This window comes from Hemiscyllium ocellatum, chromosome 13 (genome assembly GCF_020745735.1).
Source record: "Hemiscyllium ocellatum isolate sHemOce1 chromosome 13, sHemOce1.pat.X.cur, whole genome shotgun sequence".
NCBI lineage: Eukaryota > Metazoa > Chordata > Chondrichthyes > Orectolobiformes > Hemiscylliidae > Hemiscyllium > Hemiscyllium ocellatum.
The window spans coordinates 38,039,001-38,277,025 of NC_083413.1; the positions used below are offsets into that span (position 1 = coordinate 38,039,001).

Consider the following 238,025-nt stretch of genomic DNA (forward strand, 5'->3'; position numbering starts at 1 on the left):
TCAGAAAGCAAGGCCCTACCAATTGGTGTCCAGCAAACCCAGTTGAAGGTTCACTGTCTGGAAACTGGGTGATGACTGACGGATTTGGCTACAATCCCCTGGGTTTAAATAGTGAGCTGTGAATCTCACTAAAGAGTGGCATTTGCCTTATCTCCATGAATTTACATCTCATTAGCTAATCTCACCTCGTTTCTATGCACCCCCCAATTGTCCTCTTCTTTCCCACGAAACTAGATGGTGCCAATTGCTGACATGAAAGTCAGAGCAGATACCTGATGGCAGCAGCACACTGCTTGCTTTTCCATGTTTTCGCCTAACTCTAGCTTCACAACAGTATCCCAGCTTGCTCCTGAATCACTGTGCTCTTTGTGCAAGAGGCTATCACCAAACCACCACATTATCATAAAACTAAAAGAACTGCAGATGCTGTAAATCAGAAACAAAACAGAAGTTGTTGGAAAAGCTCAGCAGGTCTGGCAGCATCTGTGAAGAGAAATCAGAGTTAATGTTTCGGGTCCAGTGACACTTCCTCAGAACATTATCATAGCTTTCAGATCAATTCAAAATCCACTTCAACCTTATGGGAGTTCCCATTAGCGTGCAGACACTTATGATATGCCTACTCTTGCCAGGTCATTTTGCTGACAGGGACATAATACATCTTGTTATCGATACAGGATGCGTCTTACAGCTCTTAACTTATTACTTAGTGCCCACTCATTTGCACTTACTCAAAGGCTGCCACCCTCAGTGGCCCAGTGGAAGTGCTGGTGTTGAACTGGAGTGAACAAGATTATAATCCAAAGGTTTATTTGAAATCACAAGCTTTCAGAGTGCTGCTCCTTTGTCAGGTGAAGTGAAGAATGCACCAATTAGGGGGACCAAAAGATCACACAAATGGTGTGTGAGTGGAGTGTCAACCAGCCGAATAATAGGTCTCAGCTGGTGATTAAGAATGTCAGATAGTGCAGACGGCCTCAGTGGCAAGCATTGGCTTTCTTGCACAGAGGGAGTAGTTGGCAGCTTGATACAGTTTGGAACACTGAACAGGTCAGAACTAGTCATGTCACTGCACCACATTGTGCTACAACAGTGTCACACCAATAGCATGTGCTAGCAGCTTACAGAGTAAACCCACTGCACATGTTTCAAACAAATAGAATTCTAGGTAATCCAATATGGAGGAAGGGGAAAAATTGTGGCTGAACGAGCTACTGCTTTTTTGAGATATCTTTGGCGTTGGAGTTGATTTCCTCGAATTCCAGGAACAGCAATTACTGTTTTATAATATGCTGTTGCATTGTTTTGGAACTTTGGGGGAAAAAGGTCAAAACAATGGCACATTTAAAAGGAGGATATCAGACAAAGGCAGTGACCACATGGTCAGAGAAAGAAACCTATTCTGCTGTCTGACACAACAGTGAATCTGCACAGTTACAGCCTTTGCTGTTTGTGTTCAAATATCTCTGGATATTGAAGTGCATCTAGGAAAAGTTAACAACAGCAAAGTTCACAGCTGACCTTGGAGGAACCTGTGTGGGAGAGCTCACAGTCACAGGACCAAATAAGTGCATAGTTTTTCAGTGTAACCTTGTTGTAAATCTACAATAGTGAGTAGAGTAGGTTACTTTTTTTGAGATCTGTCTGTTGATTACATTTTAAAAATATAAACCATAAGTACTAAATTAGCCTGGAGCATTATTTTTCAAGCAATAAGACCGTGGGTCTGAAATTTGTGAAGGAGCAATGATTGCTCTTCCTGTTGGATGTGGGCGTTTAAGGAGAGTTTCCATGTTATTGATGACTATGTCTGGAGGAAGTGTCTTTGGTTGAGAATCCAATCAGATCACTTGGATAGGTTGGAGCAGCAGTTAGAGGCAATAAGGAATTTACAGGAGATGGGGGTGTGACAGATGACAATTTAGGAAGGGAGAAAAGCCATGGAAACAGTTAGGTAGAAGAGGGAGGCAGGTAGTGCAGGAGTCTCCTTTGGTTATCCGTATCTCAAACAAGTATGCTGTTTTGGAAAATGTAGGGGTGGGCTCTCAGGAGAACGTAGCACGAACAGCCAGATTTCTAGTACTGAGACTGGCTTTAATGTAGTGAGGGGGTAAGTCAGGTTCCAAGCAATTGATTATGATAGGAGATTCTCCAGTCAGAGGCACAGATAGGCGTTTCTGCAGTCAGCAGTGATAGATCAGATCCCTGGTGCTAGGATGAAGGATATCTCAGAGACAGTGCAGAATGTTCTCAAATGAGAGAGGGACCAGCAGGAGGTTATTGTACACATTGGAACTACTGACATAGGAGGGAAAAGAATGAGATTCTGAAGGGAGAATTTAGCAAGTTAGGCAGGAATTTAACAAGGAGGTCCTCAATGGTGGTAGTATCTGGATTAATCTCAGAGCTATGAGCTAATGAGAGTAGAAATAGGAGGAAAGAACAGATGAATGTGTGCCCGAGGAAATGGTGCAGGGAGAAGGGTTCACATTTTCGGATCATTGGCATGTCTTCTGGTAGCAGTGGCCTGTTTAAGAAGGACGGACTGTACCTGAATTGGAAGGGGACTAATATACTGGCAGGGAGATTTACTAGAGCTGTTCAGGAGGATTTAAACTAGTAAGATGGGGGGGGGGGGGATTCAGGAAGATAGTGTGGAAAGAGATCAATCTGAGACTTGTACAGTTGAGAAGAGAGTCAAATACTCAGGGCAGGCAGGGACAAAGGAGAGAACAAGGTAGGACTGATAAACTGCATTTATTTCAATGCAAGAGGCTTAACAGGGAAGGCAGATGAACTCGGGGCATAGTTAGGAACATGAGACTGGGATATCATAGTAATTTCAGAAACATGGCTCAGGGATGGACAGGACTGGCAGCTTAATGTTCCAGGATACAAATTCTATAGGAAGGATAGAAAAAGGGGCATCACAGGGTGGTTATGGTAGGGGATTTTAACTTTCCAAACATAAACTGGGACTGCCATAATGTTAAATGTTTAGATGGAGAGGAATTTGTTAAGTGTGTACAAGAAAATTTTCTGATTCAGTATTTGAATGCACCTACTAGAGAAGGTGCAAAACTTGACCTACACTAGAGAAATAAGGCAGAGAAGGTAACTGAGATGTCAGTGGGGGAGCACTTTGGGTCAGCAGCCATAATTCTATTAAGTTTTAAAATAGTGATGGAAAGGGATAGACTGGACCTAAAGTTGAAGTTCTAAATTGGAAGAAGGTGAATTTTGATGGTATTTGACAAGAACTTTCATAAGTTGATTGCAGGTGGATGTTCACAGGTAAAGGGACAGCTGGAAAAAGGGAAGCCAACAAAAAATGAGATAACAAGAGTCCAGAGACAGGATATTCCTGTTAGGGTGAAAGGCAAGGCTGCTAGGTATAGGGAATGCTGGATGATGAGAGAAATTGAGGCTTTGATTAAGAAAAAGAAAGAAGCATATGTCAGGTATAGACAGGAGCGATCGTGTGAATCCTTAGAAGAGTATAAGGGCAGTAGGAGTATACTTAAGAGGGAAATCAGGAGGGCAAAAGGGGGACATGAGATAGTTTTGGCAAATAGAGTTAAGGAGAATCCATAGGGTTTTTAGAAATACATTAAAGACAAAAGGGTAACTAGGGAGAGAATAGGGTCCCTCAAAGATCAGCAAGGCTTCGTTTGTGTGGAGTCACAGGAGATGGGGGAGATACTAAACAGGTATTTTGCCTCAGTATTTACTGTGAAGAAGGACATGGAAGATAGATAATGTGGGGAAATAGATGGTGACATCTTGAAAAATGTCCATATTACAGAGGAGGAAGTGCTGGATGTCTTGAAACGCAAAAAGGTGGATAAATCCCTGGAACCTGATCAGGTATATCCAAGAATGCTGTGGCAAGCTAGGGAAGTGATTGCTGGGCCTCTTGCTGAGATATTAGTATCATCGATAGTCACAGGTGAGGTGCCAGAGGACTGGAGGTTGGCTAATGTAGTGCCAGTCTTTAAGAAGGGTCGTAAGGACAAGCCAGGGAACTGTAGACTGGTAAACCTGACATCGGTGGTGGGCAAGTTGTTGGAGGGAGCCCTGAGGGACAGGATGTACATGTATTTTGATAAACAAGGATTGATTATGGATAGTCAACATGGCTTTGTGTGTGAGAAATCATGTCTCACTAAATTGAGATTTTTAAAGAAGTTTTAAAGAGGATTGATGAGGGCAGAGTGGTAGATGTGATCTATATGGACTTCAGTAAGGCATTCAACAAGGTTCACTATGGGAGACTGGCTAGCAAGGTTAGACCTCATGGAATACAGGGACAACTAGCCATTTGGATACAGAACTGGCTCAAAGGTAAAAGACAGAGGGTGGTGGTGGAGGGTTGTTTTTCAGAATGGAGGCTGGTGACCAGTGGAGTGCCACAAGGATCAGTCCTGGGTCCACTTTTCATCATTTATATAAATGATTTGAATGTGATCATAAGAGGTATAGTTAGTAAGTTTGCTGATGACACCAAAATTTGAGGTGTAGTGGACAGCGAAGAAGGTTACCTTGCATTACAACAGGATCTTGATCAGATGGGCCAATGAGCTGAGGAATGGCAGATGGAGTTTAATTTAGATGAATGTGAGATGCTACATTTTGGAAAAGCAAATCTTAGCAGGACATATACATAATGGTAAGGTCCTTAGGACAAAGAGACCTTGGAGTGCTGGATCATAGCTCCTTGAAAGTAGAGTCACAGGCAGATAGGATAGTAAAGGCGGTGTTTGGTATGTTTTCGTTTATTGGTTAGAGTATTGTGTAAAGAATTGGGAGGTCATGTTGGGGCTGTACAGAACACTGGGTAGGCCACTGTTGGAATATTGTGTGCAATTCTGGTCTCCTTCCTATTAGAAAGATTAGTGTGAAATTTTAAAGGGTTCAGAAAAGATTTACAAGAATGTTGCCAAGGTTGGAGGATTTGAGTTATAGGGAGAGATTGAATAGGCAGGGGCTGTTTTCCCTGGAGCGTCGGAGGCTGAGGGCTACTTTATAGAGGTTTATAAAATCATGAGGGGCATGGATAGGATAAAGAGACAAAGTCTTTTCTATCGGGTGGGGAAGTCTAGGACTAGACTGCATAGATTTAGGGGAACATTATAAAAGAGACCTAAGGGGCAAGCTTTTCATGCAGAGGGTGGTACATGTTTGGTATGAGCTGCCAGAGGAAGTGGTGGAGGCTAGTACAATTCCACATTTAAAATTCATCTGGATGGGTATATGAGTAGGAAGAGTTTGGGGGGATATGGGCCAGATGCTGGCAAGTGGAACTAGATTAGGTTGGGATATCTGATCGGCATGGATGAGTTTGACCGAAGGGTCTATTTCCGTGCTGTACATCTCAGTGGTTAGCACTGCTGCCTCACAGCACCTGAGACCCAGGTTCAATTCCCGACTCAGGCGACTGACTGTGTGGAGTTTGCACGTTCTCCCGTGTCTGTGTGGGTTTCCTTCGAGTGCTCCGATTTCCTTCCACAGTGCAAAAACATGTGCGTGTTAGGTGAACTGGCCATGCTAAATTGCCCATAGTGTTCAGGGAAATGTAGATAGGTGCATTAGTCAGGGGTAAATATAGGGAAGGGGAATGTGTCTGGGTGGATTACTCTTCGGAGGGTTGGTGTGGACTTGTTGGGCTGAAGGGCCTGTTTCCAAACTGTTGGGATTCTATGATTCTATGACTTCGATCATATCATCCCTTAACATTCTAAATTGCAGAGAAATGGAGGATAATAGGAAGAGAGAAGTTATTAGAAAGAATTCTGAGGGTCAGAATATATCTGTAATTGGCGAGACAGAGATTAATCAAAGATAGCATAGATTAGTTAAAGAAAAGTTATGTTTGACAAATTTGATTGAATTTTTTGAGGTAACCAGGAGCATGAGTGAGCGTAACACATTTCATTTGGTCTACCTGGACTTTAGCATAGCTTTTGATAAACCCCTCGTGGTAGACTTGTCAAGAAAGTAAGAGCCCATGGGATGCAAGACAAAATGACGCATTGATCCAAAATTAGCTGAGAGGCCGGAAGCAGAGTGTGATGGTAGAAGAGTGTTTCTGTGGCTGAATTTCTGTTTCCGGTGGTGTTCTGCAAGGCTTAATGCTGGCCCCCTTGCTGTTGATGGCGTGCATTAACGAGTTGGACCTAAATGTAGAGGAACAAATTATCAAGAAGTTTGCAGATGAATCAGATGTTGGTAGGGTAGCAAAGTGAGGAAGACAGTTGTAAACTGTGGGACCATATTGAGATACTGCTCATGTGACTAAAGCAGGGGCAAGTGGACTATCTAAAGGATGCATATGAGTACAGAGACCTGAGTGCATATGTGCACACAAGTCATAAATACTACAAAACACATTAGTACCAGACCAGAGTGTGTATCAACTGTCTGCTTTTAAAGTTAGAGAAAAAATATCATAGCCACAGAATTTTCACAAACCCCGCCACTAATGTAATTTCCTTATCCTTTCTCTCATGGGAAGTATTTTGCTTGAATCTGCTTGATATTCACCTAACCATTTTTATCAATGTTGAGGTTTCATACCACCCAATTATGCAGCTATACCCAACTTTTTAAGTGTAAGTGACTCAGGTTTAATGGAAACATTTTTCCAACGTTCCACATAGTATTTGAGTGCCAACCATCACTTAGTCATATTGTTCTGTTACAGCAGCACTGTTGTTCCCATCCCCATAAAGAAAGTCAAACATCAATATCCCACAGTAAGTTTACTTATTGAAATACGATTATCTATTAACACCAGCTGGATGATGTCAAGGTATTGTTGATAGATTTTTGTAGGTCACCAGAAATGTGGATGACAGATTGCAGCATCGACCAACATTTTATAGATGACTAACAGAACAAACCCCTTTGTATACCAACCAAAACTATTAGTAATATTACCCAGATACATTTCAAGAGGAGAAATTAGGTCATTATATCAATAATTTTACTGATAAAACTTTACTACAAACAGAGAACAACAAAATATAGTAAATTCTTGTTCTAGCTGTGCACAATGCCACTACACATTTTCCTGTGTCTCTACAATCAAAGGACTGTCTCCTATCTGCTCATGTGCCTTAAGATACATTCTCTCTAATTTCCTCAGCCTCTCTGGCTTCATCTCCTGTTCTAAGATCCTCCTTAAAACCCACATCTTTCACTAAGATTTCTATAATGCCTGATAATATCACCTCTGGCTTAGTTTCCCACCCCCCCCCCCCCCCGCTCCTTCCATTACATAGATATGTAGAATCATTGCAGCATGGAAATGACCATTCAGCCTTATGAGTCCATGCCAGCTCTCTTAGCTAGTCCCAGACTTCCAAACATTTCTCCTGGTGCAGCAATCTTTTTTTTTAGATTACTTACAGTGTGGAAACAGGCCCTTCGGCCCAACAAGTCCACACCGACCCGCCGAAGCGCAACCCATCCATACCCCTATATTTACCCCTTACCTAACACTATGGGCAATTTAGCATGGCCAATTCACCTGGCCCGCACATCTTTGGACTGTGGGAGGAAACCGGAGCACCCGGAGGAAACCCACGCAGACACAGGGAGAACGTGCAAACTCCACACAGTCAGTCGCCTGAGTCGGGAATTGAACCTGGGTCTCAGGCGCTGTGAGGCAGCAGGGCTAACCACTGTGCCGCTCCTTTTTTCCCTTAAAGTTTGGAAAATCATAACTACACTTCCAGGCAGTACATTCTGGACCATAACCATTCACTTCCCAAAAATCCTTTCCCTAATGTTATTTTTGACTGTCTCAGCAAATCATTGTAAATCTGTACCCTCTTGTTCTTGATTTTTCTGTCAATGGGCAAATTTTCTCTCAAGACTGCATCTTTTATGTTTTTTAACATCTCTACCAAATATCCACTGAACCATTTTTTACACATTCCCTCTCCTTAACATCCATCCAAAACCCCAGAATGGAATGATACCTTCATTGTGGCTGTGCCTATGTTTTATAAAGGTTCATCCTATCTTTTTTTTTAAAGATTAGTTTAGATTAGATTACTTACAGTGTGGAAACAGGCCCTTCAGCCCAACAAGTCCACACCAACCCGTCGAAGCGCAACCCACCCATTCTCCTATATTTACCCCTTTATCTAACACTACAGGCAATTTAGCATGGCCAATTCACCTGACATGCACATCTTTGGACTGTGGGAGGAAACCGGAGCACCCGGAGGAAACCCACGCAGACACGGGGAGAATGTGCAAACTCCACACAGTCAGTCGCCTGAGATGGGAATTGAACCCAGGTCTCTGGCGCTGCGAGGCAGCAGTGCTAACCACTGTGCCACCGTGCCTCCCACTTCCTTGCCTTTTTACTGTCTGGGCTGGATTTTGTGTTCCCAACTTCCATAAGTGGGAAGAGGTTCATGTTAAGTTCAGGATATAACCCAACCTGCACGTCCTCTGATATTAGGACTGCCATTAAAAGATTGAAGGTTAATTTGCATTTAATGACCTCCAGTATCTGGACTGGATCAGCTGGGTTTTGGAAGCCTTTGCAAGAGCAAGTTAACAGTGTTCGGGAAAGCCTATTGAAGTATGAAGAACATTTTGACCGGTAAGTTATATGTAAGTATTTAGTAATTAAGTATTGAGTTTTGACTGCTGAGATTGATCTTAGGATTCTGTCTGAAAAAGGTAAATTGAACACCACATTGGCCAGCACTGTATAAGTTTTGAGATGCTTTGGAGTATTATTCTCATTGGAGGAAGTATTATTGTATATTGTGATGATTCTGAAGGAAAGATTACACTCATTACATTAACTCCACTGCTGCATAAGATATCCCTTAAGTGTAAATATCCAATAATAATCACCAAACCAGTTAAATTGCTCCTCATTTATTGTTGTCTAGGGCACAAGAAAACAAAATATCACCAGATTTCTTCAATAAATACAAAAATGTATTTATTATGAACAAACTTATTCTTGAACAAGTGGCAAAGTGAATTATTAACCATTCCTGTGCAAACCTAAATTATATCCCCTTGAAAACCAAACACATACAAATTCATACACAGGCAGAATGAGAGGGATATATAGCTCTGTAGAGTTATTAAAGGTCAGAAGAAAATAGGCAATAGAAATACTTACAAATCTTTAGTGTCCAAACCTCTCATGGTTATTTCAGGTTCCATCAATGACATAATACTTCTATCAGCCACAGGGTGATGCAAGATCCGCACTTTGGGTAGCTGGTTACTTAGACTCGGGTCTTTTGTTGAGTTAACTGTTCAACTTTCAGAGTCTTTGAACGAGAGTGTGAAAGATAGAGCACTGCCTACTTGCAAGTCTCCCTAAACTTTGCTAAGTTAATACGTAGGGATGTGGTGCTAGAAAAGCACAGTAAGCCAGGCAGCATCTGAGGAGCAGGAGAATCGACATTTCAGACATAAGCCAGCATCCTCACTTTTTCCTAAGATAATATGTAGCATTTTGTGGAATGCCTTCAGGAAGTCCATGTCCACACCACATTAACTGCGCTACCTGCATCTGTTATCTAATTAAAAGTTACTAGTTCTAAAAAGTTTCCCACCATTGAGATTAAACTGATTAGTCTGTGAATGCTGGGTTATCCTTGCAACTCTTTTGAACAAGGGGAAATTGATGCTTTCCAGTCCTCTGGAGCCACTCTATCTAAGGAGGATTGAAAGCTTGTGACCAGTACTTTGGCAATTTCCTCCCTTACTTCTCTCTGTATTGTCAGAGGCATTCCACCCAGCTCTGCTGACTTACCAACTAACTACAACCAGCCCTGCTAATTCCTTTGTTTACCAGTCTTTTTTTTCAGCATGTCTAGTATCTCAGCAACTATTTCTTTCCCTATGACTTAGATGCTGTCTTCTTCCTTGGTAAAGACAGATGTAAAATGCTAGTTAGTATTTCAGTCACGTCTTCTGCATCCGTTTCAAATCTTCTGTCTGGTTACTAATCAGCTTCATTGTTCCTCTTACTAACATTTTCCTATTCGTATACGTATCAAGGATTTTTGGCTTCTTTCTTTTGCTAGCTGCCAATCTTTTCTCAAATTCTTTCTCTAGACCTCTTATTTCCTTTTAACTTCCTTTCTAAACTTTATATATTCAAGTTGATCCTCATTTGTATTAATAACCTCCCATCCATCCTAATCCCTTTCTTTCGCTTGTTCTACTCTCATCTCATTCATCATTCCAGGAGCTCTGGTTTCAATTTTCCTTCCTTTCCTGTCCTGGAAGTGCACCTCAACTGTATCTAAATAATCCCCTCCTTAAATTTAATCCATTGTTCAATTAGTTCCGACTCACCAATCTTTGATTTTAATTTATGGGAAATATTCACCTCAACAAACTGAAATTGGACCTCATTCAATTATGCATTCTAATCTGAAATGCTCCTTCTTCTTTTATATAGTTACACTAAATTTATGATACAACAATTCCTAGAACATAAATGTTCCCTGTCTAACACTTGATCCAGTTGACACACCACATTCCTCAGAAAGAGTCACCAATGCCCCAGTCCTCATTTGACCAAAGGTACATTGATCAAGACAATTCTCCTGACTACACTCCTCTGCTCTTTACACTTTCACTATCCTACTTTATATTATGTTAATTGAAATTGTTCATTTTGACTGCTCAACAGTTCCACCACCTCTCTGTAACTTCCCTCCAAATATGTGCCTCTGGCACTTTATTCAAACCAAGTGGATTCTATTCTATCCTGAAATGCTCCAGGGCAGCATTGGAACATTATAAATGAGAGCAGGAGCAGGACGTTCAGTCCCTTGAACTGCTCCAACATTCAATCTGATCTGATACTGGTCTCAACTCCACTTAGAGTCATAGAGTTGTATAGCATGGAAATAAACTCTTTGGTCCAACTCATCCATGCCAACCAGATATCCTAAATTAGTCTGGTACCATTTGCCAGTTTTTGGCCCATATCTCTCTGAACTCTTGATTTTCACGTACCCATCAAGATGCCTTTTAAATATATAAATGTACCAACCTCCACCACTTTCTCTGGCAGCTTGTTCCATGCATGTACCACCCTCTGCGTGAAAAAATTGACCCTTAGGTCCATTTTAAATATTATCCCCTCCCACCTTAAAGCTATGCCCTCTAGCTTTGGACTCCCATACCTGGAAAAAATACCTTGGCTATTCACCCTGTTCATGGTCCTCATGATTTTAAAAACCTCTGTAAGGTCACCCCTCAAAGATTCAGGGAAAATATCCGCAACCTATTCAACCTCTCCCTACTTCTCAAACCCTCCAATCCTAGCAACATTCTTGTAAATCTTTTCTGAACCCTCTCAGGTTTAATATCATCTTTGCTATAGCAGGGAGACCAGATCTAAATGCATATTCCAAAAGTGGCCTAACCAATGTGCTGTACAGCTGCAACATAACATCCCAACTCCTACAATCATTGCACTGATCAATAAAGGCAAGCGTACAAGTGCTTTCTTCAGCACCCTGCACTCCACTTCCAAGGAACCGTGAACCTGCATCCCAAGGTTTCTAGGTTCGGCATTGTTTGCTTGTCCCCCAAATGTTACAGTTCCCTCAAAGATCAAATATCTGTTTTGAACATATTCATTGACCGAACTTCCACTGTTCTCGGTGATAAGGAATTCCAAAGATGACCATCCTTTGGAGAGATGAAAATCCTCCTCATCTCCTCCTTAAATGGGAGACACCTTATTTTCGGACTCCCGCATGAGGAAACATTGCCTCAGCATCTATCTAGCCTCCAAACCTTAGAGGTTTCGATAAAAAATGGCAGAGTCCATTATAAAAGATTAATTAACAGAGAACCTAGAAAACAATGCCAGGATTGGACAGAATCAACATGGCTTTCTGAAAGGAAAATCATGCTTCACAAATGGATTGCTATTTTTCAAGAATACATCTAATAGAGTTGATCAGGGGGAATAAATAGATGTGATTTATTTGGACTTTCAGATGATGTTCGATAAGGTCCCACATAAGTGATATGAACTTTAATTTTACGTGTCAAGGTAATGGGGGGGGGGGGGAGAAGGGGAAGGTGAAGTGTAGTGACATAGATAGAGAACTGGTTGCCAAAAGGAAATGAAGAGTAGGAACAAACAGGTCATATTCCGAGTGACAGCTAAAGACTAGTGGGATACCCCAAGGATCAGTGCTAAGACCTCACCTATTCACAAGATATACTTATGATTTAGATGAGGGAATTAAATGTAATATCTCCAACTTGTCAATGATACAAAACTGGGTGGAAGGGTGAACTACGAGGAGTATGCAAAGATGCTTCAGCGTGATTTGGTCAAGTTTTGAGAGTGGGCAAATTCATGGCTGATAGCGTCATAGAGATGTACAGCATGGAAACAGACCCTTCAGTCCAGCTGGTCTATACTAACCATATATCCTAAATTAATCTTGTCCCATTTGGCAACACTTGGCCCATATCCCTCTAAACCTTTCCTATGCATGTGCCTATCCAGATGCCTTTTAAATATAATTGTACCAGCCTCCACCACCTCTTTTGGAAGCTCATTCCATATGGAAGTAGGATGTGGATAAATGTGAGGTCATCCAGTTTGGTAGTGAAAGCAGAAGATAGGTTACCTGAATGGTGATAGATTGGAAAAGGGAGAAGATACATGGGTGTTCTTATAATAGTCACTGAAAGCAAGCATGTTGGTGCAGTGGGTGGTAAAGAAAGCAAAGCAAATGGTATGTTGGCCTCCATAGTGAGAAGGTTTGAGTACAGGAGGAAAGATGTCTTGTTTCAAATGTACAGGGTCTTGACAAACCACACCTGGAGTATTGTGTGCAGTTTTCCTCTCCTTACTTGAAGGATAATGTTTTGGCTATGGAGGGAGTGCAACAAAGGTTTGTCAGGCAGATTCCTGGGAGGTCAGGACTAACATGAAGGTTGGATCAGTTAGGACTATATTCACTGGAGTCTGTAAAACATTGTGGGTGGTGGTGGTGGTATGGGGGAGGAGTGGAAGGGGTACAGTGGAGGTGGTGGTCAATCTCATGGAAATCTATAAAATCCTAACAGGAATAGACAGGAAGAATATTCCCAATGGCCAGGGAGCCCAGAACCAGGGGTCATGAGGGAATAGATTTGGTTCTTAAGACTAAGGGGATAAAAGGATATGGGGTAAAAGTGGGAACTGGGTGCTGATTAGGATGATCAACCGTGAACATATTGAATGAGAATCAAGATTGAAGATTTGAAAGACCTACTCCTGTTCAGAATGTCTGTATGTTCCTAAGATCACCTTATGTTTTCTTAAACTCTAGTTAATATCAGCCCAATGAAGTGCCTTTCATACAAGTGCATACCTCCTTAACTAAGTAGGTCAAAATTGTACACAGTACAGTAGGTATCTCAGCAACGTCCTGTACAGGGATAACAAGGCTTCCCTACATTTATACTCCATTCCCTTTGCACTAAAGTCGATTTTGTTTTCCTCATTGGGTGTTGTGCCTGCGCTGATCATTTTTGGGATTCATGGATGATGCCAATTAGATATCTCTTCACTATAAACATTCTTCAGTCTCCTATTCTAGGGTAGAAATGGCTATGATGAGGAGGCATAATTTTAAGGTGATGGAAGGTCTGGGGAGATATCAGATGTAGGTTCTTTTCACAGAGAGATAGGTGTGTGGAATACAATGCCAGCATGGTAGTAGAGTCAGCTACATTAGGGACATTTAAGCGACTCTTGGATAGGCACATGGAAGATCGTACTATGAAAGGTATGTAGGTTAGTCTGATCTTAGAGTAGGATGAAAGGTTGGCACAATATCAAGGGCTGAAGGGCCTGTGCTGTACTGTTCCAAGGTCTACCTTTCATCCACAATTGATTAGACAACTGGTGAGAAGGGGGCAATTATCTCACCCAATTATTTCCCCTTTTCACCACCTTTCATGACAAGGGGGGGGGGGGGTGCAGCGCTAAATTACACCCATTGTATCCTGAATTTTCAAAACTATAAACATCCTCCTTCAAGAATTATACCAGTCATTTTCCTTTTCTTCCCGAATGCCTTTTGTACAAGAATATTTACTATTCAGTTCCTCCTTACATTTATGGAAGATTTTGAGAAGTTATATGCTTGAAAGGCACTTCATGGCTTTCTTCCTAAATTGATCACTTTAGACAGTACTAATTAGAGGCTGCAGAAACCATGGAATGAAGCCTAGGAATTTCTACTTCATGGTCTTGGTACGTTAGGCAGCCTTCAGCGAGGTCTACAGGAAGCAGGAACCCAGCCTTCGGAACAACAGCTACTGCATCAATAATGGAGGGGAGGTGGTCTGACAGACAGCAAATCTTGGAGGTAAAAGCCTCCCCTCCCCACAAGGAAACTGCAGGGGTTGACAAACTAAGCACCCCTCAAGGCCAAAATGGCTGCCTGCTCCCTCCATCCCTATTAAAACAGGATGGATAGGTGGTACAGATTCACTGTGCAGCCTAGGAATCCTGCTCTCCCTGCAGCTACAGCGTGAAGGCCTGGAGGCACTGCTTTACCCAAGCTAGTTCAACCGCAAGTCCACAGGCCCTCCAGGATGGCAGAAGGAATAAAAAAAAACAGGAGATAGCCAAATGGAGGGGTGCTAGTTACAAGTAGCATGTCTGAAGAACTACATTATCAAGGATTACGCATTACCTTGGGAAGATAAATCATGCAATAAGCAGGTAAAAAAAAACCACTTGCCCCCCCCCCCCCCCTCCCTCCTCCAACGTTCATTTTAGAATAGTGTTGAACTCAGTTGTGGTAACCAAACTCAATGTTTGCTTTCTGTTCTGTAGGTAAAGTGTAATCTGCCTTTTCATTAACAGTGTTAACATTCTGCACCAGCCTAGGACATCCATTTTATAACAGCAAACAGCAAGAATCAACAGACAGTTGGCTTTTAAAATCAAGATTTACTGAAATTCTCCAAAGGCCATCAGCAAAGATCCTGGATAACTAATCTGTTTTTGCCAAGTGCCCTTTGCCCTTATTCCCTGATTCAGGTACTGTGTTGGAAACTAAAATCTCTCAGTGCTGTTCAGATGGAGTCATATTAAGTTAGAAACAGCAGGGAAATTTATGCCTGCAACTGATTATTTCAGGGCCACTGAAATGCAGTCTGAATTAGTCAAATTTCATTGCTGGTTTGATGTTTGAATTCTTGTTTCTTCAAGGGATAATGGAAATTAGTGCCTTCTATTGCACCTTATTTTTACACATATTACTAAATTATCTCAGACAAGTGCATGTCCACTAACACTTTTGAAACTCTTATAAAATCCAAGACAAAGCAACACACTCCACTGGCAGCCCATCCACCACTACTAATTGATAGATACACTGCAGCAACTCAGATTCCTTCAATATCAACTTACAAACTTCTGACCTCTACTACCTTGAACTGGACTGAAGTAGATGCATAAAAACATTTCCACTTTGGTCCCCCAAAACCCTGTAAGCCAATCATACACTTCAACCTCCTCAGTCCTTCCTTCAGTGTTGATGGGTCACTATGCATGACGCTACACCAATATACTCCAATCGTTCAAAAAGTGGCAGCTCAGCACCACAGTCTCCAGAGCAATTAGGGATGGGAATTAAACACTGGCCTAATCCTGGTCAAGGTAGATGCAGGCTCTCAAATATGAAAGGCAGACAGGGCAGAGGGGAATTGTGGAGAGTTGTTGAAGCAAGGGGTCAACCAGACTGATGGAGGGAGTGGGATGGGGCACCTATTTTGGCAAAAGGGCCAGTGATAGAGACACCCTCTCATTTATAGCTCTGGATATAGCTAGGAATATTGAAAATACCTGAGCTCTCAGCTGTGAAGTATGCTTTGAGGAGTATGACAGTCAGGCTACTGCTTGATGAATAACACTCTCTCAATAATGCCCCACAACCCCAATGAGGAGGACTTTGAGAACAGCAGAGGGTGCCTTTGTCATTTCTGATGCGTACATTCTAAAATTTTGTTGCAGTTATTTGAGAAGAGATGTGAGACAAAGTTACATTTTAATCCATCAGTACTTCAAGTTGCTAAACTACCACCTTACAACAAGAATGGCAAAGTCAGAACTATCATTAGTGTACTCATAATTCAATTCAAAGTCATGACTCTAGAGATGTACTTCTTGGTTCCAAGACAGTTGTTTAAAGTCATTTGACACATTCATATTTTATTAAAAAAGACTCCATTCAATGAAATGGTAATTGGATTTCAACCTTCAAAGTATATTTTATTTTTAATCAAATGAAACTCTATCTTTACATTAAGTAACTTTCATGATCAAGCCACATCATATTACAATGTGTCCCACTTCATTTATTTACACGGTTACAATACACTAATATAATCAAGTAGTGGCCTCTTCACATCTTATAATTTTAATTATTAGAATTGAACACCTTCAACCGTTCAATATTTCTCCAAAGAACAAAATAGAAAACTTGTGAACAATTATATTAGATTTGAAAATGTACTTATTTACAAAAAAGCATATTACTAACATTTATAAATACCCATACAATATTTACAAAGTCAACTTTATTAAATCTAGTGATTAAAGATTTATACCTGGACAGGTGAATTCAGTTTACTTTGTGTAAGTTCTTGATTCCAATCTCTTAACCACTAGAACATTTTCCACATATAGTCCTCCTGAGCAAAACACTGACTGCAACTTACACCTATGGAAGCAATTTAAACATACGAACCATTCTTGAGATTTGCATTGCAAATTGACAGTCATACTTGGAAGTCAATGGGAATTGTGCCATAGGATTTAATGTCGTTGATTGGCAATAAGAGGGGAAATGTCCTATAACTATTCATTAACAACAGACAAAAGTGGAGAGGTTTTAATTTTTGCAATAATTGGGATTTCACAAAAGAGGAGATTATTCAATTTAAAAAAGTGATTAACATGACTTTAAAACAACATACCTATATAAACAATTTCCATATCACTAAATTTAAAGAGGAAGGCACTCATGGTATGGAAGTTAAGTCATTTGATGGAATTCTGCACATGATGATTTAAAAAACAAATTTGTGAAATCAAAGGCATAGAGTTGCTAAATTAAAACTGGTGTTGTAATAAAAAGCAAAAAAGGACAGCGATAGAAAAGGCAATGTTGTCAATTTTTTCTGGGACTTTAAAGTGTTTGTATATTAATCGTGTCAAATGTGTACTGCTGTACAGTGTCCTTTGCCATTTTAACAAAGGAAAAATAGAATATTCATTGAAAGCTTCCAAAGTGATGAAGTTGTGAATAAAACTAGTTAATCTCAATTAATTCTTGTTCATTTGAAGTCAAATTGTTGAATTTTAAAATTTTTTTTAGTAATTCAAATTTACTAAAAAAAGGCAATTTAACATGGATTCAAACTAAATATTTAGAGTTTACTGTACCACTTAGCACCACCATGGTAAATAAATAGACAATTTAATGTTTTCATTATACATGCAAATATAGTTGTAATATTATACCATTTTTGCACTAAGTCCAAAATATCTGAATGAATTAGACAAAGTTCAGAGCAAAGGAATGGAAGGTTGTTTTCAGAACGAGAGGTTCAAAATCATGAAAAGCCAGTTTAGTTCTTTCTTAAAGAAAATGGAATTGGTGTTCAAGTCACACCTACTTGGGGATGGGACAAAACGTTAGCTAGGAGCTAGGAATGCCAAGTCCCAGCTTCATTTGGGACCTGCTCCCACCCTACTCAGAAGTTGTTAATAAAATATTTTTTGAACAGCTTTTCTTGACTTATGTTTTGAGTATGTTTATCTTAAAGTTTGTGGGAAGTTCATGCAGGGCCCTCATGCAAGTTTCCGATTCAGAACTTAACTATACCAGCTAGAAAACTTAGCAATTAGAAGGTGGGAATGAAAAAACAATGAAGTTCACTCAACTAGAAAGCAAAAATGATAAAAGTTAGAAGTTGTTAGTGAAAGGTTTTTTTGAACAGCTTTTCTTGATTTACATTTTGAGTAAGTGGCTTTAAAGTTTGTGGGAAGTTTATGCAGGTTCCTTCATTAATTATCACCCCAGACGAACCAGATAGCAAACTACCTTTCTTCCCAAACACCTAGCTACAAATTCATACATCTTCAAGGACGAACAAGAATCTAGCTTCAGAACATCGAGACTTTCCTATCCAAATGGAAGACTACTGGTCATGAAATATTCCAAGCAAAACCAAAAAAGGTAAGACAAACATCTTTCATAGACAAGGGGATTTTTCTTAAACCCTTTGTACAGTACCATGCTCAAGATGTTGCTTACAACTTATTACATTTGACAATTGAAATGTTACTATATTATAAAACAATTTAAATTCAAACTACAGTACAACCTGTTATTTCTTTAAAAACACATCTTCATATTGTTCAACTAGTTAATATTGTATATTTATCCAGGTATGTAATAATTGACTCAAGTATAAAATGTTCCACCAAAAAGGTCCTGCATATTGCTGCAGTATTTGGTAATACACAAGTCTTCCATACTTTGTCCTCTTTATTATAGAAAAGACAGCCAGGGATGGACAGGAAAGTGCTGCTCCTAAATTTCAGGTGCAGATATTTATATAATAGGTATTAACTAGCAAAAACAATATAATCCTCTTTATTGGAGCCAATTAAAGTTTTAGCTTCATTTTCTTTTCAAAACTCCTTACACTTTTCCCCAAATTCTCATTGTAATGTTGCAAAGGAGTAAAGAGCCAATCTCTTCAGCTGTTTGACTGCAAAGAATAGGTATAATGAGATCATTTTTCAATTAAATCAGCTGCTCTGTTTCAAGTAGTCTGATGGGTTAATAACAAGATGCACAGTTCTCATATCGAGGACAATCATGCTACTGTTGTAGTTTTTAGATGGGCTTGTCAGTCAGTATCAAATACCCAGTTATTTTATGGGACTTGCTGCAGAGCATGAACTATATGCCACAGCCACCTTTTTGATTCAGATAGTGGATAGTCTAGGCAGCACACCTTAAAATGACCGCTAGAACTCTTATGTAAAAATCTTGGAATATTTGAAGGATAACATGCATCCAAGAACAAAACTGCTCAGCCCATTGCCACAAACAAAATACAGTCAGCTGCTTGGTGGTAGGTTCATAGATTCAAGATTAAATGTGTCTGGTTAGTGACGACTCTCAGCAGATCATGCTCCTGGAACAATTAGATTTTCCAAAGATCAAGATAATACTACATCTTTGAGGATGAACTAGTCAATAGTTGGAGTGCACATGGATTTTCATTCAGTCCTAACAAGAGACTATTGAAAAAGAGCAAGGATAAGAAAGAGGGGGACGGAGTAATTCATTTTTAAAAATAAGCCATTTCAAACAAAAAACAAAAAGGGAAATGAGAATTCTAGAGCAACTCCTCAAAATAGGTGATAACAATGTAGTCTAAGGACCAGTTTGGTTCAGTGTGCACTACTGACTTGGATAAAAGGCGAAAAGGGATTCAGTCCATGCTTGAACAGAATATTAAAAAGTAGGCATCTTAAGTACAAAACTGCAAGGTGACATAGATAAGATGGTGGAATAGCAAAAAGGTATGCCAAACAGAATCCAATCTATAAATTAATGTCACAAAAATACTAGATTTATGACAAGAATCAGAGGTCTGATGATTTCCAATAAAGCAGCAAATGCAATGGAGTGGAAACTCACTTGTGCGTGTCCAAGATTCCACAGACAGGACAATTCTATAGGTCATTTGACTAGTTCAGATTGAAACACACCAACATTATCCAATTCACCTTTTCAGGGTACAGAAAAGTCCACCATAAGACCACATGGTGGCAAGCGTTATTCTTTAATTCCTTCAGCTCCCATTGAAGCCACTCTGATATAAGTCAAAGTAATTCTGTCCTGGATTATGACATGATTAAAGGTTGAGATCATTAAAAGGCCTCACACAAAGAATACTTTGTCATGAATTGCATAAAGACCCTTTAATAGCTGAAGAATTTCCAGAAGAGGCTCAAAACAAAAACTCCTCAATGACCTTTTACACACAAGGTGCAAAGTCCAAACTGAATTTCAAAGTGCAATCATAACTTTACCAGACCTAGGATTATGCTTATTTTACAAGAGAAACTGCTCCTCCCCTGCTCCAGAATTTAAAGAAACATTAAAAAAAAACATGTAATACTGACTATGATCTGCAAGATCATGGCTGAACGATTATGCACCAGTTTTCTCCCCCAGAATATAGAAAGGTGTGGAAGCCATAGAAACCAAAATTGCATACAGTAGGGTAACTGATTTCTCCGAGCAATGCTTTAAACATTGTAACTTCAGTTATTTGCATTTCAGTCCCCTTCTCCGTAAAGCAAACAAATGAAAACTGCAATCAGTTACATTGTAGGAGAAAACTTGCTTACACTAAGATGCATTGCTGCTCCATCAAACCAAGTTCTCAAATTGTTCTCACTTACACTAGAGTGCTAACAACATTTATTAAAAATACATTTTAATGAAAATGTTTGATTAAATATTCTGACAGCTATTCGAGTGAGACTATTGAAGAATGAACAGATAAATAAGTGTTTAGGGACTATTTTTCCATCAAAATTAAAATAGGAAAGCATGAAAATGGAGATGGTTAATGGAAAATAAATTAAAATGGTCCATTTTGTTCCAAAATAGGAAGGATGAATCTTATGCATTCAACAGCCCATTAAAAATTATCTGAACTTTGGGGTGAACCTATAGAAATTTTTATTTTTCTAGAACAACTAATTTTGCTGTGAACAGCTTTCCACATTTCTAGAAGTTCTGCTGGAAGCAATTTGTGCACCACCATTATGCTTTTATAAAAGCAAGGCTCTTTATTCATTTTACTTTTTTTGTTTTTCACAATGCCAAAGGTCTTAAAGCCTTGATGATTAATGGGATTTATGCTGAGCACTTCCAGGCACATCCCCAGGAAAACATCATCAATGGGGTACAACTCTAAATTTTCAGAAACTTTGTACAATCTCCTTGCAAGTGATCCAGCCATCAGAAACCCACCACCTCCTGCATAAGGTGGATAATATGTTTTATTGTACAAAGCTTCTGGAATATAATATTTATTTTCCTTTTTGCGAATTGGTTTTGCCATATACAGAACGTCGCCAACAAAAAGATCGGTGATTTTGGGTATACTAAGAAATTCAAGAATATTCTCGGTGCTTACAAACACATCATCATCACCTTTAAAAATATACTCCACGTTCTCACAATATGTAGAAAACCACTTGAGAAAGTTAATCTCTTTCAAGGTGAGATTAAAAAAAGTGTCCACGAAGTTCCACTGAAGTATATCCCCATAAATAATATCCTCATATTCCAGCAGTCTTTGATGGTGAAATTTTTCATTTTCATTGGATGAAGTCCCTAAAAGGAATAGGATTTTTACTTGCTTTCCATCCACCACTGTTTCATTGCCCCATGTTTTCCTAATGGCATCCCTGCGGTCATACTGAGTGATAATGGATTTAACAACTAACAAAAGGTAGATATCACCACTACACTTCTCAGGGTGGTTCAGAATCATTGGAAAGTACCTGCAGTGTCTATATTGTAAAAATTGTTTGAAGTTTGACTCCAAGCCTTTGAACCATTCAATCTGAGTGAAGTTGTTGTTAGGAGTGCAGTTGACACTACTCACATCCCACTGTTTGGTCTTTTTCTGTGCTTCTGTTACCATCAACGTCTCAGTGGCAGCAATGTCTGATTTTTGAAGACTCCAGAAGTTTCCCTTAGGAGTGAAATAGTTGAGAAAAGTAGAAGCCAATTGGTCCTCTGTAAAACTGGATCTTTGGGAGATATTCTGTAATTCCTGGCTAGTTCTGCTGCTTCTTTGCAGCAGAGTCAAGGTTATCACAGTCACAAAACAGCTGATACAGCAGGCCTTTAACAGTCTCATCTTCCTAAAGCACATGCTCTTCAAAATGTTTTCTGAGATCAATGAAATAGAAACAGTAGTTAATTATATGATTAGAGTTAAATAAACTATGATCAATATACAAGAACCCCTTACCTTTGTTAAGCTATAGTGAATAGTACTCATGAAGATTGGATGGGCAAAGAAGGTTTTCTTTGCTTTATATTCATCTACATGATCTCCACCAAAAAGGTGAAAAGGAGCAATTTCATATACAGCAACCAGCAGCATTTTACACTGACAGTAAATAAAATGGACACTAGTCAGCAATCTTAGAGGCTGTGTCATTCAATATAAAGATTTCACAGGCACTTTTACTGTCCCCTTTTTATTTCTGGAGGGCTGCTGTTATAAGCTTAACAAAAAAAGGGTAGGATGAATAATTACAAGCCAATTAGTCTAGCGTCAGGAAGCCAAATCAGGGGTGGGGGGGGGGGGGGGGGGGGGGGGGGGGGGGGGGGGGGAGGAAACCAGGGAAATGTAGTAGAAGAGACAATTTAGAAGAGACAAAAAAATAATGACTGGCAGCATGAAGATCGACTTTTGGAGGGCCAGTGAAGGCTGCATTTTTGATGTAGTCTACATAGATTTTAGCAAGGCTTCTGACAAAGTCACTCCTGGTTAGAAATAAAACGTTATGGGATCCAAGGGAAGGCAGTAAGTTGGACCAAAATTGGGTCAATGGCAGGAAGTTAAGCCTAAATGATGAATAGATGTTTTTGTGTCTGATATCTCCAAGATTCATTGGACACAATAAAAATGAAATGAACTACCAATCGTTAGTCAATCAAATGATGAAAAGTTTGTAGATGAAGAAGAAAGCTAGGAAAGATGTTGTTAACAAGCTGTTCAGGTGAGCAGAACAGGTCAAATGGAATTCAGTCTGGAGAAGAGGGAAGGGAGACATTTGGGGGATGGCAAAGAGAATATACAACATGGTAGAAAAACCAAGTGGTGTAAAGAGGAGCAGAGGGAGCATGACTGCATATCCACAGGTCCCTGAAGCTAACAGGGCAGACAGATATGGTTAAGTACCAGTCATCCACACAATACCAGACGTGGATATCGTTTTTACATTAGAAAAGCTCATTGAGAGATGGGCATTGCTGGCTGAGCCAGAATTTATTGCCCATCTCTAGTTGCCCTAGAGAACTTTCTTGAACTGCTATAACCTACGAGCTGTAGGTTGACTCTTAATGCCCTAAGAGAAGAATAGCACGATTTTGAGCCAGTGAAAACAGCAATATATTTCCAAGTCAGGATGGTGACTGGCTTGGAGATGCAATTGCAGGTGGTGATGTTCTGCTCTTGTCCTTCCAGATGGAAGTGGTCATGGGTTTGAAGGCATTGTCTAAGCAGCATTACTGAATTTCTGCAGTGCTTGTGAATGTCACTGCTGCTACTAAAGCATCAGTGATGGAGAGAATGGATGTGGTGCCTATTAAGATGCTTTGGCATCATGCTTCTTGAAGGCTGATGGAATTGTATCTATCTAGACAGGTGGGGAGTGTTTCATTTGAGACTTGTAGATGATGGATAGGAGTCAGGTGGTGAGTTACAAACTGCAGGCTTCCTAGATTGACTTGCTCTGTAGGGTGCTGTAGTATTTACCCAAGTCCAATTCAATTTATAGCAAATGGCAACTCGAGATGTTGATTCAGTGATACTACCACCTTTGAATGGAAAGGTCAATGGTTAGGTTCTCTTATTGGAGATGGTTATTGGGCTGACAAGTGGCAAGTAACTTTTGTGCCACTGGTCAGCCCAAACTTGGATATTGTCCAGTTTTGCATTTGAACATGGACTGCTTCAGTATCTGAGGAGTCACAAGTAGTGAACATTTTGCTGATGGTTGCACACATCCCAGCTTCTGGGCTTATGATGGAGGGAAGCACATTGATGAAGCAGCTGAAGATGGCTGGGCTGAGGACACTTCTGAGGAATTCCTGCAGCTGAGATGACAGACCTCCAACAACCATAATCATCTTTTGTGCCAAGCATAACTCAGTTTTCCTCCTGATACTCACTGACCCCAGTTTTGCCAGGAACTCCCCTCTGGAATTCAGCTCTTTTGTCCATGTTAAGAGATGTAAGCAGTTCATGCATGACAGAAGTAGGTATTGCAGATGCTGGAGATTACAGTCAAGATTAGAACGGTGCTGGAAAAGCACAGGTCAGGCAGCATCCAAGGAGCAGGAAAATCAACATTTTGGGCAAAAGCCCTTCATCAGGAATGAGGCTGGGAGCCTCAGGGATGGGACTGGGGAGAAGGTGGCTAAGAGTGCAATGGGTGGATGGAGGTGGGGGTAAAGGTGATAGGTCAGAGAATAGTGTGCAGCTGATGTGGGAAGGAAGATGGGACACGTCATGAAGGCAGTGCTGAGCTGGAAGGTTGGAACTGGGGTGAGGTGTGGGGAGGGGAAGTGAGGAAACTGGTCAAGTCCACATTGATGCCATGGGGTTGAAGGGTCCCGAGGCAGAAGAGGAGGCATTCTTCCACCATGCATTGGGTGGTGAGGGAGTGGCTGTGGGGGCATATCCTTGGCAGAGTGGGAGAGAGAGTTGAAGTGTTCGGCCATGGGGCGGTGGGGTTGATTGGTGGTGTACCAGAAATGTTCTCTGAAGCACTTCGAAATTTAGGACACCTACTTGCAGAGTGCTTCAGATTTGTGGAGTCTTCTGTGGCTATCCCCATTTCAAACAAGTATGCCATTTTGGAAAATGTAGGGGGCGATGGATTCTCAGGGGAACATAGCACAAACAGTCATGTTTCTGGTATGGAGACTGGCTCTAATGCAACGAGGGGTAGGTCGGGTTCCAAGAGATCAATTGTGTTAGGGGACTCTAGTCGAGGTACAGACAGATGTTTCGTGGCCAGCAGCGAAAAATCAGAATGGTGTGTTGCTTCCCTGATGCCGGGATCAAAGATGTCTCAGAGAGGGTGCAGAGGGAAGTGATTGCTGGGCCCCTTGCTGAGATATTTGTATCATCAATAGTCACAGGTCAGGTGCCAGAAGACTGGAGGTTGGCCACTATTTAAGAAGGGTGGTAAGGACAAGCCAGGGAACTGCAGACCAGTGAGCCGGATGTTGGTGGTGGGTAAGTTGTTGGAGGGAATCCTGAAGGACAGGATGTACATGTATTTGGAAAGACAAGGACTGATTAGGGATAGCCAGCATGGCTTTGGTCATAGGAAATCATGTCTCACAAACTTGATAGAGGTTTTTGTGCTAACAAAGAGGATTGATGAGGACAAAGCAGTAGACATGATCTATATGGACCAGTAAGGCCTTCAACAAGGTTCCCCATTGGAGGCTGGTGGATAAGATTAGATCTCATGGAATACAGGGAGAACTAGCCATTTTGATACAGAACTGTCACAAAATGTAGAAGACAGAGGGTGCTGGTGGAGGGTTGGTTTTTCAGACTGGAGGCCTGTGACCAGCGAAGAGGAACAAGGATCAGTGCTGGGTCCTCAACTTTTCATCATTTATGTAAATGATTTGGATGTGCGCATAAGAGGTAGAGTTAGTAAGTTTGCAGGTTACACCAAAAGTGGAGACGTAGTGAATAGTGAAGGTTACCTCAGATTACAACATGATCTGGACCAGATGGACCAATGGGCTGAGAAGTGGCAGATGGAGTTAGGATAGTGAAGGCAGCATTTGGTATGCTTTCATTTATTGGTCAGAATATGGAGTACAGGAGTTGGGAGGTCATGTTGCAGCTGTACAGGGACATTGGTTAGGCCACTGCTGGAATATTGTGTGCAATTCTGGTCTCCTTCCTATCAGAAAGACATTGTGAAACTTGAAAGGGTTCAGAAAAGATTTACCAGCATGTTACTAGGTTTGGAGAATTTGTGCTATAGGGAGGGGTTGAATAGGCTGGGGTTGTTTTCCCTGGAGCATCAGAGGCTGAGGGGTGACCTTATAGAGGTTTATAGAATCATGAGGGGCATTGATAGGGTAAATAGACAGTCTTTTCCCTGGGGTCTGGGAGTCCAAAACTAGAGGGCATAGATTTAGGATGAGAGAAGATAGATATAAATGAGACCGGAGGGGAAACTTTTACACAGTGGGTGGTACATATATGGAATGAGCTGCTGGAGGAAGTGGAGGACGGTGGTACAATGCAACATTTAAGAGGCATTTGGATAGGTACATGAAAGGAAAGGTTAGGAGGTATATGGGCCGGGTGCTGGCAGGTGGGACTAGATTGGGTTGGGATATCTGGTCAGCATGGACCAAAGTTTCTGTTTCCGTGCTGTACATCTCTGTTTGAACCAATGCTGTGGTACTCCTGGCAGAACCCAATCTATGCATCACTGTGCTGATCAGGTGCTGTTTGATAGTAACATTGATGATTGAGTGTAGACCAATGGGGCAGTAATTGACTGGGTTGGATTTGTCCTGTTTTGCAACCAGGACATACCTGAGCAATTCTCCACATTGTTGAATAGATACCAGTGTTGTAACAGTACTGAAACATTTTGGCTTGGGATGTGGCAAGTTCTGGAGCACAAGTCTTCAGTACTATTGCCAGAATGTTGTCGCTCGGCACACTTTTAGATATGCTTGGTGCCACTCCTGGTATGTCCTCCTACGCTCTCCAATGAACTTCAAATGACCCTCTGGTAATGGCAACAGGGCAAGGGTGCTGGGCCATGAAGGTGCTGACTACGTTGCGGTATGATTCTACTGCTGCTTGTGGCCTCATGGATATCCAGCCTCAAGTTGCCAAATCTAATCAAAATCTATCCCACTTAGCACAGTGATCGCATTGCACAACATGGCAGATATCCTTAAGTGGAAGATCAAAACATCCATAAATTCTGTGCAGGGTGACAGACTGATGCACTTGCAGCCAGCAGATTGATGATGAGATTCAGCAGGTTTTGCCCTTTGACCTGCCACAGACCCAATCGAGCAGTTGTGTCATTTAGGACCCGGCCAGCTTAGTCAGTCATGGTGCTGCTATCCCATTCCTGGTGAAAGGCATTGAAGTCCCTCACCCAGAGTACATTCTGTGCCCTAGAGATCCTCAGTGCTTCCTCTAAAATGGTATTCAACATGGAGGATCATTGATTAATCCATCTGGGAGCAGTGGGGGGGGGGGGGGGAGGTGTTTAAGGGGCAATGTTAATTAGCAGGTGGTACCCTTGCCTACATTTGATCTGATGCATTAGACTTCACGGTATCTAGAGTCAAGTTTGAGGACAAGGACATTTCCTTCCCAATGGTGTGCCACTGTTCTGTCACCTCATTGTGGGATAAGTGATAACATTATCTGGGACATAGAAACACAATGGCAGGCTGTTGCTTGACTAGTCTGAGACAGTTTGCCCAATTAGTCCCCAAATGTTAATAAGGCAGACAGTGCAGGATTGACAGGACTGCATTTGCTGTTGTGGTTTCTAGTGCCTATTTTGATGCCAGGTGGTCTATCTAGTTCCATTCTTTTTTTTTGAACATTTGCATTGATTGATATAACCGATTAAAATGGCTTAACCATTCCAGAGGGTAGTTAAGAGCCAACCACATTAGCGGTTCAGACAGCGGTTTCCTTCCCTAAAAGGTAAAGTCACCTCTATACCTTACTAGACCATAGGGTTGCTCTCTCATTAGGGGGAGACAACTGGTGGTGGTTTAACCAAGGAGAGTCCTTCACAGTAACCTCACCTGTGTGGAATTGAACCCATACACTTGGCATCAATCTGCATTACAAACAACTGAGCTAAAAACAGACCCCATTCCCTAAAGAACAGGGACCAGCTAGATTTTAAGATGAATGACAATGGTTTCATTATCATTAGGCTTAATTCTAGATTATGGAATAAAAAATGTCACCATTTGCCCTGATCCCAGAATTCATTATCTACTGACAATGCAAGTAAGCCATCACCACCTCCTAATGGCCACTGATATCAAGAGCAGGAAGTGTGGGGTAGAACATAAAAAACTAGCTGGCTACAACTAGAGTACTGCGCGAATTCCTCACCATATAACCAGAAGAATGTAACAACACCAGACAGTGCAAACATTAGACTATTTCTTACAACTGCTGAATCTGTCTGGGGAGAGATTTTCTATAACACCACTATTCTTACATCAACTTTTCACCAGGGTTCTTCATTCCAAAGGGCATCACTTTAGACTGATGCAGCCCATTTGGGGTTACAAATGCAGAAATTTCTTTCACTGACTGATAAAAACAGGTACCTGTCAGTAATCACACATTAATTCCAACGTAGTGATGTAACTGGCTTATCCTACTTTCTCGATACAGTCCTCCAATCTAGGAATTGGATTGGAGTCCGATCTTGTAACAGTGTTGACCTTCCGTTAATCCACACAGAAGCGTCGAGTCCCGTTGGGTTTGGAAACTAAGACAAATCAGCAAACCCCGGTCACTCTAGCTTGGTTCGAAGATATCCTCATCAAGTATAGCCTCCACCTGGACCTGTCTGGCTTTGAAAGGATTAGGCTGATAGGGGTGTTGTTTTATCAGAGTGGTACTCCCTACATCTACTTCACGTGCAATAGCATTAGTCCTCTCCATCGGATTCATACATATGTCCTTATACTGCAGTAACAAATCATCCAACTGCGTTCTTTGATCCTGAGACAGATAGCTTACTAACCTAATCTATCCCACTCAAGCACTTCATTTTTTAATCCATTGAGGCACATCAAAAAATCTATATCATCTAGATTTGAATCCTCACAAGGCAGGGCAGTGACGAACACCTATTTCTCCAGTTCTTTCTTTCTAGTAAAGAAGGAGCTTTCCACATCCAAACTTTCAACTGCACTTCCACATGTCATTTACTGTATATATTGCTCCTGATGCAGTCTCCCCTATTGGGGAGACAGGACACCTACTTGCAGAGAACATCTCCGGCTCATCTGCACCAACTAACCCTATCGCCATGGCCGAACACTTCAACCCCCTCTCCCACTCAGCCAAGAACTTGCAGGTCCTGGGCCGCCTCCATGATCACAACCAAATCTGGTTCGCGGTTACACCTGAGCGTTCGAGTAATTCCCTTACAATTTCAGCTTTACTTTTGAACTTGGTTAAACCAGATCTAACTTATTTGTTAATTCTAAAGTATGGCATCTTTCTTTCCTTCTAAACTTCTTGGTGAATTTGAGAATCATCTTTAAATCCCAGAACCTCTTTAGCAATTTTAAGAGCCATTTCTCTCACTTGTAATTTAAATCAACCTCAAATCACTGAAATTAAACAAATTTCCGGACTTACATTTTATTTAACAATCTAGGACACTAATCTGCTGGGATTTTTGTACCTCCAAATCTATTTAAGTCTATATAAACCAGGTCAAATCCCAAATCAAAGACTCAAACTGTTCAAATCCCATGATGAGCCCCAAACTGTGTTGATGTGGGTAAACCCCCTGCTTAAATTTAAACCAGTAACACACCGATTTAACCCACGCAGTAATCTGTGAAAATTAGAGGCCAATAACTGTTTAAAGTAAAAATTAACAACTTTATATCTTAAAGTCTAACAAAATAATTAATGAACAATTATTTATATCTTTTACTTTCCCTTCTATATTACTAGTCTGATAAAAAAAACTCAATTAAGATTTACTAAAAGTTGAAATTTCAAAACCACAAAGTGAATGTTCTTCACCCTCTGTAGATTTGCTCTTCAGGTCGCTGTTGATGTTTTTCTCTGCAAACTCTTCCTGCAGACTGGTACCTTTCAGACAGTTCTGACCAGCAGCCTACATTTGTTGGTTGCTCCTTCCACATACCTCAAATACTGTCCTATTTACCTCGCCCTCCCACCACTGGTCCAGGAACTGCCCATATATATTCGGGACACCACCCACACCCTCCACTTCCTCCAAGACCTGTGTTCCTGGCCCCCAATGCCTCAAGTTCACTATGGACATCCAGTCCCTATACACCTCTATTTGCCATGACCAGGGCATCCAAGCCCTCTGTTTCTTCCTTTCCCGATGTTCCCACCAGTACCCTTCCACTGACACTAATTTGTTTGGCTGAACTGGTCATTGCCACCATTCCTCACCTTTTCTTCCGTTACACCGATGACTGCTTCAGTGCCACCTCATGCACCCACAAAAAAAGAGGTTGAACAGTTCATCAACACATTCCATCCCAACCTTAGGTTCACCTGGACCATCTCAGACACTTCCCTTCCTGAATCTTCATCTCCAACAGGCACTGACATCATCTACAAACCCACAGACTCCCACAACTATGTGGACAACACCTCCTCCTACTGTAAATATGCCATCCCATATTCCCAATTCTTTTGTTCCATCTGCTCCCAGGAGGGCCAGTTCCACTACAGAATACATCAGATGGCCTCTCTCTTTTGTTTAAAAAAAAAAAGTGCAAATTCCCCTCCCACGTGATTGATTATGCCCTCCACCCCGTCTCATCTACTTCCCGCACCTCTGCCCTCAAACCCCACCCCTTCTACTGCGACAAGGACAGAATCCCCCCCAGTCCTCACCTTTCAACCCACCAACATCTGTATACATCACGTCATCCTCCACCACCTACAAATGGATCCCAGAGATATATTTCCCTCCCCATCCCATCCATCTTCCGTAAAGACTGTTCCCTCCATGACTATCTAGTCAGGTCCACACCACCCGCCATCCACCCTCCCCTCTCAGCATCTTCCCCTGGCACTGCAGAAATTGCAAAACTCGTGCCCATACCTTCTCCCTTCCCCCACCCCACCTCTGTCCAAGGCCACAAAGGAGCCTTCCACATCCAAAGTTTCAACCACAATTCCACACGTCATTTACTGCATATGTTGCTCCAGAGGCAGTCTCTTCTACATTTGAGAGACAGGACACCTACTTGCACAGCACATCTCTGGAACACCTGCACCAACCAACCCTACTGCCCAATGGCCGAACACTTCAATTCCCCCTCCCACTCAGCCAGGGACATGCAGGTCCTGGGCTGCCTCCATTGCCATACACTAACCACTCAATGCCTGGAGGAAGAATGCCTCATCTTCCGCCAGGGGACCCTCCGACCTCACGATATCAACATGGATTTCACCAATTTCCTCATTTCCCCTCCCCCCCACCTTATCCCAGATCCAACCTTCCAACTCAGCACCAACCTCATGACCTATCCTTCTTCCTTCCCACCTATCTGTTTCACTCTCCCTGACCCATCACCATTATTCTACCTCCCTCCACCTATTGCACTCTCAGCTACCTTCCCCACAGCACCCCACCCCCCCCCCCCCCCCACCTATTTAATCTCTACAACCCTAGGCTCCCAGCCTCATTCCTGATGAAGAGCTTTTGCCCAAAATGTCAATTCTCCTGCACCTCAGGTGCTGCCCTGACCTGCTGTGCTGTGCTTTTCCAGCACCACAGTCCCTATTCTGACTGCCAACATCTGCAGTCCTCACTTTCTTTACATCTGTTGGTCTTTTGGCAGTTCTCCTCCTAACTGTTCAATTTTCTCAATCTTATGCACCCTAAGCATCAGATTATGTCATTGGCTTTTAATTTTGTCAATATACTAAGTAGAAACATGATTGGAGGTTGTTTTTTGGGGGGGGATATAATTTAAACTGATTGGCCTAATTCAAATTTCTTTTTGTCTCCAGACAGCCAGTCTGGACTACATGTTACTATGTATTTTGTTCAGAACATTTCGTGCTGTCAGGTTGTTCTGCTAGCCTTTAACTCTTTAAAAAAAAAAAAGAGGTATTTCTCAGCCCATATCTGCAACTGATTTACTTCTAGCTGTATCCTTTGACAACCTTGTACACTATCCACAACTCCACCAATCTTTGTATCATCTGCAGACTTACTAACCCAACCATCTACATTTTCATCCAAGACTGGGATCTCTTGTGGAACACCACTCATCACAGACCTCTAGCCTGAAAAACAACTTTGCAACGGGCAGGTCTTGTCTTACTAACTTGATCGAAATTTTTGAGGAGCTGACAAAGGTGATCGATGGGGGTACATGTTGTCAACACGGATTTTAATAAGGCTTTTGACAAGGTTTCTCAATGTAGGCTCATCCAGAAAATTAAGATGCGTGGGATCCATGATGACTTAGCTGCATGGATTCAGAATTGGCTTGTCCACAGAAGGCAAAAAGGTCTTCACCATCAAAACAGCACTTAGTATTTTCTGTAATGTTGACATGTAAATCAATGATTCATATAATCACGATCATTCTTTTCACACACTTTGAAAGTTCTTAAATACACTTCAGCAAATGTGTTCAACAAGGTTCAGCAGGTTTGGATACAGAACTGGTTCAAAGGTAGAAGGCAGAGGGTGATTGTGGAGGGCTGTTTTTCAGACTGGAGGCCTGTGACCAGTGGAATGCCACTAGGATTAGTGCTGGGTCCTTTTTTTGTCATTTACGTAAATGATTTGATTAGATTACTTACAGAGTGGAAATGGGCCCTTTGGCCCAACAGGTCCACACTGACCCTCCAAAGAGCAATCCACCCATTCCCCTACATTTACCCCTTCACCTAACACTACAGGCAATTCACCTAACCTGCACATTTTTGGACTGTCCAGTTTCCTCCCACATCAGAGATAACCCATGCAGACATGGGGAGAATGTACAAATTCCACACAGACAATTGCCCAAGGCAGGAATTGAACTCAGGTCTCTAGCACTGAGGCAGCAGTGCTAACCACTGTGCCAACGTTCCGAGCATAAGATTACAACAGGATCTTGACCAGATGGGCCAATGGGCTGAGAAGTGGCAGATGGAGTTTAATTCAGATAAATGCGAGGTGCTGCATTTTGGGAAAGCAAGTCTTAGCAGGACTTATACACTTGATGGTAAGATTCTAGGGAGTGTTGCTGAACAAAGAGACCTTGGAATACAGGTTCATAGCTCCTTGAAAGTATAATCACAGGTAGATAGGATAGTGAAGGCAGCGTTTGGTATGCTTTCCTTTATTGGTCAAAGTATTGAGTACAGGAGTTGGGAGGTCATGTTACGGTTGTCCAGGACATTGGTTAGGCCACTGATGGAATATCTCCTTCTTGTCAAAGATGTTGTGAAACTTGAAAGGGTTCAGAAAAGATTTACAAAGGATGTTTGCCAGGGTTGGAGGATTTGTGCTATAGGGAGAGGCTGAACAGGCTGGGGCTATTTTCCCTGGAGCGTCAGAGGCTGAGGGGTGACCTTATAGAGGTTTACAAAATTATGAGGGGCATGGATAGGTAAATAGGCAAAGTCTTTTCCCTGGGGTTGGGGAGTCCAGAACTAGAGGGCATAGGTTTAGGATGAGAGGGGAAAGATATAAGAGAGACCAAAGGGGCAACTTTTTCACAGAGGGTGTTACGGGTATGGAAATGAGCTGCCAGAGGAAGTGGTGGAGACTGGTACAATTGCAACATTTAAGAGGTATCTGGATGGGTATATGAATAGGAAGGGTTTGGAGGGATATGGGCCGGGTGCTGGTTGGTGGGATTAGATGGAGTTGGAATATCTGGTTGGCATGGACAGGTTGGACCGAAGGGTCTGTTTCCATGCTGTACATCTCTGACTCTAGACTGGTTAGCAAGGTCAGAATACATGGAACACAGGGAGCACTCGTTATTTGGATACAAAATTGGCATGAATGTAGGAGACAGAGGGTAGTGCTGGTGGAGGGTCGCTTTCAAGACTGGAGGACTGTGACCAGTAGTGTAGCATAAAGATCAGTGCAGGGTCCACTGCTTTTCATCATTTAAATAAGCGATTTGGGTATGAGCATAGGTCCCAGAGGACTGGGAAGTAGCTACAGTTGTTCCTGTATTCAAGATAAGAAAGAGAGATAATCCAGGAAACTATAGACTGGCGAGTTGCACATTAGCCGGGAATTTTACTGGAGAGAATTCTTTGGAATAGGATTTATGTGCATTTGGACAGGTCAGCATGGCTTTGAACAGGGCAGGTCATGTCTTACTAACGATTTAAATTTTTGAGGAGCTGACAAAGGTGATCAATGGGGGTAGATTAGTGGATGTTGTCTACATGGATTTTAGTAAGGCTTTTGACAAGGTTTCTCATCATAGGGTCCTCCAGAAAATTAAGATGCGTGGGATCCACAATGACTTGGCTGCATGGATTCAGAATTGGCTTGCCCACAGAAAGCAAAAAGGTAGTGATGCAAAGTTATTTTTCAGGCTGGAGGTCTGTGACTAGTGGTGTTCCACAGAGATCCCAGTCTTTGAATGAAAAAAAGTGTAGATGTTTGGGTTAGTAAGTCTGCAGACGATACAAAGATTGGTGGAGTTGTGGATAGTGTACAAGGCTGTCAAAAGGATACAGCAAGAAGTAAATCAGTTGCAGATATGGGCTGAGAAATGGCAGATGGAGGTTAATCTGTAGGTGAGCTGCTGCATTTTGGGAGATCAAATATTCAGGAAAAAAGTATTAGTTAATTGCAGGACCCTGAAGAGCATTGATATGCAGAGGTATCTTGGCAAAGGAGGAGTATTGCATGCTTGCCTTCATTGGGTCGGGATGTCATGTTGCACCTTTATAAGACTTTGGTTAGGCCACACAGTGTTGCACTCATTTCTGGTCACCGCATTACAGGAAGGCTTTGGACAGGATGCAGAAGAGGTTTACCTGGATGCTGCCTGGATTAAAGGGTATGAACTAGAAGGAGGCTAGAAAAACTAGCATTGCTTTCTTTAGAGCAGCAGAGGCTGACTGGAAACTTGACAGAAGTCTACAGTATATAATTATGAGATGCACCGATAACGTTGACGGTCAGATGCTTTTTGCCCCAAGAGTTGAAATGTCTAAAACTAGGGGCATGCATTTAAGGCGAGAGAGGGCTGTTCAAAGGAGATGTGAGGGGCAAGTTATTTCAAAATACAGAATAGTAGGAGCATGGAATGCACTGCTAGGGTTGGAGGAGGAGACAGATAGGGGTGTTTAAGAGACTTTTAGATAAACACATGAATATGCAAGGAATGAAGGGATATGGACCAAGGGCAGAAAGAAGGGAATAGTTTAATTTGGCATCATGTTCGGCAGAACATCGTGGGCCAAAGGGCCTGTTCTTGTGCTGCACAGTTCTATGTTCTCGAGAAAGAATGCTTAGTACCTTTTGCAAATGATACCAAAATTGAAGGTGGAGTGGACAGCCAAAAAGGTCATCTCAGAATACAACAGAATCTTGATCAGGTGGACCAGTGAGCCAAGGAGTGACAGATGGAGTGTAACTTAGACCAATTGAGGTGCCGCATTTCGGTAAGGTAAATGAGGGCAGGTCTTATACATTCAGATGGTAGCATCCTGAGGAGTGTAGCCAAATAAAGAGAACTTGGAGTGCAAATTCATAGTTCTTTCAAAGTGGAGCAGTGGGTAGACAGGGTAGTGAAGAAAGCGGTTAGTACATTTGCCTTTATTGGTTAGTGCAGAGTATAGGAGTTGGGATGTCATGTTGCAGCTATACTAGACATTATTTTGGAATCCTTCTGATCTCTGCTATAGGAAGGATATTGTGAAACTTTAAAGGATTTAGAAAAGACTAAGAAGGATGTTGCCAGGACTGGACACGGAGCTGTAGGGAGAGGCTAAATAGGCTGGGGCTGTTTTCCCTGGAGCATTAGAGGCTGAGAAGTGACTTTATAGAGGTCTTTAAAAGCATGAGGGGCATAGATAGGGTAAATACACAAGATATTTTTCCAGGGTAGCAAAGTCCAAAACTAGAGGGCATAGGTTCAAGGTGGGTGGGGTGGGATTGGATTTGAACAGGATCTAGCAGGCAACCTTTTCACACAGACAATGGTGCACATATGGAATAAGCAGTCAGTGGAAGTGGAGGAGACTGGTACAATTACAACATTTAAAAGGCATCTGGATGGGTACATGATTAGAAAGGGTTTAGAGGGATATGGACCAAATGCTAGCAAATAGGACTAGGCTAATGTAGGATCTCTGGTTGGTATGGACAAGTTGGACCAAACTGTTTCCATGCTGTACAATTCTATGACCAAGACAATCATGAGACAAACCTTAAAACTCCAGCTCCAAATCACAGGCAGACAGTCAGTACCAAAAAGGACCGGAAATCTGCTCTTGCTTACATCCACATGAGGAAGGCCACCTTTCAGAAGAAGGAGGGAAAAAAAAATGAAGATGTAAACTTGCCAATGTTGCTAAGCTATTCCAACCAATCATGACCATTAATTAAAAACAAAATCAAAAAAAGGCAACTTTATAATCTTGGAGACAGAAAAGTGAAGAGTTTGTTCTTGCCATTCTCTGGTAGTACAATTAGATAATGGGGTAGAAGTTATTTCAATGCATCATTGTAGGCTTTCCTCCCAGAGTGTCTGAACTACTAACTACAAGATTCGCTTTCAATTTCTAATCAATCCAAGGACTGCTTACCCTCGTCAGGTACCAGTCTCTTAATAAAAAGATCTGATTGCTAGCTGCGTGACATCAAGAAAACAAAAAGGAGAGATGCCATGAGAATTATTTTTAGTTTTAGCACCATCTGAAAGATTCAGGGAAGACTTGTTAGAATGTCTGACAACTATCACATTAACATTACTACATAGAGAGATCTTGGGAGACAAATCCATAGGTCCTTGAAAGTTTGCCCTCAATAGTTGGGGCACTGAGCATAAAAATTTAGCAAATCACATTGCAGCTATAAGAGCCTTTAGTTAGGTTACATTTGGAACACTGTGCAACTCAGATCATGCAGAGGGTGCAAAAGTGGTTTACCAGGCTGTTGCTTGTATTAACTATCAAAAGGAGGTTGGATAAACTTAGGACTGTTTTCACATGAACTCATGTGAGAGGCCGAGTGGCAACCCAATAGAAGTGGGGATTCTGCCTGAAAATGTTGATTTTCCTGCTGCTCAGATACTGCCTGACCTGCTGTGTTTTGCCAGCACCACCCTAATCTAGACTCGGATTTCCAACATCTGCAGTCCTCACTTTTGCCTAAAAAAGCTAACATATGCAGAATAGCTCCCTGAAAGGTGCCTTTATCTATTAACTGACCTGTGAAACAGAAACCCTAAGAAATGACAGAGGAAAATGCAAAGAGGAGATTTGACAGCTGGCTGGCTTTGAAATTTGAATTTTCTGGTAAATCTTAATCAGGGGTTTTATTGGACCAGCATTGTAGAAGGGAAAGTTAAAGATAGTTGAAACAAGTTGCAAATAGTTGTTAGTTAATAGTCTACATTAGACCTAAAGCATAAAGTTCTTAATTTTTTTGTACTTTAAATAGTGACTATTGGGATAGTTCTTGGCCTGGAATTTGAATGGATTACAGCATGGGTTCGGTTGAACGTCTTTTCTGTGTCGCTGGTTTAAGTTAGTGAGGGGTGGGGTGTTCACCCAAAGTCATAACACATGGTAGTCTGAAGGGCCTACTTCCATGGTGTACTGTTCTGTGTTCTAACAGATATGTGAACCATGGGCAGGACACGACCAACCACAGCCATTAGTAAGATTGCATATTCAAGAGCTTAGGGGCAGAAAATTGGGAGCGCAAAGCAAAAACGACATGTTGTAACAAAACTTATAAAATGATTGAGCCATAATTGTTGACGTAAACCCAATTCTGAATATCTTTACTGCTAAGATCCATAAACCTTAATGCAAGGTTCAAGGTTGTAGGGAAACAAAAAAAAATGCCATTAAATGAAATTGACTGCAAAACCTACCAGCTTCTCAGATTAAATTTAGCAAAAAAAAAATACAATTCACATATTGAATGTGTTTTATTTGAATGGCAAGATCCTGTCATGTGTTTTTCTCAATAACCAAAGGAAACAAATCTTGAAGTATTAATTTCAACCTTCAAAAAAGCTAAGGCTTTTGAAATGGTTCTCTCATCTTTGTAGGAAAATCTAATTTAGCCTAAGCCCCAAAATTAATTAAAATGTTCAAAGACGGAAAGTTGTGTTTTGCAATCTTATGGTGAAGTTTAAATGATACCTTCATTGCATTAAAGATAGATAACACATAGATAACCTCTTCTTTATTCCATTTTCATTTTAGGCAATTGGAGAGTTCTATCTTTCAAAGCTCATATCCAACTTAATAAATCTACTTAATAAAAAAGGGAGGAAGGTTGGTGCAGTTGCTTTATTTAGTACTCTGATAAATGACGGCTTAATCTACACACAAGTGATTAAAAAAAATGAACTTAAGGAATTGGATATCACAATTACCTTTTGTATATAAAATGTTACGTAACAATAACTGCTTCAAGCACAATTGAGTATTTCAAGTGTATAGTGGTGCAATTTTTTCATTACTCTATCTCTAGTACAGTACCTGTGGCCAAACTATGCAATATTACGTGAAGATTTATGTTGGTCTTGTAAAAGCATTGCTAAAAAAAAGGATCAAGCTGAGCTCAGTTAAGAGTCAACACTAAACCAAAACCAGTTTATAACAAAATCCACTTCAACTGAAAAAAAAACTCAAATCTATAGAATTAAATGTTAACTCAATACCAAATGGCACATGATTTATTTGCCTAGAAATAAAATTGCCTAAAGTGCCATCTCTTGATAATAAGTCAATTGCAAAAGTGGTTGTAAGAAGTTGAACATCAGGTCACATGGAGGTCAATTATAATTAGAAAGTTCTGTAACTGAAATAATGAATGAGTTATTGTCAGAATAACTAAATATTTCTCAATAGCAAACAGTATGACATTGTTACAATAATGACACCTGCATGCATCTTCTAGGATGAGCCCTTTTGTTCCTCTGAACTCTAAGGTGGCATTCTGAAATTCAGTAGGGCAATAAGAACTTTCAAATGTGCCCTTAAGGTGTCTCAAAACATGTCAAATAACACCCAAGGATTATTAGTTTTCTGGCTCCAATCTGGAATTAAATAGTGACGTTTGCATAATTGGGTCACCAATATCTGATGTCACCCACTGAATGTATTATCAAGTTGCCTCATTCAACTTTCAACATCAAGGAAAGTTTTGCCTGCATCACAGACATGAACACTGGAGAATCTCAGTTGTACTAAAGTCACACTGTAGTCGTGTTAAATGTATGTTTTCAATGGTATAACTGTCAGAAGGACTACAAATACTTCAATGCAGTTTTCTGAAGAGGGATACATCTGAAACACCATACTCCCTTTCCTGGTAACTCCAGGCTAGAACCAACTCTGGCTAAGGTGGTGGACAGGGGAAATTCTGGGAAGTTTGTTATAATGGGAACAACCCTGCAACAACTGACTTTTTTTTTTAAAAAAAAAAGTATAGGAACCACCTAACACACTGAGTAAAACCTTTCTAAAGCCAAGAATAAGGAATCTTTCGGAGTGCTTCGTAAACATTTTTGCCTCCAGTCTACTCAAATGGGTCAAAGACCCCTTGGACTAGTGACTGATCTCACCCCGAAAAACACTTCAGAAATTAGTTAAAAGTGAATATTTGCTTTACTGCTAAATTGGTAAGAATTGTGCTTTTGTTAAATACTTAAACCAGAAACCAAGATCCATTTTTTGGACAAGATTATAATACCATGTTTCAAATAATTGTAAAATATGTGTCTGTGAAACCAATTTATATTTACATTAAGTGAAAGTCTGCAGCAACATGAATCTGCTCAGATTAGAGGGTTTTTTTGCACTTATGCGGGCTTGTCTCACATACAGGAGATGGTCTGCTTGCATGATCTCATGAATGGTGGGGCTGAGGGTTAGTTGTCGGATGGCCTCATGACGCAGATTGAGAAATAGCTTTAGTGCAAACAGGTAAACACAGCTCGTCACCAAAATGTTGGCAATTGCCAATTCTGAGAGACTTCTTGTCACTTTGAAGCAGACTCAATATCAAAATGGTTACAATAAACCTCAGGCTGAACACCAGATTATGTTTTTACATCTTCAACTTGGAAACAGAAGCATTCTATTTGCCAATAGTTACTAGTATGTAATAGATATGGATGGTGGTCCTCAAGTATGGAAAATACAAATAAGGAGAATTTCAGAAGAACCTCAAAAGCATGTAGTCCAACTGGCCTGTTTCCACACTATAGGGAAACCATTAAAAAAAACTGGTCTTAGTGGGTTTACTTTTTCAAGTTGCAACTACTTAAAACTCCAATGTGGGCAATATTAGCAAGTGGCCAATGGTTCCAAAGAGTATCACAGACATTCCATTGCTTTTCCATCGCAATTTTCAGTACTTGGACTGAAGTTCTCCTCTACAACTTGCTTGATCTCTACCCTTAGTATTCCTCCTTTTCAAGTGGTTATCTAATACCCTGAAATAGTGTATGAATTGTGTTTATAGGCTCTTCCATATTCGAAATGTTTCTTATTCCTTTGTGGTCATCTCACGTTGTTTGATCAAACATTCTGCCTATATTTACCTTAGCATGAAATTCTTCCAAATTGTAAAGAATTGTTAGGCTAGCCCTCAAATCTTCAGTCCTAATGAAAAAATGTTTAAAATCAGGTCTCTCTCGGCAAGAAAGTGTAACTTAATCCTGCAGTTGTCCCACTGTCTCAGAAGCAAAGTTTGCATCTTCGTGTTCAAAGCAAACTAGCTTGGTCATACCTCAAATAAAGTACACAATTTTTTTTTTATTACTACTCAACCAAATTTGATATTTAAACAGAAACATTCTAGCTATCTAAACTGAAAATAATCTGTGAATAGTTCTGAAGACAAGAGATACACAAAATAGGTTAAAGATATGCTTACACATATTTTCTATATTTCCTGGAACAGGATGCTCAATTGAAGCCCGGTAACTTAGAAAATAAAGATAAGTAGGCCATTTAGCTCTCCAGGCCTGTTCTGCCATTCAATATTATGGTTGATCATCCAACTCAGTGCCCTGTTCCTGTTTTCTCCCAGTACTGTTTCAACCCTTTAGTTCTAGAAAAGATAGTGAATGTTTTCAAGAAGCAGTCAAATGTTTTGGTCTCAACTACGTTTTGTGGTAAAGAAATCCAACCTCTGAAGAAATTTCTCTTCATCTCCGTCCTAACTGGCCTGTATCCTTAGATCATGACAACAGGGTCTGGACTCCCTAGTTGGTCAACAGGAACATCCTCCCTGTGTTTATCCTGTCTGGTCCTGTTAGAATGTTTAGGTTTCTATGAAATAGCCCCTGCCATTGTTCTAAACTACAGTGAATATAGTCCCAATCAATCCAGCCATCTCAGGAATGAGTGTGGTCAACCTTTATTACACTCCTTCCATACCCAGAATATCCATCCCCAGACAAGGAGAAAAAAACCCTGCACACAATACTCCAGGCATATCCATCAAACACCCTGCTGAATTGCAGCAAGATATTCCTGCTCCTGTGCAGGAAGAGTTGAAGGGTCTGTTTCCATGCTGGATGATTCTATGATGGCAAACATGCTGTATCTGCATGCTTACTTTCAGTGACTGGTGTACAAAGACACCCAGATCTTGGACCTCCACCTTTCCCATCTATCTCCATTTAGATAATAACCTACTTTTCTGGCTTTGCTATCAAAGTGGATGAATTCATTATCTACATTTTGCTTCGTCTGATAAACATTTACCCATTCACTCCACTTGACCAAATCACACTGAAGCATCTCTGCACCTTCCTCGCTGTTCACCCTGCCACCCAGCTGTGTGTTGTCCACAAATTTGGAGATTTATAATTTAGTTCTCTCATTAAATTATGAATAGCTGGGAACAAAATAATCTGTGGTACTCCACTAGTCACTGCCTAATATTTATCAAATGATCCTTTTATTCCTGTTTGTTGCCTGCCTACAAACACGTTCTCTATCCACAATCAGTACACTACTTCCAATCCTACACTCAGTAAGCTAGAGGTTTATAGCTTCAGGAGCAGCACTCATCATCAAATGTGACAGACCAGGAGTTTATCTTGCTTCTACACCTGCCAGGTTTAATCAACCAACTTCTTTGGCAGAGAATCATAGAATCCCTATGGTGTGGGAACAGGCCATTTGGCCTATTGAGTCCACACCAACTCTCCAAAGTATCCCACCTAGACTCTCACCTCCAAACCTATCCCTGTAAACCTGAATTTCCCATGGCTAATGCACACAACCTACACATCCCTGAACACTTTAGGCAATTTAACATGACCAACCCACTGAACCTACACATCTTTAGACTGCAGACACAAGGAGAAGTCTGTGTGGCATTTGCACAGTTGCCAGCTGCTGGAATTGAAACCAATTTCTTGTCATTGTGAGGCAGCAGTGCTAACCACTGAGTTACTGTGCCACCCACTATGAATGCTACGAGAGTTATAAATACAATTCTGTGGTCAAGTCCTGAAGTGAGACACAAAGCCTGAACTTTTGGCTCAAAGCATAGTTGTTGCACACAGTAACACAAGACCACTCCTTGCTTATATTTTCCTTAATACACATAGTAGCTCAGCGCCTGCTGCATTTAAATTAATTGTAAAACTTCGTGCAAGACTGCAATTAATCTTACTGAACCTCAATAACTTTTAGATGCATAGAATATAATGTTGTCTCCAGAAGTAGGAATCAGTTAAAGAGCAGATGGACATTATCTTTGAAAGTCAAAAACGAATCATCCTTTTGGTTGTTAGTCTGCTGTAATTACTTAGACCACTTAAGTCAACAGTAAATTCTTTTCACCAGCCAGAATATTCTTCTCCAGTCTTGGGCTGAAACATAAAGCTGCTAAATCATTATTTTCAAGTAATTGTGTGTGTGCAGTTCTGTGTTGTAATCAAACACCTTCCCCCAGTTACCAGGGAAAATTACTTTGTAACATCAAAATCTTCTCTTCAAATCAATTGGCATCCTTCCATTTGCAAATGATGTTGGAAATATAGCTTCAGTTTTGGGGAGGTCAGATGAGATTCTACACAGCACTTACTTTTGATGGCTGAACAAATAGTTTCACAAAAAGGGAAAATCCATCACAAATTAAATTGCCTTAACTGGTGGTGGAGGAAGATTCCTACTGATGTTTTGTTTGCAGGACTAATACTGGCTTCAAAGCTTCTGAAACCACATTATTGCAGAGAAACCCTTCCCCCAACTGGAGTTACATTTGCACCAATTATCAGCTTGAGTTTCTCCACTTGTCATGACGATGTCAAGAGCTTTCATGTCTCTTCAAAATCCTTGAATTAGAATTTTGGAGGGCTTAGTTTCTTTTCAGAGGTGGCCTTCTCATTTTTGATACATTGGACTCTTACAGCACACTGGTAATGTTCATACTCTGGGTCACGAATCCTAGAGGTTCAAGTCCCACAGATGGTTTTAACATAATTGAACAGGTTGATTAAAATAACTACCCTTGGGAATGTGCCCATCTTCTATCCGGCCCATATGCCCTTGACATTCTACTCGAGAGCTACACGAGGCTGTAGGGTGCCTCGTGGACATGCATCACTGAGAAGGCACTATGGGGGTCTTGGTGATGCAGAGGCTTACACACGCAGTTCATGCAGAAACAGTGAATTGTGCAATTGTTCACATTAATTTCAGTGGATTGTCAAAACCACAGGTTAGAATCCATTAACATCTTCAGTCATCAATTCCAAAATAGATTCTAAAAAGTATGGGACAATAACTGTAGGTGCAAGGAAAACAAATTGTGTTGGACTGATGAAATGTAATATCTAACAGTGTCAAAGAAGCTCTAAGCAGATTGACTGGAGATAGCTCGTGATCACAAACAAGGGCTGATGAATCTCTGCTCAACAAGAAGCCATCCCTTATAGTTTATGTCCCAAACTGTAGCCAAATTGTGTTTTCCTTCTGAGGTTAATGTCAGTCCCAACTCTACTCCAGTGGACTATTAGGTCTAAACTCTCCTGGGTTTGAGTGTGTTTTCTTAAAAAAAAAAGAAAATCTCTACAGTGTGGAAATAGGCCCTTCAGCCCAACATGTCTACACCAACCCTCCGAAGGGTGTCCCATCCAAACCCATTCCCCATCATTCTACATTAATCCCTGACTAATGCACCTAACCTACACATCCCTGAACACTTATGGGTAATTTAGCATGGCCAATTCACCTAACCTGCACAGCTTTAGATTGTGGGAGAGGAAAGCAGAGCATCGGAGGAAACCCACGCAGACATGGGAGAACGTGCAAGCTCCACAGTCAGTCACCTGGAATTGAACCCAGATCTCTGGCACTGTTAGGCAGCTGTGCTAACCACTGAGTCACCATGCCAGCCCTTGCATCAAAGAGCTATCTCTAGTTAACCCTGTGCTGCTGGTAAAGATTTTCCCTCACTCCAAGCCAGTTTTATTTTTTAGAAAATATCCTTAGGATTTGTAGGATAAAGTTATCAAAAAAACTGTACGTCCAACATCAGTACTACTGGTAACTTTCACTACAAACAGCCATAATATTCAACTAACCACTGTGCATGAACAATTTTTAAAAACTTTTTTTAAGATTAGACTCTTCTTTTTAAGCCGAGTGCACGTGTTGCATTTTTTAGCCTAGATTAGCATTTAGTAATGAAAGTGTCTGATGCTAATTCAAAGAATCCTGATTAAATTGGCTCCTTTTAAAATGTAAGTTCATTTTGGTGTTGGAGAAAGGTATTCTTGGAAAGGGAACCTTCTTAAATGAACCTTGCTTCAAACAACTGAGGGAATGAACAATAAAGGAACAGTCATTTCATCCCTTCTCATGCAAGAGCCTTTCAGGTATCTCATTTAGAACTGTCATGAATTGGGAGATCTCACTTCAGACATAGATGTATCAGGATGATGCAACTATACGTGATAAATATCACCACCTTATGTCAAACCACTGATGCAGCTCTCTGCACAGAGTCAATTAAACACAGATGAAAGTTTTCATGCAAAAATCAAAACCAAACATGATCATTTCCTTCATCTTTAAACAGTTCCTCATACTGTTCCTACATCCCTTTATTGCTTTTAACTTCAATCACCATTCCAACAACTGTTGTTGGCAATTTCAGCTTTTGTATCAACCCTTAATCTTGGGAGAAAACTCCCCACCTTCAATACACGGAATAGATTTAAACTGGAATCTACATTCCTTGCTCTTGATTCAGTCAGGAAATAACTTACATTTATTTTCAAATTTAAAAAATTTCTACCCTATGGTCCTGCAATTAGTAGGCCTAATAAAAGCAGCTTGAGCTTTTCCAAGTCTATGTCACATTGATGTTCCCTCATAACATTCATTAGGTGGTGGTTGCCTGTTCATCAGGCCCCTCTAAAGCCTTAACATTCTTCTTATTGTGCAGAACCTCATACTAGACGTTTACTCTGAGGTCGGGCTTCCTAAAGTGGGGTCTTTTGGAGTTTCCAGCTCACAGGCAGCAATGGCCAGAGTGATCATGGACAGGGTTATAAAGAAAGGGTAGTTGGATCTAACTGGCCCCTGCTCTGTTTTCAATGACAGCTCACAGCTACGTAAACCTTAAAGTAGTTGGACTCAGGGATAAGAGAGAGTGTCGGAAGCATTACGGTCAGGCTTGATAATGGGAGCTCAAAGCCCCTTGGCTTTAGTATTCCAAGACTAAAATGTCCATTAGCTCTATTTTATACTACCCTAAACTCAATGTTATCTTTAATGCCCCATGAACCTGCAACTCCAAAAATTCCCATTTTACTGGGGAGTGCAAAATGACCTAATGACTCGTCACATTTTCCAAAATGAAACTAGTTACCTTTTCCTTGGTGCTTGTGGAATCATAAAACTGTACCACCTCATTATGTTTTTGTTACCCCCACCCCCCCTTCCCCAAAATTCATGTCAAATTAGGATTCTAAGATTCAGCCCAATATTATTCAGGCTGGGTGGGGGTACAAACAAAGGCTCCAAGTAGAGATTGAGACACTGAGGGAAGTAGGGGGAGAAAGTGATGCCAACATAAACTAGGTGACTGAAGGAATGAGTACTGGTGTGAATTAAGGAAGGAGGGTGTGTAAGGTCAGTGTGGCCTTGGAATGTTCTTAGGAATTGAAGGGAGCATTCAGACAAGGCAGCTTACTTGGCAGGGAGTACGTTTTGTGGTTTAGTTAACATATCAATGTTAGGAAGCTTATTCCCCAACGTAACTGCTTATCAAATGTACGGAACAACATTCAATAACATTTAGAACATTTGACTTCAAGATAGGAGTTGAAATGCATGTATGAAATCATTGAACCTTATTATCAAACACTTAGCTTGAAGTCTGTGCGAAGTCGAAGGATGATAGTCCAGTATCTAAAATGACAAATTAGTACAGTCGTTTACAGTTTATATTTGCTGTTCTTTACTGGGGACCTTATAAATAACATAGGCTGAAAGTGGCAACTGAACATAAGGAGACTATTTTAGGGTCAAAAGCAAAACGCGTTGTATTTTCGATAAATTCAATCCACTATCCTTAAATTCCGATTAACAAACAAACCTTTTTCCCCGAACGCACTGATGGTCAGATCTCACATTATCCATATTCGCCGCACTGAGCTTGGAAAGTGAAAATAAAATACTGCTTTAAAACGTTGTATTTACTTCTGACCCCAATTTACATTCCTAGTTAGAACTTGAAGAAGAATCAGTTTCTCTCTCTCCCCACTTCACTCACATTAAAATTCCTACTGTCTCCCGGTGCCTGCCAGAAACACACAATGTAGCAATTCATAACTGAACTCGATTCCTTTAAATATCAGAGTGGAAAATTTTACTTACCTTCTTAAGAAACGGGATCCAGAATTTAAATTTGAATTCGATGTTTTCTCCAAAACGGTAAGCACTTAACAGTTTGGGGGATATGCTCAAACTGTGAGTGAGAGCCTTCGGACGGTGTATGATATCCAAATGTGAAAACACAACTCGCCCTTTGCACTGTCTCCAAATTATTAACTGTTTAGCATTACCTTATCTAAAGGCAGCCAGCGGAAGTAATTTTCTGTGTACGTCAGAAGGCACTCCTCACTTCGAATAGTCCCTTCAGACCATCTGGTGGCTTGAAATTTCGGAATCTAATTTTTAGATGTTAATAATTAATCACTGCACTCAATTAAATATTGAGGAAGCTATGATTAGTCGTTGGATGGAGGTACTGCAGTATACATCATTGACTCATATGAACCAGGGTCAGTGCCCAAGCTGAAACGTATACTTTCAATCAAGGCATTCATGCACAAACTGCAGATAATCCTCCCCACCCTCCCGCAACCGAGAAAGGTACAGAATATCACTGGTATTCTAATGTGTGGCAAGACTTTCTATGGACAGGGCTAAGCTTAGTGCCTTTACGGCTATAGCAGATCCTACTGCTATTTCAGCTCACCCATGGAGATGTCCGTTTTCTGAGGGATTCGAGGACGATAATCAGCTGAATCTCAATCGTGTTGATTTATCTCAGTTAGAATTACTCTCTGAGAAGGTCGTTCAAACTTCATACTAACAAACAAAAAAGCAGTAGTGAGGGTATTGTGTGCAAACAAAAGTGGGTTTTCATTTTGGATAGATGTTACTCTGACTACTGTCAGTTCAGCTGACTGTGAAGACTTGTTACGTCAAATGAAGAGTGAATGCTTTGAACAACAATCTCTCATTAAATGTCCATCAGTGAGTTATAGATTTCAGGTGTGCCACAGTTAGGACTCTCTTTGCCTGAGGCAGAATGTTTTCCTATGGGAAGGAAAAGTTGCCAAAAACAATTTTTACTTTTTGGTAGCTTTAGACTTGGCAATTATTTGGAACAGGTGTGGCATGGCACAATTTAGAAAAGGGCAAAGTTCTGAGAACCAGAAAAAAATCTCAAAAAGCTAAAGTCTTAGATCACTCCTCTCATTTTTTGTAATGATGAAGATCAACAAAGAGCTAGGGGTCACAGGATAATTCCAGAGAATTAGTCTCAGCAAGATAGTCCACAGTAGGTAGAGATAACAGCAGATCCAAAGCAGTTCATTTTTCATCAAATATTGTTTATCTGAGTTACCACTGAAGATGAGAAAATACCATGCAGTCCCTCTAACATATTAAATCTAATTTGCAACTGTATTTGATCCATGTTTCTTAACACCATTACCTAATAAAAACTTTGCATCGGGAGCAACGGATGATATTAGTGGATGTGCAGGTAAAACTTTGATGGATGTGGAGGTTCGTTTAGGGCCTTGGATAGAGGTGAGGGAGGAGGTGTGGTCGCAGGTTTTACAGTTCCTGCGGTGGCAAGGGAAAGTGCCAGGATGGGAGGGTGGGTTGCAGGGGGGCGTGGACCTGACCAGGTAGTCACAGAGGGAACGGTCTTTGTGGAAGGCGGAAAGGGGTGGGGAGGGAGGTTGCTCCCGATGCGGTCTCCTCTACGTTGGGGAGACTGGGCGCCTTCTAGCAGAGTGCTTTAGGGAACATCTCCGGGACACCTGGGCCTCCTTCACCGCCGCTCCCTCACCACCAGACGCCTGGAGGAAGAACACCTCATCTTCCACCTCAGAACACTTCAACCCCAGGGCATCAATGTGGACTTCAACAGTTTCCTCATTTCCCCTTCCCCCACCTCAGCCTAGTTCCAAACTTCCAGCTCAGCACTTTCCCCATCACTTGTCTGGACTTGTCGTACCTGCCTATCTCCCTTTCCACCTATCCACTCCACCCTCTCCTCCCTGACCTATCACCTTCATCCTCTCCCCCACTCACCCATTGTACTCTATGCTACTTTCTCCCCACCCCACCCCCACTCTCCTCTAGCTTATCTCTCCACACTACAGGCTCTCTGCCTTTTCCTGATGAAGAGCTTTTGCCCGAAACGTCGATTTCGCTGCTCATTGGATGCTGCCTGAACTGCTGTGCTCTTCCAGCACCACTAATCCAGAATCTGGTTTCCAGCATCTGCAGTCATTGTTTTTACCTTAGTGTTGAATACGTCAACTGTATTCACAGCCTTGTTGTGAAAAAGTGTTTTCTGATTTTACTTCTAAATGGATTAGTTTTAATGTTAAAATATCACTTCTATTTTCTGGATTCCTACATTAAAAGGAAATAGTTTATTCTATCGATTATTCTTATAATTTTTAAGATTTTGTTTAGGTAATTCCTCACCCTCCTGAACTCAAGGGAGTAGAAATTAACCTTATGAAATTGACTTCCATAAGTTTATTTAAGGAGATGATTTAGAAAGGATTTAGAAAGCCATGAGGATTTCCTTGTGCAGATTGAAATTCTGGCTGGCAATGCTTTTCAAGCATACGAGAAAGAGTTCCAAATGCAAAGAACATGGCAGAAGTATGAAAATATGTTTGCATCTGTCTTTGTGAAGAAAACATGAAACCCTGACCATAGCGAGAGTGGAAGAAATTCAGTTACTATAAGGGTTTAAAATTGATGATGAGGAGGAAATGAATAAGCTATCAGAAATTAAACACATCAGGACCGGGTAAGATGCATACAAAGATACCAAAAGAAGTGGAAGGTGAAGTTGCAAGGTCACCAGTTATAATTATTCAGTCTTCCCTGATTCAGAATTGTACTAGAGGACTGGCAGAGCTGCAAATGTTATGCCCTTGTTCAGAAAAGGATACAAGTAAAATTATATAAAGCACTTTAAAGGTAAAGGATCAATAAAGCAAAAACAGACCAGTCAGTTTAGCTCCAATGGTGGGGAAACATTTAAAAAGTGATTTAGAAAGAATTAGAGGACACATGGACAACTGAATGCTAATTAAGGAGACCAGCAAGGACTTGTTAAACTGGTTTGGTGTAAACAATTTTCCTTTGAGCTTTTTTGAAGGAAGAAAGGAAGAAGAATTAGCCAATAAATTCCTCTGTTATTCAAGAGAAAGAAAGGAAAATCTTTACAATCAACCATTTGGAATTTTTAATTATAAGTGCATATGATACTATATACCACTAAAATCACTACATCAGGGATGTCACTATTCTCTCAGCAGTTTGCTGATTGAAAGTTACTAACGAGTCATGAATGAAGATGCAGTATTCAAATTCAGTTATGGTAAACAGTTTACTCAAAATTAAAATTGTTGCAAATTTAGCTCTCTGGTTGACAACTATCAGCATTTTCCAAAAAAAGCAAACAAAAACTGCTTGTGCCATGAATCATAATTATGAATTTATTATCTCCTAAAAACAAATCTTGTAAGGGAAATATGTAATAACACTTGCATAAGAAGGCACGGTGGCACAGTGGTTAGCACTGCTGCCTCACAGCGCCTGAGACCCGGGTTCAATTCCCGACTCAGGCGACTGACTGTGTGGAGTTTGCACGTTCTCCCCGTGTCTGCGTGGGTTTCCTCCGGGTGCTCCGGTTTCCCCCCACAGTCCAAAGATGTGATCACAAAGATGTGTGGGCCAGGTGAATTGGCTATGCTAAATTGCCTGTAGTGTTAGGTAAGGGTAAATGTAGGGGTATGGGTGGGTTGCGCTTCGGCGGGTCGGTGTGGACTTGTTGGGCCGAAGGGCCTGTTTCCGGACTGTACGTAATCTAGTCTAAAAAAAATTCTCCCTAATACTGGAAGTGATATAGAAAAAAAAATCACACAGCAGAGTAACATTATTTTACATCATTCAACGCTAGTATTTCACAAATTATATTTCAGGTGTCCCCAAAGTATTTTATCATGTCTTTGATCATGTATATCCATGCTTTTTGCTATAATCTTACATAACAGTATGCAAATAGTGTTCTAATTCACTACTTTATCAATGACCATCCTGCCACGTAAGGTGGAGATGGTCAAGGGTGATTCAGTACCATTCATGACTCCTCAGAAAATGAAGTAGTTTGTGTCCATATGTAGCAACACCTGGATTACAGTCAGGTTTGACATATCAAATTATGAGTAACATGTGCGCAACACTAGTGAGAACAAAAGAGAATGTAATCATCTGCATTTACTATTCAATTTACTGTCACTGAACACACATTATAAACATCCAGGCAGAGAGCCTGAAGCGTGGAGAGATAAGCTAGAGGAGGGTGAGGGTGGGAGTTGGGAGAAAGTATCATAGAGTACAATGGGTGAGTGGGGGAGGGGATGAAGGTGATAGGTCAGGGAGGAGAGGGTGGAGTGGATAGGGGTTACCATTAACCAGAAACTGAAACTGGGCCAGCCATATAAATACTGTGGCCACAAGACCATGTCTGAACCCAGAAGAATGGTGTGTGAATGGAATGAGTTGCCAGAGGAAGTGGTGGAGGCTGAATGGGTATCTGGATGGATATATGAATAGGAAGGTTTTAGAGGGATATGGGCCAAATGGTGGCAAATGGGATGAGATTTATACAGGTCGGCATGGGCAATTTGGACTGAAAGGTCAGTTTTTGTGCTGTACATCTCTGTGACTCAAGTCAGGGGTGTAATGGAATACTCTCAACTTGTTTGTATGAGAGTAGCTCCAACAACAATCAAGAAACTCAACACTACCAAGGATAAAGCAACATTCTTGATTGGCATGTAATCCACCACCGCGCTCTCCCTCCACCACTGCACCACAGTGACAGCAGAGTGTAGCATATACAAGATGCACTGCAGCAACTCGTCAATTGTTCTTGGATAGGACATTTTGAATCTGAGAGCTCTATCACCTAGAAGGACATCTCAGCAGGATTACATCACCATCAACTGCTAATTGCCCTTGAAGCCAACACTTGTAACTGAATTGTTATTCTTACTATCCAAGTGTTAAAGTCCTGGAACTCCATTCCTAACAAAACTGTGGGTATATCTTTCACTGCACTCACTGGAACAGTTGAAGAAAGGGATTCACCAACACCCATCTCAACTAGAGATGGTCAACAAACACTGGCTGAGCCAGTGATTGCCACATCCCTTGAAAGAATAACTTTTGAAGAAGTCTTTCTGGTCTCAAATAGTAACCATCTCTTTATAATAATGTGTTGCTTGACGATTTGAATTACTAATTCCTTACATCTTTTAAAAGCAAATTTTATCTTTTTAAATTCACTTCCTCTGTGTTATTGCTAACATTCAGCATCCTTTCCATGAAGGCAGAATGTCACCATCAATCGTTCCAAGTGGCTTTATGTAAAGAAAGAGAAAAATTCTTCCTACCTGAGGAAACTCAATAAATCAGTGGATAGTCTTGAAACGGTTAGAAGTTACCCTCTAGTTAAAAGGCACATGGTACGCTTGCCTTCATCGGACAGGGTATTGAGTATAAGAGCTGGCAGGTCATGTTAAAATTCTACAAGACGTTGGTTCGGCTGCATTTAGAATACTGGTCGCCACATTATCAAAAGGATGTGAACACTTTGGAGAGGGTGTAGAGAAGGTTTACGAGGATGTTGCCTGGTATGGAAGATGCTAGCTTTGAAGAGAAATTGAGTAGGTTAGGATTTTTTTCATTAGGAAAAAGGAGATTGAGGGAGACCTGATTGAGGTCTATAAATAAGCTTTTTCCCAGGATGAGGGATTCAATAACGAGAGGTCATGCATTCAAGGTGAGAGGAGAAAAGTTCAAGGGGGATACATGTGAAAAGTACTTTACACAGAGGGTGGTAAGTGCCTGGAACACGTTGCCAGCAGAGATAGTAGAGGCAGGCACAGTAGATTCATTTAAGATGCGTCTGGACAAATGCATGAGTAGGTGGGGAGCAGAGGAATACAGATCCTTAAGAATTGGGTGATAGGTTTAGAATGTGGATTTGGATCAGCACAGGCTTGGAGGGCTGAAGGGCCTGTTCCTGGGCGGTGAAATTTCTTTGTTCTTTAAATACATCGATAAGGAGTGCATACTAATTCACTTGTCTGGACTCCTATTCTGGACGTTTATTGATTTAACAGAACTAAATTTTTCAACAGAAAACTGTAATGAATATATAAGCAAATTTAAAGAAAACTAATTCAATGCACTTTGATTTGAGAGCAGGTTGTTTGGTGGAAGTGGCTCTAACATTTTTATGACACTTCTGAATACAACACATTAAAAGTTACAAAAGTACAAGTTATTCATAACGGTTCTGATACTTCATGAAGTTGAAAATGATTTATTTTTCATTTCAAATGTTTTTCTTACATTTATTTTCCTGTTTCCTCCTTCCCTTTACTGTTTCCTTTCCCTTTCCACTTTCTGTATTCCAGCACTCGACGTCTAGTTATTTATGTAACTCTTTCAGCTCCTGGTTTTGTGTAGGTAAAATTGTAAGAATTGGAAAATAGTACTTCTTGCAAATAAGCTGTTTAGTCTTTGCTGCAAACCAACTTTACCATTATGTTGGAAAAATATTTTTTATAACCAAAAGGTAATTATAAATGTATACATCAAGAATTAAGATACAGATTTTTATGAAGTCAGGACTCCATGGATTTTTAAAAATAAATAGTCCAGCCCTCACTTCTGATTGTTTAAGTAGTTAGGGGAAAGAGGATGGAGACCTGAACACAACACTGCTCTTTGAACTTAGTGCTGAGTTCAAACAGACCTCACTTTGACTGGTCCAACATCTTACACTGTAATGTGGGAGTGGTGAATTGAGGGTCAATGTACACTTTCTAGAGTTTAAGGTCTTTATAACCTATGAGAGTTGATAAGGGTTTTTCTTCCAGAACCCTGTTCAGTGATGTTATTACACAACTCTGGAGCAAGTGGGCTTCAACCCAGGTCTTCTAGTCCAGAAGTTGGAACATGGCCATTGTACAAGAAAAGCCAGAAGGCAACATTGCTCTTTTTGTCTGCTTTGAGCTGGAGTCTTTGATAACTATTCCAACCACAGAAACAGCAGTCCTGGCTGCTTTATTTTTTAATCATCCAGAAGTGTTCTTATTCACAACTTCACAGTTTTGTTTTCCTTTCACCAAATCACTGGTGGGATTCTTTTTCACCTATTAACCACTACCACGAGTAAATCTTTATTTTCCAATTAACTTCTGTGCAAACCCTATTAAGGGCAATACAAACATCAAAAGTAAGGGAGAGGTAGGAGAGTAAAGGAGCTGTTACAAATGTCATTTGTGAACTATCACGATGAGAGTGAAGAGTTATCTATTAAGTCACAAAAACTTAATTCAAGCAGAACTGTCCCTAATTTTGGAACAGACAAACTTTGTGATCAAAAGAGAAAGTGGTGATCTGAAACTCTTTATTCAAATTCATGCAGTTAAGCTAGGAACAGGGCAGAGGAAAGTGAGGGTAGAGGCATGAAGCAATGATTTGAGAGGGAGGGTGGCAGCCTGGCTGTTTAACAGTTTTTTTTCCATCACCAATAGCCTGGTTGTATTTTTTACTAACCTACTTTCTATGTTATTACACATCTCCAGACTTCCTGGCTCAAAGGTAGGGGTGCCACCACTGTGTCACACAAGTTCTGGGATAATCTCAGATCAAAGCCAGCCTGATTATTTACACTTGAAAGATAAAGAGATTATAGCTGTCAGTTTTAAAAGAAACTCTGTTTTGCTGTTTTGATTCATGCACATAGATTAAAAGTGATGTCTGGTCAAGCAATTTCACTAGAACTCTTTGTTGCAATGTCTGAAGGGCTAGCATTATCAATCAAGACAGAAATTGCTGGAAAAGCTCAGCAGCTCTGGGAGCATCAATGGAAAGAAAGCAGAGTTAACGTTTTGGGTCCAGTGACTCTTCCTCAGAACCCTGCGTCTGTAGTTGTTTCAGTTTTTATCTTGCATTATGAATGATTAGCTCAGTTTCAAAAGCTACAGTTAAATAAATGGAATGCTTTGAGTTCAGTTTGACTAACATCATAAATAGTCTAATAATGGATTCGCTGTCTTTGATGGGTAATCTGAATAAAAATTTTGATTTTATAACAGATTACCAACCATTTGAGGAAATCTTAAATCATTACATTGATTTTAGAAATGAGTTTTTTTTTGGTATTGAGTGTTTAGGATTGAAAGCTTTTTAAGATCGTTAGAAATTTATCATTTTTCATTCCACATGGATCCTGAAGTTTACTGCTGGATATTGGGTGAGTGGCAATGAAAGTATGGAAGGGTTGAGGGGCAGCTGCCTAATAAACTGAGATGTTTCATCTGCTAAATTAGTGAAGGAATGTGCATTATTTGACAAGTTAAGTACAAACTCCATGGAAATGCACTACCAGTTGTCAGTGAGTGAAGCAATATAAATCAATTAGCAAGCACAATTGTCTTACATTATCACAGGAGTTGCATCTGAACACAATAAATCATTACTTTTAGTAACATCCATTACATTTTAAATAGAAAAACATAGATTTCAGAAGCTATATTGACCCTTATTGTTTCATCAATTTCACATAAATGTTAATCAAGAGTTGTCACCAGTAGAATCTATCAAGCTTATGTATAAAATGGAGATGTATGTTATTGGAGTTGCTCTGTTAGAAATGATCAGTAGTACAAAGGGATGACCACAAACCAAGTCAACAAACTCTCTCGTTTTTTAAACTTTCAATTACATTAGTAGGAAAGCCACACGGTGACAGAGTATTTAGATACAGCTGCAGGAAGTCTTTGTCTTTCATTTCAAACACAACATCTTTATCAGAATAGATCATATGCAAGTGGTTTCCTTTTATTGTCTGACTCAAACTAAGAATCTTGCTGACCCAGTGAACAAAGGCAAGGATTAATATTTGCAGAACAGAAAGCAGCTGTTACAAATGTCATTTGTGAACTATCATGATGAGAATGAAGAGTTATGTATTAAGTCACAAAAATTTAATTTGGGCAGAACTGTCTCTAATTTTGGAACAGATAGAAACTCTGCGATCGAAAGAGGAAGTGGTGATCTGAAACTCTTTATTCCAATTCACTTAGTTAAGCTGGGAACAGGGCAAAGGAAAGTGAGGGTAGAGGCACAAAGCAATAATTTGAAATACTCACTAGACAACTCACATAACACAAATCAACCTATTCAACTGCCTTAGCCAAGAAAGGAAACACATAATTGAGCTACCAGTTGGCTCAGAGAAGTGTAATTTTTAACTAGCCATTTATATACAGAATAACCCTCGGTGTTTAATGTTAAGGCGGGTAAAGTTTTTCTGTTGACCTCAGTCTTAGACAGGTGGACAGAATCAGCCAATCATGACTATGAGCGGTTTACCCATTGATGTCATTTAGATGTGAACCTGTGAAGGTAGAATCCTAGAAAATTGTACAATGTTCCAGGTCATTTTCATGCCGTGTCCCTATGATAACACAGTGCAACCCCTTCAGCTTTTTAAAGGCTGTGATTACTATTTAAAGTAGTTATTTACTCTAGCTACCAAGTTAGTGCAGAGACAGGCATTCAATTGTTACCTTCCACTTCAGGTCTGAAGAAAGCACCCTCTGTGTCTTCCACCTCAACAACAGCAAATAAAACAGGAACGCTTAAAAAACAGAACTCTCCACACACAAGGCAAGCAACAAAATATGGACAAGGGGAATCTGGCATATCCTACGCTGCCAATGATTGCTATTGTTCTGGCAGCATCTGAAGCAGCCAGTAAATAGAGGCAATGGGCAGGATCAGCACAAACAGAAAATGAGTACTTTTTATAAAATTCCTGTGTTTTCAAGCCAAAAACTAAAACATATTTTAAGAAAGCCAGGTCTGGAAGCTTTTTATCTTGGTAAAGTTCACCTTAATGGAAGCAAATCCTCCTCTCTGATAGTTGTTGGGGTACTAATTGAAATGAGCTTTGATACTTCCATTCAAATTTTCATTTAAAAAAATAACATTCCATATTAAAAGAAATTTTAAGAAAATGTTATTTTAAGAAAAAGCACAATGATGGCTGATGTGACTTTCAGAACTTTCATATTGGTGCAACAAACAAAAGACAGCTTCTTCTGTCTGCAATTTCTAAACATTATTTGAATATATGTAGGAATGGCAACATGTGAGAAAGTGTACAATTGCTTTTGTCAATAAACTGGTTGAAAATTTTAAAACTTTCTATGACCAGATTTTATTTCTCTTTTTTGTCAAAATTACAGTTTCCATATCACATGTCAAATATAATGCAAACACTGTTTACATAAATATATAAATGAAACATAGTGACTACTTCAGACAAATGCACAACATATTACAGTGCTGCACTTTCAGAGCAATAATCTTTCATTCATGACCATAGGAATATGATGTAAAGCAAAAACAACCCTCAAAAAACATTACAAAACAAGTCAAAAACAGAATTTAACACCTTCCCAACATCGGAGTACTACCTGTGAAAATATAATGAAGAATAAAAGGATAAATTACTCTTATTTACATTTCTGAAATCATTGTCAAAAATTCACTTAGTTATATAACATAAAATGTTCATGCTAAATATGGACAATATAATTCCTATACTGCAGTATATTTCACTTGATTTTATAACTCCAGTACTGTGCATCGTATGTGATGAGGAGGATCATTACAGGAAGTTGGTGAAGAATTCAGCAGGTGATTCCTGAGGAAAAATCTATTGTCATTTCCTGTATGACTGGCTGCCTACAAAAGGAACAAACAAGTTGAATTTAGATGCGAACAGCTGAACACTGTTGTCTTGAAATATGGCTTAATAAACACAATGTTTGAGACTGCAAGTATGTGAATCTTTCAAAGCTGACACAAATGTGATTTAAAAATTAAGAAAAGTTGAGACAAGGAATTCACCTACACATTGGATATTGTTGAGTGCTAAATAGTCTCCTAAACATTTAATACATGGGTAGAAATTGCATTGCAGATTACATAACAGTAAAGGCAAAGAAAAAAAAGGTGTGCAATAACCATAGGCATTAGCATTATTTCAGGACCTTTGATAAGACTGATTCGTTCTGAGATAGCCAACATCAGTTGCAGTCAAACAGCAAAAAAACAACACACAAAGTAAGATGTATATCAGGATATGGCATGATCAGGTATATCTGGGTGACGTGTCAGTGGTATGTTTCTAATATGTACTTTTCTGAACATAGAGGTGGAAGAAACAAAGTAGGGCACTTCCTGACACAGATCCACTCCCAATTGCTGACCAGCCCCTTTGCTAACCAGTGAACCAAATCCCCTAATGTGCACCCAATCCCTATGACCATACACAGTAAGAAAATAACTTCACCACAATTGACCTTACATTTTTAGAAGGCTGAGAAAAGTGATGGTGGGCTTTACTGAAATGATACCATTCATAACAGAACAGAAGACAATCATTTGGCCTTTTGTATCTGCAACGATTCTCCAGAGCAGCAATTTACCAGCAGGCTATCCCCATGCCTTCTCCCCTCACCCCTGCACCTTTTTAAAATAATAATGTGCAACATCAAGCCTTGAGAATGTCCTAACTGAACTTGATTGCTTCTGATTTGCCAAGTTGTTAGCTGAGGACAGTGCAGGTCCTACAATGAACTCCCCATGCCTCACTGCAGCGCCATCATGTGTCATGGGCCATAAAAACATGCAAGACAGTTCTGAGGACCATCATCATTGACACCCAGGTTTTTGTCGAGTGTGTGGTGCTGGAAAAGCACAGCAGGTCAGGCAGCATCCAAGGAGCAGAAAATCAACATCTTGGGCAAAAGCCCATTATCTTTCCTGATGAAGGTACTTTGCCTGAAACGTCCATTCTCCTGCTCCTCGGATGCTGCCTGACCTGCTGTGCTTTTCCAGCACCACACTCTCAACTCCAATCTCCAGCATCTGCAGTCCTCACTTTCACCCAGATTTTTGTGCCAAACTTACAACATTCAATTGCTGAGGATGGCTATTCAGCAGCCAGCAGCTACCCCATAACTGAAAGCAACTGTCAGTGCAAACAGCACATATCTGCTCCCCAGTTCTATCATAGCTACTTTTGCCAATTCCCAATCCTGTCTGGTGCTTGGTTTTGAAGCATATGTTTATACTTGGTGCAGGCATATTGGGGATTTCCATCTCAATCAGAGCCAAGCTTTATCACGGCAACTTGATTTGCAAGTGTCAAAAAGGGCTGGAAACTTTGTAACTGGCTGTAACAAATGAACAATTCCTGATTTTTGAAGTAAAAACATCATGGGATGAGTTTGTTGCGGGCAAGGCACAATCTTTTGTATATATTTAGTTGTCTTTGAATCCACCCAAATCTCCTGCAGTTCATGTGTTGAAGCTACACACATTAGGTAGCAAGTCCACAATTTTGACCCAGCAACAAAGCAGCAGCAAAATATTTACAAGGAACTTTGAGGCGTGATGTTCCCAAGAGCTTGTACCTCAAAGGGTTAAATGTCATGAAAGTGATGCTGTCAAAGAAGCCTTGTAGAGTTGCTGCAGCACATATTGTTTGTTGATTGTTCATCCTGCATTATTCTAACTTCAATCAAATTCCTTTATGTAGTACATGATCTAAAGTAAATGAACTGCAATGACTTTGGAGTCTTACAGAACATAGAACATTACAGCACAGTACAGGCCCTTCGGCTCTCGATATTGCGCCGCCCTGTCATACTAACCTGAAGCCCATCCCACCTACACTATTCCATGTACGTCCATATGCCTGTCCAATGGCGACTTAAATGCACTTAAACTTGGCGAATCTACTATCGCTGCAGGCAATGCATTCCATACCCTTACTACTCTGAGTAAAGAAACTACCTCTAATATCTGTCTTATACCTATCTCCCCTCACTTTAAAGTTGTGTCCCCTCGTGTTTGCCATCCCCATACTTGGAAAAAGGCTCTCCCTGTCCAACCTATCTAACCCTCTGATTATCTTATATGTCTTTTGTTTCACTCTTTTCTACTTGAAAATTATTTTGCTCAATAAGCTAAATCAAACTATATTTAATGGTCTCTTATTAAAGTCATGTATGCAGCTGAAGCCTTAAATCTTTTTCACATGGAATCTCAATCTTCAACTGAGCTCATTCATTAAACTTATAGATCAAATACTATCCATGTGTTCTGGTTCCTGCTTATGTCTTGAACCTGCAATCTTTTGACTCAGGGTCATGAATGCTCTCAATAGAACTGAGCTGAAACTGCTACAAAAGTCGGGGAAGTAATAAATATAGGAAAAACAGTGTTCACAAAGACAATTCCCACTCACAACTTTGTAAGTGCATAATTTATTTTGCAAGAACAACAATGGTTTTCCCCAGTGAATAATATGATGAGACAATCAAATAAACATGTTGACTGCTGCTGAGGAATAATAATTAGTTGATAGCCAAACTAGTCAAAATACGTTCTTTGCAATTCAAAATATTTTGCGAAAGTTTCCAGTCTAGAAAACAAAGTATAGTCATTAGAAAAAGTAGTAAAAATCTACCAAAACTTTTGAAATATGTGTATTACAACTATATTGTACATTTTCTGTAGTGCTACATTTCCTTCTCCATGCTTTGATTGGCCAATGAAAGCAATAAGCAGGAAACAGCAATGTCTTATTAAAAAAAAGGACAAAAGGTACGAGGGGCACAGATTGTCAAAGTCAATAGTTCATGGTGCAAAATTACAGACTATAAAATATGGCAACAAGTAGCACCAGATATTACGTTGTCTGCAGTTAAAGTGCAATAGCAGGAAAGATTATTGGAATTATTTGCTTGTTGAGCTTGTTTCTGTGTTTTTGAGTTGGTAATACATCAAATAACTTTACAGTAAAAATGGAAAACTGATTTAAAAAAAAAATCATGATGTATTTAGGAGCTTCTAAATATAAATTCTGCAGGTGCAGCATAGTACCTGCTTCACCCACAGCACTCATCACCAACAATTAGGAATCTGCCACAGATTATGGTCTTACCAAAGAAATCCACATCGCATGAAAGAATTTATAAAAAATATTTTCACAGGCAAAACAAATTAGACTCCACATTCAGCCCAAATGAGATCAAGGGCATCATTTTCATCCTTCCCTCAGGGTTGCTGGCAGGAAGACAATATGGACCAGGCTCACTGTCCACATGATCCTGTGAATATTTTACCCATGTTGGGAGGTAGACATTGAATTATCCACTTGCCTGTGAGGAAATTGAGGAGCTCTTAGATAGAGCTGCCTCATGTCATCTAGTAAAAGTTTTGTGGGCTGGATGGGGTGCCTTTTAATCAAGAATACTGTGGCCAATGGAGGCCATTCCTCCTCCCTTTCAGTCAAGATATGTTATGCACCCTCCATGTGCATTTCCACTCAATGGGTCCTTCCAGCCTAAACCGAGCAAATCCCTGGACTAATTTATAGGCTCCACGTTGCTCAGTTTTGGGGACTGCCTACTATCCCTGCAGGGACTGCTGTTCCCATATGATTGGCCAGCAGTTCTGGTTGATGAAACCTCCTCTCCAATGAGGGCAGAAGGACAACCACAAGACAATTAAATGTCAGACATATTTCCAGTGTACAATTAATCCCCAAAGATACACAGAAAAATTTATTAAATGAAAAGCCATATTGCAAAATGACAGAAGTGCAGTAAAATCAATACCAGCAAAAACAGAAGACTAACGAACTAAAATGAGATAGAGAAAAATGTCTTGCATTTATACAGTGGTTTTTCTGGTGTCAGTCCATATTTAAATACTTCAGTGTATTTATAGTGCAGATAATTGCAAGGCAGAACAATTGTCAAACTCATAACACATATTTCTCTTCTTACAAAATGCAATACTATCAAAATAAATTAGAATGCATATTTACATACATATATTTTTGAACAGACTGAGAGAATCAGGAAGCTAAGGCATTATGGCGAGACAATAGCATAATGGTAATTATCATTGGACTATTAATCCAGAAACAAAAGGTATAGTGCTGGAAAAGTACAGCCGGTCAGGCAGCATCCAAGTAGCAGGAGAGTTGACGTTACAAGCATAAGCTCTTCAACTTATTAATCCAGAGATCCAGATAATGATCTGGGGTTCTAGGTTCAAATCTTACTTTTTAAATTCAATATTAAAAAAAATCTAACAATGACAATGAGACTGCTGTCATTTGTCGATGGAAGGAAGGAAACTGCCATTCTTTATGATCTGGCCTACATGTGGCAATAAATATTAGCCCAGCCAGCAATGCCCACATTCCAAGAAAGAATTTAGGGTGGCACAGTGGAACAGTGCTGCCTCACATCACCAGAGACCTGGGTTCAATTCCAGCCTTGGACTAATGTATGTGTGGAGTTTGTATATTTTCCTCATCTGTGTAGGTTTCCTCCAGGTGCTCCAATTTCCTCCCACAATCCAACGTTGTGCAGGTTAGGTAGATTGGCCATGCTAAATTGACCATAGTGTCCACAGGTTTGCAGGCTAGGTGGATTAGCATGGGAAATGCAGGGTTATAGGGATAGGGTAGTGGGGGTGGGGGGACCTGGATAGGATGCCCTTCAGAGAGACCAAATGGTCTGCTTTCACACTGTAAGGATGCTATGATTCTATGAGCAGAGCCATTTCACATGAGCACCCATCTACCAAATTGCTTTTGCTTGCTTAGTTATGACATGAAAAATGAATGGGATACTAGAATTTACATCCAAGGACTAATGTCCTCCTGCTATCAGGTAGGAAAGAAAGTAAATGAACAATAGAGAAGCTGAAGACAGAGGGAAAAAGCTAAATGAGAAAAAATATAAAGCAGAGAATTAAAAAGTTAAGAGAGAAGCTGGTGGCAGTGTTTGCATTATGATTATTGAACCTATCTGAATTTAGATGGATTAATAAGGCTGTTCAAATGTTCTGTGTTTCAAAAATAAGCTGATACATATCTTTACCCAACATCCTTACATGCGTCCTTTTTAATAGGTATCACCAGGTAGCATTCAGGAATAAGAAACAAATAGATTTTTTTCCTTCTTAGACCAGGAACATTTTTAATCTATCATGGTGCCCTAAATGCTCCTATTTTGAAGTGCAGAAACTTTGGATGGAGACCAGGGAAACTATATAGAAATGTTAAATTTCCTCCCTTCTCTTTATTACTCACTCTGTCTGCTTCTGTTAGAGGATCCTGCAGAACCTGGACGGCTTGTCTGCTGAGGACCGGACTGAGAAAACTGAGGGGCAATTGTTGGAGTCTTGATCTTTTGTGGGCTAGTAGACACATCTGGAGTTCTAGGAATCTTGGGTCTACTGTCAAATGCAAGTTCATAATCATTTTGCCTATAAGGGCAAGAAACAACAGAATGGATGAACAAAGATATTCAATAGCACATGTCCTTTTTACCTTTCAAGGTTAAACAGCACCTGATTATGAAATCAAGTTTTATATTTCATTACAAAACTAATTCTGTCAACTATGACAGAAAATGTATTATTGCTGCTCCTCTTTATTTACATAACAGAAAAAAAAGAGATCAAACTTTAAATGGTTACATATTGAAAAATGGCCATTGTACGATGCTATAATTTCATAAAAAGCGAAAGAAGTGCAGATGTTGTAAATCAGAAACAGAATCAAAAATTACTGGAAAAGCACAGCAGATCTAGCAGCATCTGTGGAGAGAAACCTGAGTTAAGGTTTCAGGTCCAGGGACCCTTCCTCAGGCAAACAAAGACTTGCTTGCAATGCATGCTCATCAATGTTGAAGCTCTTATATTTCCCATGTTACGAAAGAACTGAACAAACAGTTTGTTCTTTTGTAAACATTTGTAAGAGATCACATAGTTTTCCTTTGGAACAATGAACTGAAATGGAAGTTAGACTGCTTTAACTGAAATGTCAGGAGAGTCAAGCAACTTAAAAAAAACAAGTGATGCAATAAATGAGGGAGAATTCAAGACTGAGTGGCAATGTTCCCATAGCTGTGCAGTTTAATGTCTGTACAATCACCCATTGCACACACCCTCCAAAGAATTGGGGGTATGTAACTGAACAATACAAAGAACTTTTTGAGTTCAGTAAATTCTGCCTAAACAATACTCTGGTTGAGTTGCAGCGTATTAAAAAGCTGTAAGAACCAGGGCAGAGAGGAATTTCCACAGACTGCAGAAAATAAGCATCCATACACTATGTGGGGTAAAATGACAGAAAAACCAAGAGAGTTGAAAAGATAACATTCTAAACAAGAAAATGCCTATTTGGTGCACCTAATAAACCAGTGAACCCATATTGGAGAAGAACCTATGGTAAGCAGTGTGTCATCACTGCTCTAAACAGAAAGCCTATGAGAAAATAACTTTCACACTTGTGATCTCGATTTCGGATCTTCGGAGTTATTTATTCTGTCTATATTTTTTGCAACCTTTTAGCTGTCTTATTCATGACTGAGTGTGTATGTGGATTTGGGTGCTTTTGAAGAGGTATTGTTTAAATTATGCAGTTGCACGTTATCAATCCTTTCTTTTCTCTACTATTTTAAAGTTAATTGTATTATAATAAATAGTTATCATACACAACACATTATGAATGACTTCTATTCTGAATAACTTTCTGTCAGGAAAATGGTCACTTTGTTGATCTTATTTGGACTTTATAAATTTATACATTTTAAGACAGCTTGTGAAATAGTGAGATAAGATTCTTGATGCACACTTTTCAGTCAAGTCGTAACACAATAAAATATGTTAGGAAGTCCCCAAGTGGTTGGACTTTATATTAATTATATTGCTTTAGCTTCCTTTCAGATACAATATAAAACTACTTCCACAGGGTATTGTACCATCAGACTAGTGATTTCAAATCCTATATGTGGATTTCTGTCATGATGCAAATATCAAAAGCAGTTCTGTTTGCTGAGCTGGGAATTTGTGTTGCAGACATTTCGTCCCCTGTCGAGGTGACATCCTCAGTGCTTGGGAGCCTCCTGTGAAGCACTTCTGTGATGTTTCTTCCGGCATTTATAATGGTTTGTCTCTGCCGCTTCCGGTTGTCAGTTCCAACTGTCCGTTGCAGTGGTCGGTATATTGGGTCCAGGTCGATGTGCTTATTGATTGAATCTGTGGATGAGTGCCATGCCTCTAGGAATTCCCTGGTTGTTCTCTGTTTGGCTTGTCCTGTAATACTAGTGTTGTCCCAGTCGAACTCATGTTGCTTGTCATCCGCGTGTGTGGCTATTAAGGATAGCTGGTCATGTTGTTTCGTGGCTAGTTGGTGTTCATGGATACGGATCGTTAACTGTCTTCCTGTTTGTCCTATGTAGTGTTTTGTGCCAATAATGGATACCCACGCAATTTCATCAACAGATGCCTAAGGGAAAGACAACAGAACGAGGACATGCCGTAACCCAAAGGACTAGCCACACTACCATACATCAAGAGCATTTCCGAATTGACAGCCAGACTACTGCGACCACTAGGACTCATAACAGCACACAAACCAACAGCCACTCTCAGACAACAACTCACCAGAACGAAGGACCCGATACCCAGCATGAGCAAAACCAATGCAGTGTACAAAATCCCATGCAAGGACTGCACAAAACACTACATAGGACAAACAGGAAGACAGCTAACGGTCTGCATCCATGAACACCAACCAGCCACGAAATGACATGACCAGTTATCCTTAGTAGCCACACACGCGGATGACAAGCAACATGAGTTCGACTGGGACAACACTAGTATTACAGGACAAGCCAAACAGAGAACAGCCAGGGAATTCCTAGAGGCATGGCACTCATCCACAGATTCAATCAATAAGCACATCGACCTGGTCCCAATACACCGACCATTGCAATGGACAGCTGGAACTGACAACCGGAAGCGGCAGAGACAAACCACTATAAATGTTGAAGGAAAGATCACAGAAGCACTTCACAGGAGGCTCCCAAGCACTGAGGATGTCACCTAGACAGGGGACGAAACGTCTTCAACACAAATTTCCAGCTCGGCAAACAGAACTACAACAACAAGCACCCGTGCTACAAATCTTCTCACAAACTTTGAATATAAAAAGTACAAAATACAGTTAACCAGCTGTATCTCAGCTGAACAGCCTGCAGGCATTGCTACTTATTTAACTTAACAGAAAGGTTGCCAGAGTAAAGAGAAAAGAAGATAAAATAGAGGGAAGAGACCACAATCATAAATCTGATGACCATTTAAGCTCAGCAACACTTAAATCAGCTTTGCCTCAACCATGCTAAGGTTAGAGGACAGAGGCCAAAGTGTAAAAAAAAAGGGACGAGAGCTCATCTGGTTTTCTTCCTGGTAATTTAAATGGAAGGGAAATCAGGTGGGTCACATTTGGACCTTGAAATCATTTCTGCTATCCTACAGAAGTTTTCTTTTTGTTGTTTGTCCAAGCAATGCTAATTCCAGGCAATAAAGATGAAATGCAACTTTGCCTTGTTAATACGAATGGATTGTAGATCATTGGGAAATATTTGGATCCAACCTTTGAAACAGCTGCACAGATGATCAATGAAACATACATCACAGCATAAAGAAGTATGAAAACAATATGATCTTTCGTGCAGATTGCAAGAATGTAATCAATTTCTGATGCTCATGGAATGATTAACTTTCTACAAAAGATTCAGGTGAAATTAACAATGATGGGTGGAAGAGCAAATATTTGCAATTTTCTTTTAAGTACACGTTGAGACAAAGTTCATAAAAGACTTTTCCTGTACAGTACTTGTGCACTATAGTATTTACATGATTTCCTCACCTGATAGACTGTCTATTCGATCTGTCAAAAGATTTGATACCAAGCAAGCTTGTAGCTGCTGTAAGATCCTGATCAAAATCTTCAACTGGAGAACCCAGGTGTGATGTATTACAGTTATAATCTGTGAAGTAAAAATACAATAAAATGTTTCCATCAAAAATTAATATTTTGAAAAGTTCAATCCTATTAAAACATCTGCAGTGTTGGGCATCGTAATTGCAAAACTACATGCACGCATGGAGGGAAATTCAGAGAGAAATGCTTAAGGAATGGTAATAGTCTAGCTAACATAATGGTTCATGTGCTACTGGGAACACATCATCTGTAGAACACAGTTTGTGAGGGTTGATTAAATTTGGTTGCAAAATTGGATTGAAAGCTTAGAGTTTTGATTGAATGTCTTGTAGTTTTGGTAAAAAAATTCAGATTCTTATTGTCTTGGACAATTAGCATTCAATCAATCATTGCCTACTGAGTTTGGAAAAAGAAACTCTGGTTCATCATCGCATCCTTTCACTGTTTCCTGGTGTCAATTATGAGTCCAATCGTGTTTATCATTTTCAAGGCCTGAGTTCCTGTCTTGAGCACAGCAAGGTGGTCTGGAGTTTTATAAAATTTCTAATCCTGAGTAACTTTGGTTGTGAGGCATGAAGTCTTGTTTCTGTTATGATTTCAGCTAATGGTAGCAATGGACAGTCATATCCCAGAATGAGAGCTGGCTCAATAGATCATAAGTTTTATTTTTGCTATTTATTTACATTGATGACCAGTCACTGAATATATTTACAAGAGGCTGCCCATGTACTTTTAACAAAAGAATATAAATATTTTGTACAGATGCAAGAAGCATTAGCGATGTTACATTATACATAACTATTTGAACGTCTTATTAAAAATATCAAAAATAAAAGTTCAACCCATTTACTCTCAACAACAATGTTCCCTCTAGGCTGTGCAGCTGTAGCACATATAGCTGTTCCAAGGCCCTGTTCGGGACGTTGTCTCCGTGCATGGCCTTCATGGGTAGAAAATTAGAGGGAATGCTGCTCAACACCAACTATGCAGGCATTCAAAACTCAGTAAAAAGACATCCCATCCCCACTTTAAAGTTTTTTGTTCAGTTGGCATGGCTGTACTCAGCTTCTTCTCAGCAAGATTCCACATTTGCTTCTTCCCATTTTCTTTAATTAATGTCTTTTCCTGAGACCCTTAAACAAACTGCGAATTCAGCTCCCTTGTTTCTCAATATAGGTTCCTTAAATTTACGTCTTCCTCCGTTTTCCTCTAAACCACTCAGGCTTGTCCCTGACCCCAACATGCTTTGAATTCCACTTCTGCTGTTAAGGACCTCTTCTCTCTGACTGAAGTGGAAAATTGTGTCTCATTAACTTGATTAAGTTTTTTGAAGAGCTGACAAAGAAGGTTGATGAAGACAGAGTGGTACACATCTATGTGGTGCTGAAAAAGCACAGCAGGTCAGGTGGCATCTGACCAGCAGAATAATCAACGTTCATCTGAAATGAAGGGTTTATGCCCGAGATGTCGATTCTCTTGCTCCTCGGATGCTGCCTGACCTGCTGTGCTTTTCCAGCAACACATTCTTGACTCTGATCTCCAGCATCTGCAGTCCTCACTTTCTCCTGGTACGCGTTTATGTGGACTTCAGTAAAGTGTTCAAGAAGATTTCGCATGTAGACTGGTTGGTAAAGTTAGATCACATGGGATCCGGAGGAACTAGTCAACTGGATACGAAATTGGCTTGAAGATAGGGTGGTGATGGAGGGATGTTTTTCAGGCTGGAGACCTGTGACCAATGGTGTTCTGCAGGAATTAGTGCTGGTTCCACTGATTTTTTCATCACTTATCTAAATGATTTGGATGTGAGCATAGGAAGTATGGTTAGTAAGATGGCAGATGACACTAAAATAAGTGGTGTAATGGATAGTGAAGATCTTGTTCTCAGAGTACAATGGGACCTTGATCAGATGGGCCAATGGACTGAGGATTGGCAGATGGAGTTTAATTTAGATAAATGTGAAATTTGCATTTTGGAAGGGCAAATCAGGGTCGGACTTATGCTAGGGCTCTAGGGAATGTTGCCGAACAAAGTGTTAGTGGTGACCAAAGTAATACCATTAAAAGTCAAGGAGCGACGATTAGATTCTCTCTTGCTGGAGATAGTCATTGTCTGGCACTTATATAGGACATATGTTACTTTCCATGGATCTGCTCAAGTCTGGGTGCTGTCCAGGATTTAATGCATACAATCACAGACTGCTTTTGTAACTGTGGAATTATAATCAGTACAAAACAATACGCAATCGTCAGCAAATGCTTCTATTTCTGACTTCATGTTGGAAGCAAAGTTATTGATGAACCAATTGAAGATATTTGTTTAGGCCTATGATTCTGCCCTGAGGAATATCTGCACTAACATCCTAGGTCTGAGATGATTAGCCTTCAGCAATTTTGACTATCTTCCATCGCACTGTGTAATCATCAGCAAGCATCCCCACCTCTTATCTTATGACACCCCAGCCTCAGCAAATACACCTACTACGCAAATCAATACTCAAGAGTCATACAGATATACTGCACAAAGACAAATCTCTGTATTCCAGCCTCCATACACCCTGACCATTGTTTTTCAAGTCCCTTCATACTGTTGTTAAGATGCCCACTTTACCTCTAGAACCCTGGCTTTGTGAACTTCCCATGCAGAGGCCAGAATGATAGTGATATGTGATTTCCCTTCCTCTCAGAGTTCTGAGTCCTCTCTTATTCTATATGAGGTCCTACTAATCTACAGTATCTAGAATTGCCCCTTTACAGTGTAATCACTTTCTCAATGACTCACTCCAATTAAACACATCCCCAGATTAGAATTGCCCACTATTACCCAGAATACTTAGATCTCGAATTATAACTGCCCAAACTTCTGGGATTGGTGATGGCTACTAAACCAGGCTAACTGAAAGGGACAGCAGACTGACCAGATCCCATTGCGCTTCAGACTGATTTTTCCACAGCATACTGACTAACCTACTTGTAAATTCTGGACTGGTTTTACTTGACCTGCAAGGCTGACTGTGGCCATATCCTGGACTATAAGGACACACACAGATCCTGCTAGATTCTGGTAGGACCGACTATTGTCAATCCTCCGAACTGGAACTGAACTCCTCAAATAACATAATGACACCCCTGACTGGCTGTGGTCTTCCTTCATCGACAATTCCTCTTCGATGTTCACACATGACAATTCATTTAGTTAAAAATCACATACCAGGTTATGGTCCAACAGGTTTAATTGGAAGCAGTAGCTTTCAGAGCGCTGCTCCTTCATCAGGTGGTTGTCCACCTGATGAAGGAGCGGTAATCCGAAAGCTAGTGCTTCCAATTAAACCTGTTGCACTCTAACCTGGTGTTGTGTGATCTTTAAATTTGTCCACCCCAGTCCAACACTGGCATCTCCAAATCATGACAATTCACTTGAAACACTAGTGTTTGCTGCTAAGCTGGTGGAACATAACTGCAAGTGTGAAATTAATGCAGCATGGTGCCATACAAATGACATGTCCAGCCCAGTGACTGTTCAGTGTTCCCCACCTTGACAAGCTGCCTGCCTATACAATTCAGATCAATGAGTTTCTTTTTGATTTGACAAGGTCCAGTAAACCTTGCTTTTAATAGTTTGCCAAAGACTGGTAACAATAGTTTCAGCAACAAAGCCTCAAAATTAAGTCTTTTGTCTGCGCTTGTTTTATTATTTGTTAAGCATTTACCCAACGCTGCTTGGCCAACTCATGTGCTTTGCTAAATTTCTCTCAGATATTTGACACAGAGATCAAAAGTGTAGTCTCTGAGTTTTGGTTTATAAATTTTTATTTTATTCTGATTCAATTTCTGATTCGGGTGTTTTGTATAATTCTCTCAACTCAAGATCCATTAGTTGTATTTCTATTGAAGATGATGGACTCAACGTTTGCCTTGTTTTCTTTTTCTGATTCTTGTTATTTACATTCTGATTCTTTAAAAATTATGTCAGATAACTGAATTTCAAGTCATCTCCCTTTCTCATACATCCCTCCTCTTCCTGTCTAATTCCATACATTCAACATCAAGTCTTAACAGACAAGAAATAACATTTTCTCTAAATTCAGTAACCGAAACCACTGATCCTATATTATTTCTTTTTCACTTGCATATTCTACATAAGTCTGATTAGGATTTTTCTTAAGATCTTAAATTTTAATTGACATGCTTCATCGACAAGCTCATAAACATTGAGTATTGTTTATTTTTAATTTTCATCGTGTCCAGATTGTGACAAACTGATATACACATTCAAAGCAGTACCTGTCAAGACAATCTGTTACATGAAAAAAACCTCATTTCCACCTACCTTTTCAAATTTGTAAAAAATCTTTCTACTCCATCCATTGTAAATTTAGGTACTAAACATAGTTTTCTAGTTGTATCAAAAACATCATTGGAATCAGAAACATTATTTCTTTCTTCCTTCTGAGTTTCTTTCTCTCCAAGCTAAGCTGTGAAGAAGCCTTTTTAATTCTTTCTCCCTTTCAATTTCTCTTTATTCTTCTTTCTTTTTACCTCCTGTCTTTTCATTTCTAATTGAAACTCAGCTAAGTCAAGCAGTGTCATTCCAATTTCAGGTTTCCCTCTTCCTAATTCTAAATTACTTTAAGCATTTGAGAGCTCACTTTTATTTCTACCTTGAACTTATCTGCTCTCTTAATCAAATATTTCAAATAGTTCAATGTTATGTCTTTTTATTCCACCTCCCTCAAAACATTTGCAACATTCAACATCATTTTGAAAGGCTAAGTGGTGTAAAAACCACTTCAAACACTGATGTCTTTACAAGTTCATGGATCTTACTTAAATTCAATGAAGACTGATCATATAACAGCCCACATTTTATTATGATTCCAATGATGTAAATACTGAATAAGTCAAAGTAGAGTGAAAATTGAGTTGATAGATTGTAAGTTTATTTTTTGCAGCTGGTTACTTTGGTAATTAATCTCTTAACATATGCACATAAATCTGCAAATATACTTTAATGAAAGAACACACCTTGATCACACATAAAAAGGCAAAACTAGATACACACATGTATAGAAGACAGTTTAGAAAAACTTAAGATAAACAACAAAACAAAATCTCTGCCAGTTTCCCAGCAATATCCAGAAAAACATATCACTCATATTTCAATGCTTTAAAATTTCTTACTTCGCTAACTTTTCTTGGTTCTCCTTCTTATATTGCTGAAATAGTTTTACAACTTCTTTTCCGGGTCTGTTGGCATGAGCCGTTTTTTTTTAACTATGACGGCTTCAACCTCTTTTTGGTTCTAACAAAGTGAAGAGTTCTACATAAACTCTCCTAGCATTGACATTTCACAAACTGAACTCACTTCTGTTAGGGTGACTGAACTGAATTGAAAACTTGATTCAGCTGCCAGGAAGAAAATCGTTTTACTTTCTGAACTAAACTCCTTATTCTTCTGAACTGAAGTCAAAAACTGAACTAAAGGCCTCTGATCTGCTTTCTCTCTCGGTCATGAACTCAGCAGTAAAAACATTTCATCCATTAACACCATAAAAATTCTACTAGGCATTTATGCTTTCCTTGAAATTACATCTCTAGTTTACTGTTCCAGCACACCTCTTAAAAAAGAAGTTACTTTCATAGAATTGAAACCACACATCTGTCTCTATTTTAAGAACCCAAGTCTCAAATGATGACATTATATATTAGATTAGATTGGATTAGATTCCCTACAGTGTGGAAACAGGCCCTTTGGCTCAACCAGTCCCCACTGACCCTCTGAAGTGTAACCCACCCAGACCCATTTCCCTCTGACTAATGCACCTAACACTACAGGCAATTCACCTGACCTCACACCTTTGGACCGTGGGAGGAAACCCGAGCACCCAGAGGAAACTCATGTAGACACGGGGGGAATGTGCAAACTCTACACAGACAGTCACCCAAAGCTGGAATCGAACCTGGGACCCAGGTGCTGTGAGGCAAGCCACCTTTTATTGCAGCTAAGAAAGCAATGTAGGCCACAGAGGCTAGCAGCCTGTAGGTCAGAGCCGAAGTGAATGAATGGGTGCTAAGAAAGCAATGTGAGGTTGACAAATACTGGCATCTTCCAAGTACTTGCAAGGTGAGTGGGTGCTAAGTAAGCAAGCCAAGAACTATAAGAAGAATCCTGTATAGATGTATGGGATGGATCTAAGTCTTTGCTACAAAATGACCTGGCAGAAACTTGCATGTTGTAGCTACCCTTGAGCTCCAATGTAAAGTGATGATGGGTTGAAGTGATGTGAAGGTCAACTTGAGTGGATGAAGGGTTGAGGAAGATGGTATCCTTAGGAGTATGCAATAACATTCTGCTCCATTATAACAAAATGTTGGATGGGACAGACAATTGGTGAGCTGCAGCTGTCAGGTATCTGCACTAACTTAAATGCCCCAAATTTAGACTATCTTGTTTCTTGGAGTATGAGAAAAAAACTGGAAATTGCATGAAAAAGGGAGGTGACAGCAAAATTCTAATGTCACTAGATCAGTAATCCAGAGCCACAAGCCCCTCTACCATTGACAGCCAGGACAGAGCTGTACACCATCTACAAGATTCACTGTAGACAGTCTTCATAGATCATAAGATAGAACTTTCCAAACCAATAGCCACTAATATCTAGAAGGATAAGGGTAGCATGTACATGGAAATACCAGCTCCTGCATGCTCCCCTCCAAACCACTCACCATTCTGACAAAAGAAATAGATCACAGTTCCTTCATGGTCACTGGATCAAAAGTCCTGGAATTCCCTCCCTAAACAAATTGTGGGTTTACCTACAGGACAAAGACTGCAGCGGTTGAGGAAGACATCTCACCACCATATTCTGAAGGGCAACTAGGGACGGGAAATAAATGCTGACCCAGCTAGTGGCACTCACATCCCATGAGTGAATTAAAAATGTGGTCTTAGGACATAGTTCGAAGCCTTTGACAGCAAATGATGAAATCTGAATTCAGTAAAATATGGAATTAAAACAATTAATTTAATGGTGATCATGTAACCATTGTCCATTATTGTAAAAACTCTTGTGATTCATTCACACACTTTAGTGAAAAATCTGCCATCCATACATGATTAGGCCGATGCATGACTCCAGATGCACAGAAGCATGAATGTCTCCCAGATGGCATAAAATGATTACTAAAATGAACTATAAATCTGATCAGTTCAAGGACAATTAGGGATGTGTGAGAAATGCTGGCCTTGCCAGTGTTAACCATATCCCAAGTAAGAATAAATCAAGGTTTAATGAGATGCAAATGCACAGAAATAAGGTAATCCCCACTCAGTAGTCAGGTTCTGATGTCTCCACTTAAGGCTTGAGGGGAAAATTGCAAAATATTTCTTGATTTGGAAATTCTGATCTTTGCCATTCTCATTGTATTTTAAACATAAAAACATAGAAGACAGGAGGAGGAGGCGGCCCTTCGAACCTGTTCCAGCATTCATCACGATCATGGCTGATCATCCAATCAATAGCCGAATCCTGCTTTCTCCCCATAACCTTTGATCCCATTCGCCCCAAGTGCGAAATCTAACCACCTCTTGAATAAATTCAATGTTTTGGCATCAACTACTTCCTGTGGTAATGAATTCCATAGGCTCACCTCTTTTTGGGTGAAGAAGTGTCTCCTCATCTCTGTCCTAAATGGTCCATCCCGAATCCTCAGGCTGTGACCCCTGTTTTGGGTGCATCTAACATCGGGAATATCCTCCCTGCATCCACCCTGTCTGATCCTGTTAGAATTTTATAAGTGTCCATGAGATCTCCCCTCACTTGTCTGAACTCCTGCAAAAACAATTCTAACCTAGTCAATCTCTCCTCATATGTCAGTCCCACCATCCCCGAAATCAGCCTGGTAAACCTTCAAGAGCAAGAACATCCTTCCTTAGAAAAGGAGACCAAAACTGCACAAAATATTCTCAGTGTTGCCTCACCAAGGCCTTGCATAAATCAACAACACACATCCCTGCCCCTGTACTTGAAATCTCTCTCAAAGGTCAACATCCCAATTTCCTTCTTTACCGCCTGCTGCACCTGCATGCCTGCCTTCAGCAACTAGTGCTGAAAATGTGTTGCTGGAAAAGCGCAGCAGGTCAGGCAGCATCCAAGGAGCAGGAGAATCGACGTTTCGGACATGAGCCCTTCTTCAGCAATTGGTGCACAAGGACACCACGGTCTTGTTGCACATTCCCTTTTCCCAATTTACAGCTATTCAGGTAGTAATCTGCCTTCTTGTTTTTGCTTCCAAAGTGAATAACCTTGCATTTATCCAAATTATACTGCATCAACCATTGATTTTCCCACTCACCTAACCTGTCCAGATCATGCTGAAGATCTCTGCATCCTCGTCACAGTTCACCCTCCTATCTAACTTGGTATCATCTGCAAACTTTGAGATGTTACATTTTGTTCCCTCTTCCAAATCATTAATATACATTGTGAATAGCTGGGGTCCTACCTCTGATCCCTGCGGTAGCCCACTAGTTACTGCCTGTCAATTTGAAAGGAGCCCATTAATTCCTACTCTTTGTTTTTTCTCTGCCAATCAGTTTTCTATCCATCTCAATATACTTGCCGCAATCCCATGCACTTTAATCTTGCACAATAATCTCCTATTTTCCCAGCTTTCTTGCCATTGCTTACACCATTCTAGGGAGAGGAATTCCAACCAACACATATCTACAAGTTCCAGTTAATCCATATCTCATCTGGCATTAAGTAATAAACATTCCATTAGCTATTTGGAATTTTAAACAATCAAGTAGTTTTTTTGGCTTACTGACAGGAGAAGCACCACCAAGGCCAGAATTACTTGCTCTACTCCCACTTCGCGTAGGTGGTCGAGACGTTTGACATGAATAAAGGTTGCTCTGTGTGCTGGGGCTTCTACTTTCATGTTTATTTGGTACAGTTCCCAACCTATAGATTATACAGAAAAGTCTTGATAAATGCTGTATACACTTAATAAAGAAAACTGCAATCAATGAAAACATTTCTTAAAAATGTAGAGAAATTAAAGTTATAACGTTCTTCAATTCATAAATACTGAAGACACTAAATATTTTACAGCATGTTTATTTAATGTATTTACATTTTTAAAAATAATTTTCTATTATACTTCTTTTATTTGCTTTCTTATTTCTTTACTTCAGGTGTAGGTAATTATCATGATGAAGTATATTTTATTTGTTTCAGACGGTTTAAAATTATATAATTTTACCAATACATGCCCGTAAATTAAATGATTCATCATTGAATAGATAACGACTTGTTCTGAATCTGATGTGACTACAACTTTACATTTCATATAAATGTTAAATAGCAAACTATTAAGTATTTTTCATTTCTTGTTTTGTACTATAACATCCAAAGGATATAAATATTTGAATTGCTAGGTATTGGAAATCAGAAAAATTGTTGCAGCTATGTGTTTTAAATTAAAACTGTCAACACAACTATTTTTATTGTACATGACAAATTATAGAGCGCTGACTGAAATTTTCTACCAAATAATGTGATCATGAAAGAAAGCAAACTATTAACTTGTTTTACATTACTATATTCAGTGTTTTTCAGACTACTCACAATGTGTAACCCATTCTGTGCATGCTAGGTGTAACTGGTCGTCGGAGAGGTTCATCAACACTTTCATTCAAAAGTGACATAGGCTTTCTCTTGGCCTTCATTGTGTTTGTCATTATCTGCCAAATAATAGAAACCCCTTGTAATAATTTCTGAAAGTGCACATTTTTCACATTATTGTGTTATGATAATGAGCAAGGCTTGAAATACATGTAGTTTCTCAGTTATCAACTGCTACCAAGAAGCCAGGAGATTTCTACGTTTACGTAGTCAGTGAAAATTTATTTAATAATTTACACATTTAGAAAATAGCATGTAATATACTAAAATATTTTGTTAAGCAACATAACAATTTTCTCAAACTGTCATATTCTTATATGCAATATTGTTCAGATCCAAAATTCTAAAAAGGCTCTTAATGGGGTCCATCTGTAAATTAATGTTAATGATTATTGATAGCTTTAAATAGTCATTTTGTTTCAATGAAAAATGTATTGCAAGCCAAAATAACTAGTATTGTTACAGGGATAAAAGGCTGTGTCAATCTTGTTAAATGGTACAGAAGAGCTTTCTATCGCTTTGAAACTAAATTGATCCCGTTCACCTTAATATATGAGTACATTGGAATCCACCTTTTTCTTATTAATGCAGCCTAAGTAAATGACTACCATGTATTAAAACTTTAGTACTTCTAGTCAGTAGCTGCTCAGTTGCTATTTATAGAATTTAGTCAAACTATCTAGTAATACATTAACATATCCCATTTGGTTTCATATAATTATTTTTCATTACCAGTTTTAGTTTTCCCTTCCAATTCTGTATCATACCTGCTGTACAATATCTATAGAATCACCATAGAATCTCTACAGTGTGGAAGCAAGCCATTTGGCCCATTGAGTCCACACCAACCCTACGAAGAGCATCCAGGCCCCCCCACCCCCCTCCATGTAACCCTGCATTTCCCACGGCTGATTCACTCAGCCTGTACATCCCTGGGCACTATGGTTAACTTAGCATGGCCAAACCATCCAACTTGGACATCTTTGGACTGTGGGAGGAAACCCACACAATCACAGTGAGAATGCACATAGACAGTCGCCCAAGGGTAAAATCAAAACTGGGTCCCTGGCTTTGTGAAGCAGCAGTGCTAACCACTGAGCCACTGTTTCACCCTATGATTTTTAACAAACTCTTTTCATAGTGCAGAGTATAATATTAGGAGTTGATGTTCTACACTAGAAAACCAGATGGCGAGAACCTAAACCTAATCCTTACACATTTTCACAAGCTGTTTTTATAGAGATATGCTTTATGAATATCCTAATCCAAAAAAAGCTTCCATTCATTCCTGTGTCTGAGATTACAAGTGAATCCTCAGTTAATACCCACCCACTTGAACATAACTGAATACTCAAATCATTCTACAATGAGCAGTTGATGCCATATTCAGACCAGATAAAGCTGCTTGTTGGCACGGCTGCAGCACTGGTGACCAGGATTTGCTTTAGCTTGACTGAAAATAATTTTCAATTTTAAATGGTATTGTGTTCTTTGCTGTGTGATACGGTCCATTATTTTGTCCTTCAAGTGAAAATATTAAAAATTTTATCATATTGGATCTCCTTGAAATGCTGCTGCTGGGCTAACATTTCAGTCTACATAAGGCCAATCACATCAGTTCAAGGGGATATCACCAATGCATCTACCTCAGGGATCAGTTCTAAAATCACACCTCGTTAATCTGAATTTAAATTACAAGACTGTGGTAATTCAGCTAAGATGACAATTGACTATTTTCTTGCTCAAGCTAGTGACTTTTCCATTCTTGAAATTATACAAGTAGTTCTCCTGTAACAAGTGTTTACTAAACATGATTTGGTTGTAACGTGATTTGTGAATTGTAGACATTCAGTGTTACGCAATTTCATCCCTGGCACTAACTGAACATCAAAACACAGCCTCGAGATCCTCTGTCTGCAAAATGCAAATTCAGCGTGTTCAGCTAAAACAGGAATGCAATCAGCTCTGCAAGCCTTGAAACTGAACTAGAAACTAGGAATTGTAATCTACATTTAGAAGGAACTTTATTTCAAATTGGGAGAGAATCTCGAGAAGGACAGGACTTCTGCCTTGGCATCACATGGTCAGTCAGCTCGGGTGCTTTCTGGGGAAAAGCTTTGTGAAAGGTACAATGCTGTAGTCAGTGATTTTAATGTTAAAGTATTAAGTTTACTATATTATTTCATTAAAGTATATGATTTAAAGATTTACTTAGACTGTGCTCCTGTTTGTGTTAGGCTAACTATTACTTTTGTTTTGATTTTTACAATATTTTTGGTGGTTCGCCCCAATCCTGTTTTTCCCCATAGGCCCCATTATTTATATTGCATGATTTTCTATAATATGGTGTTGCACAGGAATGTAATTAACACGTTATAGGACAACTACCTGTATTGAGAACAGGCCCTGAAATAGCACCTTCAGCTAAGTATGGCTTCATTGTATTTCACCTGCAAAATGCTCATGCTGGATGAATTTGGTAGCATGTTAAATGGTGATAACTTAAGCGTCAGTTCCACACAAATTTGCTGCTCACCAAGTCTACATGGGCATCAGACTTGATTAATAGAATTTGTAATGAAGGCAGACTCAGGGTGGAACCTCCCTATATTTAGTTAAAATATTTTGTTTTGAGGGATTCATCACACCTGATCTGCCATGGCTCCAAGTGACTTCACCTTAATAACAATACATCTGAGCTCTTTGGTATCTTTCTTGTGGAATCATGCTGTAGAAGCAGCAGACGGTCTTACCATTGCCAGGATCTTTCAGCATTAATGCATTTGGCATTATAATTAAAGCCCATATGCACATTTTAGATGCTGCAGACCAGGAACACACACTCATACTGTGGTGTCCCACCATCATTGCTGAACCTTCGACCCAAAAAAAGCACTTGCAATCCATTCTGGATTACAGATACCTAGAGAACAGGTTTGTGGAGAGGAAGGAAATCCTACATCCAGTTGACTTCAACAGGAAGCTGCATTATGAGACACAGTCAACCTGGATCCAGACAATGTGCTGGCTAAATGCTGCGACTAAGGTGAAAAGGAATGCCCAGCAATGCAGAACAAAAATCAATGATCTATTGTATTTTGCAAGGGTTAAGTGCCATCATTTTCTCTCTGCTATCTCTCACTTATAGGATCACCCTTACTCTAACTCTGTCACTATACATGCATCTTACCAAGGTTATGATTAAAACTCTCACTGCTGTATACGCCATGTCCACTCAACGGCTCGTGCCCTCTCATCCTCCTAAACTACTAACACTTCTTGCCCTCTGTGGTTCCTATTCTCTCACTGGGCTTATCACTACCTCTCCTGTTCCTGTATCACCATTAACTGCACTTGAGTTCATTCCATCGAATCAATCCTGCCCTTTGTCTCATTTCAGGAAAAACTGGCTCACTTCAAGACCAAGAGAGCCAAAATTGATGGAATGGTGGGCATCAGGACATGAGGATACTCACTCCTTATGAGAAGAAAACTTTAGAAATAGCTGGAGTATAGTACTGCTTACATGGGGATGGAGGGACCTCAATGGCCAACTAACACGGTAAGTTTCACTGTGTTGTGCTGTGTTCCTTTCCTATTAACACCAACACTAATTCATTCTTAACCTGCATTATCTTTTTATCACTTTTACAAAACTAATTCCCCAACCTCTTATGCAGGCTATGGTGGCACCCAGTAAACCTTCGCCAGGAAGAAGCCAGCTGGAGATCCTTGGCTTCATCTCTGAAGGAGAAATCACTAATCCCTTAGAGGTTGGATTGCAAAGATTTCACCTGAACTTTCCATCAGGTAGAAACAATTACCTTGATGGGTTCTGCATTTAGATTAGATTCAGGGACACAAAGGCAGGTTTGTCAGAGGTAGTAAACTGGATGAAGAAATGGAAGATTCCACCAATATTACTAGTGCTGTACTGGTTTCTGCATGCATGTGTCTGGCTGTTTCCATGGACAGTTTGATGACCACCATGGACATCCAAGTCCAAAACATTCAGTGTCATGCACAGTCTTGCATATCATCATTCCTGATAAAGGTGCTCAGAGTTATTGGCAAAGTAAGAGGGGAATGGGGGACCATCCTCACTTCAGGTGCCTCTTTTTTCACTGTTACAGAGCAGCATCAGCAGGGACTCAGAACCTGTTCAGTGCTCCTCACCTTGGCAAGCAGCCTACCACTCTCTCTGTGCTAATAAAGCAATGAAAGCCACAGACACTGGCAGCCTGTCAGGGAACACTGAAGAACCTGTCCATGAAAAGGCAATGATCAGGAGATTCAACGTTTCGGGCATAAGCCCTTCTTCAGGAAGGGCTTCCTGAAGAAGGGCTTATGCCCGAAACGTCGAATCTCCTGTTCCTTGGATGCTGCCTGACCTGCTGCGCTTTTCCAGCAACACATTTTCAGCTCTGATCTCCAGCATCTGCAGACCTCACTTTCTCCATGAAAAGGTAATACCAAGTACAAAAAGGCTGGCAACCTCCAAGTTTCTTATTCACTTTGTGTTTACTAAGAAGCCAAACTAAGAGGCAAGATGCATCCTGTGTACATGCATAAGATGTGTAAGCTCTTGTCTGCAAAGCAACCTGATGGGAAAATGCAAATTGTAGCTGTTCCTGAGCTCCATTGTAAATTGTTGAAAGGTTTAAGTGGTGTAATAGTTTGACAATAGGCACAGTGATGTGGTGAGGCTGGTAGTTTGCCAATATCAACATGTGTGGATGAAAGGGTCAAAGGTGATGGTGTCCACAAAACAGGCAAGGACATTGTGCTAAAGATACAGTGGGTGATGGCTGCGCAAGCAATTAGGCTGCTGTATTCTCCAAGTACCTGTTCTAAGTTGCATGTCAGGAATTTGCACCGTCCAGTTTCTCAGGGAAGGGGAGAAAACTTATAATTGGTGTATAAATTAGTCGAGTTGGCATATTAATGAGATGAAAATGCATGGAAATAAGATAGCCATTCAATAACAAGATTCTGAAGTTGCCACTTAAAACTTACGGTGAAAGTTGCAAAAAATTTTTCTTTATGTTGAGATTCTAATTTTTTTGTTGAATGTTCCCAACTTTCTCACCATTTTCCATGCCATTCCAGGGAGGGGAAGTTCTGCCCTTGGTCTTTCGATCTTGGGATTTTTTGGGACAACATTTAATATTGGAAATTGTTTTTAAAATTACATTTTAAATCATGCTTTCCAGTTTTTTTTCTTGTAATTATGTAGCAGGTACAGAGAATATCATTAAAAGCAAGACATGTGCAAAGAATATTAAAGATAAAGCAAATACTGGTAACTGGAATTGTAATATTTTACCTAAAGTGAATTGGGCAGGTGTCCACAATGTAAATATTGGAGTGCATATGCATCCATGAAATTTGACATCTCATCTAATATCAAACCTGATATTTCAGCAGAGAACTGAACAAATAGAAGAGATCAATTCCTCCCCTCCCCCATTCCATGTCAAAGATGATACATGTAGGTCACGGAATAAACATTTTTTTCCTGCATTCTTTTCAGGTGGTACAAAGTAGAAATATAATGGTGAAAACTTGACCATAAGCATTCCAAATTAACATACTCCCTAAAGCACAAGTTAAAGGAAGGTGACTGCTCGAATTTGCAGTGCAAATTTATTGATTCAAAATTGATGATGTAGTGGAGATGACACAGGAAATAAAGTTGGGTCAGAACATAGTAAATTGGCTAGAAAACCCAATAATTGCCACTTTTAACAAAGGTCGTTATGTCATGAAAATGCTGTCCTAGCCATTATGTCCTCAATGTCCATCTTTTGCTTGTAAAGTTAATCTTTGTTAAACAGTGTTTGGCCACATCATAATTTATTTCATTACTCCTAAGAAATAATGTATACCTTAAATATTCTACAATAACTTCCAGCATTCAACTTACAGTGCTTCCTGATGTCTGATAATGAACACCCACCCCTAGATACTCAGCTGTCAGTAGTTTTTCTCCTGATAACTCTCCAGGCTGGGGTTTTAATATTTCAGCCTTGTCCAGGTCAGCTTCCAGTGCATCCTGGTCATCCTGTTATTGAAATTTTAATGAATTACTAAAGCAAAAAAAATTAGAATAATTTTTTAAAAATGCTATTTATATTTTCTTGCTCTTGTACTTTTTAAGTCAGTTGGAAGTCATGCAACTTTTAAGAGATTAAAAAAAAAGTTAAATATTCTAAGCATCAAAGTGCCTCTGCCCCATCATCTTCAATGAATGATTGTAAACAGACTGAAACAAAATGCAGTACAGTGCCAGTCAAGAATAGAAAAATCATTTGATCATTGTTTTAAGCTAAACATTAATTGTGAGGACATTAATCAGCAAAACTAGTACTTTCAATTCCATCATTATAAAACAACAAACATCTATTTTACTGAAACTGAAGGAGTACAAATGTCAGTACTGAATTGACTGCAGTTTGCACTGATTTATAATAAAATTTGGTGTACATTGGTCATTATGGAATTTGCTGTGTTGAACCTCTACATACTGGTCAGGGCTGCAAATATCTTAAAGATCACTGCTGATCCTACTGTGGATCTTATGTGTAAAGATTTTCTTGCCATTGACAAGGAAAAAAAAACTAGCTTGTCTCTCCCAGCCTTATATAACCGACTATGGGTATGAAGGAACTCAAACTTTTATAGAGGTCATATATACATTTACAATGAAAACGTCATTAAGAGTTGTACGATGCTGCATATGACTAACTGCGAAAAATCACGTGAACAGAGCTTTTACTTTGAGTAGTTCCTGGAAGAATTTAGCCTTACTTCATCATCATCATCTTCTTCCTCTTCATCATCAGAATCTGATTCTTCAAGCACCTCCTCTGTTAGATGTGCATTTAAAAATTACAGCCATATGTCATTTTGAAACAAAAAGCTAAAATGAATTGTCTATTAATTTATAGAAACGTTGTGAATTAATTATCAGCATTTTACAAGTGGCATTTGTTACAATAACACATAAAACATCAATACATGCATAAATGCTATTGGTTATCATTAAATTACAAATAGCACCAAGAGAATACTTTCCCGTCAAGGCTTCTCCTGTACCCTAACCTGAATTGAGTTGTTTTATAATAAACTCAAGCTGTCTGTTCATCTCAGTATTCCCTTCTTTAATAAAACACCGCAGAATTTCTTCCATGCCCTAGAATTGTGTCAGAAAATGACATAATAAATTAATATTAAAAACATGATCAGAAAAGAAAAATCTTTTCCTTCTTTCCAACGCCTTCACACTCATACTTACCATAGCTTTTGCCTCCTCGCGGATTGAAGGGATGGCAAGAATGCTGTATAAAGCTCCATTAACATATGGCCTTATCTGAAAGGAGCAGTTAATTGACATTTGGTTAAAAAAAGTTTTACTGTCCCATAACTAAATGATAATTTCATGGATCTGTTGAAAATATTCGTATATTTTGAAAACTTGAAAAGGAACTTGACTTTAGTTATAACATACCACTGCTTTTTTTCTCCACATCTCTTACTATCCCTAGTAGCAATTTACTAAAACATAATTTAACACAATTTGCTCTAATACATTGAAATGAAATTGAATAAATATTTTAAGAAGGGCAGAGTCTAAAAGAATACAAAGAGAGAGCAGGCAAATGGATAAACATACATAGGGCTGATGCCAGCACAAATGTGATGACAGACAAAAAAAGCAGTCTTACGTGATTCAATCTGCATGATTTAGAATGGCATGTTTCATTTCTCTTGTGTTAGCCAACAATAAAATGCAGTTCACTCTTAAACGGAAGCTCTCTCCATTGTAGCCCTCTTCACAGAAACATGAAAAGTGAGGATTCCATAAGAAAAATATCTGCAGTTCTCACTTTCTCTTACAAAAAAAGAACTAAGGCAGGATTGTTAAGTACACTGAAGGCTGAGATAGACAGATTTGTAATCAGTGGGAATTGTGGATTATGGGGAAAAGGCAGGAAAGTGGAGTTGACGATTATCAGATCAGTCATGATCTCCTTAGACGATGAAGCAGGCTCAAAATGCTAAATGGACCTGCTCATCTGCAACGTCTTATGGTCTTAAGAAGATTACAAGTCATTTCCATCCTACCACATTGACTTTCTGAGGACAACACCTTACACAAAAAGCTTCAAAAACTTAAGATAAGTTTTATTTTAATTTAAAAGCTATTTTCATTTAATAGATGACTTGTTTGTCCCTTATGTCTTTGACAAATAAATTCAGACAACAGGACTAATCATCATGACAGAATTACTGTATACTTAATTAACTAGTAATTTGGAAATGAGTCACATATGTAAGATAGGTGTAAGTTTAAAAAATCTTTTGTCTAAACATGTTTATCACTTTTCAACTATGATTTTTTTTTGAAAAATAAGGCCATTTCCAACTGGTGATTCCAGTCTTGATAATGTGCCCTGTCCCCTGGAGCAATAGCTAGAAAATTTACAAGCAGCTGTCAATCTCCAAGATTTGTAAACTTCCTACAACAACTAGTCTATTTAAGTCACTTCTCCACACAGAGTATGCAGACAATGGCTTTAAAGAGACAGGCCAGTTGAACACAGTGACTCCACACTGACTGAAAGTCATGCTATGATAAAACACTGAGCATATTAAAACAAACAACAAAACAAATCTACGAACACACTTAAACAGTGACTAATGAACCTAAGGGATCCAACAGATACCACCAACAAAACCAACATCATTTACAAGATACCATGCAAGAACGGTAAAAATCACTATATCAGACAAACTAGCAGGAAACTTGCTACCAGGATATATGAACACCAACTGGCCACCAAAAGGCACGACCCACTCTCACTAGTTTCTATACATACAGACAAAGAAGGACATCACTTTGACTTGGACAACACACACATCCTAGGACAGGTGAAACAAAGACACGCACGTGAATTCTTAGAGGCATGGCACTCTAACCAGAACTCCATCAATAAACACATCGATTTAGACCCTATCTACTTTCCCTTAAAAAAAGAGAACCAGAAATGTCATTACCCACCTTAGGAAACCAAGACCTATACATAGAGAGGTTGGACATAACACCAGCACTGCACCAGAGACTCTCTCTGCTGATGTTACCTATTATGGTGATGAAACATCTGAAAACAAACCTTCAAGCTCAGCAAGCTAACTTACAAACAAAAAAAAGTTAACTAGGTAATTCATACGAACAGAATAAACACATAGACTTGTATTACACACTTAGAGATAATACCTCATGATTTTCATGACCCAAAAGATCAGACAATACTTTTAACACTCGTCTTGTATCTTCTACACATTTCCGTTTACCTGAAAATGGTAACAAAAGATTTTAGCTGGTTTAAGTACAGAGGTCCTTTGTGAAATACAATTATAGTAATAAACAGGTCTGTTTGATAATTAACATCGATTACAATAGTGTTAGTTCCTATGCAAATACTTTTTTTAGTAACAAAGGAATCCTGAAGGTACTAAAATTGCTATTTCTGTGATGGATTCCTGCATATTTGCAAGGCCATATAATTACAATACAGTTTCCAAGTGTTCATTCGATATTGCTAGCCAGCAAGGTCCCTAACATCAAGCCCCAAGGAACTCTCTTGGAAACAAACTTCCAGTCTTAGAAACAACTCTCTGCCATCACCCTTTGCTTCCTGCATTTTAGCAAATTTTGGATTCATCAAGTCATTTTGACTTGGATCCCACAGGCTCTTAGTTTCTTGAGTAATCTGACAATGACAGATTCATGTGTTATATATGAATCAACAGCTGTGTATAAAAGAATTCCTTACATGTTTTATTGGGCTCCATTTTGCACTAAAATTCACCTTTGAAATGAAGCAATCAACAATTCCGTTTCCCAGATAGTTAGTGCTAGTTGTAGAACTGGGTGGAGTGGCGATGGGGGCTAGAAGGTAGTTTCTCCTCACTTGTCTGCCACAGGCTGACATTCACTGAACAATAATATTGTTGATTCCAACAATTCTGTGCATTATAAGATTGGCTTTATCAGCAACCTTGTAAATAGAGCTGTGTAATGTGCGAAATCATAAATAGGCTGAAGGCCACCACGTTTGGTTCTAAAAGTGTCCGGTCTAACTCAGATTACTCTGAAAAGGTAAGAGCTCTCAAATATTTCAACAACAGGCGAAACCAACTGTTTCATGATGCATTTGTGGAGTAGCAACACAACTGTTGTTTGCCACTAATAGGATGATATTACTAAGCCAAAAGTTTACCTGACTATCACAAAATGAGCAATATACTGTATTAATTTCAGCACCATTGTATGCCAGAACTTATATCGAATACATGTCCCTTCAACTGTTCACATCAGGCAAGGAACTGACTGTGCCCATTCAGCTCATATTTGGATTAGATATGATTTGGTAATTGGACAATATTTGCTAAATCATCAGTGTGCGAAAAATTATACTGACAAGCAACTTAATTTTGTTAATGACAGTGTGGCACAATTATACAGACTGGAAGCAGAATATAAATAATACTTTGTTAGTTACAGTCTGAAAAAACATGTTTACATATTGTGCCCAATTTGAAAAGAACAAAATAGATTACCACCATTCTCTGGTTGATTCCTTAGAACAATGGTTGGCCAATCAGAGTCAACTTGCCCGGCTTAAATTTAAACAAAGCTTGGCAGCTGATAGTCATCACCAATATGACACATTCTCCTTGGCAATGCTGCTACCAAAAAGAACCCACTTCCCAACCAAACAGCATGCTTTTCACATATAATATATAAAATACTATTCTCCTTTACATTTGTTATCTTATAAATTGTCCTGATGAGTACAAAATAAAAAGATTCAAAACAAAATGAGCAACACTTAAGTTTTGCACTACAATCTCTACGATGGTTCCATACCATGAACTTTGCAACTATCAAGTATTTCCTGGTCTCCTTCTTCAGAACATCTTATTCTGATGACCTCAAATTAAATATCAGGAGAAATACCTGAGCAATATTCTGAAGGTCATTTTTGACTTTGGGAACCATTGCACAAGGATACCTGCAAGGAGTCTGCAAGGGGCTTGTTCCACCTAATCGTGACAAATCCTAGAAGTTATTTGATCTGAATGATCAAGTTCCTAGGGCACCATATTTAACAGGGATTGGAACACCTCAGAGATTTGGTATCCTGAATAGCAAGTGATTTTTCCAGGTTTGCACAGAGAATTTAGATAAAATTACTGCACAGATGAGTTTAGTGAAAGTATCATTTAGGTTAATTGAGATCCTTTATCCCTTCAAAATGGCATAAATATTGATGTGTCCCATTTTATTCAAAGAATTAAACTGGGCATCAGTAAGCAAAACAACATTGAATTAGATAAATGCAGTTATTGCATCAATTAAAGATTGAGATTTTTTTAAACTGATCAAGTCTTAGAATTAATAATGGAATTCTGAATGTACATCTCGTGAGGAATAATAAGTTATAAACTTTTTTAGATTAGATTAGACTTACAGTGTGGAAACAGGCCCTTCGGCCCAACAAGTCCACACCGACCCGCCGAAGCGCAACCCACCCATACCCCTACATTTACCCCTTACCTAACACTATGGGCAATTTAGCTTGGCCAATTCACCTGACCCGCACATCTTTGGACTGTGGGAGGAAACCGGAGCACCCGGAGGAAACCCACGCAGACACGGGGAGAACGTGCAAACTCCACACAGTCAGTCGCCTGAGTCGGGAATTGAACCCGGGTCTACAGGCGCTGTGAGGCAGCAGTGCTAACCACTGTGCCACCGTGCCGCAACTTGTTTTCAAATTTCAAACTTAACAGTGAAGAAACACCAGAAGTTCTAAAAATGGACTGGTTCCTCTGGCAGCATCATCTTTGAGACTGGCTGCTATTTCAGTTGCCTAAAAATGAGGTATAGTGTGTATTTGTGCATGCCTGCTCTTTGCACCCCGACTGTAGGCATTTGCAACCTGCAAACAAATCTGACAAAATGTACATATATCTCCCTCCTATGTTGCAAAAAATTTACTGATAAACTTTTCAATTACATTAGCCAATGGACTGCTTATTTTCTTTAAAAAGTAACAGGAGAAAGAAGCATTTGCAATGAGTTCTACCATATTTCAGAATATTACAGATAAAGTAACTAAAGAAGAAACAAAGCATACCACATTGATATTATGGTTGGTTAAAAGGTCAGCCTTGATAGATGCTTTGACTGAGCCAATTCCTTATGTACCAAATCCCAATGTGCATCCCCTGACACTCCAATATGTGGATTTAACTTCCCTTCAGCTGGGGTGGCATGGTGGCTAGCTCTACTGCCTCGCAGCGCCAGGGACCAGATTCAATTCCACACTCAGGTGACCGTCTGTTTGGAGTTTGCATATTCTTCCAGTGTCTGCGTAGGTTTTTGTTCCATGCTCCTATTTCCTCCCAAAGTCCAAAGGTGTGCAAGTTAGGTGGACTGGCCATGCTAATTTACACATAGTGGTCAGGGATGTGTAGGTTAGGTGAATTAGCCAAGGAAAATGCAGGATTCTAGAAGAGAGGGATTGGTCTGGGTGGGATGCTCTTTGGAGGTTATGGTGAGCGTGTTGGGCTGAATGGCTTGTTTCTACACTTTAGGGGTTCTATTGATCCTAGGAATTTTGCTTGGATCTCAGAAAACATTTGGAAAGATACAAGCAAATATTGTCACTGCTATGATAGAAATCCATTGTTTTATTGTTTCAGGATTAATCAGAAATTATGTACTTCGAGGTGCTGCATTTTGGGAAAGCAAATCTTAGCAGGAATTATGCACTTAATGGTAAGGTTCGAGGGAGTGTTGCTGAACAAAGAGACCTTGGAGTGCAGGTTCATAGCTCCTTGAAAGTGGAGTCGCAGGTAGATAGGATAGTGAAGAAGGTATTTGGTATGCTTTCCTTTATTGGGCAGAGGACTGAGTACAGGAGTTGGGATGTGATGTTGTGGCTTTACAGGACATTGGTTAGGTCACTGTTAGAATATTGCGTGCAGTTCTGGTCTCCTTCCAAACGGAAAGATGTTGTGAAACTTGAAAGGAATCAGAAAAGATTTACAAGGATGTTGCCAGGTTTAAAGGATTTGAGCTATAGAGAGAGGCTGAACAGGCTGGGGCTGTTTTCCCTGGAATGTCGGAGGCTGAGGGGTGATCTTATAGAGGTTTACAAAATTTTGAGGGGCATGGATAGGGTAAATAGGCAAAGTCTTTTCCCTGGGGTCAGAGAGTCCAGAACTAGAGGGCATAGGTTTAGGGTGAGTGGGGAAATATATAAAAGAGACCTAAGGGGCAACGTTTTCACGCAGAGGGTGGTATGTGTATGGAATGAGCTGCCAGAGGAAGTGATGGAGGTTGGTACAATTGCAATATTTAATAGGAGAAAGTGAGGACTGCAGATGCTGGAGATCTGAGCTGAAAATGTATTGCTGGAAAAGCGCAGCAGATCAGGCAGCATTCAAAGAGCAGGAGAATCGACATTTCAGGCATGAGCCCTTCTTCAGGAATGAGGAAAGTGTGCCAAGCAGGCTAAGATAAAAGGTAGGGAGGAGGGATTTAGGGGAGGGGTGTTAGAAATGCAATAGGTGGAAGGAGGTTAAGGTGAGGGTGATAAGATGAGGGTGATGGGCCAGAGTGCAGTCCCAACCCTCGAAAACCTTGTCTCAATCCCAACCCTAGAAGAAAATTTACCTGGACCGTCTCAGACTCCTCCCTCCCCTTCCAAGACCTCTCCATTTCTATCTAGGGCGACCGAATCAACACGGACATCTACTATAAACTGACCGACTCCCACAGTTACCTAGACTACACCTCCTCCCACCCTGCCCCCTGTAAAAACGCCATCCTATATTCCCAATTCCTTCGTCTCCGTCGCATCTGCTCCCAGTTGGACCAGTTCCAATACCGAACAACCCAGATGGCCTCCTTCTTCAAAGACCGCAATTTCCCTCCAGACGTGATCGACGATGCTCTCATCTCCTCCACTTCCCGCTCCTCTGCCCTTGAGCCCCGCCCCTCCAATCGCCACCAGGGGAGAACCCCACTGGTCCTCACCTACCACCCCACCAATCTCCATATGCATTGTATCATCCGTCGTCATTTCCGCCACCTCCAAACGGACCCCACCACCAGGGATATATTTCCCTCCCCTCCCCTATCAGCGTTCCGAAAAGACCACTCCCTCCGTGACTACCTCGTCAGGTCCACACCCCCCACCAATCCAACCTCCACTACCAGCACCTTCCCCTGTAAGAAATACAAAACTTGCGCCCACACCTCCCCACTTACTTCCCTCCAAGGTCTCAAAGGATCCTTCCATACCTGCCACAAATTCACCTGCACCTCCACACACATCATTTACTGCAGCTGCTGCACCCGATGTGGCCTCCTCTATATTGGGGAGACAGGCCGCCTACTTGCGGAACGTTTCAGAGAACACCTCTGGGACACCCGGACCAACCAACCCAACCACCCCGTGGCTCAACACTTCAACTCCCCCTCCCACTCCACCAAGAACATGCAGGTCCTTGGACTCCTCCATTGCCAGACCATAGCAACACGACAGCTGGAGGAAGAGCCCCTCATCTTCTGCCTAGGAACCCTCCAACCACAAGGGATGAACTCAGATTTCTCCAGTTTCTTCATTTCCCCTCCCCTCACCTTGTCTCAGTCCCAACCCTCGAACTCAGCACCACCTTCCTAACCTGCAATCTTCTTCCTGACCTCTCCGCCCCCACCCCCACTCCGGCCTATCACCCTCACCTTGACCTCCTTCCATGCATCGCATTTCCAACGCCCCTCTCGCAAGTCCCTGCTCCCTACCTTTTATCTTAGCCTGCTTGGCACACTTTCCTCAGGGCTCATGCCCGGAACGTCGATCCTCCTGCTCCTTGGATGCTGCCTGACCTGCTGCGCTTTTCCAGCAACACATTTTCAGCTGCAATATTTAAGAGGCATTTGGATGAATAGGAAGGGTTTGGAAGAATATGGGCTGGGTGCTGGCAGGTGGGACTAGATTGGGTTGGGATATCTGGTCGGCATGGACCGGTTGGACCAAAGGCTCTGTTTCCATGCTGTACATCTCTAATCTCTATTTTGCAATCTACAAGAAATTTTACATCAGATGTGGCAAAATCGTCAACTTCTTATGAATACATTTGTGATTTTATTAGACCTCATGTACTGCAAAAAATTTTACTTTTATATATTTTAATTCTTCGTTTACTAATCACATAGAACATTCACTGCCTAGCCAGTGATATTGTACAGCACCTTGGGTCCGAAGGCACAGGTTCATAAATAATGCAACGGAGTATTCCAAAGTGTAATCCGACAATGAATCAGAGTCCTCCAGTATGCTCAGCAACCAGAAAATAATGTTATCTTTGACCATAGCTGACTGCAGTGCTCGTCTGAAAATTAAAATGAATATTATATTAATTGATATTGTTAATGATAAACAAGTGCACATTATTAATTGTGTTACGAAATGGCCATGAACCCCTCTGCTAATTAAACCAAACATGCAGAAAAACTCAGTTTCTCTTGTAATTTGTTAAAATATGACTGATACAGAACTCCCAAATTCCACTATTTAAAGAAAATAACATCAATTTATTTTTAACTGTAAGTGTGAATATTAAACAAAAACTATTCACAACTCCAAGCCCCCCTTTCTCTTAGCTGATTATCTGTCTCCAACTCTTTCTAACTCAGGGGTTCATTTCACAGCCACGTTACATACTTGCAGTTTTCCAGTCCACTCTGGGGCTGCCAGCTAGTCATATAAGAGGTGCTTGTAATCTCTCAATTCAGAACAGCATACACTCTCTCTTAAGCACATGCCTTCAACATCCCCCTTAAGAAAAAATGAACCATCATACTGAAAAGGTGGCTTCTCTTTTCTTCTAATTCTTAACCCCATTACAATGAAATACATAGGTCATTAACTAAGTTATACAGTCATAGAGATGTATAGCATGGAAACAGACCCTTTGGTCCAACCTGTCCATGCTGACCAGATATCCCAACCCAATCTAGTCCCACCTGCCAGCACCTGGTCCATATCCCTCCAAACCCATTCTATTTATACATCCATCCAAATGCCTCTTAAATGTTGCAATTGTACCAACCTCCATCACTTCCTCTGGCAGCTCATTCCATACACGTACCACCTTCTGCATGAAAAAGTCACCCCGTAGGTCTCTTTTATATCTTTCCCCTCTCAACCTAAACCTATGTCCTCTAGAACATAGAACGTTACAGCGCAGTACAGGCTCTTCGGCCCTCGATGTTGCACCGACCTGTCATACCAATCTGAAGCCCATCTAACCTACATTATTCCACGTACGTCCATATGCTTGTCCAATGACGACTTAAATGTACTTAAAGTTGGCGAATCTACTACCGTAGATACCTCTAGTTCTTGACTCCCCGACCCCAGGGAAAAGACTTTGCCTATTTACCCTATCCATGCCCCTCATAATTTTGTAAGCCTCCATAAGGTCACCCCTCAGCCTCCGACGTTCAAGGGAAAACAGACCTAGCTTGTTCAGCCTTTCCCTATAGCTCAAATCCTCCAACCCTGGCAACATCCTTGTAAATCTTTTCTGAACCCTTTCAAGTTTCACAACATCTTTCCGATTGGAAGGAGGCCAGAATTGCACGCAATATTCCAACAGTGGCCTAGCCAATGTCCTGTACAGCCGCAACATGACCTCCCAACTCCTGTACTCAATCCTCTGACCAATAAAGGAAAGCATACCAAATGCTTTCTTCACTATTCTACCTACCTGCAACTCCACTTTCAAGAAGCTATGAACCTGCACTCCAAGGTCTCTTTGTTCAGCAACACTCCCTAGAAACTTAGCAGGACTTATACACTTAATGGTAAGATTTGCTTTCCCAAAATGCAGCACCTCACATTTATCTGAATTAAACTCCATCTGCCACTTCTCAACCCATTGGCCCATCTGGTCAAGATCCTGTTGTAATCTGAGGTAACCCTCTTCACTGTCTACTACACCTCCAATTTTGGTGTCCTTTGCAAACTTACTAACTGACTGTACTTCTTATGCTCACATCCAAATCATTTATGTAAATGACAAAAAGTAGAGGACCCAGCATTGATCCTTGTGGCACTCCACTGGTCACAGGCCTCCAGTATGAAAAAGAACCCTCCACCACCCTCTGTCTTCTACCTTTGAGCCAGTTCCATATCCAAATGGCTAGTTCTCCCGGTATTCCATGAGATCTATCATTGCTAATCAGTCTCCCTTGGGGAACATTGTTGAATGCATTACTGAAGTCCAAATAGATCACATCCTCATCAATCTCCTTTGTTACGTCTTCAAAAAACTCAATCAAGTTTGTGAGACATGATTACCCACGCACAAAGCCATGTTGACTATCCCTAACCAGTCCTTGCCTTTCCAAATACATGTACATCCTGTCCCTCAGGATTCCCTCCAACAACTTGTCCACCATCGAGGTCAGGCTCAGCGGTCTGTAGTTCCCTGGCTTGTCTTTACCGCCCTTCTTAAACAGTGGCACCACGTTTGCCAACCTCCAGTCTTCCGGCATCTCACCTGTGACTATCGATGATACAAATATCTCAGCAAGAGGCCCAGCAATCACTTCTCTAGCTTCCTACAGAATTCTAGGGTACACCTGATCAGGTCCTGGGGATTTATCCATCTTTACCCATTTCAAGACATCCAGCACTTCCTCCTCTGTAATCTGGACATTTTGCAAGATGTCACCATCTATTTCCCTTCAGTCTATATCTTCCATACCCTTTTCCACAGTAAGTACTGATGCAAAATACTCATTTAGTATCTCCCCCATTTTCTGCGGCTCCACACAAAGGCTGCTGATCTTCAAGGGGCCCTATTCTCTCCCTAGTTACCCTTTTGTCCTTAATGTATTTGTAAAAACTCTTTGGATTCAGCAGCATCAACTGCAATTGTGAAGATTTTAAAAAGTTTGGTATAGCTAAAACTGGTATGGTGGTTAATACTGCATTTTTAAAAATACTTTTATTGAAAAAAATTCTTTTTTATGAAATTACAAAGTTACAACAATAAACCAACAAAACATTACCCTAGACATATAAAAAATATAAAATAAACAACAAAACAGTACAACCATGATGATCCGAACATTGATTATCCGAATTTTGGATTATCCGAACAAGATCTCAAGGTCCAATAAAAATGGCATTAGGCAACTCAGCATTCAGTTATCAGTTAAACGGCATTATGGCGTGCATTATCGGACAACTGAGAAATGTTCAATAACCGGCACTTGTTTATGATCAGATCGATTATCCAATCAATCATCTGATCAAAATACTCCCTGCCTGTCTCGTTCGGATAATCAAGGTTCTACAGTACAAACAAAACAAAACTATACCCATGAGCAAGATAAACAGTTCAGTTGACCTAACCAGGATATTGGAAGAGCCTCCCATCTTTAAAGATCTTTCTTAATCTTATCAGGCAAGTGGATAAAGTTAGCCTTTAATAATTGATTGGAAATGGGAATAACAAAAATAACTAAATGAAGAAAACCCTCCCATGACCACTTAAAGGGAAACCATGACTCGGCCTCAACATCAGATATTTCCCCAAGACACCCCATCGGCTAGCCTCCGATGTGGAAAAAAATAATCTTATAGCCTGAATAGGAGCCAAATAAATTAATACATTGTATCAAATAGGGTACAGAAACTATTGGATTTGACAGAAAGACAAGAACATCATCGCATATAATACGATCTTTTGTGTCTTTGACTCTACTTCTGGGGCAGTTGTGTCAGAATCCCGACGGATAGCCTCTGCTAGCGGTTTGATCACCAACGTAAAAAGCCGAACTGAAGGGGACAATCTTGCTAACTGCCTCTACAGATCCTAAAATTACTGGATCTTATTCCATTGGTGAGAACCGCAGCCAGAAGATCTTCAACAATGGAAGGCATCACTGGTTCCAGCCTTAATCTTAGACAAAATTTCAAAATCATAACTTAAAAGCGAGACGAGCGTACAAGAAGCACACTCCTCTGGGGTCTTCCCTTCTTTAAGAATGAGAAAGATATTAGCCTCTCTCATGGATGGTGGGCGGCAATCATGACTGTATGAGTAATGATACACATCCAGCATCGGCCCTGACAATATATTTATATTTTTAATTCACTAGGGAGACCATCAGGGCCGGGCGGCTTTCTACTCTGAAGCTGCTTCACTGTTTCCTGTACTTCTTGCACTTTAAAAAGGGCATTAAAGAGAGATGCCTGTTTGGATGTCACTCCTGGAAGATCCAGGTTCCTAAAAAAGAACTTCGTCTTATCCCATCTGTCCTCCCAGCCTTCTGACTAGTATAATTCGGAGTACAATCTCCAAAACGCAGCATTGACCTTCTTAGAATTACTAGTAAGAGTTCCAGTCCTTTCCCTGATTGCAGTAATAGATTGGGGGGCATTCTTTTTCGTTGGCAGATATTTGCCCAGCTCTATCGCCATGCTCAAACAACCTTTGTTTTGCAAAAAAAAACTTCCATCCAAGCTATCCGTGAGAGCATGGAATTCAAGGTGGACTGAAGAGCTGTGACCGGCTGCAACTTGGCCACTGATGGCCTGTCAAAATACACCATCTCAGCTGCCTTCAGTTGTCCCTCTAGCACATACTGCTGCTCTTCTTCCGACTGGCGGAGGAAGAGATAATTATCCCGCTAGCGTAAGCCTTAGCAGTCTCCCAGACAATGGACGGGTTGCTAGTCTTATTTGAAGTAATGGCCAAGAATGATTTAAACTCATTTGAAAAATACTAGTTGAACTTACTGTCCTTGAGAATAAATGGATCCATTCACCAGTGCCGTGAACCTGCTACGTTGCCCTTGATCTTGACCATTAAATATACTGTTGCATGATAGGAAATGGTGATATTCTCAATTGTACAGGACATCATCAAATCCAAAAAAACACATGGGGGCTAGGTAAAGATCAATTCTATGATGACACTTGTGCGGATTAGAAAAAATCCCTATCTGTAGGGTGGAGACACCCCCAAATATCCACCAGTCCCAATTCCATACATAAATCAATTAGTTGCTTAGATTGCAGAGGAAGTTTTGAGGGGGATTTGGGCATTTTATCCACCATGGGATCTGTAAGACAATTAAAAGCTCCCCCTATAATAATATGCCATGACGCATTTGGAAAATGCATCAACCAGAAATTTAAGGGGGTGCACCAGAGGACAATGAACACTCAAAATACCACACTCTTCACCATATATTGAGGCTTTAAGAATTGTAAACTGCCCATACTCATCTTTAATATGCTCTAGTAACTTAAATGGGAGATTCTTCCGAACGAGTATGGTCAATCCTATACTCTTAGTATTGAAGGGTGACCTTATCAGTAAGGTGAGTTACCTGCAACAGGGCAATATCAAGCCTCTCGTTTTTAAGACTCAGGGAGTACCTTTTTCCTCTTGACTGGTGAGTGATTCCCTTTAATGTTCTAGGTACACCATTTGAGACCACAATTAGCCATGACCCTCCACAATAACCCTACAACAGGAAGAACTTAGAAATCATTGAGTATGAACGAATGCAGACTCATGGAGCCTAAAAAGTATACACATTACAACTACTACACCTAACAAACTAACAAGCTTTCAAAAAGTCATCTACAAAAAAACCCAACAAACTAAACCAAATACAAAATACAAAAGGCATTCAATGGGAGAACTCTACCCCCTGCACACAGGGGGTGCTTTCACATTTCCCATACGCCTCCATAACTCCTTACAGCTTGAGCTGCACACCATACTCAGGGAAAAGAAAGAAAAAGGTAATGTTAACAAAGAAGTTAAAAGTGAGCTCTCTACCCATCTCCAAATATACATTAAACCCAATTAACATTGGAAAAAATCCAACACTTTCTTCAAGAAAGGAAGTACAAAAGAAAAAGAGAAAACATTATTGTCCATAATCTTTAGACAATCTAGTCTATTTTAAAGGGTCCATAAAGTTTTTCGCTTTTTCTGAAGAATCAAATGAGCGTACAGACCATTATAAGTAAAATGAAGCACCACCGGGTACCTTACAGAGTATTGAATACTGAGGTCCGTCAGTCTTCTCTTCACCTCATCAAAGGACTTCCTTTTATGGATCACGGCTGCAGAAAGGTCCTGGAAGAATACTATCTTGGATCCTTTGAAAACGAAGGCCTGTGGCTCCTTCCCTTGCATTCTAAAAGCTTCCATTACTCTCTGCTTGTCCCTGTTGCGTTGGAATCACACTAGGACCAGACAGGGACACTGGTCTGAACCAGGCCTGCGCACCGCAACCCAGTGACCTTTGTTGACCTTCACCCAGCTGGCCTTGGCCTCCCAACTAACAAATTGCAACAGCCAGTCTTCAAAAAAAACTTCCTGGCTGTTCGCCTTCTACTCCCCCCCAGCATCCCGATGACTATAACAATATTCCTCCAACCTGTGCTTTTGAAGTCATCAACCCGCTCTGTTAAGGCCCGGATCTGTTTCTTGAGGGCCTGGATCCGCTCGTTCGAGAACCTGATCACAGTCTCTGATGCTGCAATCCGCCATTCAAACTCCTCCATTCACTTTTCGAGCCCTTCCAGCTCCTGCTCGTGTTTGTGCAGCATGGCTGAGATCGGTTCCAGCCTGGTGCGACTCTCCTCAATCATCTCCCAGAGTTCCACAAGCTCGGAAGCCCAGGTCTGTTGGGAAAGTGATTCCAGCAGAGTTGCAGAGGAGAGACTGAAGCTGCAGTCGCAATTATGGTCGCGGGCGTGTCTGATGCTGCCAGGAACTCCTGTGTGTTGGAATTCTTATACTTTATTAACTGTCACAGCTCACATATAGGTTAAGGGAGGTTGGACAAAACTGTAGCTCACCTAAGAACATATTCCTCTCAGAAAGGTTGAGGAGAGAGAAAATGCTATTAAAGCAAAATGTGGAGTTTAAGACCAGGTGTCTTCAAGATGGGGGTGCTATACATTGCTCTACAGTCTAAAACAGCCAGAAAGTACTTAATGCATAGACTCAAACACTTCTTCTTTACTAAATCTGTTAGTACTGCCACTACGCTACAAATGCAGAAACCTCTTTTGCTTTCTCTGATAAAGGCACTTGCCAATAATTACACACTAAGTCCAACTTTGTGATGTAACTGGCTTATCCAACTTTCTCTATACAGTTCTCCAATCCTGGTAATGTATGAGTCCGATTTTGTTTTAGTGTTGACCTTCCGATAGTCCATACAAAAGTATTGAATCGCATCAGGTTAGGGAACTAACACCACCGGCGAACTCCAATCACTCTGACTTGGTTCAATCATATCACCATTGAGCAGCGCATCCAGTTCCTTCTTCTGCACCTGTGTGGCTTTGAGGGATTAAGTCTGTAGGGGTGTTGTTTACTGGAACAGCATTCTCTCCTTCCACCTCATGTACAATAGTGTTATCCCTCCCTATCTTATCCCTGCATATGTCCTTATACTGCTGCAACAAACCTTTCATTGGTTCTTTGCTCCTGAGACAGACAGTTGACTAACCTATCCTACTCAAGGACTTCCTCATGATTGATGGTATTTTGAGGCACATCAAACTCCATGATGTCTGGATCTGATTCCTCATTTTGCAGGGCAGTAACTAATATCTGTTTCTCCAGTTCCCTGTCTCTATTATCATAAGGTTTCAACATGTTCACATGACATATCGATGAAGTTTTTTTTCTATCCGGTATCTTTACCAGATAGTTTACCTGAATTAATTTTTTCTCAGTTTGATAGTGCCACTAAATCTTGCTTTGAATGGATCTCCTACCACAGTTCCCAAAACAAAAAAATCATCCCCAAGGGAAAACATTCAAATTTTAGAATTTTTAATCTGCCACCTGCCTCATTCTATGCTGTGCCCTCTTCTGGTACTGTTTAGCTAACTCACCTACCCAATTTAATCTCTTCCTCACCTCAGATACATAATCCAAGTGTGAGATCATCAACTTCAGAGCTATCAATTTTTCTTTAATTAACTTAAAATACCTTCTCACTTCATGTCCAAATATTAACTCAAAGGGAGTAAAAAGAGTAGATTCATTTGGGGCATCTCTAATGGCACAATATAAATGGGATACCTGTATCCCAATCATTCGGGAAATCCTGACAGTACATTCTTAACATGGTCTTCAGGGTCTGATGCCACCTTGCTTATGTTCCCTGGGATTCAGGATGGTACACACTTGATTTATTGTGCTGTATACCCAAACTATCCATGACTTTCTTAAACAGTCTAGCAGTAAAATTTAACCCATGGTCAGACTGAATCTCTCTTGATTGCCCATACTGAGTAAAGAAAGATATTGACTTCTCCACCACCATTTTTGCCTTATTATTCTGTAATGGAATTACCTCTGGAAATCTGGTAGACAAATCCATTATGGTTAGCAAGTACTGGTTCCCACTTTTAGTTTTAAGGAGGGGACCTATACAATCAATCATAACCCACATGAAATGTTCTTTGAATGAGGGAATTGGCAACAAAGGTGTTGGTTTTATTACTGCCTGAGGCTTACCTACCATTTGGCATGTATGACATATACAGGAAAATCTAACCACACCCTTATGCAGTCCAGGCCAACAGAAGTGCTTCTATACCTTAGCCTGAGTCTTCCTCACACCTCGGTGACCTCCTACTGGTAATTCATGTGCTAGCCGTAACACTTCCTTTCTGTATGCTACTGGCAACACAATCTGGTGAATTTCTCCAATTTTTCCAATTTCTCCAATTTTTTGTTTAGAACAATCAAGTATCACTAAATAATTTTCACAAACGTATTATCTCGAGTCCAAAGATGACATCAGCATTTTTTAAATTTCAAGTCCTTACCTTTAAGTTTTCCAAACAACTTCTTCACCAATAATGTAACCTGTGTACATCAGGGCTTTTATATCTGCCAGGTGTATCAGAACCTTTGATTGATTAATCTTCAAATTCACCTCAGTGAAGAGATCAGGCTTGCCACTGTTCAGCATTCTCCCCTTATCATGACCCCTTAGGCTTGTAAGTTGACAGATGAGATTTTCCTCAGGGGCCTTTGAAGCCTATTGTCAAGTTAAAATGTGACGACATTAACTGTGTAGGAAATATGTCTGCTATGATTCTCCCTGAGGTGGTCCATTAATGCCCAATGAATAACTGCATGCAGACAATGCCAGATGGCACATCAGCAGCCTTTCAACTTGAAAGAAGCAACAGGATTCAAAGGTATGTAAGGGAGTAGGTGCTTCAAAATGGAGGTACAATATGTCCAACTTATTTTAATTTAAAAATGGCTTTTGATGACAGGCCACTGTTGTGGAAGGGGTGGATGCAATGAAGGGCATGAACCACTCTTTAGGGTGGTCTAAAACTATTGCAGGTGACCCTTTAGACCTGGCTAGCATGCAGATTCTTCCATATACCACCAGGAGGCAGCCCGCTAGAAGTTAAACTGATCTCTGCCACTCGTGGGAATTTGGAAGATGACTGGAAAGTTCCAGTTGGCCTCCTTCTAATGGCTTTAACTAGTCCTAGTTGAACTGTGCCACTATTAGCTGCATCAGGATGGATAACAATATCACAATGTTTCCCATCCTACTTCATAAAAATATGCCATAATATGGAGCTAGAGAACCAGCACAATGAGCAACAGCAACATTGCTAGCTCACCCAATTCCAATATCAATAGAGTCTGAAAACAAGCTTTAGTCATTGATGGCATTGTGCTGCTTCGTTTTTTGCAATATTATTAACTTTTTCTGTAAAAATATGTAGTGCTGGGCCACCACATATATTTAGTGAAACTGTCATATTAACCATGGTTTATGTTAAAAAAAATTACACAAGCAATCCAAACAAGATAACTTTCTGAAGACTTTCTACTTTGTGGCAACCTGCATAATAAGTAAAACAAATCAGTGTGCTACTTCAAAGGCATAGTCAATTGTCTATAATTGTCCTCCTTTGGTACAGATTTTGACACACCACAGCATCCTCTTCTAATAACTCTCCTCCAACGTGATTCCTCACATATTATTTATCTAATCAGAGACAGAAGATATCTACCAAGTTTCTCATTCTATGTCTGCACCATTATTGCTGAAGATCTTCCTTGACACTTAACTCGTTGACCAAGTTTTCAAATAACTCTACCTAGTAAGTCAATTTTTGACTTAGGGCTCACTTTCTACCTCTGTGAAATACCCTGGTAGATTTTTCTACTTTAAACATCCTAGATGAAAGAAAGTTGTTATCACCTGAGACTAAGTTTCTGTAAGGCTCCTAACACATTTTCTCTAGTTATGGAATCTTCCTCCTCTGTCTCGAGTGCTTCTTCAAGTATCTTCAATAACACTGTGCTCTGTGCTAAGTAAGCTCGACCTGATACATGAGGAGAAAAAACAGAGTTACATCAAAAGTAATTTTTAATATTTCAAAAAAATACTGTGTATGTTGAAATAATCTGAAATAAGAACACAAAACGTTGGAAACACTCAGTAGGTCTGGCAGCACCTGTGCAATGAGAGACACAGCCAATGTTTCAGGTCAGAGACCTTTCTTCCTATGTAACAGATTGTTAAGAAACCAGTTTTACTTTAGATGTGAAGTACGCATAAAAGCTAAAACATAATCAAAATTTCAGTTGACTATTAATTAGGGAATAAAATGAAAATTTACCATGTGACAGCGATGCAAAGCCATTTATTAGTCGTGCTGTATACTGTCGGACAATCTCACTCTTTGAATTTAACAAATTAATTAAGCTCTTCTGCAAAAAAGAAAATAATGTCTTCAATCATTTACTCATATCTTAGAGTTAGCTTGAAACAAATTTTTCTCATTATTTTGGCTCATCAAATTAATTTTAAAACAAGTTTATTCTGGCACCAGCAGACTACTTAACCAAGTGTTCCTATTTTGACAGATAGCTTGATTTAGTTACTGACAGAGACTTCATTTTTATACTGGGCTAAGTAATGTATGCATGTATGTATGCAATGGAATACAACCTATGCAACTCCACATGCCAGTGATCAATGCAATACATGGTTCTCAGTGTGAAAGATTCATAAAGAATATTCCAGGTTTAGTTCTTAGCTTGTATTTAGTTAGCCTGGGAAAGATGAGTGCAGAGTGGAAAATACATTTACAGAACTCTTTTCATTTGAAAAAAAAAATAGATTTATACAAATGTTATTGTGTACCTCTTAGTGTTGTACATGAAAAACACAATATTTTGAACAATTTTGAGTTGTTCATAAAGAAAAAATAAACAGGACACATTCCCTAAGCAGAGATCTCCAAGCACTTATCAATTATTTCAACATCCATCATATGCTAGCTCTAGAAACATAGACATGCTTTTACGTTATTCCAATATACAGATAGAATTAACTTGTGTTCTCATAAATCCTTATGATTTCCCCAAATGACACTGAAGAAGGATGAAACTAAGGATTATGGATGTAGCATTACAGGTGAAATTTTCCTCTCTCTGGAGGTGGCAAGAATTATGTGTGGGGTAAGAAGGTCCATTGACCAGTCAGCAATTAAGGCCCTTAAGTTATTAATTAATGGCTACTTATTGCCCACCTCCTCCCAGACTATGTGTCATTCCAGCACGTGAGAAAACTGTGTGGTTTTCTGACTGGGTGACTAGAGTGACCAGATGAAGGCTCCAATCTGGGGGCAATCAAAAGAATAGATGATGGGCAAGGAGGTAGCCTCTGAAAGCCACCGCCCTCTCTGTGTTGTTGAACCTCCATGACCTCCATTTCCCCACAACCCCTAGTAAGATTCTTAACAATTATAACCATTGTTTTGTAACAAGATTTTATTTCCAGATTTACATTTATGAAAGTAAGATTAAATCTCATTCTCTGGATTAAGAATCTAAATTTTTGGATGCGCAACTGGTATCATAGTCATGACACTATATTATTTTAGAATCACTGTCTTAGTTATTCTCCATCAAACCTAAGCCAAGCATCCAATCCTGTATTCAGAGAACTTCCAAAATCTCACAATTATCTTTTGTAACCTGGTTGTAATTATTATAAAAGTATTAGTTAAAATCTATTTTGCCCTGTAGAAACTGACCTTAATCCCCAATTTTTTCCTTCTTTTGTAGCCAGAACAAAATCAAATTCATAACTTAAAATAAAAGTTAATTTTGTGCAAGTAGGTATTTCCTAATCATTATGGTTTAATATCATACTGAGTTCAGAATTCATTCATAGAGCTGGTAAGGAAGGATATGACCTTTCCAGTGCTAAATTAAGAATTGTTTGTATCTTGGTTTCACACTTTCTAATAATTGGCTTCATACTGGTCAATAAATTTTCCAAAAGGATCCTTAAATTCAGCAGAATGAGTGGGATCTAAATTTTGGGCCGAGTGATTAAAAAATGCATTAAAACAGTGCAACAATCAATCTCCAAAAACAAATTTTCAAAAGCCATTTCAACAATTGCCCTCATTTTAAACAAATTTGCCCCCATTCAGCAATATGAATACCATCTTCAAGTCCTACCTCAATCCAAGAATATAAGGGAGGGCAAAATAATACAATTTACTTGTACCACAATGAAATTACATCAATTTAAATATTTACTGCAATATAGACACAGTAAAGTTCAAAGGGCAAAGCTGTATAGTTCAAAAGGAATTTTGCTTTTCAGAAGGAATAAAATCAGCTAACCTGACTCTTATTATGACATTCCAGCAGATCATTACTAATGTAAGCCTGAAGGACTGTATCCCTTTGCTCTCCAGGATGAGACTGTGTCAGCCGCTATGGGAGTCAAAGAAAAATACATTATTCTACTTTTGTAGCACATATTTTAAAAAAATTCATATTCTTTATCTGTTGGAATTTCAACTTTGAGAATAAAGGAATTCTAATTCACTTTTAGATTGATAGAAAATATTAGTTTAAGGTTGGGCGTAAATAAACTATTGCAAACTTTCACAATTCTGCAGTCAGGGTATATCTAACTTGATCTTATTAAATTCCGGTCCAATATATCCTTTAATGCTGGTCTTAATGCGATAAAATTTCACAGGGGCATTATGAAACAAAATTTGACACTGAGATACACAAGAAGATTTCCATGCAGATAACCAAATGAGAGGAAGATGTTAAGGAGCATTTTGAAAGACAAGAGGAAGGTTAATAAACAAAGTTTTATGGAGGTAGCAACTGAATGTCAATGGTGAAATAATTTAAAGCTGATAAATTCTTGGAAGCCAGAATTAAAGCAGCACAAATATCTTGAAGAACTGTTGAGCTAGAAGAGGTAAGGAGGGATGATCTGGGGTGTGATTTTAAAGCAAGACTGAAAATTTTAAAACCAGGATATTGCTCAATCAGGAGGTAATGTAGGTCAATGAACAAATAGGATGAGGATACAGGCTGAAGAAGTTTGCATGATTTAAGGTGATGGAGTGTATGAGATGTAAGGCTGGCCAAATCACAATGGAAATTGTCAAGTCTAGAAGTAATAAAAACGTATGAAAGGGACTTTCAGCAGCAAGGCAGTTGAAGCAAATGTAGAGTCGAGAGATATTATGGAAGTGAAAATAAGTAGTCTCATTGCTGGCAGATATATGACTGGAAGCACATCTTAGGTCAAATATGGTATCAAGGTTAATAACAGTCTGACGCAACCTCAGACTGTTGCTAGGGCCAGATGCGATCAGTAGTCATGAAATGGGAGGCCTAAGTCAATAACATCAATCTTTCCAACATTTAGAGAAACTTTATGCTTATTCAGGACCTGGATTCAAATCCCGCCATGGCAGATGGTGGAATTTGAATTCAATAAACATCTGGAATTAAGAGTCTAATGATGACCATGAATCCATTGTCAATTGTGAGAAAAACGCATTTGGTTCAAACTGCTGTCCTTACCCAGTCTAGTTGTTATGAAGTTGAAGGTGTGTACTGTACCTTTAAGAGAGAGTGAATGCTATTTTGCACTGAGAGCTTACAAGGACCTGTCATATGACTAGCTGGCAGTCTTGGAGTGTACTGGAAAATTGAAAATATGTAACATTTGGCTGTGAAAGATACCTGAGCTGATTGACTAAATTCAATTGTTGTCAAAACAGCAATCAGTTTAAATTATGCCCCAGGATGCTAAAACCCAACTGAGTTTGAATTTATTGTTTTTGTCGACTTCGAACCAATGAGACAATCTGATGTTTGAGATATAAAACAAACAGGCATTTTGCCATCAAGAAAGACTGCCATTCAAAACACTATCAAAGCTACTTTTTCTCATATGAAACATGTTTGCAGTAAAACACAGAAGACGACCAAGGGAGATCTTCAGCTGAAAGGAGGAGGATACCGGAGACAACAGCCGCTATGTGGTTTTCAAGTTAAGTTGATGTAATTTTAATGTGGGTTTTTATTACAAGAGCATATTGTTTTAAAGTTAGATGCAGATAACAAGCAGTTAAGAGGAAGGGGGGCTTAGAGTTGTGAATAATTGTTGTTTAATGTTCACTTTTAGAGTTAAGGAATAAATTCATTTTTTTTTAAATAGTAGAATTTGGGAGTTGTCTGTCACTCATAGTTTAACAGATTAAGAGGTGAGGTGAGCTTTTCTGGGTGTTTGGTTTAATTAGCAGAGGAGTTCACCGCCGTGTTGTAGCATAGTCTACATGTAACTCTAGACCCACAGCAATTTGGTTGATCTTAACTGTCCTCTGGCCATTTAGGGATGGGCAATAAATAGCCAGCAACACACTCATCCTGTGAATGAATTTTTAAAAAATGTTAGCATGCAGTTTGGAAATTTAGACCAAATGCTCTCAAACTATGATATGGTTACAGAGCTAATGTTTGGAGTCAAAAACTCCTCCACTGCTAAGGTAGCAATGGCAACTGTGAAGAGGAACTCTAGTGGGACGTCCTGACTCATTGGCTGCTTGCTGCTAAACAGCAAGGGGTGGACACAGACCACACTGAGTTCTTTAACTTCAGGAAGTTCTTTTGGCAGTGAATGGCTCAGGTGTTTGGGATGTTTCTACACAGGCCTGGTGCAACTAGAAACAGGCAAGTGTTATTCAGCAACTAGAAGCAGGAGAAACTGGAGGAGCATGACGCTGAGCTAGGGAGGTATGTGATGGCTTCAAAATTTAGTGTATTCCTGCTCTTGAAATGCAAGCTCATTACCTTGGGATGGCGATGGTCCACAGGGACTGGAAACTAGACCTAAGGTAGTACAGGCCAGCTAGAAGAGGAATTTATTACTGTGTTTGGAAGGTGAGGGGAGAGGGGCTAATTACTGTCTTGAGCTGGGGGTAAAATAGATGGAGGAGACGGTCTGTATATTATGTGGAGAAGAGAACATAAGGGATTGATTACCATGCAGGAGTGGGGCTGATTACTGAGAGGCTGTGGGGCAAGGATGAAGGGCTGATTACACTGTGTGGGGAATAGGGGCTGAGGGTTTTCTTGTGTCCCTGGGGAATATAGAAAGGTTGGCTAAAACCAGCATGAATACACACAATATTAAGAGTTTTTCAAAAATGCAGATTTTCATAGGTGCATTTTCTCCTATACCTCGCTGCTGAGGTGGTTACAGACACGACAAGGTAATAATTTGAAGTGCTAATATACTTGTCCCTTCGTTGCCAACTCACTAATTAAATGCTGTCTGAGAAGGTCCATTGGAGGCTTTTTTGACTTGCTGACAATTAAAGCCCTTAAGTGGTGAATTGATGGCACCCGAGGACTTCAATCAGCCAATTACCTGCCATCCTGGCAAGTAGGAAAGGTAATGGTTTCTCAGCTGGGTAATCAGGTTGCCCTGTCCAATGGGTTGGGGTAGGAAGCTCCATTTGCACCAACTGAGGACAATCAGAGGCAGGTATTTGGCACAGCGGGATGGCCTCTTCCTCTGACCTTCACTGCCCGATTCTCTCTCCCCATGATCCCACTCCACTGTCAAGGTCTGTGATAGGCCAAGAAGCTGACTGGTCAAACCTAAACAAGCTATATGGGAAGTGATCTGGTGAACGTTGCTCGAAAGAGAGACATGGTAAGGCTGATGAAAGGGGTACTGAAATTGGGCATTCTTACATTGTCCCTTATTAGTGCAAGATGAAAAGCCCCCAGTACACATTTCTCTTTTTCAGCAATATTAATTTTCATATTTATATGGTGCATTATTGGATTGTAATCCATAATATGTGAACATTAATAATTAAGCACCTAATGTATTGCTTTATTTTTGCAAACATGTAGAGTAACATTAGAAATTCAAGTGTTAAAACGGGGACAGATTGGAAAATTGTTTGGGAAGTACTGATCTAGAGTCAGTGGAGGAATTGAGGAAAGAGAAAGAGTTGTCAGTATATATATTTTGAATAATGTTGCCAAGGGCAGTTTGAAGACGAGAAATTACACCAGTGACAGTAATGTAGGAACAGGAAGAGAAACCAATGCAAATAATAATTTGGCTAAACCTGTAGTTTGCATACATGTGGAGTCTGACACTGTACTTTTAGAGATATTGGTGAGGAGCAGAATGTATACAATGAATAGGACAGAAAGAATAGATCCTTGGGGAACACCAGACAAAATGGTGCAGGACCAGCAAGAGAAGCCACGGTCCTCTGGGTAAATCAGATAGATATGAATATTGCAATCCCACTCAATCGAACAACAGAAGAAATGCCCTGGAGGAGAACAATGTTGTCAAATGTGTCAAGTTTGCAGAGATCAAAAGGATAAGGAACAATAATTTACCATCATCACACTCACATAGAATGTCATGGATGACTTTGGTAAAAGTAGATTAGGTATTAATTGCTCTTATTTCTTGATACTCATTCTAGGTAATTTCAGCGCTGCAGAACCTGAAGGGAGGTCAATAACATTGGCCTCAGTTTAGGAAGGAGACAGTTGGTCAAGGCTTCAGCTCTGGGTTGACAGACTTCAAAATTTTTTACAAGTACAACTTCTGCCAGCAATGCCTTTAGGCATTACTGCAACATCTGGTGCAGTTGAAGAGCCTATGATTTGTATCTTGAAGATGTAGTACACATGGACTTCAGGAAGAATTTGATAAAGTGCTACGCAAAAAGTTAATACACAAGGTGAGACCACAGTGGGTCACAGGTAATTTATTAGCTTGGACAGAGAATTGGCTAGTCAACAGAAAAACAGAAAGTTATGATAAATGGGTCATTTTCTGGTGGCAAGATATGACTAGTGGGGTCCCACAGGTTCACTCCTTGAGCCCTTACTATTTACAATCTATATTAAGGAGTCAGATGCAGGTACAGTAGCCAACTTTACAGAGGGAAATAAGAAGAAATAAGAAATTTACAAATGAATATAGATAAATTAGGTGAATGGCCAAAATTTGGGAGATGGATTTTAATGTGGCTAAGTGGAAGGTTATCTATTTTGGTCAGAAGGCAATTTATAATTTAAATGGACAGAAACTTCAGAGTGTTTCGACGAAGATGGATCGAGTTGTCTTTGCACATGAATGTAGAAAATTAGTACGCAAGTGTAGCAGGCAAATAGCATTTATTGCTAAAGGAATAGAGTATAAAAGTAGGGAAGCATTGCTGCAACTGTGCAATGTATTAGTGAGATTGTACCTGGAGTACTGCACGCAGTTTTGATCCCTTTACTTGAGCAAGGATGTCACTGCACTGGAGGCAATTCAGAGAATGTTCACTAAATTGATTCCAGAAGCGAGCAGTTTATCTTATGAAGACAGAATGAGCAATTTAAGCGTATGATCTTTAGTTTTTAGATGAACGAGACAAAATCTAAATGGGGTACACGAGATATTAAAGGGGATTGACAAAATAGATGAAGAGAGGCTACTTCTTATTGAGGGGTTATTTCAAAAGAGAGGTCACAGTTTTAGGATAAGGGGTGGCATATTTTAAACAGAGATAAAGAGAAATTTGCTTCACATAGCATCGTAGAATTTCTATAGTGTGGAAACAGGCCAGTTGACCCAACAAGTCCACAACGACCCTCCGAAGAGTAACCCACCCAGAACAAGTCCCCTACCTTATTACTCCAGATTTACCCCTAACTAATACACCTAACCTACACATCCCTAGACACTATGGGCAATTTAGCATGGCCAATTAACCTCACCTGCACATCTTTGGATTGTGGGTGGAAACCGGAGCACCCGGTAAAAACCCAGGCAGACACGAGGAGAATGTGCAAACTCCACACAGACAGTCATCCTTGGCTGGAATCGAACCTGAGGTCCCTGGCACTGTGAGCCACAGTGCTGCTTCTCCCAACAGGTTCTGAATCTATGGAATTCATTACTCCAAAGTCCGATAGATGCTGGGTCATTGAGTAAATTGAAGGAGAAAGTCAAATTTTCAATTAATAATGGGTTGAAGGGTCATGGTGAGTGAGCAGGAAAGCGGAGTTGAGGCCAAGATGAGATCAGCTTTGACCATATTGAATGGTGGAGCAAGCTCTAAATTCTTATACTTTATTAACTGTCACAGCTCACATATAGGTTAAGGGAGGCTGGACAAAACTGTAGCTCAACTAAGAACACATTCCTCTCAGAAAGGTTGAGGAGAGAGAAAATGCTATTAAAGCAGAATGTAGAGTTTAAGACCAGGTGTCTTCAAGATGGGGGTGCTATACATTGCTCTACAGTCAAACAGCCAGAAAGTACTTAATGCATAGACTCAAACACTGAAGACTAGAAACTTGGGCAAGCTATCAAAGGGCTACTGGCATCCATCAAACTATTCGCCAGCAGAAGTAATTAGTTTTAAGAAAGCAAGCTTGAAAAAAATATGTAGGCGCAAGTGCAGGCAAGAGAACAATATATTTCTGGCAAGTGTAATATAAAGAAAGTAAACTATGAAATACAGCTTCAGAATAGGGTAAACACAAAATTAATTCTCAGCAATCTACATAAATACTGTACTTCGTTGATCTTATTATCCACATTCAGAATGTATTGGATAAGCTAGAAACAATGCATCATCACTTCAAGGCAAACTGCAAAAGATTCAAAATAACTGATGCTATGGAATAATTTACCAAAGTTAAAGACAATTTTATACACACCCAACGCAGTGCTTGCAAAAGTAGTGCTTTTAGTCGATCATTTCCATGGACTAAATCATTCTTCAGCTTTTCATAATCAAGAGACGGCAATAAAGGTACATCTTTTGATTTCCTAAAAAAATTAAACATTTCGTAGCAGCAATATTATTTTAAAAAATTAAAAATTTAGTAGCAGCAATGTTATTTAAAAATTGTATTTAGTGCAAAACAGCCAACACAAATCTCAAAGCACAATATTTCAGGAAATCATACTATCAAAAATTAGTAATTGATAATTTCATCAATTTAATTTTAACCAAATAGCTAATTGATTAAACACAATGAATTCAGCTGCCATTGATTTAAGTCAGGAACAGGAATTAATATGCAGCTCAATTGGGAGAATGTTGGTTTGAAGATCTCAAGGTCCCTGGTTCAACCTGGGCTTGGGCAACAATTTCATTTGAGAGGCACTTGTGGTACAGAGGCAGTTCCCATTTACTCGAGAGGTGTGTAATAACATCTCAGAACAGGTTGAATAGGGAAAAATAGGTTGAATAAAAAAGGGCAGAAAATTAGGCATTCACACCAGTCATGTTCTTTTCAAAGCAACTTTTCACGAACCAGCAAGTATCATAAAATTAATCAATCCAACTGCTCAAATAATAGCATTTAACATTTTTCAGTTGCTATTCTTATTCCTCATTCAAATGAAAATATACAGCCAGAAATAATAAGATAGCACATTAAAAGAAAAATCATTATGTTACTCACAAAATTCACATGTAAAGTATCTATATAAAGGTTCCCTTCAATTGGCCTGCACTTAACGTTAAATTGGTGATTTCACTTGAGCATGAGGACTGGAATTTTCTGGCTTTGCATGCAAGTAAGTCAAATAGGAATGGAATAAAAAGACTACTTATATTTTTCTCTTTATAGAATGTCAAACTTACACAATATAGCATAGCAACCGCAGTTGTCAAACATAATAACCACGTGGAAAGGAAAAGGGAGTTAGCTTAAGAGTGGAATATTCTGTACATGAGATGTTAGCACATCATTTAAGTTACTATTTTCTTGAATATTCAGAGAACACATACTCCGGCAGAAAGTAAATGAAACACTGAGGCACAAGTGGTTGACAGAAAAAAAGCTTGCATTATTCTCAACGATTTATTCAAGAATAATATTTAATTCATTTTATTGAGGAGCATTAAGATTTGTGATGCTGCGAGAGACCAACAATTGCACGACATTCATTAGCAAATGTTTTTGAGGAGATAGGATAAATATCTTCTTAACAATGCCTGCCAAAATCAGTTTGGAATGGTTATGAGCAAAATACATTGGTACTTCTGCCGATGCACATTCTGTTTGGGACATTGTGTGTTCAATTTTTCGATCACACTCATAAACGTGATGCATGTCTGGCATACTGAGTGGAGACGAAACTGGAAGTAAAACTTGCCTTCCAAAAGACATTGATTCCCCAGCCTGCAGCTTAAAGCAGATATCGACTCAGACCTAGGCAGCAAGAACTTGGAACTATTGACAAGTGGCCTTAAGCATAACACATCATTAAATGTATGTAGTATTGCTAAAATCTCTGTACATAACCCAAACAATACTACACCACTAATTTGACACGTTCTGTTTCTGTAATCTCTATCTGCCTCAGCAAGTCATCTTGTTTTAAATTGGGTATTTCCATATACATGGAAAAAAATAATACGTCGTAGAAGTGGGATTTCATCTGCGTCAACATCATCATTTTACAACAGTTAAATACTAGAGAGTTACCAGAGATTATGGGTGATGAATGGAAGATGTAAATTGTTTTATTTCTAAACTAGTCATCATCTCTTTGAATATTTGTAACACAAAATTTGAACCTTGATGTAACTGTACTGCTTGAGATGGTAAATATCATGAAAAAACTGAACAAACATTTCCACAACCACTTTAGCAGTGACTCTTCCTCAAGGCACGACTTCAGAAAAACTTGCAAAAACATTCATACCCATTAAATGAAGCTGATTCCCATTACTGGTTACAGGTAGGGGTCCTACACAATTCATTAAGATCGACGGATTGATTCTCCAAATGTTGGTATCAGAATTAAAAGTGCAGGTTTAATTAATGATTGGGCTTTCACCAGTGCCTGACATGTATGGCATGTCAGCTAAACCTGCCGATATACCACTCCCCTTACCTCCATCCAGGATCCCAACCAGTCCTTCCAGGTGAGACAGAAGTTCACCTGCCTCTCTTCCAACTAGTTAATTGCATCAGATGCTCCCAATATGGTCTTCTCTATATTGGGGAAACTGAACATAAACTTGGGGAACGGTTCACCAAGCATCGCAGCTGGGTCCACAGGGGCATACCTAACCTCACTATCACTACCCATTTCAATTCCCCTGAGCACTCCCTTTCTGACATGACCATCCTTGGCCTCCTCCATGGCCAAAACAAACCACACCACAAATTGGAAGAACAACAACTCATCTTCCGCTTGAGCAGTCTACAGCCTAGAGGACTCAATTTGAAATTGGAGAAATTAATATTATCTCACTCCCCGTCCCCCAACTCATGTCCTAGCCCCTCCCCATGCCTTCCACTGCTCCCTGCCTCAAAACAGATTCATTCCTCCCATTGACCAACCATATACCCTCTACCCTGTCTTTGCCTATCCCCATTTCACCACTCTCACCCTGCCATCCCTTTTATCTGCAGCTCCCCCAATCCTGAAGAAGGGTTCCACCCAAAAGATAGACTTCTCCACCTCCTGATGCTGCCTGGCTTGCCTGCCTGTCAATTTTGGATTCCAGCATCTGCAATTTTTTTTTGTTTCTGAACAAAATTTGACTACATCTTTATGTAATCCTCGTCAATAAAAATGTTTCAATCTTTTAGGCTAGGTTTTTCAAATACCTAAGTCAGCTGCTATTGAATTTCAAAAAATACCAGCACAGCACAGGAGCAGCCCCTTCAAGCCCAACAAATCTGTGCCAATTCCTAATCTTTATTTAGACCTGCTACTTATTGCTTTTGCACCACTTCTATTCCTCTGTTCACCTCCCATTCATGTGTTTATCAAGATACGCTTTAAACATTGCTAGTGTGCCTGCTTCCACTACCTCCACTTGCAGTGAGTTCCAGGCACCCACTACCCTCTGTGAAGTTTTATTCCTGCACTTCTCCCCTAAACTTACTCCCTCTCAGCTTGAATCTGTGCAAGCTTGTTGGTGACTTTTCCCTCCTGGGAAAATACCTCTAACTATTCACGTTATCTATGCCTCTCATAATATTGTAGACCTCTAACAGTTTACTCCTCAGGATCCGTCTTTTCAGTGAAAACAATCAGAGTTTATCCAACCTCTTCTCATAACTAAGACCCTCCAGATCCAGAGAAATTGTCTTTGCACCATCTCCAAAGCATCCACATCCTTCTGGTAGGGTAGTGACCAGAAAAGCACACAATACTCCAAATGTGGCCTAACAAAAGTTTATACAGCTGCAAAATAACTAGTCAATTTTTATATATGATGCCCTGCCGATGAAGGCAAGTGTGCTGTATGCCTTCTCAACCACCTTATCCACTTGTGTTGCCACTTTCAGGGATTGGTGGACCTGAACACCCAGATCCTGTGATCCAGACTTTTAAAGACACCCACATGTCAGGTATGGATTTCCAAGCTGCATACCAAGCTGACTAACATCATTATTCATTCACTGTCACTGGGTCAAAATCCCTGAACCTCCTTCCGAACTGCACCTTTGGCATACTTAAACATCAAGATCTGCAGTAGCACATGAAAGCAGCTTATCAGTACCTTTCCAAAGGCAATTAGTGATGGTCAAAAATGCTGACTCAACTGGTAAAGACCACATCCTATGAACAAGTAATGAAGAAAATAATTTCCAATGATTTGTGATCAGTTTCCTCTTTGAAATGCTGAATTGGAATGTACTGATACTGAATGCTAGTACAAATGATGCATGCAGTATGTTTGAATAACTGGATTGAGAGTGTGATCGAATTGTTTTGGCCATAGCCAACTGTTTTGCCATCTTGCAAAAGATGTTCCTTGCCTTTGTGAGATTCATCTAGCCTCAAGATGGTCTGTCTCCTCAGGTATTAGTACTGCAATGTACAGTGCAAGTCTCTTCCGACAATGCCTACTTAAGTAAATCAACATGTTGATTGCTATCTCAGGTATATATAAAATGTCCTTCCTGAAGAGCTTTCTTAATGATAACACTTTATTGGCAAAGTCTAGTATGTATACTGGAAAGAATTTAAGAAATGAGGCATCTCTGCTGGTTCTTTTTAGCCTGGTGAATATGCAGAAGTAGTACACTTACGATTTTGCCAGGGTGAGGCAGATGCCAGAACATGAATTGATAGAATGGATAAAGTTGATCTGATCCATATTTACCTGGTATTGTTTGATGTTGAAGAACATTGGTGCCATTAGTGTAGACTTTGATCATGCTGTTCTCTAGTTCTGCCCTTCATCTTTGTAATTTGCAATGCACACACATCTAAGAATACATTTTGTAATTTAGTCTGTACTGTTGGAATAGATTCTGGCTGATGGATACGCCAAAAGGCAGTCTCTGGAAACAACATCTTCGAAGTGGTGTCCTGAAGCTAATGATTTCTTGAAATTCCTTCAACAAATATAATGTTTGAGGGCCTGCTTGAAGAACAATTTAGTTCCTGGGAATTCTGGATTCAATCCTCTAATGCTGAGACTTCACATTTGTACCACTTTAAAGCAAAATTTAGATGTTTTGGATCCAAGCATACTCAAAGACCATAAAAAATAGGAACAAGAGAAGAGCATTCGGCCCTCCGAACCTGCTCCACCATTCAACAGGATCAAGGTTGATTTGATATTCCTCACGTCATCTTTCCTATCTTTTCCCTTAAACTACACAAAGCTGTTTCAGCACACGTTTTAGAGCTGTAACAGTCAGTGTGCTAATGCAGATAATACTATCATGCTATATCATACAACTTGCTCTGAAGCTTCTCCAGGATGGATACAGCATACTTTCTAGGAGGGTCAATTGACAGGATTGCATCTTCTTTGAGGTGTAATGCATATTGTTTTTGAAGTTTCTGATAGTGACAATACTGTTTGGTTATATCTAAAGAAGGTCATGGGGGATTCAATTCAATTATTCTTGCCTTCACTGCTGCTATTGATATACTGGTGAATTCATGAACAGTCACAATGTTGAGTTCTGTATATAAAGGTAGCCCTTCTACTACTGCTCCACTTGTGCCCATCACAACTTGTCGTTTCCATGTAAACCTGCCACAGCTACATTTCACTGTTAATGCAACAAGGTGAGAAATGGATGACCTATTGTACATAGTGGTCTGTTGTATTACTGACTTCCAAAAATCCAAACAAACTTCTTCAGGATTCTGAATGATGAGGTATTTGACCTTGCTCCCAAGTCAACTTGAGTTATAGAGTCATTGAGATGTACAGCACGGAAACAGACCCTTCAGACCAAATTGTCCATGCCAATCAGATATCCTAAATTAATCTAATCTCATTTGCCACCTTTTGACCCATAACCCTTTTAACCCTTCCTATTCATGCTCCCATCTAGATGCATTTAAAATGGTGTAATATCTTTTTTCAATCCTTTCACAACATCTTTCCCATAGCAGGGAGACCAGAATTGTGTGCAGTATTCCAAAAGTGGCCAACGAATGTCCTGTACAGCCGCAACTCCTACACTCTCTGCACTGACCAATAAAGGCAAGTGTACCAAATGCTTTTTTCACTACCCTCTACCTTCAAATCCACTTTCAACGATCTATGAACCTGTACCCCAAGGTCTCTTTGATCGGTAAAACTCCCCAGGGCCTTACCATTAAGTGTTTAAGTCCTGCACTAATTTGCCTTACCAAAATGCAGCACCTCACATTTATCTAAATTATACTTCATCTGCCACTCCTTGGTCCATTTGCCTATCTGATCAAGGTCCCATTGTACTTTGAGATGACCATCTATGCTATTGGCTACATCAGCAACTTTGATGCCATCAGTCACTAGCCATACTTCCTATGTTCATATCCAAATCATTTATATAAATAATTAAAAGCAGTGGACGCAGCACTGATCCTTGTGGCACACTGCTCATAGGCCTCCAGTCCAAAAAGCAACCATCCACTACCACCACCCTCTATCTCCTACCTTCAAGCCAATTTTGGATCCAAATAGGTATCTCTCCCTAGATTCCATATAATCTAACCTTGCTAAACAGTCTACCACGTGGAACCTTGACAAACACCTTGCTAAAGTCCACATAGACAACAGCTCTGACATCATCTGCTCTGTCACTTCTTCAAAAAATTCAATCAAGTTAGTGAAACATAATTTCCCACGCAGAAAGTCTATTCCTAATCAGTCCTTGTCTTTCCAAATACATGTAAATTCTGTCCCTCAGAATCCCCCCCCAATAACTTACTGCTAATATCAGGCTCACCAGTCTTTGGTTCCCTGGCCTTTCCTTACCACCTTTCTGAAATAATGACACCACATTAGCAAACTTCCAGCACCTCACCCATCGCTATCAATGAAACAAATTTCTCAGCAAGGGGCCTAGCAATCATTTGCCCAGCTTCCCACAAGGTCTGGGGTACACCTGATCAGGTCTCAAGGATTTTTCTACCTTTTATATGTTTTAAGACTTCCAGCGCTCTTCCTCTGTAATATGGACACTTTCTAAGAAATTATGATTTACTTCTCCTCAATAAACACTGATGCAAAATATTCATTTACTATCTCACTCATCTCCTGTAGTTATACATATAGGTGGCCTTGTTGATCTTTTAAGGGGTCCTATTCTCTTGCTAGTCATTCTTTTGTCCTCAATGTATTTGTAGAATCTCTTTGGATTCTCTTAACCCTACTTACTCTCTTAATTTCCCTCTTGAGTATACTCATACTGCCTGTATAGTCTTCTAGGGATTCACTCTATCCCAGCTGTCTATACCTGACATATGCCACCTTCTTAGAGACAAACAAAGCTGCAGATGCTGGAACCCAAGGTAGACATGCAGGAGGCTGGAAGGACACAGCAAGCCAAGCAGCATCAGGAGATGAAGAAGTCAATGTTTCAGGTGTAACCCATCTTCAGGACTGGGAGTGGGTGTAAGGGGAGCTGCAGATAAAAGGGAGGTAGGGAGAGTTGTGTGTGGAGTGGTAAGGTAGGGATAGGTGAACACAGAGGGTGTGACCTGGTTAGTCGATGGGAGGAATGAATCAGATTGGTAGCTGGAAGGAAGGGTTGAGAAGAGGAATGAAAAGGAGGGCGAAGGGCTGGGAAGGGAATCAGGAGATGAGAAGAGAGGTTATTTGAAATTGGAGAACTCAATGTTGAGTTCTCTCGCCTGTAGGCTGCCCAGGTGGAACATAAGGTGCTGGTCCTCCAATTTGCAGTCGGATTCGCTCTGGAAATGCAGGTGGCCAAGGATGATCATGTTGGAAAGAGAGTGGGAAGGAGAACTAAAATGAGTGGTGACTGGGAGGTCAGATCGACCTCTGCAGGCCCAGCTGAGATGCTCGGCAAAACATTTGGTCTTTACATAAAGTTGATCCTCCAGCATGTTCCATGTCTTAGCAGGATCTTTCTGATCCACCTGGGACAGAGCAAGTGTTGAGTCTGTGCAATCCCTCTTTTTCAGGAGTTGTCATCATCTTCAGTGCTTGCTTATCCAGTTCTGCAACAAATAAATCTGAAAAGCATAGTTATATCCTTTGTTTATAAAGCCTACATTTGAATAGAACATCAATGGCCTTCCAATTCATTTCAGGAATTTGATATCAACGCCTTGATCTTTCCTGTCTTTTATGAATACCGTCAATCTGTAGGGGACTTTTTAATTTTATTATTCTGTGGGGAGACTAAGAAGTGTAGCTTGTGTGTTTTCCCCCCATTTCTTCCCTGTTCTGTTTTTAGTTGTGGACCTGATATGATTTCAGGTGCTTTCTTATTTCGCATGGAAATGGCACATGAGGACATCTCGACTGCTCTACAGCTTTCACAACCCAATTTAAAACCAACTCATTGCTCGTATAAACCATCTATCTGACTGATGCCTAAATGAACTCATTGTTCAGCCAGCACAATTTTGCCTCCTGGGATTTCAATGTTGATTTGATAACACTTCAATTTTTATCAAAAGACTTTCCTATGGTCATCAAATTCACATTCTTGCCTTCATGTTATGAAAGTGAAACCAATGCTGATCATCATGTTGTGGCTTTATTTACTTAGACAACCTTGCCAATCTCATTCCAGGACTGGAAGATAGACATTAGTTCTTTCTGATGGACAGAAGTTCAGCAACTACTTATGCAGGAAAGCACAGCTCTTTCACACTTCACACTGCAAGCTTAGATTGACAATGACAGCGAGTCATATGTTCACACTGTGAAATATTGTTATAGGTATATTTATTAACTCATGAGCTCACTATATTCATTAATACAACATTCCATTCATTGATTCCCCTCTACTGACTTGATGTTTACTATGTTTTTTCATTCATTCATAAAACTGCATTTTTGTAATGCATTTTACTATTGTAAAATAGACTAAATTAAAACATTACTTCCAAACCCATTACTGCTCCTTCACACCTTCAACCCTAATCAGACCTCTTTATACAAAAAGCTACCTCTGAATAAATATATGTGGCTACTAATTTATTCAGAAACAATACCCTCACTGTCTATAGCAGGGGTGGGCAATTAATTCTTCCAAGGGGCCACATGAGAAACCTGAGTTGTGTTGGAGGGCCAAACCAACAATAAGTTGAACATAATTCTGCTCAGTATTAATTTTCTCCCATTGTAAAAAGTACTAAATTATATAGTTTTGCACTGAAACTTATAATCAAAAGAAAAAGGATATTCTGTTACAATAAAGATATGAAATTGTGGAGTAGGTCAAATATAGAAGAAATTAACAGTAAAAACAATAATTTCAGTATTTCATTTTATTCTTAACATGTTAATCTCACAAACCAATAATGAAAAGTTGTTTTGTGGTGGAGACCATGACTTTGTAGAGTGTAATCTGAAACAACCCAAACCAGTGCAGGAAAGAGTTCAATAGTTTTATCTGTTCAATCTAGGTGAGTAGTATGCCAGACACTTAGGGCAGTTCCAAATTACATCAGAAATCCTGCTGCTCCTGAACATGGGAGAGATCTTGTCAAATGTACTTAGTTAACCCCTCAGCAAAGCTCAAGACCATAGCACCGTTGAAGACTTGCCAGCACTGACAGAGCAGCTTCTCATTTCAAGGATCCATGGGGATTGGTGACAGACACCATCAGTGGGGTCTTAACTCACAAGAAGTGGACTCTCAAAGCTCACAAAAAAGCCCAAGAAGGAAGAGGAGCACCAGTTATTGACTACCAGTTAGTTGAAAGATGCGAACTGGGCATCCCTGGTGGAGGGGATGAATGAAAATTGCAATTTATAGTTTGATAGAATAGTCGATGCTAGTCTATCTGATGCACCAGGAAACTTCAATTGTGCAGAGGCTTCTTCTTTAATGGCTCAAGCTCTCATGATCACTTTTTGTGTTACCCACAGCTTCAAACATTGAGTCAGGACAGACTGTTGTATCTGCATCAGGCCACGCTCTACCAGAGGATACCTTAAAGCAAGCAGCAACACACCTTAAAAGAGAACCTTCCACCTACACAGATATAGTCACTTTGGGGGAACTCTGCATGCAATGATGAGCATGTCATGGGTGTGCAGGAAAACAGAGACAGAGATAGCTCTGTGAAGTGCACATCAGATACAAACCTGCTCATCAGCATCAACAGGTGCGTCTTGCATGTTCTCTGAGCTCTTTGAGGTAGTGAGCAGTCATCAACTGTAAATGAAGGAATTAATTCAGCATGTGCACACCACCATGGAACAGGGGTTTGTTTGGATGATCTCTTCCACCGAAAAAGGGCTAATTTCATGCAAAGCCATATGGGATAGTGCAATCTGGAGTGCCAACTAGAACTGCTTACTGGCTTTTACAGAATGCATATCACAATACATAGTCTTGACCAGTACAGTGGAAACTCGATTATCCGGCATTCGATTATTCAAATTTTAGATTATCCGGCAAGATCACAATGTCCTGATGCTTGGCTAAGCCGTGTTATCCGGCATTTGATTATCCGAAAATTCAGTTATCTGAACAGAATACTCCCTGCCCGTGTCGTTCAGATAATCAAGGTTCCTCCATAAGTGGGTCTATCAGTGTTGAGATGTTAAGAAGGCGTGTCAGTTAAGCCAAGGTTAAGCCAATCCCCACAGAGGATGACGGTTCCAGCCCTCATGGGCACTATGATGATCACTGGATTTCCTTATCTCCTGTAACTGAGGGCTATCTGTGCTACTGACAGAGACTGTCCCTGAAATGACACAAGTGCAGCAACCTCTGGGCACAATGAAGACAATCACCATATGCATGTCTGCCAAATCCAGAGACAAGATAAAAGCACTATCTCCACCTCAACCAAGGCCACAAGGGGAGCACTTCATAGAATCCGGTTAAGAATGAAGGCTGGTTCATTGTGCACAGCACCGAGTAGCTCCACTGGGGTTGTTTCATTTGTAACTGCAATTCTTATCTTTCTGAGCACCATACTGTTGTAATCCCTGATTATATTATCACCAACAAGTCAGATCGCTGACTGGAAACTGACTTGGCAGATCGTATTTGGTTTACCCTTATCTTCACGAGGTCTCTCACTAAAACTAAATCATGCACACACCCTTACGTCACCTACCCTTTAAAGAAGAACTTAGCTGCATCTTTAAGAGGCAAAAAGTTACTTTAATACCACTCATGCTGACATTATACTTAACCTCAGTGACTTCAAAGGTGGTCTCAACATTATAACATTTTCTACTCCAGGAACACGAACAATTGTCAAGTTGTATGGTTAAAGAATTTAGTTCCATTGAAACAATTCTGAATTCTTGTCTTGGAATTTTTTCAAGCAAGTCAAAGGATTGTGGTCCGTATGAGTATCAACTTTGTCGAGATGGTTGCTGATGTCCATTTTAAAATGATGCAGAATGAACACAAGACTCGACGTTGCTTTTCAATTCTTGAACATCTTTGTTGACATGGTTGGTTTTTCTAAAAATGACTGACAGGCTGTTCCATTCCCATCTCATCATCCTGTGGTAAAATAATGCCCACAGCAATGTTCTTTGCATCAACAACCACTTTAAATGGATTCTCATAATCAGACATAGCTAAAACAAATGTGGTTGTCAGCACAGCTTTCAAGTTTTCAAAGGCACTTTCATACTTTTAACATCCCTTCAAATTATCTGCCCTTTTGAACAAGTTTGTTAAAATTGTAGTTGAAATGATGTTGAAGCTTGAAACAAATATAAGTGCATTAGAAATAGGTCATCTAGCTCATTGAGCCTGCTCCACCATTCAATGAGATCATGGCTGATCTCTTTGTGGATTCAGCCCCACCTACCTGCCTGCTCACCATAACCCTTAACACCTTTACTGTTCAAAAACCTATCTTTGCCTTAAAACTTTTCAATGAGGTAGCCTCAACTGCTTCAATAGGCAGAGAAATCCACAGATTCACAATCCTTTGAATGAAAAAGTTCCTCCTCAACTCAGTCCTAAATCTGCTTCCTCTTATTTTAAGACTATGTCCTTTTTTCTAGTTTCACCTGCCAGTGTAAACAACCTCCCTGCTATCTCATCTATCGCTTTTATAATTTTAAATGTTTTTATAAGGACTGCTTCATTCTTCCAAATTCCAGATAGCATTGTCCCAGTCTACTCGATCTCTCCTCATAAACCAACCCTCAACTCTGGAATCAACCCAGTGAACTTCGTCTGCATCCCCTCCATTGCCAGTATGTCCTGTGTCAAGTAAGGAGACCAAATTTGTACACAGTACTCCAGATGTGGCCTCACCAGCACCTTGTACAACTGCAACACAACCTCCCCATTATTTAAATTCCATCCCTCTAGCGATGAAGGACAATATTCCATTTGCCTTTGTAATTACCTGCTGCACCTGGAAACCAACATTTTGCAACTCATGCACAAAGACATCCAAGGCCTCTCTGCACAACAGCATGCTGCAATTTTTCATCATTTAAGTAATCATCCATTTTGTTGTTATTCCTACCAAAATGGACGGCCTCACATTTACCAACGTTGTATTCCATCTATCAGATCCTTACCCACTCACTTAATTGAAAATAATATAAAATCCACTCATGCCATCAAAATTTCATGTTTCATCTAATGCTTGAGACAATCCAAAATACCCCATACTTTGAGGGGTGAAAGTGCTACTTGGCCTTGTACCACTGTGTAGCCCTAATAGATTTATAGTCATCTGTATATGAAAATATAGTGAAAAGTGTTTTTTCGCGTATTACATGCAAAGTGTTGCCACACTCCAGTGCCATCTTGAAACACTGAATACAACACAAGATTTTACTGCAGCAGAGTTCATCTTTCTTTCTTTCTTCTTCCTGTTCTTCCTCCATGCTCTTCCAGTCCTTGCTTGACATTGCCTGGTGTCTCTGAAATGGGCTCTGGTCTCTTGGTTACAGGCCTCTGTCACTGCCACAATCATAACAGTTATGTCCAAGCCGGAGCCATGGACCCGGGAGTGCACCAGTTCTGTATCTCCTGTTTCCCTCCCGATGCTCCTCCAGAAACCGAGGCCAGTCGTTGGGGTCCTCCACTGCCCCTTTCACTGCTGCTTCTGGGATTAAACCTAAGGCTGTCTGCGACATGCTTAAATCACAGCACCAGAACACCTACATTTGGGGATTGAGACCTAAACTTGGCAATTATGAATCCTTCTTGCTAGGATACTGCATCAAGAGCTCACCTCCACTTAACATTTACTTACTGCCTGTGGACATGACAGATGAATATTTAGCCACCTTTACCTTGGGAAATACACTTTTAGCCAAATTTATAACCAATGGCTTTTTGTAGCTGAATAAACAGTTCTGTCAAATGATGCAAATGTTCTTCCTAGGTTTGGCTACAAGCAACCAAGTTATTGATTTAGATGTAGTCCTTTAATAACTTGAGTGATTAATCATTAGAACATTGCTGTGCATTTTTCATTCCAAATGATCAGGATTTGCACTGGTAACATTGATCTAATGCTCCAAAAGCTAATGATTCTTCTGTTTAGACTGTCGCCTGAGGGTGGAATTGAACTCAGATCCCTGGCACTGTGAAGCAACAGTGCTAACCACTGAGCCACCATGCTGCCCAAAGAAGAGAATATCCATCGAAGAACTTCACCAACAGCTACAGGAAAAAAGCTGTGTGAAATAATGGAAGTGAAGAAAAATATGTTTTGCAATCATAAGAGAAAAAGTATTGAAAACAGGAATGAGAGATAAGAAATGAAGTCCTTGGACAGCAAATACTACAAACCACGGTCAAACACAGAACAAATTCTACAAATAACTGAAAGAAAGATCTTGAGTAGAAAAATCAACTCTGACTTGAAGCAGTTTTTGTATTGGGATAGGTAAATCTTTAACTTCAGTTTCAATTGTGATGTAAACGTTTTGAGTTATTAATGTTTTACTACTTCAGTAAATATAGTTCATTACAGCTATGGAAAAGTACAGGCACACCTAGGATGTAGGGACATGACTAATAATATCAAAAACAATAAATATTGAGGCCCGAGTCAGGAAAAAATGACATACATTGGGTTTAAGCTTTGGGCACATTTAAGAGGGAAATCAGAAGAGCAAAAAGAGGGTATGAGATGGATCTTGCAAATAAGGTTACAAATAATCCCAAGAGGTTCTATAGCTATATTAAGAGTGAAAGGGGAGCTCGGGAGTGAATAGATCCCTTTAAGGATCAGTATGACTATCTATGTGTGGAGCCACAGGAGATGGGGGAGTTTTAAATGAATATTTCTCCTCAGTGTTTACTGAGGAGAGAATCATGGATGCTAAGGAAATAAAGGAAACAAGTGGGGATGTTTCAAACCACACAGATATCACCAGAGGAGGTGTTTGCAGCTTCAAAGTGCATTCATTTGAATAAATCCCCTGGGCCTGATCAAGTCCATTCTCGGACATGGTGGGAGGCTAGGGAAGAATTTGTAGACGCCCTTGCAGTGATTTAGGCTTCATCTTTAGCCAGTAATGAAGTTCCAGAAGACAGGAAGATGGCTAATGTCATTCCATTGTTTAAGAAAGGTAACAAAAACAAGTCAGGGAACTAGAGGCCAGTGAGCCTGACATCAGTGGTAGGCAAGTTGTAGGAGAAGATACTGAGGGACAGGATCAACCCACATTTGGATAGTCAAGGTCTGATTAGGGATAGTCAGCATGGATTTGTGTGAGGGAAGTCATGTCTGACAAATCTAAGAGTTTTTTGAAGAGGTAACCAAGAGGATCAATGAGGATTTGGCAGTGGATGCTGTCTATATGGACTTTAGTAAGTCCTTTGATAAGGCTATTCATGAAGGTTAGTTTGCATGGGATCCAAGGGGAGTTAGCTAATTTAATTCAAAATTGGCTTAACAGTAGGATACAGAGTGATGGTTGAAGGTTGTTTCTCAGACTGGAGGCCTGTGATGAGTGGTGTGCTGGGACCTTTGTTATTTACATAAATGATCTGGATGTGAATGAACAAGGCACGATTAGAAGGTTAGAGTTGATACAAAATTAGAAGGTATCGTTGATAGCGAGGATGTCCAAAATTACAGAGGGATCTTGATTAGAAGGGGAAGTGTGCTGAGGATTGGCAAATGCAAATCAATACTAATAAGTGAGAGATGTTGTACTCTGGAAAGTCAATCCAAGGTAGGACTTATGCAGTAAATGGCAAGGCCCTGAGAAGTGTTGTGGAATAGAGGGACCTAGGAGTATAACTAGGTCTTTGAACATAGCTCTTTGAAAGCAGTGGCACAAGTAGGCAGGGTGGTGAAGAAGGCATTTAGCATGTATAGGAATTGAGGCATTACGTCACAGTTGTATAAGTTTCGGGTGAGGCCGCACTTGGAGTATTGTGTACAGTTTTGGTCACCTTGTTATAGGAAAGACATAGTTAAACTGGAAAGAGTGCAAAGAAGATTTACAATGACGTTGCCAGGAAAAGTAGGCCTGAGTTATAGGAAGAGGTTGGCCAGGTTAGGACTTTATTTCTTGGAGAATGAGAGGTGACCTTACTGAGGTATATAAAATCATGAGTGGCATAGATAGGATGAATGCAAATAGTATTTTCCCCAGGAATGGGGAATTGAAAACTAGAGGGCACAGGTTTAAGGGGAGAGGCGAAAGATTTAAGAAGGATCTGAGGGCAACTTCTTCACGCAGGGCGGTGCATACAGGATGTTCTGTTATAATGCGTTTTTCATCAATACGAATTCCCTCTAATGCAGTTGATGAATTAGGGATGCTGTTTCTACAGCATAAACTTTAAAACGTGTGTTGGCTGTAATGCAATTACAAGACCAACACTTTAAGTGTTGCTTTTAAAGTGCAATTTTTCTACCAAGACTGTTGTGTTATAGTAGAACTGAGTTCATATGGAATGAGCTGCTACAGAAAATGGTTGAGGCAGGTACAATAGCAACATTTAAAAAAACATTTGGATAGGTACATAGATGGGTTGGGTTTAAAGATATATGGACCAAATATGGGCAACTGGAATTAGCTGAGTGGGTACTATGGTCAGCATGGACTAGTTTGGGCCGAAGGGCCTGTTTCCATGCTATACTTCTCAATGACGCGATAACAGCACTTTATATTTGGGCTACATTTGAAGAACACCGTTGGTGTGCACGAACATCAGAAAAGATACAAACTTGAAACTTTCTAAGTATTTACATTACTTACATTGTAGGAACAATGGATGCCCTCAGCATAGATGATGCCTGTTGAAAAGAAAGGTAAAGAACACGATTTAAATTGATTGTTTTGATATTAAGGGATAAGTAACACATGCAACAGCTATGAATGCATTTGGAAAAAAACAGTCAGTGGCTTTCCAATAGCAGCACCTTTGCAGATTAGAGTATTTTCTGCTTTTCATTAGTACAGCGAAATGTCACTTGTCAAGGTTACATGCACTGCAGATAATGACAGAGTAAAAAATGAGGTCTGCAGATGCTGGAGATCACAGCTGCAAATGTGTTGCTGGTCAAAGCACAGCAGGTTAGGCAGCATCTCAGGAATAGAGAATTCGACGTTTCGAGCATAAGCCCTTCATCAGGAATAAGAGAGAGAGAGCCAAGCCGGCTGAGATAAAAGGTAGGGAGGAGGGACTAGGGGGAGGGGCGATGGAGGTGGGATAGGTGGAAGGAGGTCAAGGTGAGGGTGATAGGCCGGAGTGGGGTGGGGGCGGAGAGGTCAGGAAGAGGATTGCAGGTTAGGAGGGTGGTGCTGAGTTGAGGGAACCGACTGAGACAAGGTGGGGGGAGGGGAAATGAGGAAGCTGGAGAAATCTGAATTCATACCTTGTGGTTGGAGGGTTCCCAGGCGGAAGATGAGGCGCTCCTCCTCCAGCCGTCGTGTAGTTGTGTTCTGCCGGTGGAGGAGTCCAAGGACCTGCATGTCCTCGGTGGAGTGGGAGGGGGAGTTAAAGTGTTGAGCCACGGGGTGATTGGGTTGGTTGGTTCGGGCGGCCCAGAGGTGTTCTCTGAAGCGTTCCGCAAGTAAGCGGCCTGTCTCACCAATATAGAGGAGGCCACATCGGGTGCAGCGGATGCAATAGATGATGTGTGTGGAGGTACAGGTGAACTTGTGGCGGATATGGAAGGATCCCTTGGGGCCTTGGAGGGAAGTGAGTGTGGAGGTGTGGGCGCAAGTTTTACATTTCCTGCGGTTGCAGGGGAAGGTGCCGGGGGTGGAGGTTGGGTTGGTGGGGGGTGTGGATCTGACAAGGGAGTCACGAAGGGAGTGGTCCTTGCGGAACGCTGATAGGGGAGGGGAGGGAAATATATCCTTGGTGGTGGGGTCCGTTTGGAGGTGGCGGAAATGGCGGTGGATAATACGTTGTATGCGCAGGTTGGTGGGGTGGTAGGTGAGAACCAGTGGGGTTCTGTCTTGGTGGCGGTTGGAGGAGCGGGGCTCAAGGGCGGAGGAGCGGGAAGTGGAGGAGATGCGGTGGAGGGCATCGTCGATCACGTCTGGGGGGAATCTGCGGTCCTTGAAGAAGGAGGCCATCTGGGTTGTGCGGTGTTGGAATTGGTCCTCCTGGGAGCAGATGCGGCGGAGACGAAGGAATTGGGAATATGGGATGGCGTAAAAACGCCATCCCATATTCCCAATTCCTTCGTCTCCGCCGCATCTGCTCCCAGGAGGACCAATTCCAACACCGCACAACTCAGATGGCCTCCTTCTTCAAGGACCGCAGATTCCCCCCAGACGTGATCGACGATGCCCTCCACCGCATCTCCTCCACTTCCCGCTCCTCCGCCCTTGAGCCCCGCTCCTCCAACCGCCACCAAGACAGAACCCCACTGGTTCTCACCTACCACCCCACCAACCTGCGCATACAACGTATTATCCGCCGCCATTTCCGCCACCTCCAAACGGACCCCACCACCAAGGATATATTTCCCTCCCCTCCCCTATCAGCGTTCCGCAAGGACCACTCCCTTCGTGACTCCCTTGTCAGATCCACACCCCCCACCAACCCAACCTCCACCCCCGGCACCTTCCCCTGCAACCGCAGGAAATGTAAAACTTGCGCCCACACCTCCACACTCACTTCCCTCCAAGGCCCCAAGGGATCCTTCCATATCCGCCACAAGTTCACCTGTACCTCCACACACATCATCTATTGCATCCGCTGCACCCGATGTGGCCTCCTCTATATTGGTGAGACAGGCCGCTTACTTGCGGAACGCTTCAGAGAACACCTCTGGGCCGCCCGAACCAACCAACCCAATCACCCCGTGGCTCAACACTTTAACTCCCCCTCCCACTCCACCGAGGACATGCAGGTCCTTGGACTCCTCCACCGGCAGAACACAACTACACGACGGCTGGAGGAGGAGCGCCTCATCTTCCGCCTGGGAACCCTCCAACCACAAGGTATGAATTCAGATTTCTCCAGCTTCCTCATTTCCCCTCCCCCCACCTTGTCTCAGTCGGTTCCCTCAACTCAGCACCGCCCTCCTAACCTGCAATCCTCTTCCTGACCTCTCCGCCCCCACCCCACTCCGGCCTATCACCCTCACCTTGACCTCCTTCCACCTATCCCACCTCCATCGCCCCTCCCCCTAGTCCCTCCTCCCTACCTTTTATCTCAGCCGGCTTGGCTCTCTCTCTCTTATTCCTGATGAAGGGCTTATGCTCGAAACGTCGAATTCTCTATTCCTGAGATGCTGCCTAACCTGCTGTGCTTTGACCAGCAACACATTTGCAGCTGCAGATAATGACAAGCAAGATAAGGCAGAGCTCCATGCTAAAGTCACCTCATAGGCTGTATGTAAGTCATCCAGGCAAATTAATGTTTCAGTTTGAAACCCTTTGTTAGAAAACAAGTGCAATGAAATGTTAACAGAAGGTATTCTTAAATTTGAGCTGTCAATTAATGCACATTTCCTCGTCTACACAGGCTGACAGAGTGAAATTTAAGGCCTAGACATATGGCCAGGATATTAAGGTCAGTGGTAAACAAAATAGAATACCACTTGTACTAGCTCACCACTATTTCTAATGAAAGTCCAGACTACAGTATGATATCTCAATAGAAATCACTCATAAGAATTCATTTTCATTATCTTTTCAGTTTGATGGAAGTTGTACAGATCGTATAGAGTGAAATCAGCTTTAGTAATCTGTATGTGATGTGAACTTGAGGATATGGTGTATTTGCCGAAAAACATTTGTATTAACCACATGCTTGATTTGGAGGTGCCTGTGTTAGACTGGGGTGTACAAAGTTAAAAATCACACAACACCAGGTTATAGTTTCGAAGCATTAGTTTTCAAAGCGCTGCTCCTTTATCAGGTGGTTGTGGACTACCTGGTGAAGGAGCGGCTCTCTGAAAGCTAGTGCTTCCAAATAAACTTCTTGGACTATAACCTGGTGTTGTGCGAGTTTTAACTTTGTATCTTGGTTGGTTCCAACAAACATTTTGTGCAGGAATCAATTTTAGTTTCAATATCCTAATTTGTTTCCTACAACACTGCAAACTTCTGAGTTTCGGGGTCTCAATGAGCAGTATTGCTGAATAGATAAAGGAATATTGCTTGACATTAACGAAAATCACAAACCACAGTTAAGGGCATTTCTAATGACAAAACATTCAAATTGTTAATATGATAAAAGGGATTCTGTTCGTTAATTTCAACCAGAAGACTAACAATCTGAAAACTGCTCAAGTGCCAATGTGCCTTGAGAATGACTCCAATGCTGGCATGCTATTTTATATTGCGACAAAAGTAATGGAACACTTCAAATTCTATTTACATTACTCCCATTTAACTAAGGTAGCAGAGATAGAAAATTGACTAGCACTGTATTGGTCAGCTCTTTGAAGTAAATGTTGAATAACATTATTCAATTATAGAATGCAATTCATAGTGCATTGGGACTTTAGGACAGCTACCTTTAGCAAAATTGCACAGTTGAGTTGGTGAACACAACTGATCACTATTACCACATTCAACTGGTACCATGGATAACTATTTCAAAACATCTTGAAATAGTTATGTAGATATTTCCAACTCAGAAATTAAGTTGCCATTTAGAGAAGCAAAAATGGAACATTGATGAAATAGAGGAAAGGACAGGACAAGAACAGGCATTCTGAAGTCTAGAAAGAATATTAGAAACTCACAGATCCATCACTGTTACAAGGGCTCTTAAAGTAAACATCCGTTTTTGAACAGATAACCAGACAACAAAATAGAAAAAATTCACAGAAGTTAGAAAAATTGCAAAATATAAACCAAAATTTGATCAGTATAAAACTAAAACATTTAGATTTTAGCCTTTTGCCTCCTTCAGACAAAATGATTCATTCAAGTTTGAAGCTATATGGTGAAAGGGGTCTGCTGCAGACAAAAGGTTGAAGTCTAAAAGCAAACAAATAATACTGTTAAGTATATAGCTTCAAATGAAATTCCCTTAAAAATCATCTTAAGTTACAACGTACATGTAAGAAATAGAAAATCATTCACATTTTATGTCATTAGGATAACTTTAGTCAGAAAAATAAATGTCTTGATAAGAAATTCTCAGTAAAAAAAAACAATCATTACACAGATGGAATACTTAGATTTAATGCTAGAAATGTTTAATAACAAACGAGTGTGTTGCTGCAAGCTGAGAGAGTAACATTTCAAAAACAGTGAATATGGAAAATAGGGGACTTTTTTTTAAACAAAAGCAGTCATTGCTTAATTGGAGCAATTAGATTAATAAGCAGAAATGGCTGTGAGATCCATCAGAAGGAAGAGCCTTCTCAAAAGAAAAGCATGACTTATATAAGAACATAAGAAATAGGAGTAGGCCATTTGGCCCCTCAAGTCTACCTTACCATTGAACAAAATCAAGTCTGATCTCTCCCAGGCCTCAACTATCCTTCATGTTAACTCAGCATAGCCATTGAATCCCTGATGTTTCAAAAATCTATCTCTAATTTAATTATTTTCAGTGATTTATAGTCTCCATAATTTTTTTCAGTAGAGCGTTCCAGACATTCACTATGGGACAAATTCCTTCGTATCTCAGTTTTAAATGAGTGTCCCATTATTCTGTAACTATGTCCCTGAGTTCGAAACTCCCCCCATAGTGAAATATCTTTTTAACATTTATCCTGTCAAGCCCCTTCTGAATCTTGAATATTTTAATTAGATCAGCTGTAATCCTTCTAAACTCTAATGAATAAAGGTCTAACTTGTTCCACTATTCTTGAAAGGCAAGTTCTTAATCTCAGGAATCAGCATAGTAAATTTCTTTTGAACATACTCCAATGTCAGTATATACATTTACTAAACACAGGGATCAAAACTATCCAGGGTTTTCAAAGTGCAGCCTCACCAAGACTTTGCACAGTTTTACAAAACTTTCCTGTTTCTAAACTCCAACCCAAAGCAATAAAAGCCAAAACTCCATGTGCCTTCTTAATTATTTCCTGCACTTGCAACGTTTTGTGTTTCCACATCCTGCTGGATTGCACTCTCTCCATTTTAATAATGACCTGCTTATTGATTCTTGCTGCTGAGATGCATAGCTTTCTACAGGAAACGCCATCTGCCAAGTTTTTTCCCCACTCATGCAACCTAAGTAAATCCCCTTTTAGAATCCTTATGTCACAATAACATTATGATCTCCCCTACTTTTGTACTGTCAGCAAATTTGTTTACATTACATTCTGCTGCCTCCTCCAAGTCACTCTTATTGTTCGTAAATAATTGAGGGCCTAGGATGATTCTTATAGCACTCCACTAGCTACATCTTTCCAACCTGAATAAGACTGATTACTCCCAACTCGGCCCTGTATCAGTTAACCAATCTTCAATCTATACTAACATCCCCCCAAATACCATGTTCTCCTATCTTGTGCAATAACCTTTTAGGTAGCAACTGATCAAATGTCTTCTGAAATTATTTTATTTTATGCATTAAATAATTCAAACTTTCACCATAAGAACTGAAAATCCATTTCCCATTATGATTTTCAGGCATTTGAAGAAAGCTAAGCTCAGGTAAGGTTCTATCACAGTTAAACATTACTGTAAACTGTTAACTATTAACCTTACAAATTAAAATAAATATTAAAATCTACACTGTATACTGTCAAGATTATCAACGATGACCATTAATGAACATAAGCAATTGTCTATGAGATATGTGCATCATGAAAAATAGTAAATGCATTCTGCTTATGAGTTTCAAAATAGAAACATGTGATTTAAGTTGATCACAGAATAATTTCTGTAAAACACAAATATTCATAGAAAAGTACATAATACAATTGCAAACTTGTTCATATCTTTGTCCTTTTACTCTCTTTTGAATTGTGATATATACCCATGGAGTTAATTAGTACCTTGCAGCTTGAGAAATCCTGAAACCACACCATCTAACTAGAAGTTAAAGATTGTTATTCATGCTTATTTACTCCCAAAGCAAGAATTATTTGTTGAACATTACTAAAGAAATGCCAGTTTCATTGCTTCCTCTTTGCTGACAATGCTCTTTGTATATTTATGAGATGGTAGGGGTATTAAATGTTTCATGCAGATTTTTGTTCATGCAAAGTGTCGATGATTACTTCCATCAATAACCCTTCACTTTCACTTAGTCAGAGTGGATCCTGACATGTCCAATGTTTGGTAACATAATAGGTCTAGAAAGTTGAAATAAAGCTTTCATCAACACATTCAATTTAATGTATATGACAAACACCAGGACGAGTTCTGGGCTTTTATATGCTGTGTAATAAAGCAATGCTGAAGACACAGTGAAAAGGGAAAGTTGCCTTAATGAAAATAACTTCTATTTTTTTCTGTTTATGGTAGACTTCCAAATAGGACTTTAAGAAGTAGGTCATCTGAAAGAACAGGTTTGTCCAAGATCTTTGGCAAGTTGTTGGGGTAGGGGGTTGAGCATTTTAATTTTTCTCTCAACTGGAGGGATGCAGAGCAAATTTCAGAAACATAAGATTTGCCACAATAGTAAACATATTTCAGAAAAGAAAATTCTCAAAGCAAAAAATCAGCAATTTAGATGTGTGATTAATTAAAGTGATTATTCAAAAATGCTAAGTTGCAGAACTAAAACCTTTCTTTCCTTTTGTGTTAAAGAAATGAGCAAAGAGAGAAGACGACGAGACCTCAAGCCTGACAACAAGTGAATGGGATAGAAAACAGAGCTGAGTTTAACTAACAGTGATCTTGATTCACCTCTGGAGGAGCTTGGGAACATGTGGACGGAGGAAGAGTGGAAAGGTGGGTGCATCTAGCATAATTCAACACAGTTACTCACTCACTCACCAACCTCCCTAGTTTTTCACACACACCTACCCACCCACAACTCCAGTCTCTAACACTTATCCACCTTTCCCAGTCACTCATTCGATCTCTCACCCTCACATCCATTCATTTTCCCAAACCACTCAGCTACCAGAGGATGGTTTCCATTGTGTGATCCTGTTTCCTCCTACATTCTAAAAATGTGCACCATGCTCAATTGTCCTGTAGTTTCCAGGGTTGTGTATGAAAGGTGGATTAATCTTGGTTATTGCAGAGTTTTGAGATAGGGAAGGAAAATAGGTCTGGGTGGTATGTTCTTCGGAGGGTTGGCGTGGACTTGATGGATTGAAAGGCCAATCAGGTGCTACAAGGTGAACCAGTCAGGATAGTCAGAAGAATTTCAATGTTAAAGGTGTTGGGAAGATTAAAGGGAAAGAAAGCTTCACCAATGGCCCACCCATCCTTATCACACGCCCACCAACATCTTAAACAATTTAAGTTCTAATTGGAGTTATAGTGATGTACAGCACGGACATTTACCCTTCGGTCCAACCTGTCCATGCCGACCAGATATCCCAACCCAATCTAGTCCCACCTGCCAGCACCCGGCCCACATACCTTCAAAACCTTCCTATTCATATACCCAGCCAAATGCCTATTAAATGTTGCAATTGTATCAGCCTCTACCACATCCTCTGGCAGCTCATTCCATACATATACCACCCTCTGCGTCAAAAAGTTGCCCCTTAGGTCTCTTTTATATCTTTCCCCTCTCACCCTAAACCTATGCCCTCTAGTTCTAGACTCCCTGACCCCAGGAAAAAGATTTAATCTATTGTCTATTAATCCTATCCATGCCCCTCATAATTTTGTAAACCTCTATAAGGTCACCCCTCAACCTCCAACGCTCTAGGGAAAACAGCCCCAGCCTGTTCAGCCCCTCCCTGTAGCTTAGATCCTCCAACCCTGGCAACATCCTTGTAAATCTTTTCTGAACCCTTTCAAGTTTCACAAGATCTTTCCGGTAAGAAGGAGACCAGAATTGCATGCAATATTCCAACAGTGGCCTAACCAATGTCCTGTAGAGCCGCAACATGACCTGCCAACTCCTGTACTCAATACTCTGACCAATAAAGGAAAGCATACCAAATGTCTTCTTCATTAACCTATCTACCTGCGACTCCACTTTCAAAGAGCTATGAACCTGCACTCCAAGGTCACTCTGTTCAGCAACACTCCCTAGGACCTTACCATTAAGTGTATAAGTCTTGCTAAGATTTGCTTTCCCAAAATGCAGCACCTCGCATTTATCTGAATTAAACTCTATCTGCCACTTCTCAGCCCATTGGCCCATCTGGTCAAGATCCTGCTGTAATCTGAGGTAACCATCTTCGCTGTCCACTACACCTCCAATTTTGGTGTTATCTGCAAACTTACTAACTGTACCTCTTATGCTTGCATCCACATCATTTATGTAAATGACAAAAAGTAGAGGGCCCAGCACCGATCCTATTGGCACTCCACTGGTCACAGGCCTCCATTCTGAAAAACAACCCTCCACCACCACCCTCTGTCTTCTACATTTGAGCCAGTTCTGTATCCAAATGGCTAGTTCTCCCTGTATTCCATGAGATCTAACCTTGCTAATCAGTCTCCCATGGGGAACCTTGTCAAACGCCTTACTGAAGTCCATATAGATCACATCTATTTCTCTGCCCTCGTCAATCTTCTTTGTTACTTCTTCAGAAAACTCAATCAAGTTTGAGAGATATGATTTCCCACGCACAAAGCCATGTTGACTATCCCTAATCAGTCCTTGCCTTTCCAAATACATATACATTCTGTCCCTCAGGATTCCTTACAACTTGCCCAACACCGAGGTCAGGCTCACGGTCTATCGTTCCCTGGCTTGTCTTTACTGCCCTTCTTAAACAGGGGCACCACGTTTGCCAACCTCCAGTCTATTGAGGACACTTTTGAGGGTCTTCCTTAACTGGTGGGTTACAGAGATTGAGTGCCTTCCTAGACAACACCAGAGAGCAATTAAAAATCAACTAGATGGGATTGAATGAGAAATCAGAAAACCAGTTAGATTTTAATGACCAACATATATCCAACAATTCTCAATCATGTTGACTGGCACCAGTTTGGATTTCAGTGGAATCTCGATTGTCTGAACGAGATGGACGGGCACTTTTTTGTTCGAATAATGGATTATTCGGTTAATTGATTCAATGCCTTTCCTCTGGAGCTTGGAATTTTCTGTTATTTCCGCTCCCCGTTCAGGAGATGAGGCAGCAGCATACCGCGCGCAAGCCTCCACCCACACCCTCCCCCCCAATCCAACATAGCCCCACATCCGCTCCCACCCCCACCTGCCCCAACCCTGTCAAACACCGTCCCTCGTGCGCCCAATGTCCAACACCGCCCTCCAGCTGCCCCAACCCCATCCCCTAATCCGCCCCTTCCCCCAAACCCTGCCCACCCCCAACCCCATCCAACACCGTTCCCAATCTGCCCCCAAACCCGTCCAACACTGCTCCCCTTCCCAATCTGCCCCCAAACCCGTCCTCAATCCCGTCCAACACACCCACCCCGCACCCCCTGTCTGCCCCCGCCCCATCTCTGGGGCAGTCAGACTGGACACAAGAGGTGGGTGGGAGGGAGGGTGAGTCTCCAAATAACTCGCACACATACACACACAACATTTTACTGCTACATTTTCACAGGTTCCACCTTTGCCCTACAGGGCAATGTAGGAGACACTATCTGGGGAAGGGGGTTTAGGGTACACCCCTGTGTAGAGCTCCAGGGAAAGTGTGGGGTGAGAGACACAAAGAGAGAAAGAGAGCAGAACGTCAGTTATTTGGAGACGATGCCTGGGCTCCCATCGGTCCAGGATTGTTCTCGGCAGCATTTCAGTCAGCCGAGTTCACTTTTAATCACTGTAAACAAAAGAACGTGATCAGTGTTGGAAACAGCTCTTTGATGTAATGTTTCTATTGGGTCCTCGAGATCTCCTTCGGATAATGGATATTCGGATAATCGAGGTTCCTCAGTCCAAGGTTTTCACTTAAATTTATTGATAAATTATAACTTCATAACTTAATCGATTTCTCATTGTGGAAAGTGACCATATTCTATATTTGCTAGTCTTCGTTTCTGGATTACTAATCCAGTAACATAACCGCTATACTTCGGAATTCCAAAGGTATTATATGCTTACAATATTAAATATATTGCAGTAAATTCATTTAAACAGAGTTAAAGAGATGATCAATAAGTTCACAGATGAGGCAAAAATTGGTGGTGCGGTAAACGGTGAGGAGGAAACAGGATGTTAAACAGAGGGCAGTCAGTTGAGCTGTAAGATGTGCGCAGAGAGAGAGAAGATTAAGTACTTCAAAACGAGAATGAAAATCATATCAACCGCTTATGATTAATGCAAATCTCGGATCTAATTCATTGTATTGATATACAAATCCAATGGTTTTTACTTACAGTTCCTGGTCTTGTGAAGTCAATGCTTTGGGCCACACTTTGTCTCATTTGGTTGCTAAATAGTCGTACACAGACACTCTGAAGATATTCTGGTGTAATCTAGTAAAAGCAAACAAAGATCGTTGAGTTTTGAGGAATGGTCACCAGACCAGAAATGTTAACTCTGATTTCTCTCCAGAGATGCTGCCAGACCTGTTGAGCTTTTCCATAAATTTCTGTTTTCGTTTTGGATTTCCAACATCTGCAGTTCTCTTGTTTATTTTTTATAAAGATCATTGAGTGATATTTAATGGTATATTTTTGCTTTATAGCTATAATAACCTTTTTGCATGTCTTTTTGTGAATCACACAAGTGATGCAAGCAGGTCTGCCCTATTCTTGGGTCTCTTTAGTAAATTGCTTAAGGTGTTGCAACATCAGCAAAGGGTAATTCAACACTAATACTTCTCATGTTGACTTGCAGAGAATAATTTATCCTCTATTGATCTCGATAAAATAAGAGGTATCTTCAAATGAAACTTATTGAGAAACAATATGAAAAACCTTGTAACAATTTGTAAGATCATTGAAGCATTCCCAAAAGATCAATTTTCTGTGGGCATTAGTTGTATTAATTTACAATCTTATTGTAGATAACAAATTGAAGAGATGATTTTGCCAATTATTGTAATCTGGATAGCATATTTTAATCATAGCAAACCTCTGGCAATACAGACACGCCAGTCCTGTTCTTCTAATGGACCAGAAACAACTGTTCTAAGCTTAAATAAGAGTAATTACAAAGGAATGCCGGCAGAGCTGGCTGGAAGGGACTGGAAAGGACTACCAAGGTACAATGGCAAATGTTTAAAAAACAGTTTAAGGCTCCCAACAAAGACATGTTCCAGTCTGGAAGGAATATTTCAGGAAGGGGATAAGCCAAACATGATTAATGAGAGAAGTTAATTGCCAAATTAAAAGAAAAAACATACAACATGGCAAAGATTAGTGGGAACCCAGAGGATTGGGAAAGTTTTAACAACCAACAAAATACAATTTTAAAAATGAGGAAATAAACTTTGAGTGTAAAATTGCAAGTAATATCAAGATGGACAGTAAGAGCTTCTTTAAAAATATGAAAAGGAAGCAAAAAGCGAAAGTGAACACTGGCCCCTTAGAAACTGAGGAAATAAAAGTGGGGAACCAGGAGATGGCAGAGGAGTTGAGCAAATACTTTGCATCAGTTTTACAGTAAATGACATATGAAAATTGCTAAACATTCAATAAGAAAGAGAGAAAATAAATACAATAACTATCACTAGAGAAAGAAACCTAACGAAACTATTGGAGCTAAAGACTGATAAGTCTCCTAAACCTGATGTGATGCATCCTAGGATATTAAAGGAAGTAGCTCCAAAGATAGTGGATGCACTGGTAATAATCTTCCAGGAATCCACAGATTCTAGAAAGTTTCAAAGGATTGGAAAACTACCAATATAACATATTTATTTTGAAAGAGAAAACAAACAAGTAACTGCAGGTCAGTTCGCTTAACATCTGTTACTAGGAAAATGTTAAAAATTATATTACAAAGGATGAAATAGCTGACCATTTAGAAATATATAATAACATCAAGTAGAGTTAGTCTGGCTTGAAGAAGGGGAAATAGTGTCTGACAAATTTATTCAAACTCTTTGAAGAGGTAACAAGCAAGTTAAATGAAGAGGAAGAGATGAGTGTGATATATTTTGGATTTTCATAATGCATTTGATACTGTATCATTCATTAGGTACTTAATAAAATAAGAGCTCATGGTGTTGGAGGTGATGTATTAGTATAGAGGATTTGTTAACTAATAGAAAGCAGAGAATTGGGATACGAGGGGTATTTTCAAGAGTAAACTGTACCTAACTGTGTACCACAGGGTTCAGGGCTGGGACTATAATTATTTACAAAAAAATTAATGATTTGGATGAGGAAAGTGAATGAACTATAACCAGGTATGCAGATGACAAAAATAAAATGGGTAAGGCAAGTGTCTAGGGATATAGAAAGGTTACACAGCTGGGCAAAACTTGGCAGGTGAAATATAATGTGGGAAAATGTGATGTTTTGCACTTTGGTGGGAAGAACACGTGAGCTGAATATTATTTAAATGAAAGACTGCAGAAATCTACAAAGTGACTTTACGAATCCTTGCCCATGAATCACAAAAAAAAGCATCCAGGTTTAGTGGGTAAAGGGAAGATGAATGGAATGTTGCTCTTTATTTCAAAGGGAATGTAGTGTATTGGTAGGGAAGTTTTGCTTCAACTATACAAGGCACTGGTCGGGCCACAGCTAGAATATCATGAACGGTTTTCGTCCCAGGAATTGGAGGCGGTCCTGACAAGGTTCACTGAGCTGATAACTGGCCTAGAAGTACTATTTTATAAAGAGAGGTTGAGTTGGTTGGGCCTGTACTCACTGAAATTTAGAAAAATGAAAGGCAACTTCATTGAAACATGTATGACTCTTAGGGGACTTGAAGGAGGATAGATACAGAAAGGATGTTGCTCTTTGTTGAAGAATCAAGGACAAAAGGGAATAATCTTAGAATAAGGGGTCATATGCATAGAGTTGAGGAACATCTTCAATTAAAAGGTTGTAATCTTTGGAACTCTTCACTGCAGTGGATTGTGGAAATTGGATTGTTAAGTATATTCAAGGCTGAGATAAATAGATTTTTAATCAGTAAGGGAATCAAGGGTGTTGGGGAGAAAGCAGGAAAGTGGAGTTGATGATCATCAAATAAGCCTTGATCAAACTGAATGGCAGAGCAGAATCAACAGAATGAAAGGCCTACCGCTGTTGTTATGTCTTCTCATTTAATTAGTTTTAGAGGTGATGTTATACATGTTAAATGAAATCTGACCACATTCTTCTGGCATGGGCTACAATTAAACAATTTAGAGTAATTTACCAAAGAATTCCTTAGAGTCATAGAGTCACAATAAAATGAGTTAACCTCTTCGAAATTCCTTATACATTGTGCTGCTCACATCTGAACTCCTGTTGCCCTCAACTTGACTGACTGACAGACACAGAGCTCTGGTCCTCTAACTCATCAGATTCAAAATTCCCATCATTTAATTCAAGTAAATGGTCTGATCTCTCCTTATCTCTGAACGGAACTGTCACTTAAAGGGCTAATTTGAACCCAGGGTCCTGATCTCAATGCTATGCTGAATTCTAGTTGGAAATCTGGATGTTGCAATAATGAGAGCCTGGAAGAGATTTATGAAGTGGTGGAAAATTAAGAGTACCCCCACCACCACCCCACTACCTCCAATTACAGGCAGCAGACAGGCTCTGCATAGTGATGGGCAATGGGAATGCCTGAGGTTCTAGGCAGACAACTGTCCCTTAAAAAGAGGTTTTCACTGCTATTGTGGGTGGAACCAAGTTGTCACCTAATTTGCAAAATATACCAAACTGCCTGGCAACAGTAGCCCCATGGTCACAATAGTTCTGAGCTGGATTGCTTTGCAAATTGCACCTCTGACAATGCGCTGGGAGGCCACCAATCTGTAGGCTCCAGCCAGACTGTGGACACTCACATGCCATCTGTAAATTCTAGATAGCATTTGAACAGTATCTTCAATTGGCATTTTAATCAGTTAATTAGCTACCCATCTTTGGCAGTTACCCCCAAGAAACTGCTTTACTGAAAATAGGCCAGAAGCCTGAAGATACTGCTAGACCAACATGTTTGCTCGTAGCGAGAAGTTGTCAGCTCACCTACCTCCAAAACCATCTCCATCTCAAAGTGAAGATTCTGTTTACTATGCTAGCTTTCTGTTAGGGTTCCAGTTTCTTTCACATTTTAAAACAAGCGTATTTAAGTTACAGACAGCAATATCTGTTGCTTTTCTGCAGTTTACACCAAGAAATATCAAGATTAGCTTTCTTTTTACCATCTTCATGCTGTGATATCCTGACTGTTGTAGCACTGAATCTCACTTTTTTTTTTACTCGAGCATCAATTAAATTTCCTTTTTCTGCTGTTCCACAAACTACCTCACAGTTGTTTATATTAATGCTTCACCTTTCAAAACAAATAAATTCCATTCAATTCCATATGGGCTCCCATCGCAGCTAATGAAAAATCCCTGCACTTAAAATGCAATCAATAAGAAATTTTATGAACTGATGCGGACTTTAACGTTATAGTCTTCGTGCAAAAAGCCTTGAAAAATTTGCAACTGGTTGAAGTAAGTGTGACTTGGTTTTTAATGATGTAGTAACTTCAGTTACTGCTCATCACCCTCCCTGGCCCTGAGGAACTATTTCATGTTTATGGAATATCAATTTTAAAAAAAATCTAGATTCTTTAAAGTTTGTTTACTTATATTTTATCTTTTAAATCCAATGATATCAGAAAAGAGAACACATTTGCTGTGATGGAGCATTTTAATGTGACTGGCTTCTTGCTGCTGCATACTGTATGCCACATCATTCCCTGAAGTTGGCACTCAAAATAAATGCTCAGGAAGTTTAGGTATATTATGACTCAGCTGTACAGCCTTCAGTTTGTCTTTTACACTTGTGTTGAGTTGCACTAACATTGAGAATGGGCATGTGGATGGAGCGTCTTCCTCCTTTTAACTGTTTGCCCACTATTATAGGTATGCAGACTTTGCTTGGGTTAACTGGTGGTGCTTAGCTCTGTATCATGCAGGCTACTTTCGATGTTTAGCACGTACGTAATTCTGTGTTTTCACCAGGTTGGCATTTCATTTTTGGCTATGTCTGCTGCTGTTTCTGAATTGCTCTCTACATTGTTCGTTGAACCAGGGTTAATTGACTGATTTGCCGGAAAGTGCAGAGTGTCACAAACCTGGGCCCTTTTTTCTCGAGGATACTGTATCCTTGGTTTTTGTCAGAGGGGTCGTAAACCGTTCCCGGTGCCGATTGCTCTGGTTTGGTACAGAAATTAAAGGGTATTGGGAGGCCTTTTTGTTTATATGTAAACAGATGAGACTTCAGGTCAAAGTGGTCATGTTTTAAAAGTGGCATGTACAATAGAAGGGAAGTGGTCAACTCTCCAGCTGAGCATTTGAATTCAGTCCAGAACTATTTAGGAGTTCAACAGTAAGCTGTGTGGAACCTATCTCTCTCCTTCTGCCCTTCTAACTTCAACCTGTAAGCATTTGTTCCATTTAAACTGGTTTTTAAGGGGGGTTGTTTATGGGACTGTGATGTGTATTTGGAACAGCATAATTAAATGTAGTTTGGATAGACTGAGTTCTGTCGACATTCTTTACTCTGCTCTTTGTTTTATTTTGTAATCTTGTTAATATATTTTTGTCTGTTTTTAAAACCAGGAAGTCAACCTAACTACCTCACTCCGGATAATTTTCACTGTACACTTACTGAAACAAATTGCCAAGTTATGGTCTGGGCTGCCTGCCTAAGAATGATTTGAGTGATCTAACCTAGTCCATAACAGATTGAGAATTCATTGCGGTATTTTAAATAGCTAGCTGTAGATGCTAGTGTCTTTATTTTGGTTTGGTTGGGCAGTGAAAGCTTGGGATCATCATGGCTCTTTCAGTCACTAAAAGTTTTCTGGAAGTGGAGGTGATGACTTTGGAAGTTTTGCAAAAGGTGAATAAGACCAAGCTGCAGGAATAAGCAGACCAACTGGGACTGGATCTGCCTGCTTCTGTGAGGAAAGGAGAAATAATTGTAGCAGTAGCTCAGCATTTAAACTTGCTGGAGAAACCATTAGAATCTTTCAAAATGGCAAGATTCAATTGCAAATGAAGCAGCTTGAGTTAGAGGTGAGAGATAAGGTAAGGCAGCAGAAGTGAAACAGTTTGAGTTACAATTAAAAGCAGACGTGAAGGAAAAAAGAGAGAACAGCAGAACAGAGAGAAAAAGAGAGAGCAGCAGAAGAGAGGGAAAAAGAGAGCTTTTGAACTTCAAAACTGAGACAAAATGGAAAGTCAGCTTAAAAGGCTGGAGATAAGGGCTAAGGGTAGGCTTAGTGAGGATGAGCAAGCCCCTGGTAATCAGAAGCATGGTGAGAAACTGTTTAAGTATATTCAAGCATTGCCTAAATTTGATGAGAAGGATGTGGAAGCCTTTTCCATCTCATTTTGAAAAAGTGGCTAAACAAATGCAGTGGCCAGTGGCAATGTGGATTTTCTCGATCCAAATGAAACCTGTAGGTAGAGCTAGTGAGGTATTCGCACCACTATCAGAGGACGTATCTGGGGAGTATGAAGAGGTGAAAAAAAACATTTGAAGTGCATATAAGCTTGCACCAGAAACCTACAGACAACATTTCAGGAATTTAAGGAGGGACCCTGGTCAAACCTACATTAAGTTTGAGAGGATCAAACAGTAATACCAATAGATGGATATGAGCTTTAAAAATCGAGCGAATCTATGATGCCCTTAGAGAGTTAATTATTTTGGAGGAATTCAAAAATTTACTGCCTGAAGCTCATGTGGAAGAGCAGAGAGTTAAAATGGCAAGGTTAGTAGCTGAAGTGGCTGCTGATTATGAGCTGGTCCATAAAACACGTTTTGGCTTCCAGAATCAATTTCTGTCCATGAGGGATAGAAACTGGGGCAAAGAGAAATCCTCACGTGGAAAAGGAAAGGTAAATCTCAGTGAAGATCATAAAGATAGCTTATCACAGGGTTTAAAAAAAAACCCTTGATGGGGACAAAGAAGTTAAAAAGCTCCAGTATTTCCATTGCAATAAAGTAGGCAACATGAAATCACAGTGTTGGTGGTTTAGAAGAAAGCCAGATGTAGGAAAACGGGACAAGCCTGGAAGTTTTGTTGGACCAGTAACAAAAAGCACAAGGAAAGTTAGACAACAGCCTCAGAGTGTACAAGGTGATCAGAGGTGGGTTAAGGAGCAAGTGCCAGATCTGCTTAAAAATATACATGCAAGGGTAAAGTGTATTCACATAGAACATTAAAACATAGAAAAGTACAGCACAGAACAGGCCCTTTGGCCCACGATGTTGTGCCAAGGTTTAATCCTAATGTAAAATATAATAACTTAACCTATGCACCCTTCAACTCACTGCTACCCATGTGCATGTCCAGCCGTCGCTTAAATGTCCCCAATCATTCTGCTTCCACCACCACAGCTGACAAAGCATTCCATGCATTCACAACTGCCTACATAAAGAACCTATCTCTGACATCTCCTTTATACGTTCCTCTTAATATCTTCAAACTATGACCTCCAAATCCAGTCAATCCTGCCCTGGGAAAAGTCTCTGGCTATTGACTCTATCTATGCCACTCATTATTTCGTATACCTTGATCAGGTCTCCTCTCTTCCTCTTTATCTCCAGATAGAAAAGTCCAAGCTTATTCAACCTTTCTTCATAAGGCAAGCCCTCTAGTCCATGCAGCATCCTGGTTAACCTTCTTTGCACCGTCTCCAAAGCCTCTATCTTTCCTATCGTAGGGTGACCAGAACTGGACACATTATTCCAAGTGTGGTCTCACCAGGGATTTGTAAAGCTGCAGCAAAACCTCTCAGTTCTTAATGAAAGCCAAAACACCATATGCTTTCTTGACAACCCTATCCACTTGGTGGCAACTTTGAAGGATCTATTACTTGCACATTCAGATCCTTCTGTTCCTCCAAATTGTCAAGAATCCTGTCCTTAATCCTATATTCAGCATTCGAGTTTGACCTTTCAAAATGCATCACTCTGCATTTATCCAGGTTGAACTCCACATGCCATTTCTCAGCCCAGCTCTGCATCCTATGTCACGCTGCAGCCTGCAGTAGCCCTCTATACTATTGACAACACCTCCAACCTTTGTGTCATCTGCAAATTTACTAACCTACCCCTCAACCTCCTCATCCAAAGAGCAGAGGCCCAAGAACAGAGCCCTGTGGGAGCCCGCTCAACACTGACCTCCAGGCAGAATACTTTGCATCTCCAACCACTCTCTGCCTTCTGCAAACCAGCCAATTCTGAATCCAGACAGCCAAATCTCCCATACTTCCTGACTTTATGAATGAGCCTACCATGGGGAACCTTATTGAATGCCTTGCTGAAGTCCATATATACCACACCCAGTACTCGACCTTCGTTGAACTATCTCGTCACCTCCTCAAAGAACTATGGTTTCTTAGTTGGGAGTAGCAGGTAAAGAGGTTACAGTGTTAAGGCAAAAGGATCCTCTCAGTTTGTGATGCTGAAGGATGAGGAGGTATGTACTTCTGAGGGACTACTGCCAGAAAAGGTACTTGTAACAGGAATTCGTGGTGAGGTAAAAAATGCTCAATTATGGAAAGTAAGGCTAGAGAGTCCAGAGAGGAGTGAAGAATTTGTGGTAGAAGTATTGGACAAACTCTCAGCTCCAGGAATACAATCTGTCCTTGTAAATGATACAGCTGATTCACGGGCTGGCGTGCTCCCTAATCTGGTTGAAAAGCCAGTACAAATGCAGGCAACTGAAGAAATGAAGAATGTTTTTTCCAGGAATTTTCCCTGATTGCGTGGTCACAAGATCACAGAGGCATAAGTTGAAGCAGGAAAGATCAAGAGGCACAGATAAAGAAGCTGACAGAGCTTTATCCGAGACTTTTTCTGATCAGATAAGTGGGACAGAGCAGGAACAAATAGGTAAACATGTAATGCTCTGCTAGGCTGATCGTTATAGCAGAAAAATGAGGAAACAGTTGCATCAAAAGGCATTTACAAAAGAGAGTGAATGCATCCCTGTGTGTTATTACTTCACAAATTATGTCTTAATGAGGAAATGGAAACCATCACACATTCAAACAGATGAGAATTGGACAGAGGTTCATCAAATTGTTTGCCAATGGGGTATAGAAAGGAGGTGCAGCAAGTGGTGCATGAGCTATCACTCGGAGGTCTTTTAGGAGTGAGGAAAACACAGGCTAAAATATAAAAACATTTTTACTGGCCTTGAACACACATGGATGCAGTTGAATTTTGTCAGACACGTCATACATGTCAGCTAATTGGAAAATCACAGGCAGTAATAAAACTTGCACCTTTAGTACCTATTCCAGCATTTGAGGAACCTTTCACAGGAGTCTTGATTGATTGTGTAGTTCCCCATCTCAAACAAAAAGTGGGAATAGGTATTTATTAAGCATGTGTCAATTAGATTTCCAGAGGCAATCCCATTTCACAACATCACACCTGAAAGAGTTGTAGAAGAATTATTTAATTTTTCTCTACTAAATACAGATCACCAATGGAGATTCAGTCAGGTCAAGAATCAAACTTCACATCCAAATTATTCAAGGAAGTTATGGATACCTTGGGAATAAAGCAATTCAAATCTACTGTGTACCATCCAGAATCGCAGGGAGCGATACAAAGATGGCATCAAACACTAAACACAATGTTGAGAGCTTATGGTCGGGATTATCCAGATGATTGGGATAAGGGAGTTCTGTTTGTACTTTTTGTGATCATAGATGCACCAAATGAATTGACCAAATTCAGTCCATTTGAATTAATTTTGGGGCAAGAAGTAAGAGGACTGTTAAAATTGATATAGGAGAAATTAATAAGTCAGAATTCAGAGACCACCCATTTGGACTGTGTATCAAATTTTAGAGAACAATTAAACAGAGCTGGAGAGTTGGCTAGACAGCATTCAAAAGTATCATAGCATACAAAGAACCAGGAGGCGGATAAAAAAAATCACAAATTCACAATTTTGCAGTTGGGGATAAGGTATTGGTGTTACTTCTAGTAACAGGTGAGCCTTTAAAAGCCAGGTTTAGTGGACCTTATCAAATCAAGAAGAAATTGAATGAAGTGAAATACATGATAAGAACTCCAGACAGGAAGGAATTTCACAGAATATGTCAAGTGAATATGCTCAAAAGATATTTTGATAGGGAAGGGAAGCAAGAGGAGAAGGTGTTAATGATTACAGCACAGAGGAAAGAACCAAGTTCAGAGGATTCTGAATTGGATATTCCTCAAATCAAATGGACAGTAAGGAGGTTGTCAAAAATTAGGAGAAATTGAGTTACCTTCCACTAGAAAACGGAAATGACCTGAAAGAGTTGTTATTTTCATATGGAGAGATATGCAGAAATGAACTGGGAAGTACTAATCTAATTGTACATGATGTAGAGATAGGATATGCTGTTCCAATTAAGCAACATCCTTATAGGTATAACCTTCCAAAATTGGCACCGGTTCAGAACGAGATAGCATGCATGTTCCAAGATGGCATAATCAAAGTGAATTACAGTGACTGGAGCTCACCCACAGTCATGGTGCCAAAGGCAGATGGTATCCAACAGTTTTGTGTGGACTATCGCAAAATCAATGCCGTTACAAAGACTTATGCATATCCAATTCCACAGTTGGAGGACTGTGTTGAAAAAGTGGGAAAAACTTACATTTCTCAGTGGGCCTTGTTCAGAGGCTACTGGCAAGTACCTCTGCCAGAGAGAGCAAAGGCAATTTTGGCTTTCATAACGCCAAATGGAGCACATCAGTTCAAAGTCACGTCATTTGCTATGAAAAATGCTCCAGCCACATTTCAGAGACTGACTGTTAAGGTCATTGCCAAATTACCCAACTGTGTGGTGTATATTGATGACCTGGTGATTTTTAGTCAGTCATGGAAGGAACATTTACAGCATTTATTGGACTTATTCAATCAACTTTGGAAGGCAGGCTTGGTGGTAAACCTAGCTAAAAGTGAATTTGGCAAAGCCCAAGTCACCTTCCTGGGCCATGTTACTGGACATGGATAAATGACTCCACGGGATGTAAAAACGAAGATAATTGGGGAATTTCCCACACCATCGACAGAAACAATGATACTAAGGTTCCTGGGATGAGTAGATTTTACTGGACATTTGTGTGAAATTTTGCAGTGTGGCTGCTCCACTCACTGAATTGTTAAAAAAAAGGGGCAAGAAGTTTCAGTGGACAGCAGACTGTCAAAAGGCATCTGACAGCTTAAAAACAGTGTTAACCACTGCCCCAGTATTAGCCACACCTAATTTCACGAAGCCTTTCAAGGTGGCTATCGATGCCAGTGATGTGGGTGTTGGTGCAGTGCTCCTGCAGGAGGATGACGAAGGGATAGGAAGACCCATCAGGTATTTTTCCAGGAAGTTGAACGTTCATCAACAGAATATTCAACAGTTGAGAGAGACTTTAAACTTGGTGTTAGCATTACAAGATTTCAATGTTTATATTATCAGCAATGCATCTGAGACAATCATATCGACTGATCATAAGCTGTTGAAATGTATGGAAAACTTTAAGGACAAAAATGCCAGACTGTTTAGATGGAGCTTGTTGTTGCAGCCATTCAGTTTGACAATTGTGCATGTGACAGGTCACGAACATGCGATTGCCGATGTGTTATCGAGGCTCGAATTAGATACGTAGGCGTTCGCTGGCGGGTGTGCCACGGTCTGAATTCGCATGCGGTTGTGCATGTTTATAGTTAGTATAGTGTATATGTGTGTTTCAACTACTAACTGGGGTTTTGAAGGGTTTTAAAAATGAAGCCATCTTTTGGTATTGATGATTCTTTTTCTCGGGGGGGTGCGGGTAGTGTCATAAAATTGTTTCCTTTTTTCAAAAAGCTGTTCCCTTTCCTCATGGATAATGTGTCCTTGGTGTTTTTCAGAGGGATAATAAACCGCTCCCGGTGCCGATTGCTCTGGTTTGGTACAGAGATTAAAGGGTATTGAGAGGCCTTTTTGTTTATATGTAAACAGATGAGACTTCAGGTCAAAGTGGTCATGTTTTAAAAGTGACCTGTACAATGGAAGAGGAGTGGTCAGCTCTCCAGCTGAGCCTTTGAATTCAGTCCAGAACTATCTGGAAGTTCAACAGTGAGCTACATGGAACCTATCTCTCTCATTCTGCCCTTCTAACTTCAACCTGTAAGTATCTGTTCTATTTACACTAGTTTTCAAGGGGGTTTGCTTATTGGGACTGTTATGTATATTTGGAACAGCATAATTAAGTCTAGATTGGATAGACAGTTCTGCGGGGGCTCTTTATTCTGTTCTTTGTGTTTCACTGTGTAATCTTGTGAATACATTTTTGTCTGTTTTAAAACCTGGTAGTCAACCTCGCTACCTCACTCCGGATAATTTTCACTGCACACTTACCAAAACAAATTGCAAAGTTATGGTCTGAGCTGCCTGTTTAAGAATGTTTTGAGTGATCTGGCCTAGTCCATAACAAGAGGAAAACATTTAGCAGGTCATGAAGTTGTGAGGATGTTTGAATGCAATTCTGCTCCTGATGGTTCACAACTTTTCATGGTTGTCAACTGGTGACCTACTAAGCCAGATCTGAAACCATCCTCCTTTATCTCAGTGATAATGCTGTACAACACAACAGAGGGCAACTGGTGGACCTCATTGTGAACATGGAACTTTGTCTCTGCAATGACTATCACACATACCAGTTCTGACAGTTGCAATTTTTGACACGTAGTTTGGAGTGGACCCTTGTGTTCTCTCATTACTCCAGCTTAGTCAATATTTGGTGCTACTGGACTTCTTTTGGTGAAAGACATTGAAGATGCTTTACAAAAGTACATTCTATGTCACTGATAAACTCAGTGCTTCTACCAAGTTGTATTCAACACAAAGAAATTTTGATTCAGGAGCTGAGGAAGTGCAGTAGGTGGTCATCAGCATGACAGTTCCTCGCCCATGTCTGAACTAATGTCATAACACTTCACGAAGCTCCAGAATCCACAATGAGGACTCCCAGAGTCACTCCTTTCCAACTGCATTCCATTGCATTGTCACCTCTAGTGAGTCTGTCCTGCTGGTGGTTAGCACTTACCCGGAAATGGTGACGGAGCAACCTTAAAGAATCTTACCATTTTCCCATTTACTGTAGCTTCCAAAGAATCTACAAGCTCTGCAGTGACTCCAATCAAGCTGTGGTAATCCTCTTGCATCTTTCTGTACCTCTTCATGTATGTTGCTGCTTTTCTCTCAGTTTCCAGTAACTGTTGCTGAAATTGTTGCAACAATTCTGCCAATAAAATATCAATATAATGATCAAACAAGAAAATTTCCTTCTCTATTATTATTGAATACAATGTGCATTTTGCTAGTCCATCATTTTTCCTGAAAATACTTTAATCGTTCAAGCATTCAACAATTTCCAATTCTTTCAAATCATTACAATTAAGGCATCCTTGCATTTGTCAAAGTTAAATATCAGTTAAATCACACATTGCAAATTCTCTTGAACTTAATTTTTCACTTTCACAATATTTCAGAGGCATGCATATGTCCTATCATCAGCTGTAGCTTAGTGGGTCACTAATCACCTCTAAACCAAAATTGGAAGTGTTGTGGATGGAAAAGATTACCTCAGAGTACAACAGGATCTCAATCAGATGGACCAATGGGCTGAGGAGTGGCAGATAAAGTTTAATTTAGTATCTTGGGGTGTTGCATTTTGGAAAGACAAATCAGGACAGAACTTATACACTTAATGGTAAGGTCCTGAGGAGTGTTGCTGAACAAAGAGACGTTGGAGTGCAGGTGCATAGTTCCTTGAAAGTGGAGTCGCAGGTAGATAGGACAGTGAAGAAGGCATTTGGTATGCTTTCCTTTATTGTTTACAGTACCGAGTATAGGAGTTGGGAGGTCATGCTAGGCCACTTTTGGAATACTGTGTGCAATTCTGGTCTCCCTCCTATCGTAAGGATATTGTGAAACTTGAAAGGAATCAGAAAAGATTTATAAGGATGTTAGCAGGGTTGGAAGGTTTGAGCTAAAGGGAAAGGTTGAGTAGGCTGGGGCTATTTTCCCTGCTGCATCAGAGGTCGAGGGGTGACTTTATAGAGGTTTATAAAATCATGAAGGACATGGACAGGGTAAATAGACTAGGTCTGTACCCTGGGGTGGAGTAATCCAGAACTGCAGAACTCGGTGACATAGTGGCTCAGTGGTTAGCACTACTGCCTCACAGCACCAGGTTCCCAGGTTCGATTCCAGCCTCGGGCGGCTGTCTGTGTGGAGTTTGCACATTCTCCCCGTGTCTGCGTGGGTTTTCTCCAGGTGGTCCGGTTTCCTCCGACAGTCCAGAGATGTGTAGATTAGGTGAATTGCTAATGCTAAATTGCCCATAGTGCTAGGTGCATCATTCAGAGGGAAATGGGTCTGGGTGGGTTACTCTTCAGAGAGTTGGTGTGGACTGGTTGGGCCGAAGGGCCTGTTTCCGCACTGTAGGGTATCTAATCTCTATAGGTTTAGGGGAAAGATTTAAAAGGGACTTAGGGGGCAACTTTTTCAGAGGGTGGTGCTTGTATGGAATCAGCTATCAGAGGAAGTGATGGAGGCTGGTTCAATTATAACATTTAAATTGCATTTGGATGGTTATATGAATAGGAAAGGTTTGGAGGGGTATGGGCCAAATGCCGGCAAGTGGGACTAGATTAGGTTGGGATATCTGGTCTGCATGGATGAGTTGGATGGAATAGTCTGTTTTCATGCTGTACCTCTTTGAATCTACGACAGTTTCTGAGTTTATGTTCAACCTGAGGAATGAGCACTCAAATCAAGGCTGGCACCCCAATTCAGTATGAAGAAATACTATACTGTCAGAACTGCTGCTTTTCAGTGAGACCTTAAAGTGCTTGAGAAGGTCGATGGAAAGGATCCTATGCCAATATTTTGAAGAAGACAACAGTTATCACAGTGTACTGGCCAATATTTTGCTGTGTATAAACTGGCTGCTATATTTCCTACAGCATAATAGTGGCTATACTTGAAAAGTGCTTTATTTACCTTTCAAGTGCGTTGAGACATCCAGTGGTTGGGAAAATTGTTACATAAGACCATAAGATATAGGAGCAGAATTAGCCATTCAGCCATTGAGTCTGTTCTATCTTTAAATCATAGCTGATATGTCCCATTCTCCCAAAAACCCTTGATCACTATACCAATCAAGAACCTATCTATCTCTTTACTAAATTCATTGAATGACTTGGCTTCCACAGCCCCCTATGGCAATGAGTTCCACAAATTAACGACACTCTGGCTGAATAAATACCTCTTCATTTCAGTTTGAAAGGGTTATGCCTTGAACGCTGAGGCTGTGCACTTGGGTCCTAATCTCTCCTACTACGGAAACATCTTCTCTATGTCCATTCTATCCGGACATCTCAGTATTTTGTAAGTTTCAATCAGATCACCCTCATCTGCTAAGCTCATGGAGTAAAGATGTTGAATATTTGTCCAAAATTTATGCATCTGAAAAGAATTATTACAAATATGCACTTACGATATTGTACATTTTTAATGATTGACCAGACCATTGACTGCTTTTATGAAGTATTTTTGCTTCAAGACCATTGAATGATTATTAAATTAAAATCCCTTGGATTCAAAGGCTTTTAACAAAAATTCAATCACAACAGACAGCCCTCACCACAGATGCTTACTGAAAGCTTATCAGGTTCTAATCCAGAAAAACAGAAAGTATTGGTGAAACTCAGCAGGTCTTGCAGTATCTGTTGGAGGAAAAAAGAGTTACCGTTTTGAGTCAACAAAGATCATAGAAAATTACAACACAGGAACAGGCCTTTCGGCCCTCCAAGTTTGCACCGATCCAGACCCTCTATCTAAACCTGCCGCCTATGTTTTAAGGGTTTGTATCCCTCTGCTCCTGCCCATTCACACATCTGTCTAGATACATTTTATATGACTGTGACGGCCTCTACCACCTCTGCTGGCAACACGTTCCAGGCACTCACCACCCTCTGCGTAAAGAACTTTCCATGCATATCTTCCCTAAACATTTCCCCTCTCACTTTGAACTTGTGACCTCTTGAAATTGGGTCCCCCACTCTGGGGAAAAAAGCTTCTTGCTTTCCAGCCTGTCTACATCTCATGATTTTGTAGACCTCAATCAGGTACTCCCTCAGCCTCTGTTTTTCTAATGAAAATAATTCTAATCTACTCAATCCCTCTTCATAGCTACAGCCCTCCATATCAGGCAACATCTGGTAAACCTCTTCTGCACCCTCTCCAAAGTATCCACATCCTTTTGGTAATATAGCAACCAGAACTATATGCAGCATTTCAAATGTGGCTGAACCAAAGCCTTATACAACTGTAACATGATGCCAACTCTTGTCCTCAATACCCCAAACTGAAGAAGAGCTGAAAATTTGTGGTTTTAAGCTGTCGATAGAATAGACTGTGGGAAATAGTCATCAGGTCCCTCCTCCAAACCTTCATATCTCTTACTATTTCGCATTTCTTGAACAGCCCCTAGTACTAAACAGCCATGAATTGCCACCCACTACCTGGAGTTGAGACTTCAAGTCTAGTCACCACAGTTTTGGTGATGCCAACCATCATGCTGCACTGTTTCCCAGTTGAAGCAAAGATCATCATCCCTATGTATTGAAGTTTCACCCTTCACTGTCCTTGTACCCTAAGTATCCCAGGTTGCTCCCTACAATTCCCAGGCTGCTTACCAAATCCCACCCCCCCACCCCCGGCTGCTTACCAAAACAGTGTCTTCTGTTAATCATCCAGGACATTCATTCCACTTACACAAAGGAATAACCATGCTCCAGTCTGCCGAACAACTTGCATGGACGATTCCGAGTGATGATTGACCAGACCACTGACTGCTTTTATGAAGCTCCTGAACTGACAATCTCAAACCCTGAATCCACTGGACCAGCAGGACTGACTAAGGCCCAGTCCCCAGACAGCACCTGGACACACCATTCTTGAGTCTGACTGCCAAAGCAGACATCTGACTATATCATGGTATCATGAATCATAGAATCCCTGCAGTGTGCTCGCATTGAGTCCATACCAAACCTCTGAACAGCATCCCAAACAAATCACACTCCACCCTATTGCTGTAAGCTGCATTTCCCATGCTAATTCACCTAGCCTGCACATCCCTGGACATTATGGGCAGTTTGGCATGGTCAATCCATCTAACCTACCCATCTTTGGACTGTGGGAGGAAATGGGAGCACCCGGAGGAAAACCATGCAGACACGGGGAGTGTCTGTAAACTCTACACAGACATTTGCCTGAGTCTGGAAGCCAACCCTGATCCTGGGGCTGTGAAGCCATCATGCTAAACACTTAGCCACCATGCTGCCCTGCACCTTATCGCTGGACTGATTGCAGGTGCTGCCCTTGACATTGGCATCACCCAGCTAACAGCAAACCTCCTTGACTCAACTGAACACTACTCCCTTTCTACTTTGCAACATGGTCATTTGGTTGAGGCACAATAGCATACTTGCCATACAAGCTGCTGGCACATGGTGTGGATAAAAAAAACAGACCTCGCAACATGTTCATCTTGTTCACCGATGACTGCTGAACAGCAATTTCATGTTCTGTGTCGAAACATTGTCAAATACAGATACTGTGAGCCTATAAAATGTGCAACGAGTAGAAAGCCATTAACAAACAAGGCAAGGATAGTGTGAGCAGCTAAGGCATTAAGTGAGAAAACACCACTCCTGAGATGCAGACTGATTCAATCTGTGAGCTGTGCGCATGTCCCTGTGCACAAAATATCCTTGCCCCAACACTGCATTGAAAGCCATAAAAGGAGTGAACTAGAAATCAAATCAGCAAACAAATTCTTTACTAAAGGGTCATCCTATGTTGCAGAACTGATAGTGAGGAAGTTCAAACGCACAGTCAAAGAGCCACATGGGAATGCAACTAACTCGACCCATATGTGACGGAGAGTCTCGTGAGGCAGAATAGGGGCTAGCAAAATCACCCTAACACCAATTTGGGGAAATCATTAGAAAAGCAATTCAAGTGCTGTCGCTAACTGATAAAGGCAAAGGCTGCGGATTCGAGAAATCTCAAACAAAACACAGAATACTGGCATCTGGCGAAACAGAAACAGAGATAATGATTCGAGTCTTCAAAAGTTCTAAAAAAGAATGTCATAACAGACTTGAAATGTTAATTCTGTTCCTCTCTCCACAGATGATGCCAGACCTGCTGAGTTTCTCCAGTTTACTCTGTGCTTGCTGCTGCTAATTTTCATGCAACATAGGGAGGCAAAACTGGGTTCAGGAAAAAAGCTAGGATCAAAAGGAGATACAGCCAACATGTACCTAGTGAAATCCTTTTCCACAGGGGTAAACAGAGGCAATGAACTTTTGCAGACCTGGGTGGCAAGTTTATAAAGGTTGCTTGTACCCCTTTTGGATGACAAAGACATCTGACTATCTGAAACACTCTTTTCACATTTACTTGGAGACAAGAGAAGTTCCTAAAGAGTCCCACAGCAGATGAAAAAGCTACAGTACTTTGATTTAAAAGCAAGTGAGTCCACACCCATGCCGGATGAACAGCATGTTTACCTAGTTGAAACAGGATACTAGGAAAGCTACTGAAGAAACCGACAGTTGATAAGGAAACTGTCCTTCCTAGATGTAGAAAACAAGAAGCCTGCACCTCTGCTTGGCCAGCAAGAGATGTGACTACCAAAACCTGCATTCAAAATTGGAGGTAAATCTGAGAGGTTGCCAGTACTCTCAGAGCTAGTGAGGAAGCTCACCATGGTGAAGGGCCACAGAGCACAGCAGCAACAGATAGCCCTGTGAGCAGTAGTGTCCCTCAAGGTTAGGCAAGGATAAGGGATGCAACAAGGTCCAAAACAAAACTTTAAATGGAGAGATGCTCACATGCCTGCTGCATAAACAAAAGGTCAGCTTGGACAATACGGTTTCCCTGATCTTAGAGAACAAAGACTGCTCAAAAAAACACAGACAGATGGTGAGGAAAATGACAACCTAATCGATGAACTGAAGGGCAGTATAATAAGAGCTGGATAGCCACGTACAGTTAGTAGAGTTCAAAGCGAAGTAGAACAGATTGGGTACCAACCACTGCTGAAGGTAAGAAATCAAGAGAAGTCATAAAGCTCTACTGCACTTGACACTACCACATAAGGAGTTCAACTGCAGTGAAGATGGAGTTAAACCAAAGTCCACATAACCAGTGATTGTCAACCAGAGGGTGGACACCACCTGATGGCAGCCAAGATGGTATCAGATGAGAACGAAGAACAAAAAAGTTGTTGAACTCTCAGGTGACCAAACAGCATTGGGAGGTGGTGGTAAAGCTGCTTGGGAAGAAATCCACACGGATTAGCTGAGATATATCACACCAGCAGGCCATGGTATGAATGAGGTAGGTCCCCATTAATATGTCAAAATGCCTATCAGCTGAGCCCTAACAGGTTAGCTTAGATCAGGCAGGAACTCAAGCCTTTACTGGACCCCAAAAGAGCTGAGAGCCTGAGCAGCTGAAGCCTCCCAGACCAAGGTAACTCAACAGCCACCTAAGGGCAGGAGAGTTCCAAGAGAAATGAGACATGTTGGAAGGTAACAAATCAAGAAAAGTTATAAAGCTCCGCTACACTTGAGGGTACCACATGAGGAGTTCAAGTGCAGCTACATTTGTGAAGTCCATTTTAAAAATGATGCGCTTTTATTCTTCCGGGTTAAAACAAAGGTAGATTTATTACTGCATCCAAGACCTGAGGGGAATATCTTGCTATACAAATTCATACACTCGTGCATTCAAAATAGGAAGAAAAATGAAGGCAATGGAAAGAAGTTCAAAAGACAAAATACTTTAATTTAGATGAATTAATATTTAATTTTGAGAGACCAGTGAGTGTTAACTTAAAGTTCTTTCAGTTGGTCAAGCACAGGCTTTTTTTTAAAGAGCTCATACACAGTCGAATTGATGATTACAAAACAAATGTGCTTGACCAACTGAAGGAACCTTAAATTAACACCCACTGGTCTCTCAAAATTAAATATTAATTCATCTAAATTAAAGTATTTTGTCATTTGAACTTCTTTCAATTACTTTCATTTTTCTTCCCATTTCGAATGCACAAGTGTATGAATTTGTATTGCAAAATATTCCCCTCAGGTCTTGGATGCAGCAGTAGATCTACCCTTATTTTAACCCTGAAGAATAAAAGCACATCATTTTAAAAATGGACTTCACAAACGGGATTTGGTGAAAACACAAAACGAAGTGAAAAAAATAAAAACATAAATCTCTTTTCTAGGCAGGAGAGAAGGCAAGTAAAAATAATGAAATTCACCTCTTGGTCTTGTTCACTGCACTTCTGTTCGGGTTTTACACATGTGTTGTCATGTGAAATACCAGGACTCTATGTTAATGCTGGTTGGATTGCTCTGTCAAGAGCCAGTATGAACTTGAGGAGCTGAAGGCTTCTTTCTCTAACTCAATGTGAATCATTTTTTTCTCAAAGAAGCATCTTTAAATTGAAGAGTATAAAAGAGGGATTGTTTATCTTTTCTAATAAAAGAAAGCTCATAAAGGGTATATTTAACAAGGAAGCTAACTTTAGATGGGCAGTGCATATTTAGTACACACCCTATCCTCCTAAAGTTAACATCCTTGTTGGACTGATGAAATCTCAATTAACGTTTTGTAAATATATTGCAATCTGTATTTCAGAAATACAAATACTCAAAACAATTTATGTAATGAATATCTTGAGATATTCAACATTGCGTTCTGCTAGAAACATGTTAAAAACACCAGTACAGAGGAACCTTGATTATCCAAATATCGATTTTCCAAATTTTGGATTATCAGAAAAAGATTTCAAAGCCCTGCAAAAATGCTATATCAAATAGGTAAGTGTATTTGACTTAGCTTTACTAAAGAACATGTGAAAACACTAACAAAAACAAAGAAACACAAGCAACTCAAGCATCATAGATTAGATTCCCTACAGTATGGAAACAGGTCATTTGGCCCAACAAGTCCACATCGACCCTCCAAACAGTAACCCACCGAGACCCATTCCCCTACCCTATATTTACCCCTGACTAATGCACTGAACACTATGGGCAATTTAGCATGACCAATTCACCTCACCTGCACATCTTTGGATTGTGGGAGGAAACCCATGCAGAGATGGGGAGAATATGCAAACTCCACACAGACAGTCGCCTGAGGGTGTAGCTTTTCTCGCTGAGCTGTAGGTTTGATATCCAGACGTTTCATTACCTGGCTAGGTAACATCATCAGTGGCGACCTCCAAGTGAAGCGAAGCTGTTGTCTCCTGCTTTTTATTCATATGCTTGTCCTGGATAGGGTTCCTGGGGTTTGTGGTGATGTCATTGCCTGTTCGTTTTCTGAGGGGTTGATAGATGATACCGAGATCTATGTGTTTGTTCATGGCATTGTGGTTGGAGTGCTAGGCCTCTAGGAATTCTTTGGCATGTCTTTGCTTAGCCTGTCCCAAGATAGATGTATTGTTCCAGTTGAATTGGTGTTTTTTTTCATCCTTATGTAGGGCTACAAGGGAGAGAGGGTCGTATCTTTTTGTGGCTAGCTGGTGTTCGTGTATCCTGGTGGCTAACATTCTTCCTGTCTGTCCTACGTAGTGTATGTGGCAGTCCTTGCATGGAATTTTGTAGATGAGGTTGGTTTTGTACATGGGTTGTACATCGCCTGAGGCTGGAATCAAACCCAGGTCTCATACTGTGAGGTGCAGTGAAGCAGCAGAACTAACCACCACTGAGCCACCGTGCCGCCACTGAATTCAGTGACTGGATTTTTTTTAAGGTAAGGGTTGGTACACAGCCTTTTACAAAAGTAAGTGTTTTACATTACCATACAGGTATTCCCGTCACCTTACCAGGTCCTTCATTTTAGAAAAGGCAGAGAACGTAGATGCATGCACGAGGCGCTGCTTCTGTTTTTCTATCGCGAGACTGCGTTCCCAGAAACTGACAAATGCTGTTGCTTTCGTAGAAGCTGTTTGGGATCTTGTTAAATGCTGTCTTCACTATTCCTTGCCAAACAGTCACTACTGTTGCATTTTTAAGAAGTTTTCTTGTATTATCACTGATTTAATTTGTTCATCATGTGAGATCTGTGTCCTCTTGCGCTCAATACATTAAAATTATAGATTTAAATAAATTCTCTGGCAGAGCACAGAGTTAGATCAGCATGGCTTCCCTTGTTTAAGGTAAAACTGATTATTCAATTAATCAATTATCTTAACAAAATAGTGCCTGACCATCTCGTTTGGATAATCAAGGTTCCTCTGTTTTCAAACTGCCAATTTGCAGAAGTGGGTGCCAATTTGAAAGTAAAATTTACACATACACACTTTATAGTGTATAGATAGCAGTCAAGAATGCCATGTTCCTACTTGTCATACGTTTATTTGATACTGAAAATATTTTATGTAACATATAAATAAGGAGCAGGAGCAGACCACTTGGATTTGATTATAAACATATTTCCAAATTCCTGCCTGTTCCTGAAAACCTGTTATTTATCTCTGTCTTTAGAATATTCAAAGATACATTCCCTCTGCCATTCCAAGAAGAGAGTTTCAAAGACGTAACATTCTGTGGGAAGAAATTTCACCTTATCTCTGTTTTAAATGAGTGACCACTTATAAACAGTAACTTCTTTTTCTTGATTTTCCCATAAGAGGCAATGTCCTCTTACATCCACCTCATCAGACCCGTAAGGATCTTTTATGCTTCAATCAAGATGCCTCTGACTCTTCTGAACTCCAGCAGACACAAGCCTAGCCTGTCCAAGGTATAAAGCTAGACTCACCTACCAAAGAAAATTGAGACACTGTTGTGTGCTTTGTTTTACAGAGTCATGGCTCACTCCTGCTTCACCTGACTGTCTTACAACCTGACGGCTTCTGAGTCCATCAGATGGACCACATGACAAGGCAAACAGCAGAGGGATCTGCATCCTGATCAACACCTCTTGGTGCTCAGATGTGAGACCCTGACGAGTTACTGCTCTCTGGACCTAGAATATCTATCAGTGAAGTGCAGTCCCTTCAACCGGCCATGGGAGTTTACTTCTTCTATCCTGACAGTAATCTACATCCCACCAAATGCAGATGTGAAGAGCACACTTGATGAAATTTACAATGCCACAAATAGCCTTGAGACATAGTACCCTGAGGCCCAGTTCATCATAGTTGGCGACTTCAGTCAGGTCAATATCTGTGGTACCAAGATGCCACCAACATGTCTCCTGTCCCACTGTAGGCCCAAACACCCTGGAACATTGCTACACAACCACTCTTCATTTTGGAAAATCAACCATAAGATGCACTCCTTTTTCCAGCTTACAAGCAGAAACTGAAACATGAGGAGCCAGTATAGAAAAGTGCTGGTCTGAGATAATGGAAAAGCTTGTACATGATTACTACGAGTTGGTGGACTGATCGATATATAAGAATTCAGCGTCCAACCTAACAAGCAAGCCAGTACCATCACAGACTTCATCAGTAAGTACATACAGAATTGTGTGCTAAAGAATACAAGTGTTCCCCAAATGGAAACCATGGATGAACCGGAAAATCCATTCCCTACTCAAGTCCAGGTCTGTGGCGTACAGGTGACCCTGATCTAAACAGGAAATCTAGGTCTAATATTCACAAAGCCATCAGGGATGCGAACAGATAATACCAGACTAACCACATGAATACGCCCACGATGGCAAGGCTGACATAATATAATGGGCTACAAAGTGAAGTTGAGTAAAACTGCTGACAATGATGCATCCCTCCCGATGAGCTCAATGCATTCTATGCTCAGTTTGAACAGAAGTTCAATGAAATGATGTCACCTGCCCCGACAACCTCAGCTGCACCTCATCCATAGTCACTACTGCAGACATCAGATCAGCCTTCTTCAGAGTGAACCCATGGAAAGCGACTGGCTTGGATGTCCCTCACCATGCCCTCAGATCCTGCGTGGACCAGCTGACAGGAGTACTTGTGGACATCTTTAACCACTCCTTTCAACAATATGACGTTTCCACCTATTTTGAGAAGACTATTACCTTCCTGGTGCCAAAGAAAAATCAGGCAATGTACCTTAATGACAAGTGGCTCTGAATCCATCATTAGGAAGTGCTTTCAGAGGTTACTAAGGGCACATATCAATTCCAACCTCCCAGACTGCCTTGATCCACTGCACTTCGCCTATCATCATTATAGGTCGTTGGCACATGCCCTACACATCTGGATAACAACGACCTACATCAGATTCCTATTTATTGACATTAGCTCTACCTCCATCACCACAATACCAACAAAATTAATCGCCAAACCTATTGCTCCCTATTTGCAACTGCATTCTCAACTTCCTGACTCACAGACGATAATTAATAAAGACTGGTGACAACATCTCCTCCACAATAATCCTCAACGATGGTGCCCTACAAGGCTCTGTACTCAGTACCTTACTATGTTGCTTACATGCTTATGACAGTATGGCCAAATTCAGCTCCAACTCTTACTTAGACAATCATAGTGGGTCAGATCTAAAATAACAATGAGAAATATTATAGGGAAAAAAGTGCTTAGTGACATGGTGTAAAGACAACAATGTCTCTCTCTCAATGCACCGAAATGAAGGAGCTGGTCATAGACTTCAGGAAGCAGAGTGCAGGACACACATGTGTCTGTTGAGGTGGAAGACGTTGAGAACTTCAAGGTCCAAGGAGCAAATATCACCAACAATCTGTCTGGTGCATCTACTATAAAGAAAGCACACCAATGCTGCTACTTCCTCAGAAGACCAAGGAAATTCAAAATGTCCAAGAAGTACCATAGAAAGCATCTTATCTGGATGCATAATAGCTTGGTATGGCAACTGATCTGCCCAAGACCACAAGAAATTACAGAGTTATGAACAGAGCCTAGTCCGCCATGAAATCCAGCCTTCCTTCCACTGACTCCATCTACATGTTCCACTGCCTTGGGAAAGGAGCCAACAAAATCAAAGACCCCTCCCACCTCAGTTATACTCTTTTCCAACCTTATCCATCAGCAGAAAATATAAAAGTTTGTAAACAGATTCAAGAACAGTTTTTTTCGCGGCTGTTATCAAACTTATGAACAAACCTCTGATATATTAGAGTTGATTGTTCTCTGCACCTTCTCTCTAACTGCAATACTTTATTCTGCATTCTGTTCTATTACGCTGAAATAAGGTATGATTTGTCCAGTTAGCACAGAAAACAATACTTTTCACTGTATCTCAATACAGGTAGTGCGCTCAGATAATGCGCGTTCCGGCAGTGCGATTTCTTGATAATATTGCTGAGGAATTAAGGAACAGTATTTTCAATAACGTTTACCCCTGTTCTCAATAGCGTGATTTCAGGGGCAATGGTTTCACCCGCTTCGTTCTGCGCATGCGCCAATAGACCAGCTTTATGAGAGAGGTACTGCACAGAGAGAGATGCATTCAGCAGCTTCCTGTGAAAGCTATACTACTCCTACATTATCCCATTTTTTGAAAAAGTGGAGGGGCACAGTGACAAGAATGTTAGCAAGAAGCGTCCTGGTGATAAAAGTGCAGGTGGTGAACACAAAAGAAAGACTATAACACTGGAAGAGAAGCTAGATATTAAGGAGAGAATATGTGATATAGCTCGCTTAACAGGAATGAGGGAATCTACCTTACGCATCATGATGACCTTCTGCCGCATTAATAATATTTTTAAATGTACTGTGTTAAATTTACTTTTGTTTTATTGATAAATATGATTTGTACCTTCATTCAGGTTGTGCTATACTTGGTGTTAGACATTTGGCTGGTTTTAGACAATAGACAATAGATGCAGGAGTAGGCCATTCTGCCCTTCGAGCCTGCACCACCATTCAATATGATCATGGTTGATCATCCTTAATCAGTATCCTGTTCCTGCCTTATTTTCATAACCCTTGATTCCACTATCCTTGGGAACTCTTTCTTAAATGAATCCAGAGACTGGGCCTCCACTGCCCTCTGGGGCAGAGCATTCCACACAGTCACCACTCTCTGGGAGAAGAAATTTCTCCTCATCTCTGTCCTAAATGTTCTACCCCGTATTTTTAAGCTGTGTCCTCTGGTTCGGCACTCACCCATCAGCGGAAAAATGTTTCCTGCCTCCAGAGTGTCCAATCCTTTAATAATCTTATATGGGTCAATCAGATCCCCTCTCAGTCTTCTAAACTCAAGGGTATTCAACCCCTGTCACTCCAGTCTTCCAGGAATAGACCTCATGAACCTATGCAGCATTCCCTCAATAGCCAGAATGTCTTTCCTCAAATTTGGAGACCAGAATTGCACACAGTACTCCAGGTGTGGTCTCACAAGGGCCCTCTACAGCTGCAGAAGAACCTCTTTGCTTCTATACTCAATCCCTCTTGTTATGAAAGCCAGCATGCTAATAGCCTTCTTCATTATCTGCTGTATCTGCATGCTTACCTTCATTGACTGGTGTACAAGAACACCCAGATCTCTTTATACTGCCCCTTTACCTAAATTGATTCCATAAAGGTAGTACTCCGCCTTCCTGTTCTTGCCACCAAAGTGGATAACCATACATTTATCCACATTAAACTGCATCTGCCATGCATCTGACCACTCACCAAGGTTTTTAAGTAATCGTGAGTGATATTTTTTGCTGGTCTGCCCCAAACTCCACTTTTCTCATAGGCTCCATTATTTATATTAAGCAATTTTCTATTAAACGAGGTTTTGCTGAAATGCAACTATGGCATTGGAGGAGAACTACCTGTATATGTAACAATAATAAATCAAATCAAAACCAGCCTTTCATTACAAGGCAACCTGGACGTTCCAGATTTTAGTCCAGTAAACTGCTTCAAACACATTTACACCCTTCCTCAAAGATATCTACACCGTAGACAGTATTCCACATGTTATCTCAACAGTGTCCTGTGTAACTGAAGCATAACCTTCCTTAAAATAAATGATGCTGAAAATGTGTTGCTAGAAAAGTGCAGCAGGTCAGGCAGCATCCAAAGAACAGGAGATTCGATGTTTCGGGCATAAGCCCTTCTTCAGGAATGAGGAAAGTGTGTCCAGCAGGCTAAGATAAAAGGTAGGGAGGAGGGACTTGGGGAGGGCGATGGAGATGTGATAGGTGGAAGGAGGTCAAGGTGAGGGTGATAGGCCGGAGTGGGGGTGGGGGCAGAGCGGTCAGGAAGAAGATTGCAGGTTAGGAAGGGGGTGCTGAGTTTGAGGGATTTGACTGAGACAAGATGGGGGGAGGGGAAATGAGGAAACTGGAGAAATCTGAGTTCATCCCTTGTGGTTGGAGGGTTCCTAGGCGGAAGATGAGGGGCTCTTCCTCCAACCGTCGTGTTGTTATGGTCTGTCAATGGAGGAGTCCAAGGACCTGCATATTCTTGGTGGAGTGGGAGTGGGAGTTAAAGTGTTGAGCCACGGGGTGGTTGGGTTGGTTGGTCCGGGTGTCCCAGAGGTGTTCTCTGAAACGTTCCGCAAGTAGACGGCTTGTCTCCCCAATATAGAGGAGGCCACATCGAGTGCAGCGGATGCAATAGATGATGTGTGTGGAGGTGCAGATGAATTTGTGGCAGATATGGAAGGATCCCTTGGGGCCTAGGAGAGAGAGGTAAGGGAGGAGGTGTGGGCGCAAGTTTTGCATTTCTTGCAGTTGCAGGGGAAGGTGCCAGGGGTGGGGGGTGTGGACCGAGGGATGGGGGATGAGGAAGAGCGCCTCTTCTTCCGCCTAGGAACCCTCCAACCACAAGGGATGAACTCAGATTTCCCCAGTTTCCTCATTTCCCCTCCCCCCACCTTGTCTCAGTCAAATCCCTCGAACTCAGCACCGCCTTCCTAACCTGCAATCTTCTTCCTGACCTCTCCACCCCCACCCCACTCCGGCCTATCACCCTCACCTTGACCTCCTTCCACCTATCACATCTCCATCGCCCTCCCCAAGTCTCTCCTCCCTACCTTTTATCTTAGCCTGCTTGGCACACTTTCCTCATTCCTGAAGAAGGGCTTATGCCCGAAATGTCGAATCTCCTGTTCCTTGGATGCTGCCAGACCTGCTGCGCTTTTCCAGCAACACATTTTCAGCTCTGACCTCCAGAGCAGACCTCACTTTCTCCTTAAAATAAATAAAAACAATCTGTTAGCTTGCCTCAGTATCTGGGCACCTGTACATGAGCTTTTGGTAATTCAAGCAAGAGGACATTCAGATCCCTCTGAATCTCAAAGCTCTGCAATCTCTCATCATTTATAAAAAAAAAGGCTTTATTCTTTCTATCAAAATAAATAATTTCACATTTTACCCACATTACACTTCATTTGCCAGATCTTTCCAACTCACTTAACTTATCTCTACCTTTTTGCAGTTTCCTCATTCCTCTTCCTTAACTGCTTTCCTAAATTTAACACAATGGGCCTATTTCATTCTGCCGAAATTATCCCGTAATCTTATTTTCTGCTCACAATCATTTGTTCAAAACTCTTGTTCATTCATCAGTTATCCAAAGGTGCAAGCTGTCAATTTACAGAATACCTACAGGAACTTGTCAGATCCATCAAGCTTTACCTATGTTCAACAAAGCAATCAGTTGATGACATATTACTATAAAGTCACAGAGTCATACATAGGTACAGCATGGAAACAGACCCTTCATTCCAATCTGTCCATGCTGACAGATATCCCAACCCAATCTAGTCCCATCTGCCAACACCTGGCCCACATCCCTCCAAACCCTTCCTATTCAAATGTGAAGCAGTGTCAACATCTCAATCTACATCTTCAAGAAGCAAATAATTATAGTTCAACACCCACTAAATATACAGGTTCCAGTTTAAATACTTTCTTGCTGAATTTGAGGAGACAATAAACAGTTTTAAAGGTCATAAACGACATGAAAAGATTAAAGTGAAAAAGGTAAAATAAACAAAGGGTGAACATGATCACATTTAGTTTTATCTTCAATATTTTCTTTAAAAGAAATTTACATGATAAAGATTATAAACTGATAAATGGGTTCAGAAGAAATCATTGTACTCAAAATGATAACTTTGTTTCACTCTCCAAAGATTCTGCCAAATCTGCCAAGTTTCTCCAGAAGTTTCTGTTTTTATATCTTTAAAGCTCATTCTTGCTTTCACAAAGACTTATTACTCTCTTTGAGCAGTAAATTCTCTTTGGTAATGTGACAGTAGAATCCCAGAAGAGTAATTCTACTACAAAAGTGTAATAGTTAATTTGTCATATTCCTCCAAGTAGCACAAAAAGTTACAACTTTGTGATGTGTTACATCACTCATAATTGCATGGAGCCACACATAAATAGCAGGTCACCTTCTTTGAAGACATCAGTGATTTAGTTAAATTTTCACAACAGTTTAATGGTCACTTCTACAGATTTTCGATTGCCAGGATTTTTTTGTTAAACTGAAATTAAATCTCAAAGTGGTTTGGTAGGACTTGAACTCAGATGGTCTAGATTATCAATTTAGATTTCGGGATAGATAATATGCAACAATTTGATTTCAGCTTCTACTGCAAGGACATTTGCATTCTGAAAGTAGGAACTGTGACCCCACTATCACTGCAAAAGAATCAGATTAGCGAGCTCCAATTGACAATGTTTCAGAGCTAAAGGAACAATTTCCTGATCATGGGTACTGCCAATGAACAATTTCCAACTGTTAAGTACATTTACCTTTACTGTTCAGAAACAATGCAAACATTTTACTGAACAAGCACTTGAAAATATTAATATATTTGTAGCCATGACTTTAAAAGCTGCGAAACAATCTTAAATCTGTTAAGATGTAGAAGTTGACAGTAATGCTTTGATCAGTCACTATTTTTACTCTCTGTGGAATTAATAAAACATTAACAGCAACATATTAAGAGTCATTACCTTTCGAACTCTGTCCGTTTTCTTTCTTTGAAAGAAAAGTTAAGGACCACGACTTTTCTATTAGATTAGATTAGATTAGATTAGATTAGATTAGAGTAGATTAGATTACTTGCAGTGTGGAAACAGGCCCTACAGCCCAACAAGTCCATACCGACCCGCCGAAGTGCAACCCACTCATACCCCTATATTTACCCCTTCACCTAACACTACGGGCAATTTAGCATAGTCAATTCATCTGACCTGCACATCTTTGGACTGAGAGAGGAAACCGGAGCACCCAGAGGAAACCCACGCAGACACGGGGAGAATGTGCAAACTCCACGCAGTCAGTTGCTTGAGGCGGGTATTGAACCCGGGTCTCTGGCGCTGTGGACACCCAGAATCAATATCTTATAATTTTATAAAGTTTACAAAAATAATTACTCTGTTCATGCTACTCTATTATGTGAAAAAAAGTATTTTAAAAATTGTGTGGTCGATATTCTATGCCCGTGTATTACCTAATTTACTTTGCAGGGTTATCTCCAACACCAGCACAGCATCTTGTAAGAGGGTGGCTCAGCCTATTCATACCAGTTTTTAAAACCAAAGATTCAAAATTTTTTGAACCCACAACACACCAGTAGTTACTTATTGTTGCAAATGTGGCTGTAGTAAAACCTGAACAGCACAACTGACTGATAACATTATCTTATCATCATCACACTGTCATTTGTGGGGCTTTGCTCTGTGCATATTGGCTGCTGTGTTTCCTACATTACAACAATGACTAGATTGCAAGAAATCCTTCATTGGCTGAGTACTGCTTTGAGATGCACCATTATGTGGAAAAATGACATATAAATGCAAGTTTTTCTGCTTTTTGAATTGAACAAGGCAGCCAAGTTATAAAGATAGCTGTTTCACGGCCCTTAATATGGCTTGGTATCAATTAATTGCTTATCCTAGAGTGTTCTACTCAACAGCAATTAAAGATACACAGGACTACAAGAACATTATACATTATTAAAGCATGCAAAACCTTTAAATAAGGAACATTCAAAGGGCAAAGATACATTTTTCCAGTTCCTGTACAAGTGTGTGTGTGTGTGTGGTGGAGAGTTATCAGTTAGCTCATTTGGCTGGATGGCTGGTTTGCAATACAGAGTCACACCAACAACATAGGTGCAATTCCAACATCAGCTGAGGTTCCCATGAAAGACTTTCTTGCTCAGCGTCTCCCCCAAGGCCTGAGGCATGATGACTCTTGGGGCTAAATCACCACCAACTGTCTCTTTAATGAAAGAGCAGCTCAACAGACCAGTAGGACTATGGAAACTTTACTGCTTACCTTTAGTACAAATGAACTATCTGAAGTTATTCCACTCTGTTCTTAACCTCTATATAAAATAAACTGACCTCCTCTACCATATTCCACACAACGGGCATGAAGCCAAATCCTTTTTATCTCCATCACATGATGTTTGATAGTCAGCATCATTGTTATAAACAAAGAAAATGCCTAAATTCTGTTCTTGTTCAGGCTGATTAACTTTGTAAATGTACTCTAAAACTCTATGCTCATCATCCAGGCGATAAAGCCTATTTCTTTAATTTATTCAAAGCAGTCATATTATTTCAAAGACTCACATTATGCTTCTTCTCAGCCTTCTTTTCTTGAACAAAATTGTGTAAAGACGTCTTTTTCATAAATTAATCACTGTAAGCTTTGCATCTCACCTCTGAACAATTTCCAACATGTTTAGTTTAGTCTTCATACGGAATAACCAAAACTGCGTACTCTATAACTGGTCTCACCTTGGGGGCAGCACGGAGGCTCAGTGGTTAGCATTGCTGCCTCACAGCGCCAGGGACCCAAGTTTGATTCCAGTCTTAGCTGACCGTGTGGAGTTTGCACATTTCCCAGTCTCTACGTAGGTTTCCTCCGCGTGCTCCAGTTTCCTCCCACAAACCAAAGAAGTGCAGGTCAGGTGAATCGGCCATGCTAAATTACCCATAGCGTTAGCTGCATTAGTCAGAGGGAAATGGGTCTGGGTGGGTTACGCTTCATAGGTTGGGGTGGACCTGTTGGGCTGAAGGGCCTGTTTCCACACTGTAGGGAATCTAATTTAATCATCATTAAGCTCCATGTCATTGTAACTTGGGCTGACTTCTATTTAATCCATATTTAAGTAACATTTTCAGTCCAAGAAAGAAAAGTTAAATTGCAAAACAATTATGATTTTGTGTAAGTTTAAACTGATCAATAAATAGTAATAAAAGGAAATCAAAAGTTCATTCCAATGGATGAATTCTACTTCCATACAAAAACCAAAAGAACTGCAGATGCTGTAAATCAGAAATAAAAACAGAAATTGTTGGAAAAACCCAGCAGGTCTGGCAGCATCTGTAAAGAGGAATCAGAGTTAACGTTTTGGGTTTGGAGACCTTTCCTCAGAAAGCGAGGAAGGATGATTCGACTTGAACATGAACTCTGAATTCTACTTCCATGTCTACTCAGAGTCATAGAGATGTACAGCACGGAAACAGACCCTTAAATCCAATTCGTCCTTGCCAGCGAAATACTCTAACCTATCTAGTCCCATTTGCCAGCACTTGGCCCACACTCCCCTAAACTGTTCCTATTCATATACCCATCCAGATTCCTTTTCAATGTTGTAATTGTACCAGTTTTCAGCACTGCCTCTGGCAGCTCATTCCATACACACACCACATACTGCGTGAAAAAGTTGCCCCTCAGATTCCTTTTATATCTTACCCCTCTAGTTCTGGACTCACCCACCCCTATTCATGCCCCTCACGATTTTATAAACCTCTGTAAGGTCACACTTCAGCCTCCAACGCTCCAGTGAAAATAGCTTCAACCTGTTCAAACTCTCCTTATAGCTCAAATCCTCCAACCCTGGCAACATCCTTGTAAACCTTCTGTACCCTTTCAAGTTTCACAACTTCAACAGGTGGGAGACCTACCCTTCCGATAGGTGGCACACAATATTGCAAATGTGGCCTAACCAATGTCCTGTACAGCTGCAACATGACCTTCAACTCCTATACTCAATGGTTGCTTGCCAATTTTTAGTCATTTTCAAAAGTGTGGCGATGAAGATGAAGAGCTTCATCCTGATGAAGAGCTTATGTTCGAAACATAGACTCTCCTGCTCTTCGGATGCTGCCTGACCAACTGTGCTTTTCCAGTGCCACACATTTTGACTCTTACCTTCAGCATCTGCAGTCCTCACTTTCTCCTAGATTTTTAGTCATTGCTACAATAAGGACAGTCATCCATTATATTTTTCCAGTTTCCACCTCCCTCTCCTCCCTTTGCAGAACTAAATACCAGTCACAAGAAGTATACTTTTCTACGAAGAGTAAAAAGGATACAAATAAAGACAGCAGCTTTGGAACACTGGTCACTTTCAAAGTTGCAGACAGAAATTTTTGCAGTGTCATTTTCAATTCCGGAGACCACGAATCCTAAAGAGCAAATTCAGATCATCAGAAATGATTAGAAGAATAAAAAGCTAAGACAAAAAACAGCCATTATTTAAAACCTTTCAGTGTAGAATTAAAAAAAAACACAAACTTGGCAACAAATTAGAAAATATTGCAAGATACTCTTGCACATAATGAATGAAATGGAGAGAGGCTGTTCGAGATGGAATATTCACTTCTTACCTTCCAACATTTGTTGAATAGGTTCTTTTCATAGCTGGTGGAAACTCGACGCTCAGAAACTTGATATCTTATCACAAATTTGTTTTCAACAATAATATATCCATTGTTGTCTTCCATTTTTACTTGCTAATCTTAATTACTAATACATATTCAGGTATTTTCACTCAGCAAAAGTGAATAGGAAGAACATGTTTCTAAAATCAAAGTTTAAGACTCATAATACTAAATATCTATATAGCAAAATAGATTACCTAGCTTTTGGGATTTTTTTTCATTATTTTAATGATGTGCATCCTCCACACACAGGATTATAATCTAGCTTGATAGATTCCTGGGAAACTGTAGGTTGAGGAGTTAAATATAAAACTGGGGTTCTGTGCTTAAAAAATAGGGTCCATCCATTTAAGACAGAGTTAAGAAGAATTTTTTTTCTTCATAACAGCTCATCAATCTTCGGAAATCTCTTCCTCAATACAAGTGGCCAATGGCCATTCAGCCCTTCCAACCTGCTCCGCCATTCAATGCAATCAGAGCTGATCATCCAATTCAGTCCCCTGCTCCCTGCTTTCTCCCCATACCCTTTTTTCCCTTCGCTCCTAAAAATTATAACCAACTCCTTCTCAAGAACATTCAATGTTTTGGCCCAACCATTTCTGTGGTAGAGAATTCCACAGGCTCCCCACTTTCAGGGTCAGGACATTTCTCCTCATCTGAGTACATAGCCTTTAGACTGTGACCCCCAGTTCTGGACCCCGCCCAGTCATCCTTCCTACATTCATCCTGTCTAATACTGTTAGAATTTTGTAGGTATTTATGAGATCTCCACCCCTCTTGATCTTCTAAACTCCCAGTGAGTACAGTCCAAACCAATTCAGTCTCCCTCCACACATCAGTCCTGCCATCCCAGGAATCAGTTTGGTAAACCCTTTGTGTGTCACTCCCTGGAGTGGGTGTGGGATACGTATGGACAATGTGGAATAAATGGTTTAGGTCTATTCGCAACTCTCATACTTCTCTTCTGAGAATACACAATACTGGATGAGCGGAGATCCAATTGAAACTTACACAATACCGAATGGCCGGCACAGAGTGGACGTTGGCAAGTTGTTTCCATTGGTAGAACAGCCTAGGACCCGAGAGCACAGCCTTAAAGTAAATGGGAGACCTTTTAGAATGGAGATAAGGATAAAATTCTTCATCCAGAGAATGGTGAATCTACGGAATTCCCTGACATAGATGGCTGCGGAGGCTTGGTCATTGAATATATTTAAAACAGAGATAGGTGTGTTCTTGATTATAAAGGGGATCCAGGATTATGGGCAGAAAGCTAGAGAATGAGGTTGAGAAATCTATCAGCCATGATCGAGTGGCAGAACAGACTCGAAGGGCTGAATGGCTTAATTTCTACTCTTATGACTTATCCTATCTGCATTCCATTGTCCATTTGATAATCCTTTCGCTTAATCACTAGATCTGTTCTTCATTTTACATCACAGGAAACAAACAATCTACTGAACTGCTTCATGAAAAAGGGTCATCTTGTCTACAGTTAAATGATGATCTACTTTTGATCGCAATAGTGATGAAAAATACAACAGAGAGAATTTTCTTCTTAATCTTCTAATTAATGTGGGAAACGTAGTGCATTCATTATACCATTGATGTATTTTGATCATCCAGTCAGATTCAGTTAGCTACAATAACATGCTTGGACAACAAAGATTTAATAAATAGATTACTGGTATGACCGAGGCTGGAGGGGGGCATTTCTCATTCCACTTCCACTGGTAAGAACAGATTTTAAACTTAACCAGGGTGATGAAAGACCAAATTATATATGTCTTAAACTGTACTCAAGCCACAGAGTCACAGAGATGTACAGCAAGGAAACTGACCCTTCGGTCCAACTCATCCAGATATCCTAAGTAATCCAGTCCCATTTCACAGCACTTGGCCCATTGCCCTCTAAACCATTCCTATTCATATGCCCATCCAGATGCCTTTTAAATGTTGTAATTGTATCAGCGTCCTCTGGCAGTTCATTCCATTCACGCACCACCCTCTGCGTGAAAAAGGTGCCCTTTAGGTCTCTTTTAAATATTTCCCCTCTCACCCTAAACCTATGGCCTTTGGACTCTCCCACCCCAGGGAAAATACCTTGTCTAGTTACCCTATCTATGCCCCTCAGCATTTTATAAACCTCTATAAGGTCACCCCTCAGCCTCTGACGCTCCAGGGAAAACAGCCCCAGCCTATTCAGCCTCTTCCTCTAGCTCAAACCTTCCAACCTGGCAACATCCTCATAAATCTTTTCTGAACCCTTTCAAGTTTCACAACATTCTTTCAATAGGAGGGAGATCCCTTTCAGTAGGAGGGCGACCAGAATTGCACACAATATTCCAAAAGTGGCCTAATCAATGTCCTGTACAGCTGCAACATGACTTCCGAACTCCTATATTCAATGCTCTGACCAATAAAGAAAAGCATACTAAATGCCTTCTTCACTATCCCATCTACTTGTGACTCCATTGTCAAGGAACCATGAACCTGCTCTCCAATGGCTCTTTGTTCAGCAACACTTCCTAGAAACCTCATCCAGAACTGGACGGCACAGCTTTAGAGTGAGAGGGGGGAAATTTAAAATGGACCTAAGGGGGAACTTTTTCTCGCAGAGGGTGGTGTGTGTGTGTAGAATTTGCTGACAGAGGAAGTGGTGAAGGCTGTTACAGTTACAACATTGAAAAGACATCTGGATGGGTACACAAATATTAACAGTTTAGAGGGATATGGGCCAAATGCTGGCAAATGGGACTAGGTTAGGTTAGGATATTTCGCCGGCATGGGCCTAAGGGTCTGTTTCTGTCCTGTGCATCTCTATGAATCTAAGTGTATAAGCCCTGCCCCCCTGATTTGCCTTTCCAAAATGTAGCAACTCACATTTATTTAAATGAAAATCCATCTGCTACTCTTCAACTCTTTGGCTCATCTCATCAAGATCCTATTGTACTCTGAGGTAACCTTCTTTGCTGTCTACTACATCTCCAATTTTGATATCATCTGCAAACTTACTAACTATACCTCCTAATGTTCACATCCAAATCATTTATGTAACTGATGAAACACAGTGGACCTAGCACTGATCCTTGTGGCACACAACTGGTCATAGGCCTCCAGTCTGAAAAGCAACCCTTCACCACCACCTTCTGTCTTCTACCTTCAAGCCAGTTCTGTATCCAAAATGTTAGTTCTCCCTGTATTCCATGTGATCTAAGCTTGTTAATTGGTTTACTATGAGGAACCTTGCCAAATGCCTTACTGAAGTCCATACCGATCATATCCACAACTCAACCCTCATCAATCCTCTTCATTACATCTTGAAAACCTCAATCAAGTTAGTGAGACATGATTTCCCATGCATAAAGCCATGTTGACTATCCTTAATCAATCACTGGTTTTCCCAATACATGTAAATCCTGTCCCTCAGGATTCCTTCCAACAACACCGAAGTCATGCTCACCAGTCTGTAGTTCCCTGGCTTTTCCTTACATTTCGGAAAACAACAGCCAGAACAAACTTATTGTATGTCTCGTTACTGATTTTGAAGCTGTGCTTTCTAGAAGCTGGTTCTCACTTTTGCCTATATTTCAAAAGTGTTGCAATGGTTGTAAAGCTCTTGGGGAAGTTCAGATATTATGCAAGTTGCTATCCAAATGTAAATATTTTCATATTAAATACAAATTTTTGCAATAAATGAAACTTTTTAATAATAATTAAAAAGTTAAATTGCTACTAGAAATCTAAACAAGGCAAGTGCTAAGCTGTATGAAGATTGTACTCTTATTCACAAATAATTATGACATTACAAATTAATGTGGCCTTCAAATTAGACTGCAATTTCAAGATCTCTCAGCTGGAATTATGCACTCTACATGCAACCCCACTTACCTAGCCCATTTCATTAGATCACTGTAAATATGGTACCATTGCTACACAACAACACTGAACAGTACACAGAGAAATATAGTATTTTCTTTCTATCATCATGCCAGCTATCATCAGTATGTAAAAGCCCACCCTTCACAGGTCAAGGTGAAACAAGGCCTTGAGAAAATTAAGTAATTTGACATATCTCTGTTCATGGAAGAAAGTAGTCATTAAAAGGCAGAGAAATTGTTACATATCTAAATAGGTTATATGTTAGCAAAACATCCTTCTCTGATAACTGCAGCAACTCTTACCTGAAAAAGTTCCTTAAAAGAGGGATGTACAGTGGGATTGGGGACAAACGGAAGTGCATAAAAGGGCAAAAACTCTGTTGTCTGACTTAACGCAGCACCTCTGGTTTCCAGATAGCTTTTGAAATTAGATGTTCTTTCATCCATATCATCTTTGTCCTGTTAAATAAAAAACAACATTTGAAAGACGAACATCTGTTCAACAGATTTCAAATTTCCTTTCTACAATCTATTTTCCATATTCCCTATTTTTAAGGCTTATTTTTCTTCCAAGGCATTATCTGAAATCCTCCAAGAAATCAACTACTAAATTTCACTCTGATTTTTTTGTTTCTCTCCTCTCTCAAAAGGTACATGAAGCCTACGAAAGGCCATTCAAAAAAAGGTTTAGCCACATAAAAACAGAGAAAAATATATTCCAAGAGGATGTAGTAATTTATTTTTGATGATCACATTCATTAACTTTTTAATGCCTTGTAGCTCAATACATCTTCGTTTTCAAATACATCAATCCAACAAGTAATTTTAGGATAAATATAAAAGGTCCATCAAGATGGCATTTTTTGCCTCTCAGAAAAAACAGGAAACAATTGAACAAAATATAGTTATATTCAAGCCAAAATTAGAAGGAATTCTGGCATTCTGGAGTATACCATCCCTTTTATGGCAGACACAATGAAACAAATTTCAGATAATGGAAAAATTGTTCTGCCTATCAAAAATGACATTATATAGAGTTGCACAGCACAAAAACAGACCCTTCAGTCCAGTTCCTCAATACCAACCAAATATCTTGAATTAATTTAGTCCAATTTGCCAGCATTTGGTCCATATTTCTCCAAACCCTTACTTTGAACATAAAACTAATCTCTTGCGAGAAATACTGAACTGTAGGATTCTCCAAACAAATGGGCATCATAATTGATTCATATAGAGTCATAGACTCAGAGATGTACAGCATGGAAACAGACCCTTCAGTCCTACCTGTCCATTCCAACCAGATATCCCGACCCAATCTAGTCCCACCTGCCAGCACCCAGCCCATATCTCTCCAAACGCTTCCTATTCATATACCCATCCAAATGCCATCTAAATATTGCATTTGTACCAGTCTCCACTACTTCCTCTGGCAGCTCATTCCATACATGTACCACCCTCTGTGTCCAAAATTTGCGCCATATATCTCTTTTATATCTTTCCTCTCTGACCCTAAACATATGCCCTCTAGTTCTGGACTCCCTGACCCCAAGGAAAAGACTTTGCCTATTCATGCCCCTCATGATTTTATAAACTTCTGTAAGGTCACCCCTCAGCCTTCGAGGCTCCAGGGAAAACAGCCCCAGCCGATTTTGCCTCTCCCGAGAGCACAAATCCTCCAACCCCGGCAACATCGTTGGAAATCATTTCTGACCCCTTTTAAGTTTCACAACATCTTTCCGATCTGAAAGAGACCAAAATTGCATGCAACATTCCATCAGTGACCTAACTAATGACCTGTACAGCTGCAACATGACCTCCCAACTCCTATACTCAATACTCAGACCAATAAAGGAAAGCATACCAAACGCCTTCTTCACTATCCTATCTACCTGCGACTCCACTTTCAAGGAGCTATGAACCTGCACTCCAAGGTAGAGAGGACCCAGCACCGATCCTTGTGGCACTCCACTGGTCACGGGTCTCCAGTCTGAAAAACAACCCTCCACCACCACCTTCTGTCTTCTACCTTTGAGCCAGTTCTGTATCCAAATGGCTAGTTCTCCCTGTATTCCGTGAGATCTAAACTCGCTAACCAGTGTCCCATGGGGAACCTTGTCGAATGCATTACTGAATGCCATATAGATCACATCTACTGCTCTGCCCTCATCAATCCCCTTTGTTACTTCTTCAAAAAACTCAATCAAGTTTGTGAGACATGATTTCCCATGCATAAAGCCATGTTGACTATCTCTAATCAGTCCTTGCCTTTCCAAATACATGTACATCCTGTCCCTCAGGATTCCTTCCAACAACTTGCTCACCAGCGACGTCAGGCTCACCGGTCTATAGTTCCTTGGCTTATCCCTACCACCCTTCTTAAACAGTGGCACCACGTTAGCCAACCTCCAGTCTTCTGGCCCCTCACCTGTGACTATTGATGATACATATACCGAAGTAATAGGACCGGCAATCACTTCTCGAGCTTCCCACAGAGTTCTAGGGTACACCTGATCTGGTCCTGGGGATTTATCCACCTTTATGCAGTTATAATTTATTATATTATGCATTTATAATTTATGCATTTACAATTGCATGGATTAAGCAAAATAAAATATAATTCTCCAAGTACAAATTCACCCCACAAACTCTCATATGAGTGTCTATGTGAGAGGGGGGAAGAGAGACAGAGGGAGAGAGAGAAGGAGAGAGAGAAGAGAGAGAGGGAGAGAGAGAGAGACCGAGAGAGAGAGAGATAGAGAGAGAAACAGAGAGAGAGAGAGAGAGAGAGAGAGAGAAAGAAAGAAAGAGAGCTTTTCACTTATAAGATAAACAAAGCTGGAACAAAATAAGCTAAGTATGATGATGCAATTGGATAAAAAGTTACAGCATTTACTCTCAATCATTCCTTATTCTAATGGATATTAAAGTTGATAAGCTAATCTTCAATATAACAATATCTCTCCCATCATACAAACAGATCTATTTCTCCTCCCATAATCAAGCAGAAATAATAGCACATGCTATAATACTTATATCAAACATTCTTTCATTTACAAAAGGTGGTGTTTACAAGTCAAGATATGCTAAGAAATTGAGAAGTAATGGCAAGCCCTCAATTAGCAATTCTGTTGCAGTCATATTACAAAACTAGATCTATATAAATACCAGCTGCACCTTTGCTCTCATGAAAAACATACAAGGATGACTTTATGTGTGGACTCCAATGATAGAAGTTGTTTCATGTAGCTCCCGTGGAGAAAAGGGAATACGAAGAAAAATCATCATTTATACTATGTGGGAAGGTTAAGCAACCAACCTATTCCTGTCTGCTGCACATATTCAATAAAAAGAGCAAATCAACAGGATATATCTACCAACGTTAAGAATTGACATCAAGAAGCACTGATATTTCCTAAATACTGAATTACTCATGTTCCCACAGGTCTGAAAATGGAGTTACATGATTTTGGTACAGTAATAATCAAGGTGATACATATCTATGTTACAATGATGTGTGACATGTGATGGGAAATCAAGGTGGTGATGATGCCAAATGCCTACTGGGCTTGTCTTTCTAAGTCAATGGTCTTCAACCCTTTTAAACTTGCTGAATTTAAATGCAACCCACGATCCAGAAGAAAATATAGAATATAGTTTAACTTTAGTGTTATATAAATCTAAAACCAAACGTATACAAATTCCTGCCTTTTGTCCTCTGCTCAACAAGTCTTAGTGTGACATCTGTGTCTGTACAATACCAGTGCCTTGAAGTCTGGGTTGTAATTAGGGACAGTTCTTCAGAAACATTTCTTTAAATGAGTATTTAAGAGGGTTGCAATACTTGGGCTTGAACATTCTCATGTAGCAGAACACTGTCTCTCAGAGCTATGCACAGTCAAAATGAGCTTTCACTTTTAGAGGATTCATTTCAAAAGGATGATTGGATTTAGTCACTCTGTTAATCAGTCCCCAAAAATCACTGCCCATGACTTCAGCTCAATGTAACTGCATAATAATTATCTCCAAATCAACTCTAATGCTTTGAAAATCAAATGCCTGATAGAATTTGGTCATCAACCCATTTATGTCTATTTGAGGAATGGATTTGAGACAAACATGATAATTTGCTCCACCACATTTCAAATTCCTGAAACTGCCTGTTGAATTCTTCTGCTTACGTGTTCAGCTGTCCACAGGTATTTTATGAATGGAACCATTTTTCTTTTCTCCATTGCAGCATTTCACTCCTTAATTGGGAGAATCACCAACCCAGTTTCAATCTAAGTGCATTCAAAATATTAATTCTGTGTGCCAAATCTCTGTCGTTTCTCTGCAGTTCACAGTTTAGCTTGTTCAGTTTCAAAGTTATGTCTGAAAGGAACCCAATGACAAACAACCATGCATTGTCTGATAGCTTATTGCACATTTCGTTCTTTAATATAAGGCATCAGATTTTCAGGTCCTTCCCTCAAATTAACCATCTCCCATCAGCATAGAGGATTAATACTAGGCAGCATTAAGTTCATTAAACAAGGATTTAAACAAGTGGGATTGAAGGACTCTTGCTCAACTTGAGTTTGCAATCTTAAAAATGACTCTCATTACAGGAGAAAAGTCCATAACTTTACTCACTGATGCTCACTGTGGATTACCCAGTGCCGAGTGACAAACGAGAGGAAATTAGGATCATTTCTTCAAAATACAACAAAGCCTGCATTAGTACCAAGCATGGCTGATGCACCATCAGTTGTGGTGGAAATCTGCTTCTTGACTGAAATGTTTTTCTCAGGATATACTTTTCTGAATTTAATGCAGCTATTTCTTTAAGGGGCAAAAGGATGAGAAAATTCTTTTTAGTTGTTATCGCCTTAAAGAGCATGTGCATGAGAACAATTAGCTGGACGTTGCTATGATGATGCATTCGTCGAACTGCAGTGAGAAGCATCCACAGTCCTTCATCTTGTGCTGTTGAAAAGACATCTTCACACACACACATTGCAATTATCTTGCTACTGTGCAAGCGACACATAACATGCCCTGGATTGCTGTTATTATTTCTTCTTTGTTCTTGAAGTCTCTGAATTAAACAGTAGAGTTTCTGCTTCTATGATCACTTTGCTGTCTGTGAATGAGTTTTTGTTTTTTGCCATGAAGTGAAATGGTGTTTCAGTGCAGACCTTACCTTTTGCTGTTTGTTTACAAAAAAAATTGTTGAGCTTTGGAAGTGCCCTTCAGCTTGTCAATTTTCTTTGCCTGAAGCATGCTTCTCAAGGATACAAGCTTTGCATTTACTGTTTTTGGTAACACATAATTCTGAACAGAACTTGATTTTCACATTCCACATTTTAGGCTTGTTTTTAGATGGTCCAGGTTGATCACTCATCATTATTGCTTCACCTTGCAGTTCATGGCGTCACTTGCTGCTGGTCATCATCTAATAGGCCTTTGGATCCATGCTTCTGATAATTCAGAACGCTGCCAGCTGCTCTCAAATGTGGAGGTATGGAAAGTCACTTCCATTGTCATGATATTTCTCCAGGGCTCTGGTTGACTTGCATTGCTCTGATATTAATCAACAGATTGATTGCAGAGTCTTTGACATTTGATATCACCATCTGCCTGCTGTTATGAACTTGGCCAGACCACTCATGAGCAGGCAGCTCAGACCATAACTTTGAAAGTTATTTCACTAAATGTATAGTGAAAATTACCCAGAGTGAGGTAGTTAGGTTGACTAGTAGATTTTAAAACAGACAGAAATTCTTTCACAAAATTACACAATGAAACACAAAGAACGGAATAAAGAACCCCCCAGAACTCAGTCTATCCAATCTAGATTTAATTATGCTGTTGTACATAACAGTCCCAGTAAGCAAACCCCCCTTTAAAACCAGTACAAATGGAAAACATGCTTCCAGGTTGAAGTTAGAAGGGCAGAGAAAGAGTTTGTTTCCACACAGCTCACTGTTGAACTCCCAATTAGTTCTGAACTGAACTGCTTAACACCCCTTTCATTATACAGATCACTCCTAAAACCTGGCCACTTTGGCCTGAAGTCTCATCTGTTTACATATAAACAAAAAGACCTCTCGATACCCTTTAATCTCTGTACCGAATCAGACTAATTGGCATCATGAGCGGTTTATTACCCCTCTGATAAAAACCAAGGTCATAGTATCCTTGAGAAAAGGGAACACCTTTTAGAAAAAAGGAACCTGCTTTGTGACACCTCTCCCCTTTTAAAAAATGAACCATCAATACCAAAAGATGGCTTCATTTTTAAAACCCTTCATAACCCCTGTTAGTAGTTTAAATACACAGATAGGAGAAAGTGAGGACTGCAGGTGCTGGAGATCAGAGCTGAAAAATGTGTTGCTGGAAAAGCGCAGGTCAGGCAGCATCCAAGGAGCAGGAGAATCGACGTTTCGGGCATAAGCCCTTCTTCAGGAATGAGGAGGTTGTGCCAAGCAGGCTAAGATAAAAGATAGGGAGGAGGGACTTGGGGGAGGGGTGTTGGGAATGAGATAGGTGGAAAGAAGTTAAGGTGAGGGTGATAGGCCGGAGAGGGGGTGGGGGTGGAGAGGTCGGGAAGAAGATTGCAGGTCAAGAAGGCGGTGCTGAGTCCGAGGGTTGGGACTGAGATAAGGTGGGGGGAGAGGAGGAAGCTGGAGAAATGTGCATTCATCCCTTGTGGTTGGAGGGTTCCTAGGTGGAAGATGAGGCGCTCTTCCTCCAGGCGTCGTGTTGCCATGGTCTGGCGATGGAGGAGGCCAAGGTCGTGTTGCCATGGTCTTGCCACGGTGTTGCAGATTTCTCCAGCTTCCTCATTTCCCCTCCCCCCAACTTATCTCAGTCCCAACCCTCGGACTCAGCACTGCCTTCTTGACCTGCAATCTTCTTCCCGACCTCTCCGCTCCCACTCCCTGTCCGGCCTATCACCCTCACCTTAACCTCCTTCCACCTATTGCATTCCCAACGCCCCTCCCCCAAATCCCTCTTCACTACCTTTTATCTTAGCCTGCTTGGCACACCCTCCTCATTCCTGAAGAAGGGCCTATGCCCAAAATGTTGATTCTCCTGCTTCTTGGATGCTGCCTGACTTGCTGTGCTTTTCCAGCAACACATTTTTTTAAACACACAGATACACTATACTAACTATAAACGAGCAGGATCATGGTTTAGAAAAAAGAAACCAGCTTTGTGACACTGCATTTCTTTAGCATGCATGTCTGACAACTGATCTCACCTGAATCTCATTGTATAATTAGTTTATGTAGAAAACAACTGCAGGTCTCCAGCATATGGGCAGAGGACAGGGACTAGCTGAGCTGCTCTTGCTGAAAGTCCGCATTGGTATGATGGACTGAACAACTTCCTGCATTGTAGTAATGTAATATACTGGTTTCACACCTTAGTTCCTAGCATATTTCTTATTCATTTGTTTGCATTGCAGAATAACATATGTTTTATGGGAGCAATGATGGTCCAACTCAACCAAGCTGACATCCGATGTAACAAGCGGGTAAACACTATTAACTGTCCTTACTTTCTTCTAGTGTGTAACTTCCCGATGTGAAGGTCATGCAGCTGCATGATGACTGACATATGTACAATGACGGAAAGCAGGCAAGTGGTGACATCAATTGTCAAACATACATGGTGAGGGAACATGGGTGAACAATGAGATCAATTGTGAGAGACTCTGCTATCAATCTGCCAATTATGATTGTGTGTTAGAAACCATGGTTCTACATGGTGGGGGCACTTGTCTTCAAAGTAATGAGTGAGACACTGCATTGAATCTTTCTTGACAATGTACAAGGTAGACATTGCAGCAGTAATGGAGGAATTGAATAATGAAGGTAATTAACAGCGTGATGATCAAGCAAGCTGCTCAGCATTGATGAAGGAGAAATTGTATGTTGTTGCAGCTGCATTCATTTAGGCAAGGGAGACTATACCATCTCACTCCTGAATTATACCTTATACATGGTAAGGAAGCTCTGGGGAGTCAGGGAATGAATCATCTACAGTCTCTGATCAACACTTGCAGCCACAGTAATTTTGTATCTGATTCAGTTGATTTTCTGGTGAATGCAGTCGCCTACAACATTGATCATAGGAGATACAATGATGGTAATGGCTTTGAATATCAAGAGGAGATGGTTACAGTCTCTCTTGTCATGATGGTCATTGCGCATGTGCGGCACAAACGTAACTTGCCACTTATCAGTCCAGGCCTGGTTCATATCTTCTTGGACGTGGGCACAGAAAATTGGCATCTGTGATGTTGCGACCCTCAGTGGAAGGCTGAGATGGATCATCCACTCAGCACCTCTGGCTGAAGGTAGTTGAAAACACTTGCACTTTTTTACAATTTGGATACTATCCTCTTAAGACACTTGCTAATTTTTCTTTCCCCCTTACGGGGAAAAGTACTCTTGCTCAGATGTGATTATAGGAGAGATAGCAATCATTAAAGTGATCACTTTCTTTGATTGTCACACTAGCTAAGATAAACTTACAGCAATACAAACTTTCGTGCATTGAACTTTAGACTTTGCTTCAAACTAGCATGGAATCCTAATTTATACATTTCATACTGTTAAGCTGCCTATTGCAAACAATGGTGATAAACTCATTTTTGTGATAATATGGCACTTTGAAAAGCAGTAACACACCACCATCTGCTGGTTACATTTTTTTTAAAACATTGGAACAGCAGCCAGACCAGTGCACTGCATACTGTACTCAGAAAATTGCTCTCCTGAGAGAAAGTTAAATTTTATTAACTCATTGTCGTCCATTGCCATCATCTATCAGTTTGCTTTCCTTACTGCCAACACTACTGTCAAAATTTCAAAATATTTAATATGCAGTGTAACTGTTAATTATCTCTCTGATCCTAAGTTGAGAGATCATTTATGGATAGGCACATACATACACCTTTTAGAATTGCAGGGATAGCTCTCTAATTTTCAATAACTCCTATGTTAGATGATGCAGTCAGACAGTAACATTATCTTTTTATTTGTTGACATATGGAGTAATTGGGTCTCAAAGAGGCAGCATTAGAAGAATTCATCAACATTATCAACGAGCATCAACCCCAGTAAACTTAAAACTATAACACAAAGGGAGTGCTTGTTCCCTAGATACCACAGTACTTAAATTGCTACAACATAACAAGCATAAGTTAGCAAAATTGTTTTCAAAATAACTGACACATACATCTATTCCATTAAATGTGTCTTCCACTGGCTAGTGAGATCACAGCTAAAAGTTTCCATTGCATTTTCACAAAGGTGGAATATTTTGAACAGCTGTTATTATCCCTCTAACTGCATCTCAGATCTCAATCACAGATTTAAATTTAAAAACTGGCACTGTGCTCATGATAAATGCATTTACTATAATCCTACCTTTACAGTAGCTCCTAATATATGGAAAACTAAGCTAGAGACACCATATTCATTTGCAAGTAACTCATTACTTTAGTGATTTCAAGTTTTCCTAATTCTGAGTTAGCTAACTGCTCCCTTGTTTACAAGTTTGAAACTGTACTCTCTCCTTTACTGCATTTTCATCCCTTCTGCTCCCTTGAAATTTACATCACACTCCTCCCTGCTTAAAGTCTCCCTCTCTCTCCCAGAACCGCTGACTGTTGTGTACGAGTCCAGACCACTCAAAACATTCTTAAGCAGGCAGCCCAGACCATAACTTTGCAATTTGTTTGAGTAAATTACGGAATGAAACACAAAGAACAGAATATAGAATACCCACAGAACTCAGACTATCCCAAATCATGCTGTTCTGAATATACACAACAGTCCCAATAAACAAAACCCTTAAACACAGAGCAAAAAACGAAACAAAGGTTTACAGTTCAAAGTTTGTCGGGCAGAAAGAGACAGAGAGAGTCTAGCAGCCTGTTTCCACATAGCTCACTGCTGAACTGACCCTCACTTAACTTCAGTTTCCAGGACTGGGCACTCCCCTTTCATTATACAGGTCACTTCTAAACATAAAAGCTATGGCCGAAAGTTTCATCTGTTTACATATCAACAAAAAGGCCTCTCAATACCCTTTTATCTTTGTACCCAACTCAGCCATTTTGGAGCTCTGAGTATTTTACAACCTCTCTGAAAAAAATCAAGGATACAGTATCCGAGACAAGGAACAGCTTTGTGACAACACCAAGAACAAAAAGGCACTCTCCACACTCATCCCTGGCACAACATAACACTGAAACACAGTTCCTTCCTGGGCCATAGCCTCCTATTTCGGAGCTACCTAACAATAAACCTTAGCCTCTCAGTTTCCACATCCAGACTTTCCCCCTGCCTCTGTCTCACATATTTTGAGTATTCCTGTACCATTCTTAAATACACAGGATATTTCTTTGGAATGGGTGCCAATACAGTGCCCTAAGAGAGAGAAAGCGAAAGAGAGAGTGAGAGACAGAGACCCTAAAATATGACCTCCATACCTTTGATAGCATTTGAAAATATATCTTCACAAATCAATTGTCTATATGTCGTTTTAAATGATAAGAATATTAGCTTCTGCAATTAAAATGTTAATAACATTAAAATAATATTTTCTTTAAAAGCAAAAATTGAAGTATTGCTAAATACATTAATCAAAGATTAAGAGAATTTTTTAGTACAAATTTCACTCAACATATTAGTACATGTTTAACAAAGATCTATGTTTCTTTGCAACTTACAGACTTTCTAGAATTCTTCAGAGGAAAGATAGCGAAATGAACTTGAAGGTGAAACTCCAATTTCTGAGGCAGCTGCTCATCAACTCCAGTTTGAGGCAAAATGTGCTGTTCCCACAGCTTGAAAAATACCTTTCCGTTTCCATCATCAAATGCTTTAAGCAAATCTTCCTGTTGAAAATCAAAGAAAAGATATTTCTATCCATATTCTATAAAACTTTGTGGTGTGTAACTGAAACAAACTTTTTTCAAGAGTAAGTTGTTATATTCCTAAAATCTACAGTCCTTTGATCTTGTCTTACTGAGAAGTACATAGAACATTACAGCGCAGTACAGGGTCTTTGGACCTCAATGTTGCACTGACTTGAGAAACCAATCTGAAGCCCATCTAACCTACACTATTCCATTTTCGTCCATATGTCTACCCAATGACCACTCAAATGCCCCTAAAGTTGTCAATCTACTACTACTCCATGCTACCACCATGCACAGAGTATAGAACCAAGCTACATCTATCACTCTTCAATTTAAAGTCATGCTCCTCGCGCTAGCCATCACCATTCGAGGAAAAAGGCTCTCACTGTCCATCCTATCTAACCCTCTGATTATCTTATACGTCTCTATTAAGTCATCTCTCAATCTTCTCTCTAACCAAAACAGCCTTAAGTCCCTGAGCCTTTTTTCATAAAGACCTTCCCTCCATACCAGGCAACATCCTCGTAAATCTCCTCTACACCCTTTCCAAAGCTTCCACATCCTCCCTATAATGTGGTGATCAGAACTGTACGCAATACTCCAAATGCGGCCACACCAGAGTTTTGTACAGCTGCGGCATGACCTTGTGGCTCTGAAACTCAATCCCTCTACCAGTAAAAGCAAACACACCGTATGCCTTCTTAACAACCCTATCAACCTGATTGGCAACATTCAGGGATCTATGCACATGGATACCGAGCTCTCTCTGCTCATCTAACTATCAAGAATCTTACCATTAGCCCTGTACTCTGCATCCCTGTTACTCCTTCCAAAGTGAAGCATTTCACACTTTTCCACATTAAACTCCATTTGCCATCTCTCAGCTCTGCAGCATATCTATGTCCCTCTGTAACCTACAACATCCTTCTGCACTATCCACAACTCTACCAACCTTAGTGTCATCTGCAAATTTACTAACCCATCCTTCTATGTCCTTATCCAGGTCATTTATAAAAATGACAAACAGCAGTGGACCCAAAACAGAGCCTTGCGATACACCACTAGTAACTGAACTCCAGGATGAACATTTCCTATCAACCACCACCCTTTTTTCAGGTAGCCAATTTCTGATCCAAACCACTAAATGACCCTCAAACCCATGCCTCCATATGTTGCGCAATAGCCTGCCAATATAATGCCTTATTGAATCCATATACACCACATCAACTGCTTTACCCTCATTCACCTGTTTGGTTACTTTTTCAAATAACTTAATAATGTTAAGGCACGACCTCCCCTTCAGGAAACCATGTTGACTATCCCTAATCAACTTATTCCTATAAATCTTATCTCTTATATCCTTTTCTAACACTTTGCCCTTAACTGAAGTAAGGCTAACAGGTCTATAATTAGCAGGGTTGTCTCTACTCACCTTCTTGAACAAGGGAACAACATTTGCTATACTTCAGTTTTCTGGCACTATTCCTGTAGACAATGACATCATAAAGATCAAAGCCAAAGGCTCAGCAATCTCCTCCCTGGCTTCACAAAGAATACTAGGGCAAATCCCATCTGGCCCAGGGGACTATCCATTTTCACACTTTCCAGAATCACTAACACCTCCTCCTTGTGGACCTCAATCCCATCTAATCTAGCAGCCTGTATCTCAGTATTCCCCTTGACAACATTGTCTTTTTCTAGGGTGAAAACTGATGAAAAATTTCATTTAGCGCTTCCCCTATCTCCTTTGACTCCACGCATAACTTCCCACAACTATCCTGGTTGGCCCTCATCTCGGCAGACATGGGTACTGCAGATGCTGGAGTGGTTCTGGAAAAGCACAGCAGGTCAGGCAGCATCCGAGGAGTAGGAAAAATCGACGTTTCGGGCAAAAGCCCTTCATCAGGAATGAGGCTGGGAGCCTCGGGGGTGGAGAGATAAATGGGAGGGGGGTGGGGCTAGGGAGAAGGTAGCTGAGAGTGCAAAGGTGGACCTTAAATTCACCTGGACCATCTCTGACACCTCCCTCCCCTTCCTGGACCTCTCCATCTCCATCAATAATGACTGACTCAACACTGACATTTTTTTTTACAAAGCAACCGACTCCCACAGCTACCTGGATTACACCTCCTCCCATCCTACCTTCTGCAAAAATGCCATCCTGTATTCCCAATTCCTCCACCTCTGCCGCATTAGCTCCCAGGAGGACCAGTTCCACCACATAACACACCAGATGGCTTCCTTCTTTAAAGATCGCAACTTCCCCTCCCATGTGATCAGCATGTTTGCAGATGACACAAAAATTGGTGGAGTGGCAGAAAGCATAAGGAGACTGTTGGAGAATACAGGAGGATATAGATAGACTGGAGAGTTGGGCGGAAAAGTGGCAGATGGCTTTCAATCCAGACAAATGTGAGGTCATGCATTTAGGCAAGTCTAATTCTAGAGCGAATTATACAATGAATGGAGGAGATTGGGAAAAGTTGATGGGCAGAGAAATCTGGGAATGCAGGTCCATTGTATCCTGAAGGTTGCTGCACAGGTAGATCAAGTGGTCAAGAAGGCATATAGCATGCTTGCCTTCATCGGACGGAGTATTGAGTATAAGAGCTGGCAAGTCATTTTAAAATTGTACAAGACATTGGTTCAGCCGCATTTAGAATACTGTCTACAGTTCTAGGCGCCACATTACCAAAAGGATGTGGACGCTTTGGAGAGAGTGCAGAGAAGGTTTACAAGGATGTTGCCTGGTGTGGAAGATGCTAGCTATGAAGAGAGGTTGGGTAGGTTAGGTTTATTTTCAATAGAAAAAAGGAGATTGAGGGGGGACTTGATTGAGGTTTACAAAATCATGAAGGGTATAGACAGGGTGGATAGAGACTAGCATTTTCCCAGGGTGAAGGATTCAATAATGAGAGGTCACACTTTCAAAGTGAGAGATGGAAAGTTTAAGGGGGATACACACGGCAAGTACTTCACACGGAGGGTGGTGGTCGTTTGGAACGTGTTGCCAGCCAAGGTGGCAAAGGCAGACACAATTGATTCATTTAAGGTGCATCTGGACAGATGCATGAGTAGGTGGGGAGCAGAGGGATACAGATGCTTAGGCATTGACCGACAGGTTTAGATAGTACATTTGGATCGGCTCAGGCTTGGAGGGCTGAAAGGCCTGTTCCTGGGCTGTAAAATTTTCTTAGCTCTTTGTTCTTTATGTGGTTGAAGATGCCCTCCAATGCATCTCATCCACGTCCCGCATCTCCGCCCTCAAACCCCATCCCTCGAATCGCAACAAGGACAGAAACCCCCAGTCCTCACCTTTCACGCCACCAACCTCCACATAAATTACATCATCCACCGACATTTCCGCCATCTTCAAACAGACCCCACTACCAGGGATATATTTCCCTCCACACCCCTATCCACTTTCTGCAAAGACCATCCTTCTGCAACTATCTGATCAAGTCCACGCCCCCCCCCCCCATGCCTCATCTTCCACCTCAGGATTCTTCAACCCCATGGTATCAATGTTGACTTCATCAATTTTTTCATTTCCTATCCCTTAACCTTCCAGCTCAGCACCGTCCTCACGACCTGTCCCACCTGTCAATCTTCCTTCCCACGTATGCGCTCCACCTTCCTCTCCGACCTATCACCTTCACCCCACCTCCATCCACCTATTATATTCTCAGCTACCTTCTCCCCAACCCCACCCCCTCCCATTTATCACTCCATCCCCGAAGCTCCCAGCCTCCTTTCTGATGAAGGGCGTTTGTCTGAAACGTCGATTTTTCCTGCTCTTCGGATGCTGCCTGACCAGCTGTGCTTTTCCAGCACCACTCTAATCTTGACCCTAATCTTACTTTAGTTATTCTTGTATTCCTGATATACCTCCAGAAAGCTTTAGGGTGTTCCTTGATTCTATCTGCCAATGACTTCACGTGTCCTCTCCAGGTTCTTCTTTGTTCTGTTTAGGTCATTCCTGGCTAACTTGTAACTCTCAATGCTCTAACTGAGGCTTCACATCTCATCCTAACATAAGGCTTCTTCTTCCTCTTGAAAAAGAGACTCATCTTCCTTAGTAAACCACGGCTTCTGCGATCAACAACTTCCTCCCTCCCTGACAGGGACATACTGACTAAGGACCCACCGAGGACCCACTGCAGCTGTTCCCTGAATAAACTCCACATTTTAATTGTGCCCATCCCTGCAGTTTCCTTCCCCATCCCATGCATCCTAAGTCTTGCCTTATCACATTATAATTGCCTTTCCCCCAGTCATAGCTCTTGCTCAGTGGTATATACCTATCCCTTTTGATTGCTAAAGTAAACATAACCGAATTGTGGTCACTATTACCAAAGTGTTCATGGACCTCCAAATCTAAGACCTGCCCGGGTTCATTACCCAGTACCAAATCTAATGTGGCCTCATCCCTTGTTAGCCTGTCTACATACTGTGTCAGGAAACCTACCTACACACATTGGACAAAAAGTGACCCATCTAACACACTTGAACTATAGTATTCCCAGTCAATATTTAGAAAGTTAAAGACCCCATAACAACTACCCTTTAAATCTCACTCCTATCGATAATCATCTTTGCTATCCTTTCCTCTACATCTCTCAAAATATTCGAAGGCCTACAGAAAACTCCCTATAGGGTGACCTCTCCTTTCCTGTTTCTAACCTCAGCCCATACTACCTCAGTGGATGAGTCCTCAAACGTTTTTTCTGCAACCGCAATACTGTCCTTGACAAGTAATGCACTACCTTCTCAGTTCTTACTGAGGCCCCGGAACTTGCAGCAACCATTCCTGTCCCTGCTCTACCCATCTCTCCGAAATGGCTACAACATCGTAATCTCAGGTACCAACCCATGCTCCAAGTTCATCCACCTTATTTCGGATGGTCCTGGCATTGAAGTAGACACACTTCAAACCAACTTATTGCTTGCTAGTGCATTCTTGTGACCTTGAAACCTTATTTCTGACCCCACTACTGTTAACCTCCTGTACATTCGAACTACACTTTAGGCTCCCATCCCCCTGCTGAATTAGTTTAAACCCACCTGAAGAGCATTAGCAACGTCCCCCAGGACATTGGTACCTCTCTGGTTTAGGTGAAGACTATCCTATTTGTAGAAGTCTGACCTACCCCAGAAAGAGCCCAAATTATCCAGGAATCCAAAAATCTCCGTCCTGCATCATTCCTGTAGCCACGTGTTGAACTCCTCTCGCTTCCTATTCCTCACCTTGCTGGTACTGTGAAAACTGCCTGCAAAGGTTATTTGTGTCCAATAATATATTGCATTTATACAATCATACATTTCAGAGTAACATGGACACACAGAAGATATCTTTACCATTAAGCCTCTCAAGCTGCTCCACTATTCAATATGATTAGCCATGATCATCGACCTCAATATGTGAATCCTGTCCTTTCCCTATATCCTGTGATCCCTTTAGCCACAAGAGCTATATCTACCTCCTTCTTGAAAATACAATGCTACAGCTTTAAACACGTTCTGCAATAGTGAATTCCACAGGCTCACCACTCACTAGGTGAAGACATTTCTTCTCATCACAGTTTACCCCTTATCCTGGACTCCACTACCATTGGGAGCATCCTTCCATCAGAATTTCACAGGTTTCCATGAGATTTCCCTCTTCTAAAGTCCAACAAATACAATCTAAACTGATTCAACCTCTTCTCATATGTGAATCCTGCCATCCCAGGAATCAGCACTGAAAAAGCGCAGCAGGTCAGGCAGCATCCAAGGAACAGGAAATTTGACGTTTCGGGCATAAGCCCTTCTGCACTCTCTCTATAGCAAGAACATCATTCCTCAGGTAAGGAGGTCAAAACTGCACATAATGTTCCAGCTAAGGCTTCACACAATGCTCAGTATAATTGCAGCAACACATTCTTGTTCCTGTATTCACATCCTCTTGTTATGAATGCCAACATACAGTTTGCCTTCTTTACTGCCTGCTTACTTTCTATGAATGATACAAGAGAATGTCCACACCTCATTTAACATTCCCTGCTCTTAATTTACAGCCAATAATAATCTGCCTTCCTATTTTGGTCATCAAAACGGATAGCGTCACATTTAACTACATTATACTGCATCTGCCATGCATTTGTCCACTCACTCAGCCTGTCCATATCACACTGCAACATCTCTACATTCTCCTCAGAGCTTAGTCTTCCATACAGTTAGTTCATTTGCAAATTTTGAGACATTACATTTAGTTCCCTCAACTAAATCATTAACATGCATTGTGAATGGCTGGAATCCTCGTACCGAATGCTGTGGTACGTGACTAGTCCTTGCCTGCCTTTCGGAAAAAGAACCATTTATTCCTACTCTGTTTCCTGTTTGCTAACCAATTTTCTATCCCTCTAAATACTCTACCCCCCCTATCCATTCATATTAATTTTATTCATTAATCTCTTGTGGGAGTTTATCAAAAGCCTTTTAAAAGCACAGATAAACCATATCCACTGGATCCACCTGATCAGCTACTCATTATATCTTGAAGAATTCCAGCAGATTTGTCAAGCCTAGTTTCCCTTTTTGTAAACACCAAACAATGGCAGGATATATACAATCAATGGTAAGGCCCTGGGTAGAATAGAAAACAATAACAATTTATTGTCACCAGTATTTATGAAAATGCAGTGAGATGTGTAGTCACTACTGTACAGCCCCATTTTAATTAGAGAAATTGTAAGAAATAATTGAGACAAAGTTAGGATAAAGTTAATCTTTTGTTCTCTCCAAGGCAATCTGGAATGATGGAGTGCTACGGGATGCCACGCTGAAGCTGGTCCTGAGACTGCAAAAGCAATGATTTCTGGACTGCTGCCACCACCACAGCGGGCCCTCACAACTGCCTTTCTCCACTATAACCGCAGAAAAGAAGAAAAAAGTGAACAAAAGAGAAATGAAGGAACAATAAAAAACAAAGAAGAGTGTGGCCAGCCAGGTGAGTGGGAGTGGGAGCAGCAGTGTTCTGGCAAAGAGCCTGAACACTTCCTACCCTGCCTACACCATTTTTGTTTTGGCAGTATTGTCAAACAAATAGACTGAGGGATTCAGGTACACAGCTCTCGAAAGTTGTGCTACAGATAAACAGGATGGTTCAGAAGGAATTGAGCACGCTTGCTTTCATTGCTCAGACCACTGAGTATTGGAGTTGTGACGTCAAGTTGAGGCTGTACAGGACGCTGGTGAAGCCGCTTTTGGAGCAGAGTGTGAAGTTCTGGTTGTAGTAAAAAGTGAGGTCTGCAGATGCTGGAGATCAGAGCTGAAAATGTGTTGCTGGTTAAAGCGCAGCAGGTCAGGCAGCATCCAAGGAACTGGAAATTCGACGTTTCGGGCAAAAGCCCTTCATCGAGATGCTGCCTGACCTACTGCGCTTTAACCAGCTCTGAAGTTCTGGTTGCCCTGCTATAGGAAGGAAATTATTAAATTGGAGGGGGTTCAGAAACAATTTACCAGGATGTTACCAATCCTGGAGAGTTTGAGTTATAAAGAAAGGCTGGATACGTTGGGATGTTTTTCACTGGTGCATAAGAGGTTGAGAGATGACCTTCTAGAGGTTTATAAAATCATGAAGGGCACAGATAAGATGAACACAATGGTCTTTTCCCTCGGATAGGGGAGTTCAAAACCAGAAGGCATATTTTCAAAGTGAGAGAGAAAGATTTTAAATGGACCTGAAAGCAACGTTTTTCACAAAAGGTGTTTTGTAAATAGAGTGAACTGTCAGAGGAGTGGAAGATGCAGATATAGTTATAACATTTAAAAGATATTTGGACAGGTACATGAATAGGAAAGGTGGTACTTGTTTAGTTTGGGAAATTTGGTCAGCATGGACAAGTTGGACCAAAGGATCTGTTTCCATGCTGCATGACTCTATAACTTTATAAATCCATGCTGACAATGTCTGATTTTACCACTGTTTTCACTGCACTGTGCTATAAAATTCTTGATAATGGACTCTAGCAACTTGACCACTACCAGCATCAGACTCATTGGCTTAGAATCCCTTGTTTTCCCTCTACCTCCCTTTTTAAGCAGTGGAGTTACATTAGCAACCTTCTAATTTGTAGGAAATGTTCCAGAGTACAAAGAATCTTGGAGATGACAATCAATTGCTAATCTACTTCCTTAAGTACTTTGGGATGACGACTATCAGGCCCTGGGGATTTATCAATCTTCAATCACATCAGTTCATCCAACACTATTCCTCTACTAATACAAACTTGCTTTGGCTCCTCTCTCTCATTAAACATGTGTTCCCCATCGTTTCTGGTACAATATTTGTGTCCTCCTTTGTGAAGACTGAAGTAAAGTGTGAACTTAGTTTACCATCAATTTCATTGTTCCCCATTCCCTGTTTCTTACTGTAAGGAACCTACATTAGTTATCAACAAATCTTTTTCTCTTTACTGTCAGTTCTTATGTTCACCACAAATGTAACCTCATACTCTAGTTTCCCCTTCTTAATCAATTCATTGATCTGCCTTTGCTGATTTCTAAACTGTTCCCAATCCTCTACTGTTTCTCTTGCCAATTTGTATGCCTTTTTTTTGCATTTAATACTATCTCTAACTTCTGTCGTAAGCCACTGTTGCCCATTTTATTTTGCATTCTTGCACCACACAGGAATAAACAATTTTTGTAGTTCAACCATTCACTCTTTGAATGTTTGGTATTGACTACCTGCTGTCATTCCTTTCAGTAACATTTCCCATCATAGCCAACTCACACCTCATACCACAGTTTCCCTTAGATTCAGGACCTTAGTCTCAGAATCAACTATCTCAGTCTTCATCTTGATGAAGAATACTATCATATTATGACTATTTATCCCGAAGAGGTCTCTCACAACTACATTACCAATTAATCCTTTCTCAATGTATAATACCTAGTCTAAGATGTCCTGTTATCTCGTTGGCTCCTCGACGTATTGGTTCAGAAAAGCATCCTGTACATACTCGAGGAATTCCTTCTCACCATATTGTGATTAATTTGAATGACCTAAGCAACATGCAGATTAAAGTCTGCCAGTAATTTTACACATTCCTTTACTGCATGCATCTCTGATTTCCTGTTAATTCCATTCCCAACATCACCACTACAGTTTGATGGTCTACATATTATCCCTACTAGGAATTTTAGTCCCATGATATTTCTCAATTCTACCTGCACACATTCTACATTATCTGAGTTAATATCGCTTCTCAATATTGTGTTTATATCCTTTTTATCTAGTAATGCAACTCCATCTTTTTCCTTTTTGTCCCTCCTTCCTAAATACTGAATAGCCAGGAATGTTCAGTTCCCATCTCTGGTCATCGTGCAGCCATGTCTCTGTAATCGCAACTATATCATACCTATTTACATCTATTGTGTGATAAGCATTACAAGTGTTGAAATATATAAACCACATTACAGGTCAATTTGATTCAGTAAAGCATTGAGATTTGAAAGTGCCTCAATCCATAGACATTGTAGATTGGCTCTAGATCTACAATTTATTTAAACGTTTTCTGATTACAGGGGTTTTATATTGATTTCAGTGCTCAGTGTGCACTTGTGGGAGATCTATAATTGGAGGTTACTCCCATTAATCCTTTTTGAATGCACTGTAGCTAGCTTCAGTGCATTCCTCAGCACATAGTGCTGGACTTTGGAAGTGGAGGTTTGTGCGATTTGGTCATCATTGGTTCCTTACACTGGGAGACCAATAAGTTTAGGACAAACTAAAGTATGTCTTTCATTAAGTTAACTTCCTTACTCCAGCAGAGGATGTTTGGCTTAGCGGTTCCCCTGGGAACAGTATGTAGATGAAGTGTTTTCATAAAGTTTCAGAAAAATCCCTGCATCCCTGCAAATGTGGATTCCAGAGAAGATAACTGTCTTTTCCGCACTACAACTCCCTTGGGGCAGTGCATGGTTGAAGTGAGACATCTATCTGAAGGGGAAGGCCCTCACCACCAACTCACCTACATCTTGCTTTCTGTTTAAAAGTTCTGGCAATGAGGTGCCTTGCAACATGCTTTTGGCAACCTTTTCGATGTTCAGCCGATTATAACTCCCAATTGATATTAAGCTTGAAATCAGCTAGCATGAACCTACGTCATTCCTGATTATATCTATTTGGAGAAAATTCTAAGCCATCAGGAGTAACCTCCCTGGTGTTGGAGTTAGAAATGTAGTCAAAGCTTGAAACAAGAACATCTCTGAATGGATTTATTACGAAATATATTCTTAAATGTTCGAATGGTGGATGGTTCTTTAGTTGGCTACATGGCTGGTATGTAATGCAGACAAACTGTGGGTTCTATCCTTACACTTACTGATGTAGTTATTGGAGCTATGTTCCATTGAGATATTGTGGTGTCAACTATGGTTAATAATCATTGAGCAGCAGATATTATTCTTGAAGGGAAGTTGAACTGGTTTGATACTATGCACTTCATCTGGTCTTGCATTTGGGAATCACACTGTCACACGTTAACAGAGTTACAAAACTGACTCTTGTGAATGTGGTGAATTTGTAAATAAAATAAAGTTTAGGAAACCTCCCTACTTCTAAGTTAGGAGGCATGGGTTCAAGTCCCACCTGCTCCAGAGGTGCATAACAGCATCTCAGACAGTTGATTAGAAAATGCCTAAACAGCCGGGTTCTGCTCGATCAAAAGGCCAGTGAGTCATAACATATCTGAACAGATTGATGAAAAGTTTAAAAGTAAAACTGCATTCTTAGGAGTCTTCTGGCAATGTGGTAGTGTCCTTAGCTCTGAACCAGAATGGACAGACTCAACTCCTATCTGTTCTAGACTTTGTCACATCATGTCTGAATAGGCTGATTAAAAGTAGCTATAAACACTTGCAGTGTGAAAAAAAAACAGCTGAGTTTTTCACCAGTAACGGTGGTTTCTGGATAGGGTCCAGCAGAAAATGTTTGTGTTAAACTATAAGTTTACAGTAAAATCTCTGAAAGTCATTTGTTGTGCAAATTCAACAGATAGTTATTGGTGCATTAACACCAAATACATTTCACAGCAATATATTTCCACATTTACTTTTGCCATTTGGCAGAAGATTAACCTTTGTTTGCAGGGTTAGAAATTCATCAAAAACACCACTATTTTTGCTTACTTTAATTAAATCCCAGCAAAAGAAAAGAATATCTTAGCAAGGTACACACTCACGAGGCAGAATCCTAAAACCATCACCTCAATCTCCAAATAAAAAGAACACTTGAATCTTAACCTTGTATTGCTTAGGCTGAAGGAAACACTTTGCAGTCTTCCTTCTGATCCAATTTGTGGCCCATTCTCTACCTTTACTTTCAGTAATTTTTTTCCATTCTTCCATCTGCTTTTCTCAACAAATTCACTCTCTTTCTAGTCTTCCCTTGTCATCCTTGTCAATTTGCCCTCCCTTCTCTGATCAGATTCATCTGACCTTCCTTCTCCTTTTCATCTACCTCCAATTATTTCCACAACACACCAGAATCCATTTCATCTCATCATGAATTTGGTATCCAAGGTCATGGGAGGTCAACTAGAATATTTAATTCCCCCATCAGCCCAATAATACAGGAAATTGAACTTTGTTTTAATTTTTTTAGGTTTCTCATATTTTGAAAGTTATAGATTTGTTTATATCTATTCTATATTTTATACTAGTTCCTAGTTGAAAAAAAGTTAATTTTAGATGCGTGCTTAACGGAAGAGGTACTGCCTGCATGGCTTGAATTTATCGGTACCACATGTACAGATAGATTGTTTGTGTGTTAAGGACATGTCGTTTGGTTGTGTCTAAGTTTATGAACAGGAATAACGATAGCAATTTATGAGGTAAAGTAAGTATCAAGAGACAGATAACAAGATCAAAACATGACAACACAGGAATAAAAATAATGGGTATGGAAAGCCGCTACAGTAAGTGCGAAGGAAGAAGTATCTGAAATTGGATACTGATTGCCTTCATTTATTAAGTAGGATTTGTGTTTTTTAATTGTTGTCCTTACATTGCAGCATCCAGACTCTCTCTGTCTAAAGTTTATCATTTGGTCTGTGAACTTCTTACAATGTCACTGGGCAAAAGCAGTTCATAATGCAACATGGTTCTAAAAAGATTAAGACCGTCTCATGTTTACATTCTATGCTTTTGTGACAATCCCAAATTGTCAAAAGTTGCTAAAATTGACTTTCATAAGTCCAAATTCAGGACAGGAAAAGCACAGGGCTGGTGAAGATTTCTTCCAAAAAGAGGAAAGAAAAAAAAGAGAAGAAATTTGTGATGTTGAATCAGGAAAAAATCTGGATGAAGGATATCTAAGGGGAAATGACTCCTTCTATCATAGAGAAAGTATGGTGTTTCATTTGTGAAGCTGGAAATTAATTCAAGAAGTTATTCAGCAAAATAGTACATTTGAAAAAAACTGAATTTTGGTGTAATCTTACTGAAATTGTAACTGATGGAACAAGCAGCTTGTCACAAGTAATTCTTTGCACCAGAAAGACCAAGTCATAATAATACCACAGCATCACTATCAGATGTAATAATTATTGTAGCACAGATTATTTAAAGAGTTTCAGGTTGTGATCCAAAGAACTCACAAAATTTACCTGAATTTGCAAAGTCTTAACGCCTTGGCCAGCACTTATTGGTGGTTTCAGGATTGCCTTTCCCTTGTTTTTGCATTCCTTAACAAACACGTTCACAGTTTCCTCAAAAGCAGCAAACTTCAAATACTGTTATTGAAAAGCAGAAAAGTTTAATGTGTGATAACCATTTAAGATATTTGCAGATAATATTAATGTTCCAGTTTAATTCAAATTTAGTTTTTTTTATTGTGGCATTGGATAAAAAAATTTTAATTTATAAATCTCCTCATTAATAATTGCTCAATAAATTGCTTGAATCTTGAATAGGCAGCTATTAAGTAATATTATGCTTTCATATTTGATGGAGTCTAAATGCAATAATATCAGTCAATTCAAGGATAGCACATGCAGGGACACAATAATTTGTGAGCCATCTATCACAACTAAGAAATGGATAGGAATCAGAAGAGTAAGCAGGAAATTTAAATGCAGAGGGTAGAAGGAGGAGGAGAATGGACTAAGAGACATTCTAACACTTTATAAAGACCATCTGTATGAAAATCTTAAAATGTTAATATATGCAAAAACCTTTGGTATAAGGCTAAGACATGGGCTTGTGCCCTTAAGTTATCAGATGGCTTGAGGAATTTGCAGCATGTCCATCTGTGGCCCAGGACAGACTTGCTACTCCATGTATCTTTGGGGCACCATTCACCAAAAGTGGGACACTTTCAAACATAGGATTCAAGGTTGTTCTTCTTTTCTTATTCTCCAGAGAAGACAAGGTTAGAGAGGGCTTAAAACTACTTAGAGGATGAAGGGCTTGGGAGGGTGTATACAAACTCACAAATCTAAAGGATATGGCATCATTCCAAGGCAACTATTTTGAAATAGTGTGGCAGGAAGGGAAAGAGTGCACTAGCACTTTTAAAAAACAGCAAATTGGGCAAAATTAATGGCTCTTTAATTAAATATACATAGTATTCAAAATTAATGAATTAATGGCACAAGATCAATGTATCTCCCACACGTGATGGATGCATCTTAGGATATTAAAGGAAGTGAATGATGGATACACTGGTAATAATCATCCAAGATACGGAAAAATCCCAGATGACTGGAAAACTGACAACGTAACACCCTTATTCAAAAAGGGAGGAAGGCAAAAACAGGTAACTACAAGCCAGTTACCTTGATACCTGTCAGTGAGAAAATGTTAAGAGTCTATGATAAAGTATATAATTGAGCATTTAGAAATACATAATATAATTCACCAAAGTCAGCATTGTTTCATCAAGTACAAACTCATGTTTTTTCAAATGGGTAGCTAGACTGAAATAGATGAGTTGTAATTTAATTTAACAGGGTAAAAACAATGACTGCAGATGCTGGAAACCAGATTCTGGATCAGTGGTGCTGGAAGAGCACAGCAGTTCAGGCAGCATCCAATGAGCAGCGAAATCGACGTTTCGGGCAAAAGCCCTTCATCAGGAATAAAGGCAGTGAGCTAGAAGCGTGGAGAGATAAACTAGAGAGGGGTAGGGTGGGGAGAGAGTAGCATAGAGTACAATGGGTGAGTGGGGGAGGAGAGGAAGGTGATAGGTCGGGGAGGAGAGGGTGGAGTGGATAGGTGGAAAAGAAGATCGGCAGGTTGGACCAGTCCGGACAAGTCATGGTGACAGTGCTGAGCTGGAAGTTTGAAACTAGGATGAGGTGGGGGAAGGGGAAATGAGGAAGCTGTTGAAGTCCACATTGATGACCTGGGGTTGAAGTGTTCCGAGGCGGAAGATGAGGCGTTCTTCCTCCAGGCGTCTGGTGGTGAGGGAGCGGCGGTGAAGGAGGCCCAGGACCTCCATGTCCTTGGCAGAGTGGGAGGGGGAGTTGAAATGTTGGGCCATGGGGCGGTGTGGTTGATTGGTGCGGGTATCTCGGAGATGTCTCATTCGAGACACCACCCACGCCCTTCACCTCCTCCAAGACTTCCGTTTCCCCGGCCCACAACGCCTCATCTTCACCATGGATATCCAATCCCTCTACACCTCCATCTGCCATGACCAGGGCCTCCAAGCCCTCCGTTTTTTTCCTCTCCAGACGTCCCCAACAGTACCCTTCCACCAACACTCATTCGTTTGGCTGAACTGGTCCTCACCCTGAACAATTTCTCCTTTGAATCCTCCCACTCCCTCCAGACCAAAGGGGTAGCCATGGGCACACGTATGGGTCCCAGCTATGCCCGTCTCTTTGTTGGCTACATAGAACAGTTGATCTTCCGCAATTACACCGTCACCACTCCCCACCTCTTCCTCTGCTACATTGATGACTGCATTGGCGCCACCTCGTGCTCCCGCGAGGAGGTTGAGCAATTCATCAACTTCACCAACACATTCCACCCTGACCTTAAATTTATCTGGACCATCTCTGACACCTCCCTCCCCTTCCTGGACCTCTCCATCTCCATTAATGATGACCGACTTGACACTGACATTTTTTACAAACCCACCGACTCCCACAGCTACCTGGATTATACCTCTTCCCACCCTATCTCTTGCAAAAATGCCATCCCGTATTCCCAATTCCTCCGCCTCTGCTGTATCTGCTCCCAGGAGGACCAGTTCCACCATAGAACACACCAGATGGCCTCCTTCTTCAGAGGCCGCAATTTCCCTTCCCACGTGGTTAAAGATGCCCTCCAACGCATCTCGTCCACATCCCGCACCTCCGCCCTCAGACCACACCCCTCCAACCGTAACAAGAACAGAACGCCCCTGGTGCTCACCTTCCACCCTACTAACCTTCACATAAACCAAATCATCCGCCGACATTTCCGCCACCTCCAAAAAGACCCCACCACCAGGGATATATTTCCCTCCCCACCCCTTTCCGCCTTCCGCAAAGACCGTTCCCTCCATGACTACCTGGTCAGGTCCATGCCCCCCTACGACCCACTCTCCCATCCTGGCACTTTCCCCTGCCACCGCAGGAACTGTAAAACCTGTGCCCATACCTCCTCCCTCACCTCTATCCAAGGCCCTAAAGGAGCCTTCCACATCCATCAAAGTTTTACCTGCACAGCCACTAATATCATTTATTGTATCCATTGCTCCCGATGCGGTCTCCTCTACATTGGGGAGACTGGGCGCCTCCTAGCAGAGCGCTTTAGGGAACATCTCCGAGATACCCGCACCAACCAACCACACCGCCCTGTGGCCCAACATTTCAACTCCCCCTCCCACTCTGCCGAGGACATGGAGGTCCTGGGCCTCCTTCACCGCCGCTTCCTCACCACCAGATGCCTGGAGGAAGAACGCCTCATCTTCCGCCTCGGAACACTTCAACCCCAGGGCATCAATGTGGACTTCAACAGCTTCCTCATTTCCCCTTCCCCCACCTCATCCTAGTTTCAAACTTCCAGCTCAGCACTGTCACCATGACTTGTCCGGACTGGTCCAACCTGCCGATCTTCTTTTCAACCTATCCACTCCACCCTCTCCTCCCTGACCTTTCACCTTCCTCTCCTCCCCCATTCACCCATTGTACTCTATGCTACTCTCTCCCCGCCCCACCCCACTCTAGCTTATCTCTCCACGCTTCCAGCTCACTGCCTTTATTCCTGATGAAGGGCTTTTGCCCGAAACGTCGATTTCACTGCTCCTTGGATGCTGCCTGAACTGCTGTGCTCTTCCAGCACCACTGATCCAGAATCCATTTAATTTAACATATTTAGTCTGTACCTACTACAAAATACAGAAATTGCACATGATTCAACTGCGAGCAAGATATAGAGATCTTACTTTCACAAAACTATTTGTGGAAAAGGCAACTTGGACAATAACTCTTCAATGTACATTGTCAACTATGCATCTGCAACTCTATTCCCCTGATTTTTTTTTCCCTACTCCTGCTTAAATAATTCCAAGTACCATTGGCCATTATGTTGCTAGTAAATTTAGGCTCAACAGCAACATTTAATTTAACTCTCTGACAAAGTATATGAATATCAATATAGTTTTATTTACCTACCTCTTTTATCAAACCATTTAGCTCAGCTTCATGTGCTAAATTGTCCCCCATGTTTCACGGAATGTACTGTTGTCTTGTAGTTAAACAATCTATAAAAGAAAATCAAAAAGGGACATTGAAAAAGGGTAAAGAACCCAAGATTGGTGAAGTCCAAATTACTTTGGGTAAAGGTTGATTATAAAATCCATGTATTAAACACTCTATGTTTAACATTATATAAGAAATTACACCATAGCTTGAAAATTAGCATAGTTCTGATCTGTCAAATTGCTAACAGGCCAGGCACTATTTCTGTCCATGTTACTTGGGACAGCTTGTTTGATTTTATTTTTAAAATGGTGAATACCAAATTATTGAGAACATCACAAGAAATACTGCAGTTTTAAAACAAGTTAATTGTTTTTTAAATGACAGCACTTACGTGTCAAGACTGCCAACAAATATGCAATAGAAATATAGAAAAAGAGAAAAAGAGAAAGAGTCGGCCATTCCGACCCAGCAAGCCTGTTCCACCTTGCAATATAAACATAACTGATCTTTGGGTTCAATACCATAAATGCCCCCTCTCCCCATATCCATTTAGGCATTGTAAGACTAAGAACTCCTCCCACTCCAGCACACCCCTCTGCACTGGGATTCTTAAGATCCTGACCTGCAGATAGCCATCAGCAAGGATAGGTGAAAACACATCCGACATGATAATCCTCAACATCGGTGCCCTGCAAGGCTGCATACATGGCCCCTTACCACACAGTATTCACCCCACCCCCCCCCGAAAGAGATAAACAGTCTAGTGGCTTGGGGTAAAGACAACAAGCTCTCTCACGATGTCAGCTATACAAAGGAGCTGGTCATCGACCTCGGGAAGCAGAGTGGAGGTCATGCCCCTGTCTGTTTCAATGCTGCTGAGGTGTAGATGGTTGAGAGCTTCAAGTTCCAAGAAATAAATATCACCAATAATATGGCCTGGTCCATCCACATCAAATCAAACGAAACAAGAGCCTCCTTCCTGAAAACACATCATGTTTTGGCTCAGCCATTTCCCATTGTAGAGAATTCCACAGGCTCAGCACTCTCTGGGTGAAAAAAAACTTGTCCTCATCTCAATCCTAAAAAGCGTTATTCTTAAACTATGGCCCTTTGTTCTGGATTATCCCACCATCAAGAACATCCTTCCAGCATCTAACCTGTCAAGGCCTATTACAATTTTATAGGTTTCTAATGAGATTGCCCCTCAGTCTTCTAAACTCCAGTAAATCCCAACCAACTCAATCTCTCCTTATACCTCAGTCCTGCCAACCCAAAAATGAATTTGGTTCAAGTGTGTTGTACTCCAGCTATTGCAAAAACTTTGTTCTTCAGATAAGACCAAAATTGCACACAGGTATGGCCTCACCATTGCAGCAAGATATCCTTATTCCTGTACTCTCTTGCATTGAAAGCCAACGTAAGCTTGCCTTCTTTACTATCTGCTGCACCTGTATGCTTACTTACAAGTGTGCACAAGGACACCTAGTTCGTGTTGGACATGCCCCTCTCTCAACTTACAGCCATGAAAATAACTATCTGCCTTCCTACTTATTGTATAAAAATGGATAACCTCACAGTTATTCACATTATCCTGCATCTGCCATGCATTTGCCCACTCACTCGCCCTGTCCAAGTCATACTGCAACAACTCTGCATCCTCCTCACAGTTCACCTTTCCACCCAGCTTTGTGATATCTGAGACAATACTTTTAAATCCCTCATTGACATAATTTGGAAATAGCTGGGGTCCTTGTACTGTGGTAGCCGACAGTCATTTAGGAGTAAGTGAGGACTACAGATGCTGGAGATCAGAGCTGAAAATGTGTTGCTGGAAAAGCGCAGCAGGTCAGGCAGCACCCAAGGAGCAGGGGAATTGACGTTTCGGGCATGGACCCTTCTTCAGGAGGGTTCCCTTTTGAGGAGAGAACCAGTGATGACAGATTCCAAGGATAGAGGGACAGAACTCAAATAGATGAGGTCTGAAGAACAGTCACCAGACTCGAAATGTTAATTCTCCTTTCACTCCATAAAGGTTGCTGGATCTGCTGAGTTTCATTCAGGGCAGAGGAGATGACTTGGCCTCCTCCATCGCCAGACCATGGTAACACAACACCTGGAGGAAGAGAGCCTCATCTTCTAACTAGGAACCCTCCAGCCACAAGGGATTAATGCAGATTTCTCCAGCTTCCTCATTTCCCCTCCCTCCACCTTATCTCAGTCCCAACCCTCGGACAGCACCGCCTTGTTGACCTGCAATCTTCTTCCTGACCTCTCCACCCCCACCCTCTCTCCGGCTTATCACCGTCACCATAACCTCCTTCCACCTATTGCATTCCCAACACCCCTCCCCCAAGTCCCTCCTCCCTACCTTTTATCTTAGCCTGCTTGGCACACCTTCCTCATTCCTGAAGAAGGGCTTATGCCCGAAATGTCGATTCTCCTGCTCCTTGGATGCTGCCTGACTGCTGTGCTTTTCCAGCAACACATTTTTCAGCTCTGCTGAGTTTCATTGTCAATTTCTGTTTTTGTTTGAGACTATTGACAATACCAGCAAACAGGCAAACCAGTCAGAATAATTAAGGTTAGAGAGCAGGAGGAATGCCTCATGGAAAGCTTCGATTAGGTATGAGATGAAGTCGTTAAGAAACTAATGAATGATACAATACATTGACAGGAAGATAAGTGACACCAGCAGCTAATCTGTTTTTCTCAACTTTAATGGTGAAAACGTCCATGAGCGCCTTGCTCATGATGGCACAGGAGACAGGAAAAGGAGTTTAATAAGACAATACAAAGTTGAATTCCAGAAAAGTACATAATTAAAAATCTGGAAAATAGTGATGTCGGTGACTTTGCTGTTGGACAATATTTTAAAAGTAAAACCTAAATTCTCCAATGCAACATGTGTACTGAGATGGATACCGTTTTAAAAGACAGGATATTCTACATCGTGGAGGGATGATTGTTACATATAAATTTAAAACTATATGGCAATATGAAAAAGTATATGTGCTATCTTGGCAATTTGCTTTTCCCTTTAATTGTAACTACTGCAATTTTGTAATTTAAAACTACCAAGGAAGTGCTCATTTACTGTTGCTATTTCTGTCTGGAGATATAATTGGTGGGGAAGGCATCAGTAATAATTAGCAGCAGTACTGTAGCTTCCTACAATTACTTAAACATAATTCATTACTAAACCATTTTTTAAAAATGGTCAGTAAGACACCATAGTGTCTTTTGTTTCTCTTCCCTATTTCACAGAATAAACTCAGTTGTTTCACAACAGTAGATGCAAAGCAGCAACTTTCCAGATACTTATTAGCAAGTAAAGACATATTTTTGTTTTAATGTCAGGTATAACATTCAGCACTTGATAATTCAGAATTGCTTAATTAAAATTATTTGACAACAGAATTTTGTTTAGTACTAAACGTCCACTTTGTCATATTATTTGTCACTTCATTCAAATTGCTGCAAATGATTTGCTTCCATTTTTAATTATTTTCTGAAATATGCATTTAGATAAATTTGACTGAACTATATACAGAAATAACCTAGTGTTTAAGGCCCATGCTAGACAGCTTGGAGACAATGGGGAATGCAGGCTTTAAGTCTGTCAATTTTGGAACCTACTGTACAGAATGGTGCTCTTCATTTTGTTGTAGAAGCTTTTTAAAAACCTGTCCACTGAAAATTCCATTTGTTACAGTGGCTCACTCGAAATGTTGATGGATTCCAATCACAAAACATAAGAAGAAAATTTTGATTCTGCCTGTTACAAGGATTATCATCACTCCACACCTGACTGATTACCTGGAATTCATGCTGCCTGCTCAACACCATGATTGTACTGGCTGCTCAACACCATGATATTAAACGTGCTGCTGACCAGCTAGACACTCAGCAGGTTTTTCAAGTGTGTAACTCTAGCACAAATTACAGCCAGGCTATACTTCATGGGGGCAACCTGGATCTCTTAAAAGATTGGCACATTCTGGCTGCAACTGATTGTCTCCAAAAGTGTTTTAAGAGGGAATGTACACTAATGGAATAGTAAAGGAGTTCAGGAATTTCAGTTTCTCTGAAGCAGCAAAAACAGGAGTCACTTGGGACAGAATGTGAATGTTGCTGAACAGAGCAACATATTGACAAAGCTTTTTGTCTTACATGGATCAAGTACAAGAATATCAAATTTCAAATTACAACAACAATTTGTGCTACAGGAGAAAAGCACGTTAATGTGGTTAGCAAGTTAATTCTGATTTGATGATACATTGTCATGGAGAAGGCAACAAGGTTACCCAGCTCACGCATAACTCAAAAACGTTGCAAAGCTTGAACTTTTGTTTGCAACAAACCCATTTCAGCATATATGTCATATCTAGCAAGTGTAAATAAACCTTATTACAAGCATGAGTTTTTACCTTAAATGAGATATTAGTGAAGCTATTCACACATTCAGGATTATTTACCAAGTGTTAGCTAATTATGGACTTACTTGGTATGAAGGAAGGGTATACAGATCCATGTAGATCTGTCCCTTGGTCTAAGTGGGTGCAACTTGTGGAGGGTGGCCACCCATCTGTCTCCAACAATCCTGTCCTCACCCAGATATCCTTGAGGATATCACTTTAGATTTTGTGATGTGTGGAGATTTGAGGACTGGTGTACACAGCAGATGAAGCAACTATTATTTTTATTTAGTATATAAAGTTCACTTTGTTCTAAACTGGCTCACTGCAAACACCATTTTAAAATTCTTATTTTTCAAATCACTACATGACTTTGTCCTTCTATGTCACTTTAATCTCCTCCAACCCCACAAACCTCCAGATTCTTGAGCTCCTCAAATTTGCTCTCATTGGTCACACCTTCAGCTACTTAGACACCAAGCTCTGCAATTTCTTTCCTACACCTCTCCACTTCTCTATCTTGCTTTCCTCCTTACGTAAAATGCATCTATTTGACCAGACGTTGAGTCATCTGTCCTAATATCTCCCTATGTAACTAGGTCGCATTATTCGTGTCGACCTGGATGTTGGGATCCTTGGGATGTTTGCATTAAAGGCGCCATATCAGTCGTTGTTGCTGTAATGATGTCCCTTTAAAGACAGAACACTGAGCTTTAAACGCCTGGGCGTGTGTTTGTGGGATGGAGTAATCTTTATTATGTTTCTCATGAAGGACAAATCCACTAAAATCAGGAGGAGCCGCGATGCCTGATTATAAAACTGGTGACTGGAGCCTGAAGCATTACCCTTTAATTACATGGAGCTGGCAATCTCCAGGAGTAACCTGGACCCTCATTTAGGCACAACTTTAACAGATAATTATACATTTTGCTGATTTACTTCCTTTATAGGTAAAATACACTGGATACCTCGAGCACACCGCTCCGATCCACCACTTTACAGATATCCGTCAACAGCGATGGGCTGCAGCCCGCGACCAGAACTAACTCCTTGGCAACCTCACCGACGACAAACAACTACAAATGTACGGCCGACGCTTGTCGTAAAGTGTCGCAAACCGCAGGCCCCGCCCTCCCTCCTGGTGGCGAGATGCCCGTAACATCTGCAAAGTCAGCGATCGCCCCTCCCAGTGGCCTCACTGTAATCTAATGGCGCTACAGAATTAGACATGAGGTAAACCAATTCAAAGTGAGCACCTCGAATATGTCGCCGTGATTTTAATTTTGAACGAAGTAGTTAGTGGGTAACGGAACCCCAGCCCAACTTCAAACTCTAACATTACATTAACGGCGCCATAACAGTCGTTGTTGCTCTAATTATGAGCCTTTAAAGACAGGACACTGAGCTTTAAACATCTGGGCTGGCGAAGAGTGGCCGAGCAGAGGATGATGGCTAAGTTCTGTACCCAAAGGGAGGGGCTCAACCGGGACCTTGGGTTCATGTCACATTACAGGTGACCACCATTGCACTATACAGACACACTCTCCCACACTCTCACAGGCATCCCCTCAGAGACTTAGACCACTCCACACTCATGCGCACACATATACACTTTCTCACAGACACTCACAACCCCCAGACATGCAACCCCTCACAGACTGAAGACACTCTATACTCACTACACACATATACACTCTCTCTCACACTCACAACCCCCAACTCAGATAGACACACGCAGGCAAAGACCCACATGCACACATATATTTTGTGGGGTGAATTTGTACTTGCAGAGTTGCATTGTACTTAGCTGAAAAACTGCATGAATTTATGTGAAACTCAGCTCAAAAAACTGCATGAATTCATGTAAAACTCTGTTATCTCACTTTTTAGATTAGAATCAATCTAAACATCATGGCATAGACAGAGAACACAGGGGGCTAACACCTTCAACATATTGTCTAGCTAACACCCATTGTTACAGCTAACCTGAGGATGCAACTTTTTTAAAAAAGCTTTATGATTTACACATGAAAGAAATTAAACTATCATGGTATCCGAACAGATGAAAGACTCAACAGACAATTGAGGTATTTTTCAACGTATAATTTCAGTTACATCACACTGTAAATCTTTGCTATAAATTCTGTGCCTTAGAATTGTGTCCTCCACTATCACCTGATGAAGGAGCGGCGCTCCGAAAGCTAGTGTGCTTCCAATTAAACCTGTTGGACTATAACCTGGTGTTGTGTGATTTTTAACTTCAAACTCCAACAGTATAGTATCAACATACACCCTGACCAAGTCAACCCTCACTATCAATGATCACTCCAGCGTTTTACATCTTTGAAGGAATTGTGAATTTAGCTTATTTTTGACTGGTAGAAGGAGCGATATTCACTGTCTCCTTCAAATTTCAAAAGAGTAGAGACTCATTGTAAATCGTAACTTGCCAGGCACAGAGGTACAGTACGAATTCTGAAGTTGATAATCACTAAAACAAATGAAAATAAATTTAAGGCAGATTTACAATGAAAGGCTCCATCACTGCACGATTCACTCCCAAATCATTTGAATTGTTACCTCCCTTTCAAACATATTTGTGCATGCGAGAAGGTAACAACCAGCCGAGATTTTTAATTGATTTTATGTTTATGGGTTGGTCATATTAGCAGCAGGTACGCCTACGATATCAAAAAATAAAGAGAGCACTGTGTGTGACCTTAAAAAAGGGAAAGGCTGTTTGAAATTAAATGAGGTGATAAGTTTTGTTCCAATTGTGGAGAGAGTTGTAGAGCTAACAATCTGATGAGAACCTAGTTATCAAGGGCTTCAATGAAAACTGAAGGCAAAATAACAGCAGATCTGATTTGGAGATACCAGCATTGGACTGGGGTGTACAAAGTTAAACATCACACAACACCAGGTTAAAGTCCAACATGTTTAATTGGAAGCACTAGCTTTCGGGTGCTGCTCCTTCATCAGGTTCACAACCAACTGATGAAGGAGCAGCGCTCTGAAAGCTAGTGGTTCTAATTAAACCTGTTGGACTATAACCTGGTGTTGTGAAATTTTTAGCCTAACAGCAGATAGATTGCTTTATGCTGGGTTCTAGACCTTTGCTTCAGGAGCCTTTGGTCTAGAACTTGTCTAATTTATATTTAGTTGTTCACCAAGCTTCTTGTTTTTGTGAGCGTCAAGAGCCTGCATTAGCAGAATAAGACGAGGACTTTTCCGGTTAATTGGACAGAAACTTACTCAGGACAAGGTGAGGACTGCAGATGGTGGAGATCAAAATCAAACAGTCTGGTGTCGGAAAAGCACAGCCGGTCAAGCAACATCCCAGGAGCAGGAGAGTTGTTGTTTCGAGCATAAACCCTTCATCAGGAATGTGGGGGAGGCCCAGGGGCCTGAGAGATAAATGGGAGGGGTTGGAGCGAGGGGTGAAGGTAGCTGAGAATGGGATAGTAGATGATGATGAGGGACTGAAGGTGATAGGTCCGAGGGGAGGGTGGAGCGGATGGTTGGAAAGAAGACAGACAGGTAGGACAGTTCAAGGGGATGGTGGAGGGTTGGATCTGGGATAAGGTGGGGGGAGGGGAGATGACGAATTGGTGAAATTAACATTGATCCTGTATGGTTGGAGGGTTCCAAGGTGGAAGATGAGGCATTCTTCCTCCAGGCATTGGGTGGTTAGAATCTGGTAGTGGAAAAGGCCCAACACTTGCATGTCCTTGAAGCATTGGAATGTTTGGCCACAGGGCAATGGAGATGTTTAGTGTGTGTATCTTGGGGCATAATTTTAATTGGCTGAATTTGAATTTGTTTTTGTCTCATAGCAACCCAGGTACTGCTAGCTGCTGGACCAAATGTTACATTGTAAATTTCCCAGCACTCTGTGGGCTTGCTAAGTCCTTCAACTCTCTTAAAGGTACAATACCTCTTACATCTTCATAATTCCTTCTCCCCTTAAGAAAAAAATGAACCAACAGAAAGAAAAGGGGGCTTCATTTTTTCTATTCTTTGACACATTGGCATAACAAAAAAGATAACTTTAATCTAAGTTCACCATAACTTCTTTCTATATACCTATATGTACATAACATTAAATAAGTACAAATCTCATCTAAACTTTATCAGTTAAATCTGCGATTACATTCTTATGACCCGCAGCATATATGATTTTTAAATCAAAAGTTCGTAACATACTCATTGGAAAGACCTGTTATGGTAAACACCTGTATCAAATCACCTCTTATACCTTCCCTCAAAAGTGACATAAAAGAGTTAGAGTTACAGAATTAGGCCGTACAATTTGTACAGGTCTGGAACGAGGGCTGACCCTGGAAAAAATGTAGGCAACAGTTGTCTCACAAACAAGAGCTGAATTGAAAAAGAAAAGCTGGTGAGAGTAGGACAAAGTAGAGGATATCCAGGATTGTGATAGTGGAGGGGGTTTGTTGCAGTGCTGGTGGTGAATGGGAGTGAAGCTGACAGTGCGACAGTCCATGCAATGTTAAAGATACCTTCAAGACTGCAAGCAGGTGCTGGTCCTTGTGAAAACAACAATAACAGGACCATATCAGAAACATGCCAGGGATGGAAAGGTCTTACACATATAATTTCTCTTATCTTGCATAAAGATAAGAGGAAACAAGGAAATGGCAGAGGCACGAAACAAATATATTTTTGTCTTTCTTCATAGTAGAAAACACAAAGCATGCTCGAAATATTGGAGAATCAATGGTCGAATGAGGAATTTAATTAACTAATATTAATTAATAAAGACAAAAGTATTCAACTGAAGCTAACAAAAATCTGGACATAATAGCCAACCTCCTAGGGTTGTGAAAAAGATGATTGCATTCATAGTGCATATAATGGCTGTATTCTTCCTTATATTCTGGAGACAAAATAAATCTCAAAGGCAACATTAAAGATTTTTTTAATGCTATGTTAGCAGGGATACCGTTTTTAAAGTGCAACTTTGGGAAGGAAATGAAATGGAAAATCTTCTACATTCTTCCCAAAATCCACAAACAGGGACTGCTGGATGACCCATTGTTTCTGTCCACAAACTTATCTGTTCTTACCTTGACTTTTTTTTTCTATTCTTGTTACTTCACACTTAAATCCATGATTTTTCTGACACATTACATTAGTTTCAGAATTTCCAGTTCATGGGTACCAGCCACCTCTTCACTATGGACATGCCATTCCCCCATCAGATGAGTTTCATAGCTCTCCATTTCTTTTAGGAAAGAAGGCCTGAATCACTCCCATCCATCACTGTCCTCCTCTGACTGGGCAAGCTCGTCCTCACTTTGAATATCTTCTCTTTTAACTCCTCTCACTTTTTTCAATTCAAAGAAATGACCATGGTACTTGCATGGGCACAGTTATGTCTGTCTCTTTGTGGGATATGTGGGATATACCTTATTACAATCCTACAATTCTATCCCACAACTCTTTCTCCAGTTACCTTGACTACACATCTTATACAACCTGTCTCCTGTAAAGACTCAAATTCCATTTGCTCAGACTCTCCGTCTCTGTCACATTTGTTCTGATGATGCACCTCTGTGGGGGCAGGCATCAGAAAAGTCCACCTTTCCTCAACCAAGGATTTCTCATCACCGTGTTTGACAAGGCCTTTAGCCATGTCTGACCTATTTCCAACACTTGTTCTTACCCCTTCCTTTCCACATCACGGATACAGTCCCCCTGGGCCTGACCTTCCACCCTATCAGTATCCACATCCAAAGCCTCCATTTCCACCATCTCCAGTAAGAAACCACCACCAGTCACATTTTCCTCTTGCCCTCCTTGTCAGCATACCAAAGGAACCATTCCCTCAGGATACCTGGTCCATTCCTCCTCCACTCTGAACACCTCCTCACACTTCCCATGCAACTGCAGTGGTTGGAACATCTGTTTATGTCCTCCCTCTTCATTATCCAAGACTCCAGGTGAAAAAGCAATTTATCTGCACTTCACTCAACCTGGACTATTCGCTGCTCGCCATAGTCTCCTCTATACTGGGGAGATGAAACACAGATGAGACAATCACTTTGCAGAACACTTCCATTCTGTCCACAATAATGTTTCTGAGCTTCCAGTTGTCTGCCATTTCAATATACTATTATGTTCCCTGGGCAATATTTCTGTCTCAGGCCTGCTGCATTATTCCATCAAAGCTCAGCATAAACTAGAAGAATAGCATCTTATTTTCTGCTTGGGGACCCTGTAGCCTTCAGGACTCAATATCAAGGTCAATAATTTTAGAGGCTGAAAACCTCCTCCCATGTTTTTACCCACCCTCACAGCCCAGGCCGTGTGATGTCATGGGCTGCTTTCAACACAGCAAACCCATTTTCATCTACTTTTGTTTTTCTGAGCATAGTATCAGCCATTCCTTTGTCTCCCTAACAGTCTCTCTCTCTCTCTCTCTCTCTCGCATCTTCATATCCACCTATCATCTCACTCCTTCCATCTGATGAGGGCAGAGCAGTAGATGTGATCTATATGGACTTCAGTAAGGCGTTCGACATGGTTCCCCATGGGAGACTGTTTAGCAAGGTTAGATCTCATGGAATACAGGGAGAACTAGCCATTTGGATACAGAACTGGCTCAAAGGTAGAAGACATGGGGTGGTGGTGGCGGGTTGTTTTTCAGACTGAAGGCCTGTGACGAGTGGAGTGCCACAAGGATCGGTGCTGGGTCCTCTACTTTTTGTCATTTACATAAATAATTTGAATGCGAGCATAAGAGGTACAGTTAGTAAGTTTGCAGATGACACCAAAATTGGAGGTGTAGTGGACAGCGAAGAGGGTTACCTCAGATTACAACAGGATCTGGGCCAGATGGACCAATGGGCTGAGAAGTGGCAGATGGAGTTTAATTCAGATAAATGTGACATGCAGCATTTTGAGAAAGCAAATCTTAGCAGGACTTATACACTTAATGGTAAGGACCTAGGGAGTGTTGATGAACAAAGAGACCTTAGAGTGCAGGTTCATAGCTCCTTGAAAGTGGAGTCGTAGGTAAATAGGATAGTGAAGAAGGCGTTTGGTATGCTTTCCTTTATTGGTAAGAGTATTGAGTACAGGAGTTCGGAGGTCATGTTGCGGCTGTCCAAGACATTGGTTAGGCAACTGTTGGAATATTGCATGCAATTCGGTCTCCTTCCAATCGGAAAGATGTTGTGAAACTTGAAAGGAGTCAGAAAAGATTTACAAGGATATTGCCAGGGTTGGAGAATTTGAGATATAGGGAGAGGCTGAACAGGCCGGGGCTGTTTTCCCTGGAACGTCGGAGGCTGAGGGGTGACCTTATAGTGGTTTACAAAATTATGGGGGCATGGATAGGATAAATCGACAAAATCTTTTCCTCGGGGTCAGGGAGTCCAGAATTAGAGGGCATAGGTTTAGGGTGAGAGGGGAAAGATATAAGAGACCTAAAGTGCAACCTTTTCATCCAGAGTGTGGTACATGTATGGAATGAGCTGCCAGAGGATGTGGTGGAGCCTGGTACAATTGCAACATTTAGGAGGCATTTGGATGGTTATATGAATAGAAAGGGTTTGAAGGGATATGGGCCGGGTGCTGGCAGGTGGGACTAGATTGGGTTGGGATATCTGGTCGACATGGGCCAGTTGGACTGAAGGGTCTTTTTCCATGCTGTACATCTCTATGACTCTAACTTCTTTCCCCACACCCCACTCCCATCTTCAGCATATATACCAACTTTTTATAGTAATTCTTAGTTCTGAATAAGGGTCAAATTGTTAACTCTGCTTTGTTTCCACCGATGCAGTCAGGTCTTCTGAGTATCTCCAGTCATTTCTGTTTTAGCTTCAGAAAATCTTCAGTCAGTTTAGAGAGATGAGAAGAATAGACAGAAGTATTCTTTAGGGTGCTTTTAGTTGTGCACTTAATAATTCAAATGGAGAAAGTCAGTGGGATAAAAAATGGAATTCTATAGAATGTGTACTAGATTTCTTGTTCAAGAATTGATATGAAATTAGGAGAAGGTTAGGAAACTAAGTACTGAATTTAAGGAAAAGAAACTGTGGGCAAGAATTAAGGACAATTCTTCAATGTGGTTGTTACTCATGTCCTACAAGGTGTGGTACTGGGAACACTTCTGTTCACCGTGATTTGAAAATAGATCTAGAAGGACTGTAGCTTACTAAAAAGAAATAACAGCAGTAACTATATTCTGCATGGGACCAGATTCTGTTCTTTGAGCGAGATGACAAATTTGGGATACAGGGCTACAGATTGCAAAAGGGAGCAGATCTGGTTGAGAAAGCTGTAAATAGAAGTCAATGGAGTTCTAGGTTTTATGACAAGGCAAATAGAATATAAAAGCCATAAAGTCAGAAACGTGTATAATCTTTAATGAAACTTCAGTTCGAGTGAGGTGTGTAGTATTGGGAAGGATACAATGTACAATTTGGCTGCTGCAATATTGCCTACAAAAGAGCATTGACCACAATTCAGAAGTAATTCATCTTTGCACAGTGCTTTGAACATCATGAAGTTGTGAAAGGCACTATATAATTGTCTTGCGTGGAATGGATAAAGACATGCCAATATGTTGCTCTGAAGTCTGTATATGTGCCGGTTTCCAGCAGATCATTTTGGAGATACGAGCCATTTCACAGTGCAGTATTATACCAACAGTGATTTGATCACCCACATTGTGGTATCAAGTGTTTCGATCTTCAGGAGGCTTTTAACTCTAGTACAAAAAGACCAGAAATTTGGATTGAGAGGTTCCTTTGTGGCAAGATTCACAGGAAAGCTTTGATGTGCAGTCATTGTGCGTCCATTTCAATATTTTGCAATCACTAATGAGGCCAACATATAATGTGGCCTCAAAGTCTTCTTCATTGGAACCAAGAGTTTATTATAAGCTACACTGAGGGTAAATCTCCTGATTGTACCATGTTATTCTCAGGGAGCTTCCATTTTCCCATAATATGCAATGTGCACAATCAGCTTTCCAGTAACATGAATAACAAACCAAAAAGTATTTGGGCAAGTATACCAAGGTATCAGTCTGCTCAAAAATGGGGAAAAAAATATTGAGACAGTTTACGCAATCTCAATAAGCAAGAATGGCTTCCTTTACTATAACAGTGTCATTGGAGATTTAAGAGCATTTTAATATTCCAGTGAAATCTGAACTAAGAGAATGAAATGCAGCTGTAGTAAATGAGAATAGAAAGTAAACGTCAGCAATTCTGAGCCTTCATAATTGAAAGATTGCTAATTCATCCATTTAATTTTACAGTTAAACAATGACAGCAATCCATCAAACCTAACCAAAACAAAGCTTGCTTGTTAATTCCAAAGACAGCAATTACTTTAGCTAAAAAGGAACACTTTATTATTACTGAACTTATTAGGAGAAAGTAAAATTTATTAATATTTCTGATGTTATAATATATGCTCTCTAGACTTAAGGCAGCAGAAAATCAATGGAATCAACAACAACTTTATACAGCGGCTTTAAGATAAAACTTCTCAAGGCATTTCAAAGCAAGTAATTATTATGGTCTCCACAAGGCAATAGTAAGTTCATTTTCATCTTTTTTTGTGAAATCTGAGGGGTCATATAGTGTGGGTTGAGTATCTCAACTTGGCATCCATGGTCACTTTATGATGTCTTTACCCTCCAGGACTTTCCATGAGCTACCTGTCTTCCTTTGCAAGGCAACAACAACCCCAACCTGGCTGCTACCTACTCCTTCGGCTGGCATCAGGCATGAAGCTCCAGACACTCAGAACATCTAACTCATGAGTACCAAGCTCACTTCACCCAATTATCCCACTGACATTTAAAAATAACACCACTAGAGCAACATAATCCAAACATGAGAATGAGACCTAGAGATCATGTGTGTCAGATTTGTAAATTGACGTGTGCTCTCTCCCAACCATGCTTTGAAAATTAAGCCCCACATCTTTCTTCTAATGCGATATTTAGCTGCTGCATTTTCTGAGGTTAACAATAATCATTGCACTTTAGAAATAATGTATTGATTGTGCGAAACTTTGAGATGTCCTGCGTGCACAAATAGTGGGATTATAGGTTCCTTACTTTTTATGGTGTGTTTACACTGATTTTGATTAAATACAGGAGGCTGGTAAAAGTATAGAAAGTGAAAATATTAGTTATGTGATTGTTAATGAGGTTAAGAAAGGCTGTAGGAAGATCACATCGGCACACAAGTGACAAAGGGAATTGAATTTGAAGGTTTTGAGGTTATGCTTCTGGTGGGCAATTAAAGCAAATACACAATTAATGGAAAATTGGTGTAGAGAAGCGATAGCATATACTCAAGGGCACTGAAAATGGAGAGGAATAGAGGGACCTTGGAGAACATGTCCATAGATCCCTGCAGGCAAGTGGAGTGGCAGACAATGTAGTTAAGAAAACATACAGGTAACTTGCTTTTATTAGACAAGATAATATAACGGCAGGAAGATTATGCAAGAGCTGTGTAAAGCACTAGTTGGATCACAGCTAAAAATAATGTGGGCTGTAAGAATAGAAATACAGTAGAGAGGATATCGAGGTGATTTCTGAAGGTGTTGTCAGGAATGGTGAATTTTAGATGTAAGAAAAGATTAGTAGATTAGGGTTGCATTTTTTGCAAAAGAGGACACATCTTATTGAGGTATGTAATATTAGGTAAAATCCAGGTTAGGTGAACTGGCTGTGTTAAATTGCCCATAGTGTTCAGGGATGTGTAGGTTCGGTGCAGTAGTCAAGGGTAAATGTAGAGTAATAGGGAATGGATTTGGGCGGGATACTCTTTGGAGAATTGGTGTGAACTTGTTGGGCTGAACGGCCTGTTTCCGCACTGTAGGGATTCTATATTTTCAAAAAAACTTCTCAGGGGATTTACAGGACGGGCTGACTGTGAAGTTCTTCAGGGCTTTCTGGGATGTCCTGGGGAGCGACTACGCACAGGTCCTGGGGAGTGTCTAAATGCCGGACCGCTGCCCCATTCTTGGCGCAGGACGGTCATTGTCCTGCTGCCAAAGAAGGGGGACCTTCGTTCTTTTAAGAACTGGCATCCGGTCTCCCTCCTCAGCATGGACTACAAAATCTTCACCAGGGTGTTGTCTTCTTGCCTGGCTTCCGTGCTGGCCCACATGATTCACCCGGACCAGTCCTACACGGTCCCGGGCCAGAGGATACACGACAACGTCCACCTGGCCCGGGACCTGATTCATTTGTTGACTGTCTGGTCTGCCGAGCGCCTGCCTCTCTCTCAACCAGGAGAAGACGTTCGACAGGGTCAATCACGAGTAACCTTTTCGGGACTCTGCGGGCATTCGGGTTCGGGACACAGTTCGTCGCCCGGATCCAACTTTTGTACACCGCCGCAGAGTGTCTGGTTAAAGTTAACGGGTCCCTGATGGCGCCCCTTCACTTCGGGAGAGGAGTACGTCAAGGCTGCCCCCTGTCCAGCCAGCTGTATTCCCTGTGCGTGGAGCCTTTCCTGCGCCTCTTGTGGAGGAGGTTGTCGGGGGCTGGTTCTGCGCAGTGCAGGCACGGGGGTGGTCCTCTCGGCCTACGCCAACAACGTGCTCCTCACTTTCACCGACCCAGCTGACCTGGGGAGGATGCACGAGTGCCAGGCCGTGTACTCGGCAGCATCTTCCGCCAGGATCAACTGGGCCAAATGTTCCAGGCTGCTGGTGGATCCATGGCAGGTGGACTCTCTGCCGAAGGAGTTACGAGGGTTCAGCTGGAGTACCACCCATCTCCTCTACCTGGGGGTCTACCTCAACCCGGTACTTGCGGGTTCGAGTGGTTGTTGGAGGGGAGGGCCGTGGCGGCGCGGGTGACCAGGGTCGGGGACGTGCTGGGTGCTGGGGGCCTGGGCTGGACACTGCCACAGGACATTGTGGGCGGCACGGTGGCACAGTGGTTAGCACTGCTGTCTCACAGCGCCTGAGACCCAGGTTCAATTCCCGACTCAGGCGACTGACTGTGTGGAGTTTGCACGTTCACCCCATGTCTGCGTGGGTTTCCTCTGGGTGCTCCGGTTTCCTCCCACAGTCCAAAGATGTGCGGGTCAGGTGAATTGGCCATGCTAAATTGCCCGTAGTGTTAGGTAAGGGGTAAATGTAGGGGTATGGGTGGGTTGCGCTTCGGCGGGTCGGTGTGGACATATTGGGCCGAAGGGCCTGTTTCCACACTGTAAGTAATCTAATCTAATCTATAGCAACCATGGCAGCGGTAGACGTCCGGTACGTGGCCACCACCATCCAATGCCTTAAAACGGCGGTGCTCGGACCCGACGTGGTGCACCAGTTGGAGGACGCTCAGATGTGCACTGAGATTCCGTCCGCGCTCACATTGGCCCCAAGGTCCCATACTTCCCGTGGGAGCCTGTGCCCCACAACCTGAGCCGCCTCCGGAATTTTAATTTTGTCCCTTTTTAAGGACGTAAAAAGGCGAGTCCTATATCGACTGCTGCTGCACACCGTCCACCTCTTCTCCCTCATCCACCATCCAGACACGCCTTGGCGTGCCCATTTGCCACTGGGCAGTATAGATCCCCAGTGGAGGGCTCTCTACGCAGGAGTTCTCCCCCTTTCTCTCGGGGATCTGGGGTGGAGGGTGCTGCATGCAGCAGTCCCCTGCAACCGCACATTGCGGTGGTTCACAGACTCCCAGCCCAACTGCTTGTTCTGTGGCGCTGTGGAGTCCGTGGACTATGTGTATATTGGGTGTGGGCTTTTGCACTCCCTTTTTGATTTTCTTAAAACCTCCTCCTCTGCTTTTGGTTGCACTTCAGTCCCACGCTCCTGATCTTCGGGCACCCGGTACGCAGGAGGGAGGACAGGTCTGAAGACTGCCTTGTGGGTCTGCTCCTGGGTCTGGCCAAACTGGCCATAAACAGGTCCAGGCAGCAGGCCGTGGAGGGTTAAGGCTGACTGCCTGCCCCGCTTCCACAGTTACATTAGAGCCCGGGTGTCCTTGGAGAAGGAGCACGCGGTGTCCACCAACACCCTGGAGTTGTTCAGGGAGAGGTGGGCGCCACAGGGAGTGGAGTGCATTATTTCCCCCTCCAACTCTATTTTGATTTAGTCCCTGCCCTCCCCTTCGCTGTTTGATCACACAGCATTACCCTTTGATGTGAAGGGCACTGCTTGTCACAGGCCACTCGGGTGTTTTCCTATCTTCCTGGTGGTGGAAATTGAATAAAGATTCGTGTACTTTGTGTCTCACACCTGCACGCACACACCATGGGTGCTGGGGAAAAAATAAGTAGTGTGGGGGTTAATTTTAAAAAATAAACAGGAGTGTTAGTGGAGTGCATTATTTCCCCCTCCAACTCTATTTTGATTTAATCCCTGCCCTCCCCTTCACTGTTTGATCACACAGCATTGCCCTTTGATGTGAAGGGCACTGCTTTTCACTGGCCACACGGGTGTTTTTTTTCTTTCTGATGGTGGAAATTTGAATAAAGATTCATGCACCTTGTGTCTTTCACTGTGTCTCACACCTGCACACAAAAAAAACAGAAAAAAAAGAGAAAAATAAAACAAGAATGTCAGAGTTTCTGCTCACTCAGATGAAAAGTAATGAGTAATTCTCCTGACAGTTTGTGCATCTACAGTTTTTTTTGTTCGGATTTTAACTGTCCCTGAGGCACCAGATACTAAAAGCTTTCCAGAGTTGATGGATTTGTTAAGGAATATTATGACCTTAAGCCTCCTCTAATTCTCAGATGCAGTTTGAGAACCAGGGGAATCTGTGTTGGAATTTTTGACAAGGTTAAGGCAACTGGCAGAGGCATGTGACTTTGGTTTACCCCTTAATGAGATGCTGAGAAACTGGTATGTGGAATTAATGATGTAACTATGCAAAAGCACCCACTGGCTGAAGCCCAACTAGATTTCAAACAGATGCCACGACGGTTTTATCATAGGAAAGTGCGGCAAGTGGAGCATATGAGGCTATTCCAATGGAAGTGAACACCGTCACCTGTCCAATCAAGCTTGGGGAACACCACTTGAGTGAAGGCAATTGTATAGCCTCACTCAGAACATATCCTGAACAGAGGGATTTGAGGTCAGCCACAGCAAATCCTCAAAACAAAGCCAAGCCTCAGGTCAAAATTTTCTTCAGGATCTGGGCCAACAAACCATACTATTTGCTGCAGGAATATGGACTTGAGACAGCAAAAACGTCCCACTAAACTTAAATTGAGTAAGAGAAAACATAGGTCAGTTCAAGGAGAGAGCACACCCTGGAAAATCTACCTGCATCCAGTTTGGAACAGTACCAGTGGTGGTGGTGAGGGTGGAAAGCCAACACGAACTCCAATGCCGGGCAGAAGACTCTGCAAAGTGAGAGAGACAGTTTATTTCAGAGGACAAAATTTGGGGCAGGAACCGTGGAATAGCTCTACATGGGTAAGAGACATGGTTTCTGCGAAGTCAGGCCAAGCGATGTATTAAGTTCAGGTAGGTGCGACCCGAAGCACGTGGGCCATATGAAAGCTGCAAACCCACAAACGGTGAGAGAGCAAAATGTGCCCAGCTCCTCGACTCGAAGAAAGTGAGGACTGCAGATGCTGGAGATCAGAGTTGGAGAGCATGGTGCTGGATAAACTCAGCCGGTCAGGCAGAATCCGAGGAGCAGGACAGCCAATGCCACGAGCACAATCTCCGCATCAGGAATGAGGGGGAGACCCAAGGACGCCCAGAGAGGGTGGGGCTGTGAATGCCAGTACCTCCAGACCAAAGGGGTTACCATGGGCACCCGCATGGGCCCCAGCCCTGCCTGCTTCTTCGTTAGGTACATAGAAGAGTCCATCTTTTGCAGTTATACCGGAAACCATTCCCCACCCTTTTCTCCGCTACATTGATGACTAGAAGGTTGAACAGTTCATCACCTTCACAAACAGCTTCCTCCCCAACCCCAACCTCAAGTTCACCTGGACCATCTTAGACACCTCCCTCCCCTTCCTGGAGCTCTCCATCTCCATTTCCGGTGATGAACTCAACACAAACATCTAACAAAGACCACAATTAGTGAGCGGCACGGTGGCACAGTGGTTAGCATTGCTGCCTCACAGCGCCGGAGACCTGGGTTCAATTCCCGACTCAGGCGACTGACTGTGTGGAGTTTGCATGTTCTCCCCGTGTCTGCGTGGGTTTCCTCTGGGTGCTCCGGTTTCCTCCCACAGTCCAAAGATGTGCAGGTTAGGTGAATTGGCCAGGATAAATTGCCCGTAGTGTTAGGTAAAGGGGTAAATGTAGGGGTATGGGTGGGTTGCGGGTCGGTGTGGACTTGTTGGGCTGAAGTGCCTGTTTCCACACTGTAAGTAATCTAATCTAATCTAATCTAATTTTCCCTCCCACAAGGTTGAAAATTCCCTCCAGTGCACCTGCACCTCCGCCCTTCAACCCCACTTTTCCAATCGCAACAAGGACAGAACCAGCCCCCACCAACCTCCGTATACATCACATCATCCTCCCCCATTTTTGTCACCTACAAATAGACCCTACCATCAGGGATATATTCCCTCCCCAGCCCACGTGCATTTCGTAGAGACCATTCCCACAGCAACTCCCTTGTTAGGTCCATGACCCCACCAACCCACCCATCATTCTCGGCACCTTCCCCTGCCACCGCAAGATGTGCAAAACCCACATCCACACCTTCCCCCTCACCTCCGTCCAAAGCCAAAAAGGATCCTTCCACATCCGACAGAGATTTACCTGTACTTCCACATGTCATCTGCTGTGTCGGTTGCTCTCGATGTGGTCTCCTCAACATTGGGGAGACAGGATGCCAACTTGCAGAATGTTTCAGAAAACATCTCCGGAAACATGCATTAAGCAACCCCACCATCCTGTGGCCAAACACATTAACTCCTCCTCCCATTTTGCCAAGGACATGCAAGTCCTGGCCCTCCACCACCAAACTCTAGCCACCCAATGCGTGGAGGAAGAACACCTCATCTTCAGCCTTGGGACCCTCCAACCACACGGGATCAATGTTGATTTCACCAGTTTCCTCATTTCCCCTCCCCCTACCTTATCCCAGATTCAACCTTTCAACTTGGCACTGCCCACTTGAACTCTCCTTCCTGTCCACCTTCCTTCCCACCTATCTGCTTCACCCTCCTCTCCGACCTATCACCTTCAACCCCACCTTCATCTACCTATCACATTCCCAGTTATCCTCCCCCCAACCCCACACCCTCTTCCCATTTATCTCTCATTTTTTGGATTAGTAGTGCTGGAAGAGCACAGCAGTTCAGGCAGCATCTGAGGAGCAGCAAAGTTGACATTTCGGGCAAAAGCCCTTCATCAGGAATAAAGGCAGAGAGCCTGAAGCGTAGAGAGATAAGCTAGAGGAGGGTGGAGGTGGGGAGAAAGTAGCATAGAGTACAATAGGTGAGTGGGGGAGGGGATGAAGGTGATAGGTCAGGGAGGAGAGGGTGGAGTGGATAGGTGGAAAAGAAGATAGGCAGATAGGACAAGTCATGGGGACAGTGCTGAGCTGGAAGTTTGGACCTAGGGTGAGGTGGGGGAAGGGGAAATGTTTTTCCAACATCATTCTCTTTGACCTAGCTCCTCAACTGCCATTCTGACTGTTCCAGAACCCGTGGGTTTTTCCTATCCACCAAGCATTGAAGATACCTCAGAATCTGAGATGTACACAGAGGATGTCACCACCTCAATATCTTTGCCACCTGACAGAGGAATGAGTTTCTTCTGGAACACTCTTGAGTGCAAGAAGCAAGCTACTGTGTGTTATATGCAGCCTGTAACAGATGCAGAGTTGGAGGAACCTGATTTAAATTAACCCAGTAGGAGTTACAAAAAAAAGAACTGGACTATGTCCTCAGATTCAGAAGGGGAAGGATGTAGTAATTGTAATGAGGTCAGTCAGGTGGACCTCAATGAACATGAGTTCCCTGATAAGGGGCTGTTAATCTGGTACAATTAGGGAGCTGGATGATTGATATAAACAGAAGCTTCAGAGCGTCTGCTTACTGAGGGAACTAAATCAGTGTGGGAAGGACTCTCTATTTTTGTGAGTTAAGGATGAAAGGAGACTGACTTCTGAACAGCCTGGAACCACACAATTAGTGTGCCTTATTTACTGCTGTTGGTGTCTTCCTACTAAAGGAGTTTGTTTTGAATTTTTGTTTTTCTTTATTGTTTATTGATTTTTTGGGTTTTTTCTGCTCATTTCTGTTAATTTGAAGCTGTGCTCAGCTGCACAGGCAGCTACTACCACTGCCAAAGCTGCTGCTGCTACAGCCTGGGCCTGCTCCTGTTTTGGAAGCTGGGCCCCACCTGCGCCTGGGGCAGCTGCCACTGAGGCCTCGACTGTGGCCGGGGTGCACCCACTCACGCTTCCCTGAAGACAACACCACAAGCCCTGTCAGTGGGGTCTAAGCCAGGGGCTTCTAGTGCCTCAGCTTCTGTGGGGCAGGGGGTTGAACATCTGACTGGACAGAATGTGGAAGAAGACTCCATGTGCCAGGTTCACCACTCGTGGAGACAACTCCATCTCCTCCCTCTAAATTGGACTGTCGCCCTGCCCCACCCTGGCATGAAAATGCCCCTGTGGCCGTGTCGGTGTCCCCCAGGTGTGGGAACTCTGACCCCCGCCATCCGATTCTGTACCTGATCCCTGCCCCATTGCAGTGACCCCTGGCCCAGGCACTACCCCCCTCACCAGACCCCTGCCCCAACCTTGGGGAACCCACTGCTGCCTTTCATCCTGCAGCAGCTGTGTCTCTGGGCCTGGGCAGGAAACTGGGGCCCTGCCCTACCCACCATCACCTGATAACTCAGGGGCAAGACACAGCTGGCACTCTTGACCCTTGCCTTCCCCAGCCAATCGTATTCTGTGAAAATCTGGGAGGGGAGGAGCCTCAGGCCCCATGACCATCAGGGTGGGAGGGGAGGGGAGACCATTCCCTACAGGCACTGTCACCTCAGGGAAGAGGCACCACCCCTAGGAGTAGGAGGACTTTCCTGTGGCATGCTGACAGTGCTGCCCCTCCCAAGGGTGTGTGCCCGTGGCGCCTCCCATGTTTCCTGCATCGGTGCCTGACCTACCTGGAATTCAGGGGTCAGCAGAATCCCCTGCTGCCACCGTTCCACCAGCCCCCAGGGACAGGCCAGGACCCTATGTCAGCCGGGTGTGGGTTGTAATAATAACAATAATACTTTTAATATTGCTGGGTCATCGAGCGGCGGTGAGGACAGTGTTATCCTCACTCCTTCCTCCTAGACTGTTTTCCCGGATGCCTTGGCCCCGAGGGAGGACCTCTTTCCCTGAGGAGTTGGGCGTCCTGGTGTCGGGTGAGGAGCGGGGTTCCAAGCCTCTGTCACCCAATGATCCGACCTCAGGACACTGAGGAGGTTCTGCCGGTGACCCTGGGGGTGGGGTCGCAGGGGGTTTAAGGTCAGGTGGCGGTGCTGAACCAGCCCCCAGTCTCACGATGGCGGGGTGGGGGGTGGTGACTGAGGACGACTACTTGGAGGAGGGTTCGGGATTGCTGGTGGGACGACATTGAGTGGCAGCGAAGGTGACCAGGGTCAGGGACGTGCTGAGTGGTGGGGGCCTGGACTGGACGCTGCCGCAGGACATGGCGAGCAGGGCAGCGGTAGACATCTGGTTCATGGCCACTGCCATTTGTTGCCTTAGAACGGCAGTACTAGGACCCAACACAGTGCACCAGTTGGAGAATGCTCATGTGTGGTGGAATACCATCTGTGCTTACCACTGCCTGGACAGAATTTCACATTGGCCCCAGGGTCCCATACTTCCCCCGGGAACCTGTGCCCCATAACCTGAGCCACCTCCAGAATTTTAGTTTCACCCCTTTTGGGACATAAAACTGTGTCAACTGTTGCTGCACACCGTCCACCTTTTTTCCCTCATCAACAGCTCGGACACGCCTTGGTGTGCCCATTTGCCTTGGGCGGTGGAGATGCCCAGTGGAGGGCTCTCTATGAGGGAGTCCTCCCCCTTTCTCTCGGGCATTTTGGGTGGAGGGTGCTGCATGCGACAGTTCCTGCAACCGCAGATTGCAGGTGGTTCAGACTCCCAGCCCAACTGCTTGTTCTGTGGTGCTGTGAAGTCCATAGACCATATGTACTTTGGGTGTGGGCGCTTGCACCCCCTTTTTGATTTCTTGAAAACCTTCTCTATTTTTGGTTGCACTTCAGTCCCACACTCCTGATCTTTGGGTACCCGGTACAGAGGTGGGCGGATAGGTCCGAAGACCTCCTTGTGGGTCTGCTCCTGGACCTGGCCAAATTGGCCATAGTCAGGTCCTGGCAGCGGACTGTGGAGGGGGTTGTTGGGGCTGACTGCCTGCCCCTCTTCCGAGGCTATCTCAGAGCCTGGGTGTCCCTGGAGAAGGAGCACGTGGTGTCCACCAACACCCTTGGGATTTTCAGGGAAAGGTCGGCATCACAGGCAGTGGAGTGTATAACTTCTTTTTGGAAAGCAAGGTCTCCAGGTTATATACTTTTTATTTGTCCTAAACTACGGAGATTCTGAATCTCCTGGTTATATTTCATTCTCCTTTGTTGTGTGTGCAGTGTGAGACACAGTGAAAGACAACAAGTGTACAAACCTTTATTAAGTTTCCATCGCCAGGAAGAAAGGAAACACCCAAATAGCCATCAAATGGCAATGCTGCATGATCAAAAAGTAAAGGGAAAAGCAACGATTAAATCAAAATAGAGTTGGAGGTGGACGTAAAGCACTCCACTCCTTGCGGTGCCTACCTCTCTCTGAACAGCTTGGTGGTGCTGCTAGACACTGCATGCTCTTTCTCCAGGGATCCCGGGCATGAACATAACCACAGAAGAAGGGCAGGCAATCGGCCATAACGACCCCCTCCACGGCCCGCTGCCTGGACCTGTTTATCGCCAATTTGGCCAGGCCCAGGTGCAGACCAACGTGGAAAAGGGAGTGGAGTATATTATTTCCCCCTCCAACTCTATTTTGATTATATCCCCGCCCTCCCCTTCACTGTTTGATCATGCAGCATTGCCTTTTGAGAAGGGCACTTCTTCTCGCTGGCCACTTGGGTGTTTCGTTTCTTCCTGGTGGTGGAATATCAATAAAGATTTATCCACCTGTTATTCTCCATTATGCCCTACACCTGCACACATGTGACAGGGGTGCTGGGGAAAATAAGCACTATCACAGTTAGAGGTTCTGTTCACTGGTCCAGTTCCCTCAGCGTGTCAAGAACTCTCTATTTGTGTAACTGACTCTGTGCTGGCTGCCCACATCCAGTGTGCACTGTGAGGAGGAGAGTTTTCTTTCATCCCCCTTGTCCAGGGTAGACTTTTGCCTTTTGTTTTCTTTTTCTTTCGTTTTAGTGAAATTTTTCATTTTCCTTTCCTTTATTTGAACTATCTTCAGCTGCACAGGCAGCTACCACCACCACCACCACTGCTGCTGCTGTTGCTGCTGCAGCCTAGGCTTCTCCAGTTTCTGCACTTGCCCCCATTGTTCCTGCCTGGACCTACCTCCACTGCTGCGGTCTAGGCCCCACCTAAACCTGGAACTGCTGCTGTTGCCGCCTGGGGCCTGCCTCTACCGCTGTTGCCCGGGCCTGCCTAAACCTGGACTGCTGCTTTTTTTTTGTGAACAGAAATAAGCAAAGAAAAGCCAGAAAACAAACAATCACAATAAACAATAAAGAAAACCAAAAAATTAAAAATAAACTCCTCCTCAGTAGGAAGACACCAACAGCAGTAAATAACATATACTGACTGGGAGGTACCAGGCTGTTCAGACGTCAGTCAGTCTCCTGTCTGGGACTGCTGCTGTTGCTGCCTGGGCCATACCTACACCGGGGCCTGCCTCCACCACAGATGCCTGGGCCCCCTCTGGGACTGTTGTTGTTGCTGCTGCTGCTGCTCCACCCTCCTAGTGTCATGACCACCATCGCCTGAGGCCCATGCAGAGGAAGAACACCTGGGGTCACCCAGCAGCACACTATGGTGAGCCCAAGAGCAGCAGGTACTAGCTGCACCTGTGCTGGGGTAGTTGCTGCTTTAGGTTCGGCTGCACCAGCTTCAGCTGCAAATACTTCCCTCTTCAGGCACCTAATTAAATGCCTAGGGGTTAAGGCCTATCCCCACCCAAACATGACCATACAGGCTTGCAGTAAGGTCATGGGTGGTGTGGTCAGCCCACTAGTCATCTGTGGGAGGACCTGCTGTAGGTCAGCCAAGAGGACACTGGAAGGCTTGATGCTCCCATCACTTTAGAGGAGCTGACCGGCGCTCTTGAAGGGCAAGTCCCTGGTGCTGGAAGGGCTGACTGAGGAGTTTTTCAGGGCATTCTGGGATGTCCTGGTGAGCAACTACGCACAGGTCCTGGGGGAGTTTCTTACTGCTGGAGAGCTGCCCCTTTCTTGGCGCAGGGCAGTCATCGTCATGCTGCCAAAAAAGGGGACCTTCATTCACTAAAGAACTGGCATCCGGTCTCCCTCCTCAGCACACATTCCAAGATATTCACTTGGGTGTTGGCTTCTCGCCTGGCTTTCATGCTGGCCCACATGATTCACCCAGATCAGTCCTACACGGTTCCGGGCCGGAGAAAATACAATAACATCCATCAGGTCCGGGACCTGATCCATTTCTGTTGACAGGCTGGTCTACTGAGCGCTTTCCTGTCTCTAGATCAGGAGAAGGCATTTGACAGGGTCAATCATGAGTATTTGCTTGGGGCTTTGTGGGCATTCAGGGTTGGGATACAGTTTGTTGCCTGGATCCGGCTTTTGTACACCACCGCAAAGTGTCTGGTTAAAGTTAATGGGTCCCTGACAGCGCTCCTTCACTTTGGGAGAGTGTACGTCAAGGCTGCCCCTTGTCCAGCCACCTGTATTCCTTGTGAATGGAACCTTTCCTGTGTGAGGAAGCCTGCACTCCCTGAGGCTATGGTGGGACGTGGGCAAGGCTCACGTCCCTGTTTTCTATCACAAGTACACGAGGAGGTCGACAAAGAGACGGAAATCCAGGATCGAGGAATTAGAGAAGGAGGTGTTCGATCTGGAGTCATGTCTCAGTCAGCCCGACATGGACCCAGCCCTGCACAGGGTGTACAAAGAGACGGAGGCCGCACTCCGAGACCTGCAGCTCGTCAGGTCCCTGGGCAGGTACATGAGGTCACGGATCCAGCTCCTCCAGAATCCGGACCGTGGCTCCCCCTTCTACTCGCTGGAAAAAAGGTGCAGCACCCGTCAGCAGCTCCTTGTGCTGCTGGCCGACGACGGGTCCCTCGGAGGGCATCAGAACCCAAATTCGCTATACGGCTCTGTTCTCTCCAGATCCATCCAGTGAGGATGCTTGCAGAGTTCTGTGGGAGGATCTGCCACAGCTCAGCACGTAGGATGCCAGAAGGCTCAACGCTCCCATCACGTGCTGTCAACTGGTTCTCGAGGGGCAATTCCCTGAGGCTGGATGGGCTGACTGTGGATTCTTCACGGCATTCTGGGACGTCCTGGGAAGCAACCACGCACTGGTCCTGGGTGAGAGTCAAGTGACGTGTGGCATAATTCAGTTGTGTTGTAAAAGATAGAGAAATAATAGAACTAGGAATTTGCTAATCTAGGAACTGAACATTTCTCAAAAATATTTTCAGTTAATATAAATGGACACTTTGCTGCAAGCTCCCTTGGCTTTAGTCTTTTTTTTCAAAAGAATGCTTTCCATGGAAAATTAACGTTAGCAACAATCTCTCTGCAAAGAATGCAAATAACTTGAGATTTGTCCTAAATTGAAAGGCCTTAGGGATATAAAGCAGATGGAACTAGTTCAGAAATATTCACAAACGTCTTCGGTTTTAGTGTCATGGCATTTTAAAATTGAACTAAAACAATTTTATTAAATCAATTTTCAAGGGAAAATTGCATTTCCCAAATTGCATGCCGAGTCACAAGCTTTCTAAAATGTAGTCACATAATCCCTAAATTGTATCATAAAATAGTAATAACATTGTGTGTAGTCTCAAAGATAATTAACCCATTTATTTCAAGCCTGCTAAGCTTGTTGCTAATGTGGGTAATGAATAGATCCTGTATTTGTGATCTGGAACTGTGATCAATGAAATTATTGTTTTAAAATACAATCAGGATCAGATCATTTGTTTCTCAGCCATATTCTATCAATATGTACCCTCTTTATTATAATGTGATGTGGTGTAAAGTTTGATCAGGCAGTATTTGTCAGATCTTGGAATTTCTCAAACCACTGCCCAATCAGCAAGAGGAGCCACTTAGGTGTTTTAACCAAAGCACTAGACCTTCTATTTGCCACAGGCATTTCGAAGCTTACAACAAGAAAGTTGGGCTGATGTCAAGCAATGGCGAGGATTTCCTTTCGTGGTCTTCTGTGCCCATTGGAACCATGTCCCCAAGGTCATATCGCTTTATTCCTGCCCTTCAGCCCTCTCAAATGCAGCTCCCTACTCTCTTTCCCTTCAAGGTGGCCTGCTAGCTGGCCACACTGATATTCCGATATACTTTCAGCCCAGCTTCCATTAGCTGCTCTTCTTCAGGGATTGGTTTAGTTCCAGCAATGGGCACCAACAGCATTCAACACTGCTGGCATTTGAGTGCTGCCAGACATCCAATTGACCAGCAGTTCTCTAAGGTAGAACTTCCTTATCAGAGTCTAAATGTATGACGCTGGAAAAGCACAGCTGGTTAGGCAGCATCCGAGGAGCAGGAGAGTCAGCGTTTCGGTTAAGCTATTCATCAGGAATGTGGGGAGAAGTGGGCCAAGAGATAAATAGGAGGATGTGGGTGTGGTAGCTGGGAAAGTGACAGATAGATGAGGGTGGGGGGCTGATGGAGTTAAGTCAGAGGGGAGGGTGGAGTGGATGGGTGGGAAGGAAGATGGCAGGTAGGACAGTTCAAGAGGGCAGTGCTAAGTTGGAGGGCTGGATCTGGGATGAGGTGGAGGGAGGGGAGGTGAAAAAACTGGTCAAGCTGATGTTGATGTTGTGTGTTTGGAGGGTCCCAAGGCGGAAGATGAGGCATTCTTCCTCCAGGCTTGGATTTGGCAGTGGAGAAGGCCAATGATTTGCATGTCTTTGGCAGAGTGGGATGGAGAGTTAAAGTGGTTAGCCACAGGGTGGTGGGTTGTTTGGTGCATGTGTCTCATTGATGTTGACTGAAACATTCTGCAGGTTGGTGCCCTGTTTCCCCCATGTAAAGGAGACCACATAGAGAGCAATGGACATAGTAGATGAGGTGCTTCGATGTGTCGGAAAACCTCTGTTGGATATGGAAGGATCCTTGGGGGTCTTGGATGGAGATGAGGGAGGAGGTGCGGATGCAGATTTTACACCTCATATGGCAGCAAGAGAAGGTGCCAGGAGTGGAGGGTGGTTTGATGGGGGGCGTAGACCTAATGAGGTAGTCGCGGAGGGATTGGTCTCTGCGGAATACCAATAGGGTTAGGGAGAGAAATATATGTCTGATGGTGGGGTCTAATCATAGGTGGCGGAAATAGCAGAGGATAATGTGTGGTATCCGGAGATTAGTGGAGTAGAAGGTGAAGACGAGAGGGGGTTCTATCTTTGTTGTGGTTGGAGGGATGGGGTTCAAGATCAGAGGTGCAGCAAGTGAAGGGGATGCACTGGAGAGCATTGTTGATCACGTGGAAGGGGAAATTGTGGTCCTTGAAATAGGATACCAAACGGATGTCCTGGAGTGGAATTGCTCTTCCTGGCAGCAGATATGGCTGAGGCAGAGGAATTGAAAGTAAGGGATAGCATTTTTACAGAAGTGGGGGTGGGAGGAGGTGTATTCCAGGTAGGTGTAGGAGTCAGTAGGTTTGAAGTAGATGTCCATGTTGAGTCACTCATGGGGGCTGGAGACGTAGGGAGGTGTCCAAGATGGTCCGGGTGAACTTAAGGTCAGGGTGTAAGGTATTCATGAAGTTGATTAACTGTTCAACCTCTGCGTGGGAGCGAGAGATGACGCAGATGCAGTTTTCAATGTAGCAGAAGAAAAGGTGGGGATGGTGCCAGGATAACTGTGGAAGATGGACTGTTCCGCGCATCCGACGAAAAGGCAAGCGTAGCCGGGGCCGATCTGGGTGCCCATGGCTACCCCTTTGATCTGAAAGAAATGGGAGGATTCGAAGAAGTTGTTGTTGATCGTGAGGGCCAGTTCTGCCAATCGAATGAGTGTGTTGGTGGAGGGATACTTGTTGAGTTGCATAGAGGAAGAAATTAAGGCTTTGGAGGCCTTCACGATGCCGGATGGACATGTGCAGGGATTGGGTGTCCATGGTGAAGATGAGGTATTGGGAGCCAGGGAAACAAAAGTCGTGGAAGATGTGGAGGGTATGGGTGTTGTCCCAAATGTATGTGGGGAGTTCCTGGACCAAGGGGGACAGGACGTTGTCAAGATACAAGGAGATAAGTTCAGCGGGGCAGGAGCAGGCAGAGACAATGTGTTGAATGGAGCATAAAAATGTGTTGCTGGAAAAGCGCAGCAGGTCAGGCAACATCAAAGGAGTAGGAGAATCGACGTTTCGGAAATAAGCCCTTCTTCAGGAATGGAGCAGTCAGGTTTGTGAATTTTGGTTAATAGGTAGAACTGGGCAGTGCAGCATTTCAGAACAATGAGGTTGGAGGCTGTGGATGGGAGATCTCCTGAAGTGATGAGGTTGTGGTTGGTCTGGGAGATGATGGTTTGGTGATGGGAGGTGAGATAATCATTGAGGGGGCATTAGGAACAGGTGTCCATGAGCTTGCATCTGGTTTCAGCAGTGTAGGGGTCTGTGCACCAAACTACCACTGTATTCCCCTTGTCTGGGTTCAGTGGTGAGGTTGGGGTTGGAGCAGAGGGAGTGGAGGGCCACGCCTTGTGAAGATGGGAGGTTGGAGTGGGTAAAAGGGGCGGACAAGTTAAGGCAGCCTGTGTCACAGCAGCAGTTGGAGGTGATGAGGTCAAGGGCGGGTAACAGACCAGCACGGGGTGTCCAGTACATGAAGTATATTAGAGTTGGGAGAAGGGGTCCTCAGAGGGTGGGTGGGATTCCCAGTGGAACAAGTAAGTGCGGAGGTAGAGGTGGCAGAAAAAAGTTTGATGTCTCAATGCGTATCGAATTTGTTGACCTGGGAGCATAGTGGGAAAAAGGTGAGACCTTTACTGAGGACTGATAGTTCATCTTCAGTGAGGGGGAAGTATGGGGGATAGTAAAAACTCATCAGGGCTGTGGACTCGGACTTGGTGTAGAACAGAAATTGGGACAGTAGGCCGAAACTGTCTGGAATGAGTGTGGCCATGGTATCATAAGGACTTCCTTTTCAGTAAGGAATGGAAGTTTCATCTTTAACCAATTAATTATAGAGCAAAGTTTAAATGGCTGTGGAGCTGCTGTGATTGGTAGCACAGTATGTATTCTGTCATGGTTCTCCCTGACATTTTGCCCAAGATCGCTAACTTAAGCCACTTCAGCATCTCAGTAGGCCAAACGGAATGCCTCCCTACTCCACTCATCCCATAAAATGGGAGACAGGTCAGTAGCTGGGGATTTTACACGCACCATGGCTTCAAACTCACCCACGGGGGAGTGTAAAATCTCATCTTGGCTTTTTAATTGCAATTTCATAAAAATAAGGTGTTTTAAAATGACAATAAATATTTAGGCCTTTGCAAAAATTGGGGGTTCTGCCAAAGGAGCAGCAAACAGTGAATGCTGAGGCCCTACTTAAAAACGAAGCTGTGAATTCTGTGTAATGTGCAATTAGTATGAAGGCTGACTGTCATACTTAGATAAAAACTATTTTGAAAGACACAGTTTTTTTTTAGAAAATGAACACAATTCCAACATTATAGAACATTTGGATACAGAAAAAATTATTTGGTTAATGGTGAGAACTTAGACATTCAGTAAGACATTTGATTACAAAGCAGTAATATGCTCAGCAATCCAGAATATTTACAATAGAACAAACAGGCTGTCATGATGGTGTTAGAAAAGAAAAATGAATAAAAAACTAAAGCAAATGAGTGGCCGAAGTGGTCCAAACACTGTGGTCAATGTTGTACTGTAGTTTAATATGTTCACACAGTATGTGTAGGAGCTGTCTTATTTCCTTTCTAAATTTTCTTCGCAATCATGATTCCATATTCTTATTAGGAAAAGTTAACTAAAGCAAATGCATGCCAGCTTTTTATCCACAGGAAGTGTTATTAAAGCAAAAACTGAAATTAAGATTTATGATGTTTTAAGGAAGAAGCACATTTCCCTATGCTCTGGTGTCTCTTTTTGACATTCTGGCAAAAGAGTTTTGAACAGAGGAGGTTGTTTTTCCCAGAAATTCTGCACTCCTTTATTTGTTTCACTAAACTTGATCCACAGTGTAGGTTCATAGACCACATGTCTGAACATGTAAAATGGCTTGATTTGTTACTGTCTGTATCAAAACACATATACACCCAAAAATCACAGGTTGGCTATATATGGATTGTAAATACAATATAACTTTAATAAAATCTATACCAATTAACTGTGTGGTGCAATAGTAATCCTTCATTTAAACCAGCACTAAAATATGGTTGGAACACAATTTTAATAATGTAGAAATTTGAATTTATTGTGAGTGAAATTTGCTTTTCTCCCTGTTCACCTCCTATTGAAATGTTTAAATATAAAATAAACTGGCCTTGTTATTGCTTTATCAACAAGAACTACTTATAAAAGCTGCTGCTGTTGTGGTTAGTTAAGAAATCAGTACTTCCCTTTAAATTTCAAGAACCTGAAAACTAGCAAATGAAACCTACTGATTTGTTGATAGCAAAGTCAGTGAATCACAGTTAGTAAGAAACAGTGCAAAGTATATATTGATTGATTTAGGTGTAGATGAGGAAAAGCGTTAGTAAAATTCAGAAAACAAAATATCTGAGGTTTGGACTAGCTGTGGAAGGAATTGCCAAAAGTGAGAGTAGAAACGATTAGGTCTTGACTGTTTTGCATCAACCATTAATTAAAACATGGGCTGCTTCCTCTTGAAACGTGAACTCTTCTATCATGTGGTTTGATGGCACACTATGAGTTTGAGTTTAAGTTCCAATTAGACTGGTCAAGGAGAAATAAAAGTCAAAAACTGTCTTCAGACTTAGACTTTGAAGTAACACTATTTATCATACTTCACACTAAATGCTGCTATGTATAGGTCCATCCAGTTCTTTTATTATAGTTGTAGTTTTAAGGACCAAACAATCTTCTTTGTGAGTTAATGTTCATGTGTTCATGTCAGTCTTCCAGAGAGAGAGAGAGAATGCGTAGTCTGGTCCAACTTGGTCTTGTGAGTTATAACTCTGCCCAAACTGTGGTATTTATGTTCAGTGATGTGAGGGTTTATGACATCATCACAAGATTGCTCCATAGTCCCAAAGCCCTTAAACAACAGGAACTACCTTCAAATACCAATGACAGCAGGATTTGAGAGGAAACTATACAGAGGATTACCTATTTATGAAGAATTGGACTTAAGGTATGCACATTTTGTGACTAGAATAGTTTCACAGGTGTCAGTGTTGGGGACTGCAACTATTCACATTTTACATTAATGTTCTGGATGAAGGAACTGAAGGCAGTGTTGTTAAGTATGCAGATGACATAAAGATAGGTGGAAGGACAGGTAGTGTTCAGGTAGCAGGAGGTTGCAGAAGGACTTTGACAGGCTAGGAGAGTGGGCAAAGCAAGGGCAGATGGAATACTATTTGGGAAAGTGTGAGGTTATGCAATTTGGTCAGAAGAATGGAGGTGTAGACTGTTTTCTACATGGAAAAGTTTTGGAAATCTGAAGCCTGAAGCAATTTCTAGTTCAGGATTCTCTTAAGGTTAACATGCAGGTTCAGTCAGCAGTTAGGAAAGCAAATGCATGTAAGCGTTCACGTCAAGAGGTATTTTTTGATTATGTACTGAAATAGGAAATTAACTATTTTAAAAGCTAAGGATTTTGAAGGATTGCTGTATTACCTAAAACCAAGTTACCTGACACTCATTACAAGTGCTGTTTACACATTTGTTTGTTCAAGCAGTGGGGAAAGCCTAGTTACAGATTAACTGAAGACAGAAGTTAATATACAAATATAGGTTTGACCAGCAACAAGTGGCTGATTGGTCTATGAAATGGTGACCAGTTATCAATAACAAAGGTATTGTGCCTGTCTACGACAATGTAATTGGCTCCAAGGAAGCTGAACATCTTGGGGGTGCGAATGTTCAGATCAAAAGTCATAAGACTCAGAAATGGAATTTTGCTCAGCATGAAGACAGCCAGTTTACTTCTCCTCATTAGTCACTATAAGCTGTGACCTCCAATTTATAAATGTGAAACCAGTCACCTTGTATCTCTTGCAGACCAATGAAAATACCTGGAAAGGAAAATCAATAAGCAACATTCTAACCAGTGAAAGGGTTATCTCAGCAAATCACAAGAAACATTGAACTGCTTCCAGTCTTTCTGTACACACAGAACACCCTTTTTTAAAATATGTGTCGAAAAGTTTTATAAAGTTTTAACGGGATAGCGTTTTAACTAATGGAGTTATATGTTGATGGTTCATGTGTACCTGTTTATCTGTAGCTTGAATTTTATTCTTTATTTGTAATAAATAGTAACCTAAAATCTTTAAATTTTGTGACAAGTTAATATGCTACCTCAGTGAAGCGCAAGACATACACTGACATCAATGGAAATAAAACCATTATAGATGGAGAATGGGCACATTGAATTGGAAATGGACAGGTTTAAGTCACGTGTAGTTAACTAGTTGTCTTTTGACCCTTTTATTAGTTTATTTAGATCACTCAGATCAATATGATACATTCAGAATAATAATTATTTGTGCATTTCAAACGAGTGATCTGCAAATTTATGCCTGTCTTGAGTCACAATTATACATCAGTGGCAACGTTTGGTTCCTGATGCTAAGAAAGCCAAAGAACCTCAAATAGTGCAAATAATATTTCTAATTGCTGGCATCATGGCCTGCATGGCTTCTTTTGGTCAGAAAGGCATAAAACAAGCAAAATATGATTGTGCTGAGAGCTTTCACAGTGGGCATATTGTGATGTTAAACAGCTTATCAGCTCCAGTGAATGTTCTGTGCTCAGCAGCAACTAGGCACCTCCCCATTAGCATCCAAGCCATAAAAGGTCAGTCATTCAATTTCCAGGTGAGGCACTTTTAAAAGTTTGTCAAAATATTGTGCCGTAACTTGAAGGAGTTTTGGTCAGCTTTGGATCTTGACTATGATATTGCTGTGTTCTATCCAGGGAGGCTAGAGGAGTTTTCTGATCTGTCTACTGCAGGGTTGCTCCAGCTATGGGGCATCAAACATAGCAGATACTGCAAAGAGCTCTCCATTGTAGAGCAAACCCCTAAAGGTTTGAAAGGGGCATTTCCTCCATCTCCAACTCAGCCAGGAGCAATGCGTGGGGCACCTGTGGTTCAGCAAGGAAGTGGTCAACAAGCTGTACCATCTCCCCTAACAGGATCTTCAGCCTCATATCATGGCGAGAAAAGCACTGCCAGTGACTGTTGAGGTCATTCTCAGTTTTTATGAGAACCATTGCCAATGGTCACAGATGAGATTGTCAGCATTTCCTGTTCACTGCATCTGAAAGGTGACAGAAGCTGTGTCTTTCCTGGAACGAAATAGAGGTCAGTTCATTTTTGTCACTCTTTTAAAAGGTAAGCAGTATCAGTAGACTATTACTTTGCTAGGATAGCAACTTCCCAACAGTGCAAGAAGCCATTACCACAAAGTGACATTGTAGATCTCATTTCCAAACACACATTGTTCCATTCTATTCATGTGTTGTTGGTGTGTAGTCCAAATCCATTATGCTGGTAATTGTCTGTTATTTTGATACCAGCTATGTGGCTTCTTCCTGAGGCTGCCATTGATGTACCATAAAGAGCTGATGGGTGGCTGCTTGAAAACAAGAGATAACCCCAGTACGTAGGACTGATGACTTGCCTCTGATATCTAACTATGTGAGAGCAGAACCATGACTGAACCATTATAGAACACACTATCGATATTGCCAAACTGTGTGAACTGCAGCGGGAACCCTATAACACTTGCTGGAACATACGTAGCGTCCCTCATAATCTTGCCATCCTGAGACTACATCCCTTTGCATGAAAAGTGGGAGGCCACTTCAGGAGAAGGAGTAGCCAGATGTGCAAGAGAAAGAGAAGGAACCTGGATTCCCTTCACTCCAGCCAGGCTTTCAGTGAGTGCCTACTGAGAGTCCAGTTCCCTTAGAAGATCATTCCCAAAGCACTATGGCTTTACAATTTCCCTTCTTCCCATCCACCTATTATGTCCCATGCTAGCTTCAACTACATTAAAATGCTGCAACATATATCACCTTTTTATAAGGTCTTTATCCAGCAAAAATATACAATAATGCAAATAAACAGAGCTATTAACCCTTATGTATTCACTTGTAGCCTCTCTTGTGTATGTCTTTGTCATAGAATCCCTAAAGTGTGGAAACAGGCCATTTGGCCCAACAAGTCCACACCGATCCATTCCCCTACCCTATTGCGCTGCATTTCCCCGA

General features: G+C 41.2%; 2 protein-coding genes across 5 annotated transcripts; both read right to left on the minus strand.

Annotated features, from left to right (window-relative positions):
• Positions 1 to 20,763: 20,763 nt before the first annotated feature.
• On the minus strand, positions 20,764 to 36,112 carry b3gnt7 (UDP-GlcNAc:betaGal beta-1,3-N-acetylglucosaminyltransferase 7). The gene is made up of 2 exons (XM_060834449.1): positions 36,045 to 36,112; positions 20,764 to 22,028 (listed from the first exon to the last, which is right to left on the minus strand). Exon 2 carries the CDS (start codon positions 22,009 to 22,011, stop codon positions 20,764 to 20,766), a length of 1,248 nt encoding a protein of 415 aa, XP_060690432.1. The 5' UTR covers positions 22,012 to 22,028; positions 36,045 to 36,112.
• A 20,959-nt stretch (positions 36,113 to 57,071) lies between these two features.
• LOC132821513 (lisH domain-containing protein ARMC9) lies at positions 57,072 to 207,437 on the minus strand. 4 transcript variants are annotated; one of them, XM_060834118.1, is made up of 25 exons: positions 207,353 to 207,437; positions 201,940 to 202,028; positions 197,941 to 198,066; positions 185,096 to 185,263; positions 174,670 to 174,825; positions 170,138 to 170,230; positions 166,757 to 166,781; positions 149,860 to 150,017; positions 136,992 to 137,090; positions 126,393 to 126,430; positions 110,479 to 110,590; positions 104,092 to 104,184; positions 102,069 to 102,159; positions 101,648 to 101,771; positions 91,598 to 91,737; positions 85,544 to 85,620; positions 83,561 to 83,635; positions 83,368 to 83,458; positions 83,074 to 83,132; positions 82,223 to 82,327; positions 76,207 to 76,322; positions 75,405 to 75,540; positions 66,500 to 66,620; positions 62,873 to 63,048; positions 57,072 to 57,435 (listed from the first exon to the last, which is right to left on the minus strand). In XM_060834118.1, exons 2-25 carry the CDS (start codon positions 201,988 to 201,990, stop codon positions 57,316 to 57,318), a joined length of 2,550 nt encoding a protein of 849 aa, XP_060690101.1. In that variant the 5' UTR covers positions 201,991 to 202,028; positions 207,353 to 207,437; the 3' UTR covers positions 57,072 to 57,315. The 4 variants fall into 4 exon arrangements, with proteins under 4 accessions (XP_060690101.1, XP_060690100.1, XP_060690103.1 ...); XM_060834117.1 differs by having other exon boundaries at positions 82,190 to 82,327; XM_060834120.1 differs by having other exon boundaries at positions 57,313 to 57,435; positions 75,401 to 75,540.
• Between the last annotated feature and the right edge of the window lie 30,588 nt (positions 207,438 to 238,025).

Coding starts and splice junctions, on each gene's coding strand:
- LOC132821513 (XM_060834117.1), bottom strand. CDS start 201,990: ATGGGGGACAATTTAGCACATGAAGCTGAGCTAAATGGTTTGATAAAA. Junction 185,264..197,940: donor TTAAGACTTTGCAAATTCAG/GTAAATTTTGTG, acceptor GATTTTCAACAG/GAAGATTTGCTTAAAGCATT. Junction 101,772..102,068: donor CTTTGCATCGCTGTCACATG/GTAAATTTTCAT, acceptor CTCATGTATCAG/GTCGAGCTTACTTAGCACAG.
- b3gnt7 (XM_060834449.1), bottom strand. CDS start 22,011: ATGTGCTTTAGGAAGATGAGACTGTTAAAGGCCTGCTGTATCAGCTGT.